This window comes from Stegodyphus dumicola, chromosome 4 (genome assembly GCF_044657685.1).
Source record: "Stegodyphus dumicola isolate Sdum_Otavi_A_Nest chromosome 4, ASM4465768v1".
Taxonomy (NCBI): Eukaryota; Metazoa; Arthropoda; class Arachnida; order Araneae; family Eresidae; genus Stegodyphus; species Stegodyphus dumicola.
Genome location: NC_140771.1, coordinates 258,210,710 through 258,499,067, shown reverse-complemented (window position 1 = coordinate 258,499,067; position 288,358 = coordinate 258,210,710).

Here is a 288,358-nt window from a genome sequence, read left to right as displayed (position 1 = left end):
GATGCCATGGGATTGCCATGCAGTGAAGATGCGTCGGGGTTTGGTTGCGGCGGCAACTCCTTCTGCTGCGCATTCGATAATCCACTTGACTGTCTTTGGTCGCCTTTCTTTAAGTCGGAATAGCGCCTTGAAGAGGTTAGACGATGTTCCCGTTGTTGTACTAAGCTCGGAGATGATCTCCTCCGGCTTTGTGCTCTCAGGAACGTTGTGGATGGCAATCCTCGGTCGTCGTCGTTGGCGTCTCTTGACGTCAACATCTATGTTGGCTTTTCGTATATGCTGTTGCAGTTGGTCAAGTTCCTCTGCTGCCTGGCAGAATACCTCTAATCCTCCTTGTGGCGTAGGTTGGATCTTTTCCATTGTGACTGGGATCTTTGTAAGGGGAACTTTTGCTTGTAGTTCTTAGCTCTTCTTTCCTTAGCTCTCCAGTGGGTTTCTTAGTGATGGGCTTGATTATGATGCTAGGTATTCTGAATTTACGCAATACCTCAGCGAACGTCGGAATGGAGGTAGTGGACTGCGAAGTCAGAGCTGGTTCGCTATTGAGCTGTTGCACAGGGTGGGTGGAGGCGTGAACTGCTTGACAGCACACAAAGGTAGAAGTATTAGTGCCTGTCCCTTCAGTTACTGGCTTTGGTGCGTATGCTGGTCCTGCAAGTGCTAATTCTTGTAGGACATCTAAGGACTTTTCCAATTGCTCCCTTAAATCTTGGGTTAATAGGAATTTACTTCTTCGAAACGTTGCAGAGATCTGCCGAATGTTTCCTGCTAGGACGGCTACACGTTCCTCGTGCGACAAGTCCGATGCCAATAAAACTTCAGGATCTAAAATGCCTTGTGACTGGGTATTCTCTGTGTCTGTTGGTTGAAACGAGGGACGCGACATGTCAGAGCGGATACGTTGATTCTTGATATACACTGATTAAAAAGGCCCTTGTTATGTTGGACACTAAGGTATGCAAGGTGGGAAAATGCGTGATGTAAGCACTTAATATCACAGTGTGGCACCACCAGTCATATGCTTAATTTATGATAACACAGGACATTAAAGTAAGTGAATCGGACAGTACACATCAAGTGGTGAGGATAGCAAAGTTTGTAAACAAGAAAATGCACTTTGAATGTATGTAAGAATGTAATTTTACAAGTATGATAGTAGGTAAATGGGTAATTCAATACAAAATAACAACAGTATTTATCATTTCAATACAGAAAAGCAGCAGTATATATCTTGACATTCCCAGGAGATATGCCAGAGGCTCGGAAATGAGGGGGGTGAGTACTGATGCGCACGTCCTACGTTAGGATTGGAAAGTGGGGGAGAATCTACGGAATAATTAGTTAATGTGTTTTAGGGTAAGTCAGGAGGGCGCAGGGGTATAAGAGGGAAGCTGGGTTCTGTAGTGTAGTTTAGAGACTATTACGAGTGCTGATTATTGGAAATTAGAAGTGAAAAGGAGAGACAAAAGGTTAATTAAACTCATTGAAAAATGTATTAATTAGTATAGATTTAAGGGGATGGTGGTAGAATGAAGCAGGGTAAACAGAAGTGGTACGGTGGAGTTACTACTATTAGTTGGGAACTTGGAAGAGAAATAAAATGCTAATAAAGAGTAATTAAAAATAGGGAGAAAATAAATTTGAAGGGAGGTTCTAAAGTGTTATATTGTTGAAAACCTGAGGGCAAGCTGAGAGAGAGGGACTGAAATAATTACAAGACTAGGTGGATTAGGAGGGAAGATATAGCAGAAATAAAAAGTGAAAAATTAAAAATAAAAAGGGTAAAAAAAAAAAAAAAAAAAAGATGGCACAAGGAGAGGGGGAGATTTTTTAGTGGTGTAGTATTAAAGCTTTGGATAAGAGATTGGAGTAGCAACAAGAATAAAGTTTCTAAGTCTGTTAGAACACGAGTTATAGAGGAAGGAAGGTATTTAATATGATTTTAATATTAAAAATTGAGGGGAGGGCTTGTAATTTTGAAACTATTGAGTCATAGGTTTTCGGAAAGAGGAGGAAGAGAGGATTAAGACATTTTAGGTTTGGTTAGTATCTGGGGGTTTGGGGCTGAGAAATAGAAGAAATTAAGTGAAATTAAACGAAATTAAAGCTAATAATTTTTTTTGAGGGGTAACTAATAGGAGAGACTTAATGAAAGTTATTTATTATTGAAAGGGAGATCTTTATTACTAGGGGGATCTTTTATTAGAGTTTGGTGTGTCTAGTACTATAATTAAAGAAGGGGGGCTTAGGGTAAAAAGTCGAGATTTAGGCTTAGGAACCTCTGGTGATAATTATAACAAAAGTTGTCTATTTACTTTGCCCGACTAAGGACTTAGAAATTTTTGTAAATGCTGTTGCACACTATACAGTACATGATGGCAGACACAGTATATAAAAGCAAAAATTTCAATGTGAGATCAATGTTAATTGCAATTAAGTACAATGCAGAATTTGTCCGACTCCGGACTTAGAAATTTTTGTAAATGCTGTTGCAAACTATACAACACATGATGGCAGACACAGTATATAAAAGCAAAAATTTCAATGAGAGGTCAATGTTAATAGCAATTAAATACAAGGCAGAAGTTATATCCGAACTACATGGACGGACCCTTCGCAGCTGAGATTTTGGCAGGGTTGGCAATATGGTCGTCCTATTGAGGATAAAAGAATTATATGACTATATATATATATATAGTCATACAATTCTTTTATGTGTTTTATGTATATATATATATATACATAAAAATGCGATACTGATTTAAAATCTGTGCAGATGGAAATTCTAGGATTATTTTGAGCAGAGATATTGGTTTAGGTATTTAAGCAATTTTAGCACTTTGAAAGTATCATACAGTATAACAATAAAGTATCATACAGTATAACAATAAAGTATCATACAGTATAACAATAGCATTAGCGTTGCATGTATACTAAATAAATTAAACACAGAATAATGAAAAAAGAATTAAAATAAACACATAATCAGATGGAACATAAAACAAGGTAAAAGTTATTTAGATGAGGATTCTACTGTAATTACTAAACAAGATATGAATGTATTAAGGATTACACATTTTAAAACTGGTAGATTTACCGCTGAATTGAACGAATAATTCTAAGTCCTATTATCAAAATTTGAGATTACACAGTTAGAGGCTATTGAAGTATTTAGGAGGTAGATTATAAGAACCCTACCTTAATCTTCTTTAGATGGGATTCCTGCGATGATTATATTCCAAGATATCGATTTTTAAACTTTTAAGCACTTTGTGGCACTGCTGGAAATCACTAGATTCTTATGCCTACTACGATAACCACGTAGTGGCTCCGCGGCACCCTTCCGTCGCAGTGTCGATTTAGTTGGTTGGCGCACTCACCGTAAAGCTGCTGCTGCTTGTTTTCCCTTGTTGATGGCGCAAAAACACTAGTAACTCAACTCGCACACACACATATGAGGTATCCAAATGTACAGGAATACTTCGAGCACAATTTAATGAAGGAATTATATTCGTAGGATTAAAATCGCTTCGGGAAAATTCGCTTTTTCGGGAGCACACCAAAAAGACGTCCTACCTGAATTCCGTTTCTCTTCTCTCTAGCCAATTGATATATATATCCAGCTTGATTTATTTCATGCTGTCACATACCGCTGTAACATTTGAATTTTGCTGCGAGAATGTTCTTAACAAACAGAGTTATGGCGCATGTTCATCTTTCTTTATTTCATGCTCTAAAACAAGTATCCAAAATTATGAAAATGATAGAAAAAGTGCATCAGCCAGTGCAGTAAAACCACTTTCATTAAATGTTTAAAAATACATTAACTTTCATTCTATTTCACAATTGCATTGTTTTTTTCTACATATCTTCATCTCATACAATTATTAATATACAATAGCCGCAACATAATTTAGACGAAATCAAAGAATTTAAAATCCTCAACCTGACTAGGCCGTATATAGAATTAAAAGGATCATTTTCTTAAGTTTCTTCTTAAGTTAAGACTGATAAATACAGATGGGTGCTTGGTGCATGGTCATCCATTTTTTCTCCACATTAGATACCGTTTGCCACTGGTCTGGACATTATTATGTTATGTACCCTTGCGGCAAACGCATCACTGAACCAGATACATCACGAGATTAAAGATATTTTCCGGCAATACATGTATGGATGGATGGATAGCAATGAACGAGAACATCATGCATTTGTTTAAAAAGGAGTAAGGAAGTATTTGCTGGATTTCCTGCGTAACCAAGTCTCAATTTTATTACTTTTATATTAATCTCTACAAGACTGACATAATTTACGTGTACAGTACAGTTACCTTAACAGGGTACAAAATTGAAGTAAAGTGCTGAGGTGGTAAAAAGGCGTTATACATGGCAAGTGGCTGGAAAGCAAATGGTTGTAGTGAGGTATGCAGGGCAATGCTTAAGTAGTCTCCGCCCTTCGAAGTTAGCGATTGGTTTGTGGGAGTTTAAAGCAAAGGCATTTTTGTTCGCGGAACTCGTCTTTTGATGTCGATTTATGAATTGAGGAGTTAGTGCCTTTAAAACACATTTAACTAGAATTATACTTGTATCGTAGAGAAATGAATGACACAACGGCCCTGACAACGAAACTATCAGACTTTGCGAAGGGAAAACAAGAGAAATAAACACAAGGCGGCGTGAGCTTTACAGAGTGTATAGATGGAGCTTGCTGCAAGCGAACCTTCAGCGCCCGTCCCTTTCGCCCTCGTCATTGAGAGCTTGGACAGCAATGATGGAAGATGATTATCAAGGTCAGCTTTGGACAGCGTGGATCCTATGAAAGGAAGGGACATGGGGTAGTGAGATCCATCGTCGCTGTTTCCGTGACAGATGCATTTCATACAGAAATTTGAAATTTTTTAAAATTTGAATATCTGAATTTCCGAAGTATTTGACAGTACAATCGCTATACGTTGCATACATTTGCTTAAAAGTTTATAAAGTGTTATGAGACGTTTATTCTTAAGTTAAGACTGATAAATATAGATGGGTGCTTGGTGCATGGTCATCCATTTTTTCTCCACATTAGATACCGTTTGCCACTGGTCTGGACATTATTATGTTATGCACCCTTGCGGCAAATGTATCATTAAACAAGATACATCACGAGGTTATAGATATTTCCCTGCAGTATATGTATGGATGGATGGACAGCAATGAACGAGAACATCATGCATTTTTTAAAAAAGAGTAAGGAAGTATTTGCTGGATTTCCTGCGTAACAAAGTCTCAATTTTATTACTTTTATATTAATCTCTACAAGACTGACATAACTTAAGTGTACCTTACAGTTACCTTAACAGGTTACGGAACTGAAGTAAAGTGCTGAGATGGTAAAAAAGCGTTATACATGGCAAGTGGCTGGAAAGCAAATGGGTGTAGTGAGGTATGCAGGGCAATGCTTAAGTAGTCTCCGCCCTTCGAAGTTAGCGATTGGTTTGTGAGAGTTTAAAGCAAAGGCATTTTTGTTTGCGGAACTCGTCTTTTGATGCCGATTTATGAATTGAGGAGTTAGTGCCTTTAAAATATATTTAACTGGAATTATATTTGTATCGTACAGAAATGATTGACACAACGGCCCTCACAAAGAAATTCTTAGACTTCGCGAAGGAAACAAGAGATATATACACAAGGGGGCGTGAGCTACTCAGAATGCATAGATGGAGCTTGCTGTAAGCGAACGGTCGGCGTCCGTCCCTTTCGCCATCGTCATTGAGAGCTTGGGCAGGAATGAATGAATATGATTATCAAGGTCAGCTTTGGACAGCGTGGATCGTATGGAAGGAAGAGACGTAGGGTAGTGAGATCCATCGTCGCTTGGTGTCAGCGTGCGGGAACAAAGCACCCTTAGGAGTACCGTATCCCGTTGGTCGGATACCAAGTTCACCAGTGGAGTGGAGACCGCAGCTTAAGGTGTCAGCGCGGGACGCGTAATGGCAGACCGCACATTGAGCTGAACAGTGTTAAACGAATGTCGCATACTGCGCATGCCCAGAAAAAAAATTTGGCGTAATTATTATGTTGGCGCGATTTGAAAAGAAGATAAATACGGTATACGGTATATGTACCGCCATCTGATTGTAAACAAATTTGGCGTTTAATTCTTCGTAGAGTATATGTTCAGTGGAATGTAATTACTGTGCTGAAATAAGATTTTTTTCCTGAACTGCTCCAACAACTGGAATGTTGAAGGATACGATCAAGTATAAATTCTATTAAAAGGTGCATAAAATGGGTAAAGGAAACCAGCTTAAATACAGGATTTACCATACGTTCCATTCGTACATACGTAAAGAAAAACAAAGGAATATAGCAAGTGTGTGTACATAACATTGAAGACATTTTACAATTCCTCAATGCTGTTTATTTAATTCTTATAGAATATAAGAAAATGAAAGCGGAATATACGTCAACATACTCAGCGAGAAAATCCAGTTTGCAATTACTGAATTATACCATGTAAACAAATTACATCTAAATAACGAATTATTACGCACAACGTATGTTAACAAATATTAAATGCACTGTTATTGACAAACTAAAAAACTAAAATAAAGAAAAATAGGCAAGTGCAATCGTTATGGAGGTTAAAATAACTAATAAACAAAGTTCCACACCATTGCAGTTGTACATATCACTCGACAGCCATGGAAATCACGAATAAGCTAGCGTAGGGTTGCTTAGTCGCCAATATTTCACCCCGCGCCAAAGGTACACACACCATTAAGCATGCGCAGTAAGCGAAATTCGCTTAACAGTGTTCAACTCAATGTGCGGTCTGCCATTACGCGCGCGGGACGACCCGCAACATCGCATATAGTAGCAAATGTGGCAGCTGTGTCCTATCTGATCGTTGCGAACAGGCGCAAAACGTTCAACAATATGCAGGAAGAGTCAGGGCTTGCGTAAGGAACATTGCAGACGATTGTGCTTGCTGATTTGGGAATGAAAAATGTACGTGCCAAGTGGGTGGACATCGAAATACTCCTTCCTTGACTACATGAAGGACGCTGTCAATAGACAACGAGTTCAATCTTCTGCCGAATTGCATGCAGTTTCCATATGTGGTGCGCGGACACTCCATAGATTGGTTTACCAAAACCCCTTCGGAACCTCCCAGCCAGATGACAGAAGTGTATTGACATGGGCGGGGATTATTTCTAACGGAAGTAATACCAATTTGTTGTTAAATTGTATTCCGCTCTGCGAAAGACATTTCTGTACGACCTAAATATATTCGCTTCAAGTATCACGGATCACTTTCATATCACAACAGTGAGTAGAAATAGGGAAGAAGACAAAGAATTCAGTATTTGTTACATATCCACCGCTCTGTCTATTATAAGTAAAGCAATTTATTTTAAATGCCTAAAACAGGAGCACGTTTATTTCCGACCCCCTCTCACTCCCCGGCTAGACCGTTCAACGCCTTGTGCTCTACTGGGATAGCCGGCAAAGTCGCGTGCTAAGCAGCGACAGCTCGGCATAAGAGTATAAAAAAAAGTGACTACATCTTGTGATCTATCCCTGATTTTAAACCGCACATAGCGTAGGAGTAAACGAAAAATCTAGTGTGTAAGAAATAATTACAATTTTTTTGTAACAAGTAGATCTTTAAATAGCAAACATAATCTTGAAAATCCATAGCGTCATCGAATCGAAAACTGTTTCCGTGACAAATGCATGTCATTACATCGAACTCGATTGACTGGGGTCATAAAACATTTTCGGCTTCGTATTTCTCAATTCCTTTTACGTGATAATAAGTTGCACAAATATGATCTTTGCATGTTCTTTCCAGCAGGAAGCATATATATTATATAGATGAGTTCATTGGAGGGTTTTGAAATATAGAAGACCTTTCAGAAATCGGCACTCTTAAAAACAGTCTGAAAAAAATAATTTTCTTATTTTTGAGACATGCAAAAATAAGTCTATCAAAAATTTAGAAAATTATCTCACAGTTTCATTATTAACCTGATAATATAAATTATGAAATTTAACTGGCAGTTAGGTTCCTACTGATCATCACGTATTACATCGGAGAATTAAAGCAGAGTCATCCAATGCCCGCGGACCAGAGCAACACTGCAACCATAGAGGTGAGAGCGAACCTCCAGACAAATATCAAGAGGCTGGCATCCATGAGGTATTTTAAACTTGCGATCGAGATTTAAGGCTAGCTTTCAACTTGGGCGAGCGGGCTATTTCATGCTCCGCATTAATTTGAAATAAACAATATTCTGATAAAGATAAAGCCAATCGAAATAAATGTATTCTGTATTTATATTTCAACACGCTAGACAAATATAAACCTAAAACTGATAAAAAATACGCAGGATTATGTTTTGATTTGATACAAAAGTATGAAAACAAATTTCAAGATTTTAGGGAAAGAAATCAAAATTTTTGTAATTCTATTTATTGTCGATATAGATTTTGCTAATGAAGTTTCAAGTAAAAAAGACAGAGGTGCTATATGACATTCAGCTCAACGAAAGAATGATTGATTGCGACACTTTGTTGGAATTGTATAAATCAGGCCTGCTGCATGTTAAATATGCCACACTCCATAGTCATGCGTTATTCCCTGTTATCATTATTCGGTAGAACATATATATTCTTGAACAACTCCTTTCAGTAATGAAACACGCTGAGAGTAAAATTAGAACCAGAATATCAGATGAACACCTTGAGAACTCCCTGTGAAATGCAACCACTTCAAATGAACGTGACATTAGTTTCATTTCTTCAGTTTGAGGTCAGTTCTATAATAGTGTTGCGTGCGTACGGATTCGTGATGGATAGAATGCACAAGTCGATAAAAAGTTAATAAAATTTATTCTTATCCCAAGAAATAAAACAAAATATTGAAATTTCCTCAGAGATATTCGTACAATATCGCAGTTTCTCACAGTAGTTATATTTTAAACTACTAAAACGTTAAATAGAACTCAATTCAAGAGACAGAGAAAGCTAATCCGATCTCACCGCGAATTCGCTACAATCAATAACAGCACTAAGTAAACAACTGAACTGAGATGTTTTGCTCCGGATTTTATAAGCTATCGAATCATGTACAAGAACATTCTGGTAAAATATATTTTCTGGAGGCTTCTAGAAAGCAAAAGAGTACAGTTACCAGATATATATTTATTAAATGCGCGTGCTCCTGGATTTTTTTTCCTGGATTTTCTCCTGGAATTTTGGGGTCTGCAATCCTAGGAAAGTACGCGGACAGCCAATGGCCTAGGGGCGGCAATTCTAGGAAGGTATACGGCAGCCAGTGGCCTAGGGGCGGCAATTCTAGGAAAGTACGCGGGCAGCCAATGGCCTAGGGGCGGAAATTCTAGGAAAGTATGCGGGCTGCCAATGGCCTAGTAAAGGCCCTTTCCACGAGCAGTAGTTATTGTCTATGGCAGGAGTCATGCCTTTTATGTTAAGAGTTCAGATAAAAAAAAATATTTAAAACCTTGTTGAGTCTTCGTCATACTATTTCAGACATAGCGATAACTGGCTAACCTGTCTAGTAGGATTGTAGGACTTAAATTCTGTTTTCATAGGAATTGCAATCTTAGAATTAAACTAGTGTTTTTCCCCCTGCAAATAAAGCTTCAGATATTCAGCGTTTAGACAAGAGTTTTATAAAAGTTTTCAAATAGCATTGCAGAAAAGATGTTATAAAAATCTGATGTGTACAACACATGACTTCCTTGCACGGAATATTAAATTATATGCATTTTTCTTAGATTTCATTTAAACTTATCGGACTGAATTAATCTACTTCGTCGTTAGCGCATAAACCACAATAGAATAAATGCATTCTTTAAAATTCACTATATATGTTTACCACAGCGACACTCTGTCGCTAGCTTCATTCAATAGCGTTACATTTCATTCATGTTATAAATCAGAATGCATATAAATTTATATCATTTAAAGAATTATCTAATGGTTGCCACATGTTCTATTAAAAAAATCTAATAAATCTAAAACGTTGTATAAAAGAAATTAAGGAAACAAAACAAAAACAAACAGTTTTTCACAGACGATTCAGTATTTCCCATTCACTTCCCGACAAGGCAAAAATACATGAAAACTCAAAATATCTATATTAAAAATTAAAAAGTAAATATTAAACACTTATTCCCTCGAATAAATTCCAGAATGGATTAAGCATGATTTAATTCGCAATAATAAAGGAAGGCGTTATCTTTGTTTGTTGAGTAGCTTAGTTTCTCTAGATTTGCAACAATCCACTGTTGTGCCAAGTTTGAAATGTAAACAAACACGTCCATCATCGCAAAAATTATTAGGCTTAGCTGCACTTAAACAACTTTTAAATTATTGATAACTTCACAAATATTGCATGCAGATTCACTAAAGGCATAAAAAACGTAACCGGAAGATAAGATCAACCTAATTCAATCATTTTTAAAGCAAAAACTGCACAACCTACAAATATATAAGAGTAAAGAAACTGAATCCACTGAGCCGGGTAATAGAATGGATATATGTGGGATGGCATCGTTCATTATAATCGGATGACGCGACAAGCTGTGAGAATAAATCTTTGACTTTTCCGATGATAGAAGTCAGACGATTCCGCCATTAAGACGATGACGCGACTGAAAGATGTTTGCATCTAAAAAGACGATTCCTTCTCTTCATTTGTAAATAATCTCACCTATTTCCTTCTACGTATGTAATTACTTTGTAGTTTGTAGCAACTATTCATGTTTCATTAAATATTCAAGTTTTACATAAATCGGACTAGTTTATTAGCCCCTAGACAGCCACAAAAGGAGTAAGTTTACAATATATTCCTAGACAGTAAGTACCGATTCTACAGATTTGGGCGCTCAGGCCGCGATGAGCCTAGGAAGAAGCATAATGAATATTACAAAAGAAGAGAAGTAAGTTTTGTTTCGATTATTTCCACATTTTTACTTCTAAGAATAGTGTTCCATGATACTGTGAATTAAGATGACTACCTTAAATTCTATTCCTAGAATTTCAAATTCTTTAAAGACTGGGCCTACTAAGTCAATTAAACTTTTACATCAAATTGTGTTTGGAATTTTGGGTGATCGAAAAAATAGAGCTAGATTGCATAACTTTTGTCGTTTTCCATCTGATTTTAATATTGAAGAAACAAAACACAAATTACTTAAAACTCTTACTGCAAATGATTTTATTTCTGTGTGTAATTTGTTACATCTTAATTATGACTAAAATCCTGATAAAACTGTGATTTAATATTGAATAGTCTTTGTGATTTTAAGCTTTTAAAATCCGAAAGTGATGACGATGATGAGGTATCTGAAAACGAAAGTGTTTATGATTCTGATAAAAATGATGATATTAATTCTGTTCGGTCAGAATCACCTCCCATAAATAACTCAGTGGATGAAAACATTATAATGCCTAGCAATATTTCCTTACATTTTCATGATATCTTAGAAACTGTTTCTGAATTTAATGGCACTGATACATATACAGTTGAATCCTTCATTGGTGATTTAGAAAAATCTTTTAAATTATTTAAGTTATCAGAATTACAGAAAATTGTGTTTGCTAAAAAACTGCTTACTGGTTTTGCTAAAGTATTTATTAGGTCTTTGAAGGGTATAATATCATGGGACAACTTAAAAGAAAATCTTTTATCTGAATTTGGTTCTAAAATAAACAGTGCACAACTTCATAATTTGTTACAGAAACGACACTTAAAACCTGGTGAATCACTTTCCGAATATTTAATTACCATGCGTGAAATAGTCAGTCGCGGTTCTGTTGATGATTCATCAATTCTTGATTATGTAATCAATGGGATACCAGATCAGAGTAGTAACAAAATTGTTTTGTACGGGTGTAAAAATATTTCTGAATTCAAAGAGAAATTAAAAATATATGAGAAAATTCGCGTTCCAGATACGAAGAATAAGGGTTATTCAAGTACTAACACACAAAATAAAACACGCGCTGTACCTAGTAAGATTAAAGAGCCAAGGTCTTATAATTGTGGAAGTTTAGGTCATAAGTCGAATTTTTGTAACAATAAGAGTAAAGGATTTAAGTGGTTTAAATATTATTTGTTTGGACACAAAGCCGTAGATTGTTCGAAACCATCATCTAAAAATATCCAAGATGCCAAAGCTGTTACTCCAATAACTCAGACTTGTCAGAAAGAAATGCATAAAACTGTTAATTTAGGTAATTTGCAAACTGATGCTTTAATAGATACTGGTAGTCAGGTAACGTTAATCCGAGAAGATATACGTAAGAAGATAGGTTCTCCTGAACTGAAGTCGGCAGAGCTACAGTTAACGGAATTTGGCAACAAACCTATAGAGAGATTTGAAGGTGAATTCCAAATCGATGGTTCTTTATTTAAATCAAATATTTGCGTCATCGCAGAAAATAAGAAATCTGATAGTGATTCCGAAGGGCATAAAAATGCTCGTTGCAGTGGAAATGGTTCTGAAGAAGGATATGGAAAAGTTGTTAATTATGTGTTTTACTTCCAAAACCAGAAACTAATCCTGTTAGTATAGTTCCTGTTACAATACAGAATGTGATCAAACTGGATACTTCATCTACAGTTAAAGCAAGTGGCATTGATTTCCTGATTGTGAATTCTGACGCCGTCCCGAGTGATGCAGATTCTGATATAAGTAAAAATGATGCTATTAAAGATGAATTTGAATTAGTGCAAAAAGGAAACTCAAGCACAATGCAATTAGCTCTGAAGGCAATGAGTAGAAAAGCCACTGCAGAAGGAGATTCTGAAGAGAAGAATTTTCCCGAACAAGAGTCATTTGCTAAAGAGGATGAATCAAATGCGAATTCTACTAGAACAATTTCAGTAAAATACCTTGCAATAGAGAAGCAAAAAAAGCCACTGGAGAAGAAGAAACTACAGAGACTACCGAAGAAGAAGAGAAGATTGAAAAGCAGAAATCAGTCAGAAAACCTGATCACAACGACGCTGATACGGAAAGCAAAGACGGAACAAAAGAAATTAAAGAAGGTGAGAAAAAAGAAGCGAAAAAGCAGATTCAAAAGATCCAGGAAGAAAATTGAAAATCTTTGATAATGAAATACCGATTTTGATGATTCCTGATTTAGACGTTTTTCTCGACTAGACGAATTTCTCGCGATTTGACTAATGGACTATTATTTTAAAGACGTGAACTAATTTAAGAAGACTGAAGATGATGTCTAAGAATGAAATGTATGAAGGAAGACGGCTTAAAGAAGACGATTTTAAGAAGACGCATTCGAATGACGGATTTTGAAGGTATCTAAGATGCATTCAGAAGACGTATCCAGACGGTATCTAAGAAGACGCATTCAGAAGACGTATTCAGACGATGTTTAAGAAGACGTAAATACGAAGACGAATCCAGACGAATTGTTCCAGACAACATGAAAGGAAGAGGTGTTTGTAAAATACATGTATTCAGATAGACTGTTAAAGTTGAACGAACACTGAAAGAGCATTTAAGAAGAGCTAACGCCGTTATTTCTGAGGATGTTAAGATGATGAGAAAAGATGGCTGAAATAAACCTTTTAAGACGACTTTTCCCTCAATAGTAACTAAAAACTTTTTTTTTTTAAATTTTATTTTTCAGATCCCTAGATGTAGATGGTGGTGCTACGAGAATGCGAGGCCGCATTCCATCAGAATGGACGAGCAGTTGTGGGATGGCATCGTTCATTATAATCGGATGACGCGACAAGCTGTGAGAATAAATCTTTGACTTTTCCGATGATAGAAGTCAGACGATTCCGCCATTAAGACGATGACTCAACTGAAAGATGTTTGCATCTAAAAAGACGATTCCTTCTCTTCATTTGTAAATAATCTCACCTATTTCCTTCTACGTATGTAATTACTTTGTAGTTTGTAGCAACTATTCATGTTTCATTAAATATTCAAGTTTTACATAAATCGGACTAGTTTATTAGCCCCTAGACAGCCACAAAAGGAGTAAGTTTACAATATATTCCTAGACAGTTTTATGCTGCCTATTGCATTTTATATACGTTTTATGCTGCCTATTGCAACCCAAACACGAGGTGCACATGTACACGTTATAGCAGTCCTATATACAAAATTTAAACGTTTTGAGGCTACTCGTTTTTGAGTTCTGCGAGATACGTACGTACGTACAGACGCCAAGAAAAATTCTCTTCAGAATTCATTTTAAATCAGTTTTATAATTTTTTTGGGGGAAAAGAGTCTTTTATTTTTTCCTTACGTACAAATGTCACGCAAAAACATCGTTAAATAGCATTCGATATCTGTCAAAATGGATATTTTCATTGAAATATGATGCCGGAAACTTTTAGCCATTACAATACTTCCTTTTTACTTCGTAGAAGGAAATAAAAGGAAATAATATGAAACGTCAGAGGGCATTTTTAAACGTTTAATACTTGTAGATATTGTACTTCGGAAGAAATATAATAAATATTAATCCTTTTCTTTTAACTTTGACACTCTTCAGACAATATAAATGATTCATTATTCCATAAATCAGAATTTCATATTTTTTATTTTTTAATTTCTTAATGCCATTTTACTAGATTTATACTAAAGATTTAATATGCGGAAAAAAGCCAAATATGCAATCGCTGAAGTCCCGACAAGTCCGGATCTCGTACTTTGTACAGTATATAATTTGGTATTTACTTTTTATGTTAGTACGTGTTCATTAAATCATTTTAATTCTGGGAGCTGCATATTTTTGAGCTCTCAGTTATATTTCAGTTATATTAGTATTGTTTGAATACAAACTGTGTTGCCAGGCGACGAATCTGCTTCGCGCGGGGGAAATTTTATGAGCAGTATGGATTTCATCTCACTATGAAATGAATAGAAACCAGAGAGTTTACCTGTAGAGTCTCATAACATATTATAAAAATAGCAGCTGCTTGATCTGTTAAAACGCTTTCTGTTTCTATTTCTTAGCCTTGAAAAGATACTTTTATTCTGTTTTGCGCTGTTAGGGACGTACTCATCAGTCGTGCGAATGTGGAGAATAATCCAGTTGAGTTGATCTTCTCTGATATTTCAATATCCCATTCTGGAACGGCAGTTGAGTTTCGAAGAATGAAATTCAAGCACAAGGTTTTACTTCAGGTTTTGTATTCAGTGTGAAATTTTGGTCAGCTGTGTATTATACCAGTAAACAAATATACACTTAATTGTATTTAGCTGCATAGTGTCTGTTTTAAGGTTTCTGTATGTATACCATTTGGAGGTGAACCAGGGAGTATTGAAATTTTCCCAAAGAGCGTTGTTTTGCAAAACCTGAATTTGTTGAATGCTTTCGGCAGCATGACCGCAGACTAAGCTAGAATAAAACTATGAAAAATTTATGCAAGATCTATATATTAGGAATTGCTCTGTTATTTCTTCTTCCAACTAATGGTCACATTGCTGCAAGTGTTATGTTGAATTTATTTTTGAACAGTTTCTCTTAGCTGTTTGCGGCCCACCAGCGGCCGAGCGGTAAAGACGCTGAACACTGGTAGTTCGGTCTGAGGTTCGAATCCCGCGAACGGGCTGGCTGCATGGGCGTTTTCGTGGTTTTCCCCATGTGTAACGTGTATACGAGCCAGTTTCCCTTAGAAAGTCCTCCACGAAAGGCATCCCTCCCTTTAGGCAGATAGCCCTCGTGTGCTTTGCCATAATTAAATACACCAACTTAGCTGTTTGCGAAACGTTACATTTTATCTAGGATAATTCCTAGACATTTAACTTCATCATTCATGTTTGTATCATTATCAAATACTGTTGCTCTTGATGCAATTAAAGTTTGAGTGACCTTTTCTAAAAATAATTGCTTTGTATTTTTTAGTATTGACTGCGACCCTTCAGAGCGTAAACCAGTTTCTCAGAAGATTCAGGTAACGCTGTAGTTTAAGCAGTACTATTGTAATTGAAGACGCTTGTTGATAATTCAGGTGCCATCCGCGAAAAGAACAATCGTCATCTGTGGATCATTTGGAATATCATATGCATACATGTTATATAAATAAGGAGAAAGAATTGGAACCCTGAAGCATACAATGAGACATATTTCTGGCAGTAGAAACCATATTCACGATTCTACCGTTCTAACTCTACAGTACGAACAAAACACTAATCCTATCAGCCAGTGCTCTGAAACAAGCCGCCATCGAGGCAATCTTACGCGGCCAGCAAATACATTTTGCTTTCCGTTAACTAGCATTATTGTTAAATTAATTTGTCTAGCAAGAATTTGGGGAACGTTTAAGATTTTAATGGCTTTAAGCCCAATTTTACATATTTTTTATTGCCATTAAAAACAAACATGAGTAACGCGTTTGAATATTTGCAAACGGTGATATAATTATTATTTCAAAGATTTGAAAGTAGACTTGGTTATTTACGTGACTTGGCATTACCATCGTTTTCTTCTGCAGCTTTTATAATGGTGACCGATAGCTCAAGGAACTTTCGGCAATAATTCAGTACATAAAAAATTAAATTTAAGAAAAAAGGTCTTGTAACAAAAAGCAGATGAATTTTTTTCATAGTCAGAATCAATTTTCCGTACATAGTTAAGACACGCAAGTTATATCAGATTTTTAGATTTAGTAAAATCTGTGGTAATCCTTCACAAACATTTATACAAACGAATGCGCCTTATACAGGATGGACAGTGAAGTCGTCCCGAAAATTCGTTCTTCAAATTTCAAAGATTTCTTCATGAATTACATCTGACGTGAAAAGATGTTTCAAATGTAATGGCGCCATGGATTTTCAAAATAATGATTACTGTTGGAAATTATGTTTATTATGGAAAAATTAATAAGAAACTTATTAATCAGTAGTTCTTTCGTATACGCTTTCTCTATATGTATTTTATATTACGGTCAGGATGCTAATTTACTGAATGATTGAATACTTGTTAAACTAAACTGCATTGTCTATATGAGACAGAACGGTGGTTATGTAATAAATTGTAGTTTTATTTATTTATTTTTGTTTATTTATTTTATTTGTTTATTTATTCTTTTTTGTTGTTGTTCATTGCAAAAGCGACTGATCTTTGGAATATGGTAACAGGTAGTTTGGCGACATTTTGGAGGCGATAAAGGTTACTACCTAGGACTTTGGTAATAATGTGAGAAGTACTCAGTTCCGATTACGCATTATTTTGTGTGAGGGAAATGAGACATCATGAGATATGTCATGTGACATTAATGGACGAATTACAGCTCTTTAATCGGAAAAGGGGGTAAAAATATCGGTAGTAATATATTATTTTGTATTAAGCTTCATTGTGTGTTGTGTGAAATAGTGTTGATTAATTTTCGGATTTCATGGCGCTATGTAAAGTGAAAGAAATTAGCAGTAGTACTGCAGCCGATTGGAACTCTTTCTGTAGGGAAGTGTGCGTGCCACGTAATGAAGATTCTGAAGAAGATAAGTAAGTTAGTATTTTTAATCATTTGAGGATATTATTTTTATGCATTGTTCTAAATGTAAGGAGTAAATAAATTAATATGGTATTATGGAAAATTGTTATTAGCAATGATTTAGTTTAAAGTAATTAGGATTGTAATCTAATTTTTATTAGTTTAATGTATGTGCTTATTTATATTTTAAGTAGTGTTTTTTAATTTAATTATATTTTAATTTAATGATCGTGATTTTCTGAGTTATATGTTTGCAGTATTTTGGAATACGTTTGAGTAGAATACGATGAGTATTTTCATGCATTTTCGTGAAATTTTTCTAATTTATGAGAAAAAAGCAGTGTACATGGATATAATGAAGAGTGTGCGCAATGCCATTTTTGTGCAATTCTGGGATATTTTTTTTTAAGTAAAAATAAGTCGACGTGTACATGGTTTAATTATATTTTAATTAAATGATAATTATTTTGTGAATTATATGTTTGTAGTAATTTGGTTTACGTTTCAGTGGAAGTAAACGTGCATGGAAATAATTTAAATATTTGAGACTAAGTATTTGTAACCATTTTTAATGTTTTGTTATAGATTCGTCGGTGACGTTTATGATAGATAATTTAGAGGTAAACGTTTTTGGATATTTTTTTTATTTCATACGTGCAAATGTTCATCTTTGGAAGGGGTATATACTTTTTCGCGATCACGTAATTTCATATATGGCCTTTTTACCGAATTTAAAGATTCACAAAATTTTCATGCATTTTCGTGAAATTTTTCTAATTTATGAGAAAAAAGCAGTGTACATGGATATAGTGAAGAGTGTGCGCAATGCCATTTTTGTGCAATTCCGGGATGTTTTTTTAAGTAAAAATAAGTCGACGTGTACATGGTTTAATTATATTTTAATTAAATGATAGTTATTTTGTGAATTTTATATTTGTAGGAATTTGGTATACGTTTTAGTTGAAGTAAACGTGCATGGAAATAATTTAAATATTTGATACTAAGTATTTGTAACCATTTGTAATGTTTGCGGTATGAATTCGTTGGTGACGTTTATAATATAATAGATAATTTAGAGGTAAACGATTTTGGATATTTCATTTATTTTATACGTGGAAATGTTCATCCTTGGAAAGGGTATATACTTTTTCGCGATCAGGTAATTTCATATATGTGCTTATATTACCGAGTTTAGATTCACAAAATTTTCCTGCATTTTCGTGCAAATTTTTGTAATTCATGAGAAAATAGCAGTTTAGATGGATAAAGTAAAGAGTGTGCGCAATGCCATTTTTATGCAATTCTGGGATGTTTTTTTAAGTAAAAATAAGTCAACGTGTACATGGTTACTGTGTATGTGCGATTTTGAAAAACGCGGCAAGGAGTTTGCGATTCTGCACTTTTTCCCAATTTTGCAGTTAATATTTGTCATGATTAAGCAGTTTTGTTCCATAAAATTTCTAGCATAAGTGTAATTCGGCTAGGAGATTGTTGGGAAAAGTGTTGAGTAAATAAAAAGAAAAGAAATTTGTCTTTACTTCGTGAAGACAAAATGGCGGCGAAAAAAAAATAGAGGGTTGCTGTAGCAGAGTTGGTCCCCAAATTTTCCCCAAAATATCGCCAAGTTACCATAATCCAAAGAGGAACCGCAAAAGCTTTTAGGAACGAACTTCGTACGTTTGATTTACAGCGCGTGCGAGGCTGATTAAAGACTTAAGTAAAATTAGCAGAATTTTAAAGAAATTCTAAAATCTTTATATGTAGATGCATTTTCAAGAAAATACATAAAATCACATTCTTATAGAGAAAATAATTAACAGTTTGAAGATTTTTAAATTTTTGAAAACATTGACCCAGGCTTTAAAAAGTTGAATAATGTTTCATTCAGAAGCATATTTCTAAAGCCTCACTTCCGTAAGTTTTAATAATTGGAGTATTTAAAATACTGTAAAGGCTTTTTGCTAAACTTTCAAATGTTAAAACGTATTTTAAATGTGTTACGTAGTAATCTAGTTTTGTCAGCAAATTTTCTTCTTTTTTTGACTCCACGAAATTCTATCCTACATCCTTTGTTGATTCGAGCTGGATCAAACATCTAGCGATCAGCAATATCATCCCTCGGCTGCCGGTGAGTTCCCCACTGTAATCAAAAAAATAACTTTTAATTGTCCATGTACTCCAATAAATCACGACGCTGCATATCTATCCAACAATTAATAAAAAAATATCTGACCACATGAATTCCTTGTAGGGAATATCCAATTTTACGTATTTTGTGCTTCATTTCATTTAAACGTTGTTCCTGGAATTTCATTATTACATTTTATTATACTCTCGCTTTCGGAATTATGATACTGTCTTGCGTTCACAGTCTAATTTTAAATTCAAATTTTCGATGTGTGGAAAGTTGTTCAGAAATTATAAACAATGAAAAATTTACATATTGTGTATTATTTGTTTGGTCCATATCCACAGAAATTTACTTCTCTAGCAGTTCGTGTGTGAGTAATCAAAATAAAGTATAAAAATAAATGCTAAATAATTATGAATGAATTTTATTTAATAATAACTCTGTATATAATTTAAATAGTAATACATAATGACAAATATGCCACGAAAATTAATGAACATATAAACAATAAATGAGAAAAGTATTGATATTCAGACATGATACTACAAAATCTTGAACAGCATTTCGTTGCTCTTGTGACGTATATTTTTCATTCATATATTTCGGGCAAACTAGATAAAAGAATTTTTTCGCGAGCACATAAAATCAAACACTAAAATGTTTTAATTTAGTAAATGCAAAGATGCTTGAACAGGTTAAAAAGGTCTATTCTAAATTTGCATTTTTGATTGAAGATGTCTTGAGGAATTCTTCTAAGAATTAATGAAACTATCATTTTAGGTGAAAAACGAATTATTTTAAAACGAATTACGCATTCTAAATTACATAAAGATTTTGCTTTTATTGTCGCATTTTTATAAAGGAATCTTTACTTATGTTGAAAAACATTCAAAATTGCTTTAATTAAAAAGTTTCGAATATCAATGAATTTTAAAAGCCTGTTCTATTTAACATGAAATTAAGAGTATATTTATATCAAGTTTTTTATTTGACGAAATATTCGAGAAACGTTTGATTTAAGATTATGCATTATATTTATATATTCATACAAATGTGATACAGTGTTTGTGATATATTGTATATCGTTTAAAATTCACAGTTTTACTTCTTTAAAGGCTGTTAATCTCGCTTTTTTATTTAAATGCTTTTGATTTAATTCGGTATTTATTTCATTTAAGAAAAGGTAATTTTAAAAAAAGAACTCGATATATTTGTTAACTACTAAAGACAGGAAATTAGACTCTAATCAAACAGTTGAAAACTGTAACTGAATCTGATAGGCATTTCCTTGGTGTTTACGAGACATCTCTATAATCTTAATGTTTCTGCAGAGCTTCGTCTCCTGAGGCATTTCTTGTTAAATTATAGAAAATATACTACTGTTTTACATATAATTTAACTTAAATTATTTACATATGTACAAAATTCGCGAAAGTATATTTCCTCCCTCTCGCCATCATTAAGGAATGCATGTCCGGACAATGCATTCGTGAATCAGATATTGTCTTTTCTATTTACAAAATGTTCGTTCACAGAGTATAAATAAGGAGATGAATCCTCAGCAGTCATTTTGCTTAGAAGTACTAATCAACGTTTTACCAATGCAATCATAAAGGGAATGGACTTGATTTCGTCCATGATCAAGTCTAACGTACAATATCATGAGATTATAATCTAAGTTAATACACTTTTGATTACATAAGTTTAGCAGTTAGAAAGTGTTTGGCACCGCGATATAAAACTTATTAACCTCAGATTATCCAACTGTGGGCGTTGTAGTGGGAAGTCCCTTATTGACTTCTAAAGCCAAGTGAACCTAAACATGAGTTGGGGGGGGAATGCTTAATGTTGTAATAATTCTGCGGAAACATTTATGTGGAAAAAAGTTTAAAAGAGTATACACAAACATTACACTGAGAGAGCAACTCTAAATTATTATTAGGTCCCAGCCAAATTTTCTGTATATGAAACATCAAAATGGTAACCATGAAGATTATTTTATTCATTTGCGCAAGCATTTTAATTATTTGTATACCAACAAATTCTGCCTAAAAATTTCCCTTGTTTTAATATTTGATTATTGGCAACTCTTGCAGAATATTTTACTTTCCAGTAAGAAACATCTAATGAAAAAATAATCAATCGTAGAATATTTTACTTTCCAGTAAGAAACATCTAATGAAAAAATAATCAATCGTCACACACGTTGAAATTCAGTTTTCTAAAATACCTCCTCGAACGCTTTTGCGGAGAAAAGGAAACTGAAGAAACAGTTTAAGCTTAAACAGAAAACAAAGCACTTAAATACAAGAAAAGCACACTTAATTCCGAAACCGCCGCTCTGTCTGTAATAGACAAAGCAGTTTGATTACAGATGAACAATTTTTTTTAGAATTCTTAAAATAGTTTGTATTCAGCTGTAATTTTAAAATACATAAAGCGCATGAGTATATGAGAAAGCTAGTGAGTAAAAAATTGGTTATGTAATTTTTATCATAATAATTACAATCTCAAACTGTGAATATAATTTTAAATATCGGTGGAATCTTCGGATGGAAAACCTGTTTCTATGTCAGACGAGTTTTATTCAGGAATTTGAATTTTTTTCAAATTTTAAGAATACAATTTCCGAAATATTTGACAGCCCGACCTGCATAAGCTTCACTCATACAAAGACAAACCCCATTCCGTGACAATATACCGTTTATGACATCTTTTAGTCGTACTTTTCTATTGTGACACCGCGATCAAGGAAAGGAAAACGATTAAAGTTGCCATGAAAACAAAGTTGTCGATTTAAGCTGCAGACGACTTTTTATTTTTAGTCCAAAAGAGCAATTAGCCCTGAAGGACTATTAATTTCGTTTTGGCATTTTGCGTTGGTTGACTATAAATGTTACTTTACTTTTCACATTGTTGCCACCAAATATTATCGCCCTGTGTGATATTTAAAGAAATTAAATAATGAAGAATGTTTATAAATGTTTGTATGTTTCTCTTATTGTATGTATTGTTTGTATGTTTCTCGTACAATGGTACCTGGAGCCATTGAATTTTGAATAACGTTGTCTTCTACCGAATATGGTCATCTGGAAGCCCAAACTCGGAATCTGAAATTTGTTTTATTATCTATTTCATATTTTGTAACATAGCGAATTTTTTATTAACAATCTGAACGATTTCAAAGCGAGCAATGGCAACACTGTACAAGGAAAAAAAATTACCTCCGGCGCGCGAGTCTGTGTATTGGAAATTCTGAAGCTTTGCCCATTTAAAAATTATTTTGCCATATTGCTGTTGAATTGAATTTTAAGATTCAAGTGCGAAGATTATGATATTTAATAAATAAAGGTAGCAGATTGTAAGTAAAAGGAATTCTTTTTAAAATTCAGTCCATATAAATTCTTCTAACAAGTGCCTATAATCAGCAACAAAAAGTTTTATTACTTCAAAGGGCCAATTTGCCCAGAAGAACTACTAATTTCGTTTTGGCATTTTGCGCTGATTCACCATAAATGTTGGTTCACTTTTCAAATCGCTGCCACCAAATAATAGAGCCCTGCATTATATTTAAAGAAATTAAATAATGAAATTTCTCGTACTGTGAAAAATCAACGAGACACAGAACCATCGTATTTTGAATAACGTACGTTTCCACCCGAATATGGACACATGGAAGCACGAATTGGGAATTTGTTTTATTACGTATTTCATATTTTGTAAAACTTTAACGAATTTTTGATTAACAAACTCAACGATTTTGAAGAGAGTAATGGCAACACTGTACGAAAAAAAAAATATCTCCAGCGCGTGAGACTCCGCATCGGAGAAATTAACCCGGAAAAATTAGATTGTAGACTGACATGATATTGCACGACATTTTTACTGTCTTAGTCTTGCAGGTATTGATTTGATTACAAATTATAAAAGAAAATTGCTCGTCAAAGTAAAAATATCTGCCATATAAATATTTTTTCTAAAGTGTTTGAGAACACTTCGAAAGAAACGTGCAATTTTATCAAATGTGTAATATACAGTACATTTTATAAAGTTTTACTTTTTATAAGAGATCTAAATATTGCAGCTCAAATAGTATGTGATTTTTATTTTCTGTAAGAATTAGAAATGTTTTTACAGTTATGAAAGTATGCATTTATGAAATGCTGTGTGTTAACTGCATGTGTCGTAAGAACAGCGCGTTTACCGTTTGCAGGATAACACAATAAAGATTGTTCAAACATCTTAAAAATGTACTGAATATTAAAACACGAGAAGATACTAATTCAAAAAGTCCTTCCGAACGAAAATTTGCCTTTTCAAAAAATGAAAAAAATTAGACAAAGATGCATTTTTCTGAAGCACTTTTCCAATACTTAATATCCCTTAGAGAATTGGCGAGACATAGTAAGGCTATGATTGACGATATTTCAATTATCTGATAACGTTTAATGGTTTTCCTACTTTGCGGTTGTAAACCTGTCTCTAAATTCAAGAAATTAAAAATTTATTTAAAAAATATATAGAGGTTTTAAAATTTAAGGATCGCCCAAAAGAGTTTGTTATGGTATCTTATGCTGTCGCTGACTTCGCAGTACACCAGTATGCTGCTACACACACTCCTACTAAGCCATTTGTTTTGTGTCTTTTTAGTTTTATTATTGAACATCATTTTCTTCGCATTTACGCCATATGCAATTCAACAGAAAAATTACAGAAATTTTAAAAGCAGCCTATCAGTATTGTTTGAATTGACGAAGCGGCGTTAACCATTGCATACATTCCCCTGTTCTTTTCAGTCTTTTCTCTGTTAATCATATTCATTCGGCCTGACAAAACCGTTTTCTTATCTTTTTTTTTATTGAAGTTCTGTGTATTCACTTAATTTATCAAATATCAATCACGCTTTTGGCGCTTATGCAGCATAAAATTCAATTCAACAGCAAATCACAAAATACTTAAAAACAGCACATCTTTAGGATTTTCGATAGACAGTCTCGTGAGCTGAAGATAAAAATGCTTTATTCCGTACAGTGTTGCTCGCTTTGAAACTGTTGAGTTTCTTAATCAAAAATTCGTTAACGTAAATACATAATAAAACAAATTCCAAATTGCAAATTTGGGCTTTCATATGTCCATATCCGGGTGGAAACGTATGTTATTCAAAATTGAATGAATTGTCTAAGAATAAAAAGTCGTCTGCGATTTCCATGGCAACTTTAATAGTTTTCTTTTTCTCGATTGCGCTTCCCCTTAGGAAAGTCCTCCATGAAGACATCCATCCCCTTAGGCAGACAGCCCTAGTGTGCTTTGCCATAATTAAATAAACCAAACCAAATCTCGATCGCACTACCACAATAGAAAGTACAACTAAAAGATGTCACAAACGGTATATTTTTCACGAAAATAAGTTTGTCTTGTATGAATGAAGCTTGTACAGGTTGGGAAGTCAAATAATTCTGAAATTGTGTTCTTAAAATTAAAAAAAAAAGAAAAAAATTCAAATACCTTACTGATATTCGTCTGACATAGAAACAGGTTTCCATCGGATGGTGCTAACGATATTTAAATTTATATTCATAGTTTCAGATCACAGTTATTACGATAACAATTATATAACCAATTTGTTACTCACTAGTTTTCTCATTCACTCATGCCCTTTACCTATTATAATGTTACAACTGTTTACTAAGCAGATTCCCACGGACAAGATTTTTTAATAAGACTGCTTTGCCTATTTCAGGCAGAGCGGTGACTTTCGATTAAAATATGTTTTTCTTATACCAGCTTTGTTTTTTCTGCTTGAATTGTTTCTTCAGTTTACGTTTCCACTGAAAAGAATTTAGGAAGGTGATTCAGAAATTTGATTTAGAACGTTGTTTGAAGATGATTCAGAGATTTGATTGATTAGTTTTTGGTGGAATCTTCTTTACTGGAAAGTAAAATATTCTGCAAGAAGTGCCACTAACTAAATATTAAAGCAATGAAGAATTTTAGACAGAATTTGTTCGTATACAAATAAATAAAATGCTTGCACAAATGAATAAAATATTCCTCATCGTTCCTATTTCGATGATTCACATACAGAACTTTTGGCTGTCACCTAAAAATAATTTGGAGTTGCTCTCTCGTTGTAATGTTTGTTTATACTCTTATAAACTTTGTTCCACAAAATTGTTACAATATTTAAGCATTATTTCCCCTTACTCATATTCACCTTCACTCAGAACTCAGTAACGGATTTCTCACCCACAGCGCCCAAAGTTAGATAATTTTAGGTTACTGGCAAGTACTATCTAAACAGTAGAGACTCAGTATAATTTGATATGTGTTAAAGCATCAGTTATCTCTTACTTCATCAGAGCTGGTAACTCGCAGCGGACCGACAATAAAGTGCTATATTCGCATTATATTTTTCCCTTTTTAGCTTTTGTCTATTTTGCCCCTTTCTCTTCACTTTTTGAATATCTGATGTGGAATGAAACGATCTTTATGATAGTAGGTGCTTCAAAATTTGTAGTCCTTGGTTCTTTGGTATTTATTTCGGATTGTTCATAACGTAAAATCCAATGCGGAAATATTTCAGGTTACAGGGAAGTACTTTTATGTACAGGAGAATTACTTCTGCCATCAAGGTATGAAACCGGCCCTTTAATTGCTCTTTCAAAGTTGTCATGTGAACTTTGATTCCAGTTGAATTTCAACTAATTGTAAAGAATAAAACTTCCAAATTTATTTTGAAATAGTGTTAAAATAGTGTTGATTTATTATCAAGTTACATGGATTTATAGGCTGCTGAGCAATAACGTTGCTGAATAATGGTACTTTGCTATGATCTGGAATCTACGCAGACGGGCTGCCTGCACGATCGTTTTCATGGTATGCCTTCGTTTTAAGGAATATACTCACCAGTTCCCTTTAAAAGTCCTTCCAAGAAGGCATCGACCTTATGAACATTGCTGTTTTGTCAATTACTGCAAAATACATTACAGTCTTATTAAATTGGGGATTCCACCGAGATATAATTAGGAGTTCAATTATCAATTTCGATGGTGCTGGTCTCCTAATCCCAGAAACCTGCTGAATTTTTTAGTCGAAGTTTGCTAGTACCAACTGCCGAGTTTTTTAAATACAAGGTGAAATGAATGTCAGAAGTCTGCCGTTTTAAAGCCAGATTTTGAAGCAGATCACTCAAAGGTTATCTTCTGTGTTTCTATAACTTGCGTCCGAGCAAAGAATTGACAGAACAGGATATTGATGATATCTGAAGATAACACTAACTTTTGGTTTTCTTAAAAAAGCTTTTATTGAATTTTAATACTTTGTTCCAGAATTCTAGTTATATCGTGCAAGATTTTGTTTAAAATAACTGACACTAAAAATATTCAGCTTAAATTTATAATTGATATTTGTGGTAAATAAGTATTTTAAAATTATTATTTAAGCTTTACTGTTATATGTTTTGAATTTTTATGTTGAAAATTGATATATGTAAGCCATCCCGGCATTTTTAAAAGAAATAACTGCTAGCTGAGTTTTTGAATTTGTTGCCAAGCAGGCGAATGGAAAAATAAGTTGTAACGTCAAACTGACGTAAATAATTCTCTCGCATTGGTTAGTGTGAATTTCGTATTTGAGAATTTAAGTCTCGCCAGAAATTATACATTTTTAATACGAGTACGATCTTCTAAATTCAATTTCAAAAGGAAGCCTATTAAAGGTAACTTGTGTCAACATGTCATTCTTAGCTAGGAATAAAACCAGGATTTAAAAGTACAGCAGAAGAGTTAGGTTTAACCGCAAAACCTGAATTTAAGATTGCTCAGTTGCATAAACTGCTTACTGAAAGTCCCGGTTATGATGAGAAGTTTACGCGAAAGGGGAAGAAAGAGAAAAGGAACGTGAAAGGGAAGAAAGAGAGAAGGAACGCGAAAGAGAAAGAGATGAGAAGAACGCGAAAGGGAAAGAAAATAAGAGCGTGAAAGAGAAGAGCGAATTAGAGCCTTTGATCTACAGAAACTTCAGTTGGAAGCAATGGATGCAAGAGCACAGCCGGTAGAATCTACGCAGTTACCTCAGCAGCCTTTAAAAATCAGAATTCACGATGTCATGCCACGTTTCAACCCTAAAAGAAGATGAAATAAGTTTATTTCTGGTGTTATTTGAGCGACAAGCTAAAATAATGAATATACCTGCTGAAAATCAAGTGACTCAACTTATTTCATTGCTGCCTCCTGACATTGTTCAGCTTATTGCTAGAGAACCAGAAAAGGATGCGAAAAAGTTTGAATATGTAAAAACGTTTTCTGTTACCACGATTTAAATTGAGTGCGGCAAAATTTCGATAACTATATAATAAACACCAAAAATCTATTGAAAGTATTTGGTATAATTTCTACTATGAATTAAAGAATTTTTTAGAAGGATGGCTTAACGGATTAAGCATTAAAACTTTTGGACAGCTAAAAGATCTCATGCTGTTTGATCAAATTAAAAAGCGTACTTCTCTTGACTTCAAAGAACATAATTAAGACACAATAACACGCCGAATAAATACTGATTCAGAAGTCAAACAACAAAAATCAGCGTTAATTCACAAAATTTTCACAGGACTAGTTTCGATGGTTTTACCGAACCATCATCTTCAGCTGCAAAACCGCAAATGAACAAGATAGGAAATAATGTTTAGATAAGATAAGAAAGCCTGGACAAGAATAAGCAAGTGGCGCCATCTGTTGGCGAAACCAGAACTAAAACATAATTTCTCTAAAAGCCGAAGGCAAATTTGGATTGGAATTAGGATCGTTAACTAGAACAGAAAGATTTTTATGAATGTGAAATGCCTCTAGAAAATCCAGTTCTCCAATGGAAGATGTTTTTTGAATAATTTTGGCAGCAGAAAAATTGAAAGTGTGATTTTCGGACCAACAATGTTGAGCAACAGAAGACTTCTGTGTTTCCTTTTTTCTAACATATGCCTCATGTTCTTTGACGCGAAATTTTAAGGCTCTCTTAGTTTGGCCAATGTAAATTAAACCGCACTGGCAAGGAATCCTATAAATACCCCAGGAATTCATATCCGGAATGGGGTTCTTGAGTATAGAAGTTGGAATTTTATTGATGGGAGAGTAAACAACCCGAAAGTTAAATTTCTGCAAAATATGTGCAACTTTATAGCTAATTGATGGAAAGAAGGGAATGACAACAGAATTTTTATAATCTCCTAAAATAAGAGTGTGGCTTTTAGTGTGTTGAGATGAGAATTTTTTAACTGCTTGATTAATAATGTTGGGTGAAAAGCCCCTGTCAATAGCTATTGCTTATAAATAATTTAGTTCTTCATCAAGGGCTAGTTTGGAGGAGAAAACTTGAAGAGCACGGAAAACATAGGAATAAAATGAAGCTAACTTTTGTTTAGTCGGATGACATGATTTAAAGTGTGGTGGAAGGCAAACCGATGAAGGTTTACGGTAAACTGTAGTACTGAAGTTGGATGTGTTACGTGTGACCAGAATGTCGAGAAACGGAAGAGAATTGCAAGTCTCAAGTTCAAAAGTGAACTGAATAACAGGATCAATAGAATTCATTGTTGAAAGAACTCTATTTAAATCATCTTTATTACCTTCAAACAGGGTAAAAGTATCGTCTACGTAGCGGAACCATGCCGGGAAGTTTAAAGTTTCAAACAATTTTGATTCATAATAATGCATCTAGATATCAGCCAGGATGTGACCCATAATAATACATGCATTATTGTTATTGCCAGGATGGGGCAATAACAATAATGCATGTAGATATCAGCCAGGATGGGACCCATCCTGGCTGATATCTAGATGCATTATTATGAATCAAAATTGTTTGAAACTTTAAACTTCCCGGCATGGTTCCGCTACGTAGACGATACTTTTACCCTGTTTGAAGGTAATAAAGATGATTTAAATAGAGTTCTTTCAACAATGAATTCTATTGATCCTGCTATTCAGTTCACTTTTGAACTTGAGACTTGCAATTCTCTTCCGTTTCTCAACATTCTGGTCACACGTAACACATCCAACTTCAGTACTACAGTTTACCGTAAACCTTCATCGGTTTGCCTTCCACCACACTTTAAATCATGTCATCCGACTAAACAAAAGTTAGCTTCATTTTATTCCTATGTTTTCCGTGCTCTTCAAGTTTGCTCCTCCAAACTAGCCCTTGATGAAGAACTAAATTATTTAAAAGCAATAGCTATTGACAGGGGCTTTTCATCCAACATTATTAATCAAGCAGTTAAAAAATTCTCATCTCAACACACTAAAAGCCACACTCTTATTTTAGGAGATTATAAAAATTCTGTTGTCATTCCCTTCTTTCCATCAATTAGCTATAAAGTTGCACATATTTTGCAGAAATTTAACTTTCGGGTTGTTTACTCTCCCATCAATAAAATTCCAACTTCTATACTCAAGGACCCCATTCCGGATATGAATTCCTGGGGTATTTATAGGATTCCTTGCCAGTGCGGTTTAATTTACATTGGCCAAACTAAGAGAGCCTTAAAATTTCGCGTCAAAGAACATGAGGCATATGTTAGAAAAAAGGAAACACAGAAGTCTTCTGTTGCTCAACATTGTTGGTCCGAAAATCACACTTTCAATTTTTCTGCTGCCAAAATTATTCAAAAAACATCTTCCATTGGAGAACTGGATTTTCTAGAGGCATTTCACATTCATAAAAATCTTTCTGTTCTAGTTAACGATCCTAATTCCAATCCAAATTTGCCTTCGGCTTTTAGAGAAATTATGTTTTAGTTCTGGTTTCGCCAACAGATGGCGCCACTTGCTTATTCTTGTCCAGGCTTTCTTATCTTATCTAAACATAATTTCCTATCTTGTTCATTTGCGGTTTTGCAGCTGAAGATGATGGTTCGGTAAAACCATCGAAACTAGTCCTGTGAAAATTTTGTGAATTAACGCTGATTTTTGTTGTTTGACTTCTGAATCAGTTCAAAGAACATTTTATGGATGAATGGACTACCATCATTTCACCCACTGAGATGGTTAAGAAAATTGAAGATTTTGAAGATATGAGAAAAACAATAAAACCGAAAATTTCTGCCAATCAGACTGAGAAAATTAACAAAGGATCATTTAAACCTCGTTATGTTAATTTTGTGAAAAAAGAGTATCCGCCCCATTTTAAGCATTCTGATAAATGGGATGATTCAAAATACCAGAAAGATCACCGACAAAGAAAACAATTTCGAAACAAGAACCAAGAAAATTTATATGACAAAAGATATCGACCACGCTGTTTCGAGTGTGGATAAACGAACATTTTAAGCCTCAGTGTCCTCGCTTAAAACTAAATGAAAAGGTAAATTGCGTATCTTCGAATGATAATTTGTTAGAAACATATACAATTAACGGTTTAGTTAATGGGTATGAAATGCCTATTCTTCGAGATTTGATGTTATTTCTCGAAAATACATAGATAACGCAAAAATGACTGGAGAACATGTCAGGGTGCAATATCTTTTAAATGACCCTTTAGTGTGTCTACCGTTAGCGGAAGTTGAAATTAATTGCAAATTTGGCCATATAAAGACAAAGGCAGCTGTTGTTACAAATGATCCAGGCAGATATGTATTGGGTAACAAAACTACCCAATTGTTCAAAAATAAATCATTCTTAAATTTAGAAAAAAATAAATTTGTTTTTGACACGATCTCAAATAAAAAGATCTCATGAAGGAGATCGAAGTAGAGAAACTGAAATGGAGAAACTAGAAGAACTGACATTTCTTGAGTCTGACGAAGATACTACCGCAAGCTGATGATTAAGACAAGAAAATTAAGAAAGTGATTAATGTTAATTCTAAGGAATTAATTGAATCTCAGCATCAAAGCAGAAATCTAGCCTCATTGCTTAGCGAAGCTAAAAATGAAAATTCCACCAAGACAAATGATTTCAAAGTAAAGGAGAACGGGTTGTTCGTGAAAAAGAAATTAGATAAAAATGGAAATGAAAGAGAATTAATTGTTATTCCTGAAAAATATAGAGAACAAATAAAGTCATTATGTCATGCTAGCATATCTGGACATTTAGGCATCGTCAAAATTAAAGATATATTAACAAAATACTTTTACTGGCCTAATTGATATAAAGATATAGAAGAGTATGTTAAAACTTGTGATCCATGTCAAAGAGTGGAAAAATCTAGTGATAAAGACAAAGCACCTTTGACTTTAGTACCAATTATTGCAGAAGTCTTTTCCAAAATTAATTTTGACGCATGCGGCCCTTTACCAATAACACCGAATGGCAATAGATATTTAATTACAGCTATTTGGTTAGCTTCAAAATATCCGGATGCTGTACCTGTTCCTAATATTGGCACAACGTCAGTGATTGAAGCCATGTTACAAATATTTAGTAGAATGGGTTACCCGAAAGAAATACAAACTGATCAAGGTACCTCTTTTATGAGAAATCTAGCCATTGAATTTGTAGAGAAATTTGGAATAAAAGTAACTAGAAGCTCAGTACACCATCCGCAAAGCAACCCTTTTGAAAGATTTCACCGAACAATCAAACGAATTTTAAAAGTTTTATGTATCGAAGCAACCGCTGAGTGGGAGAAGCAAGTTCCCACAGCTCTATTTATTGTAAGAACAATAACACACGAGAGTACGGGATTTACACCTGCAGAATTAGTATATGGCCGAAATCTTAGAACACCTGTAACATTACTATATGAACAATGGATGAATCCTGAAGACGAAGGAAATAATGTTCTTGAATACGTTTTTTAATTGATAAATCGGTTAAAAAGATGCAAAGAGCTGGCTACAGATAAAATGCTGGAAATGCAAGCCAAAAGAAAAGTGTTGTACGACCGTAAAGCTATCAAAAGAGAATTCTCTGAAGGAGATTTAGTATTAGTTGTATCAACTAATAAACCGAACAGACTAGCAGTTGAATGGAAATGTCCTGGGAAGGGTGAGAAGAAATTATCCGAAACTAATTATGTTGTGAGTTTCGAAGGAAAAATGACTTTAATCAAGTCTACCATGTTAACATGCTAAAACCTTATCATAAGGTTAACCGATAGCAGAATCGGTTAAGCTTATGATTACAAAAGATCAATCTGAAATTGATGATATGGAGGAAAATTTCCCAACAATTGGGTTTGAAGCAACATTGTTCGAATTTGAGGACATTAAAGAAAATAGTTCCTTAAGTGATAAGCTAAAGGAACAACAGATTCAAGAATTGCATGATATGCTGCTCAAGTTTTCAAAAATATTTTCTAATAAGCCTAGAAACACTCATTTAATAACGCATGATATTCAATTGACAGAAAACAGCCCAATCCCCTGTAAACCATACAGAGTGTCTCTTATGCAAACGGATATATTAAAAACGGAAATTGATACAATGCTTCAGCATAAAATAAATTAAATAGGAGATTCAGATTACATTTCTCCTATGATTTTAGTGGAAGTAGCAAGGAGGGATCCAAGACCTTGTATCGACTATAGAAAATTGAATAAGTTGACAAAAACACAATTCTTTCCTTTGCCTAACATCGAACAACGAGTAGAAACGAGCAAAATATATAACTCTTTTGAATTTAACAAAGGGATACTGGCAAATACCTTTAACACCTAATGCCCAAAGATTAGCCACGTTAGTTACAAGTTTTGGCACATTTAGACCTCTACGGATGCCTTTCGGACTTAAAAATGCACCATTTTCATTTAGTAAAATGATGGCCGATATCCTTCATAAACTTTGCTGTTCCATATTTAGATGTCGTGGCAATTTTTTCAAATACCTGGGAAGAACATCTAAGTCACCTGAAAGCCGTTTTGACCAAAATAAAGGACGCTGGTTTAACTATTAAACATATAAAATGTAAATTTTCTCAAGATAGAGTCAAATATCTAGGACATATTGTAGGTCATGGTATAAGAATGCCAAGTGAAGTGAAAGTAAAAACTATTCTTGATTTTCCAGTGCCATCTACAAAAAGTCAATTCAGAGCATTTTTAGGATTAGCGGGATATTATAATCATTGCATCCCAATGTCCTCATCTATAGCAGCACTTTTAACAGAGACTTTGAAAGGGAAAATAAATTAAACAGAAGAGTACACAAAAGCATTCGAAGAGCTAAAGCAGAAACTGTCTCAAAGACCTATACTACAATTACCTGATTTGAATAAGGAGTTTATTTTGCTTCAAACTCTGGTATGGATTAAGACACAATAAAACGCCGAATTAATACTAATTCAGAAGTCAAACAACAAAAATCTGCGTTATATTTATAAAATTTTCACAGGACCAGTCTCGATGGTTTTACCGAACCATCATCTTCAGCTGCAAAACCGCAAAAACCGCTTTTTGCGGTTTTGCAGCTGAAGATGATGGTTCGGCAAAACCATCGAGACTGGTCCTGTGAAAATTTTATAAATATAACGCAGATTTTTGTTGTTTGACTTCTGAATCTGGTATGGATGTCATTGTAGCTCAAAAAGATGAACGAGACAACGAACATCCAGTATTATACACGAAATTACGCCACGAACCATGAAAGTTTAACTATCACTCAAGGTGGCTCTGACTCGAGCTCTTAGTAAACAAGCCTAATGGCAAGAGTAACGCATGCCGCAGAATTCAAACTGCTAGAGAATGAAAGTAACTAACATGGCTTTCAAGCAGGCAGAACCAACACCTTTGAAATAATTACGCAAGGCCTGAGCAGGACGGCATGACGTCACAGCAAAAATACGGTTGCTCATGGCTCTGTTAGTTTTCATACCTTCTTTCGCGTGTTTATTTACTTAAATCCTGCTTATTTCCTATATATTTCATTCAGTATTTACGATATTTAACTATAGTAAAATTTTTAATGGAATTTTTAAACCTAAAGCCGTGAAGACGGGAGTCTTTCTAAGTTTTTTAATTATATTGAAAAGTACAGAAAATATGATGAATAAATACAAATCTAACTTTCTTTCTTTACTGATTATTATCACTAGATGATTAATAAACACTTATCAGTATTTTTCTCTTCCAAGTATTTAAAAAAAGAAAACTAATCAAAATTTCTTTTGAGTAAACAGATGAATTTTTTCCAATAAAGTGACTTTATGAGATGTCTGCATGCAGTTTCATATTATTTCATATTTCATATCCATTTTGTAAATTTCGGAATGAATTTACATTGATTTGCATAATGTATTAGGGTTGTTATTTAAATGAAATTGAAACTGATTTTTACTTCTTTTCCCTTTTTGTCTTTTAATCATTTCCTTTCAAACCAAATATTCTAATCAAAATGGCACTGAAAACATTTTTGCAAGTGAATAAAACGTTGCTCCAGTAAACACGGATCATGTTTTTAATGAATAAATAATTATAATCAATTAATTAACTAGACATAAATAAATGAAACAAATAGTATACAATATTTTGTTAGTAATCTAAACAAACCCTTAAATATTTTTAAAATAATTGTCTATGTTTTCCTTAACCTTTATTTAGTGCAAATTGTGCAGCACATTTTTTTATAAATATAAATTTGTTGAGTAGTTTGAAAGAAATTTTATAGGAAACATAATTAAAATTAAGACTTCTCACATTTAATTTAAAAACTCCAAAGCGTCAGGGCTTCTGACACAAATATTTCTGCAACAAATGTTTATTTCAAACTACAGTTTAGTGAAATTGTATTCTGTAAACATTCTACATTATTTCTTTGTTTTAAGTTATAAAATATTCATAAAAACTGGGTGTCAGTAGAAAATAGATATCTGCAGTATTTTATACACCATTAAAAGATATATTTATTATTCCTTGCTCCTTAGACATTTATAATCTTTTGCTCACAATGCGTAACATTTATATTCATTATAATTAGATGTTTGAATCAGTCTGCCGAAATATAATTATTAAATTCTTTCACACAGGAAAACAAATACACAATACCATTTGGGGAAAAATCTCTGCAAGTTATAAAGTGTACAAGAAATTAAGAAAATTAAAAATCAAAGAGTTAAAATAAAAATTCACACCCACACGCAAAAGTTTCATTCCTATTCTGATAATGTATTTTAATCAATTAGTCAAAGAGTAATGCTACTGAAAAGTATACTTTTTGGCATGTAAAATCTTTGACTATACCCAGCATAGTAAATGCTGTAAAAAGATCTACAGTATTTGTATGTACTTATAGTGCAGTTATCGTGATTTATTTATAAATTTAATGATATTATTGTGCATTTCGGATATATGGGATGGACTATACCACACCATCAGTAGAATTAAAACAATTGTACTAAATAAATTTTACAAGGCATTTACAAAATTAAAACTGAAGTACAGGAAATAAAAAACTTTGCAAGAAATACCCTGCACTAGAGATCAACAAAATTAGAAACTTGAAAGAAACAAACAAGCAAAAAATATATTTATAAAAATATAGTAAAGAAATAAATTAATATGCATTACAATAACGTGTTTAGATCAATTTATCAAAGCCAATGTTATATTCACATTAAGTTTGGCGACACACTGATATTTTTAAAAGTTTGAAATTTTAGTTTTTTAGAGTTCTTTCTGGTTTCACCATTTCTTTTACAACAATAATTGTTTAGCAAAGTATTCGAACAAACCCAAGCAATTCTTTTAATAATGTCTTCAGCATAACTGAAAGCTGACAAACATATATCTAAATGATCAAGAATTTCTGAATAACTTAATTGATTTATAGTCATTGAGCAAAACAAGTACCTCTGATTTTGTACTTTTAAAAATGATTGTTCATATTCAGATGAAATTAATTTTTAACTATAAAAGTACCTTACAGTTTTTGCAACGTCTGGATTTGGAAACAGTAAGCCTCTTTGTCTAAACTTGATACAAGTCTGTAGGTGTTATCACAATCTATTTCTTTATAGATGATTAATTGGTTTTTGAATGAGTTGAATTTATATTTTTTATACACTGTGTATGCACAGTAGCCTCCAAGATAAGTTAATATAGGTAAAACTATTGCTAACTGTAAAAAATCACTTTTTTGCACATGAATTGAAATATTACATCATCCTTCTTGCCCTAAATCTTCCCACACTTTTTCAGTATCAAATTTTTTAACACATAGTTTTCCATACACACTCGAATTTAGGGACAAAAAAATCTTGCAACCTAAGTTTTGATTCTGATTCAAATACTTGCCGTATAGAAATGCTGAACTGCGAACCAGAAAGCCTTCTGTATATGCCAAAGTGATCTTCCAAACAATCAATTTGCCCTTTCCCATTTAAAAAGTATTTGAATGGTGAATAACTGCGTCTGTGTGTCCGAAAGGGTAGAGCTGTGAAACGTGTGTACGCAGACAACTCTGTAATATAGGTAGTGTTTCAGCAATGCATTAAAACATCTTTACTGTTAAAAATAGCTTATCTCGTGAATCTACATTAATTCAATGTACTGTACCCATTCATATTTCAGACTGAAATTAAGTGGAACTGCTGCATGTTCTTGAGGTCGTGATTATATATTACTGTTTGTCTCGGCAGATTTATACAGTATTCATTTTTTTAAATATAGAAATATATGAGGATAACTACTGGAAGTAAAAATGTTAACGTAATTGCATAAAGTGTAATTTCCGAATTCATAAGATGGATGTAATTTGTCATAGATGCAATTTGTCTCTTCCTTCATAAGAAGCAACACTGGCCCACTTATGAGTTGCCTTATTTAAACAGAGCAGCACTTCTGGCCGTAGTAGTGGTCACCGCCTATAAACGACTAATAAACGCCTTTGGGAGAAAAAGTCTTTATTTGTAAAGCAAATTCCCTCTGATAAAGTGCCATATTCACCCATTTTCTAACCGTATTACGTTGCTAATACTTTTAAGTATTAGCTGTCCGGAAGCTACATAATTTTGCTTTCATTTTTTAGAATTAAATATTTTAAGACAGATCACACTTTTACAAAACTGTATTAAAAATCTAAGTTCTTATTATAATTTATTAAAAATTCAATTTTATTTCTTAATTTAACACCTTCTTCCTCTTTCAAAATAGAAATATTTTAAAAAATATTCCTTGGCTTCCAATGTTTATAATAAATATATTTCTTATAAAATTTAATATATAATAAATAATAAAAATATTCCTTGGCTTCCAATGTTTATAATAAATATATTTCTTATAAAATTTAACTATATTTCTTAATACCTTTTTCCCCCTGATTTTAAACAGAAATAGTGTAAAAAAATACTATTTGGGTAGGAATATTTTTTTAGCTGCTTAGCTTTTACTACTGTTTTCTGATTTCCATTCCTTTCTTCCCTAATTGCTTTCCTTCCAGAAAAAGAGCTAAATTGTTTTGATAACTTAATGAAAGAAAATCCGTTTTAGTACAATATTTATAGGACTTTTATCTATTTTATTATCTTGTTACATAACAAAATATTTCGTTTTAAATTAAAAGCTTTTATAAATCAACACAATCATAGACTCCAAATTAGTTAACTACAATTTTCGTTTCCAAATTAGCGATTTGTTGCTTTAATCTATAATACTGAACAAATAGTTATGTGTACAAAAGTCAGTAGCTGAAAACGTGGTTACAGAAACTAAATTACAGGAAATAAATATTTATACTTAGTTATATTAGTTATAAAAAACGGACATTCTCTTTCACCATTATTACTCCACTGACCAATTACAATTTTATGAGATTTTTAAGATATACATTTAAAATAACTGTCTTACACTGCACAGCTTCAATATATTTAAATAATTGTATTACGGTAAAAATATCGTATCGTTTGTTTCATATGATGATTAATGCGAATCATTTCAGCATTTCCTAAACGCATTTTTCTGTTCTCTTAACAAATAGAGTATTATGCAAAAGCATCACAAATTTGCATGAATTATTTTTTCTAGTTCATGAAACAATTATTGTTACCAAAGCTGACTTACGGAAAATCTGTATTACTCACTTCTAAGAACATACACTATACTATGACCTTCACAGCAATGCTTAATTACTATTCGTAGCTCATACGGTAAACTGAATGAAACTCGGCTGTTTATGCGCTAAATTTCACACGTTCCTTTATTTAATCAACACATATGCGGAGTAAGCAATTATTGTATACTGACTTGAGTGATAGCAGTAATAATTAATATATACTAATTGAAAATAAATTTGAAAATTATTATTAAGAGTGAAGCGATTATCAACGAGAAAAATACCAGAGATGCATAAACTTTATAGAAGCGCGAGAAAAATCAATGAAGATTTTTTGCTATCCCCAAATTTTTGCAAATATACAATGAAATCAGGGAATTTGGAATTATTTTAATACGATTTTTCAGAGCAAAGATGAGGATTCGTAAAATGTGTTTTGATGTGAATATGAGGTAACATGACATATAGCCATTCTTGCTATCCTTCTCCTTTAATATAAACACGATTCAGTTTATATTTAATTCAAACAATATGAAGATATCATGTTTTACAATGCGCACTTTCAAAAATTTATTAATTTAATCTAAATGAATCTGTACAACACATAGCCGTACCGTTTTTGGGTGAATCAGGCATTTGAAAGTAATGGGGCACATAATACCTCATGTTGTTCACCTTCTACGATAGTGAAGTTTCTTCTTTGTTATCTGGTGATTGTGCTTTTTTGAGACTGGGTATTGTTCCCGTTATGCTACTGGTCTCAGAATGTCATGGAAGGAAACAATGTTCCTCCGTTACCGGTCAAGAATTGAACCGTCGCTCTCCACCACGTGGCTCATCTCCCTGAGGACATTTGTTCTTACGGGTACCGGATCTTGGAAGACAACTGGCAGAATTTACGAAACAAGGATTTTTATATATTAAATTACTATATGGGTGCTTTGCTCAACATGGAAAGTTTTCGTGCGGAGTTCATTAAATTTCTTCGGAATGCTTGGGCAATTTTCTTATTGTGTTAGAGAGAAACTGTGTTATAAGAAAACCGTTCTGTAGGAGGGTTTCTCTCAATTTATGAATCGTGTTATAGCAAAACCGTGTTACAGGATACCGTGTTGTAGGAGGGCTACTTGTACTTTGTTTGCCTACCATCTAATTTTTCCTTGCGCACCACCAGTGGTACGCATATCACAGGTCGAGAATCGCTGCTCTAGATCATTTTTAAAGTTTCAATTGCCCATTTCTTTAACAGTTCTGTGCTTTAAATGCTTATATAGCTTTTATGTTTTCTTTCCTTTTTTTCTTTTTCAACAGATAGTTAGTATGGGAAATTACTACCAGTTTACCCACGGTATATCGCTAGTATCCCCCATACGTTTACCTGTGTAACTGTACCAATAGGTACAAACAATTTTCACACGATACTCTCCAAATGGTAGGCCGATCCATATGCAAACGACGTGCAATAGCAGTTGCACTTAAGAAGGGAATGTTCATCTAAAATGTTCAAGATGGATTCTTAAATCTGAGTTCTTGTTGCATTCCTACTATCAGAGTTGGCGGCAAATGACCCGTTGATGCAACGTCTCGAACACAGTGTGCTACGCCTCTTCAGAAACCGTTCCTGGTACAACCGAAATTTTGTGCTGCAGCAACCGAAACCTTTAGCAGCGCCATACATTAGATGCATGCGAGAGATTTCATTAAACTCACCCATCACGCTCAAAATCACAGTTGCGAAAGACATTCTTCCACTGATGCATCGGATCCGGGTTTGCCGGATTCAATACCGCCCTTTACCCGCTACATTCGTAGCCAATATTATCAGCCGAAAATCTTCCAGTTTATTGAATATTCTTGCACCAAATTAAAAGGTAAGGCTGCGTGTTTTCCCATTATTTTAAAGTTATGTTTTTCCAACATGTTGAAAAGGAAATAATTGTAGGCATTTGTTTGCTTGCTTTATCTGGCCACTAAGAACGCATTTTATCTGAATCCAGTACGGAGCGTTTCCGTCCATGCCGAAAGCCAGTCCTGAAACACTCTCGCAACGGTAAAGAATGTCACCGGGCTGTTACCTTGATACTTCTTTCGGGGTTCGCTTTCGCCTCTTGGGTCGCATTGACACGTGCTTTCGGCAGCGCACTAGACGTCCACACTTAAATCCTTGGTTGTTAGTTGGCAAACTACCCTCTTATTATTGTTCCATGACTTTATATTAAATGTTTAATAATAAAGACGTTCGACAGCTTTCTAAACTGCATGATAGCTGTATTTTTGCACGTCTGAAAACTGATACAATAAGTATTAGCTTTGCATTACCATCCTTGTTAGAATATTTTAGAATTTAGAAAATTTTAGAATCCTTGTTAGAATATTAACTGCGTTCTACTTTTATCGCAGCTTTTATAATGATGTTTGTGCACTCATTAATTACAGAAATGTTAATTAAAAATTAATTTTAAGAAGAAAACGTCGTAAAAAAAGGATAAAGTTTTCACAGTCTGAATCACTTTGGAGACATGTAAACTATATCAGACTTCTAGAGGTTAATGTAAAATGATTAAAACTCAGACGCATCTGCATCCAATTTACACTTTCCTATCTGTAACTCCATTTCCTTTAATTTAATTTCAGCTTTCATTCTCTTCATGATTTCATCCGATCCTTTTGACATCATATTTTTTTTCTTTTAGGACCATATTAATCTCTCATGTTTCCGTTTTACCGCTTAACACATATAATACATTAAGTAACTCTTGATTTTACAGGCAAACGTACATACTTCGCTAATACTGAATACTACCTTTATTCACTTAGCAAACACTATCATTAGGGAACACAATCATGAAGAGTAAATTTTTCATAATAAACCATTAACAAGTATTTCACCATATAATGTCAAACACAAATACAAAAGAGTAATAACTTAATTTTTTTAATTAGTATGTGAAAAATGGTTTTAAATAATTCTGCATTACGCCATAACACATTTGCAGATTCGTGTAATGATACAAACATTTAAATTATTGTTCTCAAATCATTAAACTAATTAATTTGCAAGAAATTCTTCAATGACTAAACACTTTACAGTCATTTAAACCTTAACCAGTAACATGAGTAAACAATTAAATGTTTCAAAATGACCTCTGATCTAATATTTTTTAACCATTTTAACATGCATTTACCATACAATATATTCTCTATCTTTGATAAAAAATACTGATACATCTCGTTTGCATTAGAAATATACTTTATCAACGTCTGCTGGCTTTAACGCCCGACATTCAAATCAGGTTATTAACAAATATCAGAGCAATTTTAATTTTCTCAGTTAATATAGTAATTATGAGGAACTCTTTGTTTATTTTTTTTCTTGTGCTTCCCGAGAGATTCAGAAGAGTTTAGCTTTGATTCCGGTACCAGCGATGAGTCGAATTTATCCACATGGTCGGGCTGGAAAATCCAACTTTTCACAATTTACCACTAATCAACTGGAATAACACATGCAGAATATGTATTTCAATTATTAACATTTAACGAAAGAGGCGCAACCATACGCGATCTGTTGAAAGCAAAACGGGGCAAATTTGTTCTTTGAGTTTCAAGTCAAGATATGCATTTTCGTATTGGATGGAAAACATGAAAATGAATTTTTAGAAACAAGCTTTGACTCATAAAAAGAATGGATTTTAAACTTCAAAATAATTTCACACTTAATAATTAAAATTATTCACAAATTACTAAGCACCAGTTTTTTCGTCTCTTCTTGAAGTATAAAAATATGAAAATTAATTTCAAAGGAATTTTCGGTTCTTCCTGTGACGCTGGTCACTTCCCTTTTCCCATTTCCGACGCTTCTTAACGATCCGTGCAGACTGTTCAACGTGTTATGGGTTTTTGTTTTTCATTTAAATTTTCCAAAGTTACCAAAAGGTACCCTATAAGTTGACCATAACATATAAAATAAAACTCAATTCAGCAATAAGATTCTAGTAACAATAAAGTTGAAAATTTTGCGTTGTGTTTCTTCCGGATTAACCCTTAAATCAATTTGAGTAAAAGACTGGTAAAAATCATGAATACATAAAATAAATTTAACCATTGAATGATCTAGAAAAACTTATTTATTTAACTATTGAAGCAAATTATGTATATATCCATTAGTAAAAAAAACTAAATATATTCAAGTTGTACTATTGTTTTTACGCATCCAACATTTCTCAGTAATTATTTTTATTTATTTTTTTTATAACAACCTTGTAACTACATTTAAATTTAATCTTGCAAAAACTGGTAAAACATACCCCCAAAAAAATATACTATAAATTTAAGAACGGTACCCTCCCCGGGGAGAAAAATAATAAAAAATAAATTTAACAAGTTACACTTTCCAGTTCACACAGAATTGATCATTACAAAAAATATTGCATAATATTGCACTCAATACCATCATTTAAATACTATTATTGCACATATTAATTATTTTTCTTTTGATTAATAAATATGGTTAAAAAAAACGGTTCGTCATGAGAGGAGCAAAAAATGCTCTAATACAGGCACTATTACAAATCAACCTCACCAATGAGCAACTCAAACACAAAAAAAATTTAATTAAATAATTTCCTGAAGAACTTAATTTTCTTAACTATTAAGTTAAGTTACAATAATTTTAATAAGGCTATAATTCTTTATTCAATTTAATGTCTTTACTTAATCGATACACCAAAGAAAAATATGATTTCTATAGAGTTAGGATAAATTTATCAACTACAAAAAAAAAAAAAAAAAAAAGGTTCAACAAATTAAGTTAATTCAGTCCTTTAACCAAAAAAAAAATCAAATTTTTTTCAAATAGTTAAGCAAACACACACACACACAAAAAAATTAACACTTAGCTTTACATCCAGACAGACAGCTAGGACAACACCATCCCTAATACAATGGACGTCGTTTTCTGATGAAGCAGAAACAGCACACCTCTGTATTACGAATCAAGATGTATTGCAAACAGCAGTTCACCAAGCAAGAAGAATTGTCCATTGTCCATACGGAGGCAAAGCATCGGTGAATGCAGACCATTACTTTGTTGAATTAGACTTAAAATGTGGATCCAAGTTGCTCTCTCCTATTGCAGTACATTATGCCGAATCTTCACGACCGACGCCTGTTAACCATGGTGGGAAGCACTTGTTTACTTAATGCAAAAAAATGAGTAGAACGAAAAATGTAGCTAATATCGATGTTGAAAGAAATTATTGAATTTGCAGATCATTTTCAGGGCTATCATCTAAGCAGTAGGAATTCACCTTATAAAGATGCCGAACATTTTTCTCGGGCAGCGTGCCACGAGAAACGGCTACTGGAGCCATCGAACATGGTTCCAGAAGCAAAATCAGCTGTCGGCTAGCTCCTAGTTCACGGCAAGTGAAAACAGTCAAAAAGTGTCCTCGTCTCCCAAAACAACCCGTTAAAAGGCAGGACGCTGGACTGCCAAGTTGGCACAACTCACTCTTCGCCAAAAGTTAAAATAGTTGCAACAACAGCATTCCCTCATGTTAGCAAACTCGCCAAATCCACCACTTTGAAACCTCAACGGAAATTCTAAATCGCCAAACCCTCGCCAAAATAACCACGCCTTGTGGAAGGGGAAATTTGGAATTTCAACAACCCTGCAAGCTGTCCCAACGAAAGAATGCTGAAACTCGCAAAAAGTGACTTTTCAACCGGAAAAGGGCATTTCATCCCCCATTACCGAAATCAGAATGCACAACGGAAAAAAATCTACTAATTAAAGCTCATAACTGAAATGCAATTAAAGTTAGAAAAACGAAAGTTATGTCAAATTAAAGAGCTAATTTTTCTGCAACTAATGATATTAAATACTAAGAAATCAAATTAATTTTTGACATGAAAAACAGAGTTTATTACACGAAAAATTCACCTAAATCCATTGTTTGCGTGTACAAGATTGAAGACGAAGTTCGAGTAAACTCGGAAAGCCAAAATATATTACACTAGAATTAATAAGCCAAAAAAGAATATAACCAAACTTGTGTAGCTCAAATTTTGAATAATTACAAATTAGAATTTTGATTTTTATGAATCACTTAATAAAATTAAATTCGCTACACAACAAATGTCTTGTGCCCTATTGGGATGCTTACTCATAGAGCCGGCAACGTCGCGTGCTTTACAGCGACAGATCGGCATAAGAGTATCAAAAGAAGTATTTGAAGAAATCAGAACAATGATTTCTTTTTCTTTTTTTCTTAAATCATACTGATGATCTTTTCAGCACTGCAATCATTATTCACACTGATGATACACACACTGATTAATCGCGTCATTTTCACCTAAATCTTCAAACATGGTAATTTAGTTCTTGAATTTTCACAAATTTTTGCCATTTCTGGCAAGGTCGCTCGTGAGTTTAATTGCTAGCAATGGATAAGAGTGTTGTGAGAACACATTTATAATTCTTATTAGATGACCGCAGGCCACGAAGCACGGATCCTAAGCTCAGAAGCCTATTCCAAGAATACATTCATAAGAACTCAAGCCTCTACTAGAAAACGGGCGGTGCTTTTCCTTCATTTTTAACCTTACAAGGTACAAAATTATGCAATTTTTTTGTTTTTCTTACAAGTTAGAGTATATGCGCCGGTAAAAGTCCACTAACTATTCAAAACATGATGCGCTGAAAACAGTGCATTTCGGTCTGCTTTTCTTAATATGAGATATTATATTCTAACCAGTTATAGAAAGAGTAACATCGAATAATGTCTTTCTATATTTATTCAATGTTCGTCCACAACAGAGTACAAAGCAGATGTGTTTGAAACTGTCGTTTTGCCTGAAGGTACTGATCCACTTTGTTGTCCTTTTCATTATAAAGGGAACGGTGCTCTTTCGTCCGACGTGGTGCTATAATGTAACCTAATATCTGTTTTGATAGTGTCTAAATAATTCAAATGTCTTTACCATCAATCTTTGAAAAAAACAAATGTCCTGAAAGCAGATTTTCTTTCGTAATTACTTATTCAAAGATTCGAAGAAAACTGTTATTGAATTGCTGTTCATAATATGTTGTAAATTAAAAGAAATTTAGCCATCCAAAAACTCAAGAAGTTAATTGTTTATATGACATTAGAGATCCGAGCACTTAGATGAAGGGAATTAGTGTTTTCTCGGACATTCTTTTATTGGTACTGAATTCGGGAAAGTACAGTTTTTCACTGTATTTGTTCTAGTATGTTTGTAGTTATGTTTATTTTTAACTCATTACTAAAAATGTTAAATTAGTATTTTGTTAATATTAAGTTAACTGAATCTGACTGGTTTAATTCATTTTATTACAGAGTAACCCATTTTTAGCATAGTTACTTAAATACTCCGGCTAAACTTGATTACTTAAAGAAAGATTTACTTAAAAAAATAGAGCAGTTTCTTTCCGCAGCAAATGAAATGCTTTCAGAAAGAGAAGTTGTTATATTTTGGCACATAGGACATTATGTTCATTAGATAAAGCCTTACCTTGATTTTAAAACTGATGATGAGAGGTAATATTTATGCCTGCTTTTAACTTAATTTGCAGTACTAGTGTTGAGATTCTGAATCCTAATGAAGATTCGTGGAATTATCAATTATAATTTCAATTAAGATTGGCAACTGAATTGCCAAAGCTCCCAAGCAATGTAAATGTAGAAAGTTCTATAACAAATCCCAGTTTATTTTTCGGAAATATAAGTAATAATCTCTATCTTTATAAAACCGGGTTAATTTATAAATCACTCAGTTTTTAATTTAGCTTTAAATAAATGTCTGAATTGAGCGTAACTCGGTTTATGTCTAGCCTAACTTCATACTTCGTAAGATCCTCCAAAATTCTTAAATGTCTACGTGAGTTGAAAACAATTCTGGTTTAAATATATACATTTTGGAGGAGCAAATGTCTAGCTAAGGATTTTTAAATTTTATTAAGAGTTTCCTAAATTTTGAGTTCAGTGAATCGTCGTCACTCACAAACAAAGTTCCCACCGAAATGAATATTAAACAACCTAAGAATAAGTATCTATGCTCCAAAACCACCACTTCGTCTCAAAAAACAAAGCAGCTTTGTTAAAGGACTGAATATTTTCACAGAAGTTATTTTCCAAGAAAAGAAATTTAAAAATTTTTATACTTCAAAAAGATACGAAAAAACTGTTGGTTAGTAATTTGAGAATAATTTTAGTTGTTAAGTGTGAGATTATTTTGAAGATTAAAATCCATTCTTTTCTTGAGTCAAAGCTTGTTACTAAAAATCCGTTTTCAAGTTTTTCATCCGATACGAAAATGCATATCTCGCCTTGAAACTCAAAGAACAAATTTGCCCCGTTTGGCTTTTAACAGACCGCGTATGGATGCACCTTTTTCGTTAAATGTTAATAACTAAAATATATATTCTGCATGTGTTAATAATTTTGATAAAATATCAATTAGTTTCTCACCTCTGTAACGGTAATTAAAGTATTCCTAGAAATCTAGAGTGTGACGTGAAATGCTCTTTTTTTTTTTTTTTTTTCTTTCTTTCTCTTTTTTTTTTTTTTTTTTTTTTTTTTTTTTTTTTTTTTTTTGTTATAATTAATACATTATGTGTAACATCATTTAATATTATATGCTCACTTAAAATATTAACAGAAAGGATACTCTGCCATAACGTGCCACTGAATAATCCGCAAACGAAGAGACAAGGCTGTCTTGAAAAGCAAAATGAAACTAACATAGTTGTGTACTACGCATTCGAAAAACAGTAGCAGAAATGGCTACTTGCTGGGAAAATAAACATTTAATTATAAAACTTAACAATTAACACTACCAAATGTGGAAATATAAACTTGAAATGATTCTGAAGAAAGAAATTTCATGGGATTTATTTGCGATTGAAACACTAAAAGAAATCAACGCCGAGTGGATAAAAAGAGATGAACAAGCAAAAGCTACCATGAGATTACTCATAGAAGACAACCAATTCGTACACATAACAAATAAAACAACAGCTAAAAAGATATGGAATGAATTAAAGTAAACTCATGAAAGATAAAATATTTCTAATAAACGTTACAGTCTCAGAAAACTAGATAAAGGCAGAAAACGAAAAGAAGCTCAAAGAATACATCGGTACAGGACGCGTAATGGCAGACCGCACATTGAGTTGAACAATGTTAAGCAAATTTCGCTTACTGCGCATGCTTGATGGTGTACCTTTGGCGCGGGGAGAAATATTGGCGACTAAGCAACCCTACGCTAGCTTATTCGTGATCACCATGGCTGTCGAGTGTGTTTGAATGATGTTTACAACTGTAATGTTGTGGAACTTTGCTTATTAGTTATTTTAACGTCCATACCGATTGCATTTGCTTATTTTTCTAATATATATTTCACTGTAATTTGTCAATAACAGTGCATTTAATATTTGTTAACATATGTTCGTAATAATTCGTTATTTAAATGTAATTTGTTTACATGTTATAATTCAATAATTGTAAACTGGAGTATCTCGCTTAGTTTGTTAGCGTATATTCGCGCTTTTATTTTCTCATTTCAAAGAATTTAATAACTAGCATTAAGGAATTGTAAAATTTCTTCAGTGTTATTTGCAAGCACTTGTTACATTCCTCAGTGTTTCTTTATGTATGTACGAATGGAACGTATGGTAAATTCTGAATTGTTTTTATTGCTTAAAAGTGTAATGAATAAATTTTCAACTAATATATCCTAAATTTCAGTCTTTTTCTGAACGAAAATTTGTACAGTTCCAAAGGAATGTGCAGAATTTCATAGGTATTATATTTTACATTTTGAATGCAAACACTGCTTCACATTACTTCGCAATAATTTCAGCTTTCTAGTTGTTTGAGCAGTACAGCAAAAAATAGTATTTTAACACAGTAATTAATTTACATTTACATTATACTCTACGAAGATTTAAACGCCAGATTTGTTTACAATCACATGGCGGTACATCTACCATATACCGTATTTATCTACTTTTCAAATCGCGCCAACATAGTAATTACGCCAAATTGTTTTCTGGGCATGCGCAGTATGCGACATTCGTTTAACACTGTTCAACTCAATGTGCGGTCTGCCATTACGCGTACAGGACAGGAAAAAGTGGACGGAGCAACCAGAACTTCGTCGGTGGCTTTTACATATATTGCTTCGCCGTACTACTATACCCACTGGGCGTTCGGTTGGCTCGAGGTCGTGGACGAACTGCAAGAAATTGGTGAAGAAATAAAGGACAGTCCATATTGCAGCACTCTTGCTCAGCGGCTTCCCAAAAAGCTACAAAAACTTATGATAGCTATCGAATCACGAAGAGAAGAACTGGCTTTGGAATGCGTAAAAATGAAACTCTTTGAGGAATGCTTAAAGAAGAAAAGGCACGCAAACAGAAGAAACAACTTCTTTCAAAACCAATTTTAAAACAAAGTGCAAGCATTTCAATCAATTCTTCAAGACCTGCAGAAAAATCGAATTTTTCAGGTACTGCATGTACGGAATGCTTCTGTTAAAAGCTGGGTCTAGAAATTTATTTTCTTTCATGAGCCTATATCTCGAAAACTTAATAAGTTATTTAAAAAATAAAAATATTGTTGCGTGCGTACGGGTTCGTTATGAAATGAATGCACAAGTCCGATGAAAAATGAACAAAAATTTATTATTATCACAACAAAAATGCTTAAATTTTCTCAAATTATCATGCAGTATTACAATATCTCACAGTAGTTTTCTTTTAACTACTCAAATGTCAATAGAACGTAATTCAAAACAGCTAAAGAACGCTAATCCGCGAATTCGCTACAATCAACAACAGTAGTTTTCTAAACAACAACAAACTAAGCAACTACTACAAACTGAGATGTTTTCCTCCTTTTATAAGATTTTAAAATCACGCGCTAGAATTTTCCAGTACTTTCTCGAAATAAAAAGAGATATTTATTTATTTAATGCACGCGCTCTTGTATTTTCAATTTTCCGGCTTAGCTTTCTTTTAATATTCGTCACGCGCTGCACTGCGCGAGAAATAAAACCATTTAATTTCTAATTGAACTAACATTAGCTTTTTAAATACCAAATTCGTAACACTGCCCCCTTCCCAAGGACTGCACGTCCCGGGCAGTACAGTCCCTGGACAGGAAGCAAAACTTACAACTGTGGCATAAATGCATTAATAAGCATTACATTACAATAATAAACAACATGAACAATAAATGCAATACATAAAACAAATCAAATGCTATCAAATAGAAATCAAATACACATTTAAAAACAAAATGGACCATGGTCTTATACTATTTACAATTAGTTACATTATGTACTATGGCCATAGTAATGAGCTAACCTGTCGTAATGAACGACTTTAGGTTTAGAGTTCGAAGACTTACGAATCCGAACCACGACGTCATTCAGCCTGTTTAGGACTGTGTACGGCCCATCTCAAGGTGACTGTAATTTCGGACAAAGTCCTTTCCGTCGAGTCGGATTCCACAACCACACCTTGTCTCCTTCGTGGAATTGATGTTCAGTAGCTCTTGTGTCGTATCGGGTCTTCATCTCCTCCGTCGCCAAGTTGACTCGCTCTCGTGCAAAATTGTGCATCACTTCAAACCGGGCCTGGAGATCTTGAATATATTCCTCAGACGATGAAGGAGCATCCGGAGGGCGGCCAAACAATAGATCACAAGGCAGACGAAGGTCAAGACCGAAGAGCATCTGTGATGGAGAATAGCCGGTAGTCTCGTGGACAGCACTGCGGTAAGCCAGTAAAAAGAGTGGTAATTTCTTGTCCCAGTCCTGTTGGTTTCTGGAAACCACTAATGAGAGGTTATTAAGGATGGTTCGATTGAACCTCTCTACCATGCCGTCCGACTGGGGATGCAATGGCGTCGTTTGAGTTTTGTCAATGCCAAGTAGTTTGCATAGTTCTTTGATTACTGCCGAGGCAAAATTCCTTCCCTGATCGGAATGTAACTGAAGAGGCACTCCGAACCTGGAAATCCAGTGCTGTATCATTACCTCAGCTACTGTGACTGCCTCTTGATCAGGAATAGGATAAGCTTCAGGCCACTTGGTGAAGTAATCAATGACAACGAGTATGTATTTGTTGCCATCAGCAGTTCGTGGCAGAGGTCCCAGGATGTCAAAGGCGATACGTTCAAAAGGCGCACCTACGTTGTAACGTTGCAGTCTGCCTCGGCTGCGTTTCCTCGGTCCTTTCCGACCTGCACAGGCATCGCAAGATCGGCACCACTTTTGCACGTCATTCTTTGCATTATTCCAGTAAAAGCGCTCACGAACTCTTTGTAAGGTCTTCATAATTCCAAAGTGACCTCCTGTAGGGCTGTTATGTAGTTCTTTGAGGACATCAGGAATCCGGGATCTCGGAAGTATCAGTTGCCATCGGAACGTCTTCCCATCATCCGACTCGAATTTCCGGTATAAGACGCCGTTTCGAATGTGAAGTGAATCCCAGAGTGCCCAGTATTGTTTTGTTGTAGGACTACAGATAGAAATGTCCTGCCATGTAGGTTTTCTGTTTGATGACTCTATTAAATCAAGTATGGGTTTAATGTCGCGGTCTTCCAGCTGGTCTTTCCTGACTTCATCATCACTCCACGGGTCTCGAGCAGCCGATGTTGATGTTGTAATTTGTCTTGCGACCGGAGTCAGCAGTTCGTATTTCGCTTCCACCCTGGAACAATATCGGCAGTTTTCTTGGCAAGGTCTTCTAGACAGGGCGTCGGCGTTTCCGTGTGATGATCCCTTACGATGACGGATAGTGATGTCATATTCTTGGAGTCTCTGTATCCACCTGGCTATTTGACCCTCAGGATTTTTGAAATTTAAAAGCCACGCCAATGAGGCATGGTCCGTGCGGAGGAGGAATTTTCTCCCGTATAGATAATGATGGAAATGTTCTACAGCTTTGACTATGGCGAGCAACTCTTTCCTTGTGACACAATAATTCCTCTCCGGTTTAGACAGGCACTTGCTCCAGTAAGCTACTACACGTTCTTGGCCGTCTATTTCTTGGGACAAAACAGCACCGACACTTTCATTGCTCGCGTCGGTGTCGAGAATAAATGGTCTGTCGAACTGAGGATACGTCAGGATTGGAGCAAATGTTAAAGCTTCCTTTAAGTTGTTAAATGCATCCTCGCATTCCTTTGTCCACAAGAATCTTTGCTTGCTCTCTGTCAGCTTGTGAAGTGGTCTTGCGATGGAAGAAAATTTCTTCACGAATCTCCTATAGTAGGTGCAAAGCCCTAGGAAGCTTCTCAGCTGATGGACATTTTCGGGACGCGTCCAGGATTTAACCGCTGATACCTTTTCAGGATCCGTGCGCACACCTTCTGCAGAGATGACATGTCCCAGGTAAGTCACTTCCTTTCGAAACAATTTGCATTTAGCGGGAGTCAGCTTCAGATTGGCCTCTTTCAATTTCTGAAGCACCTTTCTAAGATTTTCTAGATGCTCTTCAAAACTCTTTCCGACGATGATGATATCGTCCAGGTATATCAGACAGGCTTCGTAAGAAAGGCCTTTCAAAACAGTCTCCATAAGACGTTCGAATGTTGCCGGCGCATTACACAGTCCAAACGGCATCACTTTGAACTGCCAAAGTCCTTGTCCCGTAGTAAATGCCGTCTTTTCTCGGTCATCAGGATGGATTTCTACCTGCCAATACCCACTCTTTAAATCAAGTGTTGAGAACCACTTGCTTCCAGAAAGAGTGTCTAGAATGTCATCAATTCTAGGAAGAGGGTAACTGTCTTTCTTCGTAACCTCATTCAACCGGCGATAGTCAACGCAAAATCTTGTTGAGCTGTCTTTCTTTCTGACGAGAACGATGGGAGATGCCCATGGACTCGCTGAAGGCTCGATGACATCGCCTTCTTCCATATCTTTTAACAGTGTTCGCACCTCTTCCTGTTTAGCAAACGGTAGACGTCTTGGATGTTGCTTGATCGGGGGATGATCGCCAGTATCTATTCTATGTTGTGTCAAACTAGTTCGACCCACGTCAGAAGACGAGCGGGAGAAAACAACTTGAAGATCTTTAATGACGCGATCGGCAGCATTTTTCTCTTTATCGTTTAATTGTGCATTCTGCAATAACTCCGATGTAATGCTCTCTGAGGACACGGATTCTGGGATGTTACTCTTTTTTTCAACGCTGGTTACTGGAGTACATGTTGCAACCACTTCACCTTTCTTAATAACTCTCGACTTTTCAGTTACATTGGCGACTCTCACCGGGATAACCGTTCTGGATAGGTCGACGAGTGTTGAGGCTACTAATACTCCTTTTGGGATATTACAGTTATTGGGATATTCTATGATGCCGTAGCGGAAATTTCTATTTTCGGCTATGGATCCAGGAAGTAAAATTTCTGTTCTTGCCGGTATTGTAATATAGTCTTGTGCTATGATTTTATGGACAGATTTAACTTCTTCATCATTAACGAGAAATAACGCTATGTCCTCAGATGTAGAATGCAATTCGTTATTTTTAAAATCCAAGGAAAAATTGTATTTCCTTAGAAAGTCCAATCCGAGTATGCAAGAATCAGTGATCTCTGCTACATATGCCGTGTGATGGTAAGCGGCACTTCCAAACGTGATGTTAACATTTACTTTTCCGTCGATGTCGATCTTCTCAGCGGACACAGTCTGGAGGGTAACGCAGGGCGGCGTCCAGATAAGTTTGTTTTCTAGTTGTTGAGCCAAATCTTTTCGGATGATGGTGACGTTGGCTCCTGTATCTATAGTCATATTGCACGGAACTCCATTAATATGTCCTATTATGAAAAGTCCATTACTGCCGCCTCTCACTGCAGAAATCTGAAGCGCTTTAAACGGGGGCTTTTCATTATCTGGCAACCTCCGCCCCGCGAGATGGCCACTAATTAGTTTCCCTGCTGCTTGTTAGAAGCGGTCTTAACATCAGTACCCTGGGGTGTTTTGCAGTTTCGTCGTATGTGTCCTTCAGCACCGCAGTTCCAGCACTTAACGGTCGGTTTCTTCTCACCAATATTCCGTCTCAAGGCGTTCAGTTGTCTAGTTAAATCGTCAAGTCGAGCGGTGACTTGATCCCCTGGCTCCTGGACTTGAGCAGCTCTGACTGGGTGGCGGTCTCGACGAGTGGCTTGCTGGGCTGCCTCGAATTTCATGGCGTACACTAGAGCACTTTTTAAATCTTTTACATCCGCCATTCGTAGAGCTTTCTGTATTTCAGTATCTCGGATGGCGTCGATAAAGTATTGCAAGGACAGGATTTCCCTTGTTTCTGTCGGGCATTCCGAAAAGGCGAGATGGGACAGCCTTTCAACATCCGCGGCGAGCTCCTGAAGTGTTTCGGTAGGCTTCTGTTGACGAGATTTTAATTGGAGCCTGCTGTAGTCTTTTAAACACTTCTCCCCAAAGCGCAACTCCAAGGCGCCGGACAGAGCTTCGAAATCTAACCTTTTGTTTTCGGGAAGAGTCTGAAGGATATCCGCTGCGTCGGCTCTTAGAGAAGCGGCGAGATGACAGGCTTTAGCTTGGGAATCCCATCCATTCGCATCCGCCACGATAGAAAATTGTGTCTTATACACCTGCCAGGAGGTCTTCCCATCATATGTGGATAGCTTCAGAGGTGGACGAGCAGGCATTGGTAAGAATTTAAAATCATCACTCCTGCTCCCTGCCGACGCTACGAATTTCTTTAAAGTATCCATTTCTTTGGCAACTGCAGAAACTCTCTCATCAATTTGTTCTTTTACAGAAGAAACTCTTTCTTCTATTTCTTCTTTCACCGAAGAAACTCTTTCTTCAATATGTCCAACTTTATTTTCAACTGCGTCAATTCTGCCTTCCATAGCTTCAAATTTATTTTCTATTATGCAAGTAATTTCTCTTTTCATTTCTTCTTGACCAGCTTGAACGGCTTTCATTTCGTCCTTAACGGATTCCTGGCCCAATTTCATTTCTTCCTTTACGGATTCCTGGCCCAATTTCATTTCTTCCTTAAATGATGCTTGGCCAGCTTCCATCTTTTCTTGGAATGCAGCAAAAGCACTAATGAGCTGTCTCAGTTGTTCTTCCATCGCTCTTGTTATTGGCATTCAAATCCCACTTCTGACACCAAATTTTTTTTTTTTTTTTTTTTTTGAAAAATGAACAAAAATTTATTATTATCACAACAAAAATGCTTAAATTTTCTCAAATTATCATGCAGTATTACAATATCTCACAGTAGTTTTCTTTTAACTACTCAAATGTCAATAGAACGTAATTCAAAACAGCTAAAGAACGCTAATCCGCGAATTCGCTACAATCAACAACAGTAGTTTTCTAAACAACAACAAACTAAGCAACTACTACAAACTAAGATGTTTTCCTCCTTTTATAAGATTTTAAAATCACGCGCTAGAATTTTCCAGTACTTTCTCGAAATAAAAAGAGATATTTATTTATTTAATGCACGCGCTCTTGCATTTTCAATTTTCCGGCTTAGCTTTCTTTTAATATTCGTCACGCGCTGCACTGCGCGAGAAATAAAACCATTTAATTTCTAACTGAACTAACATTAGCTTTTTAAATACCAAATTCGTAACAATATTTTATTTTTTAACATATATTTTACTTATCGACCTATATCTCGCTGGAATGCACCTTATAGTGAAACACAGTGTATAAATATTATATGTATTTTACACCCTTCCCCCCTTTGACTACACCTATGATAACAAGTCGATCGCGACACACTTTTAAGAAAAGTAGATCTTATATACAAAATGTTGGCCATCCCGAACCTATTACACCGTTAAATGAAGCAGATATGACACTTTATTCATGGTCTTATATTATAAAAATTGTATTGGCTTAATCTGTTCAAACGTTACATACTTTCGTTCCGTTTACATTTCTTAGTTTTTAAACAATAATTTTATAATATTTAGTGCTGTCAGATGACGTACTTGTCTGTCGTGCAACATTTCAAGGTGCACCATGATTTGACTCATCTTTTCAAATCGTGAAAGCATATTAGCATTCTGCTTGGAACGCTGTTGCTCTGCAATTGTGAAGAATAATCCAGTTGAGTTGAAGTACTAGTTCAAATTGAAGTACAAGTTTTAAGTTCAGAATATACATTTACTGTGAATTTTTGATCAGCAGTATACAAATAAACAAATATTTACTTAATTATATTTAGTTGAAGAAAGTCTATATTTCGTCGCGAAAATTTATATTTACTTCAATATGATTAGTGCCATATGCCAATGAGCCTATTAATCTGTAAAATCTTTCCTTTCCGCTTCTTGCTTTAATGTCGTACTTATGTTATAAAATTTAATAAAAAAATACAAAAACAAGTTTAAAATCATAAACTTCCAAAAAAATCAAAACTTGATTCTTACTATCCCTAGACTTTCTCGAGCTAATGTAGCTCCCTCTAGTGTGCATCATGGTAACCAATAATGCAATTTTCCTATTTCTGCTCACTACTTAGATATTTTTCTGATGTGGAGGTACATGGTTTTGAACCATAGGCACTCCGTAACTTATAATCATTGGCATTGGCAAAGTCTCTTGGAGAGAACACATTATTTACAGGGTATCGATTCTAAGTTATGGCTACCAATAATAGTTTGTCTAGTCTTTCAACTTATATCTTCAAGCCAAATACATTTTTTTGCAAAACAAATCGAAGCACCAAGAAGGACCTTTGCGTTCGTGACGTAATTTCGTATGCAAAAACAACATGATCGAACATGCAAATGAACAGAAATTGCGATCATAGTGCGCATTTCTAGTGCGCAATTTGCAAAGTATAAATCCAGTAACAAAGGTGGAAAATTTAGTTTTTGTTGTTGCTCCCAATTTAATTCCGTAAAGAAGCAACTAAAGATGCCGATTCGACGATATCGAAGACCTTACGGACAACTAAACGACATCGAACGTGATAGCACTGTAAGTTTGTGCGAAGCTGTGTGGTCACACCGAGCAGTAAGCCGCCACCTGCAGCGTACAGACACTGCTGTAAAACGACGTTGGCAGCAATGGTTGCTACAAGGAAATTGCCAATGAAATGAAGGCTCTGGAAGGCAAAGGAGCGCTAATGGGAGGCAAGATAGGATGATTGATCGCCAGGCGCGAACCGCCCCATCGGTATCATTATCGACTATTCAACGCACTACAGCCACGGCTATGCCTCCCGTGGTACCGTCCACTATCTCACGGCGCTTGTCTGAGGCGGGGATTACGCTCACAGAGGCCTATGAAATGTTTGCCTTTGACCCCACAACATCGGCGGAGTTGTCTGGAGTTTCCGTGCGGTTGATACTCTTCGTCGGACAGCAAAGTCTTCAGAGCTTTTACCAATCGAACATGTCTGGGACATAGTAGATAGCCAGATTCAGGCACCACAAAATATCGCAGATCTGGAGCGACAACTGATAAGTGCCTGGCATAATGTGTCGCAGGATGATATAAGAAACCTCTACCACTCCTTGCCTCGACGAATTTAAGCATGCATTGCCGCCAGAGCGGTTCGACCCACTAATAATTTGAAAAATCAATGGGTAATTGTGAGCTATGAACAGGTACTATGACCTTGATTTTTTAATCATTCTTATCTGTGTATGAGCTATATGCATAATCAATTTCATCAAAAACAACCACTTCCTTCATGGTGCTTCGATTTTTTTGCGAAAGAGTGTATATACCCACTGTCAAGACAACTTATGTAGCATAATAAGCGTGTTATTTGATTATGGCAAAGCACGTGTGAGCTGTCTGCCTAAGAGGGAGTGCCTGCATGGAAAGATTTTTAAGGGAAACAGTTAATATATTCCTTAAACGGAGGACATATCATGAAAACGTCCGTGCAGTCAGCCGTCTGTCTAGAATCGACTTCACGTCGAAGTACCACTGTTCAGCAACATTATTGCTCGGCCGCTAATATAAACATGTAGTTTGATAACACATCTGCACTGATTTCCCACCATCTCAAAATAAATTATGAAGATTTATGCTTTCGCAACTAGTTGAATTTCATCAGAAATACACGTTCATATGAAAACGTTGACACTCTTTCAAAGGACCAATTTTAAAGGGCCGGTTTCATACCTTTCTGCAAATATAATTCTACCGCATATAGCAGTACTTCCCTGTAAGCTGAATTACTTTCACACTGAGTCTTCCGATGAGAGTTTTCCTAATTAAATACCAAAGGATCCAGGATTATAAATTTCAAACTACCTACTATATTAAAGATCGTTTCACTCAAAATCAAATATTCGAAAAGTGAGCAGAAAGGCAAAATAGACAATAGCTAAACATGGGAACATTGAATGTGAATATAGAACTTTATTGTTGGTCTGCTGCGGTTTACCAGCTAAGATAGTACTTGTAGGTAGTACTTGCCAAAAACACAAGATTATCCAACTGTGGTAAGAAGTCCTTTACTGAGTTCTCCAGCCGAGTGAACGTGAATACGATTAAGGGGGGAATGCTTGAGAACCTATTGTAATAATTTTGTGGAAACATTTATTTGGAAGAACGTTTATAAAAGTTTATAAAAGTATAAAGAAACATTACAATGAGAGAGAAAATATAAATTATTGTCATTTTTTAGTCAAAATATCTGTATCTGAAACGTCGAAATGGTAATATGAGGAGCATTTTATTCATTTGTGCAAGCATTTTGTTTGCTTGTATGCCAAAGAGTTCTGACGAAAATTCTGCATGGATTTACTACCTAATTATTGGCACTTGCCTGATTAGATCTTATTTGCATAATCAGAAAATAATCAAACATCTGAATCAATCACCAATCAGTCATGAAAACGCACATTCTAAATCAGATCTCTGAATTACTCTCCTGAAAGCGTTTACGATGCAAAGGAAACTGAGGAAACATTTTAAACACAGAACAAAGCAGCAGTAGTATGAGAAGTACATGTTAGTATAAAGCCACCACTCTGCCAATAAAAGACAAAGCAGTTTGATTAAATAAAGGGGAACAACGATAACAGCGTACGTAAACGTTTGTAATTTTAAAGTACATAAAGCGTAGTAGTGTATGAGAAAACTGGTGAGTAACACATTGATTACAATTTCTATTATAACAATCTGAAACTGTGAATATAATTTCAAGCATCGGTGGCATCATCGAATGGAGACCTGAGTCAGTATCAGACACATTCCATTAAAACATATGAAATATTTTTAAGCGTTTAAGAACACAATTTCTGAAGTACTTGACGGCTCACCCTGTATAAGCTTCATTCGTTTGTTTAAAAGTCGGTAAAGTGTTATCACAGATTTTCTTAAAATGTTATCAGAGATAAATACTGGTATTGATCAATGATAACGACAATAACATACATTGTTATGGGAAGAGAGACGAAGTACTTGTGAGCTTTCTGAACGACCGAATCTTAGTTTCAATATTTTAATATTAATCTCTACAAGTCTGACCTAACTGACACGACTGAAATAGTTACGTAAAACTGACTCACACTGTTCAAAAATTGATCTGCATTTTCTTACAAGGTTTTTTTTTTTTTTTTTTCCTTAAATTTTATTTTTTTAAACAACATGTCTGTAACCAATGTGCGCACCGCATTCATGCTGGGAAAACATTAAAACTTTAATCATAGTTATACAAGTTAAAAAACAATATGTAATTGTGAAAATAAAATATTCTAACAACTATAATGATAAGTCATGAATATAATCAAATCTGTAGCTGCAAACCTTTAAACAAGATTTATATTTCTGATTGTGCCGCTCAGAGTTATAGTGGTTAGGGAAGACTGAGTGCGATACCGAAGGGCCCGGGTTCGAATCCCGGACAAGGCATGGATTTAAAATTGTCTGTGCCTTCATAGGAGAAAATGGTGTCCCACCTAATAGGTGTCTCCATGATAAAGAGACTACCGATCTGGCCTTAGGACAGGACGATGCCGACATAGGCAAGTGCCAACCATTAGAAAAAGAAATTATGATTGTAATCTTATTCAAAGATTCGTAATATTAAGACGCAAATTTTTAGACACCTTTCTCATGTTCGCTTTTAATGGTAATCAAACTAATGTGAAAGTGAACTCAAAAGTCATTTTTAAATGAACTCCATAATCTTATACGTATCTGGATATTTGCATAAATCCATACTGGGCCAGGTATTATTTTGTCGAAGGACTAGAGTCTAAATGGAACGATTACTTCGCTTGCTTGCGAGTGAAGTCTAGAAGGGAGTCCGACGAGGACATCGCAGACGAAAACGTCGCGGAGAAATCAACGTATGGCGGAAACTTCGCTGTACAAAACATGTGGGAGAAAAGAAAGCAAGAAAACATATCGTAGGTCTAGAACATCGTCAAAGAAAACAATCGTGGTACAAAACATCGTCGAAGAAAAGAAAGCGGTTCCGAGACTTCGCAGTTTAAAAAATACCGTCGTCGAAAATATATTCCCATAAAATAATGCACCTTCAAATCATCGCATGACGATAATTCTGGCAGATATATCTTCTTTTTTACTTTCAAAACGTGCTGGTACGTATTAGAGTAATGAATTCTAAGTGCGAGTAAGAATGAGGAATATTTTTATATCTATATTTCATATAATAGATTTTATTAATTTTTTTTCTAAAATTCCAAGAATTAAAGAAAAAATCGAAACTTGAAAAGAAGTAGAAAATTAATAATACGTATGGAAGTACTACGTAGTATTTTTATTTTAAAGAGAATTTTAAATTTATGTACTTAACTATTAAACGTCATTATTTAATAAATTTTTTCATAAAGTTGCATTGGAAGTTCATGAACATTATGTTTTAAAAAATTAAAAAAGGAACAAGGAGCATTTGCATCAGATTAAATATATTAAAAAGTTTTATGCATGTCTGAAATTTCTAATATTATATTCTTTGAATATAATTAAGTCTTCTTTTGTTCTTTTTCCTTCAACATCTTCAAAGTGTAAGTAATCCTCTTATATAAGTATCCTTTGGATGTTGCGATTCGTTAGTTGTGATGAAACAAGTCAGGCTGAACTACGTAATATTTCAGTACGTATTTATATTTATTGGATTATTGGAAGAGCACATTAGGGCTCTTTTCCTAAGGGGAGGGAAGCCTTTGGGGAGGACATTCTCAGGAAAAGTTTCGTACCTACATTAGGAAAACCACAAAATTCTCAAGCAGCGTGTTCGTGTGCTGGGTCAGGCTACCAATGTTCAACGATTCTAGCTCTCGACCACTGCCGGCCGCTTGAATACATTATTAACGGAAATGCATTCATTTTCACACTATTTATTCAGAAAGCTCAAATTTAAAATTAGATCTAGAAAATGAAAACGCAGATTTTTAGAAAAGGAAAATATAGGTACAATAAATCCTCATGTCGACTACCATCCTAAGATGCCCAATGCTTCTGAGAAAATAAGTAAATATAGCATTGTCTCTCTAAGATGACCACATCCACGGAAGAAAAAAGGAATATGGAATCGTCAATGATCTTTAAAACGAATTTTTTATATTTAACTTTACAATTAGATATTTTTATAAATACTTTTTAAATATGGTTAAATGTTTTTGTTCTATGTTATGCAAATTGTATTTCTCTCTTTGTACCGAGGAGCGGCGCAGACACAAATTTGTTAGGATCTTAAAGCTCGCGTTTAGAGCTTTTAGGTTGCTGTGATTTTCAACTAAGCAGAGGTTCTTCTGAGTTTGCTTGGTGAGCCGCTACTGAAGTCGGAAGTTTCAACGTGTTCTTTGCCGTTCTTCAGCCAACTTAATGTTTGAAAGCCAATAAAGTAGTTTCGGTCAACATTATGACTCTGAGGTTTTTCTTGGGTTCTACACTGAGGGAACATCAAGTGAATTTACAATTCACTACTTTTAAACGACGGAATATACAGTTTTCAGACACATTTTATTCGAAAATGTTTTAGTTATTGCTTGAACTTTTAGAAAGAAGTTCTCGGCAAACCACCTTTTTTTACGACCACTTCTTAAAGTATAGCTGTGAAATTATGGTACGAATTCTCATCTTTCTAAGATTTCCCATTTAGGTAATTTTTTATTACTGTCTTTTACAATGTGAAGGAAGTATTATAATTACGAAAAATTTCAAGTATCACATTTCAGTGGAAACATCCATTTTGTCCATTTCTGAATCCATTTGGATGATTTTTGTGCGACATCTCATACGGACAGAATAAAGACTTCTTCCTTTTCATAGTATATTTTATAATGCATTCAAAAGGGATTTTTTCGTGTTCTCTGTATGTATGTAGATATAATATATGTGTGTATGTATCTCGCATAACTCAAAAAAGATTAGCCGAAGAATATTGAAATTTTCTAAAGAGTAGGCGTGCTTCTCTTTTTTAAATTGCAGGTTAGCTGTACCAACCGTATATGTATATGCTCACGTATATGTACACCAACATCCTTTATCCAGCTTAAAAGTCCCTACACGACCTTTATTTTTGCAATCGTTGCTTGTAGTGATATACTTCCAGTTATCGAAATGTTTTTATATCACGAAAATATTCATGTTTTGGCGATGTCAAATTTAAAAAAAAAAATTGTTTTTTGACAAATAAGTAAATCCAAATTTTGATGCAGTCTCGCGGTTCGTATACTTACATTTGGGAAAGTTTTATACTTGTTATCTATATATATAAAGAAGAAAGTTTGTGTGTTTGTCCTCTCATAACTCGGTCACTACTGTAGCTATCACCACCAAACTTTCGACAATTCTTTTCTGGGTCCCGGAATAGGTCGACGTCACTTTTCGCCAAAAAAAAGTAGCTAAAATCAAAGCTATAAATTAAAAACTCGAAAAAACGATAATTTTCTTCCTTATTTTCCGAGTGGCAACAGTCTCGCAAGCTGGAGATGAAAATCTGCTTTATTTCGAAAGTTGTTACCATTGCTCTCTTTCAGATCCTAGAGTTTGTTAAAATACGAAAATAGATAAAAGATGAAATAAAAATAGCATTGCCAAACATTAAATACGTTATTCCCGATTCCGAAAATTCGAGGGAAGCCATTTCGACTATTCTCATCTTTACCACTTTCATGAGCCAAAATACTAATTAAAAACTCTGAAAGTTCTAATTTTCGCACTCATTTTTCCTAGTTGTAACAGTCTCGGGCGTTGGAGATAGAAATGCTTTATTTCGAAAAGTGTTGCAACTGCTCGCTTGCAAATCGTACATTTTGTTAATAAAAAATTTGTACGTTTTACATAACCTATACATATAAAGAAGAATGTCTGTTTGTGTGTTTGTTTGTTTGTTTGCGTTATTGATTTCTGATCAATTATGATAAATGTTTTGCGACATTGAATCGAATAAAGTTGAATATAGGTGAAATATTGGATGGAACTTGAGCTGTTATGACCATTTGATTGGAAAGACGAAAATCACTAAAAGCTGAGTGGCATTGCTTCTGATACAATGAGAGAGAATTATATTTTTCTATCGAAATTTTTTATGTGGGGTTGCATATCTCATCAGACTGAAAAATGTATAACTATGAATCGTATATTTTACATCGTTAGAGAAGGATTACAACGATATCGTTCTCTCTGTTGTTAGATACATTGCTTTCAATCTAACTTAATTGACATCGGGTACTTCAGCTAATAAAGAAATAAAATTAGAAAAAGTTCATAAACGCACGACCAAAATTGTGCAGTATGCGTAATTTCAAATTCAGCAACTTTCCTTTAGGAATCGGGTATTCAAGTTTGAAAGAGCAATTCGAAGAAATAAATTTAAATGAATAGCAGCAAAAAGTGTATATAATTTAATAGGCCTTATGAGGAAGTTATGTTGTGTTCGCATCAGAGATTTTAGTAATCATTTAATTTTTTGATTTTTTCTTTTGAAAAAATCTGCGTCTGTTTCTTATACTTTTCTAATATATAGTGAATTATCTCATAAGGGGTATCAGAAACCCCTATACCGTCAATGTTAAATTGGCCATTTTCGATGTAACTTTTCTCCAAATCTGCTGAAGATACAAGCTTGAAATTTTTTCTGTAATTAAAGTATACCTATCTTATTATACCGAAATGAGCTTTTGAAACATTTTGAAATTTAGAGTAAATTACAGGATATTTTGTTAGGCATAGTAAAATTTAGCACTTTTCTCACACAAAAAAATATTTTTTTTTCCTAAGTTTATTACAAAAAGCTCATTTCAGTAAATATTAGGAACTTAATAAATAAGCCATAAAATGTTTAGATACCTGTGAGCAGTAGTTCCCGAGAAAAGGTACATCGAGTATGAAAAATCACGTTTGGAGAAAAACGCGTTTTTATGTAAAAATCCTCATTGATCAAAGCAGTAGATGACAAATTAAAACTAGATTTTTTTACACTTCTAATTTTTATAGAGATTAAAAAATGGTATTTTTAGAAAGATAAAAGGTGTAGAGAATTTGAAAATGCAGAAATCCGAAATCACAATTTTTTGAAGATTTTGGGGTTGCAACTCCCCTTTTAAGGACATTCCCTGGAAATTTCCAGTAATCAGATTAGATACAGACATTGGCAAACATCACTCATTTCCTCCAGATGTAAAACACCTGTTTCTCGACCTGGCCCAAACAGCTTTTTACATTTTGTTACTTACAAACAGTCCCTCGAGTTACTGCATAGTTGAATGGGAAGTATTTCTAGAGTTCAAAAATGTCATCTAAACAATTTGCAATACGACTTATTTTTTAGTAAATCTGAAATCAGTTTTCTAAGTTTAAGGAGAAGAGTATTTTTTATGCATAGTAGAGGAAACAGATTAAAGATTTAATAAAAATTAAATTCTAGGTTCGCGTTCCATTTGACGAATATCAAGATGTTTACCGTGAAAAATTAATAACAGAATTTTCAAAATCAGATTATAATTTTAAATTATTCTGAAACTATTCACTCTAAAGCAAAATGCTGCTACGTTAAATATCAGATGCACAAGTAGAAGATATATAGAAGTAGATGTTGGTGGATAGAAGTAATAAAAAAACAAAAGAGAAAGTGAAAGAGACAAATCGGAGTAAAATTATTCACGTTTGAATTAAAATGGAAAGAATTTAAAAATTCTATATTTCAGCAGCCTAGTTTAGTTTATCAAGGAGAAATACCTCGTATGTGCATAGTATACGTCATAAGTAAAGTGGTAAAAGCATACGGTATCATGCTTTTACTATTTGAACAATTTTAAAGATCCCAATGATGAGTTTATATTAGTCAAATACATTATTATTTATTTATCTCTTTCTATCTGTACTTATACATGTACTGTCCAGCAATGAATGCTCAATGTATAGGTCACAACTACTATCCCTCTAAAAGAAAAAACTTTCATTTATGAAACTTCTTAGCAAGCCTGCCAGAGAAGTGAAAAGAAGCTTTACATCTAAAATCATCTTGCACATTTTCATGAAACATTAACATTTTTATTCGGGCATTTATTTTTAATTTTGTCTTGAATTTTGTTCAGGCAAATGTTTCGGGAATCATTCTTACGACAAAAATCATAAAAAACAGCAATACGAATAATTTAAGTCAAATCAAAATTAATTAATTAGTCAAATCTTCAGCTCGTAAGTGGTGATGAAAAACAATATACAATAACAAAATGCTACTGTATGTTGTTTATTATCGCTTAAATAAACAATATTCTGTTTTTGCTGAAACGCCGAGTTAAAAATACCGTGTGCGTGATATGAAGCCACCTAAACTTCATTTGATTAATTATTAATATGTTATTACATCATAATATTAGTTAACATTGGAAAACCTATGTATCTAAAAAAACCGTAAACCAGTTTTTTTCTAAAATGGAAATATTTCTTCTTTGGCCACGTTTAAATTATCCATTTGAATTTAGGTATCAAGAATGTGGCAAGAGGCCTTAATTTTCAAGGTATGATTAGAACTGCCATTAATTTTCAGTAATATTATAAGATCAGACATACTAAATCTGACAACATGAATGCATTATATGAAAATAGCACAGAATTTGCATTCTTATCCCGTAGAATGTTATACTATATTCTCGATTAACGAAGGAATACCAGTCTTGCAAGTTGGACCTAGAAGCCGTCGAAGCAATCTTAGGCGACCAGAGAATCTATTTTTCATTCCGTTAACTTGCAGAGCAGTTTTATATTTTGATTACCAGTAAAAGGGAACATGAGTAATTTATCTGAAAATCTACTAACTGTGATAGGAATCATATTGAAAGATTTAAGGATACAGATGAGACTAATTATATGGCCTTGGCATTACAATCGTTGTTAGGATATTTTATTCTCAAAATTGCGTTTTTGAATTTATTGCAGCTTGTACAATGATGGGTGAAATCAGTGGGAACTTCGGGTATTAAATCAAAGCAAACATTGATTACATACTTCTTAATTTTAAAAAAAATTAATAAAAAATTCATGTAACAGAACACACAGATAAATTTTTTAAAATTCAGAATCAGTTTTCCGTACCTAGTTGAATCACGTAAATTTGTGATAACGCTTTACTAACATTTAAAAAAAAATAAATGAAACTTACACAGATTGGACTGTCAGACTTATACAGATACTTAGGAAAATTAGTTCTTAAATTTCAAAAATTTTCAGAATTCGTTATGAGATATATCTGACATCGAAACAGATTCCGTTTCGATGATGCCATGGATTTTTAGAATTACGTGTACAGTTTGAATTTATATTTATTACATGAAAAATATCAAATAAATTTGTTAATCACTAGTTTCCTCGTATACTCTTGTGCTATATGTAGTTTAAAGTACAAAAGCAGATCAAAAGTGACACTTAATTCTGAGATAGTTTAAATCAAACTGCGCTGCCAATTTTAGGCAGAGCGGTGGCATTATGTTTAAGTTTAGTTTTTCTTCCTTCTGCTTTTCAATAAAAAAGCTTATGCAAACTTATCTCAGAAGTTTCTTTTACAACCTGAGTGACGATAATTCTACGCTTGATGTAAAATTGACGTAATTTAAAAAAAACACTTATTTAGGAATACAATGTCAAGTATATGCGTAAATCTGATTCTTCAAGTGAAACAAAATTTTCCGTTCCAAGATTTTTAAATTAAAAAAAAACAATTATTAAGCTTTAAAAAGCTAGATTCATTTCATTCAGGAGGGCTTTTTTTATGTTCGACAGGAAGGTTATATCAATCAAACTTTTTCAGCAATAGCCTTCCTCCTAAACTCTCCAATGTTAAAACATATTGCATGTTAACGTTATCATATTGTAATATTCTAACGTATTAAGTATTAATACGGTTTTGTCAGTCATTTTCTATAATTTTAAACTTGACAAATATTCGTCTCATGTCGTTTGATGACTCGATCTGTATCAACCATCCAGTGTTCAGCAATTTTACATCTCCGCTGGTGATGTGTCTCCCACTGTGTTTTACTTTGCACGTGCTCTAATAATACACGAAGCTGCATATTTATCCTGGTTAATAATCAAAGAGACAAAAACTTGTACTCGAATACTTACTTGTGTTTGTAGCGATCTCGTGAGCCACTCAACACTTGCAAATTTGAAGGAGTTGGTATTCTTGAACCTAGCTCATGGGGAGTTTTTTGCGAAGTGGTAGAAAATTCGACTCACATTAAAACAGACCCAGGATCGAATCCCACTCTGCAGCACTTCTCACTGTTGCTAATAGATGGCGACACGAGTAAGCAACTACCGGGATCTCTCGCACCACGCGATCGCTACATGTTCCTGAAGGAAACCATTAATGTAGTGCTTTAATTGTTTTCAACTTAGGTTTCTTAAGCTTGTATATTATAAAACACATAGTTTCCCCACAAATATTTACCAGCTCAAGTTACAATTACCAGCCTTTTAATGCGAAATCACACAACTTTTATTTGCAGTAAATAATTCAGATTACTGGATTTTCTTCACCGCAAGTAAATATGTTCGGCACACATAGACTGTTCAGCCTGTATTTTAAAACTTAGAGAACCAGTGATATCGGTACCTGTAAGATGGATTTTTAACATAAGCTTATTTTAGATGTAGTGCAAAGACACTCTGAGAAATTATCATTTTGTTTATTTTCTGATTATAGAAATTCTGTAAGAAGTACCAGTAATTTAATATTAAAGTATTACAGGTTTTTAGTCAGAACTTGTTGGTATATATTTCAATAAAAGGCTTCTAAAAATGAATGGAATAAACCTCATAGTTACCATTTCGGCGAATACTCCTTTGTATTCGGAAATTTTGACTGAGATTTAAGAACGATTTAGAGTGGCTCTCGCAATACAATGTTTGATTATATTCTTATAAACGTTCATTCCACAAAATATTTTGGAAAAATTACTTAGAATACAACATTAAGCATTTATCCTCCTTACTCGTATTCACGTTCACTCGCCTCGAGTACTCAACAAGAAATTTCTTATCTTGCCCTACACTGACATAAGCTTAGTTTACTCAGAAGTACTCTCTAAAAAGTAGAAACTCAGTATAGTCACATATGTATCAAATTATCAGTTTCCCCTCACTTCATCTGAGCTGGTAAAGCGCAACACACCAGGAATAATCTGCTATATTCGTATTCAGTTTTCCATTTTTATCTATTGTGTATTTTGTTCTTTCGGTTTACTTTTTTTTTAATTTCTCATGTCCAGGTAAACGATCTTTAAGCTAGTAGGTACTTTGAAATTTTTAATCCGTGGTCCTTTTGGATTAATTTAGGAAAACACTATAAAGCCCCAAATTCATTTCTAATTACAGAGAAGTAATGTTGTGTGCAGTAGAAACACGTCCAGGTCTGCATCAATGTATGAAATAAAATGCCCTTTAACCGCTCTTTCAAAGTTTACATGTGAACGTTGATTTCAGTTGAAGTTCATATATAAATCACCTAATTTATTTTGTGATGGTGTGGAAAGAGTGTTTGTGTAAAATGAAGCTACAAGGGCATATAAAGCGGAAGAGCAGTAATGTTGATGAACACTGGTACTTCAACCTCAGCCCGATCCTAGGCAGACGGGCTAACTGCACGGGCGGTTTCATGATATGTCCTACTGTGTAAGGAGTAAGATCTAGTTTCCCTTTTAAAAAGCCCCAGATACACTTAACATGGTTTCTTGTAATCAAATAACATACCTACTACGTTACTTGATTGATCTTACCGTGGGTATATATTTGTCTTAAAGATATGAGTTGGAAGAATAGATAATCTCATTACTTGCAGCCATAGTGTATAATGCATGCTCTGTAAATAAAGTGTTCTCTCCAAGAGACTTTTTCTGCTAAATGTAATTAAGTACGTATTTATTTACATGTATGACCACTGCTGACCAAAAGTTCATATGAAATACAATTTCTGAACTTAAAACTTCTGCTTGAATTTCATTTGTCGAAGTTCAACAGTCGTTGCAGTAAGAAATACTTAAAATATCATACGATGTGATTAACGCAACTGGATTATTAAATTAAAAGGCAGTAATCATTGCCATTCATCGGAAATTAGTTGATGTTTCAAGGGGAACAAATCAACTCCCGTTCAATGAACAATAATTAAGAAATAAATACGAAGGTGTTTCGTCATTTACTCAAGTAATAAGGCGATGCCAAACTGGCAATCTAAGTTAGGCCAAATATTTCTGTGAATTGAAGGGATCAAGAACCAATGCAGAGCACCAAGGAACTCATTCTGATTAAGCATTTTCGCTAATTGAATTTCGAGTGAAAAGCAATTTATGCAGTAAAATTGATAAATTACTTGATTAATTGTCCCCCGACACCCTCGTGTTCATGCATTTTAATTCAAAACTATTTGTAAAAAATTAAACATTGGAAATTGGCATTATGAAATAGAACTCAAAGTAATTGAAAAAAACATTAGAAAATTACGAAATATAAGAAATATAAAGCAATCTTTGCAAAAACAAATCAAAAAATAAAAATTTAAATTTAAAATATATATATAATAAGAAAAGGGAATGTACATGAAAATATAAAAGGCCAGAAAAGGCATTAATTAACTTACCTTCTTTCTAGTGGGAAGAGGGCAAAGTGTTCTATTCGCGTCTTTCTCAGAAGGGTTGTGTTTCCGAGATTCTTTATAGGCAGCGGAGGCTTTGAATTATTTCAATCGGCAAAACTTGTGTGAACTAATTTATGGGAGAGAGAGTGACTTGAGGGACGTATGTTGTGGAGTTCTTATTTTAGTGAAACCGTCTGTTAAGATTTTTTGAATATACTAGTGAATGAAAATTAATTAATTTCTGGCTAATTGTCGTGCCGTAACGAGGAAGAAATTAAGAAAAGGGAAAAGAAAGGAATTTTCACCGTAAAAGAGCTATTTGACAGACTAAAGATCATGAAATAGGCCCATTTTTTTAGTAATAGCATAAGTTTGAAGACAATTAACTTTTTACATTATATACAGCTTTGTAATTACATTATGTACAAATCCTTCAACTGATACTCATCCAACATATACCGCCTTCTCAGGTTTAGGAACAAATTATCATATTCCTATCAGTTAAATGACTTAGAGTGAGTATTTAACGCCTACTCTTTTAATAACAAGGAAGGATAATAACAAGGAAGTGGAAAGGGCAAAGGCTTTCCAATTTCCTTTTTAAATAAAACACTGCTTTGCCTATTTTAGGCAGAGCGGTGGCTTTTGAATTAATATACTTGTCATATATCTACTGATTATTATTGTGCTTAAATTGTTTCTTCACTTTGGATTTCAACGCAAAAGCTTTCGCAAACGTAATTCAGAAATATGCTTTAAAGTGTGTATGATGATTTTCTTTTGGTGATTGATTATTTACTGATTAAATCTTATACTTGTTTAAAAGAAGTGGCAGTAATTAAATAATAAAGCTATGGAGATTTTTCGTCAGAACTCATTGGTATACAATTAAATAAAATGCTTGCACAAATGAATAAAAGACTCCTTATTTTTACTATTTCGAAGTTTCATATACAGAAATTTTGGCTGAGACCTAATAATAATTTAGATTTTCTCTCTTAATGTAATGTTTGTTGATACTTTTATAAATTTTGCTCCACACAAATGTTTCCACAAAATTATTACAATGCAACATTAAGCGTTCTCCCCTTACTCGTATTCACGTTCACTCGGCTCGAAAACTCAGTAATGGATTTGTCACCACAACGCCCACAGTTGGATAATCTACGGTTACTGGTAAGTAAAACCTAAACAGTATAAACCCAGTAAAATCGCATGTGTGTCAAAGTATCAGTTATCTCTCACTTGATCTGAGCTGGTAAAGCTCAACAGACCAACAATAAAGTGTTATATCCACATTGAATTTTCCCATTTTTAGCTGTTGTCTACTTTTCTCTTTCTATTCACTTTTTGAATATTTGATTTGGAGTGAAACTGTCCTTAAGATAGTAGATGCTTCGAAATTTATAAACCTTGATCCTTTGGTATTTAATTAGGAAAGTTCTCAACACAAGACACAATGTGGAAGTATTTTAGGTTACAGGGAATTAGTGTTATATGCGGCAGAATTACATCTGCGTCAAGGTATGAAACCGTTTTTTTAATCACTTTCAAAGTTTTTGTGTGGCCGTGGATTTTTGTTAAAATTCAAATAGTTTCAAAAATAAAACTTTCAAATTTATTTTGAGAGAGTGGGAAAAAACGTTGTCTTATCAAGCTACATAGACCTATGAAAGGACGAGCAACAATATTGCTGAACACTGGTACTTCGACCTGAGCCCGATTCCATGCACAGGGGCTGATTGCATGTCAGTTTTCATGATACGTCTTCTGTTTAAGGAATATACTAACTAGAGTCCTTTAAAAATCCTTCCAAAAAGGCATTCTCCTTAGGCAGACAGCCAACGCGTGCTCTGATATAATCAAATAATACATATTCTATGCTACATAAATGTACTTACCTCTGAGTATATATATATTTCATATAAGACGAAAGATATAAGTTATAAGTTGACAGAATAAGATATAAATATCGTAAAGATATAAGTTGAAAGAATAGATAACCTCATTATTTGCAAGCATAGTGTATAATCTATACACTGTAAATAAAGTATTCATTTCAAGAGACTTTCTTCAGCTAAATATAATTAGGTATACATTTGTTTACTTGTATAATACACTGTTGACCAAACGTTAACACGAAATGCAAATTTTGAATTTAAAACTTGTACTTGAATGTCATTGGTCGAAGTTCAACTGTCATTGCAGAAAGAAATAAAGAAATATTATGTGATACTATCAACTCAACTGGATTATTCTTCACAAGTACAGAGCAATAGCATTGCGGGCAGAAATGCTTTTTTGATTTGAATAGATGAGTCAAATAATAGCGCATGTTAAAATTTTGCCTGACCGAAAAATACGTCATCTGACAGTCCAAAATAGAATAAAAGTATTGTTTTAAAGCTAAAAAATGTAAACTTAAAGTAAGTGTGTGTAGCATTTTAATAATTAAGCCAATGTTTTTTTTATAGTATAAGACCATGAATAAGAGGGCAAATCTGCCTCACCTTTCGTGATCATAGTAATTAGAAAGAAAGAGCGCAATCTCAAAAGTGTATCCGAAGGGAGTGTCACCCACACTTTTTTTGCGGTCGTCTATGGCCTTCGAAAAAACAGCGGTAGTTGCCGAAGAAAGATAATTCCACAGCAATATGAATAAATGTAACTCCTGAATATTTTTATACAAATAAATCTTTCATTCCAGAAACGATTGCATCATTAATTTCTAAATTATATATTCTCAGATTCATCACTGAACGCCGCCTGAGATAACCACTGACCTATCTTTGTTGTAAAAGTCTTACAGTGTTAATAATCATCCTAGCAGATGGGATTATTTCTTCCGTATAAAAATATAAACATTACATGGGCATACAAGGCCTGCGTATAAGCATAGATATGTTAATTACAGACATTTTCTTATACAAGTTACACGTGACAGTTAGATAAAATTATGACAGTTAAGTGCACATTTAAACATTATCTGAATTCATATTTACAATACCTTTACTGAGATATTCAAAGTAAACTTGTAATTCAGTTACACATTGACTGGATATTACTATGTCATTTTTAACTGCGAAATGGGTAATAATAAGCCTACATTACAATAGTTTTTTCTCTTACAGTCCTGTTACTATTCTACAGGATGAGCTGTTTTTCTAATAGTGATTTTCTCTTGTTGTAGTACTATCTGGCGTAAACTTGGTAGGGAGTTACGTGACTCAAATTTCTGGTGCCTTAGTTGATTTGATTGGAAGTGTAGCAACTGCTATTAAAGTTGTAGTACCTATCGAGGAAGTACCTTTCTTATTGCACCTTTGTACCAGCGGCCGAGCGGTAAAGTCGCTGAACACTGGTAGTTCGGTCCGAGGTTCGAATCCCGCGAACGGGCTGGCTGCATGGGCGTTTTCGTCATTTCCCCCATGTGTAAAGTGTATACAAGCCAGTTTCCCTTAGAAAGTCCTCTACGAAGTCATCCTTTCCCTGAGGCAGATAGCCCTAGTGTGCTTTGCCACAATTAAATAAACCAAACGAAACCAAACCTTTGTTATTTTTTGAATTACTTGGATATTACTGCAAGAGTCAACTACACTAATCTGCTGCTCCGTTATGTGAGAGTTATCAGCTTAATGTACTCCACTTTTATAAGGCTTCTTCCCACGACTTTGATTTGCTATTGAAATTATTCTGGGAAGATACAATTCTCAAGGCGGGGGGGGGATTTCTTAGTGCCTTGCTGAGCGTAACCTGATCACTTTCTATATCTTAGTGATCGCCTGCTCTTTGCCGCAGGTATTCTCCGCCCACTGCCAGTATTCACTCTTGGTATTTTTAAATGCAATTAATCAGTTGCGTAGTTAGTTGAAGAGGTAATGGTCTGCATCACCTACCGCACCACATTCCCACTATTCTGAGATTCGTTTGCCGGATCTCTTAAGATAATGTGAGAAGGGACCATGACCAGTGTAGAATTGAGTTTGTTTACCGTATCTTTTAATTGAGCATGTAACATTCGGAAAAGTGTACGTGACTACTGGACAAACGATCGACATTTTGTTATGGGGTTTCGGAAATAATTTTGCTCATAGATTGGACTAATGTCTCCTGTACCGAGTTTTTCTGGGTCACTTACAAATCGCTTAATTTCTTCTTAAGAGTAACTTCAAAGATCAAATAATCTTTTGCCTAAAACCTTTTTTTTTTTTTTTTTTTGATTTGTAGATTCTAATAGATTTGTGTAGTAAGCAAATTATTTGATGCTTTCAGGCGTTCTTTAAACTTTGGTCTGTAACATGTTGCGTACCTAGATGATGCTGCATGAAGCGAAAATACTTGCAATATATCAACACGTATATGTCCAATCTACTTAGGAAAGGGAGTGCTAATGAATTTCTGCTTAGCATTGTTATGAAACAATGAAGTGAAGTACTTCCTATGAAGAAAGATATTTAGTCAAATATTGGCAAAAGATGTTTCTTATTTTTCATATAATATATTTTAGGGCAATTTATTCAGCCAACTTTGAAGTGCAGACAAATCTGAAATTGAATGGTCGGAAAAAATCAAGGATATCTCGATTTTAATTCAATGCACACTTTTAATATATTTCGAACGAGAAATATCTTTCTCTGTCTCCTTTCTTCACAAAGCAAAAGCATTTGCCCCCCTTTTGATCATAAAGAGGAAACTGAAAGAAAATAAATAAAAGCCAGGAATTTGTTATCTAAAATGTTAGCATACATTCTTAATAAATCATAGGATATTTCCTTACTAATAAGAAATATGAAATGCACACATATCGATATATAATAATTCAGAATAGCATAAAATACACAAGTAAATAACTGGCTCCTGTTTAAAATTAAAAATTTATTGCTCGTTTTGCCAAATGATAAAACGAAATAAATGTTGAATTAAGTTAAGTCAACTAAAAATGTTTATTTTTACAGTCTTTCTTTTTTCAATGCCTACGATACAAATGATTAACACATTTTCCGAAACATTCTTAAGTCATAAACATTTCTAGTAAATTTCTCAAATGAAGAATATAATAGTGCAAATGTTGACCACTGAAAAATTCGAATAAATAGACTAATCATTCTAAAATAATATAACCAAAAAGTTTTTAATGCCTAATTTTTGGACCCAATTAATGCATCAACAATTAAATCAACATTATGTTTTTCCAAATTTACCATATAATATAAGTATGTATTATTTGCTCAATGAGGTGTTAATCTAGAAAGGCTATTAGTCTCGAAACGGCAAATGCGTTGCATCAATTTACAAATTGTTGCCAATCGGCCTGTATTATATTCGATGTATTATATAGTATAATTTTGAGTATGAATCAATATAGTATGTTTCTTAAATTGTCGAAAATAAAAGTTACCTAGAGCCATCTAGTTTTGAATAATGTAGTCTTTCACCCTGACACAGGTATCTGGAAGCCCGAGTTCTGAATTTTGAATTTGTTTTATTATAAATTTCGTATTTTGTAAAACGTTAACACATTTTTGATTAAAAAACTCAACGATTTCAAAACGAGCAATGCCAAAACTCTGTGGAATAAAACATTTTTATCACCAGCATGCGAGTATCGGAAATTCCAAAGATATGCTGTTTGTAAATATTTTTAGCCCAAAGCGTCGTTAGCCCAAATGCTTTCGAAATGTGTATGTGCGTGTAAATGAAAACAAAATTCCACTTTGGGCGTAATTTGAAATCTGTAAGCTTTCACATTATATTATTATTATTATTATTATTATCATTATCATTATGATTATTATTATTTTGGTGTGTGTTCATACCAAACAGAGTAATTATTGATACATCACGTGGTATATTACGTAGGTGTTGGGACAACAAGTCCCGCCCACTGTTTTATTAGTCTATTTCGAATAAGGTTCATGGATGATGTTATTAATGTTCTTTATACTGTTATATATGAGATAACGCTTTAAAAATAACTGTCCAGAATTTAGATTTCCTTATTAGGTATAAATTTCGAATTTTAAATATTAATTTAATTAAAATGCACATAGAAGTTTAAAACAGACTTGTTTTATTATTCTACGTGCCGATTTGTAAATATTAGGAAAATAATCCAACGTGGTAGTACAAAACTATAATTAGTAGCTGAACATTTCGCGACCGAAACAGAAATTACCTAGTTCGAATTATAACACAACCAGGCACAAGAATGGAAACATTAAATTGCTTGCAACGGGCAAACAAGCGCCTTGCATAAATTTCGGACAATTTATTTATATATAATATCCTACGAGATCTTCAGACTCGTACAGACTTAAAAACGTTGAGAAGGTTAAGTCCTTTTCTTATTCCTAAGAGTCCAAGACAATTGCGGCTTTCCGTCTGTTTACAGGCACTTCGAGGGATCATCTTTGCCCACTTTGTGATTCTTGAGTAGAAATGGATAGGTACCACCTTCTCCGGTGTGGGGCAATTCGTCGTCTTATAGAAGAGTCTAGATACTCGTAGGCAAGAACGATCTTTAGGCATTGACTTCGTTTTCTTTTTAAATTATAACGCAACCAGGCACAAGAATGGAAACATTAAATTGCTTACAACCGAGCAGCAAGCGCCTTGCGTATATTTCGAACAATTTATTTATATCTTATATCGTACAAGATCTTAAGACTCGTACAACAAACGTTCAGAAGGTTTCTTATTCCTGATCATCCAAGACAGTTGTGGCTTTCGGTCTGTCTACGAGAGATGATTGCCTTGCCCGCTACATAGGCATTTCATGCGACCATCTTTGCCCACTTTGTGATTCTTAGAAGAAATGGACAGGGACGACCTTCTCTGGTGTGAGGCAGTTCGTCGTCTTATAGGATGGGAAATACTCGTAGGCAAGAACGTCCTTTTAGGCAATGACTTAATTTTTCTGGGTTGTAAGTTCTATTCTTTGTAACCTCTATTTATAAGATTTTAGTTCTTTGCAACATTTTGCCCCTCCCTTACCAATAAAATCCTGATGAAACGTGTTTTCTGGTAAGACTTGGTATGGGTTATGGGCTATTCAATTATGGCAAAGCACACGAGGGCTATTTGCCTAAAGGGAGGGATGCTTTCGTGGAGGACTTTCTAAGGGAAACTGGCTCGTATACACGTTACACATGGGGAAAACCACGAAAACGCCCATGCAGCCAGCCCGTTCGCGGGATTCGAACCTCGGACCGAACTACCAGTGTTCAGCGTCTTTACCGCTCGGCCGCTGTTGGGCCATAAGACTTGATATGTAATCGAGTGGTACTTTTGACTCCATAATTGTAAAGACGTCAGAATACGTTGGCACCAGTTTTTCATAAATAAAATAGTGTCTGATATGAGATTTTTATTTTTATTATATTTATTTTTTATTTATTTATTAATTTATTTTTTAGCTGTTCATGCAATTTTCCCAAATTCAGATCTGTAAATAATTATCTTGGCTATCGAAGCCATGATGGAGTATATTGAAGTGGAAGAAAGTATGATTGCACGATGCGTTGTTTTTTGGCGTCGCTTGCAATTTGATGAGGTCGCCCAAATCACAGATCTGTAAATAATTCCCTTTGATATCGAAGCCATGGTGGAGCATATTGAAATGGAAGCCAGTATGATTGGAGGATGCGTTGTTTTTTGGCATCGCTTGCAATTCGATGAGGTCGCACTGCAATAAGTTTGAATGTCACTGATTTAAAACATTTTATACATACTAAATTCTAGTGCCCTTATTGAGTTTAAAATTTTCAGATTTTTTAAATTTTTATTTTTTTCTTTGAAATTATCAATATTTTTAAAAAACATTTAAATGATGAGTAGCAAATGCTGAATTCTGTAAATGTTTAATTTTATTTTTAAGTAATATTGACTTTCATAGACTAATATCGTCTTTGCTTGTGATTTGCATCGAAATGCATATGTATTATACAGATCACTGCAAATTCATAAGGAAGTTTTGAAGTATAGAAGATATTCTTCGATAAATTCGTTTTGGTTAAACACAGTCTGAAAATGCCAATTTCGTCAGTTTTCAGACGTACGAAAATAAATTTGCAAACAGATTAGAAAATTATTTTTAGAAGTTTTGAATCGAACATTTCTATAAAATCATTGTGCAAAACGGGCCCACCAGCGGCCGAGCGGTAAAGTCGCTGAACACTGGTAGTTCGGTCCGAGGTTCGAATCCCGCGAACGGGCTGGCTGCATGGGCGTTTTCGTGCTTTTCCCCATGTGTAACGTGTATACGAGCCAGTTTCCCTTAGAAAGTCCTCCACGAAATGCATCCCTCCCTTTAGGCAGATAGCCCTTGAGGCTTTGCCATAATCACACACACACACACACATTGTGCAAAACGTAAGCGGAGAGATTCCAAATGAACACCAAAATAGCCAAGTAAATATTAGAACAGGTATTAGTGCTATCACGAAGCGTACATGAAGCGTCACAGAAATATAAAGGCGCACCCCACACTTAACTCGCTGTGGTTGTGGTTCAAGGCTGGCCGTCAACATAAACGACGAGGTATTTGATATAAAATGCGTTTTCAATGCCCAGATAAACAAACCCCAAGTAAATGGATACAATTAAAAAATATATTTCAACACACTAGACAAACATAAATGGGAAAAAATATACAGCCTCACATTTTCAATTGATACACGCATATCAAAATTGAAGAATTTCGGAAAAGGTACCAAAATTATTGTGTTTTTGCATCTCTTTTCACAGATGTGACATCATTGTTTTTATCAGAAAAGCATTAAAGCAGGGGCGTCAAATAACCTGACGAAATCAAGTATGAATGAGGTCCAACAACCGAGAGGGAAGTACCAGAGAAATATTAAGACATCGCTCCGATGATATACATTAAGTTGTTATCGGAATTCAAGCCCGGCCCATAGACAGACGGTCTATTTGACACTCCCAACTGGGTTGAAATAAAATCTTTTCTGAGTGGTGAGATAAAGCCAACCAACATACCATTAAATATGCATACATTTAAATATGCAATTCAACAAGCTACACAAAGACAACTCTAAAAAAGGAGAAACAATAGGTAGCCATAATTTTTTATTTGATGCAGGAATATGAAAATTCAATGTTTTCGGAAGAGATATCAAATTTTTTGTATTTTCACAACTCTGTTTACAGTCGATATAGATATGGTCAACAAATTTTCAAATAAAATACAAAGCGTTTCTTTCCGACATTCAGCTATAGCAAAGAACTGATGTCATCTCTTTGTCGGGAAGTTTATAAATCATGACTACTGAGAGACAAATACGTCTCAATGCATGATCATGCGTTAATCATTTTCGTCATTATATGGCAGTACGTATATTGTGAACACATACCTTCAATAGCGAAGCATACTAAGACTAAATTAGAGCCAGACAGTGAGAGGAATATCTTGAGACCTCCCTGAGGATGGCAGCCATTTGAATGGAACCGAACATTAATTCATTATTTTCTCAAACTTTATGATTTCTAATCAACTTCGATTGGATTTATTATCAAAGTTTATGTATAAAATGTCAAATATATCGTCCAAAAAATTTGATGTTGCAGTCATTACATTAAAGGAATCATAAAATAATAAATGATTCAAATTTCTTAAATAATTGTTTGATTTTTGCGCCAGATAGCGCAAGTGTCACGCAGTAACGGGTCTCCATATGAATCAAGTAAATGACTGATTCACTTTTGTTTCCTATACATGCATTTTCTGATATGTAACACAAACTGATCAAATTTCAAATAATGTTGTGAAACTCATACATTTCTCTCCTAGACATAAAATTCCAAACCCGAGAAAATCCTAGTTTTGAATCAAACTTTCTTAGTTATGTAATTTGCTTATTTGGGAGATCATCAATTGTCGCATATATATAAGAAATTATATTTTTAGAGCAAAGTATCTTGTCTTCTTCCAGTGTCCTCAGGCTAGCTAAAAGGTTGGATTCCTTTGCACTAGAGCATCAAACAGGAAAAAGCCTCTATGATGCAGCTGCTGAATGCCTATATTCAAGTAATTACCCGAGTATGAAGAGTTTCGTTCTTAGTTTATTTGCCAGGTCAAATATGCAGCTTCGTGTACTACTGTAGCACCTGAAAATTAAATGTTACGGCTTTTTTGTTTTAGCGCGGAACCCATCAGAAGCCGAGTTGTAAAATTACTGAAGATTATTAGTTTGGTTCAGCTCGAATCACAAAAAAAGTAAGAGGGATTTTTGTGAAGTTAATAAATGTACAGGATTAGCTGACAACATTATATTGATACTTAGCACGTAGCATACATACTTACAAAATGTTTTAATATTTGAAGGTTTATGAGAAAGTCTTTACAGTTATTTAAATAACTAAACTACGCGGAATAATATTTAATTCAGGCCCCATAGAAAATCGTTCCTGAATGAAGCATTATTCCACATTTTAAAGCCTAAATCAATTTTGTTTTTTGAAAACTTTTAAAGTTTTCAAACTGTTAAATTTTTTTCACTTTAAGAATATGCATTTGGGCTTAATATAGAGAATGTATCTCTAAATAAGGATTTTATAATTATTTTGAAACTCTGTCAAGTTTATATCAACAGTTGAATCATTGTCAAATACTGTGTAAGCAAAATTTCTGAATTGCGCCCTGATAACTTTTGCTATGAACGGCAGGGAAAGAAACAATTTAAGGACCATACCAAACCCTGAAAATTAGACAAGAACAATTTCGTCTACACTCACTATTCTGCCTAAAGAAGAGGCAAAGAAGTTTCATTTAAAAACATACACAAAGTAACGTTTTAAATTAGGAAATTACATGTAATTTTAAAACACATAGAGCAAAAAAGCACACGAAAAACATAATAAGTAATAAACTAGATATATTATTTTTTCATATTGCGTATAATTTCAAATTGTAAATATAATTTAAAAAAACTCATGACATATTCGAATTGAAACTCAGTTGCATGTCAGAGGCATTTCATGAAGGAATCTGATTTTTTTTTTTTTTTTTAAATTTGAAGAACTATTTTCTGAAGTCCTTAAAGAGGATTCAAAGATAAATTCTAATATCGAAGAATGAACAAGAAAATAATGAGTATGTTAAGAAAACGAAAGAGAGTATGTGTGTAATTTTCTGCACGATGAAGTTCTTACATGAATCTCTACAAGACTGACATAATTTACGTGACTGAACTACGTACAGAAAATATTCTAACTGCAAAAATCTTGATCTGCATTTTGTTACAAAATTGTTATCTAAAATTTAAATTTACACTGGTGGGCAAATTTAAGGACGAAGTCGGAAAATTAGCATATCAGCTGAACGAAGAGGTAGAGCGGACAGAAATACCAATCAGGAGATTAAGTAAGGTGATGTACGGTAGCACATGCGCAGATATGCAGGTAGACGTAATGGGGGGAGTGTCTGAGTAGTATAAAGCATGTTGTCGGTGTAAGATCAGTATTTCTGGCAAAGAGATTGCACTCCGTACAACAGTTAAAATAACACCGAGTTGCTACCTCAGCGAGAAATTGAAAATAATCAATCTCTTAGACGACATCTGGATGCTTTTACCCAAGGTCGAATCATTGGGAAGTTGGAGGAAGGCCGCGGTGCGACAAGTGTGGCTGCAGAGTTCGGAATTGCTCACAGCATCGTTTCACGACTTTGGAGACAATTTCCACTACAGACACAGGTATCCGGGGGTTTAGTAGTGGTCGTCCACTAGGAACCACACCCGCAGATGACCGGTATATTGCCTCACAGGCCAGAAGAAACAGGCGGCAGACAGCGGGAGGAATCGCTAGACACGCGACACAGACGACTGGACTACCGATATCGCGTTTTACCGTGGCCAGAAGGCTGCACGGTGGTGGTCTGTTTGCACGACGCCCTGTACGGTGTGTACCTCTAACGCCTGCCCATCGGATAAGGCGTTTTCTGTGGTGCCGCGAACACCGGAATTGGAGAGACAATGAATGGGGACGAGTACTCTTTACAGATGAGAGCAGATTCAGTCTGAGTGGCGATTCTCATCGCATACTCATCTGGAGAGAGCGGGGAAGCCGCAATCATCCCTCGATCATCATTGAAAGGACAGGTATGGAGGTGGCGGTGTTCTCGTTTGTCGAGGCATCATGCTTGGTAGTCGTATAGACCTTCACATCTTCGACGCAGGTTCAGTCAACGGGACCCGTTATTGTAACGAGATTCTTCTTCCATATGTGAGTCTTTTTAGAGGCGCTATGGGTCCGCAGTTCCTTTTCATGGACGACAATGCACCATGTCATCGCACAGTAGCTGCCGAACAGCTCTTAGAGAGTGAGAATATTGAACGTATGGATTGGCCGGCACGATCTCCGGATCTCAATCCCATCGAGCATGTATGGGATTTTCTAGGCAGACGCTTGGCAGCTCGTACCTTACCACCAGTAACGATTTCGGAGCTTCGATTGGTGCTGCAAGAGGAATGGGCAGCAATGCCTCAACAACTCATTGAGACCCTCCTTCTCAGCATGGGCAGACGCTGTGAAACCTGCCTAGCCAGTCAGTGGAGATCATATGCCCTATTAAAGACCGGATGTTTCTTGCTGGACACCCATCACAGGGATGTTTCGGCCTTCAGTCGCATTGCGCTCCATGCTACTTTTTCAATAAAGCTTCTTTTTATCCCTCTGATTTCTCTTTTAGTAAGTGTTGCTTACATTACTCATGTCCTTACGTATTGGGGAGCTTACGGTATTAAATGTGTTGATTTGGAAAGCTTTTGTACAAAGTTATAATGAAAAAAACCGTCTCGTCCTTAATTTTTGCACACTAGTGTATTATCAATATGTCTGCAATCCGTCTGTGCACGGGACTTCAATCATCGTTATGCAAGCTGCAAAAAAAGTAAAATATAATTATGAAAATAAAATCTTCCAAAAACGATTCTATTGCCAAGTCAAGTAAATAATGATATATGTATATATTCAAATCTTTACACACGATTTATGTCCCAGTTTTGTAGATTTCCAGAGGCGTTATTCATGTTCGCTCTTAATGATAACCAAAATAATGTGAAACTTGTCTCAAAACCATTAAAATCTTAAAATGTTTCCAAATTCTTGCGACAAAAAATGTCCTATTAATGCTAATTCCCTTAAAGGAAAATGTTTACGCTAGCCGCATAAGCTTGCTTCGACGGTCTCTATTTTAAGAACACTGGCTTCTAGGGTTAAGGTTTTTTTTTTTTTTTTTTTTTTTTTTTTTTTTTTTTTTTTTTTCGTATTGCACTTTTACAATTTTTGCAATTAGATGCTTTCAACTTTGGGCTTTTTAAGTTCAGAGAAAATTTAAATACCTCCGAGGTAATAGTTACTGCCATTTAAATTCAGGTTTCCCATGGTTTTATAATATTTTTTTTTAAATCTGCTTTAAAGGTAAACCTAATTATAAATTTAATGTATTCTAAAACAGATGTATTATAAACGTGTATAAATGTCTTCCGTTATATGGAAAAATTTCATTATAACAAAATTGAATTTTCATTCATAACAGAAATGAATGTAAACTGCCAAATTTTAGAATCGCATTTGTTTGGAACTCGAAAGACGTCTTAGTATCCTAAATTAATTTCCCAGCTGTTTCCCTTTGACCGAAAGTTCCGCCTAGATTTTATATCTTTTATTAAAGCCGCATAAGTTTGTAAAAGCTTAAGTTTATTAAAGGAATTTTATCTCACTTCAGACTAGGAATAAAAAAGTACGTAATGAAACATTGTTAAACCGTAGATTTCCTTGTTTCGATGTCGCATTTGCAAATTATTTAAAACATTGGTATCATGGTAAACTATGTAACGCGAGCGTATTTGAAATCTTGAAAATTTACAATGGGTCACGATGTGAACAAGTTCCTTATAAATCTTTCCTTATTATTATATGATGGTATATAACTAGGAACTGAGTTTCTGACTGTGGGCGTGAAATTGGTTTTGGATGCCTTTGCATTTTTATGGGTCGTATTGCCATAAAGTTTGAATACCACTGATTTACAACATTTTGTAAGCGCTAAATCACAATGTGCGAATCGGCATTAATATGAATTTGTTACTAATTTTATTTTTTTGCTTGATGAATGAATTAATTTTTCTTTTTATCTACTATTTAGTTGATCAGTGGCAAATACTGAAATCTGCAGAATTTTATTTCATTTTATATAATATTGAGTTTTATAGATTAATGCAGTCTTTGATAGTGTTTTTCATCAGAACGCATATTTATTGCACAGATCACTCGGAATTCATTAAGAGTCTTAGAAATATAAAAAATGCACCTTTTTGAAATACGCGCGGATAAAGACAGCGTGAAAATACTAATTGCGTCAGTTTTAATTATGCAAATAGAGAATTATAAAACCGTTAAGAAAATTATCGAACAGTTTTGTTATTAAATACATTCGATATATATATTTTTACTTGATTTTATTATTTTATTTTTACTTGATTTATGTAATGATTTTATTTCCAAATGACACTATCAGCCATTTGGAACTACACGGAAAGAAAGGAAATGCCCCGTGGAAGTCTGTTTAAGGTAAATTGGCTCGTATCCACGTTAACGAGGAAAACGCTATCCCGTTCGCCGGAACTCGAACACCGGACCGAATTACCAGTGTCCAGTATCAATAAGACCAAAGAAGCGGAAGAAGAAATATCCTGAACGCTCTTCCAAGCTTTATCACTGCGATCGTGATTCGAGGTTGGCCTTTGGCAAGGACGAACGGGCTCTTTGACCCTCTGAAACTGACTGTAATGAAATGCCTTATGAATAGCCAAATAAATGCGTACAATTATTTAGTATATTTCAACACACTAGACAAACATAACACTAAAAAGTAAATCTGAAAGGTTTCAGATCATAAATTACGTCCAAAGGGGCGTTTTATAACATTTTGTGTAATACCTTTATTAAATATCATGTTCTTAAACCATAAAATGTAGCTCAATAGCAATATCGCAAAATAATTTTAAATTGAGCATATCTTTAGAATTTCTAATACACAGTCTCGCGCGCTGGAGATGAAATTGATTTTTCTGCACAACGTTGCCATTTCTCGCTTTGATATCCTTGAGTTTATTAATCAAAAATTCGTTAAAGTTTTACAAAATACGAAATCGATAATAAAACAAATTTGAAATTTGGGTTTCCAAATGCCCATATTCGTAGAAGGCTTACGTCATTCAAAATTGGATGGCTCTAGGTACTGTTGTTTTATCACAATGGCAGAAACATACATATATGAAGAATCTTCATTATTTAATTTCTTCAAATATAATACAGGACGATAATATTTGGTGGCAACCGTTGGAAAGGTTAAACGGACATTTACAGTGATTCGTCGGAAAATCGCAAAACAAAAACAATAGTCCCTCAGGGACAAAGCCACTTTTTACTAAAAATGGAAATATGTATATATATATATATTTCATATAAAATCAAAAGGTTATATATATATATAACCTTTTGATTTTATATGAAAAAATTAAAGTAAGATTTAAGATTTTCGGAAAAGAAAATTCATGATGTCTCTTTGTTGGAATGTAATAAATCATTCCTACTGATAGATAAATATGCTTAACTACATACAGTCATGCGTATTCTTTGTCATCATTATTTGGCTGTAAGTATGCTTGTGAGCATATATTTTCAATACAGAAAAAAGGTAAGAGTAAAATTAGAACCAGATCCTGTTACGAACATTTTGAGAACTTCCTGAGAATCGCAAAAACTTCAATCCAAACATATATCAATACATTAGTTTCTCAAATATAAAGTTGAATACTATATTAATTTAATGATTCATTGTAATTATAATCAGAATTTACAATGAAATTATATTAATTTATGTCAAAATAATTCTAATTTGCTGCCATTTCATTCAATCAATCATAATTAATAAAGTTTCTAAATTGTTTAAATATATTAAGTTTTTTTTTGCGGGAGGGGTCATCAGCTATCGTCAGGCAGTGACGGCTCGTCAAATAAATCAAGTAAAGCATTGATTCACTTCTATATATATGGGTTTCATATAAATGGGTTATATATGCACTTCTTTTATATGTGGTACACACTGAGCAAATTTTAAATAACGCAGTCAAACCCTAAAATTCTCTGTTACGGGTGAAATTAAAAAATTTCTTTCAAAAGTCAAACATGAGAAATCGGTGATTTTTCAATGAAATCCATGCAATTATCTGAAATGTTTATTTGAAGATCACGAGTTTCCACTGATATTAGATGATTTACTAATTCAGAAGTAAACCATATAATCCGATCCCTAAAGATCCTTCACCTTCGGACTTATCCAAAATAAAAACTGCGATCAAATCTTCGCAAATCATTTCAAGCAACTTAAAACATTCGCTTATCCCATCTGTTGCGAATTGTGCCAGATTATATGCTCTTCCCAAAATTCATAAAAGTGGTATTCCTTTCCGCCCTATTGTATCAAATTTAGGTACTTCCTCGTATCCATTAGCTAAATATTTAGTTTCTAGATTTTCCACTCTATTAGACAATAACATTTACACCATAAAAAATTCAATAGAGTTTGTAAAAAAGGTTAAAAACATTTCTCCTAGTAATTTACTCATGGTTTCTTTTGATGTAAAATCATTATTCACCAATGTCCCAGTGGAGGGTGCATTAAGATGTCTAGAAACCAGACTTCGCGAATTTCATTTCTCTTGCATCGAAATTGATGAGCTAATTTCTCTCACTCAACTCTGTTTGAAACAAACACATTTTGTTTTCCAAAATAAATATTACAAGCAAACTGAGGGATTAGCCATGGGAAGCCCCCTCAGTCCCATCCTGGCTGATATCTACATGCATTATTATGAATCAAAATTGTTTGAAACTTTAAACTTCCCGGCATGGTTCCGCTACGTAGACGATACTTTTACCCTGTTTGAAGGTAATAAAGATGATTTAAATAAAGTTCTTTCAAGAATGAATTCTATTGATCCTGCTATTTAGTTCACTTTTGAACTTGAGACTTTCAATTCTCTTCCGTTTCTCGATATTCTGGTCACACGTAACACATCCAACTTCAGTACTACAGTTTACCGTAAACCTTCATCGGTTTGCCTTCCACCACACTTTAAATCATGTCATCCGACTAAACAAAAGTTTGCTTCATTTTATTCCTATGTTTTCCGTGCTCTTCAAGTTTGCTCCTCCAAACTAGCCCTTGATGAAGAACTAAATTATTTAAAAGCAATAGCTATTGACAGGGGCTTTTCACCCAACATTATTAATCAAGCAGTTAAAAAATTGTCATCTCAACACACTAAAAGCCACACTCTTATTTTAGGAGATTATAAAAATTCTGTTGTCATTCCCTTCTTTCCATCAATTAGCTATAAAGTTGCACATATTTTGCAGAAATTTAACTTTCGGGTTGTTTATTCTCCCATCAATAAAATTCCAACTTCTATACTCAAGGACCCCATTCCGGATATGAATTCCTGGGGTATTTATAGGATTCCTTGCCAGTGTGGTTTAATTTACATTGGTTAAACTAAGAGAGCCTTAAAATTTCGCGTCAAAGAACATGAGGCATATGTTAGAAAAAAGGAAACACAGAAGTCTTCTGTTGCTCAACATTGTTGGTCCGAAAATCACACTTTCAATTTTTCTGCTGCCAAAATTATTCAAAAAACATCTTCCATTGGAGAACTGGATTTTCTAGAGGCATTTCACATTCATAAAAATCTTTCTGTTCTAGTTAACGATCCTAATTCCAATCCAAATTTGCCTTCGGCTTTTAGAGAAATTATGTTTTAGTTCTGGTTTCACCAACAGATGGCGCCACTTGCTTATTCTTGTCCAGGCTTTCTTATCTTATCTAATCATTATTTCCTATCTTGTTCATTTGCGGTTTTGCAGCTGAAGATGATGGTTCGGTAAAACCATCGAAACTAGTCCTGTGAAAATTTTGTGAATATAACGCTGATTTTTGTTGTTTGTCTTCTGAATTAGTATTTATTCGGCGTGTTATTGTGTCTTAATTATTAGATGATTTGTCTGTCTCAAAATATCTCGTCTTCTTTCTGTGTGGCCCAGGGTAGCTAAACGTTTGGACTAATTTCTTTAATGCGTCAAAAAGTAAAGATCTTCTATGCTGTAGCTGTTGAATGTCTGAGTATCAGAAGTTATTGTTTCTTTGATTATTTACTAGAATAAATATGCAGCTTCGTGTACTATTGTAACTCGTGGAAAATTAAAATATTAGGTCTTTTTTAATTACAGTGGGGCCCCACCAGCAGCCCATGGGTACAATTATAAAATATGTAGTTTGATCCCTGTCGAATCACAAAAAGAGATGGGGCGGATCTTTGTGAAGTTAAAAAATGTAAAATATTTGCTGTCAAATCCATTAGTAATAAACACGTTATGCTTACAATGAGTTTTAACATTTGAAAATTTAGCAGAAAGTATTAACGGTTATTTAAAAATTTAAATAACAAACCCTTCCTGTCAAGGTTTTGAAAATCGCTTATGAATGAATCATAACTCAGGTTTTAAAGACTATATGGATTACTTTTTCAAACATTTTAAGATCTTCAAACTGTTAATTTTATTTCACTTGAAGAATGTGCATTTACGCATATGCTTGAGAATGCATCTCTAGACAACGTTTTCAGAAGTGTTTTAGAACTGCAGAATCATTGTCCCGCGCGCTCTAAAGGAAATTCCTAAAACCTTTCTACTTTCCTAAAGGATCTTGTCGTGAACAGCGAACAGAACAAAACCATTCAAGCACAACACAAGGAGGAAAAACAAGAACTACTATTAAGTCCAAAGCCACCGCTGTGTCTAAAAGAGACAAAGCAGTTTGATTTAAACAAATATGCAATTCTCCAAGATATAATATTTTTGGTTTCTAATTTTAAAATTTATGTAGCACATTGTTATACGAAAAACCTGGTAAGCAAAAAATTAGCTATGAATTGTTCTTCTAATATGTATAATCTTGAACTAAGTATTATTTTAAAAATCTATGGCTTTATAAGTATGCAGCTTCGAATTGAAACTTGTTTCCATGTCAGATACGTGTAATGAAGACATTTCAATTTTTTTTTTAACTCTAAGAACTAAATTTCCGAAGTATTTGAAAGTCCAACCTGAATACCCTGTATTCATTTGTTTACATGTACGTAAAGGGTAATCACAGATCTTCTTAAACATTTAATCAAAGTGTGTATGTGTATGTGTATGTGTATTTAATTATGGCAAAGCACATTAGGGCTATCTGCCTAAGGGGAGGGATGCCTTTCGTGGAGGACTTTCTAAGGGAAACTGGCTCGTATATACGTTACAAATGGGGAAAACCACGAAAACACCCATGCAGCCAGCCCGTTCGCGGGATTGGAACCTCGGACCGAACTACCAGTGTTCAGCGACTTTACCGCTCGGCCGCTCGTGGGCCATTTAATCAAAGATAAATGCTAATATTGATCGATACCAATGAAGACTTTTATCATCACGTTTTCCTTTCAGAGGAATAAATATGTTTTTCATCGCATAAGTCTCTCTACGTTGAATGGCTGGGAAGTAATTCTCAGGCAATAGAAACTCAGAACAGAAACAGCAGTATCACAGTATTACCCATGAACGAGAATGTCTCAATGCTCTTATATTAAACTCTATGTGTCTAAGGTAATTTACGTGACTCAACTAGGTACCGAAAATTGAATCTATTGCGAAAATATTGATCTATATTTCATTAGAATATTTTGTCTCATAAACAGAGATTTCAACCATCAGTATACGAGCTGTAATAAAAGTGTAAAAACCAAATGTGAAAGAACTAGGACAGTTGTAGGGTGTTAGTAGATATTGCTTTAATTTTCATGAAATTATCAAAACCATTATTCCTGTTATGTACCCGTTTAAGTTTTGTTTCTTGGCAGCTAAAGTGAAATCTGCAAAAAAGCTTGCACCCAGTTTTATCTTTTATTACGTAGTTTGCCGTTGACAGCAGCAGATAGAATGCTGAGAAGAAGTTATGCATGCCAAGTTCTTGTTGCTGCATGTGCAGCCCTTAAAATATGCCAGGAAAGTATTTCATAGCAGTGTACAAGTAAACAAGCCAGCCGTTATAATAATGGGGAAATATGCTTTACAATTTGATTTTGCATAAATTACGCACTTCAGACATATTAAATGTTTTTGAGAACTCTCAGCCGGTTAACTAAAATTTTTAAATAGAGTATATTCTATTTTTAAACATTTACATATTTGTAGAACTCGAGACTTCCTTTGCTACAACATGTTGCAATTTAGTTTCCATTGCTCTGCTTTTGTATAACAATTATTATACAACAATGAAAGGTTTATTTTTAGAGCAAATTTATTTTCTTGTTACCTTCTTCATTTCATATACAAGAAAATATGCAATTTTATTAAAATATTAATTATGAGTTAGCTTTCAATAAAAATTTGTACTTGCAAAATTTGTAAAAATTCTCTTTGTAGTGAATTTTTTAATTGCGACGTATCGATAAATTGTTATTCTAGTGTGAGAAAATCACCTTTAAAATATTCACGAATTGCTAAGAAATCAGCAGATCTTTGAAAATTATTACCCTGATCAAGTAAGTGAGTTTATAAAGATCAGCACCAGCACTTATACGATCTGACCTTAGTTGGGTAGTATTCCAATATATTTCGAAGAATGTTTTGTATGATTACTAGGTTTACTACCAAGTAACGTATGATTGAATGCCAACAATTGTACCATGATTCTTATAGACCGAAATCAGTCCAAAACTCTTACGGATAGTTTCAGTGTTGGTCAGAATTATAAGGAAAATATATCCTTCTCCCATTTGGCATGTGCCGTATCATTTTCGCATGTGCTCGCATTTTTTCTTGCATTTCCATTAAATTTATTGGATTGAATTAAATCTACTTCGTCGATAGCGCTTAAACCATAATAGAATGAATGCACTCTTTAAAATTCACTATATTTGTTTACCATAGCGACACTCTGGCGCTAGGTTCACTTAACACCGTTACATTTCGTTCATATTATAACTCAGAATGCATAAAATTTATATCATTCGAAGAATTATCTAATCGTTGCCACATGTTCTATTCAATTACTATAATAAATCTAGAAAGATATATAAAAGAAATTAAGCAAACAAAACGAAAAAGAAACAGTTTTTCACAGACGATGAGTATTTCTCATTCAATTAATTTAGTTCTTACTTCGCAAGAAGGCAAAAATACATAAAAACTCAAAATGTCTATATTAAAAATTACGAAGTAAATCTTAAACACTTATTTCCTTGAAAACATTCCAAAAAGGATTAAGCATGATTATTTCGCAATAATAAATGAAGGCGTTATCTTTGTTTTTGCGAAGCTTTGTCTCCCTAGATTGGCAACAAATCTACTATTCTGCTGTTTCAAATGTAAACAGACATATCCGCCATGTTATTTAAAAATTAGGCTTAACCGCACTTAAACAGCTTTTAAATTGTTCAAAATTCTACAATTATTGCTTACAAATTTCCTAAAGGCATAAAAACCTAAAACCGAAGATAAGAACAACATAATTCAGTCATTTTTAAAGCAAAAAATGCTTAGTTCAGCGTTTCCAGGTGAGGATCTTCTAATGATGGGTAATCATGTCCTCTGATACTGAAAGCAGTTTGTTGTTTTTGAAATCCAAGGAAAAATTGTTTTACTTTGAAAAGTGCAATCAAACTATGCAAGGATCTGCAATATCCGCCACATATGCCGTGTGATGGTAGGCGGCACTTCCAAACTTGATGTTCACGTTTAACTTCCCAGCTATGTCGATCTTATCACCAGACGCAGTCTGAAGGGTAACAGAGGATGGCGTCCAAATAAGTTTATCTTTAAACTGTTGAGCTAAATCTCTCCGAATGATGGTAACATTAGCTCCTGTGTCAATGATCATATAGCAAGGAACTCCGTTGATATGCCCATTGATGGATAGTCCATTACTGTTGCCACTCACTGCTGGACTTTCGAGCGCTCTGAAAGGGTGTTTTTCATTCTCTGGCAAACTCAGTTCCACGATATGGTCACTAATTTGTTTCCTGCCTTATTGCTGGGAAATAGTCTCAATTTTCGTACCTGCGGTGTTCTGCAATTCTTTCGTAAGTGGCCTAATAATCGCTTTGCTTGACAATATATTTATAAGTAGACAGTGTTTCTCCATAGCTGAAAGCTGATAAGAAAATAATGCGATTGACGGGAGAGCATCTATATACCGTAATGAAGGTCATTTCTAGCAGTTTCTCTCCATGGCTACAAACTTTACCTGAAACGATCTTCCATCGTTGTAGTAAGAAATAAATATGTGTACAATTATTTTTAATTCATGCTTTAAAAGGAAAAATTTAACAAATAAGAGAGAGAGACTTGGCTGTCATTATTTAATCTCGAATTCTTTCGCACATGGAAAAGTTTCACAGAAATTTTTAAAAGTTTTCACAAGTTCCTTGTTTTTACTTTAAATTAATTTATTTCATGACTAGTTAAACATTTTAGAATTATTTGAAACGAACGTCATTCTGAGAATTTAATATTTAGCCGTCGATATACTGAAATTATAAAGTGCAATCAGCAATAATGCATTTCAGGTAACAAACTTTACATTTCTGATGAAAAATAAATAAGAAGTCTGAGTTTTCTTCATTTATGATATGTTTATTATTGCTTGGTTTTCTTTGATAAATATTGAGTCAGCTAAATTTAAAACTTACTGGCCCAAAGGGGAGTTAGCGAACAAGGGCTGTTAGTCTCGAAACGGCATTTTGCGTCGAATCATTATAAAGAATTGTATGACTTGTCTAATTGTTACCACCAAATATTATCGCACTGTATTAGGTTTAAAGAAATTAAGTAATGAAGAATCTGTACGAATGTATGTGTTTTTCTCGCGTTGTGAAGAAATAATGATAACAAGAGCCATCTAATTTTGAAAAGCATTTTCCTCCAACTGAACATGGACACTCGGAAGGCGGAACCTTGAATTTCAAATTTGTTTTATTACTTATTTCATACTTTTTAAACTTTAACGAATTTTTTATTATGAAACTCAACTATTTCAAAACAAATATAGGCAACACACTGTACGGAATAAAATATTTTTATCCTTGAGTTGTATGACTTGTCTAATTGTTACCACCAAGTCTGCCTATTGGAAATTCTAAAGATAGGCTGTTTTTTTTTGAATATTTTTAGTCCAAAAAGGCGTCAGCTAAAATACTCTCGAAACATGCTTGTATGAGTAAATGAAAGAAACGTTCCTGTGGGCGTAATATAAAACATGAAAGATTTCAGACTTTTTATTTATTTATTTATTTTTGTTGTTAATGAAATTTACTACTATTCTAAAAGAAGAAGGAAAACAAAGAAAGAGATTTTTTCATAATTTGCTTAGTGAAATCTAAATTCAAGTCTCTTTTTGTATAATATTTGCACAAATAGATCTTCCCTAATGACTAAACATCTTTGCACGTTCGAATTATTTAAACGCGCAAACGAAATTTTTTCCCATTAATCTCTAAGGCAACTCCTTAATCTCCATTTAGTAAAACAAATGTGTTGAAATCTTTGTAAGAAACATATTTCCAACTGTGGCATATAACAGAGAATTTATTCTTTGTTCATGTATCAAGATTTACGCTAAATAAAATGAAATAATACATTACTAACTTGTTGTTTATAGTTTTCAGATGATGCTTCACATAGAAATTTCTGTAAAACATATATTTAAAACGTAGCATTTTAAGGACCAAGACTTCCTCATTTGACGCATATTCTAAATGATTGCAGTTTCATTTAATCAGACATTCTTGCAGGAAACAAAAGACTGCTTTTAAATGTCAAAGCAAAGTTTGTCATATCATTGCAAACAATTTTAAGATAATTATTAGACAGAAAGAATTTTATTCTTTTCAATCGCACCATATGTTTCAAACCAATCTGCTTGATATGGTCTGGAACTGGTATAATTTGTTTTTAATTTTTTTAATCTCCGATATAGTATGTATGGGTCTACAAAAATATATTTAAAATACAAAAATCTTAGAAAAAAATTAACGTAGTTAATACACAAATATACGCAGATAAGAAAATTTAATAATAAAAATATAGTATTTAAGTAATAAACCTTTTATCCAGGTGTAAAAAGCAATCTACCAAAAAAAAAAAAAAAAAAAGAGAGAGAGAGAAACTTTAATAAAGATAATTGATTTTATTCCTTTAATTTTGAGTTATTTAAAAATCATTTTTTTAATTCAATGCATATATGGAAAATTTGACGGAAACTGAGAGTACTTTAAAGTACTGAATCTAATTCTGTACTTTGTATAAAAAAGGAATAACATGAAACGTTCAGATGGCATTATTGTAAGTTAATATTTGTAAAATAATGTACTTCGGAAGAAATATAATAAATATTAAACTTCTTTTTTTGTAAATTTTGACTCTTTAGACGATATAAATGCTTCATTATTTCATAAATCACGATTTCATATCTTTTATTTTTTAATTTCTACATGCCATTTTACTAGATTTAAACTGATGATTTAATGTGCTGAAAAGTCCCAAATACGAAATCGCCAAAGTCCCGACGAGTCCGGATCTCGGACTTTGTACTGTATATAATTTCATAGTTATATGTTAGTACGTGTTTATTAAATTATTTTAATTTGGGCAGCTGCATATTTTGGAGCTTTCATTAATATTTCACTGTTTGAATAAAAAGTGTTGCCGTTTTGTGGTTACTGTATTTTTCAGACTTTCTCTTAAATCTCGCACTTGTCTCTCTCGTGGGGGGAACATGTTATGATCAGTATGGATTTCATCTCACTATTAAATAAATAGAAACCAGAAAGTTTACTTACAGGGTCTCATAATATATTATAAGAATAGCAGCTGCTTAATCTGTTAAAAAGCTCTCTGTTTCTATTTCTTAGCTTTGAAATGATACTTTTGTCCTATTTTACGCTCTCAGGGATGTACTCATCCGTCGTGCGAAATGTGGGAAACAATCCAGTTGAGTTGAATAGATTGTATGATATTTCAGTATTCTTTTCTGGAACAGCAGCTGAGTTTCGACGAATGAAATTCAAGAGCATGGTTTTAATTCAGAATTTGTATTCTGTATTAAATTTTTGTCAGCTGTGTGTTATATCAATAAACAAATGTACACTGAATTATATTTAGCTGCATAGTGTCTTTTTTAAGGTCTCTGTGGGTATACCATTTGGGTGTGAACCAGGGAGTGTTGAAAATTTCTCAAAGAGAGTTTTGCAAAAAATCGATTTATTGAATGTTGGTTTTCAGCAGCATAACCTCAGACTAGGCTAGGATAAATTACAGCAGATCTATGAACAGATTTATACAAGATCTATATATTAGGAATTGCTCTGTTATTCCTTCTTCCAACTAATGGACACATTGTTGCAAGTATTATGTTTAGTGTTTTAACAGTTCCTCTTTTTTAACAGTTCCTGCGAAATTTTAAATTTTATCTACGATAATTCCTAGACATTTAACTTCATCAAGTCAGTATGTATCCTTATCAAATACTATTGGTCTTGGTGGAATAAAGTTTGAGTAACCTTTTCTAAAAATAATTGCTTTGTATGCTTAAGTATTGACTGCAACCCTTCAGAGCGTGAACCAGTTTCCCAGAAAATTTAGGTAATACTGTAGTTGAGGCAGTACTGTTGTAATTTTAGACGCTTGGTCATAATTCACGTGCCACCAGTGAAAAGAGCAATCGTCATCTCGGGATCATTTGGATATCATATGTATACATGTTATATAAATAAGGAGAAAGAACGGATCCCTGGGGCACACCATCAGACATATTTCTGGCTGTAGAAAGCATATTCACGATTTTATCATTTTAACTCTACGCTACGAACAAAACCATAATCCTATCAGCCAGTGCTCGGAAAAAAGACGTCATCGAAGCAATCTTACGCGGCCAGCGAATACATTTTTCTTCCCGTTAACTAGCATTATTATTAAATTAATTTGCATAGCCAGAATTTGGGAAAAGTTTAAGATTTTAATGGCTTTTAGTCCAATTTTACATATCTCTTATTACCATTAAAAACGAACATAAGTAACTCGTCTGAATATTGTCAAACAGTGATACAATTCTTATTCAAAGATTTGAAAGTAGACTTGATTATTTACGTGTCTTGGCATTAAAATCGTTACTAAAAAATTGATTTTCATATTTGCATTTTACTTTTATTGCAGCTTGTCTAAAGGTAACAGATATCTCAAGGTACTTTCGGCATTAAATCAGTGCATGTAAAATTAAAATTAAGAAAAAAATCTTGTAACAAAATTCAGATGAATGTTTTCACAGTCAGAACCAATTTTCCGTACATAGCTAAGACAAGCAAATTATACCAGACTTTTAGAGTTAATATAATAACATTAAATCTGAGATTTGGTCCAGCAGCAAATCTCACAAATCCTTCGTTTCAGGTTTTTAAAAAATGCATGAAATTCATCTTCATTGCTATCAATCAATATTAGCAATTATTACTTTTTAAGAAAGTCTGCGGTAATCCTTCACAAACATTTAAACAAACGAATGCACCTTACAATCAAAGTTCGACTGTAAGGTGCGTTTGACCGGAAGATTTGGCTGGACAATCTTCGGAATCTGTAAATCTTCGGAAAATTAGTTCTTCAAATTTCAAAGAGTTTAAGACTTCTTCATAAAATACATCTGACATGAAAATATGTTTGAAATGTATGCCGCCATGGATTTTTAAAATAATTTTTCCGACTTAAAATTATATTCATTATGAAAAAATTAATAAGAAATTTATTAATCAGTAGTTTTTTCGTAATAAATTTCTCTATATGTAATTTACATTATTGCAAATTATTCATCCCACTCTAGATGTAAAAGCCACAGCCTTTGCAGGAATATCTTAGCACGCATGATTACAGGCCCTAGGAAACCTAAAGGATCAAACAGTTTAGCAATATCAGCCAAAACCGTGCGTTTTGTACAGATTTTTGACGAACTAGACACAGTAAAACTAAAAGAGTCTTCTTCTGGATTCCATCTTAAACCCAGAGTCTTTACGGTGCTTTGTGAAGATTCTCCAAAACGATACTCTTGTTTTTCGAATGGAACTTGTTCTAAAAGAAATTTTTCGTTTGAGCACCACTTGTGCAATTCCATTTTCGCAGATTGTAGCATGTCTATTAACTGCCGCTGCAATTCTACAGCAGAGGTGACATCTTCTGCACCAGACAAAATGTCATCAACATAAAAATCGTTGAGTGTCGTTTTAGAAGCCAATGGATACTTATCTTTTTCATCTAAGGCTAACTGCCTCAAAACTCTTGTTGCTAAAAAAGGCGCTGATTTTGTTCCATATGTTACCGTAAGTAATTGATAAAGTTTAGATGCATCATTCAACGTATTTTTCCAAAGTATGCATTGAAGTTTTCGTTGCTCAGGATCTATACGAATCTGCCGATACATCTTGCATATATCAGCAGTGAAAGCCACCTTGTGTTTTCTAAATCGTAGCAAGATAGCAAACAGGTCATCTTGAACTACACCTCCATTCATCAAACAGTCGTTTAATGAAACACCAGACGATGAAGGAGCCGATGCGTCGAATACCACTCGTAACTTAGTTGTACTGCTGTCTGCCTTATAAACACCATGATGAGGCATTATGTATTTAGGACTTTCCGTCACACTCTGCATTTTTTGCATATGCCCTAACGCTTCATATTCACTCATGAACTCACAATATATCCTAGACATGTCAGGGGTTTTGTCTAGTCTCTTCCACAAATTATTTAACCGTTGGGTGGCTAATTGCGAAGAATCACCCAAATGAACATCTTGCCTTAATGGTAGCGTCACTACATATCTACCCTCAATATCCCTCTGATGGGTTTTTCTAAAATGCTCCTCACATTCTACTTCTTCTTTATTTTTTATTTTAAGAGATTCTGTAACAGCCTCAATTTCCCAAAAGGACTTGATTAGTGAATTTAAGTCTTCTTCGACTTTCATAAATCCGCACTGAATCGTATTGCCTGAATTTGAACCAACATTTACACCGGTAGCAATGTATCCAAATACGGAATTTTGAAGAGTTAAATTAGAATTTCGTGGATGAATTTGATCAGCCTTCAATAGTTCATAAAAGCATTCTGCACCTAACAAGGCATCTATTTTCTGGGGCTTGTTAAAATGAGGATCCGCTAGTTTGATCTTTTTCGGAAGCTGTGAAAATGAAAATTTAAAATAATTCACTGGTACTAAATCATTAATTTTAGGTACAACAAAGAATTCGAGAGCACGGTGGTAATCACGCTTGTTTGATATCACAGCAGTAAGCTTGTATTTTACCGATAGAGCTTTTCCATTTAAACATGAAATTGATGTGTTAATTTTACTCCCTTTTATTCCAAGCCTATTAGCGAAATCATAGGTGAAACACGAACACCGACTTCCGCAGTCAAGTAAAGCTCGACAAGCAATAAAATTCCCGCAAGAATCTTTAACATAAATAATAGCAGTAGATAGTAATACCTCCTTCGAAACCACTTGTGAAGCAGTTACAGGCGAACCACTAAATTCCGAATTGTTTATTTGGTTGCAATTAGATAACATTTCAAAACATCTGGCGTCAGGGTTTAGATTCGAGTTGTCTACTAAAGGAGGGTCAGAATTATTAGCCGGTGCTTCCTCCTTCCCCACACAACTCGCTATAGTAGCAGGTGAATGCGATGTCTTGATTGGGAAAATGCAGTAAACTATGGTGTTTTTTCATGCATTTTGAACAGCTGAATTCTGAACGACAGTTCTTTGCAGTATGAGTCGGATTAAAACCCAAGCAATTAAAGCATAATTTATGTTTCTTAACAAATTCAAGACGTTCACTTACAGTCATTTTCAAGAAAGAATTGCATTTATACAACTTGTGAAAATTGATACTTTTACAACAAATACATTTAAAATCTTGACCTTTAACATTTGACACTAAGGCAGTCACCTTTTGAATAGGTTGACCCTTTTTTGCATTCAACACATTAGATGACTTTGACGACTGCAAAGTTCTAGCATGATTTTTTAGAAATGTAATAAGCTCAGATAATTTAGGTAACTCACTTGTTTTTGAATCTCTTTCCCACCAAAGACGAGTGGAAACATCCAATTTTTGCAGCAAAATATATGCAAGAAATGTTTCTGCGAATCCCTCTATTTTTTTGTCTAATATTTCCAGAGACCTTACACTTTCATTCACTGTGTCTACTAATTTCAAAATAGAAGACGGGCTTTCATTTTGTATGGGAGAAATTGACATGAAACGCTTTATCTGAGCGAAAACCTGATCACGTTTATTGGAGTATCTCTCTTCTAAAAAATCCCAAGCAATTTTATAGTTATTGTCACAAATTGTGACTGATTGAATAATCCTAGCTGCTTCGCCATGAAGCGATAACTTCAAATACGAGAGCTTTTGGGAATCCGATAATGCATTATTATTATGAATGCTTGAAATGAAAAGATCCCGAAAGCTTAACCAATCTTGAATATTTCCACTAAAAGACGGCAAGTTTAATTTAGGTAATTTCATACCTTGTGCACTGGTCTTTTCAATTTTTACATTACTTGCATCTTTAGCACTAAATTTTGACATTTGTCGTTTAACCTTAACCCACAAAGTATCAATACTGTCTTGAACAAATTGTTGTTCAGTTACATATTTGTCAAACTCTTTTTCATCAACTATTACAAATAATTTATCAAACATATCTGAACACTCATTATTAAATTTTGCACATTTATTTTCAAAAAGTTGTAACTGAAATTCATCACAAGTATATTTTTCGAAGTCTGATGTCGCTTTCGTTATATTTGACTTTAAAATTATTTTCTTAATTAAAAATGCTTCCATAATTAACGTTAATTAATAATACCGAACATATGAGCAAATTTACTTACCTCCGTTTGAGGTAATCCAAATGAACCCGAAATTTGTAAATCCAAACACACACTAATTTTTATGTCGAATGCGAAGTAACATATCACACTTTTTTATCAATTTAACACTTCACCTTTAAGCTTTTTAACCAGCACTTTATCCATAGGCACTAATCTTCCTACCGGGTTGCACGGACCACAAAATAATTTTCCATAGGAAAAAAGAAAAAGTTAATTATTTTTTTAAACTAAACTGTGCTGTCTATTTAAGGCAGAGCGGTGGTTATGTAATTAATTGTAGTTTTATTTCTTTGCTCTTTGTTTCACTGCGAAAGCTTTTAAGAACGTACTTCGTAAGTTTGGTTTACAGCGTGTGCGAGGCTGATTCAAGACGTGATGTAAAATTGACAGAATTTTGACGAAATTCTAAAATCATTATATGTGGATGCATTTTCGAGAATATACATAAATGTACATTTTTTTTTATACAGAAACAATGAACACTTTGAAGATTTAAAAATTTTTGAAAACATTGACTTAGGCTTTAAAAAGTTAAATAATGTTTCACTCAGAAGCATAGCTCAATAGCCTCACCGGAAAGTTTTAACAGTTGAAGTATTTCAATTACTGTAAAGGTTTTTCTGCTAAACTCTCAAATGTTAAAATGTATTTTAAGGATGTTACGTAATAACCTACTTTTCTCTCCTTTTCTTGTCTTCACGAAAATCCATCTTACATCCTTTGTTGATTCGAACTGGTTCAAACATTTAGTGATCAGCAATTTCAACCTTTGGCTGCCGGTAAGTCCCCCACTGTAACAAAAAAAAAAAAAAAAAAAACTAATTTTCTACGTACTTCAATAAATCACGAAGCTGCATATTTATCCAGCAAATAATAAAAAAATATCTGATGTGTACACCTCATGAATTCCTTGTAAGGAATATTCAATTCTACGTGTTTTGTGCTGCATTTCATTTAAACGTTTTTCCTCGAATTTCATTAGAGATATATTTCTCGTTCAATTAATTCAATTCTTGAGGGGCAAAAATACATAAAACCCTTAAAATACCTTCAATTGAAACCTCAAAAATTTAAGCGAATATTAAACACCAAATTCAGTTAAAATAATTTAAAAAACGATTTTTCCAATTAAAATTGGAGTTTCTAGGCAAAAACAAGCAATTCGGCCAGCGAGCAAGAAAGCAAATTTTTCGGTGCACAAAAGTGAAAGTTTACTTTTGGCACTATGCGGGAAAAAGACACCGAAAGTGCAGAAACTCACATAATTCACTATTCTGCTAAGTTTCAAATGTAAACAAATATGGTTGCTATGGTTAAAAAAAATTAGGTTTAGCCTCTATAGAAACTCTTATAAATTGTTGATAATGCTACTACCATTGAATGCAGATTAATTAAGGAGTAAATATCTTATCCAGAAGATAAAAACAACATAACTCAATCATTTTAAAGCAAAAATTGCAGGAATTTACTACCATATAATGATAAAACAATTGAGCTCACGGAGCCGAGTATTGAAGATATTTGTTCACAATATACGTACTACTATATAATGATGACAATGAACAACGCATGATCATGCATTGAAGCATATTTATTTCTCGGTAGGCATGACTGATAAAATTCCGACAAAATGATGACAACATGACAAAATGACGAAGTGATGACAAAATAATGAAAACTGTCAGAGAAAAATTGCTTTGTATGCTATCTGAAAATCTGTTGACAATATCCATATGGAATGTACAAAGAGTCGCGAAAATGCAAAAATTTTTATTTCGCTTACGAAAATCTTGAATTTTCATATTTGTTTATCGAGCCAAAAATTAATTATCGAGCCTATTATTTCTACATTTTTAGAGTTGTCTTTGTCTAGCTTATTGAAGTGTAAATAATTGTATGCATTTATGTAGTCTGGCTTTATCTCATCATTCAAAAAAAACCCAGGACATTTATTTCAAACATTTTATTTCAACAAAGGACGAGTGTCAAATAGCCCGTCTGTCTATGGGCCGGGCTTGAATCCCGATGGCAGCGTAAAGTATACCATTGGGGCGGGGTCTTAATATTTCTATGGGACTTCCCTCTCGCTTCTTGGGTCTTATTTATACTCGATTTCGTCAAGGTATTTGAGGCCTCTGCTTTAATTCTTTTCTGATAAAAACAATGATAAGTTTATGAATATAAACAAATACGTTTGAACTGATTATGGAGATGCAAAAATACAATAAATTTGGTACCATTTCCAAAAATCTTGAATTTTAATATACGTGTATCAAATGAAAATGTAAACCTGCGTATTTTTTCCTATTTATGTTTGTCTAGCATAGTGAAATATAAATTCTAATTGCATGTATTTATTTGGGCTTGGTTTATCTGGACACTGAAAACGCACTTTATTTCAATCTAGTTCACAGGCGTAAATACCACGTCCGTTTATGTTGACGGCCAGCCTTGAACAGCCACTGCTGCAGTTAAAGTATGGGGCAGGGTCTTCATATTTCTGTGACGCTTCGGCAACGTTTGCCCACCAGCGGCCGAGCGGTAACGTCGCTGAACACTGGTAGTTAAGGCCGAGGTGCGAATCCCGTGAACAGGCTGGCTGCATAGGTGTTTTCGTGGTTTTCCCTATGTGTAACGTGTATACGAGCCAGTTTCCCTTAAAACGTCCTCCACGAAGGCATCCCTCCCTTAAGGCAGATAGCCCTCGAGTTCTTTGCCGTAATCTAATAAACCAAACCAAACTTCGCCCACGTTTCTTGAGCGCACTAATACCTGCTTTAATACTTTTTTTTTTCCAATGGCAGATGGGGAACAATTTCTAATGTAACCCAGTCTATTAATCTGTACAAGGCCGGATGTGATGGTCTCTTTATTATGAAGGCACCTAATAGGTGGGCCATCATCGCCTTTCCTATGACGGGACGGACAGTTAAAACCATGCCTTCTCCGGGATTCGAACCCAGGCACTTCGGCGTCGCAGTCGCTGACCACTATATCGACTGGGCGGCCCTGCTTTAATACTTCGTTGGGTTATTTTGACGTTCATTTGGAATCTCTGCGCTTTTGCACAATGGCTTACGTACTTTATGTAAATAACTAATCATGTTCCATTCAAAACTGCTCGATAATTTTCTAAACTGTTTGTAAATTTATCTTTGTATGTCTGAAAATGGAAGACATTCGCATGGCTATGAACTGATTACTGTGCATCAATTTACCTGCTTATGGTGACATAACTTTCAGTGGGTTTTATAACTCTTCCACCCCCCCCCCCCGCCGAAATTAGACTCAGTGAACGCATGTTGGGCTCCTTACTACCTATGGGTACACCGACTATACTCGCTGGTAAAAGCCAAACGTGTAGCCTGCAATTGCCGGGGAAGTAATGCAAATGGAAAAATTCTTCGACTGCATCCTTAGCCATCCGGTAGTTATACATGCTCCTAATAAATTTACTTTTCGACCAGCCAGGCTAGAGCAGTCGGACATTCCTAACATAGCTCTGCCCAAAACAACAATACATATCATGCTTAATGTGTTACAAAAAATGTCTTCTGATCGCCTGCCAATCATAGCTATTCTAAGAGTAATCAAGCCTGAAACAGTCACCACACCAGCTGTCACAGACTGGCGCCTAACATTGGAAATTTTCGACGTTTTCCGACGTAACGAACGAAAATGTCAGAGTTCTTCCACTTCCAAGTTTCAGTTTTAATATATTAATATTAATTTCTACAAGTAAAACTTAATTTACGTGGCTCAACGAGGTGCACAAAATTGATGCAGACTGTGGAAACACTTATCTGCATTTTGTTACATTGTCGTTTTAAATTTAGTTTCTTTACCACATGTCTGTAATCAATATGCGCACCGGTTTAATGCTTAAAGTTCCCTGAGACTATATGCGTTATACAAGCTCTAATAAAAGTAAAACATAATTATGAAAATAATGTATTCTAACAACAATTTTAATCCCAATGCATAATAATAATCAAATCTGTAGGTTCAAATTTTTTAATAAGATTTATGTCACAGTTTGTAGAATTCCAGAGGCGTTACTGATGTTCGTTTTTAAGGGCATTTATTTCATCGTAAATTTTAGAAACTTTTTATTATCAGGTCTAGGATATGAAAGCGAACAGTGGCAACAACTTCCGAAATAAAGCAGGTTTTCCATCACCAGCTTGCGGGACTGTTGTCGCTCGGAAGAATGAAGGCGAAAATTACCGTTTTTTCAAGTTTTTAATGAATATATCTGATTTTAGCTCATTTTCTTTGGAAAAAAGCGGAATGAAAATTTAAAAAAAGCGGAATTCGGAAAAAAGCAGAATTATCAATATGAGAAATTTGATGAAAACTATACTTAAATTACCCTATAGGATTTGCGGTGGGCTACAGTACATTAATTATAAAAATGTACAGTCACAGAAATAAAAGCAATACAACTGTAAAGATATATATATACTAAGGCAAGATTTAAATTTTTAAATGCAAGAGAAAATTAAAAAATTATAATAAAGTATCAAAGGTAGTGAGTGTTGATGAAAACAGCGGCATAAAATTTGATTTATTAGTATGTATAATATTAATAATTTCATATACAGAAATACTGCTGATGTAGCTTCGCTTCGATCACATTCATTTATTGCGTCAACATCTAGGTTTTGATACAGTTAAGCTGAAGTGGAGTGGCAACATTAAGTCACCATGAAGTAAAAAAAAAGACTGGTCATTACGTCGACACGACCTTTTCCGGGACTCAGAACAGAATTGTAGAAAGTTTGGTAAAAATAGCTTAGTAGTGACTGAGTTATTAGCGAACAAACTGACTTTCTTCTTTACATATATATAGATTACACTTTTCGTTCCATAATTTTTTGTTTTTTTGTGTTTCTTTCATGTTATTTATTGCTTAATTTACTGTTTTTAAGATATTGAAAAGTTTTGCATGATTTGTTTTAGGGAACAAGTTCCGAACTTCTTTTATACCATTTAAATTCTTAAGATTTTGCATCGGGAAGTTGATTAATTTATTTATTAGGATAATTAATATTTATATTAAGGGGCATTGCTTATTTTATTGTAATTTCTTTTTATACATAATACATATTTATTGATTTTTTTCCCTTGATAAAGTTGTTCTGCAGAGTAAAACTGTGCAGTTTTTTAATTTAATGTTTGGTGTTCGCTTTTTATCGTTTATCTGGTATATTTAAAGGCTAGACGGAGACTGGCCGCGTAGCGGCTAGTTGATAATAAAATTAACCAGGCGCATTGAAAGCATTGCTACCGCTTGTAATACTTCTTTGGCGATATGAAGCAACTCCAATGATGGAAGACAGCAATAAATTTTATTTAACACTCAAAAATGGCGACATACAAAACAAGAAAAAAAAAGAATACTAACATTTAAAAATAATTTACATTCTTCGTGCGAGAGTCGCACGTGGCAGTCGAGTCTGGTTTCAAATATTGCCATTCACAAATACCTTAATGTTCATCTATTTAAATTATTTAAACTACAAGATTTTAATACTATTTAAAGCTGTTACACGCTCGACCTTGCCCACATGAACGGGGCTCCTATGAGGACCGTTAGTCGTTATGTGGAGTTTTCACAGATGGTTCAGCTTTGTAATCAGGTTTACTCAACTCAAGCGAAGATTCTTTGTAAATTAGTTTCCCTTCCGGTTTGCACTTTGTCCAGCTGATGGTACAGAACAGTAGAGGCACGAAACACTACTATTTGGCAAACATACACTGGTTATCATAAATTAAGGAAAAATCACAAAAATCACGATTACTGAAAAAGTTACATGTAGAATTTAATGAAACTTACCCACAATATACAACATATAGTATTGTATAAAATAACATAAAATGAAATTACCAGACAAATATGGTAGTATAGAAATTAACACATGTATAAAATCAACAAATCGAAAGTGTCAGTTTGCTATAGGAAAAGTACCTTCAATATGGAATATAAGCGCCTCTAGAAGCAATACAGCACATACAGCGATGTGTGATGCTTTCAATTATGTGGTCTATCAGTTCCATATGAAGCGAGAGCCATTGCTCTTGCAAAGCAGTTGCAAGCGTGGCAAGGGTCTCAGGGGGCGGATTGAGAGCAGATAGACGTTTCCCCAAATTATCCCAAACGTGCTCGATAGGATTCAAGTCCGAGGATCGAGCTGGCCACTCCATGCGTATAATTGTTTCCTGTTGAAGATAATCATATGCGATGCGAGCCCTGTGTGGTCTTGCATTGTCGTCCTGTAACAGGAAAGCATCACTTATTGCCCCGGCATATGGGCGCACACAAGCATCAAGGATGTCATCGCTATAAACATGAGCATTCACGGTTCCCCTTGGAAAAACATGGAGGTCTGTGCGTCCACCCAAAGAGATGCCACCCCAAATACAGACACTGCCTCTTCCGTATGCATCTCTTTCACGGATGTTTCACGGATGTTTCACGGATGATAACGGTTTCTAGGTTCTCTCCATATCTAATAACGCCTATTATCGCTTTGTAGACTAAACCTGCCATGTGGCCACTTCTGTTTGACTTTGTCCTGCCTCTAGTCTTCCAATGGCTCTCCATCTCAGTTCCGCAGGCATATAATGCCTGGAGATCATTGTTACGAATTGGCTATCTGAGATTTCTGATGTCACTATCACTGTGAAATATGTGGGCTTGCTCTCAAACATGGACTTTTATGCTCTTCGCAGATGACGTATTCCGAAAGCAGGGCCACTAATTTGCATATCGCAGTTTTACTCAGCCACTCTTACTTGGCAACATATTCAAATTTTACACGGTTTGGTTTATTTTTGAGGGAGTTATCGCTATTTTTGTGATTTTTCCTTAATTTTTGATAACCAGTGTATTTTACGGTAAGGATTTGGAGAATTTCAAAGATGTTAATGGTTTTGAGTTCATGTTTACATTTGTTTCATTATCATTAAAACAAACATGAGTAACGCCTCTGAAAATCTACAACTGTGGTTATAATTTTTTTTTCAAATATTTGTTTATTTATATGATTTGGCATTACAATCGCTGATAGGATATTTTATTTACATAATTATATTTTACTTCAATTGAAGCTTGTGTAATGATGACTGAAGTCTTTCGGCTTTAAATCGGTGAACACACTTATTACAGACATGTTGATAAAGAAATTTAATTTAAGAGAAAAAAGCTTTTAACAAAATTCAGATCACCTTTTTACACAGTGAGAATCAATTTTCGTATTTTGTTGAGTCATAAATTATGTCAGACTTGCAGAGATTAATTCAACACTAGAATTACGAGAACGGTCATTTTGACCGTATCTCCGTTTTAATTGGACATAACGTTTTTAATTCTATATTTATAACTTTGATATTTTTTGAATTTTTATAAAAACTTACACATATTACATGATTATTTTTTTTTGTTCATTTTATATAATCCTTTTCGACAATATTATTGTTTATACCTAGAATTACGGCTATCGGTCATTTTGAAGGTATCCAGAAAATTACAGATTTCTTATTATTTTTATGACTTTTTTAGCTAATTCCGGTTTTCTCATAGATAAATCAGTGTATTGTTAATAAGGAAGACTGCATAGTTTACAGAAGGGAGTGTCATCGCGACAGGTTTACGCCTTTAATTTGCTGAGAGAATACTTGATTTTTACTTCTCGACAAGGGAATTATACGACTTCACTCGCAGGTAATCGAAGTAATCATTCTACTTAGACTTTAGTTCGAAGAAAAAATAATGGCTCGCACAATATACGTTTCTACAAGTATGTAAATACGTATAAGGTTATGGATTTCACTCGATAATTGAGCTTGATTTTTGTGATTCAAAATTAACTGAAGGTTGATCAAATTTAATTTTCAGTCTTTGGAGTAGAAAAATTTTGATGTACGTTATCTTCAAAAGTTTTATTAATATAACTATTAAATATGTAATCTAAGTATAAACTGTATTAACTATTTAACAAACTCTATTTAGAAATTTTAGCTAACTGACTGAGAGCTCTCAGAAACCATTTAATATGTCTGAAGTGCATAATTTATGCAACGTAAAATTTTAGAACATATTTCCCCATTATTACAATGGCTGGCTTGTTTACTTGTACGTTGCTATGATATACGTTTTTGGCATATTTTAAGGGCTGTACATGCAGGAACAAGAAATTGGCATCCAGAACTTATTCTCAGCATTCTATCCTCTGTTGTCAACGGCAAACAATGTAATAAAAGAATGGAAGTGGGTGCAGGCGTTTTTAAAGATTTGACTTGAACTGCCAAGAAACAAAACTTTAAAGGGTTCAATTTTGATAATTCATGAAAATTGAAGCAATATTTACTAACACCCTCCACAACGGTTCCAATCTCTGACATATGGTTTTTACATTTTTATTACAGCTTGTATACTGATGATCGAAATGTGTGTGTAATTATGGCAAAAGCCTCGAGGGCTATCTGCCTAAGGGGAGGAATGCCATCGTGGAGGACTTTCTAAGATAAACTGGCTCGTATATGTTTTCAGTCCAATCGATTGCGCTACAGCTGAAATGCAAACAGAAAGTCATTTTAAAAGTCTTTTCTGCAGTTACATTTCAGAACTGCAAAATATAAATGAAATTATATGTTAACCTGAAATTAAAATGATTATTTAATGATAAATCAATTTAATTACCTCAAACATGAAACAGGAAAGGATTTTGATTTTCCAAAACCTGATAACTCAGGTAATCAAATAGGCACGAATAGCACTATAACCATCTTGAACTAAGAAGAATTCAGTTTGAATGCCTGTTTTAAATCATTGGATGCTGAATGCATTGTATCGCATAACGATCTTAAAGTACAAAGAGACATCGATTCTGGTAATCTCCTTAACACAAATAATGAACCAGAAATGAATGGCAAAGTGGATCAAGTAGACAGAATAGAACTCAAACCAATTCAAGATTCTCAAGAACACCCCGTTGATGTCGTCGTTGGTACCGTCCCTGTTATCTCTATTGATGACGAGTACATTCAACATCCTTCTTCGAATCATAACAAGCGTTTCAAAATTTCAAAGCTAAGAAAACCATTACTGAAACATTTCTACTTTAAAAAATTCAAAATAAACAAAGGACTTATAGCATATTATCGAGATCTCAGATAAGTTTACACAATTTCAGTTTATATTCCTCAAAAATTTGTTGGCCATGACACCAATCTCATTGACTGACCAGTGACTGCCTAACAATTGGACAATTCCGACAAAATGATGTCAACATGATAAAATGACAAAATGATGACCACTGAGTGTGAGAGAGAAAATGCTTTGTATATGCTATCCGAAAATTTGTTGGCAATATCTATATCTAATTTAAACAGAGTCGGGAAAATAGTATCAAATCAAAAATTATGACTGCCTATTGCTTCTACGTTTTTAGAGTTATCTTTGTCCAGCTTGTTGAAGTGTAAATTTAATTGTATGCATTTATGTTTGCTGGCTTTATCTGAGCATTGAAAAAACATTTTATTTCATCCCAGTTCGGAGTGTCAAAAAGCCCGTCTGTCAATGGGCCGGGCTTGAATCCCGATGGCAGCGTTAAATATATCATCGGGGCGGTGTCTTAATATTTCTAATGGGACTTCCCTCTCGCTTCTTGAATCTTGTTCATTCTTGATTTCGTCAGGGTATTTGACGCCTGTGCTTTAATGCTTTTCTGATAAAAACAATGATGTTAATTTTATGAACATAAACAATGACATTTGAACTGATTGATGAGATGCAAAATACAATAAATTTGGTACCTTTTCCGAAAATCTTGAATTTTGATATGTGTATATCAAATGAAAATGTAAGACTGCGTATTTTTCCCATTTATGTTTGTCTAGAGTGTTGAAGAATAAATTTGAACTCAATTTTAAATAAGGGCTCAAAAACAGGTGAGGACCGTTACCACTGTATTGCTCTCATATTCCCTAGGTTCATGAAAGTGAGAAAATAAAAACGTTCGCTACACGGAATAATATCTTCAAGTAAGATGCGTTGCATAGTGAGCCGCGGCTGAATATGGCGTATGTTTGATGAGAAGAAACCTAAGTCCAAACCTGTGTCCCTTACTCACGGTGACGAGAACTATACGAAAGGAACAATATTGCTCAGCTGAAGTTGCGATAATTTTCAATGAAACCTACGCAATTATTTGATTTGCTTATTTTGGAGGTCACGAGTTACCATTGATATTAGAACATATTTCTGTATCCCAAAATACCTAACTCATCTTCTTCCAGTGTGGCCCAGGGAACCTAAAAGGTTGGATTCTTCTCCGCTAAAGCATCAAAAAGATAAGAGCCTCTTTTCTATAGCAGCTGAATGCCTGTATTCAAGGCAGTATTTGATTATTTGACAAATATGAAGCTTCGTGTAATATTGAAAGGCGTGGAAAATTAAGTGTTAAGCATTTTTTGCTGAGACTTGGGGACCCAACAGCAGCGGAGGGGTAACTGGCAGTCTGATTCAGGTCAAACCACAAAAAGAAATAGGATGGATCTTCTTGAAAGTAAAAAAAAAAAAATGTAAAAATTTGCTTACAGAACTATAATAATACTTAACACAGGAGATTTATAATACGTTTTAATATTTGAAATTTTAATATAAATCCTTTAGTGTTATTTAAATACTTTAACTGATAAAAACCTTCTTGTTGGGGTTTTAGAAAAGCGCTCCTGTATGAAAATAATTCAGATTTCGAAAGCTTACAATATCTTTCCGCTTTGAAAAATTTAAAGTTTCACTGATAATCTTGTTTCACGTGAGCAGTATGTATTTACGCATTTTGTTGAGAATGCATCCCCAGATAAGGATTTCAGAATTTCTATAAATTCCATCAATTGTTGAATCATCATCACACACGGTCTAAAACAAATTTCTGAATTACGTTCCCAAAATTTTCTGCGATAACACGCAAACCGAAGAAACAGCCCATGCGCAAAACTAAACAATAAAAATATTAACGAAACTATCATCCGTAGCCACCGCTCTGCCTAAAAGTGGCAGAGCAGTTTCATTCAAAAACTGTACGTACTCATTAACATGGCGCAGCCATGTGTAATTTTAAAGTACATAAAGCATAAGAAAAAAAGCGAAGTACGTAAAAAATTGCTTTCAATTCGTTTTCAAAGTAAGTGCAGAGGCCCACCAGCGGCCGAGCGGTAAAGTCGTTGAACACTGGTAGTTCGGTCCGAGGTTCGAATCCCGCGGACGGGCTGGGCTGGCTGCATGGGCGTTTTCGTGGTCTTCCCCATGTGTAACGTGTATATGAGCCAGTTTCCCTCAGAACGTCCTCCACGAAGGCATCCCTCCTCTTAGGCAGATAGCCCTCGAGGCTTTGCCATTAATCACACACACATAATAAATACAATCGGAATTTCGAGATTAATTTTAATCTCTTAAATGTGGCACATATTTCAGCAAAACGCACCAAAAATTTTTTTGACTGCTTAATTTTGTTTTTCTTATCAATATAATGGTCAGAAAATGCTATTTAGTGAAACTATAAAATTAAATGCAATATTTACTATATTCACTACTATGCACTTAAAAAGTATTGGACTACAGACCTATGTTATTCAATTACAGCAAATTAAATAAAATTTTGAAATGTGATTTAAACATATATTACAAGACGTGTTTGAAATGTTCGCCGAAGGAGCTCCCAAAATAAAGGAAGTAAGAGTAACAAACAAAATAATTTTACTGGTCTTTAAAATAATCATCATGAATTTCAACATACATGAGATGTCACTTATAATGCTGTTGGAAACTGTCAGCAAACGCTTCTTTTGGAATCGAAGCACCGTGGTAATGCGTTGTTGATATCTTCAGCAACTGCAAAGTGTAAGCCTCATATCACGAATCTGGAGAATAAAGCGTTTAAGTGTGCATCTTGCGTTCGATCGCAAAGTATGTAGACAAGCGTTGTCGTGGAGGATACTTCACTTTCTACTCTGCTACAGTTCTGGCTAAACCCACCAGATGAGTTAGACCAGTCATTTAAAACCCCCTCGTAAACGTCTGCTCTGACAGTTTGGCCCTGAAAATGAATTTCTGTAGAGAAATTATTGCCTCTAAATTATTACTGTAGAGAAAGGCGATTAAAGTGGGTTTCATAAGCCGACATTTTTGAGAGACGCGGATTATGATGAATGCCATGTCAATGATTGTCGCTTGGTCTCCAGATCGTATTGATAGCACCAGGTCTCATCTGCTGTAATGATGGTTTCAAAAGACTGCAGATTCTGGTCAGACTTGTCAATGTAATCTCCAGACATTTCCACCTGAGTCTGTTCTTGCTTGTCTGTGACACTCTTTGGTGCAAACTGGGAGCTTTTTCAAATGTTTATAAACAATAGGGGTTGCGTTGGCTTCTATTATCATTCTCAAAAAAGACGGCCATCGTACTTGTTCGATGCTGTCTTAGACTGTCGACCCAAACACAGCTCATTCTCAACACCTCTCTTTCCGTGTCTAAAGCATTTAACTGGACACAGTTGTTTCACTTACTGCTTCAACACCACATCCTTTCATTAGCATTCCAGGAATGTTCGCTGTCATTTCCTTTATTAAAAAATTCATTTTAGCTCGCTGCTCAACTTTCAATTTACGGAGTTTGCCACACTTTGTTCCCATTCATTTACTGAGCGAACCTGTAGGAGCGCAGCTAGCAAATGATGCCTCGCGCCTTTCTCCGCCATGACTTTAATAATCCGTATTGGTATCTTGAAAACGTAGTTTAATAATAAACATGTTTGATAATTTTCTAAACTGTTTGAGAGCTTTATATTTAATTGCCTCAATACTGAGTTAATTAGTATTGTCAGACTGACTCTCACCTAGCCGATTTCAAACAACAGATTTCAAAGATATATACTATAAAATATATACTATACTTTTTTATACTTTTTTTATATAAAACAAAATAATTTTACTGGTCTTTAAAATAATCATCATGAATTTCAACATACATGAGATGTCACTTATAATGCTGTTGGAAACTGTCAGCAAACGCTTCTTTTGGAATCGAAGCACCGTGGTAATGCGTTGTTGATATCTTCAGCAACTGCAAAGTGTAAGCCTCATATCACGAATCTGGAGAATAAAGCGTTTAAGTGTGCATATTTATATACTTTTTTTATACTTTAAGCACTCTTAACTTCTCCGCAGTTATCTATATAATACGTATGCATTCTGATGCGACTGACAAACCAAACCACAACGGGATAATTTTAGGTTACTCTAAAATATTGCCTAAACAGTAGAAACTGGGTATTATCACCGATGTGTATCAATATCAGTTACGCTCACCTTATGTGAACTGGTAAAGCGCAGCAAACCAGCAATAAAGTTCTACATTCTCATATTCGTATTCAGTTTTCTTAGTTTTACCTATTGTCTGTTTTGGCTTTCCTGTCCACCTTTTCAGTTTCTGATATGGAGGTAAATGATCTTTAATATAACAGCGGTAATATTGCTGAACACTGATGATTCGACCTGTGTTCGATTCCAGACTGATGGTTTTGTCTTAAAACTTGTGAATGGCCGTTTTCAAGATACTACGTCATCAGTGTATGCTGGATAGGAACTAGTTTACCTCAGAAAACCTTCTACGAAGTCATCTCTCTTAGGCAGACAGCTCGCACATAGTTTATCATAATCACATAACACGTCTATTACATTACATCATTGATCCATCAAGTTTGTACATATTTGTCCTAAAAAGTTAAGCTCGAAGAACAGGTAAAGTCATTATTTTCAGCCTTATTATGTAATCCGCACATTGTAAATATAATGTTATCGTCGAGAGCCTTTCGTCAGCTAAATATAATAAAATATATATTTTTTTACTGGTGCAAAACGCTGCTGTCCAAAAGAGTACACTGTAACCAAAATCTGAACTTAAAACTTGCGCTTGAATTTCATTCGTCGAAGCTCAGCTTTCGTTGCAGAAATGTTTTGGATCGTGGAAACCGCTGCTGTAAATACTGTCTTTTTCTACATGATTTAAATATGCGCGATCTAAAATTTAATTCTGGCATAAAAACGGAAAGGGTGAATTAACAGTAAAGATGCGTAACATAAATAACTGGTTAATTAAAATAAATAAGACCTTTAATATTTACAGTTAGCCTATCGAATAATATCTCGTCAAAGTTACTAGACTTAAACAGGTCTATAGCCATCATCTTTAAAGATTATGTACATTTGTGTGGTCAAAAGATTTGCTTTCATTGAAAATATGACTCTAGATTAAATAATTTCTTTCAGTTCAGTTTTTCTTTCTTCTGAGAATCTGATAATTTCCATTTGGAAACAACTATTTGGATTGCGAATTAAACTGGATTACCCATGCCACTTCAGCTGTCATAACAAATTCCACTAGATGTAATCTTCTTCAACAGCGATTACATCTTGCCAATTGATATGTATCCAGTTTGATTTATTTCACTCTCTGATAAAAATACGAATCTGACTGCGATATTTTATCAGGAAATACAGTTATGTTCAACTTGCTTTATTTCACGCTCTAAAACCACTACCCCAAAATATGATCATGCTTGAAGATGTTCATCAACCAATGGAATTAAAACAGTTATTACATATTCATAGAAAATGTCTTTAGTTTCTAGTCCTTAATTAATTTGTTGATTTGCTACAGTTCTCATCTCATGCAGTTATTAATTTAAAGTGGCCGCAATATATATTCAAAAACTCGAAGCAATTAAATTTCCCCAATTGGCTAGGCCGTATGCATACGTTCAGTAATATTTTTAATAGTAATTTTAAGTATTAACGGGTACGTGTATTTTACACTGTGGCTAAATATTCAAGGATGTTTATTAGAAGAGAAACGATCCAGGTGAATAAAAGTAGCCGCATTTTCAAATTATGAATACTATCTTTTCCATGTCATTTTTGGAATCTTTGGGCTTTTGAGAGCCAAACTTAAAAACGGTTGGAAGGTTTTGGGAAAAATTTAGTGCTTTACTCTTCATGCAATTACATAACCATTATTTCTCTTAGGCACCCATTTAAATTTTGATATTGCTTGAAGATATTTACCAACCGATGCAATTATACGAGTTATTACATATTCATTGAACTTTATCAAGAAATAGTGTTTCGTTTCTAGATAATAATTCATTCGTTGCTTTTCTACAGATCTTCATCTCATATAGTTATTAACTTAAAGTGGCAGCAACATATATTCACAAAATCGAAGCAACTAAATTCTATCAATTGGCTAGGCCGCATACATACATTCAGGAAAAGTTTTAACAATAATTTACGTGCATCGTAACTGTGGGCAATATAACAATACGCGCATCCTAAACTGTGACCAAACATTGAAAGATGTTTATTAGAAGAGAAACTGTCTAGATAAATTAAAAGTAGCCGCATTTTCAAATTATGAATACTATCTTTTCCATACCATTTTTGGGATCTTTGTGCTTTTGAGAGCGAACCATGAAAATTAGAGGGTTTTAGTGAATATTTAGTGTTTTACTTTTTATGCAGTTACAAAACCATTATTTCCCTTCGGCATACATTCTTTCCAGCCAAAGTGAAATGCGCCAAAAGTCCTGTCTGCTCTCTAAAAAGGCTGAGGCTCTCTAAAAAGAAATTTATTCAACTAAGTAAATTTATTTAAGATGCTAATTTATAAGCTTTTATTATTTGTTTAAACACAAAGGAAAGAAAGAAGCGATGTAAATCTTGTTCACTAAACATTGGCAAAACAGGAAACATCTGTACCCACTTCCGACTGTACAGAATTGCATGTTAAATGATTGCTGTTTTTGTAAAATGATCATCATGCTAAGCAAAATATTTTCTCTTTAGATGAATTCAGTTGGATAAATGATGTATCTGAAAATAATTTATTAATATTTAAGTATTTTCAAATGCAGTAAAAAACAACATTTAGTTTTTAAAGATTGGCTCATCTGTTTCTGTTGTACAAATACAGCTGGATTTATTGCAACTTTCTTTATTATTAAGTAATCCTTTTTACTTAAAATACTACAAATTAAGAGCAATTTGATTGTAACATTACATATCTGAGAGATTATTATATGGAATTTGGGTTTAATAATTTTTGTAAAGAGCATAGAATACCAAATGCTGCATTTGAATAAAATTTTCTCTTCTTATAGAAATGCTTCATAATGATGACAGTACTTTTATTGGGTAAGAAAGGTATTGGAAATTCTATAATTACAATTATGCAAATTTTCATAATAATAACTTGGCATAAAATTCAAAAATCTACTACCTAGATTGGAAATTCTGGAAGCTTGCGTTTTACAAGTTACAAACTGTTCTTCATAAGGGTAGAAAAAACTTTTCATAAGAACGTGCTTATGAAACTTTCTGTATTTCAAACAGTGTCCGACTTGCATCAATAAGGTGTTGTCACCATTATTAGGTTATTCCTCCTCATATATTAAATAGTCTGAATTAGTATTTAGTAATCTTTGACTAAGCTTCTGATACTCTAAGGCAACTAAAATATGCTTAAAATAAAAGAATAGGAGAGTTTTTTGAACAGGGATTACGTGGAATAACAATATTATTCGTAACACTTGAAAAGGTTCAATGTTTAATGCCATTAACTAAACTGACAATGAGAAATAAACTTTGTTTTTGTTAATTGTTATAAAACTGACGAATTATGCCAGAGTATTATTTATTGGAATATGTAGCACAAAGATTCAGCTTGCTACATTTTTTACTTCTCCAATAAACTGGCTTGTACCAATTTTGCTTTCGGCATTTGAATTTGATATTTAATACTCAATTTGGTATTATTGAAATTAAAAAATATATATACACTTTAAGATCTTTAATATTTTGATAATATTCATTTTACTAATTGTTGTCTTCCCTTACGTTTCCGAAGCTGAATTTGCAAAAAAATAAATTTAGTTTTCTATTATTTTTATAAATTTGGGAGGACTTGTAAAATTTGGAAATTTAATGTAAAATTAGATAATTAAAATAATGTGTATTATTATCATAACTCCGTCATTTTGATTTTTATACCCATTTTCGGAATTCGATAAGAAAAATAAGATGCAAGGGTAAATAATGGGAAATGCTACTGAATCATTAAAGAAACACGTTTAATATATCAATAATTAATTTTAAGTTAATCATTTCTGAAAGTCTTAGGAGTAACTCTGATCTCATAATGCAGGTACGTTTTACTAAATGATGTTTTGTATCATTAAAATTTATTTTTATTCAATTAAAGATAGCCTCTATAGATGAAATGCTGATTTATTTATTAAGAATTAAGAACATAAAATTACTGGTCTTAAGTGTTTCTTCAATTTCGTCCTTTTGCATTTATTTACGTTTTCAAAACCTAATCAATCCATGCATTAGATATCACAATTTCTGTTGAAAATAATATTTTACGCTAGGCTACATAAAACAAAGGAAATTTAAATGAACAGAATTTTAAATTTCATATTTAATTTTCTGATTAAGGTTTATTATTACTATTGATATTTAATTGAAAAGCGAATTACTCCTTCCTTCAAGGTAAGAAGGAAAAAGACCATGTCCAAGATGCATTTCACTTTCTGTTGAATGGCATTGTAAAAGCTTTTGCTTTAGAAGTAACTATTTCTAATTTATGTAGTCCTTGTTATTATTGATTTTAAACTGGCTGTTGAATTAACATGAGATACATCAAACAAAAACGTTAAAGACTTATATGTATACTATAAGAATTAGCGTTTTTTCAGGTGGCGACATAGTTATTACAGCATAGGTTTAACAGACAAACTTTTAAAATCAGTTGGAAAAAAATAAAATGATTGATTTAGTTTTAATAAATGCTGAAAATCGTATCAACAAGCTTTAATTTATGTTCTAAAACCACCGCTTTACCTGTAAGAAGGTATGCAATTTCATTTAAAAGAAAAAGATTACATCGAAATATTCAATAACGTTTTAAAGATTTCTCAAACTTTTATATCGCATGAAGGGAATAAAATACTGGTGGTCAGTAATTTAACAATTATTTATATTACGTATCAGATCGGATTATTTTGATTTTAAAATTCATTACTTCTGTCAATCAAAGCTTGTATCGATAATTTCGATTTCAGGCTGAAATCATCCAAACTGGAAGCGCATAGATTGACCTAAAACACAAAGAATAAATTTGCCCAGTTTTGCATTTACCACACAATGTACATAAGTTTGCTGCTCTTTCGTTAAATATTAATAAATAAAATATCTATCTTACATATTTTATATATATATAAAATTTAAAATTTAAAATTAGAAGAAAAAAAGAATATAAAATCCTAGGGAAAAATTTTAAAAGAGTATAATAGAAAAGAGTATAATATAAATAGAAAACATTTGCAACTATTAAATTTTAGAACGAAGTAAAGTGTAAATTGAAATGTTAATCAAATATGTTGACATTTCTTACAAATATTTTAAATGCGAATAAATTTAAACAAATAGAAACTAAATAAGTAATAAATAAGTACTATAAAACAGGTGAAATGCAAATTAATTATTCATTTTAATGCTTCAAGTCGACTCGTAAAGGGCGAAAAATTTACAACATTAAAATTCGAACTAGAGTATTGCCTCACTATTCGTTCTCCTTGATTTTTTGAGCACCAACAAATTTTAAATATAATAATAATAATAATAATAATAATAATAAATTAATAATAAGTCGTAAAAATAAAAATAGATACATATAGGTAGATATGTAGACAACAATGCAAGCGCTAACCTGGAATACATACAAGCGTAGTTACAAGTGAAAATATTATGGACATGGAAGCACTATCAATTTTAAGAATTTAAGTCAGAATATCAGGCATTAAACTAAAAAGCTAACTACCTCAAACAACAGCAAAGTTTTAGAATTTTAAAATTTCTTCTCCCTTTGGATATTTAAGCAAAGGGAGACTACGTAAAGCATGTGTCCCAGGCCTAGTAAAGACTTCGCAAAGTAATCCGAAGTTCTGCATTGAGGGTGGTGGTAATTTTTATGGCGTCTATTTTTCTGTAATGATAACTTCGTTTCTAAATTAAACAAGAAATGTTTTTTTTAATCTACCAAAAAAGTTTCCTTGCCGGATACCCGCTTTATGCAAGCCCATTGCCTGAATGTGTCGGCATCCGCCCAGTAAAATAATATTTGAATATACTAGTGATTTTTGGGATCTCAGAATCTAGTCCTTCAAATGAAGCCTAGAAAAAGCGTTTTTTATGGGGGAGGTTAATATTGTATTTTATACTTTTTCGATTGGATTCTGTAGTTACGAAACAGTTTCAGGCAGCATTTCTTCTGGTGGCATCAAATAACTTTAAATAGTTATACCGGGTTTCATAACGCTTCATTCTGTAGTCGTAATTAGCACATATTTGGAAAAAAATAAATGATTCCTAACAAAAAATTTATTTGTAACCAATACTTTACAAGCAAAATGTTTGCAACATTAGTTAACTTTCGAAACTATGTATTATATAATACACCTTATAACACTCAGATTAGAGAGAAATATTCTCTGTATATTTGTAGAGAGGGCTGCGTTTTCGAGCCGTTTAATGTTATGTAATAGTGTATATGCAAAGCTTCGAAATAAAAAAAATCTTGGTAATAAAGGCTTTAAACTCAACAAAAAATAATTGTAAGAAAATGTGTATCCTGCTGTGTGGGGATTAGAAAAAAACCCTAATAAGGAACTCTATCAAACAGTTTATGCAATTATCTCAATATCACCCATTTGTAATGAATGTCAAAGGAGTACTAGACAGAGCGAATTAAACTTGCGATAAAGATAAAGTTCCCCTCCAAATTTGCTGCAGAAAATCTCAGGTTACAGATCCAAATGTCTCCCACCCTCTGCTATTATTTCACTCTGTAGAAGACTTTCAGATCGATAGTAGTTTTGCGCCCAACAGTGGCCGAGCGGTTATCAATGAAAATTGGTCGTTCCGAGTTGTGTTGGATTCGCAGGCGAACGTACTTGCTGCATGCGCATTTTCGGGATTTTCTCCATGTGCAACATGTATACGAGTCAGTTTGCCTTAAATCTTTCTCCACGAAGACATCCTTTCTCTTTGGTAGATAGCCCTAATGTGGTTCGCCTACTCTTCGGCCGCCCTCCGGATGTACATTTCTTGCCTGAGAAGCACGTGCAGAGTCTCCAGGCCCGGATCAACATCTCGACGGATAGAAGGGAGAAGAAATACGGTGCAAGGTGTGGATCTGGAATCCTAGTTGTCGTAACTGTGGTTCTTCCAAATTGCAGTCGCATTGGGAAGGGCCCCATACAGTCCTCAAGAGACTGAACGACATCGTGATACAGATACATAAGTCCCCCAATTCCAAATTTCAGGTCTTTCTTATGAGAAATTAGCCCCATAATATGGCAAAGGACTGCACTACTCTGGCGTGCAGTCCTTGGGAGGAAGAGATGCTACGAAATATCCAGCTGAGTAAGATAGCTTCCCCGCAAGGTGGGTTTAAGGATGCCAGGAAATGGCAAGGGAAGGCAAAGTTGCCAGATTTCGCACGAAATTGCCTATTTGGTGACATAATTCGCGATATGTCATATACGGATGGAGAACATTCTAGAACGAATTCTTATCGATTTGGCCCAGAGTAATCTAGAAAGCAGGCCAAATCTATATATACCCTGCCAGTACGCGGAGTAGGAGTATTGTCAGACTAGTGTCGCGTATATCGCGAGTTGATGCATTGAGAGTGTGCATCGTTGAGGCTATCGAGCGTATCGAGGAGTGCACCGACAGTTGTAGACTTAAGAGTCTCGAGAACACGTTGAGTTCCGAGAATGACCGAAACGAGTCGGGACCTGTAATCTAGTGCTTTGCCGTTAAGCTGTCTTCAACGTTATAGCCTAATGGCTATGTTGCTGATTGTTTCAGCATGCTTATTGTATTTTTCCGACGGATCTAAACATATTTTTGGAGCTGTCCTGAGTAATACTGGCTAATAAATTGTGTTTTCATTCTTCATCAAGTGTTGTCGTCAAACACTCCAAATCCACAAATGTTGTGTAGAGAATTTGTCTGATAGCGTTTTAAAAACTAGGTGAATGATTTTCTGATTTATGGAAATCTTAATTTTATTTGATTCTGAATTATTTATTTTAATGCTTTAATTTTGGGGAAAAACAGATGCTTCTGGGAATATTATTTAGTTTAAAAGAATATTATTTATTTTTCTTTTATTTGCAATTTTTGTACAAGCTTTGATTCATTGTGAAAAGAAGCAGGGAAAGGGAAGCAATTTTTGCTAAGTCATGATTTCGCGTGCCTAGTCCTTTAGAATGTTTGGTGATTGAGGGTCCGGTTGTTGGCTAAGTGAAGAAGGGCGCGCATGCGCGATCACCCTTATTTCCGCCTTCAGGGGTTGAAAACGCAAATTTTGCCAAAATTAAGGGGGCGATAATTGAAGCCATAGTGGGAGCCCACGTTTGTGAAGGAGAGGAAGAAAATTCGAGTTTGAATCACTTTTTCGTGTGACATTTCGTGCGAGACTTGGCGAGACGTACTTGCTAGCTGAACTTACTTTTGGACGTTACTTTTTGCCCGACTTTGGACTAGTTTTGTTGAAGGATTTAAGACTTTCAGGATTAAAACTTTTTGCCGGACTTCCAAGGCTGAAGGATTTGTTAAGTTTCTGTGGATGAATAAGTGGTGAGTCAGGCGGATCACGGCGGACACTATCCGGCCGTCGCCTTGCTGTCGAAAAAAAAATGATCCAGCGAGTATTAATTTCCAAATTATTGGCCAAGTTCCACCCCGGCCAACGTGAGATTTTATACTCGACATCCTGACTGCGAGCTTGAAGATTCTGCTCGGGTGCTGGTTCGAGGGCTTGTTTTCTGCAAGGCTGTGCGACCTGCGGCCAGTGATACCGAAAAGCGTGAGACTCCTTAGACGCCTATGTTCCCCTTAGAAATTATGGTGGGACTTATAATCCTTTGAATTTTCTCCCAGAATGCAAGGCCTTGCAATCAAAATCACAGATAAGTGCTTTATCAATTTTCCTTAGAACTTTTGGAAATTAGAACTTTACCTAAAATTGAATCTTAAATTCAGTCTACTGAAAATGAATTGCTTCCTTTTTCCCCTTCTAAATTACCGAGACAAACCTTAAGGTTTTTATATGAATTAGGGTGTAATAATTTAAGTTGTTTGTGTAATCTTCCTTAGAACAGATGTGAATTGCAAATAATATGTTTTCCTTAACCTCTTAGAAATTATAGATCGGGTATCCGTTAAATGAAAAGAGTCATGTAATAGATTTGCAAATCATGAATTTAAATGTAACAAAAGAAAATGACAAATTGATGTATTCCCTGTGTCTAAAATAAGAAAATTGTAACTGTAACAAAAATAAGAAGTTTGACTGTCAGATTAGGATAAGATTTAATTTTAATTGTGAGGAATTTGAATAAACTGGTATTTAATCTGGAAACCTATTACTTATGTTTTCTTATATCTGTTATGTGCTTTTCTTATATATATATTGATTTTACATGTTGTTTATTCGATCCTCTCACGGCGCGGTCCCGGATGCATTTTCACAACGCAATGAATTACCGTTTTACCTATACGATCACTAAAAGTTTGGTAATTAGCAAACTCTTAAGAGTTTAGTTTCTCAGTTGATATTTAGCTAGTTACGGGTTCACCTGTCTGTTTCTGCATTAGTTTCCTCCCTAAGAGGAAGTAGTAACACTGCATTGGTGCCCATGATTTTTACGACAAAGTATAGAAACAGAACATTGGTGCAGTAGCTTCATAACACAAACCCGAAACACACATGAAACACTTTGTCAAAGCTTTAACCAAAGAAAATGATAGCTTTAGGTACATTTGTGGCAAATTTTCTTCTATTTCTGATGCTAAACTTAAGCAGGTAATTTTTGTTGAACCTCAAAATTGGAAAATTCATTCATGGTAGATTCCAAATTTGAAGCAACGATGAATGACTGTGAAAACGAATCATGGTTGAGTTTTAAACATGTGAATAAACATTTTTTGGGAACAGGAAACATCCAGATCAAAAAATTATCATAGAAAACATGCTACAAAAACTAAGATTACTCATGCAACATGAGTATTAAATAACATTTTTTACATCCACATATAGATTACATTCCAGGGAATCTAAGAAAATTCAGTGAAGAACAAGGTGAGCATCAGGATATAAAAGCCATAGATTTCATCAGGACATATACGACATGGAAATACGGTACCAAGAAAAATGAATTAAATGCATGATGGCAGACTATTGTTGGATGTTGTAAAGAGAAGTACCTAGTGAAAAAAAATAAAAGCAGGCAGAAAATCAATGAAAGGAAAATTCTTGCCTTGAAGCTAATGCTTAGCTTTAATATATTCAGCTAATTTTATGACATGCCTTATATAAGAGCAATGTATGAGAGTACATTTTGGGTTTTCTTTCCATTCGATTATATGGTTTGTATAATATTCTAAATCTATTAATATATTTATAAATATCAATATCAATAAATATACATATATATAATTTATAAAAATATTAATTATATTTTTGTTATTGTGCAGCTTATTTATAACTTGTAACACTAGTTATCGAAACTAAATTCATTAGTATAAGGTAAAATAGAAGTATTTGTGAAAATATAAAAGCTCTCAATTTGGAAAAAAATCCTGACATCATGATGTGTATGAAAATGTTAACGGCACTTTAAGAATAAATGGAATCAAAACATATAATTTTTACTAAAAGAGTATCAGATTAACAAACGTGAAAGAAAATAGTTTGAGAATTAATAAAACAGTTTTTACAAAGGTAACTTCATGCAGTTACAGATCTTGACTTTTCTAAACTTTTTTAGAATACATTTTTAATGGAAAATTATCAGTAAATCTTTATAAAAAAACATAAAAAAGATTAATTTATTTATGACCTTTATTAATTAACTATGTAAGTTTAAAACTTCTGTTAAGGGCTATAAGTTGCATTAATTTTCTACTTATTTTCAGTTTTTAAATCCTCAGGTTTCCACCTCACTGTTTCAGAAAATATATATTAGTTAATTTAAAGTTATGAATTATAAAAATAAATGTATGCCTCTTTTCTTCTTGCACTCACAAATCATTATGCGAATATGCATTTACAAATTTTAAAGCCTGAAGAACGCATGTCTGCGATGCATTGTGCGATGATTTGTAGGAGCTTTATTTTTTAGCACGATATTTTCGACGACGATGTTTGTGAACTGCGAAGTTATTGAAGCGCTTTATTTTCGACGACAATATTTTGTACCACGATGTTTTCTCTTTACTTTCTTTTCTCTCACGATGTTTTGTACGACAATGCTTTTACCTTGCGTTTTCTCCAGAAACGTCCGGGATGTTTTCGGTGAACACTCTTTGGGCATAATATAAAAACCTGTATTTTTAAATTTTATTATCTATTTCCTATTTTGTAAAATTTTAACGAATTTTTGATTAAAATATCAACGTTTTCAAAGCAAGCAGTGCCAACATTATATGGAATATAACATTATTATCTCCAGCGCGCGATACTGTCTATCTGATATTCTAAAGATTTGCTGTTTTTAAATATTTTAGCCCAAATAATCTTGAAACTCTTATGTAAATGAAAAACAAAACGCCCCTTTAGACGTACTGTAAACCTTTGTACTGTTAACCCTATGCTGCATCTACTCGACGGCTTTCTGTTTCAAAAAAAAAAAAAAAAAAAGAATGTTTTCCAAATTTGTTTTTTAAAGAAATCTCATTTATATTTTGAATCATCTAACTTATTGTTTTAATTTTCTTTTAATACTATTTCTTATTTTTTTTTACCTTTTGTTCGATTAGGGGTAGGACACTGTGCCCAGGCACCATGGTGTCCTAAATACCGTGACATCGAACTTTACTGACTATCGTCATTAAATGTTTTTCGGCTTCGTATATCTCATTTCTTTTCATGTGATAATAAGTCCCATACGCTAATATGACCTTTGATTTCCATTTGCATCAGAATGCATATATATTATTTAGATCACTATGAATTTTTAGGAGGTTTTGAAGTACAGAACACCTCTTAGAAATCGGCGCGCTTAAAGACAGCCGGAAAATACTAATTTTCTTATTTTAAAGATATGCAAAAATAAAGCTATCAAGGAATTTAGAAAATTATCTCAGAGTTTTTTTTTTATTAAACTTATAAGGTATTTCTCATACTTCCATAGCGTGCCTTCGTGGTGTAACGGTAGCACGCTGGATCGGTATTTCATAGGTCCGTGGTTTGATTTCCGGGGAAGGCGGTTGCATATTTTTCATCTTTTCTGCTTCCATTTAACCTAATGACTCTACAAGTGGCGCCCGAACTAAAAAAGGTTGTGGATGATGATTCTCCGCACCCAGAATTTGGCAACTAGGTCCCCTAAAACCCTAGTCGCCCTTTAAAAAGGGGAGTATATAAGGTATTTCTCCCACTTCCCTAGCGTGCCTTTGTGGTGTAACGGTAGCACGCTGGGTTGGTATTTCAAAGGTCCGTGGTTCAATTCCCGGCGAAGGCGGTTGCATATTTTTCATCTTTTCTGCTTCCATTTAACCAAATGACTCTACAAACTGCTAATATAAATGATTAAAGTCATTTGCCAGGGAGATAGGTTCCTACTGAGCACGACGTTTTCCAACGAAGAGATAAAGAAAGGTAATCCAATGCTCTCGGACCAGAGCAAGTATCAATGCGAACCTCTAGATGAATATCAAAACGCTGGCATCCATGAGGTACTTAACCTTGCAACCGGGACTTACAGCTAGCTTTCAACATGGACGAACGGCTTATTTCTTGCTTCGCATTCGTTTGAAACAACAGCATTCTGGATGGTCAGATAAAGCAAGCCAAAATAAATGCATGAAGACATTTACATTTCATCACGCTAGATAAATATAACCTTAAATTGGAAAAAATATCCAGAATTATGTTTTTATTTGATATAAAATATAAAAACAAATTTAAAATTTATGGATAAGATATCAAAATTTTTGTATTTTTGCTATTCTGTTTACAGTCGATATAGATACTGCTAACAAATTTTCCTCCTCAGTCGTCGAATTTTGCATTTTGAACGCGAAGATGTCATCACACGCACTGCCTATTGCAATCCGCCGTCATGTGCGGGCGCTTGCGCATGGCCACATCCACGTCGGATAATGCGTTCACGCCCCTTGATGTCTCACTACGTTACCCAAAGCCGCATATTAAAATGTCAACCTGTTTGGTTGTTACGACATTTCGAACGGTTTCACTCGAATATCTCTTACATATTTTTCACATTTGACACATCACAAAATGCTGTATTTTCGTCACTGCTTCACTTTAAGCTATGGTTTCACAGCTATGGTTACTATTAATAAAAAGGGCTGAAAATGTGTATTGTCCTTTTCATCTGCATGTATCACAAATGATTTTGTTAACTTGATCACAGCCTTTCTCTGAGTAACTTAAAGAAGCCTTTTGAAAAAGTTAAAGTTTCAGAAGCATTTCATTTTCTTCGTAATCACGTTTATAATTAATAAACATATTTTAAATATTTGACGCATCAGAAAATACTGCTTTTTCAGTTTTCATTGATTTTTCACGAGTTATTGCAAAATGTGGTTGTATGACACCTCTTCCTTGTACTCACATTTATAATTAATAAACATAACGAAGATGCAGAAGCTAAATCATACTTCTAAATTAAGTTTTTGAAAAATTTTGCCGTGATCAGCAAACGGAAGAAACAATTTGAATGCAAAACAATTGTAATGGAAAGTCATATAAATAGTACTCGTAAAATTTTTATCTTCAAGTCTTTGAATAAGATTTGTATCACAGATTGTAAATTTTCAGAGTTGTTATCCATGTTCCTTTTTAATGGTAATCAAACTAACGTAAAACTGGAATCAAAACCATTAAAATGTTGAAATATTACCAAATTCTTGCAATAAAAATTAATATCATAATAATAATGCAAATTAACTGAATGGAAAATGTATTCACTGGCCGTTTAGGACCAGTCCAATTGTCTCTAGATTCAGACCAGTAACTCTTAGAATTCGTGTTTGTTTCGTATTATGAAATGCTAATTCTTAACAGTGTTAAGAATTAGCATTTCATAGAGTTTCAGTATAATAGATAATAGTGGTGCTGATCATTCGATGCCTGTGCCGGTCGGATAGGACCGAAGAAATGAAGCTGAGAGAAGCTGGAACTTTACAATGTAAATTTGAACGCCTGTGACCTCAGCCACGAACTACCGATTGCAGCAAATCCTCGTCCTCGATACCTACTTCACCAAGTGGCCTGAAGTGTATCTTATGCCTGATCAAGGGGCTTTCACTGTTCCACAGGTAAGTGATACAGCATTGAATATCCAAATTCGGAGTGTCTCTTCAGCTACATTCCGTTCAAGGAAGACATTTCACATCGGCTGTAATTAAACAACTCTGCAAGGTACTCGGCATCAAACAAAACCCCAAATGATACCTTAATATCCCCAATCAGACGGCATGGTAGAGAAGTTTAATGAAAGCTTCCTTAATAACCTTTCGCTGATCGTTTCTAGAAAGCAGCGACGTTACCTCTGCTCTTACTGGCCTATATCAGTGCTATCTACGATATTACATGCTCTTTCTCATTCCAACTGCTCTTCGATCGTTATATGGACATGGTAAAGTCATAGTGCGATAAGAGGTGTATAGGTTCCCACTCATAAACAGCACTTACAACGAAGATCAAACAAAACAGCGTTTACAAAACAGAGGCATCCAATGGGAAGTCTAAAGCAAGTATGAATCAAACTCAAGAATAGAGTGCGAAGCGGAAGAGAAATACCCATCTCCAATGACGTACTTTACCATTACGATCGGGACTTATGGCTGGCTTTTAAAAGAACGGCTCTTTGGCTCTCCGAAATGAATTAAAAAATATTCCTTTTGAATGGCCAGATAAAGCAAGCCTAAATAAACGTATATAATTACTCATTTCAACATGTTTGGCAGAGGTGACGGTAAAAATGGGAAGAAATATGTAGCCTTTCTTTTTGATACGAAAATAAATGTTATTAATTTTAGGAATTTCTTTATTTACAGCCAAAATTGAAAATGAAATTTTATGAATAAAAAGTGTAGTAAAATTTGAAAATAATTCTCTTTCACTATATCTATATTCAAAAATCATAAATTAATAATATTATTTAATTACTTAAATATTTAAGTAATAGTTATTTATAGTATAGTAAGAAATAGTTATTTTTGTCATCAGCCATAATTAGTATTACGCAGTGACGGCAGCCCGAATGAATAAAATGAATAAGAGACTCACTTACATTCTCTGTACATGCGATATAGTATATGGGCTTTCTTATACATAGCACACTTTATGAAAACTAGAAAGAACGTAGTCAAACGCGTAGATTTCTCTCCTAGAGGCGAAGTTCAAAATTTTCTTTCAGCAGTCAAACCTGAGCAGACTCTAGATTTTTCAATGAAAACTACGAACTATCTCATTTGCTTTTTTGGGAGCTAACGAGGTGCCATTGATATTCGAAATTAGTTGTATAGCCCCAAATATATCATCGTTTTCGAGCGTGGTATTTGGTGGCTAAATTTGGACTCTGTTTAAGGCATCAAACAGAAAACAGCCAAGAGAGTGTAATTCAAGGGAGTGCCCGAGTATGGTTTCTGTCCGTCTGATTATTTGCTAGGGTAAATATACACTTTCGTGTATTATTCGGGCAGGTGTAAAATTAAATATTTGGCCTTTATTCTTATAGAGGTGAACTCTCTAGCATCAGAAGTTTAAAATTGCTGAACACTGGTAGTTTGATCCAGGTCGAAACATAGAAAGAAATTGGACGGATTTCCGTGAAGATGAAATGTACGAAATTTGCTAACACATCTACATTAATACTTACCACGTTGGACTTAGAATACGTTTTAAGATTTGAAAGTTTGGTAGAAAGTCAAAACTGTTATTTAAATATTTTAATTGTTTAAACCTTCCTGCAGGGCTTTAAAAGGGCGATCCTGAATGAAACATCAATGAATGTATCCCTAGATTAGGATTATATGTTCTCTATAAAATTATTTCAATTTCACGTCAGATATTGAAACCTCAACACACACCATTTATATCGAATTTCTTAATCAAATTCCTAAGAGATTTTGTGGTAAACAATACCATCCAAACAACAAAGCAGTAGAAATTAAAATTAAGGGAAGCCACCTCTCTGACTAAAATGCGCAAAGCAGTTTGATTCAACAATTCATTACTCTAAAGTTAGAGCGCATAATTTGAAATTTTAAAATTTATATAGGACGAATGTATAGGGCAAAACTAATGATTAACAAATTGCTTATAATATTTTTTCATAATAAATATAATCTCAAACCGTAAACATAATTTTAAAAATCCATAGCTTTATCGAATGTAACTTATTCCTATGTCAGATGCATTTTATGAAGAAAGACGGTTTTTTTTTTTTTTTTTTTTAATTTGAAGACCTAAATTTCCGTAGTATTTGACAGTCCAACTTGTATATGCTGCATTCATTTATTTAAAAGTTAGTAAAGGGTTATCACAGATTTTCTTAAAATTTATGAGAGTGAAGAAATAACGGCCTTAACAACTGTTTAACAGTAATCACAAAGTAAGTTTCGTAAAAATCTAAATAAGTGTTGATTGAGCCATCCTTGTTATTTATAACCAAAAATATAACACAAATATAAAACGACGACTTGTTGTAATAGTTGTTATTACTAAACTCGCTTGTCAGAATCAGATCAAGCCGACGAAATCTATCGTGGCAAGGATTCAAGACTGCGCCTATCTTTGATCATTGGCAGCATACAAGTTGATTGTACGACTTTGCTCAGTTCGGTGTTTAATTTTGAAAGTGAGGATCCCCGGGTTACACGTCAGAACGTCTCTTTCCGAGCGTCCCCTAGATGCAACGTATAGAGAGGACTTTCGGCTCGCTCGGATGCTTGCAATGCTTTTATGCCGTGGGTAGAATACCCATCAACAAACATTCATATCTTTTCCAGGATTTGAATCCAGGCCTTTGGGTATGGCAGTCAGCGTCGCTAACCTCTATCGCGTCTGGAATGTACAAAAATACTATGATGAACCTGAGGCTGTTTTCCCTGTAGTTCAATTTCAAATATTGTTACGTTTTTCTCTTCTTCCTTCCTTTAAGTGTTCGTGGATTTGGAGTGAATACGGACGACACTTGATAAAGTATGAAAACACACTTAATTGGCCGGTATTATTCAAGACAGCTCCAAAAACACGTTTACAGTCGTTGAAAAACGACTATAAACACGCTGTAAAATCAGCAACACAGCCTTCAGGCAATGAGGCTATAACGGTGAATACAGCTTCATGGCAAAGCACCAGAGTACAGCTTTGACTCTTTCCCGTCGTTCTCGGATCTCTACGTACTCTTGAGACTCTCAACGCTACAATTCGCGATGAACTCAACGATACACTAGAGTGCAGCTCCCGACTCTGTTCTGTTCAGTCGTTCCCGGAGCTATACAAACTCTAACATCAAACTTGACGATCCACTAACCCGCGATACTCTAAGAGACTCTCTCGATGCACTCGACGACCAACTCGGAGCTAGACTAGGCACTCGCTGACTGCCTATCAACTCGGACTCCGCACTGACTGTTACTGACTCACTCTCCACGTACCAGCAGGGTTTATATAGCTTTTGGCTTGCGTTGCAGAACATTCTTAGCTAAAGCAGTAAGAGTTCGTTCCAGAAGGTTCTCCTTCCGTCTATGGCATATCGCCAATTTTGCCGCCAAAGGAGCGATATCTCGCCAAATGTCGCAAAACTGCCTTCCCTTACCATTTTCTGCCAATCCTAAAACTGCTTTGCGGGGAACCTATAACACCGCAGCTGGACTTTACGTAACAATATTTATAATCTTAAAGTTTAATTAAAAGTTAAATACATGATACGTCTGGACTTAAATTAAAATTTTACGTAGCTTACCAGTAGCACAGCCACTATCTAATGTTGGCCTTCAGATACATTTGGCAGGAACTACATTTTCATGAGGCAGTGGCGAACACTCCACAAGCCGAACACTCCACAAGCCGAACTGAACTCCTACTTCTAAGTTCTACCTCGTTGAGTTTAAATTTGTATAATCTGCTGATCTTAGCCAAAATTGTGGCATGAAGAAAAAAGGATAGAACAGCTTAAAATGTAGAAGTTAATGAATCTTACGAATAGCTTTCGCAAACTTCCTAAACGTGGAATTCTTTTATGCTCGTCCGAAACTCTGGATGCCTTCGTCTTCATTTTTGAACACAAGGTTGCAGTTGGAAATGAATGACTATTTTTCGATATTTAAAACTTCAAACGTTCCATCTGACCTGATTAAGACCATAACTGAATTATATTAATAATATAGTAATATAAATTTGAATAGATTTTAACGAAATATATCTAAGGTAAATTTAATTAGATACAGGTTAGTCACTCATGATATGCTTCGAAGAAATTTGTATCTGCATGACAACTCACCCAGCAAGATGGCCACTGACCTGAGGAGCAATTTGCCAAGCGATGAAAATACCATCATGCCAGAAAAAATCTACCATCTAACGACCGCAGCCAAAGGACAGAGGTGGCAGACCAGACGGGCATTAATTGAATCAGAAAAAGAAATTTACATAGTACATAGTTGCACATACGTGCTGTTATGACAATGAAAACGCACGCAGGTATGTTTGGTAGACAAAAATTTGAAAATTGACATTTATTTGTTACTGACAAAACTATTAATTTAACAATGAACATGCACGCAGACATGTCTAACAGACAGAAATTTTAGAGTTGACATTAAATTGTTACTGACATTAATATTAACTTTGACAAATTTTAATATTGACAAATTTTGATATTGAAAAATTATTATGAAAAGTGAATATGAAATATAAATGACAAAAAATATGCTCGCAGGCATATATAAAGAGCATGTGTGTGAACGTACTATAATAAGGTGAAAATATTAATGTGTATTATGAACATTATGCAATTGAAGAAATGTGAAACTTACACAATTAATACAGTATATTTGCTGTCAAATTATACTCAAGGAGAAAGGCGGGGGTGGTCTCAGGATTTATATTTTCATGAATAAATGATGGTACATTTACCGACTGCAATAATAATATAAAGAATGCTTTTAAATTTTAGCTTCAACTAAAAACTTTTATATTAACAAACAATTTCCATGTATTTCCTTTTCTTGAAAAATTTCATTTATATCGCTTCAGATTTCAAAATTCTGCATAATCAAGGCTTTCTAGCGAAATACGAATTTATAAATAATTTAAAATAAGATATTTTGAGGTATTTATATATGTAATAGAAGCCACTTCAAGCAAAACATGAGTAACAGTGGTTTCGTTCAGCTTTCGGCAAATTAAAAACTTTCCTCCAATTCCGGTTACGTACGTATAATGATGCTTGACAATGGTAGACTGGAATGGATCCAATGCATGCCAATAAAATATCTCGCTTTCGGATCAAGATGTTTATGTTATGCAGGATGTTATGCACTGTAAAAGATTTGCGAAATTTGATTATTAAAAATCATACTGTTGTAATAATATCGGTTTACATTAAATTTAGCTTCAAAATTTTGTTTAGTCGGTTGTAATTCAATATCATATGTCTGTAACCTATTTACTTTTTTATGTGTATGACAAAGTAGCAAATATTGTACTTATTGCATTTAATTCTTTTCTTTTTAATGAATAATCATTTTCTGACTTCTATATTGATATAAAGAACAAAATCAAACCGTCCAAATGTTTTCCATGTTTGGTGCGTTTTTTTTGACCTATGCGACAGTTAAGGCTTTAAAATTCATTTAGAAATTGAGTTTATACTTATTATAAAAAATTCTGAGCAGGTTGTTACATACTAGTTTTTTCGTATCCTCGTACGCTATATCTAACTTAAAATTAAATGCAGTTCTAGCTTTGTTCGCGTATCTATCTTTTCGAATGAAATTGCGCTATCTGTTTTAGGCAAAGCAGTGGCTGTGGAGAAAATTTTAGTACTATTTTTTCTTTTGTTCAGATTTGCATTTAACAAGTTATTTCAGTTTGGTGTCTGCTGTCAAAGCTTTTGGGAACGTAATTCAACAATTTAATTTAAAGTGTGACGCTGATTCGACAGCTGGTTGTAAATTAATTGAATTTTAAAGAAAATCTGAAGTTTTTATCTATAATGTATTCTCAGGAATATGCGTAAAAGCCCGTTCTTCAAGTGATTTGCAGTTCGAAGATAATTATGTTTATTTAAAAAAAAGGTTTATGTGATCTTTCGAAAGCTGAATTATATTTCTAATGTGCTAATTATCTAGAACTTTTGCAATGGAATTCGAATGTATAATTATATGTATATTTAAAAAAAACCGCTGTTATTTATGCATATTACTTTTCACTTTCAAACACTTAAAACTCCTACAGCATTAGCAAAAGTCAGTGGACAGGACCATAACCAACCGGCATATCGTAGTTTGAAATTGTGTGCTTACATTAATTTCATTTTTATGCTTTACTCCCAGTGTGACGAGGTCACACTGAATTAATTATTTACTACGTTATGGCAATATTTAGATATTTGCATCAGATTCCTTTCGTGACAATTTCATTTTTTTCGCCAAATTGTGTTGTAAGGTGAGGAACATATTTCATCAGACAACTGTTGTAAGCGGAGGAAAGTATTGCATCAGACAACTGTTGTAAGCGGAGGAAAGTATTGCGTCAGACAACTAGCGTCTTCACTTCTGTTTGCCTGGGTAGCTGAAGGTATTTTGCGATTGGTTGCCTTCTGACGCTGGATCTTTTTTCATTGGGCGGCAAAACTTAACTGTGGAACTTTATAAAAGGCGGCATTTTTTGTCTACGAGGAGGGAGGAGAAGGACGAGATTGTGAAGGTGCGAGATGGAGATGCTGCATAGAGAAAGACAGTAAGAGTGGAGTAAAAATGCAAACTTATGGGAGTTTATCGTGCAAGCTTTGTTTGGTCTCCCAGTGTGTATGAAGGAAGTGATTTTCTTTCTCTTTGATGTTGTAGCTTCAAAATTTAAGCTAATCTCCTTTTTTCCCGGGCTTTTCATTTTCGCCCGGCATCCCGATGAAGAGTACCTGCATGTGTGTGAGCTGAAATACACCAAGTCTTCGAGGGGCTGTATGGAAGAATTGATCTATCTTTTTTTGTTCTGAGTGAGGAGGCCTCATATCGTCATGTGACATACCGGATTACAAAAAAAGGGGAATATCTCTTCAGTATTGTTGGTATCCAATAAAGCAAGAATTAAATCAGTTTTCACGTGTTTGTCACTCTCTCGTCACGGCGGGCTATAGACCTGGATCTTGTCCTGGGGTAAGTTGCCACTATATTCCTGTTTATCATAACATGTTACATATACGTTTGCCACCACAACCAACGAAAATAATTATTACCACACTTGGTGCCGCGCCCAACCGTTTCGTGTGCTGTGGCAATTACATTAACGTTGCATTGAACTGTATCTATCCTAAGACTGTATTTAAAGCAGTTATATTTATGAATGTATTTAAAGTGAATATAGATTGTATTAATCACATGAATGATTCAAAGTCTAACTGAATGTATTTAAGATGAATATAGATTGTATTAATCACATGAATGATTCAAAGTCTAACTTAGGTCTTATGCTGCAGTGGTAAATTTGTTTGATATTATTTTTTTTATTTGTATTATATATATGGTCGGAGACCAAATTATTATAATCAGCCAAGATACAGTACCCCTTTAAACGCAAGGGGAGTTCACAAGTAGGTGGCGATGTGATCTCTAATGTTTCAACCAAGTCACCAAAAACCAACTATCATACGAGCAAAGAATCGGAGAGTATTGAAACATATTTAAATAAGCAAATGATAATCAGTGGTAAACCCTTGAGTCCTATCAAAGAGTTTTTGCAACAATTTCATGTCAAAAGTAAAAGTAATTGTTTACCTATTGCGCATATAAATAATGTCTTTTCTGATTGTACTCTTCCTTTGATTCATGTAACATTTGGTAAAAATTTGTGCATTTTATTACTTGATTCAGGAAGTTCTGTGTCATTGTTATCAAAAGCTGTGTTTGATACAATAAGATTGGATACTAAAGTTAGATTTTTATCCAGACATGTTCAAATTAAAACTATCAATTCCAATTTATATTTTTCAGCCTGTGCATAAATATCATTTAATCTAAACAAGCAGCATTTTAAACACGCCTTTTATGTATCTGATGCTTTTCAACAAAATTTGTCTTTGTGGCAAAATAGGCCTTTGTGGTTTCTATAGGCATCTCATACCCAATTATGCCGAACTTACTGATATTTTGACATAATTGACCAGTAAGAAGAATAAATTTAAATGGACTGATGCGCATAGCGTTGCATTTGAGAAACTTCAGCATATATTCTTTTCTGAACCTTTTGTTATCTTACCACAATGGGACAAGGAATTTATACTGAATATTGATGCCAGTGGTCATGCTATTTCGGGAGTTCTTCTGCTGGAACACAACAATGAATTGCATCCTGTGTCATATTATAGTCGAACATTGTCACCATCTGAAAGAAAATACCCAGCTATAAAATTGGAACTTTATGCCATTTATCGGTCTGTTACTGCTTTCAAATCATATTTATATAATCGAAAGTTTACAATTTTGACTGATAGTAAACCTCTGTTGCATTATCAAAAATCTACGTCACCTGCTGACAACACGACTAGGTGGCTTATGGAGTTAAGTGAATATACTTTTGAATTTAAGCACATTCCTGGAAAATTAAATTCTCTAGCTGATTACATGTCACGTATGCAAGATCCTGATCATAATCAGCCAGTGTTGGCTGAAAACTCTGAAGATAACTCAGTTATTCTTCCGTTTGTTGAAACAAATCTTGAACGACCCCAAGTAAATGCCCTGGTTTCTTCTGGAGATCCTGCTCATGAAATTTCTGAGTCAACGTTTCTTGCTGAGCAAAGTTCGGATCCTTTTACTTCAGAAATTATCACAATTTTGAAAAATCCTTTCTTGCTTAATGCTGCAAAGGTACATAATTTCTTTATTAATGAGTCAAGTAAGCTTCTTATGTTTATTTCAAACAAACAAAATAATGCTGAGTTAATTGTTGTTCCACAAGCACTGAAATCTAAAGTGTTAGAAATTTCCCATATATTCCATCTTGTGGTGCAAAAGACTTATGAGATTTTATCGAAACGTTACTTTTGGAAGGGCATGTATAACGACACAAAGAACTTTGTCCTTTCGTGTCATTTATGCAACAAATATAAGTCGTTCACTCCTAAACAAGCATCATATAAAGCCATCAGAATACCTAAGTACCCAAATGACTTTATTTCCATGGATATTGTCGGTCCTATAAGGAATTGTGGCCATGTTCTTACTGTTTTAGATCATTTTTCTAAGCATCTTGCTTTATATCCACTTAAAATTCTCACTGCTGAAACTATTACAGGGCATTTATTACAATATATATCTGTACATGGACGACCGGAAATGATCTTGACTGATTTGGGCACACAATTCACTTCATTAGTGTTTGAATCAATTACAAAATCATTAGGTATTAAATTATCTCACTGTACTCCTCAGAGACCGGAATGCAATGCACAAAGTGAACGAGTTAATACTTCAATCAAAACTTCTTTACTTACCCTTTAAAAAAAAAGGTATTTCATTTCAAAATGCATTGTTAATCCATCAGAATATTTACAATGGTACTATTCATCCTTCAACAGGCTATTCTCCTAATATTTTGCATTTTGGAAGAAACTTATCTTTACTTTTTGATACATTTCATCCTGATCCAAGGCCAGCTCAATTGGATAAATCCCATTATTTGTGTGATCTTCTAACACAGCTGAAATTAACTTATGAGCATGCCTATGAGACGCTTGAGCGAAAACAAGTAGAACAAAATACTCGTCAATTGAAAAATGCCAAATTAAGATCATTCAGTATTGATGACTTAGTGTATCTGAAATCTAAGGATACATTTAAACCCAGATTTTCTGGACCATTCTGTATTGTTTCAAAATCAAGTGATGTAAACTACACTATTCGAGCACTTGAAAATGAGTTTGCTCAACCATTCAAAATTCACATCAATCGCCTTCGTTTAGCTCCAAAACGATTCTCTCACTTAATTCAAAATCCACCTCCTGCTCCTCAAGTTACACATCAGTATAATCTAAGAAAAAGACAGTACGTTTAAATTTTCTCGTCTTAACATAATAGTGGAGAATGTTGATATATATGAAAAGTTATTATATTGTTAAGTAGTGTATTTATATCTAATTGTACCAAATTTATTCTGTTGCGCCTCTTTTGAATTCTTATGATTGTGCAGGCATAATCATTAGTATTTAAGGCTTGATCACCCTTAAATATCAATTATAGATTCAACAACATTGTGCCTGACATATTTAAAATGATTAAAGGTGTTTTATTTTTCAAAATCTCTCTGTATGATGTGATTATAGTTGTCTTATAATATTTTGTCATCATAAATGCTATTTATTAAGTGTAACTAGGAGTATGTTAAAATTGCAATTTTGCTTTATCATAAAGAATGTTCTCTTATTTTATTGTAACGGTTCTCTAATCTTTAGTCACCATGAGATTTTATACGCCCTACTTTTATCTTGAAACTGTATGTGTTATACTACATATTTATAGCATGAAACATGTTTTGCATGGAAAGTTGGTATGTGAATTTTGTTTGTTGTATAGCATAAGAAGTATTGTATGTCATGATATATTTAATTTGGTCCAATGGTTCGATGCATATTAACTTTATTCTAAGGGTTTGTGCTGCTCCTTTTTAGGTGCTAATTCAGAATGCTGGTAATATCTAGCTGCATTGCAGTATCATGTAATAATATATGTTAAACTATATTACATGGTGCTACTAAATTACTATAGCATGATATTCTATTACTGTGCCTTTGAGGACTCACTGTTAATGCATTTACCATCACAACTGTCTTATGTCTTGCAAGTTAACTTGGTTTACACATGATATTTCTGTGTTTGTGTATCCATATATCCTCTTAAATGCTGAATTCTGTGCAAGTAGAACAGAATGTAGGTTATGAACTATATGAACAATGTTCAAATTGTTTGACATCTCGACTACTTTTGTGGACTGTGTACTCTTTTTAACGCATACTTATTATCAATTATGTGCCTAGTTGTTCAATATTTTGGACAAATTATGTGAATGCGCAATGATTATATCACTTATTACTGAGTACACGTGTTAGAGACTGTGCCTGAATACTCAGTACGGTAATTATGCTAAATTTATAGACTTTTTGATATTATGGACTCTAATATTTTTCATGGACTTTTAAAATGAATGCTTCCATTACTGTGCGTGATGCACAGAAGACTATCAATTGAACTTTAATCATCTGTGCCAACAGTATAAAATTGGATTCTTTGCACAATTATCCATATACTTTGGTGTTAAACGATAGCAATTTAATTAAGTGATCTCCATGTTTTAATATGTTAAAAATTGTATGTTTATTTATAGCGCATTTGATTATGTTATTTGTCTGGCATTTGTATACTATGTACTTTTATTTATTATGTAAATAGCAATTTGTGTGTAGTATATGTATTTTTAACCAGCACTTTCACATGAATTGGCATGTGTGTAGTGAAAATAATATTATGAAGAGGAGCTATATGTAGTGAAAATATTTGTATGTAGTAAAAATACTTATATATTTTGATTTCTTATGTAATGAAAAATGTGTTAATTTCTGCAAGCTATGAGAAATATTTAATATAATTATTCAGGTGTATAAGTGATAACCAAAATTTTGAATATCAATTTTATCAGCGATGAAGTTATAACAATGATTAAGAGTACATCACGTTGTTTCCGCAATAACCCGAATGACAGGGATAAAATATGTGACCCACAGAGGATAGCAAAATAAAGTACTTACCCCAGACTTCGTGATAGTTGAAGAAGAAAATACAAGTTATTCATCTACTATTTATCTTTCCTATCAAAAAAATTTTATTGCTGAGCTCACACAAATAAACAAGAAATCAAATATCAGATCATAACTATAGTCCTACTATAAATACAGAGCGTCCATTCGTTTATCGATATACTACAGAGCACTATCCATTTGCATCACTTTCTATAGATCACGAAATATCTGGAATCGAAGAAATATGTAGACCCGGAATATACTTATCTTGAAATTTCTTTTGATTTTGAAGCTTCTACCAGTGAATTAATTTGAAGCTGTCACCACGTGGCGATAGACAATGGATGAGTCTTAAATTGCACAATGAGATCGTATGATATTTTTCTAAATCATCATTCCACCCAGGATGAATTTTCAGCAACTGCATATAGAATGAAGATATTCAATAAAAAAAACTACAGTTATCGGACTTTTCAGGAAAGTAAAACGTCCATGAACACACAAGGCTGTAGGTGAAGAGACAGTCAGTGAAGAGACAGGCCGAAGCCCGTCCTTCACCCTTGAACTCCCAGTAGCGCAGAGGAAAAAAACCGGTCCAACAACTGCCACCAAAGGCTTGGACGATACGATGACGATTCTTGAAGCGAAAGTCTGAAGGTAGATGCCGGCTTCCTAGCACAATGTGTTGATATGAGGCTCCCTCTTAACACTAGGAATGTTCTTCGTGTGCGCAGGAATTTTTTTTTTACCCTTTTTTTTCCGAAGGAGGGGTGGATATGTGACAAGGTCACACTGAATTAATTATTTACTACGTTATGGCAATATTTAGATATTTGCATCAGATTCCTTTCGTGACAATTTCATTTTTTTTCGCCAACTTGTGTTGTAAGGTGAGGAACATATTTCATCAGACAACTGTTGTAAGCGGAGGAAACTATTGCATCAGACAACTGTTGTAAGCGGAGGAAAGTATTGCGTCAGACAACTAGCGTCTTCACTTCTGTTTGCCTGGGTAGCTGAAGGTATTTTGCGATTGGTTGCCTTCTGACGCTGGATCTTTTTTCATTGGGCGGCAAAACTTAACTGTGGAACTTTATAAAAGGCGGCATTTTTTGTCTACGAGGAGGGAGGAGAAGGACGAGATTGTGAAGGTGCGAGATGGAGATGCTGCATAGAGAAAGACAGTAAGAGTGGAGTAAAAATGCAAACTTATGGGAGTTTATCGTGCAAGCTTTGTTTGGTCTCCCAGTGTGTATGAAGGAAGTGATTTTCTTTCTCTTTGATGTTGTAGCTTCAAAATTTAAGCTAATCTCCTTTTTTCCCGGGCTTGTCATTTTCGTCCGGCATCCCGATGAAGAGTACCTGCATGTGAGTGAGCTGAAATACACCAAGTCTTCGAGGGGCTGTATGGAAAAATTGATCTATCTTTTTTTGTTCTGAGTGAGGAGGCCTCATATCGTCATGTGACATACCGGATTACAAAAAAAAAAAGGGAATATCTCTTCAGTATTGTTGGTATCCAATAAAGCAAGAATTAAATCAGTTTTCACGTGTTTGTCACTCTCTCGTCACGGCGGGCTATAGACCTGGATCTTGTCCTGGGGTAAGTTGCCACTATATTCCTGTTTATCATAACATGTTACATATACGTTTGCCACCACAACCAACGAAAACAATAATTACCACACCCAGTTTAACCTTAATTCACAGTTCGTGATACGCTTGTAGCATAACATTGTAATAATATGTCTTCTTTATGAGCCTAATATTATTATAATAATATTACAGAAAAAAGCACATAAATTTAATAGAAAGAAGAAAAATTAATATTATAATATCATTTTATTAGAAGAATACTATTACTACAATAATATTTTTTCTTTATATTAAGTAAGAATATTTTGTCTTTATGAGGTACTTTCTGATTATTGTTGATAAATTTTAATGCGATTATTTTACTCGCATTTTGACGTGACGTATCAATTGTAATTCCAAACTCACCTTTAATGAAAGGAAAAAAAATCTGGGGAGCAAAGGTTATCTTTTAGTCACAGGTAAACAACTGTGAAATTAAATTAGGATACAAGGACATTTTTCGTACTTTTAAATACATGCGATTCTGATCTTTGGCTGTGTTATATATTGCTGCTGTGAGTGAAAATTCGTCATAGCTGTAATAATTTTTTTTAAAAAAGAAAGAAAGACATTTATATACGTTCATAAAATATCTTTTTTTTTTTTTTTTTTTTTGTAATATTTTATCATTAGGTTTACTTTTAACGCAGGTTAAAAAATATATTACATCGCTATGGCGAATCTAAAATTATTTGTTGCGCCATAGGTATTTGAACTTTGCCTGAACCTAAAAAGTACAGAACTGAAAGGATATAATTTCTTCCATTCTAAACCTATAGTACGAAAAACTCTAAATCAGTAAGACAAAGAAGAAAAACACTAAGACAGTGATCCGAAACTAGCGGCCGTCGAAGAAAACGTATGCAGCCAGCGAATACATTTTCCTTTCAGTTAAATAGCATTATTATAATATTAATTATTATAGCAAGAATTCGTAATAATTAAAGGATTTTAATAGTTTTGAGTCCAAATTTAGATAATTTTGTTTATCATTAAAACTGAACATGAGTAACGCTAAATCTGCAGACTACGGTACTTATTCAAAGATCTGAAGATCTAGATTTGATTATTTGTATGACTTGTTATTAAAATCTTCGTCGTTAAAATATTTTATTTTCATAATTATGTTTTAATTTTATTGCTGCTTGTATAATGATGACTGAAGTCTCGGGAAATTTCCGACATTAAATCAGTACGCACATCAACTGCAGACATACTGATTAAAAAGATTTAATTTAAGAAAAACAATCTAATAACAAAATGCAGATTATTTATAGATATTACTTTTCACTATCAAACACTTAAAACTCCTGCAGCTTTAGACAGGACGATAATCACCCGGCATGTCAGAGTTTGAAATTGGATGCTTGCCTACATTTCATTTTAATGCTTTACTCCCAGTTAACCCACAGTTCGTGATCCACTTGTAACATAATATTGTAATAATATTTGCTCTTTATGAATGTAATATTATTATAATACTATAAGAGAAAAAACAGAATAATATAGTAGAAAGTAGAAAAATTATTATTATTATTATTATAGTATATTAGAAGAAATAACATTACTATAATGATATTTTTCTTTATATTAAGTAATAATATTTTGTCTCTATGAAGTCCTTTCTGATTATTGTTGATTACTTTTAATGCGCTTCTCTTACTAACAGTCTGACGCGAAGTATCAGTTGTAATTCCAAACTCACTTTTAATAAAAGGACAAAAGTCTGCGCAACAAAGTTACTTTAGTCACAGGTAAACAACTGGGAAATTAAATTAGGATACAAGGACTTTTTTCTTGCTTTCAGAGAAATGCGATTTTGATATTTGGCTGTTTTATTTATTCTCCTAGGAGTGAAAATTCGTCTTAGCTGTAATAAAGTTTGTTTTAAAAAAAGAAAGACATTTATATACATTCATAATACATCTCTTCTTGCAATATTTTAATTTTATCATTAGGTTTACATTTTAACGCCGATTAAAAAAGATAGTAAAATGCCGTGGCGAATCTGGAATTATATGGCAGAATAGAATATGTTGCCTCGTAGGTATTTAAACTTCGAATGAACAAAAATAGTACAGAACTGAAATCGCATAATTTCTTCCATTCGAAACCTATAGTGCCCACCAGCGGCCGAGCGGTAAAGTCGCTGAACACTGGTAGTTCGGTCTGAGATTCGAATCCCGCGAACGGGCTGGCTGCATGTGTGTTTTCGTGGTTTTCCCATGTGTAACGTGTATACGAGCCAGTTTCCCTTAGAAAGTCCTCCACGAAGGCATCCCTTCCCTTAGGCAGATAGCCCTCGAGGCTTTGCCGTAATTAAATAACCTAACCTAATCGAAACCTATAGTACGAAAAACACTAATTCTATAAGGCAGTGATCCTAAACTAGAGGACATCGAAGAAAACTTATGCAGCCAGCGAATACATTTTCCTTTCACAAAAATAGCAATATTATGATATTAATTATTATAGCAAGGATTTGTAAAAAATTTAGCATTTTAATAGTTTTGAGTCCAATTTAGAACATTTTGTTTATCATTAAAACCGAACATGAGTCCGAATATGAGTCTGAAAATTTGCAAACTATGATATTAAACTTATTCGAAGATCTGAAGTATTTGGATCTGATTATTTATATGACTTGGCATTAAAATTTTTGTGGAATATTTTATTTTCATAATTATGTTTTAATTTTTCAATGTACAATGGTGACTGAAGTCTCCGGAAACTTCCATCATTAAATCAATATACACATCGACTGCAGACATGTTGATTAAAAATACTTAATTTAAGGAAAATCAATCTAATAACAAAATGCAGATCAATGTTTCACATTCAGAATCAATTTCCCGTACCCAATTGAGACACGTAAATTATTAAATTATATCAGACTTGTATAGATTAACATAAAACTATTAAAACTGAGACTTGAGCGTTCAGTAAATCTCACAAATATTTCTTTTCTGTTTCTAAACAAATGCATGGTATCCTCATTCATTGATGTCGATCAGTATTAGTGTTTATGTCCGATACCGTTTTAACAAAATGTGCGTTAACACTTTGCTAAGTTTTAAAGAAAGGCATGCAGCTTATACATATTGGACTTTCATAGGAATATTAGTTCTTCAGATTTAAAAAAACAACTGAAATTCCTCCGTGAAATATGATATGGAAACAGGCTTCATTCAATGCTGCCATGATTTTTAAAATTATATTTACAGTTTGAGATTATAATTATAACGAAAAAAAATTTAGAACCAATTTGTTACTTACTAGTTTTTTCGTACACTGTTACGCTATATGTGTTTTAAAGTTCCGAAAGATTGCGCCACACTTCTGGTTTGTTTCATGATTGCTCTGGACATTGGATTCTTACTGAGACAAAAGTGTTTCAAATTTCTCGTATACGCATTAGCGTTTCGAGCGCTTTGCTAAGGACTTTTCATCACTAGGCCCATTGTGGACAAAATTGATAGATTAGGAAAGTGGTGTCTTATGTAGTAGAGTGCCTGTATAAAACACACATTATCCAAGTATCCGAATAATACAAAGTTACAGAGAGGTATTTTTGATTGCTTCTGCTAGACTCTCTGCTCATTTGTAAATACTTATTTTATTTTGCACATAGCCTATCTAATTGTGAGAAAAATGCACTTTGATGAGTTTATTCACTGAAAATTTGTAAAAATGCACACTGTTCTTGAAACTTGGACCAGCATCTCTCCAGCCTACCAGATGCCTCTACATTCTCACGTGACAAAGTAGTAATACCCTCTTTCACCTTGCATCCTATCCTTGACCACACTAATGAATTTGCAATACTTGCAGTGTACTTATTAATTCATGTCAGCCGGTATACAGCTTGCTATCTGCAAGCTACACACGGCAACAGTGAGAAAAGAAAAGAACCGTTACACTTTTGTTGTGATAAGGTTGCATTTTTTAAATGAATCTGCGCTGCCTTTCTTAGGCACAGCTGTGGCTTTGGGAATAAATTTTAGGTTTTTTTTTATTCTGTAATCTTTGTTTATATACTAAAATTGTTTTATCAGATTGCTATTAATTCATAAGTTTGATTTTGAAGATTTTATAATTTTTCAAAAAGGAATTGATTTATGCTTTCAAATGCTGAATTATGTTTAATTGAAAAACACTTTTCAAAAGCCCACGGAAATATTTATCAATGAAGCAGACGTGGGTAAATAGGAGCCCACCAAAACAGTTAAAAAATCCGTTTGATTCGAGATTTCCTTCCTGTGTGGAAACGAAGATTCATATCGTATTCCCCACAAACAAATATTTGGAATTCTTTGGAAATACAGGGAATAAAGCAGTGTGTTTACTGTGTCACGAAACGATAGTCGCATTTAAAGAGTAAAATCACGAACGGCAACACAAAATAATAAAATAATTGAAATTTATGCACACACGCAAAAAGAAAAAAGTGAAAATCCGTCCGATTCATTTTTTGATTCAACGTGCATCAAACTACCAGTGTTAAGCACTTTTAACACTGTTACAACTAATTATAACACCATAACTACCGAGAGATATAAATTTGACTCTGAGCAAATGGTGCTCAGAAAATACGGTTATGACATATTCAGCTTTCTTTCATACCCTAAAACAATTGTAAAAAAGCTTGAAACTGATAGAGGACTTTAATCAGGCCGTGCAATTACAACAGGTTATTGCATATTCATTAAACGTTTATAAATAAGTTATCTTTAGTTTTAAGTCGTTATCTGATTCTTAGTCTTGCTTCATTCCTTCAGTTAGTAATTTAAACTGGCGCAACATATAACAAAAAATTCGAAATTCGAACCAATAAAAAACCTCCAAAAGAAACATGCCATATGCATATACAACTAAAATATGTTACAAAATGGTATATATTTTTACGAAAATGAGTTTTTCTTGTAGGAATGAAGCTTATGCAGGTTGTGCTGTCATATACTTCGGAAATTGCATTCTTAAAAATTTTAAAAATTTCAAATTTCTTAAGTAAATTCGACTAACATAGAAACAACTTTCCGTCCTGTGATGCCACCGATATTTAAAATTATATTCACAGTTTAAGTTTGTAATTATTATGATAAAAATTATTTAACCAATTTTGTACTCACTAGTTTCCTCATATACTCATGTGATTTATGTATTTTAAAATTACAATTAGCTACATCTTTGAAAAATAGTTTTCCTTCTGTTTTTAATGAAACTGCTCTCCCTATTTTAAGCAGAGCGGTGGCTTCGGAAAAAATACTCTTCTGTTATATCTACTGCATTGCCCCCAAGCTGCCGAGCGGAAACGTTGCTGAACACTGGTAGCTCTGTCCGAGTTTCGAATCCCTCGGACGGGCTGGCTGCGTGGGTGTTTTCGTGTTTTTCCCCATGTGTAGCGTGTATACGAGCCAGTTTCCCTTGGAAAGTCTGCCTAAGGATCCATCCCCTTAGGCAGATAGCCCTACAAGCTTTCAGTAATTAAGTAACTTAACGTAACCTATATCTACTGCTTTGACTTTGCTTAAATTGTTTCTTCAGTTACCTTTTCACCGCAAAAGCGTTCACTAAGGTCATTCAGAAACCTTATTTTGAATGTGTTTGACAATTCAGAGATGATTGATTATTTTTATATTAGATGTTTTTTACTGGAAAGTAAAATAGTCTGCAAGAAATGACAATAATTAAATATTAATCAGCGGAGATTTTTAAGCCGAATTTGTTGGTATACAAGTAAATAAAATTCTTGCACAAATATATAAAATAATCCTCGTAGTTACCATTTCGATATTCCACATATATAAATTTTGGCTGGGATATTTAGAGTTACTCTCTCAATGTAATGCTTGTTTATACTCTTATAAAATTTGTTCCACTGAAATCTTTCCACAAATTGTTACAACATTTAAGCATCCCCCCTTAGTCATATCATGATCACTCGAGATCTCACTAAAGGACTTCTCACTACAACACCCACAATTGGGGAATCTGAGGTTATTGGCGAGTACTACATAAACAGCAGAAACTCAGTATAATAACATATGTGTCAAAGTATTAGTAATCTCTCACTTCAAAGCTGGTAAAGCGCAAGAGACCAACAATGAACTGCTGTATTCACATTGAATTTTCCCACTTTTTAGCTATTGTCTATTTTCTCCTTTCTGTTCACTTTTTGAATATCGGATATGGAATGAAACGATCTTTAAGATAGTAGATGCTTCGAAATTTATAATCGTCGGTCCTTTGGTATTTAGTTAGAAAAGTTCTCAAAGCAAGTTCCCCCCAATGTGGAAATATTTCAGGTTACTATGTGCAGTACAATTACATCTGCATCAAGGTATAAAACCGGCCCTTTAATCGATCTGTCAAAGTTTTCATGTGAACGTGGATTGCAGTTGAAATTCAACTAGTTGCAAAGGAATGAAACTTCCAGATTTATTTTGCAATGGTGTGAAAACAGTATTGATGTGCTTTCAAACCAGTGAACCGATGAGCGGTTGAGTAATTATGTTCCTGAACAGTGGTAATTCGACCTAAGTTCGATTCTGAGCAGAGGTGCTGATTGCATGGGCTTTTTCATGATAGATCCTCTGTTTAAGGAATGTACTAACTAGTTTCCCTTGAAACTCCCTCCAAAAAGGCAGACTGCGCACGCGTGCTTTGCCATAATCAAATAATAACTTAATATGTTACGTAAATGACCTTGCCAGTGTGTCTAAGAAATAGATAGAGAGATAAAAGATAAAGATAAAAGAGTATATAAATGTATCTTAAAATAGTATATAAATGTATCTTAGTAACGTAACTTAGCACAACCTAGTAATAAAATTTTTTTTGTCAAAGACTTATGCCACTGAATGGAAAGTCTAAAGTTAAAAGCCCGTGAATTTTATTTGTCAAAGCTCAACTGTCGTTGCAGAAACTTCTATGTTCCTAGTAAATTTAGAAGAAAAAAAAGTGGAGTAACTATTAGTTGGATAGGTGATACCTGCCGAAGAAAGATGATTTGACAGGAACATGAATAGACTTAAATTTTGAATAATTTTATAAACTTCTGAAACGATTACTTGATTTCGGTTTAGCTTTCACCCCAAATAGATTGCCATATTTTCTACATATACAGATCTCTTACATTCCTATATGCCTATCCGATATACGATACATTTTGTTATAAGATTTTTTCATATGCTGAACGAATGTCTCCTGTACCACGTTTCTGTGGATCAGTTACAAATCTCTTAATTGCTTCTTATGGGCTTCTTATATGCTTAATATGCTTAAGCAAAATTAAACATTATGTTGCCTATAACCACTTTTGGATTAATGGATAATGGATTTGCGGTATAAAAAATATTTCATGTTTTCTACCATCGGTTTGTTTTTACCCTGATACCATGTTAAAAAATTTACAATGTATTCTTAATACCTCATAGGATATTTCCTTAGTTAACAGAATTACAAAATGTATATATACAGATTATAAGAACTCAGAACAAATTAAAATAAATAATTATTTAAATAATTGGTTTCTATTTAAAATTAAAACTTCGTTACTCGTGTTGGCATATGATCAAACGAAATATAAAATATTAAAAAAATTAAGTGAAGTGAAAATAAAATATTCAATTTTATTTTCTTTCATTTTTCAACGAAAATGTTACAAACGATTAAAACATTTTCAAAAACAATTTTTCTTCAAAAATATTTCTAAGAAATTTATGACATGAAGTATACGAACGATTAAAAATCCTAAGTGCCGAACAATTCGAATAAATAGACAAATAATTCTATAATAATATTTACCCCCTTATTCATGTTATAAATCATCAACAATACTCCTAGCTTTATATTTTTCTCAATTTTACCACACTAGGATTAAATATGTATTATTATAATAATTCTAATCATCTTCGCGGGTGTTTTGTGGTTTGACGGTGTTATGAACCGCATAGCGTAATTAATACGGGTAAATTAATTTCTGTGCTACGAAAGGCTAAGACAACTTTACTATGACCGAACTATTGCAAAGGACAACTTTGCCGGCTCCTTGAACTAAAGCCCTGAAGCACATAACATGGACTATGGCGGGACTAAACTTTTGACGTCACAATGTATTCTCGCATTTACACTACGCGTACTTTCTATTTTCTCCTAAAAATAAACATAATGAATTGTTTATTATTGTAAACTAACGTTAAATTCTTTATTTTAAATTTACATTTCTAACAGTTAAGCTTAGGCGTTACTGAAAATCAGTATAATAAATTGTTTATATTTAAAATTGCCATGATATAGTGAGCGAATTCTACCAATTATTAAAACGATAAACAACGTCGTAGTCTCTAATACTTGTACAGCTTCAATATTTTCAAAACTTTTTATTAAAAATTTTATAGAAATAAAAAAAGATTTTTTTAAATTTAAATTCATATTGTGGAACATTTCAATTTTATCATTTTCACAAATTGCCTTATTGCTACGTAACGACACAATCCCTTGCATAACAGTAGGTAGACAATCTTGATTATTTTCTAAAAATTTTAAACTTTTTATTAATAAAAAAAAGAAAAAGACATTTATTGCATATGAACATCATACACAGCTTTCATATCATTGTTTCTTAAATTCCTAAATCACGTCAAATTTTCTGTCGGCATAATAGATTTCTACACATTAATAAATAAAAAAATCGAATTACACACAATGAGAAAAAATAAGATCAGAAAAAAAATGCTACAAATTTGGAACACAAAGCAATGCTTCACACACACACACACATATTATCAATGAACACATGTTATTAAGTCAATTGGGATAGCAAACACTACGTAATAAAGTAATCAGGTAAGAGCTACTTATAGGGTCTGAGTTTACACTTTTGATACTGTTGAGAGAATCGACAGACTTATCGTAAGTCGGAAAGCATTAGCAACGGCTGGCCGGCGCCCAGAGTTTTGAAGGACAACAACTTGGTGGTACGGCACTCATGGTCTCCCATCCCTCTTCATAACCAACAACTTCTTGAGAAGACTTTCGGATCGCCGTATATTTTGAGTGCCCTCTTACCACAAAGACACAATATATTTATAATCATCCATGCCTTCTCCGGTATTCGAACTCAGAGACTTTGGTACGGCATTCAGCGTCCTTAACCACTATCCCGTGTGCGCTGCGCTCCCCCCAATATTTAAGGAGAGGAACTTCTGGGCGTATGGGACCGAGGATCTCCCAACCCTCTATTCCTACTAATAATCTCTTGGGAGGACATTCCGCTCGCCGCATATCTAGAGTACCCCATGACGGATAGACACTATACATTAAAAAATATCCATGTATTTTCGGGATTCAAACCCGAGACATTCAGTATGACAGTTAGCGTCGTTAACAACTGTCACTGTTGGGAGGCATAAAAATAGTATGCAAAGATAAGGCTGTTTTCACTTCTAGATAAATTTCAGACATGCATAAACCGTTTAGTTCAACATCTGATAGGTCTACACTACAATTAATCTGTTACTCAGCTTACCAGTAGCACATCCACTATCTAATTTCGCCCTTCAAATGAAATTCCCAGGTACTACCTTTTATTTAGGCAGTGGCCAACCCTCCATTAGCCGAACTAAATTCCTAATTTTAAGTTCTGCCGCAGAGTTTAAATTTGTATACATTTCTGATCTGAGCGAAAATTCTGACATGGAAAAAGAAGAAACGAACACCTCAAAATGTAACAGTTAGTAAAACTTATGAATAATTATAACAAACTTTCTAAATATGAAATTCTTTTATGGCGCACCGAAGCTCAGAGTTTATGACATCATTTTTGAACCCAGTGTTTCAGCTGGAAATGAATGAATGATTTTCGTTATTTAAAAAGCTGAAGGACTTAAATTACGTCCTTGGAAGAAATTTGTTTCTGCATAACAAGAGTTACGCCTTTGATTTGCAAAAAAGAATGCTTAGTTTTTCTTTGTCATGAAGCGGACAGATGTCCTTTCTACAAGACTTCACTCGCAGGCATTCGAAGTAATCTTTCTAATTAGAATCTAGTTCTGCACAATACTGACTTATATACAAATGTCTACACTGGGGATCTTGAAACTTTAGCACATACAGGTTGGCCAGTCACGATATGCTTCGAAGGAATATCTATACCTATCGCATGATTTATGCGTTCAGTTTGCAAAAAGAATGCTTAAATTTTATTCATCAGTTTGCAAAAAGAATGCTTAATTTTTATTCCTCAGTTTGTAAAAAGAATGCTTAATGTTTATTATAATTAAAGTGAAAGTATCTTTCTTCCGTAAAACTTCATTTGCATGCAATGTAAGTAATCTTTTTGGTTAGACACAAGTTCTTCTGTAAAGTAATGTAAGATGTTTAAAATGGGTATACGATTTATAGAATTCATTTAACAATTAAGATTAATTTGTGTTGTTTAAAGCTAAGGTTGATCAGATTTAAGGTTCACGTTTTGGAGTAGAAAAATTGTGAAACGTATTACCTCCAAATTAACATATGTTTAAAATATATTTAAGCATGAATCACAAGTCAGCATGTATGATGGAACTTATAAGATATGAATTGGAAATTTGCTAATTTATTTGGTAACCGTGAAAATGAATCTTATATTCGCGAAATCTCATGAATTCTCCTGAAATCTGTGAAATACATCGAAGAAAGCTCTTGATACAAATGCTTCGGAGAGATATAATTCAGCTTTTTTTTTTTTTTTTTTTTTTTAAATAAATTTTTTGAAGCATTATTATCTGCAGAATGTTATTTTGTTTCACCTGAAGAATGTGCAAATAAGCATATTCTGGAAAATGCATCCCTAGACAAGGATTTTAGAATTTCCTTAAAATTCCGCCAATTTTACATCAAGTTTTGAATCATTGTTACAAACGCTCTAAGTCCATTTTCTGAAACCTTTTGCAGTTGAACGGGAGAATGAAGAAATAATATAAGTGCAAACTGCAGAAATAACAGAACTGCAAGTTATGCCAAAGCACCCGTCTGCCTTGAATCTGAATTGAAAGTTTGAATTGAAGAACACTGTAAGATCTTTGAGAACTGGAGGAAGATTAAATGATTATGAACATGTATTGGATGAAAAGGAAAACGAAGGGCATGATCGCAAAGGTCGATTTAAATGAGTTTAATAAAACTGGGAAATTTTACTACTTACCCCACCGACCTGTGTTAAAATTCTACCACTAAGTTTCGACCAGTTTTTGATGGTTCTACTCGACAGAAAAGTTTTAATTCACTCAATGATTGTGTAGAAGAGGGCTCTAATCTCACTGAAATGATACCTTCAGTTTTGAATCGTTTCAAATTCCCCTACATTTCTCTCATAGAGGTGAAATTAAAAATTTTCTTTCAGCATTGAAACCTTAGCAAATCCGAGAATTTTGAATGAAATGTGCACAATTTTGTGACTCGCTTATTTGAGAGCTCACGAGTTGTTCTTAAAAATATCACATCTTCTTGAGCGTATGGATTAGGGAAGCTAAAAGTTGGAGACCTCTGCATTAAAGCTTCAAAGAAAAACCAGCCGCTGTGATGCAACTGCTGAAAGGCTTCATTCAAGCGAGTATCTGAGTAGGAAAAATTTCTTTGTCTTGGATTTTGTGTGCCAGGAAAAATGTCAGTCTTCGAGTTTTATTGGAGCCCCCATATGGACAATTAATGTTAGTTCTTTTTGTTTTTTGTTTGTCTGCGCTGTTGTGGGGGACCCATCAACAGCGGAGGAGAGCTCAAGTGACTTTGGTCTCACCCCTTCCTAAGTTTCAGCTTCCTCCTCTGCCCAGCTAATGCATTTTTCTACTTTCTGCGCTCTTAGTAGCATCTAAATCAAGACAGCCGGAACACAACACGTAATTATTGCATGTTAATCGCGGCTTAGATAGGAACTTGGAACAGTGGAGGAGTAAATTGCTGAACACCGATAGTTTGATCCAGGTCGAATCAGAAAAAGGAAAAGGAGAGATCTTCGTCAAGGTAAAAAATGTAGAAAATTTGCAAGCACAACTAACACGTTAGGCTTAGAACACGTTTTTATATTTGAAAGATTAGCAGCTAGTCTAAACTGCAATTTAATACTTTAATTTGCAAAACCTTCCTGTGGGGCTTTAGAAAAGCGATCCTGAATGAAACATCACTGAATGCGTCCCTAGATATGGTTTTCAGAATTTCTTTAAAATTCTAAATTCTACTAATTTTACATCATGTGCTCTGTTATCGAGACACACGTTTTAATTCGAATTTCCGAATTAAATCCTAATAAGTTTTGTCGCCAACATCAGCATAGAAAAAGTAAGATAGTAAAAATAACAAAACTGCACTTTATTCCAAACTCGAAACACAACTCTGCTTAAAATACGCAGAAGATTTTCATTTAACACCATGAACACCCGATAATAGATAGTTGCTTGTGCTCACAATTTTAAAACATATTAACCGCAGGAGTTTACGAACAAACTACTGAGTAACAAGTTTATCTCACATTCGTACTCTAAATATTGTAATCTGAAACTCTAAATACAATTTTTATAATCCATGGCACCATCGAATCGAAACATGTTGTCATGTCAGACATATTTCAAAAGAAATCTTAAATGTTCTGGGATCTGGAGAAATAAATTTCCGAAATATTTGACAATCCTAAGTTAAATAAACTGCATTAATTTTTTTAAAGTAACCTGTTATCATACAGTTTCTTGAAAATTTATCACAGATAAATGTTGATAATGATCAATAGCAACGAACGAGAATATAATACGTTTGTTAAGGAGCAGAAATGAAGTACTTGTGAAATTTCCTGACACCAAGTCGCAATTGTAACATTTTAATATTAATCTCTAGAAGTTTGACATAATTCATGTGTCTCAACTATGAATGAAAAATTGATTCTGACTGGAGAAAATATTGATCAAAATATTGATCACGTTCAAAAATGCTGATCTAAATTTTAAAACGCTGACTTATGTTTTATTGAGGAGAGCTTTTCCAAAAACCCACTGGAAGGTTGTATCAATTTAACTATTTCTGTAGAGACTTTCTGCTAAACTTTCGAATCCTAAAACTTATTGTAAGTCTAACCCGTTAAGTTTTAATATAAGTTTGTCAGTAAATTTTCTACATTTTCTAACTTCACAGAGATAAATCTTACACAATTCTTGACTTGACGTTTCATTTTGAAAAGTAATACTTCCTTAATGAAGAAATATATCATTAACATAAAGTCGTTTTTAATCAGTAACAGATAACGTTGTAGTGGATACTACCTCAAGCAGATAATCCTAATATGCTTCACTGCACGTAATTACATTCTATTCTTAATCAACTTAGTTGTTTCAGATGTATATTTGAGGAGACGAGAGGGAGTTGTTTGTGCCACCGTCAGATTCCAAGAGCTTGTCCGTTTTCCGGTGCCTATCATATTTACTAATGGAAACCAGCTGCTGTTGGTCGGAGTTTTCAACTGAAATGTTCCCCAGTAGATTCAGAAGCGAGGGATGATTGAAGTGGAGATTTGTATGTCTTGGTTTTCGCTGGTAGAGTTTAATAATTGAGGTGACGATATCGTTAGGAGTTGGCTGAGGGGAAGCAGAAGTATTCGACTTGAAATAAAACTACCAGTGTTCAGCAATTTTACCTCTCGGCTGCTGATGGGTCCCCCACTATAATAAAAAGGGCTTAAAATTTAATTTTCCTCTTTCTCCAATAATAATTCCTGCGAAATGTGTCCTCTGTGGAGGAGGACATGCATCCTGTAGTAAGGAATACCCCAAAAGACCAGGAAATACAGATATTGAAAAAATTAATGAGGAAACACCAAAATTTCCCAAAATAATACATGAAGTACATATTTTCCCTTAAATGAGATCAAAGAAACACAAACTTCTTATACTCAGATTCTCGCTTGAATGCAGGCATTCAGCAGCGTTTTTAATGCAATCATATACAGGCTCTTTTCTGTTTGATGCTTCAATGCAGCGAAATCCACTCTTTTAGCTTCCCTGGACCCCACTGGAAGAAAATGAGATATTTTGGGTAACACAAATATTTCTTTAATATAACTGGGAACTCGTGACCAGCCAAATATACAAATCACACAATTGCGTACGTTTCATTGAAAATTCTCGGATCTGCTCAGGTTTGACGCCTTAAAGAAATTTTTAAATTTCTCCTCTAGGAGAGAAATGTAGCGGTTTGAATGCGTTGTTTTAAACTTGCTCATTATGTACTATGTACAAGAAAGCGAATATACACAAATATGTAGCGCCTTTATAGAAAATTTATGTGAATCAGTGATTTACTTGCTCCATATGGCTAAACATCACAGCGTAGCATTTACAATTGCAGATGACCAAAATCAGCTTAGAAATATATTTAATTTAAGAAATTTTAATTAATTTATGATACTTTAATGCAATGATAGTAATACAGAATTATTCTGACATTTTATTTCACATTTCATATATAAAATTTCATCGTAAATTTTGGTTGTAATTACAAAAAATCATGAAATTAATGTAATATTCGACATTAACTTTGAGAAACTAATTTATTAATGTCTGGTTCGATTGAAGTGATTTCAGTTCTCAATATGCTCTAATTTTACTTATAATATACTTTACGATTCAAAATATTTTTTAAAAAATATTCTTATGACCAAATAATGATGACAACGAATAACGCATGACTACGCAGTGAGGTATAGTTATCTCTCAGTACGCACGATTTATAAAATTCCAACAAAGAGACGTCATCTGTTTTATGTCCAGCTGAATACCATACAGCGTCTCTGTGTATTTTCTTTGAAAATTTGATAGCAATATCTATATCGACAATAAACATAGTCGCAAAAATAGAAAGTTTTTATTTCATTTTCGAATTTTTTAAAATTTATTTTTATATTCTTATATCAAATCAAAAAGTAAGGTTACGTATTTTCCCCCATTTTTAGGATTAAGATTGTCTAGGATATTAAAATATGAAAAACTACATGCATTTATTTCGTCTTGTTTTATCTGGCTATTCTGAACGCATTTTATTTCAATCCAGTTCAGATCATCCATGGGCCCACGTTGAAGGCCAGCCTTGAATCCCGATCGCATAGGTAGAATATACCATAGGGGCGAAGACTTCGTACCTCTCTGACGTTTCGCGCTCTATTCTTTTCTACTGATACTTGCATTCGGAAGCGCACTAGACACTCGCGTATTAATAGTTGTTGTTAATTAACATGTACAGCGGGAGTCTATCCGTCTCTTCCTACTAAAAAAGTACACTGAGGTGATAAAAGTCATGAGATACCTTGTAATATCGTGTCAGAACTCCTTTTGCCCGGTGAAAGTGGTACCGGTGAAGGATTTTGTGCACGAACTGACCTATCCATTATGTCGCATAAATGTTCGATGGGATTCATGTCGGAAGATCTAGTTAGCCAAATCATTCTCTGTAACTATCCAGAATGTCGTTAAACCAATCGCGAACAGTTGAGGTCCTGTGCGCCATAGCACAGGACTTCAACTGTTGTCATCCATAAAATTTCCATCGTTGTTTGTTTCATCGTTCCATCCATCTTCCACGTGCTCCAATAATACACGATGTATATGTAGCCTGGAAAATGATCAAAGAAACTCAAAGATCTCATACTGGGATACTCGCTTAGCTAGCCTAGGTCAAACTACGGCAAGATGAGATATTTTGTTCTATATATAGTATAATTTCTACTAAAAGTGACAACTCATGATCTCCTAAATAAACAAATCACATAATTGCGAAGGTTTCATTCAAAATCCCCGATTTCACTGCTGAAACAAATAGTTGAATTTCACTTTGCTCATTGTGTACTCTATGTAAGAAAGCGCATATACAGAAAATTTAAGTGATTTAGTTATTTACTTCCTGACACGAGCAGTTAATGCCTAACACTAACGAAAGCTGACGAACAAAAATAATTTTAACTAATCTAAACGTTATTACTTTATAATTTTTTAAACTAATAACACTAAAATCCAGTTATTTTAACATGTTATTTTCATTCTGTGCACAAAATCGTAAATGTAAATTTTGGTTGTGGAGAAACTAATCTGGTTTGATTGAAGTCGTCGTTACTCTCACAAAGTTCTCAAGATATTCATCCGATATTCTGGTTCTAATTTTACTCTAAGTGTGAAAATACTTGTTACGAAATATACAGACTGCCAAATAATGATCACATGCTTCGCTATTCAGTGATGCGTTACTGATTGTCATAATTATTTGGCATTGCATATATTTGGGAACAACTATTTTAATAATGAAGCAGTCTAAGAGTAAAATTAGAGCTAGAACACCAAAGAAAGTTCTCGAGAAATCACTGAGAATTGCAACAACTTCAATCGAACTATATATTAAGGAATTAGTGTCGCAATACTTAGTTAGGAATAACTGGGTCAGGTTATTAGTTCTATATTAGTTTCGCAATATTTAGTTAGTTAGGAATAGTTAGGCTATTAGGAATATATTCGCAATTTTTAGGTCGAATATCATATTAACTTTATGATTTGTTGTAAATACTGCCAAAATTTACAATGAACTTTTATATATGAGATGTCAAATGAAATGCCAAAATACTTCTCGGTTGCTGTCACTATATTAAAAGAATTATAAATTAATAAAATATTTAAATTACTTTTACATATATACATTAGTTAATTTTTGTCCTCATCTATTTCTAGTGTTAGTTAGTGACGGCTCAACGTACGAATCAAGAAAACCACTGATAGACTTAAATTTTATACATATGAGCTTTCTTATATATAGTACACTCCGAGTAAATTTGAACTAACGCAGTCAAACCAGTACGCTTCTCTCCAAGAGGTTAAATTCAAAAATTTGTTTCGGTATTGAAATCTGAGCAAATCCGATAATTTTCAATGAAACCCATGCAGTTATATGATTTGCTTATTTGGGAGATCACGAGTTGCCACAGATAAAAGAAATTATTAGTTTAGCAGAAAAAATTTCATCTTCAGCTAAAAAGGTTGGACTCCTCTGTACTAAAGCATCAAACAGAATAGATGCTCTATGCTACAGATCCTGAATGCCTGTATTCAAACGAGTATCTAAATACGAGAAATTTCTTATTCTTTAATTATTTGCCATATTAATTATGCAGCTTTTTTTTTGTATTATTGGGGCAAAAAAATTAAATGTTAGGCCTTTTTTGCTTATAGTGGACATTCGCCAGCAGCCAAGTGGTAAAATTGCTGAACAGTGGTAGTTTGGTCCATGCCACAACACGACATAGGATGGATCTTTGTGAAGTTCAAAAATATAGATAATTTGCTTACAAATTGAGTTAGTACTTAACATGTTAGACTTAAAAAATGTTTTAACATTTGGAAAATTTAACAGAAAGCCTTTACCGTTATTTAGATACTTATATTGATTTAAAGCTTTCTGCGATGCTCTAGAAAAGTGCTTGTGAATAAAATATAATTCAAGTTTAAAGCATAAATAAATTTTGTTCAAAGTTTTAAAATTTTGAAACTGCCAGTTTTGTTTCAATTGAGGAGTATTGCATTTCGCTTAATATTGAGAATGTATCTCTAGATAAGGATTTTAGAATTTCTTTGAAACTCTGTCATGTTTACGCCAGTGCTGAATCGACGTCAAGCACGCTGTTAATCGAATATCTGAATTAAGTCTCTGATAACATTTTCGGATTATAGCAAACCGGTAATATTTAACATCTGCTTGGGGCCAACCAGCGGCCGAGCGGTAAAGTCGATGAACACTGGTAGTTCGGTCCGAGAATCAAATCCCGCGAACGGGTTGGCTGCATGGGTTTTTTCGTGGTTTTCCCCATGTGTAACGTGTATACGAGGCAGTTTTCCTTAGAAAAACCTCCATGAAGGCATCCCTCCTCTTATGCAGATAGCCTTAGTGTGCTTTACCATAATTAAATAAACCAAACCAAACCAATTAAGATCTGCTTGATTTTGTAGTATTTAACTACATAATCATCTGTAGTATTTAAGTGAAAAATCAAGCAGATGTTAAATATTACCGGTTTGCTATAACCCGAAAAAGGTATCAGACACTTAATTCAGATATTCGGTTTACAGCGTGCTTGACGTCGGTTAAGTACTGGCGAATAGCGTCTACATCCCAAAACGGCAGCCTATGAGAGAGGCGATTCTATTATTTTCATCGGGGAGTAGGGAAGTTAGAATGGTTTTCTGAGGAACGCCAACGGCAGTGCACGATGTTTGCTTACATTAGGAAGTTCAGAAAATTGCAAAAGTGGATTGCCTTAGTTTTTGCGGTTACTTTCAGGGAAATATTAGGCAGTTTTTATTGGTTTGCTGATAGAGGGCGAATAGATAATTTACCTTTATAAATCCGCGTTTATCTATTTAAACTTCAGAAGATTTATGATGAAGTGAATATATTCAACACAACAGAACGCAAGCTTAAGACTTGTAAATCTTTTAAAAAACAATACATCGATAATTAAAAATATTATTTATAGTTATAAAGGCATAGTTATCATATAATTAACAATTCATCCATGCATTATCTCATTATTTATTATAATTAGAAGAGATGATATTTTTTACAGTAATGTTTAAAAATTTGCTGTTGTCTTTTAAAAGATTTACAAGTCTTACGATTGTGTTCTGTTGTGTTAAATATATTCTCTTCATCTTAAATCTTCTGAAGTTTAAATAGATAAACGCGAATTATAAAGGTAAATTGCCTATTTACCCTCTATCAACAAACCGAAAAAACTGCCTAACATTTCCCTGTAAGTAATCGTAGAAACTAAGGCGATCCACCTTAGCAATTTTTTGAACTTCCAAATGTAAGCAAACATATAGTCCACTGCCATTGCATTCCTCAGAAAACCATTCTAACTCCTCTACTCCCCGATGAAAATAATAGAATCGCCTCTCTCATAGGCTGCCGTTTTGGGATGTAGACGCTAGTAGTACTGGCGTAAACATTACAGAGCTTCGTATTTAACTACAAAATCACGCAGATGAAATAAAGGGAGACGAATTCATTTCACAAGCCACCGCTATGCCAAAATGAGTCATCGCAGTTTTATTTAAATATCTGAACCAGCTGTGCAGTACAGAAAACGCTGTCTATTTTAAAATAGATATAGCGGAAAATTGTACGGAAAAACTGGTAAGTAATGGATAGTTCAAATTTTGTTCATAATAAGTGTCTGTCAAAATTGTAAACACTGTTTTAAAAATACATGTCATCATAGAATCGAAACTTGTGTCCATGTCAGATGCGTTTCCTTAAGAAATATGAAATTTGTGGAACCTGAAGAACTAAATTTTCGAAGCATTTCACAGTCCAAACTGTATAAGATACGTTCCTTTGTTTAAGAGTAACTAAAGAGTTATCAGATATTATCTAAAAACCTAAAAACGTTCTTAGAGATAAATGCTAGTATTGACTTATAGGAATGAAGGGGAAATTCATGCATTTGTCTAGAAACGGAAATGAAGTATTTGTGGGATTTCCTGAGTGACAAAGTTTCAGTTTTAAAACTTTTTTATATTAATGTCTACATGTGTGACATAATTTACGTGGATGAACTGGGCGCGGAAAATTTATTCTAAATGAGGGAATTTTTTTTTTTTTTTTCTTAATTTTTTTTTAATCTACATGTCTGCCATCTATTTGTGCACAAAATTTCAATTATCATTACAGAAACTGCAATAAAACTAAAACTTAATTATGAAAATAAAATATACTACAGCGATTTTGGATGCCAAGTCTTATCAATAATCTGTAACCTCAGATTTTGAATGAGATTCGTACCAGTGTTTTTAAATTTTCAGAGGTGTTACTCATGTTCGTCTTTAATGCGAATCAAACTAACATAAAACTGGACTCAAAACCATTAAAACCTTAAAATATCGCTAAACGTATGGCATAAAAATTAGTACCATAATATTTCAAATTAACTAAACGGAAAATGTATTCACCGGCCAGGTAAGATTGCTTCGACCACGTCTTGTTTCAGACCGCTGACTTACAGGATTAGTGTTTTTTGTCTTATGAAACGCTATTTTAAAAAACATTTTATTTATTTATTTAAATTAAAAAACAAAATTTCAGTTTAATAGATAATGGATTTTAATATGTTGTATCATCTAATCAGAAATCCCATATCTTTTCTTAGCCTAAGATAAAGGACACTGCACGGGAAACTGGTTTGCAAACTGCGTTCTCTTGAGTTGGGTAAAAGTTATTACAAATTTAAATTACCTGTAAACTTTCCATCGAACGACTAACATACGGAATTATCTAAACCATTTGAAGACATACTGCCTTTAGCAACTATTTAACTGCAATCAAAAAGCAAGTTTGATGAAAATTTAAATAAATCTAAAACGGTCACTTGTTATAACTAAATTAGTTGCTGTTTTAAACAAATCTACTTGTCTGAATCAAACCAAACCCACGAAATTCATCGTGGTAATGCACCAAATTTGTTCTTGTCGTTCTCAAGAAGCTTGATCAACGTACAAGTAATAATGCGACTTTTCTCATTTACGCCCGAGCCCACCAGCGGCCGAGCGGTAAAGTCGCTGAACACTGGTAGTTCGGTCCGAGGTTCGAATCCCGCGAACGGGCTGGCTGCATGGGCGTTTTCGTGGTTTTCCCCATGTGTAACGTGTATACGAGCCAGTTTCCCTTAGAAAGTCCTCCACGAAAGGCATCCCTCCTCTTAGGCAGATAGCCCTAGTGTGCTTTGCCATAATTAAATACACCACACCACTACCTCATTTACGCCCTCAATTTGAAGAATAGGGATATTCGGTGCGACGTATTCGAGAATCTCCCCACCCTTCCTTCCTTACTGCAGTCACTCGAGAGGATTTTTCGTTTACCGGATATTTAATGTGCTGTATGTCGGTCTGACCGTATGTATTTACAAACATCTATGCCTTTTCCGGGATTCGAACCCCCCTTCTGTACGGCGGTCAGCGTCTCTAAGCATTTTTCCTGCTAGGCGGTGCTTGTAGTTTTGAAGGAAAGCAGCCTGAGGTACTGAACCTTTTGTGTTTCACACTTCTTTCCCTACCAAACGCCTTTTGAGAGTTACGTACTCTCAAGAGATTTTTGGTAACCCTGGTCTTTCGCTAAGGCAGTCAGCGTCCCTAACCACTATCCCAGTTGGGGAGACATAAAAATAGTATGACAAAAATGAGGCTGTTTTGTCTTGCAATTAAATATGAAACATTCTTAGACACACAGTTCAATTCAACTTTAAACATATGATAGGTCTACACTACATTTAGTCAATTAGCTAACCAGTAGCATCGCCACTACCTAATTTCGCCCCTCAGATGGATTTAGCAGGAACTACCTTTCATTGAGACAGTGGCCAACACTCCATTAGCCAAGATTAATTCCTGCTTTTAAGCTCTGCGTTAATAATTTAGTTAATATTTATATAATGATGAGTTAATATTTGTATAAATTTTTTATCTCTGCAGAACTTGTGACATCAGGAAACACGAAGAGAACACCCAAAAATATAGAAGTTAGTGAAACTTATACATATTGTCAGAAACTTTCCTAATGTGAAATTATCGTATGCCCCACTGAAACTCAATATTTTACCTTCATTTTTCAATCCAGGGTTTCAGCTTAAAAAAATGAATGGGTATTATTTTTTACCACGATATTTTTCGATGACGATGTTTTTAAGCTGCAAAGTTTTTGAAAAGCTTTATTTTCGACCGCGATGTTTTCTACCACAATGTTTTAGAACTGCGATATTTTCTTCCACGATGTTTCATGCCGCGACGTTTTCGCCTTGCGTTGTTTTCTCCGCGATGTTTCCGTCCTCGAAGTTTTTGCCGCGATATTTTCGGCTGTAACCTATCAAAATCATAACTTAATAATGTCTAGATTAATTTAAGTTATCCTATTAAAATCAGCCATCGTTAGTGTTAGGCAGCAATGGCTCCCCAATTGAATTAAGTAAATATTTTCTACATATCCGCTTTCTTGTATAAACTGAGTAAATTTGAAATAAAGCTGTTTAACTCGTACATTTCTCACCTGTAGGTGACACTTAAACATTTCATCTAGCTTTTAAACTTGATCGAATCCGAGAATTTTAAATGAAATTTACGCGGTTATATGATTTTCTTATCTGGGACATCAAGAGTTGCCACCTGATATTAGAATTTATTTGGATAGGCCCCACAACATCTTGTATTCTTCCAGTGTGGCCCAGGGAAGCTGAATAGCTGGACTACTCATTAAAGACTAAAGCCGAAAAGATTCTCTATGCTATTTTAGCAGCTGAATGCATATGTTCCAGCGAATATCTGAGTATGAGAAGTTCCGGTTTTTTACTTGCTTGTACGAAGTAAAGTATTGTAATCGGGAAAATTTTCGGGTTTCATATTTCAAAGAAAATATCTATTTTGACCGCTCGCTATGGAATGCAATTTAACGATGTTTTTGCGTGACATGTGTACATAAGAATAGCATAAAGCACACTTTTTCCCAAAACGAACGGCAAAAGAGATTTAGGATAGATTCAAGAGAGATTTTTTGTGACGTCTGTACGTACGGATGTATGTATGTATGTTTCATAATTCAAAATCGAGTAATCACAAAACGTTCAAATCTTGTATATAGGACTGCTACGAAAAGTATATAAATATACGTATACACACTTTGTCACTCGGCTCCGTGAACTCAGTTTTTTTATCATTACATGTTGGTAAATTCTGCATTTTGCTTTAAAAATGATTCAGCTACGCTGTTCTTATCTTTTGGATTAAGTTATTTAGTCCTTTAGTTTATCTGCGTGCAATAGTTGTAGAATTATCAACAATTTAAAAGTTGTTTAATAGCGGCTCAGTCAAACTTTAGTACGATAGCAGCTCTATTTTTGTACATTTGAAACTTAGCAGAATAGTGAATTAAGTTAGTGTCGACACTTTCGGTGTCTTTTTCCAGTATGGGACCAACCTCGCACACCCCTAAATCAAACATACGAAGCACGTTTGTGGTGTGGTGTATTTAATTATGGCAGAGCATACTAGGGCTATCTGCCTAAACGGAGGGATGCCTTCGTGGAGGACTTTCTAAGGGAAACTGGCTCGTATACATGTTACACATGGTGAAAACCACGAAAACACCCATGCAGCCAGCCCGTTCGCGGGATTCGAACCTCGGACCGCACTACCAATGTTCAGCCACTTTACTGCTCGGCCGCTGGTGGGCCCGAAGCACGTTTGTAGAAACATTTGAAGTGGAAGGAAAGGAAATTTAAATTTATTCCATAACCACCGCTCTGCCTTAAAGAGACAACGCAGTTTATTTTAAAAGAATGAAGATTGTAAAGCAGCTCGCTCTAATGTGTTAATAATTCAAAATAAATATGAAAAATAGTGTACGAAAAAACTACTGATTAATAAATTTCTTATTAATTTTTTCATAATAAACGTAATTTAAAACAGTAAATATTATTTTAAAAATCCATGGCACCATCCATTTGAAACCTCTTTCCATGTGAGATGTATTTCATGAAAAAATCTCAAACTCTTTCAAGTTTGAAAAACTAACTTTCCGAACGATTTGACTGTCCAGCCTGTATAAGGTGCATTCGTTTTTTAAATGTTAGTGAAGGGTTACCACAGCTTTTCGTAAAAAGTCATAATAGATAAATGCTAATATTGATCGATAGCAATGAACGAGAATATCATGCACTTGTCTGAAACCTGAAACGAAGAATTATTGAAAATTGTTGCTCGAACAAGTCTAGATTTGATGTTTTCATAGTAATCTCTAAGAGTCTGATATAATTTGAGCGACTAAACTACGTACGGACAATTTATTCTGATTGCAAGAACATTCATCTGCTTTTTGTTACAAGATTTTTTAAAAACGTTACTGATGTGAACGATATTGCAGTAAAGTAATCTTGATGGAACACCTCGATCAACCTTTTAAAAGATCAAACTACTTCGCCACGGCGTATTTAGCTTCAGCGATTATGTAAAAAATCTTTAATGAAAACACCCGGTAAATCTTTACTCCAAGTTCCTCTTGTGCTGTGATTTTCTGGCAAAATGCATGATTTGCTCGGACTGTCATAGGTGATTGTACAAATGGTGCAAAAGGTAGACTGAGTCCGAGCCGTAGGTCCAAGTGCCGCTTATATGCCGCGAAAATCCTACTACTTGTATGACGTGTTTCGGCTCTTCGAAATAATTGCCTTGTGGGCCGCCTGAGTGTAGAGTTTTCCTGATGCATGGCGTTTGAAAACGAGACTTTGATGGTGAGAAGGGGAGACCGCAAGAAACGCACAGGTCTGAGAAATAACAGCACGTCTTGGAGTAGGAATAATAAACTGATGTTAGTCAGTGACGTCATGTCAAGTCTGTAGTCCTTATCTAGTGGGATGTCACTTATGCCGATAAAAACATATACAACATAAGGTAAATTACCTATCGTTTTGCTCCCAAAATTTCATTCATGACGTAAAATAAAACTTAATGCATATTTGAGTGACTGGTTTGTAACCAAAGCAAACACAAATCATGACTTCGTTCGTATGGAATCATCCGTGCACTGAGGTGAATCCGGATCAGGTGATATCTCAGTAGAGGTGCTGACGTTATTTAGATTGCATGTGAATTGAGAAAACAGTGAAAAACAGTAAAAGTCCTCTGATTTTTCACTTAAATGGGACATATGATACCTCAAAATAATCAAAAATATGTAAAAAACATGTAGATACAAACTAAGTCAGATTAAAAGTTTCAAAAAAGTCATCGTTTGAAATATACACAAGTCCATCCTTCGTATAAAGGCACCTGATTAGCTCTGGTATTGATTGTTTAATAAAAGGTATTCAAAGTCCAGAAAATTCACGATAAATACGACATTCAGCTGCTTATGTCGTGCTGCAACGATGAATTCTGTGAATATCACGAGTTGCTTGGTGGTTGAAAGCTGTTGTCGGAAGACAAATTGTTCCGGAGGTAATTTCGTGAAGTAGGACTATATTCTATCGCCAATAATTCTTTCCTAAATTTTCCCTAGTCCTGGAAGAAGGCTGATGGGTCTATATCCGTCACGCTTAGTGAGACGTTTTCCAGGTTTGGGCAGCATAATTACTTTTTCGTTCTTTCAAATATTAGCGAAACATGAGTGTGTAAGGCAGGCATTTAGGATGGAGGTGAATTTAGAAATGATATTATTAGGCAGATGTTTGATGGCGGAATTTGTAATGCCATCAATTCCTGGGCTTTCTTAGTCTTTAGTTTTTTTATACAAAGCTTAATTTCAGCGGGAGTCATAAATTTTGGAATATTTTTAACAGTGAATTCAGACAGTCACGAAGTTTCATTAGAATATCCAGTTCGGAGTCATCATCACACGGCCAGTGATTTGGAATGAATTGACTTTTCAGGTATTTAGGAAAAAAAATGAGGTTTTATCTTTGTATGAGTAAGCAGTGTCAACTCTGTTGGAAATGGGACGGTTGTAGGAATAGGTGCTTTCTGGATTTTCTCTTCCCATAATTCTTGTTTATATTGTTTGATTTCCTTTTTAATGTCTCGATTAAGGCGTTTAATGTCACATTTCAGAGCTAAGTTCAGATGATATCTTTTTCTCAATTTATTTCGTTCTTTCATGAGGTTTCTGATTCGTGATGGGAGTTTGTAAATTTGTTCACTTGAATTAATGGTATCCGATGATTTCTGCATTGCTTGCGATATGCTATTAGAAAGTTTGCTGATTTCACTTTCAATTTCTGGCTTGGTGCTGAGCTTGGAAATTTGTTGGTTGTTTTCTGTCAGTAGAGTTTCATACAGTCGCCAGTCTGTTACAGTCTTGGTAGCTTGACACTCGGTTTTAGAAACATCCAGAACTGCGATGAAGGGAAGGTGGTCGGAACTGAGTTCATGTTTCACTTCTATTGCTATAGGAATGAAAGTAGTCGTGAGCGTGATGTCTAACATGTCCGAGTAACTTAAGTTAGCCGGTTGGCAAGTGTACCCGTCAGAGACGAGTAAGACAACTGGCTTGTTCAGTATATAGTTGTGGAACGGAGCACAATTGGGGTTACTGTCAAGGCAATTCGAATCACGCTGCTTTGCATTCAGGTCCCCTGCGATTAGTGTGGGAGTATCCTCAGGCAACAGCCTTGTCAGACTATTTGGCGTGACCTTGTAATATTGGAGCAAGTGGAAAATTAAGTATTAGAGCTTTTTTGCTATAGAGGCGGTGGTGAAATCCGAGGGTTAAAATTGCTCAATACTGGTGTTTTGATTCAGGTGGAATCACATGTAGAATTAGGAAGGAAAAGTTAAAAAAAAAAAATGTGCTAAAGAAACTGCATTAATACTTATCACGTTAGACATACATTACGTTTTAACAAAATAATAACCATAATAATAATAGTAATAAAATAATGTGAAACCTTATAGGTTTAAAATTATGCCCAAAGGGGCTTTTTTTTTTTTTTTTTTTTTTCATTTACACGTAGATACATGTTTCGAGAGCATTTGGGCTAACGACGCTTTGGACTAAAAGTGTTTTAAAACAGCCTATCCTAAAAATGTTCGACACTCGCGCGCTGGAGATAAAAATATTTTATTCCATACAGTATTGGCACTGCTCGCTTTGAAATCGTTGAGTTTTTTAATAAAAAGTGTGTTAACGTTATACAAAATAGGAAGTATATAATAAAATAAATTCGATATTCAAAACTTGGGCTTCCAGATACCTGTTTTCAAGTGGAGGACTACGTTGTTCAAAATTTTATTGCTCTAGGTAATGTTGATTATTAACAATTTAAAAAACGGACGTACGTTAATCCAGATTTTTCATTATATAATTTCATTAAATATAATAGAGACCGATTCGCAACAATTTGTAAAGTGATGCAACGTATTTGTGTGTCAAAGCAAAATGCCGTTTCGAGACTAATAGCCCTTTTAGGTTAATACCCCCTTTGAGCTAGTAATACACACATATATTATATGATAAATTTGGAAAAATATGATTTTTATTTCATTGTTGATGCTTTAAAAACGAAATATGGAGTAAAAGATTACGCATTAAAAGCTTATTGGTTGCATTATTTCAGAATGATATGTCTATTAATTCGAATTTTTCAGCAGTCAACATTTGCACTGTTTATATTCTTCATTTGTAAAATTTCCTGGATATATTTCTGCCGGAAGAATGTTATGGAAAATGTGTTTTGGATTTGTAACATATACATTGAGAAAAAGAAAGACCGTAAAAATGAATCAATTTTTAGTTGACTTAATTTAATTTAATATTTATTTCGTTTTATCATTTGGCAACACGAACAATAAATTTTTAAGTTTAAATAGGAGCCAATTATTTACGTGGTTACTTTATGCTATTCTTAATTATTATACTGGGATATGTGTATATTTCACATTTCGTGTTAGTAAGGAAATATCCCATGACTTCTTAAGAATGCAGGCTAAAATTTTTAGATAAAAATGTTTTTACTTTTATTTAACTTCTTTCAGTTTCCTTTTTATGACGAAAAGGGGAATAAATGCTTTTAATTTATGAAGAAATGAGAGAGAGACATGTCTCGTTCGAAATATATTATAAGTGTGTATTGAATTAAAATCAAGATATCATTGATTTTTGCAGAGCATTAAATTTCAGATTTGTCTGCACTGGAAAGCTGGCTGAATAAATTACCCTAAAGTATATTATTTGAAAACTAAGCAACATCTTTGGGAAATATTTTACTAAATATCTTCCTTGATTGTTTCATAACAATGCCAAACAGAAATTCATTAGTACTCCCTTTCCTATGTAGATTAGAAATATACATGTTAATAGATTGTAAGTACTTTCGCTTCATGCAACATCATCTAGGTACGCAACATGTTACAGGCCAAAATTCAAAGAACGCTAGCAAACATCATATATTTTGTTTACAGCACAAATCGATTAGAATCCGCAAATCCAAAAGCGGCTTTAGGCAGCAGAATATTATTCTTTGAAGTTACTCTTAAGATGAAATTGAGCAATTTGTAAGTGACCCAGAGAAACTCGGTACAGGAGACATTAGTCCAATCAATGAATAAATTTATTTCTGGAAGGTCATAACAAAATGTCTATCGTTTGTCCAATAGTCACGTATACCTTTCCGAAAGTTACATGCTCAATTAAAACATACAGCGGTGCGCAAACTCAATTCTACACTGGCCATGGTCCATTTCCACATTAGCTTCAGAATATCGGCAAATGAGTCTCAGAATTGTGTGTATGTGGTGCGAAAGGTGATGAAGATCACTACCTCCTCAACTGCTCAGACACGAATTAATTGCATTTAAAAATACCAAGCAGTGAATACTGGCCGCCAATGGACGGAGAATATCTGCAGCAGCAAGCAGGCCGATAGCTAAGATAGAGGAGGTGATCACGTTATACTTAGCAAGGTACTAATAAATTCTCCTCCTCCCTTTGCAGCATAATTTCAATAGCAAATCAAGGTGGTGGGGAGAGGCCTTACAAAAGTGAAGTACATTGAGGTGTTATCGCAGATACCGGAGCAGCAGATTAGCGTAGTTGTCCTTTGCAATAATTTCCAAGTAATTGAACAATAACAAAGATCTTCCCTTGTTAGGTACTACAACTTTAATAGCAGTTGCAACTTTTCCAAGCAAATTAGCTAAGGTACCAGAAAATTGAGTCATGCAATTCCCTACTCAGTTTAAGCCAGATAGTACTACGACAACTGAAAATCAGCATTTGAAAAATAGCTCACCCCGTAGAATAGTAACAGGATTGAAAGAGCAAAAACTGTTGTAATGTAAGCTTATTACTATCCATTTCGTATGTACTTGTTAAAAATAATGTTGTAAAGCAGTTAAAAATGACATAAGAAATAAAGTCAATGTGGAACTGAATTGCAAGTTTACTTTGGTTATCAGTAAAAGTTTTATAAATGTCAATTCAGATAATTTTTAAATGTGCACATGACCGTCATGATTATATCTAAGTAACACGTGTAAGTTCTACAAACCAATGTTTCTAATTAACATATTTCTGCTTGTGCACAGGCCTTTTATGCCCATGTAATATTAATATTTTTATAGGGAAAAAATAATTCCTACTGACAGGATGACTATTAACACTGTGAGACTTTTAAAACTAAGTCAGCTCAGTGGTTATCTCAGGCGGCGCTCAATGATGCATCTGAGAATATTGAATATAGAAATTAACGCAAACATTTCTGGGAAATTAGATTTATCAGTGTGTAAAAATATCCATTACATTTATTCATATTTCTGTGAAATTATCTTTCCTCGTCAAATATCACTGATTTTTTGAAGGACATACATGACCGCAAAAATTCAAATCGTATGGGTGATGCCCTCTTTAGGTGTACTTTTGAGATTGTGCTCTTACTTTCTTAATTGCCCGTAAAGTGAGGCAGGTTTATCCTCTTATTCATGGTCTTAAATTATAAAAATAGCATTGGCCATATCTGTTAAAACGCTACATACACGTATTTTAAGTTTACATTTCTTAGCTTTAAAACAATACTTTTATTCTATTTTGGACTGTCAGGTGACGTATTTAACTGTCTTGGGAAATTTCAAGATGCACCATTATTTAGCTCATATTTTCAAATCAAGAAAGTATCTCTGCCCGGAATGCTATTGTATTGTACAGGAAAGAATAATCCAGTTGAGTCGATAATATCGTATGATATTTCAGTATTCCTTTCTGCCATGACAGTTGGATTTCGACCAATGAAATTCATATACATGTTTTAAGTTCAAAATTTGCATTTCGTGTGAACTTTTGGTCAGAGTGTTATTATACAAGTAAACAAATATTTACTTAATTATATTTAGTTTAAGAATGTTTCTCGGAGAGGGTACTTTATTTACAGTGTAAGGATTATTCATTTTATATCTGCAACTAATTCTTTCAAATTATACGTTTAGGACAAATATATACCCACTGATGACATCATTTGTGTAATATAGCAGGTGCATTATTTGATTACGGCAAAGCACGCGTGGGCTTTTGCCTAAGGGCGAGTGACTTCTTGGAAGGATATTTAAGGAAACCTAGCTAGTATATTCCTTAAAAAGTAAACAATATCATGAAAATGGCCATGCATTCAGCCCGTCTGTCTAGAATCTAGCTCAGGTCGAAGTACCAGTGTTCAGCATCATTATTCCTCGGCAGCTTTTATGTCAATGTAGCTGGATAACACATCAGCACTGTTTTCACACCATTTCAAAATCAATTTGAAAGTTTTAGTCTCTTTCAATTAGTTGAATTTCATCTGCAATCCACGTTCATATGAAAACTTTGAAAGAGAGAATAAAGATCCGGTTTCAAACCTTGATGCAGATGTAATTCTACTGCACGTAGCAGTACTACTTCCCTGTAACCTGAAATAGTTCCACACTGGGTCTTTCGTTAAGAAATTTCCTAATTAAATCCCAAGTATCAAGGATTATAAATTTCGAAGCAACCTACTACCCTAAATATCGTTTCACTCTACATCAGATAGTCAAAAAGCGAACAGAAAGCGCAAAATAGACAATAGGTAAAAATGGGAAAACTGAATGTGACTTTATTGTTGGTCTTTTGCGCTTTACCAGCTCAGATGAAGTGAGACGTAACTGATACTTTACATGTATAGCAATGAGTTCTGACGACAAATGTCCATAGCTTTATTATTTAATGATTGGAACTTCTCGCAGACGTAAATAATATCTAATCAGAAAATAATCCAACATCTGAATCATCATCATAGAAAACAAAATCAGATTTCTGAAATACGTTCCTGAAAGACTTTGCAGTTAAAGGGAAAGGTAGACACAATATGAGGACAATGCAAATTAATAGGTATAAGAGAAATATATTTTATTCCAAAGTCACCTTTCTGCCTCAAGGAAGCAAAGCGGTTTGATTTAAAAAAAAACAGCCCAACGAGCAAGTATGCTACATTTATTACTGTGATTCTAAAATACATAACACGCAGTAGTATATGAAAACACTAGTGAGTAACACATTGGTTACAATTTTTATTATGATATAATCTTAAACTGTGAATATAATTTTAAATATCAATGGCATCATCGAATGTAAGCCTGTCTGAGTGTCAGGCGCATTTCATTAAGAAATATGAAATATTTTAAAATGTGAAGAACACAATTTCCGAAGCATTTGACAATCCAACATGTAAATGCTTCATTTATTTGTTTAAAAGTTAGTAATGGGTTACCACAGATTTTCTTACAAAGTTATTAGAGATAAATTCTGAAAAGATATACAAAAGATATGCTATTGTTATCAAAATGATTTGCATAGTTTACAAACCATCCACCTCGGAAGTTTTCAGCACAAATAGTGCATAAGATTGCTCCGTTTACTGGATTAATTTTCTCTTTTTAGGACTCCTAGGCGGAACAAATATAGAGTTTTCAACAAATATCAAGTCTCAGTTACAAAATTTAAATTTAGTATTAATCTCTGCAAGTATGACATAATTGACGTGACTGAAATAGGTGCGGAAAATTGATTCACACTGTGCAAAAATTGATCTGCATATTTTTCCAAGGCCTTTTTTAATGGTAATCAAACTAAGGTGAATGTGGTCATTTTTAAATAAACTCCATAAATCTTATAAGTATTTAGACATTTGTGTATGTCCATAATCTGCTTAGGCATTCATTTTGAAAAGGAAACCTTAGTTTTCCTTCGTCAACAATGGACAGATAACCCTTCCGTAACACTTCCCTCGCAGGCAATCAAAGTTATTTTTTCTACTTAGGCTCAATTCTTCGAGAAAATAATGACTCGCACAAGGACATATACAAATGTCTAAATACGTATAAGATTGTGGAGTTCATTTAAAAATTCAACATAAATTTCTGATCCAAAGTTAAGGTAAATGCTGATCGTCAGGGTTGAAACTTTGGAGTAGAAAATCTTGGGAATGTATTACCTCCGTAAATTTAATTATATGCTTTAAATACATTTAAACATAAAATGAAAGGCAGCATACATGATGAAAATTAAAAAATAATGAGAAATATATCTGACATTTTTGAAATTATTGGTAACCGCGAAAACAATTATATAAGCGAAATCTCAGGAACTGTCTTTAAATTTGCGAAATACTTGCAAGCAATTTCTCGATAAAATTACTTCAGAAAAAATATTTGAGATTCTTTCTCGGTAAAATTCCGTTCTTATGGCGTACACTACTCCTACACTTCAATATACTATAAAGATTATTTTTAGAATGAGATGATTCTAGAACTTTAACTAAAGCAAAGCAATTAAATGCTACTCCTTCGTTCAAAATAAGACTGATAATAAAACGAACGTGCATTTTTAGGCTTGTGTTTTGCAATAAATGCTAACCCCAAAAAGTAAAGTTACTATTAAAACGCTCGTCTTAAAAGAGAGGTTTAAGAAACATTCAACATCTTATGGAGAAGTATCAACGTTGTTCGCAAAGATATCTTCAGGTTGGAGACTGCTTAAGACTCCATCCGTCTTAGGCATATCGCTAATTTTGTCGCCAAATGGTACCAAATGGGCGATTTATCGCCAAGAGTGGCAAACCTGCCTTCCCTTGCCATTTTATGGCAACTCTAAACCTGCTTTGTATGGAAGCTATTTTACCGCGGCTGGACATTTTGTAACAATACATACACACTTTCAGGATACCGTATTTATCATATTGATTAAGAATGATAGGAAATTATTTAACTTGCCAGTCTCGAAATACAGATAACTGACAAAATCATTTATCAAAAATAAATATGCATTTATTTAAATTTAGATCATGAAACGAATTCCTCCCTGGTCGAAAACTCCTGCTTTAAGAATTTCGCTTACCTAGGGGTCACAGTTCTGACGCTATCAGCGACATACGCTGGTTACAGAATTTTAGCAAAACGCGTACAACAAATATGTATGTCGTTATCTCTTCATTTGCAACGTTTTCTTTTTTGAGCTTCTGTAATTATGGTTTCGTTAATCTAACATAAGATAAAATACTCAGCATTCATTGAAGAAACTTTTTGTTTTATCTGAGCAAATGAAGTAGCGTAAGATACAGCTCTCCGCGCACAAACACATGTCCTCAAATTGCAGGATTCAAGATGCGTGCAGCTTTTCTTGTTTAAAAGGGCTAAGAATAAGCTTTGATTATTTGAAGTCTAGCATTCAAACGATCGGCTGGTTTGATATTGCAAATTCAATTGCTGAGTTTTTTTATGACGGCAGAGAAAACCACTTGAAAGTATTGATGGAAGAAATTCAGAATTAAATTTTACATGGAGCGGATCAAAGCAATTTTGATTCTCTTCTCCTATATTAGCAGCAAAATTTGATACTCAGCTGTAGATGATAGCACTACATAGCACGACTGTATCAACAATAAGTGTTCGGTACCTCATACTTTAACAGAACAAAATGTGCTTGCTAGAATTTCCGCGTGTGATACCTGCTCAACAGTGGTAAAATGCTCTGTTTTTGAAATGGTTTATTAACTGGAGTACAATACTATTATAAAAATAAACAGGTGATTGACTAAGCCAAAAGAACCACCTTTAGTAACATCGAGAAGGAAGTTGTATCCTAAAACGTTACGCTTTGTGTACTGTGCGTGAATTCTTGTACGAAATCAGACAATAAATTCAGAACTACATTGCTCCAGATGGCGCTCTGAAAGCAGAAACAGAAGCAAAGCGCCAATAACTGACCAATTATTGAACTGGCTTCTTCCATTATTACACTATTCAAACCCATGTTTTCATGAATGTCGAACAAAGACTATGAGAATGGTCGGGACGTTTAGCGACATTCCTCACATTCGCCAGAGCTTGTTCTTGCGGATTTTGATTTCTTCAGGTTACCATAAAATTCTCTGAACGGCCTGGATTTCCTTTCTGAGGAGACTGTCAGAAAGGTTCTCGATAACGTCATTAAGTATGAAGCTAATGACTTTAGAAATGGAATTTTCATCTGCCGGAGAGATGCTAAATAATCATAGAACAAAATATTGCTTATGCCGTTTAATGAAACTTACGTTTTTATTCTGCTTGCTTTATTATTTACCATCAAAACCCCATAGAACTTTTCGGATGACCCAATATATTTCAATATATTCAGACCAACCATTCAGACCATTTTTTAAACTTAGAGAATTACAAATTTATTCGCCAAATGGGAGACATCTTCCGAATTTCTGTATAGGGGTATTGACAGAAGTGAGAAAATTAATTTCAGTAGCTAAACGTTCACATTAAGGAAATTATACTTTTACAGATTTGTTATTTCGCTTTACCTTTTCTCAAACATAATCAAAATCTCTGCCTACACGGAAATTCTTAGATTGTTCTCAACGCTCATGAGAAATTAAAGGTTATTGAGATTAAACTCAGTTTGTGGTATAAAGTGTGCTAGTTTAGTTAGTTTGTGAAGTAAAGAAAGATTTCGCAATTTGAACTATAGAATACCTTTAGTAGAAAATTATATTATTATTGGAGAAGAATTATGCAATGGCGTACTCTCGCATCTCGAAACTTTGGGGTCCCACTTTGAAACTTATTTTCCGAAGGGCAAATCTATATCAGTTTTAGCAGATTCTTATTTCTTTCCTTTATAATTTTGAAAGTAACAAATTCTCATTGATTGAAGGAGAAAGTTTTATCTCACCGTTCTCACTAAAACCCCTTAACTGTGATCAAAATAATTTATTTATATATTGGAAAGTCTTAAATTATAAGCATTTTCTCTTAATTTTGATGAAAAAAAGTTGTCAACCTATGATCGCTCCTCCATGCATTCACAGTCTATTACGAACCCGTACGCATGCAAAAGTACTTTAATCCAACGTATCCTCCGATTCTCAATCATAGTCTCTTCCAAGCTTTAATAAATTCGGAGGGTGTTCAAAGATACTAAATTTGAACGAAATAATGCAAATAAAGCTATAAGGATCGAACGCAACCTATCCGTATAATAGCTGTAAATTTCAAATTAATTTCTTTGAAAATGGCGGCAAACATTTTAAAATAATGTATTTCTGCTTTAATTAAATGATGTCTGACAATAAGATTTCTAATGGCCGTCTGCGTTAAGAACCGAAATGTATCCATTGCTCTAGCTTTCCATCAGTTTACCCATGCCTTTTTAAAATTAATTAATAATACTTGGTTCTGTAAGATATAGACGGGAATATCATCATTTTCCGATTACGGCTTCACGTGTTAGTCGGCAACTTTTATCTTCCAGCAAACGTGCCTTCTGCACCAACAAGAAAGGTCGCGCGTATTTCCTAGATACGCTGTTATAAAAATAAATTTCCCAGAGCAAAAATATAAATTTTATTTTGTAAATAGTTAAATATTAATAAGTACAACCTAATTAAACAATATTGACTTTAAATTAAGGAAAATAAAATAAGTATAAAACACAAAAACAATATAAAAAAGGACTAAAGACTTACCAAACTAACTTAAAAGTAAAACAAAATTAAACTGCCAATATTTTAACTGAACTTTTATATTTTTAATCAGTAAGTGGAAAAACACATTAAATGTTACATAAAAAATCAATTTCATTATCACTTCATTGCATCGTTGCAGTCTGAACAAATATGTTTACAGTGCTCTTGACAAATAAATTTTAAACAAATCTCACAGCTGAACCTCATACTTTAGTGCGCTTGTCATTCTGGAAGGGCTTGCATCTTTTTCCTCCTGAAGTCAATTTCTTCAACAACACCTAATTCTGCTTTTCGTTTCAACAATTTTAATTTCAGCTCACTTTGAAGAGAGGTATGGCTTTTTGTTTCAACGTTCTCCTTCACAAGATCATTTATTAGCTTTCGCAGATATTACCTTCTAAGTAATTTTTCACTATTATCCGTGAATGAATTATGTAGCTGTTGATTGCTACTATATTCAGCACAGAGACGAAAACTACAAGAGGCCAACGCCTGGTGTTCCTGGCAACATTGAAGGAAGCACAGAGTTTTCCCACTGTATCCACACCTCCTTTGGTACGATTGTAAAATGTGATAATCTCAGGCTTTCTTTGGTCCTGGGTATCGCCATCTATTGCTACATCATCATGAAGACTTGAAATCAACATGACATTTCTACGTTTCTACGTTTTGGTACATAGGGGAGAAGTGTCATATTTTTCCTAAATCCAAAAACCAGTTGTCTGGCTACATTTCTTCCAGTGTTATGAATAGGTTCTTTTTACTTTACAACATCTTGTGGTTTGTTGCTTACGTAAAAAGGACAATTTGGTTGCTCTCCAGCATAAATTTCCATATTGTATGTGTAAAACATACGAGCGTCTAATTTTATGCCCTATTTGTTCGTTTTTTGGGGAATGTATTGAATGAAACCACATCTTTCTCGAAATTCTTCTATGTGACATTATCTCCAAGTGAATAGCACTTCTGTCAATTAGAGACAAACTTTTCAAAAATGTTTCTTATTGGAGCCAAGCCTGTCGGTTTCTCTTTGTTCTGCTCTTGTCTTTATGTCATCAAGCCATAAAGCTCTTAGTATAAACAAAAATCTCTTCAAGTTCATTACTACTTTAAAATCATCCATTCTCCACAGTTCCTCAAGATTAACTCTGTTACCATGTTAAATACCAGCTAAGTAAAGTAAGCGCAAAAGAGCTTTTATTTCTGCTCCATCCGTGTCTCTGCTGTCCCTTATACGAGAATAATTAGATCTCACAGAAGAAATAAACTTATTCGTATCTTCAGCGATGATTTCTATCATACTATCAGTAAAGAGGCATTTCCATATATCCAAAGTATCTGTTAGTAATTTAGCTTCACCGATGACTCCAGGAACATGAACACATATGTTACGAGGCGCTCGTTTAGTTTTCTTAAACAGTTCTTTATGCCATGTCAAGAATCGATGACTTTTCTGTTTTTCTTTTGATGAGCTATATACACTTCGGAAGAATTATCATCATTATTTTCCTCTTCAGAATTGCTCTTTGCACTTATCTCCGATTTTGAATCACCTTCTCGTTCGGAAATTCGCTCTTCTTCATCTGTAATGCTTTCATCTAAAGTAATGTCCTCATCATCATCACTGTCACATAAAAGCATATTTCTTATAATCTCAAGATTCTTCGAGTCATTCATGTCGAGCATTTTACTTTTATTCGCCATAACTGAAAAGAAAAGAACAAAAATATCATACATGCTCGTGCATATGTGACGCATACAGTGCTTGCATTTTATCATTAAAAGTAATTATGCACACGAATTATATAAAATCATAATATTTAGGTGCAAAAGAATAAAGATTTTTCTATAATAAAAAAGGAAATTAGATAACAAAAACTTACTTCAAAGGTCGCGCGTATTTCTGGAATACAAATAGTAAATCTGCAGACTCGCATTAACCCCTCGAAATCTAGCAGACGGCTGAAAGAAGTGCGAATGAAGAGGAGAGAACAGCCAAGGACACGCGGTCATAGCGCCCTCTGGCCTACAAAACAAATGCAAAATTAATATCTAGTGTATCTCACACATACTCGCGCCCGCTAGAAGGTTTATAAAACTGTCTTGTACTGTACTCGGCTATCCCATTCAGATATAAAGAAGATAGTTAGTGTATAAGTTTTGCTTTTCGGAGATGGGACAGTTTCTTGTTAGGATAAAACTTATTCTTGTGGTACGTTTCCTTACAAGAGAGCTTAAACTGTCAAACTTTTGTTTTTTCAGTAAAGCAAAGCTTAAAGAACTAGAACGAAATTCTTTCAGGATAGTGAGCAAAGCTGTGTTTAAGCATGGAACTAAAAGAGAAGATTATCTATTCATTGAGTTACAATGATAGGATTAAGTTCATCATTTTTAGAATCACAGCAAAAATTAATTCACTCATAATAAGAAAACACTTTTATTTCCAATTAATACTAATCTTTAAAATAAAACTTCCGAACAAAATCACTGAAAATTCATAATTTCTATGCTTATTGAACAGTAAGTAATATGTAACAATGGCATTCTAAAATATCTAACAGAAAACGTAAAAACCCGCTAGAAACAATATAAGAAGAATAATTAAATGTCTATACGAAAATTGCATATGCTGATAGGAATTAGCAGTTTAAAGCTGCTAATCGTAACTCGTACTTGGTTCTATGTGCTAAGCGCATTGCATAAAAATTTTAAAAATCACCGTTTTACCAGTAAAATGGTAAAGCAGTCTGTTTTAAAACGACGTTTAACTTTTTAATTCTTTGTGTTGAGGGTAGGTATTAAAAATTTTTATTTCACATTTGTGTAAGATGAAACTGGTAGACAAAAATTCGATAATAATTTTTTCATATAATTTCATATATCTTCATCCAGAAATAGGATATGATTGGATCATTTTGTTTTATGGCGCATTCGAAATGCCTGTTAGCAAAAATCATATTGTTGAGTAGACGATTGTTGAGTAGACAGCAGCATATCGTTAAACGTTAGAACATATTCTGAAACTTGTATTACTGTTATTAGCCACACTCTCAAATTACGTGTTACTAAAACGTGAATAGTTAAAATTTTTGTTTGTTTTGAATTTACTAGTCTTTCTTAAGTTTTATACCTTCCTTACGTGCCAGTATTTATATACGCCTTTTGCGCGTATGCATTACATTTATTAATTTCTTATTTCAGTTAATACTGAGTACTTTTACGTTTTTGCCAGAAATTGTATATATATGCTATTGTATGTATATGCATATGTCTGATTTTTTTTCAAAATCATTGTCACATGAGTCATGAATTTTCTAGGGAAAAATCAATATGCTATATTTATTTTAATTCTTAAGACTGCGATGAATACGCTTTCTTATCGGTTGTAAAAGATGCATTACTCTGACTGATTAAACTCTTGAAAACTTACACTTTATTTCTGAATAAAAAGTAAATTTTTATAAAGAGGTATATAGACCATGGAGAACCCTCACTAATACAATCTCTCAGAAACATTCTTAAACATAATTTGTGGCAAGTTTTTGAAATCTTGCAGATTATTATCAAACTTTGCTCCCATCATATGGTGATTTTAAAATCCTCTTCAAAATTCTCTCAAGATGGTTTAAAACTTTTTTCCAGGTTTCTGTATCCAAGAGATAGCAATAACTAAAAGAATATTTCACTTTCTTCGTGAAATAGCAGAAGTATGCAGAACGGCATTAGAATCTCGGACAAAACTACCAGTGTTCAGCGATTGTACCGCTCGGTCAATGATGGGACTGCTAGTCTGCTAGACTGCGAGAGCGTAAAGAGACCTTCACAATTCAATTTGTGTGGCCGTTAACGTCTAAAGTTTAAACCCGTTCAATTTAACAGTTAACCGTGTTGAAATTTTGCAAGATTAAAGCTATGTTCTTGAAGATTTAAATTAGCATCCATGTTTTAACACCAAGATTCAGCCTTTGGTAATAGAAGATAATTTATTCCTTTTACATCAGCGTGCTCAAGGAAGTTGGAATATATACAGATAACGTCTGTGCTACCACTCGTCGAAGAGAGCGAAGTCGGGGAACCTAATATACCCCTTCAAGGAAGCTCTGCCCTTATTTAGAAAAGTGCAGTTAATATTTTAAGTGTAGTGTGTTCATAATTTTAATGAATCGGCAAATTTCACATAACATTCGAAATATGCTGCACACAATAAAAGTCTAGGCGGGACTTATAAAGAACGCTTTGATAGAGAGTGATTTCGTAAACACTCTTTGCAAAATACAAATCTGGAGATTACGTCTTACAAGGGTTTAATCCATTTTCATAAAATAAAGATCAAAAATAATTTTTTGCCAAAAGGATGCTAATAATTTGAAATAGGATATTGCGTCACTTCACTATAAACGATGTATCACTTTTCAAATTGCTGCCATCAAATATTAGCGCCGTGCATTATTATGGTTAAATACATTAAATAATAAAGAAGCTGCATATATGTATATATGTCCCTCGCATTGTGAAAAACAAAGCAATCTAGGGCCATCAGATTTTGAAAAACGTTGCCCTCCATCCGAACATGTGTAGCTAAAAAGCCGAATTTTGAATTTCGAATTTGTGAACCCAAGAAGGTGTTACCCTGAATGACCAGTTACTCTCGAAACGGGATTTTGAGTCGTCCACAATAAACGGCGAATAACTTTTCATATTGTTGTCACCTAATCTATAGCCCTGTATTATATTTAAAAAAATTCAATAATGAAGAATCTGAATGCACGACCTCAATTAGAGCCATCCAGATTTGAATAACGTAGTCCTTAACCCGAACATGGGTACCCGGAAGCCTGAATATTGAATTTTGGATTTTAGGTTTCATACTTTGTAAAACTTTACTGGATTCTTGCTTAATAATTTCAACGATTTTAAAGACAGAAATGGCAGTATTGTGTGAAGGGAAACATTTTTTTTTTATCTCCAGCCCGTGAGACTAAAAAACGCCGGAAATTCTAAAGGTATGCTATTTATAAATATTTTGCGATTTTGCTGTTGAATTGAATTTCATGCGCAAGTGGAAAGAACATGATATTTAAATAATAATTTTGACTCACAAAACGTTAATAATAAAAGACAAAACAGTTTTGCGATCCATCTTGCTGATTTTACTGAGCCAGTGGACAGTGATATGATAAACCGAGAAAAGACTTAAAGAAAAGAAAAATATTATGTTGACACTTAAAACACTGCATCGGTAATTCTGAACATATGTTGCTTTTAAAATTTCTGCAATTTTAGTCATGGCGTAAATAAGTTTATACGGCGTAAGTGCGAAGAAAATGATGTTTCAAAATAAAGCTAAAAAGACAAAAAGGAATGGGTTAGCAGTAGTGAGTGCAACAGCAGACTGGTAGACTACGAGCTCAGGGATAGCAGAAAAAGACCTTAACAAAACCCTTTGTGCAGCCGTTAATATGTGAACTAATTCAGATGTATCTTTTTTTTATTATTTATTCGATACTTTGTAAACGTTTAATGAACTTTCAATTTACTACTCAACCATTTGAAAGCGAACAGGTGCAACGCTGCTCGAAATAAAACATTTTTATCTCTGAGCGTGACACTATTGACTTTCGGAAAAATATAAGATTTTAATCTTTCAATTTCAGTTAAAAACCTCAGTTGTATTAAAGCAATGGGTTGCCTTGGTCGGAAATAAAATACTTTTATTTTCCAGGCGCCATTTATTTTAATGCGATTGACTTAAACGAGCATTTATTAAATCATGAGATAATGTTAAGCATAAGAGGTACTCAATAATTTTATGGAAATGCACTTTTCGAACCCATTAAAATTATTTTTTTTTATGATATATATTTTGGTGTCCCGACGTGCCAGAACTAAGAAAACTGATAAATGTGATAAACTGAGATATGAAAAAACAATTAAAAATATATATAAAAGTATAGGACAAAATTTAGCACTGCATTGGGAATTCTAAACATATGCTTCTATGCAGCATTCAAAATATGTTATGATATTTTTATTTAAATGTCTGCAACAAAGTGCGAAGAAAGGCGTGCTAAAATTATATATAATTTGAGAGGAGGTAGTGCAAAAGCAGATTAGTTGATTGCGAACTCAGCCGAGAGCATAAAATACTTAAAAAAACCCTTTTGGTGTGACTGAAAAATCTGAAATTTCCTTTCGAAACAATACTCTGTCACTCAGAATTCATCGCGATGCCTTTGAAAACTGCATTTTGCATTAAAAGAGAAAACTCAATAAAGCACGGTTAATACGCCTTTCAGTGGTCCAGTAGAAAAAGATGCATAAATGAGAAAGTTGCCTCATCTACGTATTAATTTAGAATGATATGCATTCAAGCAATCTACGTTAAAACCCTTAACACACCCTTATGCTCGAATGTGGAATCTAAAAAATTTCGGATATTTTTTTTCTTATTTATTTTTATATTAAAATGAGCATTTTAGTGGAGCATGGAGCGAGTAGATAACTAACTAAAAGAGGTAAACCTCGTACTACATAAATACAAAATATTTTATTTGAGGCAATAGCAACATTTTTTTTAATCTCAAAGTTTGTAGATAAATTTGAAAGAGTTATATTACGGTTTCCCCGGATGGAACATAATATAAATTAAAGAGTTTCTTAATCATATACTATGTATATAATATATATATATATGTATATATATGTAACAGTTTTAACAATAATTTCAAATTGATAAGTCTATTGAAATTTAAAAAAAACTTCATCTTTCTGTGAAAATGCTTAAGGAATGTCCTAATTTTTTCAAGAAATCCTGGTAAAGTTCACAGTTTTGTAAAATCTTTGCTTGAATATCATAATCATAATATTTGGCAGTCTTTGTCTCTTTATTTTGAAAGACTTTCATGAAAATTGCTGTTGCAAATATAACACCAAAATTTTCTTTTATAGATTCATGAAATTTGAATTAATTAATTATAAAATAATCCACATTTCCTTAATTGTAAGGCAATACAAAATAGAATTTAGACCTTAATACATAGTAAGTAAAAAAATTCAGTACAATAATAATATAGACGTTGATGAAAATGGGTAAATCCTTTACAAATGCAAATCAGCGTGAAAACTTGCTGCGGGGATGCTTAAATACACTTACACATCCTCCGTTCTTTAATAGAGTTAACTGGCCTCTAGTATTGTATAATTCTCAAAGCTTATATTTATAACTTATGGCTATAAAACCTTCAGACTAATTAATTGAAATGAAAAACAAATATACAAAAGTTAATGATATATTAAATTCTACACTGCCCTACAATAATAATATAGACAATGTAATTTTTTGAATATAAAATAAGAAAATTTATTCCATAGTTATATCTGTTTAAGGAGGCTTTTAAAACGTTTTAAATATAAAAATTTCAAACACATCCGTTAACATTACAAAATCAAACAATTTTGAAAATATTATAATGTAAATAAATTTTCATTTGAAACACCATTTGAAATAATATGCTATTATTATCGTAATGTCAAAATTTTTACTCATAAATATTATGATCGCTGTGTTCTTAACTGGGCGTTTGCGAGAGTTTATCGTTGTTCGAAGGAGAAAGAATTCTACTCCTTGATGCTTGAAGAACATGCTTCCATCCCCCGGAGGAGCGCTATTTCGATGAATCCCTTTAATAATTCCAGCCATATTATTTTGTAATTTATTCTGTAAAATGTAAATTGAACCCTCGGAGTATGTTTGAGAAACACTATTTTTCTCACGAGCTACATTGTTCAAGCAAATATATAACTAGCTACATCGATTCTTAAAGATCGAATTAAAACAACCTCGTCTTAACACCTCGGCGTCCAAAAAAAACATATTGTATCTTGTAAATGACATTGATATTAACAACAGTTCAGATAACTGAACCGCGATATTGAATATTAGGTGTCTCATGGACCAAAGCAACTTCGTTTCCTAAAATGCCCATTGTAATCCTTTGAAATATGTGAATTGTTTATGGAAGAAACGGCTGTTGTAAATTTACCTCCTCCTTCATACAGCGTGAAGGAATGCAGTCTAAGTGTATATACCAATATTCAATATTACTGATTTTAATACACTTTAGAATATCTAACATTTCCAAACTTCACATAGAATACATTCTCAATAAATCAAAGAACTCCTCTACCGTTAACTCAAAATAAGAATTGATAGGACAACACTTTAATAATGCACAGAACAGAAGAATAACTTAAATTATAATTAACAGAATATAATTAACAATACCCTTGCCTTTTAATAAAGTTTATTTCAAGCATAATTTAATTTTGTGCTTTAATCTTAATGTGAACCGAAAATCATAACACGTTTGGAAACACTCAGAACAAATTTTGCTTTATATTATTCCAAGATTTCGACGGGATTAATAGGCTTCAGAAATTTTGGAGACTTAGCAATTTCTTTAATGCATGGTATAATAACATTTATATATTGCAAATTACGTACTATTAAATTACGCAGGCACAATCAAATTACGCAAATAAAAACAAACGAAATCATTCATACTGCTTTTAAATATTGCGTTTGTGTACTTCAAATCATGAATACTCCTGTTATTAAACTCATTTTTTAATTTCGGCCTCTTCCGTAGAAATTTTCCTTCATTCTTATAATTTGTAATAATAATTTTTAAATTATTCCTTAAAAAACGTTAATCTTGAAATGGAAGAGTAAAACGCCGACGAGAAATTTGATCGTGTTTTCACACCAAATATGATAACGTACGAACGATCACGAAACCAGGAAAGACCGTTTTTCGCCTACCCGATAAGTTGCGCACATAACGTGTTAGTCACACGAAAGGAAATTATTCAACGGAACCACGCAAAAACATTGAAATTTCTTGACATTTGTAGTGTTTGTACGAGACCTTGAAATATTAAAAATTATTAGCAATGTTGCTAGAATAGACAGTTAAAAGGACCATAATTTGTCATTAAATTTCATTGTAATTCAAGAGTTTAACTAAATATTGAAAATTACCAAAAATTTCCTAGATAAAGTATCATTTTTGCGGAAAAAAAATGTGATTCCAAATCAAACAAATGAAACTGCATTTGGCGGAGGGGACGCGAATGAATGATAGCTATGCCTCTAAAAACCTCTTGAGTCTTCAGTATAGTCGACCCTGGCGATAGTTTCCGCTTAGGTCTTCCCGAAACTGAACATCATGCAGATACATTTCAAAAAGCCAATGCCAATGACTATAAGTTACGGAGTGTCTATGGTCCAAAACCATGTACCTCCACATCAAAAAAATATCGAAGTAGTGAATAGAAGTAAGAAAATTGCATAATTGGTTATCATGATGCACACTAGAGGGAGGTACATTAGCTCGAGAATGTTTAGGGATAGGAAAAATTAAATTTTGATTTTTTTGGAAAGTTTTATGATTGTTTTATGTTTTATGAAAATCAATTGAGACGTATAGAATTTCCTGTAAAACTTGCTTTTGTTATGACCATCAATAAATCTCAGTGCCAAACACTTAAGCGTGTTGGCATTTTTTTACCTGAGCCTACATTTGGACACGATCAACTTTACGTTGCCTGTTCAAGAGTTCGTGAAAGACTCTAAAATGCGAGCGTAAACATGATGGAAAGCTCTTCACAGGAAATGTGTGCAAAGAGATCTCTGACACATGAATTAACATTTTATTATTTAAATCACCTTTATTTATGGAGCTAGCGGTAGCTCTTAAGAAATGTACAGCCAGTGGTTTCCTTCATTACACTCTATTTTATTATTTAAATCACCTTTATTTATGGAACTAGCGGTAGCTCTTAAGAAATGTACAGCCAGTGGTTTCCTTCATTACACTCTACTTCAAGCAATTAAGGAAGTAGAAGGGGGAAACCCCATGAGGCAGTAAGCAAATGGGCGTCCTCGCCGCCTGTCCTGGGTAATTGAGTTTGAATTAGCAGACACCTTTGCACAAATCGTTTTAATTACAATTTATAATATCTAGAACAGCGGTCATTTAGTATGACCGCCAGGCTTTCAAGTATGATTATATCGATAAACTCTTAAATAATGATAACTTTATCAGTTCTTTTGTACATTCACGTGATACAAAATATTAAAATTTAAAACTCTCTTGTTGCTGAACCGTTTTTTGAATAAAATTACATTGCTTTTATCCAGCAAAGCGGTAGATTTGTCGTGTACTATAGATCTTTTGTATTGTTCGGGATATTCGTACTAGGATGTTTTTCAGTATGGTCTTCGTTCAAAATGTTCCAGTGATGAAATTCGATTTAAAATATGTGTGATGGTAATCCATCACTTTTTTTAAAAGTAGCGGAATTATTGAAAAAAATTAAAATCCATATTACGAGATTTTTTACATGAAATTAAGCATAAACCTGCACGGTTTCTCAACAACTAGTTTTTCAATTAAGCTCAGTTTAGAGGTTTACGCGAAACGTGAAACTAGGCTTTAAAGTAAATACTATTAGGGTTATTTGAGGAACGATTTTAAAGCTCTATATGGGCCACAGAATTATCAGGGACCATAGCAACTCCGTTTATATAAATAACTCTAGAACATCTGCAAATCCATATAAACTTAGGGCTTTGCAGATGTTCTGGACTTAGACACAAAAAATGGATTGTTTCTGGGAAAATTCGCCTTTGAAGATGGATTTACTTTAAGCTCTGTGGATAAATTCCTACAAAGTATACATGACAATATTTCATCTTATATTTATGAAGAAATATAATTGAGAGTATTCGTATACAATTCACGTTTTCTTATGGTGTGCAGAGCCTCCAGTAAAGAAAAAGAGCATCGATCGTAAGCCGAAATCTCAGTTACCCGGACAGAAGTTTAATAAGAGATACAGAAGGCGATTGATCTATATTATATTTCACAGAATATAATAAATAATTCATTCACATTTTCAATTAGAATAAATTCATTTTTTATATAAATTCAGTCAGCGTTCAAAAAAGAAAACTCTTCAAATTAGAAAGCAAGAATTTTGTTCATTATGCTTTTTTATTTCGATCGGATTCAATGTGAAAGAGAAGATTAGCAGGCAAATATTACTATGTATTTGGGATTCAGTAATTTAGTTTGATGTATGATTTAACAATATTTGTAGATTTTAGATTATGGACAGTTAACGTAAGCATAGAGTCTTCATAAGTCATGCGAATGAAACATTTTTAGAGCCATAAAGATTTTTTTATGATCAGCTATTAATTCTCATTATCATGCTGGTTTTCTACATTTTGCACTCCCCTTGGTAACGTTGCGTCATTCTGATGGTTTATGCCAGTAGTTTTTCCTACGTTCTTCTGTTACGATATTAAATTAAAATTTTAGTATTATCCCAAAGGGGCGTTAACCCACAAGGTTCTTTTAGTCTCGAAACGACATTTTGAGTTCAATCACTACAAACAGCTGTATCACTTTTCAAACTGTTCCCAGCAAATATTATCGCCGAGCATTATATTTAAAGACATTAAATAATAAAGAATATGCAAGAATGCATGCATGTTCCATGCATTGTGAAACAACAACGATAACTAGAACCTTCAAATTCTGAATACCTTAGTCCTCCACCCGAATATGGCCATATGGGAGCCTGAATCTTGAATTTCGACTTTGTTTTATTATCTATTTCATATTTTTGAACCTTTAACGAATTTCTGATTAAAAAAATTGCAATTTAAAAGCTAGCAGTGGCAACATTGTAAGAAAAAACAGCATTTTTATTTTCAGCGCCCGAGACTATCTATCGAAATAAACATATACTGTTGTTAGATGTTTTTATCTCAAAGGAGTGTTAATCCAAATGCTCTCGAAAAGTGTGTAAATGAAATCTATGTGTAAATGAAATATGTGTAATAAATCTATGTGTAAATGAAAAAAAAAACACTTTGTGGGTAATATAAAATCGGAAAACTTTCAGATTTTATTATTATTCTTAATATTAAATTCGAAATTTAACAGTTTGAATAGAATTCCAAATTTATTATTAAATATCTTATCTATAATTATATAAAATATTAAATTTAAATTGTAATAGAGTTCAAAGTTTAATATTAAATTTATTATATATAATAGAATTCAAAATTTAATAGTTTTATCACATAGACTAGCACACATTTTCAGTGTTTTTCCTCCAGAAAAGGGTCCCGTGTATTACTACTCTCTCCGTAACGCATTGAGCGTTATTCAAAGCCTTTCACCTCATTCAAACTACTGTTTTCTCCGAACAATTTTAAAATGCTTGGTTCAAACGCGCTTGAATTACTAATCGGTATTTGTTTGTGTTTGCATTTTTGTTCATTATAGGTGCTATTGATTATCGTATAATTGATAATAAATATATATCAAGATTTCCTTGTTAAGGATTTTTTCTTATTCCCATACAACACGATTAAATGTCTTATACCGAACATTTTATTTTTTTAAAATGCCATATTTCCAACAATATTTTTGTATGAAGCTTTGCATATACACAAATGCAGACAGCTTCTTTTTTTTTTTTTTTTTTTTTTTTTGTTTGTTTGTTTGTTTGTTTTTGCTCTACCATTAAAGATATTAATTCAAACTTTCTCATAGAATTATTTGAGAAACAACGATCAGTTCGGCTCGGAAAGGCAGCGGACTCTATAACTATATGGAGAAAATTTCTGCCTAATTTGAGCATCACAAAATGTACTACGTGAAATATAACTTCGAAAGTTTTCCAAATGTTGCAAATATTTTGCTTGTAAAGAATTTTTTACCAAAACTTTAAAACTTTTTTTTGTTGTGTGGTGTGTTTTCTTCCGGACATGTGTTAATTTCTACTACCGAATAAAACATTATGAAAGCCCTATAGTAACTATTTATTGTTATTTGATGTCGCCACAAGAGAGGCGATCATACTCTTTGAGACTGAGACTTTTATTTCCTAACTACTACATCCAATCGAAAAACTTTCAAATCTAATTTACATCCCCATACACACAAGAAGCTCTTTCTCTAGGCTTTATTTGAAGGACTCACTTCTCAGATTCTCAAAATCACTGGTATGTTCACAGATATTTCTTTACTGAACGAATGATGGCCACGGACTTGCATAGAGCAGTTATCCGAAAGGAAGCAGTTACCCGAAAGGAAAAAGTAGGTTCCAATTTTACGAAATCAGGCACAAATTGTGCATTAATGTAAAGCATGCTTAATATGTGAAAAACCGTGAACTGGATTGAATTTTTGTATGTACCGAATGTCTTATTTCGTGTTCCATATAAAGTACCTGCTCCGGTAGATTAAAAAAATATTTATTGTTTAGTTTAGGAACGAAATTTTCATTACAGAAAATAGGCGATGTAACCATCATCTCATCCAAAGTGTGCGACCATTTTGCAACATTTTTCTTAGACCTAGTTTTTCCTGAGTTGTATCCTTTACAAAGAATTTAGACATTCTTATTCTTTTTAGTTTTCCAAAGGAAGGAAAAGGTTCTTCTTCTATTATACAGGTTTAGATATAACATTGTTCTAACGTAGATATTTTGACACCAAACTAGACTTTCTCTGAAATGAGATACCAATGTTATTTGAAATATTAAAATTTGGTGACAAATTCACAATAACTTAAAAATTTCGCCAAGTGAATTTATCTTGCCGCGCAGGGAAAAAAAATGCGAATTGAAATAATTCACTTGACGAAATTCTTCATTTCTGGTAACCTATTTCCGTTTCCCTTTCACTATGCACGAGCTGAAAAAAATGTACATTCTTCACTCTATCAAATAATTATATTTTTAAATCGCAGTTGTTATCTTTTGATAACTTTTCCTTCCCAGAATTTTATTTTAATTCCTTGAATTGCACGCTTCCTTTGAATTAATGTTCCAAAATTTTCTGTTTATTCCTCCGAACTGAGTATTGTAAACATATTTATTCATACAAATTTTCGAGAATTTGATTTTATTAATTGACTTACATTTCTTTCGGAAGGATGCTGGCTACTTTTAAGGAACGATTCGTGACCTCAAAATGAACTATTCTAGATTTAATGTTCTCTCCCTTAAATTCATCCTTTCTCCCAAATTTGAGATCTCTCCATGTTACATACATTACTTTCAGACAACTAATCTTAAAATTTAAAATATTCTGCATCCAAGTGCATGATAATTGTATTTGTACTTTCTTTCACATTTTTTCTAGATTAACGCCTGCATTTTCCTATGTGTGTCTATCTATTTAGTTATGTATCTATCTATCTATCTCTCTTTATATGTATATATTATTTTTATTATATTATTATTATATCATTATTATTATTATTATTATTGTATTATTATTATATTTTCGTTTTAGTATTTATATTTATTTTTGAATAGGTTGGAGCACAAAAAGTCAAGGGGAACAAAACATGCGGCCAAAAGAATATATTTGTACGAATTTAAATGTTTTAAATTATTAGTCAGTTTGAAATAATATAAATCATTATTTATATTACAATATAAATAATTATTCCTCATTTTAGTTAAAACTATTTGTAAAATTTTCAATGCATCTAAGACTTCAATGTACATTTTGCTTGGTTTTAAAATGTAATAGTTCGTTACACGGTCTGGTGATTGTAAAACTGAAAACATTTATTCTTTGAGTTTTAAGTCAAGATAGGCATTTTTACTTCGGATGAAAATTCTGAAATCGAATTTTTCAATACAAGCTTTGATTGGCGAAGAAAGAACGGATTTTAAAATGAAACATAATCAAAGCTGATAGGTTTCATAAAAGAGTGCCAAAATGCTAACCACCAGTTTTTTCGTCTCTATTTGTAATAAAAATATTTGAAAATCCTCACAAAAATTGAAAATCTTTCCCTGTGTTCCATGCTTTTAAATAACGCTGCGTTGTTTCTTTGAGGCAATGCGGTGGTTTAGAAAACGCATTATTCTTTGCTCTGTTTTCTTTAGAATGGTGTACGCGGTAATGTCAGGCAGACAGTTGCGTTAATTTAAAATTGCAACAGAATTCAAACATACTATTATAGAATTTTTTAATCAAAAAATGAATGAAGTTCGATACAAAACTCAGTTAGGATTCATTCATAATTTAAGCTGAATTCTAAATGGAAGGGTTTAGCAAACAGCTCTATTAAATAACAGTAGATATGAATTTTTTGCTTTTTTCCCAAAAATAAAATCTGATTTCTAATAGAAATTTTTATATATACTGTGCCGGCAAATTTCGGCATTTTAATTATCAACTGCCAATTATTATTGAAATGATGACTAATAATGCAAAGAAACTTCAATAGGATTCATATTCTCTACACTAAGTTTACCAATAAAGCCAGAAGCAGGCTTACACAAAATTTAGCTCTCGACAACACTTTCAATATTAAGTGTTCTCCAAACCTTTATCCAATTGATGTAATGTCCCATACAGTAAATAAAAACAACTCCCCTTACGGGAAAACGGCTCATTTGCTGAAGAAAGCTTCTCATTGCTAAATCAAAATATTAATTACAAGATCTAAATAACTGCGCTAGAAATGAGTGTGCATAAAAAATTCGGTAACTAACGTAGTTCAGTTTACCTAATAGTGACAAATTAATATTGCTAATTGAAGATTTTTTGAAATGAAATAAGAATAACTATAGCTAAGAAAAGGACTAGAACCAACAGAAAGGAAATTCGATATTTTCCGGATCACAATAGTGATAAAAGAATGTCCGAAGTAACACTAATATACTACATCTAAAATGCGAATGTTGTTCGGTAACGTTATAAGAACTATCAATATCTTCAGTTTTTGGACGGTTGATTTTTTTAGGTATGGCTTATTATGAACATCAATACATTAAAAGTTTTCTTCGAATACTTTAGTAAGTAATTACGAATTAAAAATCTATCTTTAGGATATAATATTTGCTTTTTAAAGATATGGACTTTTTAAAGACTCATGGTATGGACACGTGTATAATTAAAATAGATCTTTCATTTGGAGCACACACATCGTTTGAATTCGAAGCTTTAGCTCTTGTTCACTGTAGAGAAGTAATTCATTTTATATCGCGCTGCCAAATAGTTCGTATCTGCATAACATTATACGATCAAAACTGGTACTGATTCAGATTATAAGCCAGGTGATATTGTACCTTAAAATGATGCACCAAATCAGCACTGCTCCCTTAAGTATAGAAAACATTATTCGATGTTACTCTTTCTATAATTGGTCATAATACCCTCATATAAAAAAAAACTTCTACTACGAAAGTAGCTTGAAGTTTTACAGAAACTAAATTTGCACTCTATTGTATTTTGAAACCAGATTAAGATATAAAAGCTACACCCAATTTTATTCCTAAAATTTGTCAAAGGTTAAAATGGCTAAGGTTCAAAAATGGTCAAAGTGAGTAAATATTTTTGTCACATGCAAAAACAATACAAAGTACATATTGTTGTAGAAAATTACTTATTTGTATGCTCGCGGGAGAATATTACCTTAATTTTATTTCTGATTATAATCACTAATGTTTATGTTTTACTGTTCAACCGAAAAAATACAACTGTCATCTTTCATGGTTAAGATCATAAGGCCCTTTATAAAAAATTGAATCTCAGGGCGTGGTCTTTATCAGTTTCTCGCTATCAAAAGAGTTGTATTAAGATTAATAATAAAATGTTTGTATCTTAAAATAATTTGATATAAAATGGGAGGAAATTTTAATAAATTGTATATGGAATTTTTTACTTCAGTCAATAAATTTCTAGGAAAATATATTTCATATAGGAAAATATATATGCATTTTAGGACTATGCGATAATCATAAGGTCTTCGGCTTTGTTTATTATTATCTAACACAGACTGAGATTCTGTAAGAAAAAGCTGAGATTCTTTCATTACTTATGAAAAGAAACAAGAAAAAATATTTAGGTTAAAAAAACTTATAGGTGAGTAGCTCTTACTGACATACATGGAAGTCTTGCAATGGGACCACCTTTCTCCGCTTCTTTGAATTGACAACGCCTCCCGTTTGAGATTTTGAGGTAGTGAGACAATCGAAACGTTCTACATTGTTACTTTAGAATAGAAAACGATTTTAACTTTTTAAGGACGTAGCTCGAATTATAGAAACTAAATTTGCGTTGTCAAAATGCTGGGACATGAAAGTCTAGTTACACGCGCCTCCTACAAACTGAGATATACTAATGTTCTGTTCAGCATTTGTGACAGTCAAATCTTAAACTGTTTAAGATATGTCAGTTAAACTCAGCCCAACACTCGGAAGACTTACTATAACACAAAAACGTAACGCAATCAGGAACTTGCGATCGCGTCCTCCGCGATATAAAGAACCACAATTGCGTTTTACAAACGCTCGACCAACTTTCATACGAAAAACGATCAAAACTCGTTTTTTAGCCCAAAGGGTCTAATAATTTGAAATAGGATTTTTCGTCGTTTCACTATAAAAAGACGTATCACTTTTCAAATTATCGCCATCAAATATTCTCGATTTGTTATATTTTCAAAGAAATTAAATAATGAAGAATCCGCATATATACTATATGCATATCCCTCGCACTGTGAAAAAACAACGGAACCTAGAGCCATTAAAATTTAATTAACGTTGACCTCCGCCCAAACCTGTCCAGCAGAAAGGCCAAATTTTGAATTTCGAATATGTTAAGTACAGTGTTACTTGTACTACAATCTGAAAGAATACCAGTTTTGATCGTATAATGTTATGCAGATAGGAACTATTTGGCACCCCGATATAAAATTAACTACTTCTCTACAGTGAATAAGAGCTAAACCTTCGATTTTAATATTGAACCGTCTTGTGTGCTCCAAATGAAAGACCTATTTTAGTTATGCAAGTGTCCATGTCATGAACCACTGAAACACATGTAATGTCCTAAGCGCATATTTTAATTCGTAATATCTTAAAATATTCGAAGGAAACTCTTAACGTATTGCTCTTCAATTATGTTGTAAGTAAAAGATAATTAACTGTCCAAACACTGTAGAAATAGATAGTACATAAAACATTACAGATCAAAATTAGCACTTACATGTGGTAAATGTGTGTTATTTCGGACATCCGTTTATTAATATTGGTATCTGGAAAATATAGAAGCTTTCTTTTCATTGGTTTTGTATTTTTTTAGTTAAATTTGAAGTCATTTTTTAAAAATAAAAAAATTGTAAAAATCATTTTGTAAATTAATCATGAGTGACAAATTAATTATCAATATTAATTTGTCACTATTAATTAAACTGAATTACATTGCTGAAGTCATTATTTATACATACTTGTTTGTTAAATAACTTTTGATTAATTAAAAAAAAAAAAAAAAGCTTTCTTCATCAAACGAGATGTACTGGGTTGCTTTTATTTACCATATACCCCATTATGTCCATTGAATAACGTTCGGGAATATTTGATACTGAGAGGCACATTTTGAAAGATAATTTATGCACCGCTTCTGCTTCTAGCTTTATTTTCAAGTTAGTATAAAATATTTTAATTTCTCTAGAGATTATCAATCATCATTACAATAACCAGTGGCAGTTGTTAAGTAAAATGAAGAAATTTGACGGCACAATTCTGTGCCGTCAAATTAATATGTATTAAATAATTTTCCAGGATCCCTGCTAATTAAACATGATTTTAATTAACAAGTACAAGTTCTATCAGAAATCCGAATCTATATTTGGGAAAGGTGAATAATAATAATATCTAGTGTATTTGATAGGGCTTCTTAGTAAATCATTCCATTCAACATTTGTCCTTAAATAAATTTCTGAATGAATCACAACTCACTTTTATATGCAACTTAATTCATCGTTTTTTGAAAACAAAATGTCTAAATTACGATTTTTGAATTTTGTTACAATTTCCGGAAATTTTAAATTAACTGAATTTTCTTCACTGACATTGCAAGTCAAAGTTCCTAATTATATTGCGAACACATTTAGTAGCCAACACAACTCGGAAGAATTCTTATCTACAGAAAAAACAAAACAATAACCCGAAGTTTTCCTGAACCACCCCTTCGCCTTAATGAGCAACGCAGTTTTATTTGAAAGCGTCAGCGTAAAAAGATTTCCAAGTTCCACCATTGTCTCCAATTATTTATATCTCAATAACGAACCTGGTGCTCGGTATCTATTTATATCTCGGTATTTATATCTCGGAACGAAAAACCTGGTGGTCAGCAATTTTTGCTATGCTTTACGTTATTTATTAGATTGCGTTCCATTTCATTTTAAACTCCGTTTTTCTTAAAAAATTCAATTTAAGAATTTTCATCCGAAGTGAAAATGCACATATATAAAACCCAAAGGAATAAATCTGCCCACTTTAGCATTCCTTAAACTGTGTATGTTTCCTTCCCTTTCGTTAAATATTAGTAATTAAAATACATATCCTGCAATTTATATATATTATATATATATATAAACATACACATATATATTCAAATTAAAATAGTATCTCAAAAAAGTTTTTAAATGGATTTTAAAAATAAAACATAACTAGCTATTAAATTTTAAACTGAGTAAATATGTCAACTGATATGTTAGAATACATTAGATTCTTTTATAAATATTTTAAACTAAAATGAGAAATAATTATTTAAATTTCAACGCAAATATATATATTTATATTATTTCAAAATGGCTCATCAAGGGTTAATGATTTAAAAAATTAACATTCGTACAAATATGTTCTTTTGGCCGCTCGACATTTTGAGCTCCAACAAATTCAAAAATATAAATCCTAAAATAAAATATAATAATAATATATAATAATATAATAATAACATAGTACTACCACTAATAGTAATAATATATACATGTATATATATATCTATATATATATATATATAGAGAGAGAGAGAGAGAGAGAGAAATAAACGTTTCAAATATATAGATACGCATACAGAAATCCAGGCGTTAAATGTAGAATAAATGTAAAAGCAATTACAAGGACGGTTACGATGCACATGAATGCAGAATATTTAAAGTTTTAAGATTAAAGTCCGAATATACAGCCCTCAGCTAAAAGACTAGTTGCCTCAAGCAACGGGAGGATTTTCCAATTTTAAAACTTCTTCCCCCTTAGGAAACGTAAGCAAATAAGAGACTTGGAGCTGTTTGTAAAGGATGTCTCCCACGTAAAACTAGGCGAAAATGTCGCATACTTTGGATGAAGTGGTCGTTTCATCGCCCATTTTCTGTAACGATAACGTCGTTCCTAAACTAAACAATAAACCTTTTTTTTAATATACCAGATGAGGTACTTTATCTACAATACGAAATACAACATTCTGTAAATACAAAAAATTGAATTTAATTCACAGATTTTCACATTTTAAACATGCTTTATATTAATGCATTTGATTTTTTTGCCTGATTTCATAAAAGAGGTACTTATTTTTGGGATAACTTCTCTATGCGACCCCATGGCCGTCATTCGCCCAATAAAAATACCTGCGAACATAACAGTGATTTAGAGGATCTGAAAAATTCAAATAAATCTTATAAAACGAGCTTTTTGTGGGGGAGGAGGATGTAAATATTAGATTTGTTAAGTTTTTTGATTGGATGTAGCAGTTACGAAAGTCTCAAAGAGTGTGATGGCCTCTCTTGTAGCGATATCAAATGACATTCAAAAGGTACTATAGAACTTTCATAATGATTTATACGGTAGTAATACATGCCCGGAAGAAAATAAACCACTCAACTTAAAAGGTTTTTGTAGCTAATTCATTTATAACGTTAGTAAGTCTTCGAAATTATATTATATATAATACATTTTGTAACTCTCAAACTAAGCAGAAATTTTCGCCCTATGTTTATAGAGGCCGCTGCCTTTCCAAGCCCAATTTATCGTTGTTTCTCACATTATAGTATGAGAAGGTTTGAATTAACATCTCTAATTGTACAGAAAAACAAATAAAATATGCTGTCTGCATGTAATAGTGTATGCAAAGCTTCACGCAAAAATAATTTTTCACATTTTCAAAAGCATTTTTGAAAGTCATTTTGAAAAAGGAAAATGTTAACTGTAAGAACATATATATTCTGTTGTATGAGAATTAGAAAAAAATCTAATAAGAGACTGTTTATATATTTATTATCAGTAATGCGATAGTCAATACAAGGTTCAACAAGAATGCAAAACACAATCAGATACAGATTAGAAATCCAGGGCGTTTGAAGCAGTCCTTTTATAAAAAAAGTTAAGGGACAAATTAATATGATTCCTACAACAAACGATCGTCCCCTAGACGTGTGTTATGTCGCGAGAGACTCGTATGTCGCACGTCAGGTGTACAAATACATTTTCAAACTAAACATCTGTCCACATTTCAGAATTAGGATGAGAAATGTGAATTTATAAGACGGGCTATTATTGGATATGAGATATAGGTTACATTTTTTGGTCAAACAGTTGGAAACAAATCTACAGCGACCGAATATAGTTTCGTAATTTCTCACCGTATTGTTGCATGGTTGAGGGAGGGGGGTTACCATCTTGTTAAATCTGGAAAGGAACATCATTCTAATGAATTTGTTTCGCAAGGCAGAGCCAATAAAATCCTGATTAACTGATGCGTCGTAGAAAGACCCTTCCCGAAGCCGTATTGCTCATTTGGGAGAAATCCTAGATGTGGTAATAGTCTGTCATAGATGAAACGTTCGAATATCTTCCCCAGTGAGGAAAGGAGGCTTATAGGGCGATAACTTGGAGGTTTTTCCGGTGGTTTTTTGGGCTTGAGAATGAGAAAGATAACAGCGTGCTTCCAGACTGATGGGAAATGCGAGTTAGTAAGACAAGCGTTGTAGACGCTCACAAGCTTGCAGATAGCACTGTGTGGGATGTTTTTCAGCAGTTTATTTGTAATTCTGTCGTTTCCGAGAACTTTCCTGCTTTCAGCGTGCTTTATAATTTCACAGACTTCTCTGGGAGTAGCAAGGTTATTGGCGTTGTGCGGAGTAGGAGTTGCAATCCAGTCGTTAACGTGACCAGTAATGGCGGCGATCGAGCCTTGATCGTAATGAGTATCGTTGGGGACGAACTGCTCGGATAAGTGACTTGCGAAAACACCATCTTTTTCTTTATTTGTGAAAGCAAAGCCGTCTTGTTTTTTGATTGGCATGATGTTGTATGAGGGTTTCTTGATTTTTCTTAGATAGTTCCAGAATGAACCGTCTTCTAGACTTAAATTTTCGATTTTTGCATTCCAAGTTTCAGAGCGATGATCTTAAATTTTCCTTTTGATAAGCCTGGTTAGTCTATTAATTTCAGTTTTTAATGCAGAGTTTCAAGTGCGGTTAAATTGTTTCCTGGTTCTATTTCTCAGGGTGATGATTGATCTGATGTGTGAGGGGAGGGTGCCGTGAGTGGGGGAGTCTATGTCGTGGCCTGAAGTAGGAAATCATTCAATTTTTCTGAGAATGTTTTCGCAGGCGTATCAATATCAGGTTTCCAATATTAATTGGTGATGCCAATGAAATATTATAGAAAAGCTTCCAATCTGCTATTTTCCTTGGGTGAGTAAAATTAGGCTTGTTAACACCGAGCCTTGCTAGTACAAGTACGTGATCCGAAGATAGATCCGTAATAACTTCCATAGAGAAGGGAAGATTGAAGTTTGCAATGAAAAAGTCCAATATATCAGGGCGTCTGTTGAGGTTGTTTGGACGATAGGTCGGCTGGTACAAACATATAAATAGGTTCGTTTTTCACGTAATGGTGAATTACATTCCCATTTGCGTTATTGTTGTTGCATCCCCAGTCGACGTGCTTCCAGTTAAAGTTGCCTCCAATAATTGTGGGGGTTCGATTACTGAGATAGTATTGCAGGTCTTCTTCTGTGATGCGATTGTCAGGGGGATTATAAATTGCTCAGAATCTAACGTTGCCTAATTTTAGAATATTTTTGTACACACTATTTCAAATGATTAAATGAAGAAGAAAAACCCTTTTCAAAATTTAGAATAGATTTTAGTAATCTAATTTACCTAATTTTCTTTTATGTCTTGCAAAATGAATTAGAAAGTGTGTTCAGTGAGGATACAATCATTTCTCTCGAGCTATCTATGACTTCGACAGAAAGCTTCAGCAGTCTTTGTAAAGAATATCCTCTGTGTTTCATAATAACAAAAAAACTATAAAAAAAAACCTACGAAAGGCTCATCACTTTTAAAATTTACTAGAGCGAAAATACTATAGTTTATTATTAAAATTTCTTAGAAATTCCTATAATTAAAAAAAAAATCTACTGTTGATTAAAAATTAGATAATTGACAAAATCCAGTTTTAGAGACTTGCATTTTTTTTTTCATATAAAAAACTTCATTCAGCCATTGATTGCAAAGCAATAAAAAGTTTTTAATGTAAACTTTTTATAAAATGAGCTCTTATTTAAAACGTATAAATTCTTTTATGGACTCAAAGGTGGAAAATCTAATGGAAAATTTATTTAAAAGGTTTGTTCAGCTGTATCTGTTGGTGCAAACAGTAATAGTTTCTGAAATTTTTCCCTTGTTCGATAAATGGAAGTATGCGCGGAAAAAACAGTTTCAACATAAAAAATATAGATAGATAGATAAAATTGTGAAAAAAAATCGTTTCTTCACGTTGTATTGCCTTTTGTAAACAGTGTGAGCACAGAAACTTATACGCGATAGTTTATCAAAAATTTAAAACAAAATGGATGCAGTTTTGGACCATAACGACAGACGCCGAGAATTTAGCTAAATAAAAGCTTGAAATAGAAGTTAACATCGTTGACACTTCCTTGCCCGCAAAATATGTCAGCAGTAAATGCTGTTTTACAGGCGATAGCTTTTCTCTTAATTTCAGAATTCTCTTGAAATACTTGCATAATCTGCTCCTTCTTCTGTGGAATCAAATGAAGCTTTTTCAAGCGTGGTTTCAACTACATAAATTTACAATTCTATCAATTCAAACTGGAAACCACATATAGCTTTCTACGCTTAATGAACGCGGCTGAAGGTATTCAACGTTCTGCTCTAATGAGCATCTTTTTAGACAAGAAGTTGCACAGAGTTGAACATTTAATTCAGAACGTCAGTTCCAATTACAACCTAATCCTAACCTAGCTGGTATGAGTAAACGTCTGGACTGAGCGAGTACATTATGAAACAAAACATAAAATAAGGCAATTAACTTGAAGCTAACTGTTTAAAAAACTAAAATTATAAATGTCACAACTATGGCACGAGGTCTAAAATAATGGGTCTGTAGAACCTGTAGCGCCTTGGTCCTATAGCTTTTGTACCTGTAGTATCGAACAAAGGCCAGCATTGGAACAAAAAGCAGTTTTACTTCTGAAATATCTTTGATTTAAGACATTTAAAATTAAATTGAAAAACATTAGTGCATATAAGAATAATAACAGAATAATTAAAGCATTTTCAAATTGTGCGCCATCCACTATTCGTTAAAAAAATATTATCAAACAATTCTGCAACTTACTATTTCAGTGACTTTAATTTTAAAACAGGTAGCGTCTAGGTAACAGTACGTCTTTACAAGCAATTCATAGTCCACATTTTTATAATTAACGTATTTTAAGTTTGGTTATTTGTGTCTGTCTTTCATTTCAAAATTAAAAGGACATTTTAAATGGGCTATAAAAAGACGATTTTTTAAATAATTTAAACATACTATTTTTCAATTTATTAAATACATTAATTAATTTTTCTAAAATATTTAGTAATATTTCATATACTCAAATGTTTAGAGGCATTTTGCTACGAAGTATGAGACTGACGACATACCAGCCTACGCATGGATTGATTTCGTTTATTTAATTATGACAAAGCATTCGATGGCTTTCTGCCTAAGAGGAGTGATGTCTTCGTGGAGGAATTTCTAAGAGAAACTGTCTCGGAAATACGTTACAAATAGGCGAAAACGCCCTTGCAACTAGCCCGTTCGCTACTAACAGTGTTCAGCGACTTTACCGCTCGGCCACTGGTGGGAACGAATAGAGAAGATCACGCTGGGAAGATCGTCAACATCTTGGTACTTTGATGATGATCACGAATAAACGACAGCTAATTTGAACATATAAATGATATTAAAACAATTGAAATTCCAAAGTTATAACAATTTTACAAAATCATATGCCTTCAATTCATACATTATGTGTATAGAAAATCTATGAGAAATATAATATTCCGTGTAATATTTATATTAATTCCCAAAGTTTAAATCTGTAAGTTGTATGATATTTTATTGCTATTGTGTTTTAACTTTATATCGTAACACCACTGATAATATTGTCCTTATCTTTGTGCACGTTGACAATTCTCAACAATATAACGTTTTAAATATGCTGCGCCATCAGATTCTTTTATTAATTATCATTTAATCGAAGGAAATACAATTTTTTAAGACTTTAAAAATAATGAATGGTATTCGGCTTCTGAGGACATAGCCCTGTTCGTAAATAATGCTGAAGGAGTTAAATCCTACCGGAAAATCATAACGCAAGACGATATCACAATACCAGCAAGAACAGAATTTTTACTTCATGGATCCATAGCCGAAAAGAGAAATTTCTGCTAAGCCATCATAGAATATCGCAAGAACTGTAACAGCCCGAAAGGAGTACTTCTAGCCACAGCACTCGTCGACCTATCGAGGACTGTTGTCCGGGTGAGAGTTGCCAATGTAACTGATAAGGAGAGAGTTATTCAGAATGAAGTGGTTGCAGCATGTACTCCAGTGACCAGTACTAAACGAAACCGTAACACCCCAGAATCCGTCTCCTCACAAAGCATTAATCAGAGTTATTGCAAAATGCACAATAAATTAAACGATGAAGAGAGGAATGCTGCCAAACATGTCAGTTAAGAAATTCAAGTTACTTTTTCTCCCGCTCATCTTCTGACGTGAGTCGAACCAGTTTGACATAGCATAGAATTGATACCGGGGTTCATCCACCAATTAAGCAACATCCAAAACGTCTACCGATATCTAAAGAAGGAATAGGAAGAGGTAGAATAATTTCTAAAGGATATGGAAGAAAGCGACTTTATCAGTAAGTCCATAGGCATCCCCCAATAGGCCTCCTCAGAAAGAAAGACGGTTGAAGAAGATTTTGCGTTGATTATCGCCAGTTAAATGACGTTGCGAAAAAAGACAGCTACCCTTTTCCTAGAATTGACGATATTCTGGACACTCTTTCTGGAAGCAAGTTGCTTTCGACGCTAGATCTAAACTGAGGATCTTGGCAAGTAGAGATACATTCGATGACCGAGAAAAGATTACCATTTATGATATTAAGCATTTAGCTCTGATAACTTTAACATACGTCTGTGATAATTTATAACAAACTTCTAAACGATGTGAATGTAACACTGCAGCAACTGGCAAATTTATAGTTTTCTCTAAAATCCATTTTGCACTTCCGCTTGTGTTCCCTATTTTTGGTAATAAGCATCAAATCTTTCGCGGCTGCATCTTAAAACGATCCAATATTATGCTTATCATGAAAAAATAACATAATTATACAATGTACTACAATGAACACAAATATTTAATGTAACTAGGTTTTCATTCTCAGTTTTTACTTTTCACAAATGTACCACATATATTAGGACAATTTTTTCATAGCAAATTCTTGAGTTCGTGCGCTCTTACAATCCACGTCGCATTTTGTAAGGACCCTACCGCCAGTATATCCGAAAGATCATGTTTATGTGATTAAGGTAAAGCCTCGAGTGCTGTCTGCCTAAGGGAAGAGATGCCTTCTTGGAGGTCTTTGTAAGTGGAGTGGTTCTTATGCACGAGACAGATCATGCGAATTCACAATTAATTAGCTAGAAATTAGTTTTACTTGAATACTGATGGAAGAGTCCTTACAAAGTGTGGCGTGCCTTAAGGGTTTGAGAACACCTGCATTTTTAAAACTAATTTCGTACTGACTGAAGGAGGAAGTGCTTGGTAAGTAAATGTTGTTGATTGTTGAAATTTCAACGTGACGCAGCACGTTGAAATTTCTGAAAAATGTTCAAGGGAAATCGTAAGATCTTCAGTATCAATAATCAGTACAAAAGTATTCAAATGTAGGAACTAATTTTAGGACAGAGTTATAACTTGTACTTCCCTATATTATACTCGAAAGTTTTTGTTTCTCCATGTGTTAGAAATGCAAATGGCTCGAGTATGCTTATATAAAATAAGATTCTTTTAGTTACCATCACCTTCACATGTTTCGTAAAACTGCTATCATGGAATGCTTTTTTACATGCTACTACAGCATGCGCACATTGCACAAATAAAATATAATGCTTTATCAATTGATAAACTCTGAAGATTTTAGTTCTTCTCACTTCTTCTCTTTCATGGATACTCTTTCTGATGAAACTCACTATCTCTGATATTGTCTGAACAATATTTCCCCGTTGGCGCAATAGTAACATTAATGTTTTGGCATTCTTTATTTCACAACAAGTACAGTAAGCCGTTTTTTTTTATTGTCACCTTTCAAATGATCCTTTAATTCCTAAGATTGAGAGCTCTATTTTTATATCACTGTTTAGATACCTTTGTTACGAATCTTGTGTTCGGTTAGCTATTTTTAGTAGAATTATAATTAATTTTTTTATATTCCGTGAAATGCAGCACGAGACATATTTTAAGAGAAATCTACGTCCGAAAAGTAAAAATGCAAGAACACGCACGTTTAATATTTAACAAATAGATATCTCGTAATTTATATTTAAATTGAATAAATGTAACCGTAATCCTACTCTCTTAATTTTTAGAAATCTCGAGAAAACAGAAATGACCAGAACTTTTCGCTACCGATTAAAGAGCTTTAAAAAGGAACGGTTTCCTTGTGGTACTTCCATCGGCTCTGAAATAACAGGAACTTTCACACGACTCTTGGGAATAACCCATTCCTTTCCTTTGTCTTCATCAGTAGATAGACGTTTTTCTTGTGTGCGAAGTTTTTTCGCTTGTCCATCACCCTTTTTTATCTTCTATTTCGCAAAAACTCCAATAACATTTTTAATTCCATGTGCTTTAATGAATTTCATTAATTCATGGAAATCTGCATCCTCTTTGCCCTTCTGCGGGACTAGAGCACTGCTTCTTTCTGTGTCGAACATCGCTTTTGAATGCCTTTCTCCCTTTTCCTTTCTTCCCTGGGGAAATATTTTCCTTTCTTTGGGATTGCCGGATGTTTCAGGAAATCATCTCTTCGTGGAAAGACAGCCTGTAATATCGTACGTTTCTGAGGATCAGCGTAATCGCTGAAATCATCATCGTCTCAAGAATCAGGTGTCCTAAAAGAGGACATTTTAAGTGAAACCCGAAGGTAACAACTGCAGTAGTTGAGCGATTTATTACACTGATACTGCAAAAAGAGCTACGTGTAATACGTTTAATAGCTAGTTAATGATTGACAAGTAAAAAAAGAAATGAATGCTGATGATCAAAGGCGTATCCGATACCGCGACATTAATGGAGTGGGTTATTTTATTCTAGAAATAGTGACTTTAACTGCTTATTACCCAGGTCACAAGGAATCTGAAGCGTCTCCAATCGGTAACTAGAATCTTAAAAATTATCTTTTTGTTCTTATTTTTAATAACAATACGGTTGCTAAACCAACCTCCATCGCAAATATTTCGATAAAATGTACAATTCAAGAATAACATTGCTTTTTATTTCCTTATTCAAATTTGGAACTTTCTTCTCATTTTGTACCATCTTATTTGTTGAAATAAATCCTATAAATTCAATTTTCATTTGGAAGCACTGTTGCATGACCACACGAGCGAAATAGTAACGAAATGTGAAAAGGTAAGAGATAGAATTTTGAAAGCGGTGGGAAGAGAAGGATTAGAAAATGAATGCCAGTAAATCAAGAAGAAATAATATTGTTAATTTGAAATTATTCAGAGAACCCGGATTACTAAATGAAGAAGCTTTGTGGATAATTAATGCAGATACAAAGCGAAAAAATAAATGTGTCCTTCGGTGATTAACTCTGGAAAATTTCTTTATTCCTCTTCTTCAAAAATACGATTCTTGTTCCCTGATGAGAAATTTCAAAGTATTTTCAGTCTGATATGTAAAATCATACAATAATGGACTCAGAAACGTAATTCATATTTTGTAAAACTTTAACGAATTTTTGTTAACAAGGATTTCAAAGCGAGCAATGGCAACGTTGTGCAGAAACAACATTTTTGTCTCTAGGACGCGAGACTGTATTGGAAATTCTAAAGATACGCTCATTTTCAAATAATTTTGAGGTAAAACTCTTAAATTGAATTTTATGTCTTAAGAGCGAAGTACATGATATTTAATAACGAATGGTAACACACAAACCGTCAAGAAAACGCCTCTTTGGACTTAATTTAAAATCTGAACCCTTTCAGATTTTTTATTAATTTTTTTTATTTTATAAATTTTGTGGGATTTAGTATTTTTTAAACATATATAAAACACTAAAGCAGAAAGAGGATAAGAAAGATTTTACGAATTAATAAGGATCTTTGACATGTGGGGCTAAATCAAAGAGCTGTAAAGTTGTCGAAACGCTTGGAAATATAAGATCATATTATAGATTATAGACCATCACTCATAAAAAGGGTACATGACCCTGAGGCTTTTGCCCTACTATATTTGTTCCATCTAGGAGTCCTAAAAAGAGAAAAGTAATCCAAAAAACGGGGCAAACCTATGCACTATTTGTGCTAAAAACTTTCGATATACCAAAGGAGAAATATCATAAAATATTGTTTAACATATATTACTGGTAAGAACATTAAAACATTAATTTAAATTTTAGCAATCTATGCAGTACGAAACCCGAGATCGGGAAAGTCGGAACTTCTGAAAAGTTTTCACTTTCAACGTGTTTCTTCTCTCTTTCATTTCTAGAAATTAGCTATACTTCCTGTATTTAAAAGAATAGTGGAATTGCCCGTAACTTTGATGATGACTGGAGTTTTGTCACAGCAGTCAAACTTCTGATATATCAACTTCATTTAGTGTCCCCTTTCAAAATTTCGTCTTAAATTCCATTAATTAGACTATTTTTGTCAAAGTCTCGAAAACAGCAATTTTTTTCTACCAATGGTTAAAAGTGTCGTTAGAACACACTCATACTTCTTACATGGCCGCAGGCCACAAGGTGTTCCTGGGGAGAAGTCCTATCCCGAAAATCCACTCATAAGAACTCAAGCTTTTACAAGAGAAGGAGTAGTGCTTCGGATCATTAACCTTGTAAGCGGAAGAATTATGCTAATATTTTGCGTCTCTTACAAAGTTACCTAATATGACCATTCATATCCGCTAGATATTCAAAACACAGTGCGCACAACATAATACAAATTAAACAGTAGGCGGGGCTTAGAATGAAAATAGGTGTAGCAATAATTTGACATATGTCTCTTTTTAAACGAAAAGAGTGCAAATTTAGTTTCTGTTAATAGAAGTTTTGTAATATGAGATATTCTAATGTAAATAAGATGTAAAGGTATTTTCTTTTAATAAACAATGGGAAATGCTACTAACTCATTAAAGAAACACATTTAATATATCAACAATCAATCATTAATTATAAATTAATACTTTCTGAAAATCTTGGGAGTAAATCTCTGATCTCATAACACAGGTCATTTTTACTAAATGCCGTTCTGCATTAATAAAATTAGTTCTTATGCAATTAAATATATGCTTCTTAAATGAAATCCTGATTTATAAAGGATTAAGGACATAAAATCATTGCTGTTTAGTGTCTCTGCCAAGTTTTTCTTTTTGTATAAATTTAAGTTTTCAAAACCTAATCTATCCATGCATTAGATATCACGATATATTAATTTAGAAGTAAAACAACAAAAAACAGCGTCATATTTTCAAATTTTCACAGGACTAGTTTCGATGATTTTACCGAACCATCATCCTCAGCTGCAAAAGCGCAAATGAACGAGATAACGAGTAGATAAGATAACCTGCACAATATATGTTTAAAATCAATTATTTACGTTAATTGACCTAAACAAACTAATTTAATTGAACAAGAATGTAAATGGCATATGAATGTTTTAAGGGTTATTATAATTATTATCATTATTGTTAGTGAAAATTAATTGAAAAGAGAATTTCGCCTCTCTTGCAATGTAAGAAGAATAAAGACCATGTCAAAGATCCATATAAGTTTTAATTCAATGGCATTTAAATTCCATTATTAAGGATTTTGTTTTAAAAGTCCCATTAATTGATTTAACCTGTTTGTTCAATTAACATGAGCTACATCAAAACAAAATATTAGAGACATGCAGATATACTATATAAATGAGTGTCCAATTTCTGTTTTCAGCGGGCGAAGTATTTATAATATTAAAAATGGTACAACAGAGTACAAAAACTTCCGTTCATATCTACTTTTTTATTTGATTTACTAATCACTTACTTATACTAAAGTAGTACTTACATATGTAAAATTTCGTTTAATTCTGACAACTTCTTGTTGCGCAAATTTTAATGGGAATGAGTTCGTATACCTAGCTTTATAACAATATAATACATATAATTAAAGATATGTATAAACAATTTAAAATTTCTTATAATATAAACACAAGTAATGTACCATTAAACTATTAGTCTCTGAAAATGTATTATGAATATATTATGTGCATAATACGATAGTTTGCAGACATGACATATTTGCTATTCATAATTGATGATTGTGTATACGAGCCAGTTTCCCTTAGAAAGTCCTCCACGAAAGGCATCCCTCCTCTTAGGCAGATAGCCCTAGTGTGCTTTGCCATAATTAAATACACCATAATTGATGATTATAATTTTTTCCTTTAGGACAGATACAAAGCTCTTTATCTTTCCAGCTCCGAATTGCTTGCAAAGCAATTTTAGCCGCTTTAATTAAAGTTTAGTGACCCTGGGAAACCAATCATTGGAAACAGAAACGTCACCAATATGCGTCCGAGCAATGAATGCAAAACGTGTTAGCCATCACCCAAATCTGGCTTATTATATTACAATTAGAAAGGGGATTTCTATGTTGGGCTACTAGCAGTTGTAGATGCAGATTTGCAATTCTTGTATTTTGACAGAGGAACCTGAATATAATTTCAACTAATAACTGTCTTCAAAGTTAAATAAAGTAAATCATTGTGCAGTTGATATCTACAATAAAAGATGATGGTATTCCCACTCTAAAAATACCGCAACAAGTAATTTATTTACCAGGTTCCTGAAATAAAGCATATATGCTCCCTGGCCAGTATTGATACACATTTATTTTGAATATTCATTTTACAATGCAAGCCAACAATAATTACTAGAGCTAAGTTCAAATGCCTAAATTATATTCACCGTATTTTAAGGTCACAATATTTCTTCTTATCTTTCATATATCAGCCAAAGAAAAGGTTAAATATCTAAGTTATCTTTTATTACGAGTGCTTAGAAAAATTATATGCTTTCCCGTATGCAATCTTATCTTAAGTCATTACCACCGAAGCAATTTGAATTTCGAGCCAAACTTTCAACTATTAAAAAACTAGTGAGAATTACAGAGATTGCTGGCTCTGCGCTCTATAATAAATAGTGTGTTGCTATCATCATGCTAGATGTGGCAAAAGCTCTCGACCGCGTCTAGCATGAGGGGATTATGTTTAAACACTTCTCCTGACATTTCGACAGAGAACTGCACCTTATGTTTCACTAGTTCATCAGTAACAGGACATTTAATGTTTGTGTTAACTGTGCAAACTCCTCCAAAAGATTTATTTTAAGCGGCATTCCACAAAGCTCGCTCCTAGGACCAATTTTATAACATACGCAAATGTGAATCATGCTGTCGTCAAACTTCAAAGCTTTATTCCCCGCATTGAGAAATTGTGGGCACAGTGGAAAGTTCAAATCAACGCTTTCAAGTCACAACTTCTGATTATTCCGAAACGAAAAGGGAACGTTCCGCTCAAAAAAAAGGCTTACGTTTTTCAATGAACTCGTACCTGTCGTCTCTCAAGCAAAATACCTTGGAATATTGTTTATTCCAAGGTAATAATAACAATGAGCTTTTCATCTAATGGAAAGCTGCCACATCCCTGAAAGGCAGTGGTTACACTAACCAAATAGCTTTGTTTCTATACTAATGAAAGAATCCAGCATAGTACAGCACCGTTTTATGAAAACTGCAAGCTGTAAACAGATATTGTACCTGTTGGAGGAAACTATAACTCATGAAGCCTTAATGGGAAACCAGTTATATTGTCAGTTGCTTACAAAAACCATAATCAAGACTTAGTTTTGAAAAGGCATGCATAAAGTTGAGAGAACGTTAGACGAATGGATATTTATCGGCTCATACGTTTATTACGTTAGCTTTTAGAAATATTACTCTCAGGTATCATTCATGTGTTATAAACTATGATAAAATAAGCACTGTTTAAGTCTCTTATTTAAGAATCAAGGAAAGACAACACTTTCCGTAATTTTTATACTCACTTGCATTATTTCATTCAAACTGAATATCTTTCAACAGCCTTGGAATTTATTCTTGCAGCTTGGAAGCGACTATAACTTGAGAATCGGAGGATAGGCCTTAACAATATATTATCTATAAAGAAAGGATTAAAATGTAGCAGTCAATGCAAGCCAGATATCAGATGCAGGTTCTATTGCATCTTAACTGGTGTGTCAAAGTTTGCCTGCGGAAAAATAAATGATAAAAAAATAAACCTCATGTGCGCATGTGTAATACAATTCTCGAAATAATAAAATTTAATAATATACCCTTATTCCGAATATGTATACTTCTTTGATTCTCAGACACCTTGAGAACTGACTGGATTGCCTTCTTTAAGACGCAATAAATGCTGTTAGACTGTCTGTATCCTAGTTCTGACAGCAAAAACATAGAGAAATGGAAATTAATGGAAGCAACAAATTTTTTTGTTCTGTGAAATTTCATGTAATGAATGGGATTAAAATTAAACAAATACTGTTACCTTAATAATAAAAATGATTATATAAGCTTCACTTTAAAAATCATAATGAAAAGAATTAGGAATCCACGAAAATTAGTATATATTTCCATTTCGGAAAAGAAGTCTTAAATTGTGACCCCAGAATTTTGAGATGCGAACATACGCCATTGCATAATTCTTCTCCAATAATAGTATAAGTTTCTAGTATAATATAAGTTTCCAATAATAATATAAGTTTCTAGGTATTCTAAAGTTGAAAATGGTGAAATGTGTCTTTATTTCACAAACTTAACCCACAAACTAAAGTTCCTCTCAAAATCCTTTAATTTCTCTAAGAAATTCCTTGTAGGCAGATATTTAGTTTAGTTTTGAGAACAGATCTGAAAGACATATCGGTGGACTCAGTCGTATGTTATCAACATGAAATGAAGTAAAATAGTATTAATTGCATTTATAAATAACAGGACAATTCAAAAAATCTAGGACAGAAAGATCATGATAATTGCTACTATTTGTTTACTTCTATTCTGTTCTTCTGGTCTTTATTTTATCTGTTAAGCAGCGTCTTAAGATACGATTACCTTCGGGTTTATTTATAAATTTTCTCAAGTTCGATAGCTTTTTATTACCCCATGAAGTAAATATTCGTTGCAAGCCTCATGTAAAAGCCGACGCACTGAATAAAAGTATAACTTTGTCATCTAGAACAATCCAACTTTTACTAATTAATATATTTTTTAATTATGAATTTTTAATTTAATTTATTTGAGATCTCGAAGTATATCATTGTTTTTTGTACCTTTAACTTACTCTTAAAATTTAGCAAATGATAGAAATTTCAAACAACTTTTAATTTATGAGAAGCTTCATTCATTTTGATAAGTGCCAGTGTATCACATTTCGTTTAATATCAAATCAAATAAGGACAGAAAGGAGTCGCCGGAAAACCCACGCCAAATTCCGTTTCTGCAGTCAACCCAAACCAAAATAAACAATCTAAAAATTAACAAAACACCAAAACAATAATAGAGGTAATAATAGTATCTTCTCTTTTTGAGGTTAGAAATTGTATTTTTAAACACGAGCCTAGAAATGCACCTTGACTGGACTCTACCTCCAATTGTATGATCAAAGACATTCCCTATAAATTTGTCTGTTCCAATGATAATGATAACTGCTAATCAACTTTATGTAAAAATTAGCAATTAGCATTATTATTTCCGTAATAATGTTCATTGCGAATAAACTTCATTACTATTTTCCAGAAATTCAGAAACGTGAATTAATATTACCTAATGGAAACCTGGTCAATGCAATTAAAATCCTCAAAATTACAGACCTAGTAGACCTGTCTTCGTTATCAAATTATACGAACTTATGTCGCTTGAACATATGGAATGTTTTCCATCGAAAACTAAATACCAATATTGATAAAAAGTTTGAAATCGGAAAACAAATACTGTAGAACTCACCAGCTCTTCGAACAGTGGAGCATATTCATGAAGGCTTCGACAATAAATGCTTTAAATTTTAATTTTTGTATATGTATATAAATATATAATATGTAAGAAATGTAATTAATTTGTTAATATATAACGAAAGACAAGCAAAATTACACTGTTTGGTGCATGAAAAACCAGATAAAATTATTTTTAAGTCACGCGTTTTTATTTTGGAAGAAGAATGTGAAATTGAATTTTTCGACGTAAGTTTTGATTTGAAGAAGTAAATTTTATAATTAAATATAATAAAAAATGTTGCTAATCACTAGTTTTCTCATAATCCCTTGCCGTATATAAAAATTTTAAGTTATTTGTTTTACTAACTCTGCCGAAAGACGCATTTTTTTTAATGAAACTGCTTTGTTTCTTTAAAGCAAAGTGGTGGTCTGGAACATAGATTAGCTCATTATTTGCTTTCTAGGTAACAAATTGTCTTTAATTAAAAGTGTTCATACTGCGTTTGGCTGCCAAATGTTTTCGCGTTATGTTTCGAATCTTTGCTTTGTAACAAGAGTGACGCTTCACTCCATCGATTTGGGTCACACGATGTTAAATTCGCAACTTTGACGTTTGGATGCAAGAATTTTCTGCTGCACAGATGGTGAACAGGATATTGTAAAATTTTAATTATGGTGAGCAAATCTTTCACTGTGAGTTAGTAATTCCTCTCATGTTTACATTGGCACTTACTCCAGTATTCAATGATAATTTCTTGGGACAAAACAGCAGCGAGTCTCTAGCTCATTGCATCTGTGAGAAGAATAAATGGTTTGTTTAGCTGAGGATAGGTAATGATTCTCCCTGATGTCAAATCTTCATTTAGCTTTCCAAATGCATCCTTACTTTCCTTCTTCCACAAGAATTTTTGCATGCCTCCAGTCAGCTCCTGAAGGTATCTTGCGGCGCAAGAAAAGTCCTTCACAAATACCCTGTATAACGTCAAATACCCCAAGAAACTTCTCAGCTAATGGGCATTTCCCAGGCGTCTCCAATCTTTAACTGCAGGCCCCTTTTTTGAATTCGTAGGTTCACCTTCGGCAGAGACCACATGTCCAAGGTAAGTCACTTCCTGCCTGAATAGTGTGCATTTAGTGACACTTAACTTTAGATTGGCTTCTTTCAGTTTATGAAGCATCTTTCTAAGGTTTTCAAAATGCACTTCAAAACTTCTCCCGACAAAAATAATGTCATCCAGGTATTACTAGACAAGTTTCGTAGGAACGTTCTCTCAGCACTGTCTCCGTGATGCGTTCGATTATTACCAGAGCTTTATGTAATCTAGGCAGTGGTTGCCAAACTTTAGAACTTCATGGACCACTAAATGTGTAATTTCTCATTGGCGGATTACATGAATTTGAGAAAAATGGTTAATACATTTATATAATAGTAATCAGAAAAATTGATTTTATTGATGTGAAATGCAGCCATTAAAAATAGGAAATTTATACAGTAATTATTTTTTAAAGATGAAAAATTTAGATTAATTTAGGTATTACACATACGATTTAGTGTGGTATTTTTTCCTGTTTGTTTCAAATCACTTTGTAGATTTTTGGTTCTAGTGATCTCACTGCGAGACGATGATCTACTTTCATTTAAGCCGAGACCTGTACCGAGTTTTAACTGCTGTTACAGACGAAAATGTCTTTTCGCACAAATCTGTTACTAAGCAAATTTCCAGTTAACCAAGCTCTTGGATTTCTTTCCCAATATACCTGTAAGACGATTATTTATTTGCGCATATAAGTGCAAGAAGGTTTAAAGATCTATAAATAGGAATGCACTTTGGTAGAAGCAAGTTACTTCTTTATACGCTTCGTGTTCGATTGTAGCATTATTACATTACATAGCGTGAAAAATTGTTCAGATTACGCTTTGCTGTTTTTCTCTTCCATTTGAAGCTGAGCTACGTTTCTAAGGAAACAATTTAAAAATTACTGTTACAAATTATAAGAAAGAAGTCATATTCCCAAGTGAAATGACAAAATGAATGGAATTAATTTAGTAATTACAGTAACAGATAATAACAAAATGCTTATGATTTTAATTGTTTTAATCCGCGTAATTTGATCATGCGGGCGATACATAATCATTCGAACCTGCTGTATTTAAATGTTGTTTCATCATCCATTAAAAAATTCCAAAATCTCGAAAACATCCTAAGACTATTAAATCCTGTTGCTCGTTGACTGCTTTCGAAATCCTGGGAAAATATAAAGAATTTTTTATTCTTTTTGCTTTAATATGTGTTTTTATATTTATTGCTGATATTGTTGACATATTATTGATTGTTTTTACATTTATTGCTGATTTAGATTACAGAAACAAATAAACTTACACTCGAAGCAAAAATGATAAAAATAATGTAGGAATTTTCTAATTATTTTCTGTTAATTATAATATAGGTTACTCATCTATCCTGTACACACTATTAAAAAGCTGTCCTATTAATTCCCATTTTGGTTTAACGGTAGATGCCTTCTTCGAAATTTCGGGAACCTATTTCATATGAATTTTAGTAATTTTAGATTTCCTGAGCAGTCCTTAAATCAATAATGTGGAATTTTATCATATATGCATACGCAGCTTTCATCCGCGACATAAAAAGCAAAAGCTGAATTTTCAGAAGTATTTTCGCCATAAACACTTCATAAGTTTCAAAGCGTTCAGGGAAATAATGCTGTTGTAGTCCATAATACATCTAACATACAACATCACGGTCTTGTACTTTGAATAATTGATATCAAAATTATTCTTACTTGCGAGATGTAAGATGTTTATAAGGACACCGATGTAGTAGGTTGTATTAATAGCAGAATGCCTGAAGTAATAAGGATATTTGCAACAGTCAGTAAGAAAAAATACCTAAGGGAAGATTTTAAAAGCAAATGTGTGAGAATCGAAGAAAAAATTTGAAAATTCTTCCCTCAAAAGTCCGAACGGTCGGGAAAAGAATAAATGGTCTGTTCCTGTCACACATATAACAATTCAAAATTACGACTAAACTGCGAAAACATTTTGCGGTGGATAACATGTTAAAACACGGAGCTATAACACTGGAACATACAAATGGGTGAATTGCAATATACAGTAAAGCGACCGCTTTGCCTAAATGTAGCAAAACAGTTTCTTTAAAAAAAGAGACGTGTACACAGAAAAAGTCATGTGTTTGGGAATGGTAATTGAAATTTTTATATGAGTTTTATGCAAGAAGAACCTGGTAGACAAGAATTAGATACTAGTTTTATTTTTCATAATAAGTAGAAAATTGAATCATTTTGTTTTAACATACATTCCGTCTTCAAATCGATGTCCGTTATGCAAAATCCTATAAATAGCACAACCGAAAGCACAATACTTGATGTAAAACTGAAAATATACATTCAAAGAATATGTATTGTTAAGAAGGGAAACTCCGCAACAACAGAACTGGCTCCCTCCGAACGAAAAGGAAAACAGTTACGCATGCGTAAAATATCTGTCGCCAAAAAGCGCCAAAGCGTCGAAGTTCGACGGTCACTTTTATCAAGAGTTTAAAGCTGTGTGACTCAATGGAGTCACACTTTTCCCCCTCCATATTGACAGAATGTGTATGTATGATATAAAATGAGACATCAAACTGAGATATGGATAATGCAAGTTCAACAGCTAGTGAAAGTGAAACTTCCTAATTTTCTTATTCATTTTTACCTGTGCTTCTCAATTTCCTGTACACGTAGCGGAGGAGGAAAATGTCGGCCAGGTCGGGTACATCACAGAAGGGGAAATTCTCGTCAACAGTTTCCGTCGCCAAATCCCTTGGCGAATTTTCCCTCTTTTTTTCTAGCGGCGTAAAAGACAAACTGGCTTACAGTACGACTATGGAGCCTTTCCTTCTTTACATAGACGTTCTTTTATACATGTCCTAGTTGTTGCTGTGTGCAGTACTTGTCAGTTCCCTTCTGATTCTTTTCAAGATTGCTAAAGGTTTTCATAGAGGTATTCGAGAGTTATCAAATCTAAATGATTACTTTAGTAAATGTTAATTACTGTAATATATCTCTCTTCAGATAGAGAAATAAAACGTTTGTTAGATTTCCTATTAAGCAGGCGAATATATTCAGTTTTAATATTTATCATTAATCTTTAAGGATCTCACGTAATTCATACGTCCTGCATGGTACGGGTAACTACTTCTAGTGTGATAAATTGTTCAATATTTTTTTCATTCGTTCATGAGAAGCACTGACTTGATTTATGATGTCATTTTGTTATATAATGCAAAATGATATTAGAATTAAATGTAATTTAATGTTTTATTTCCGAAGGTTGAGTAATGTTTTCAATTAACATCAGGGTTTCTATTGCTGTGCCATTTCACGTAGATCTGGGTTTATTAATTGACAAATGTGTTATAAAACTATCTCACTTTCTTTGTCTTTTTATATAAAAAATATCTGATTTTGTATGTCTTATTGGAATGTTTTAATATAAAACTAATTTATTTTCTTGCACATACAGCAAAGTTTAATGCATTCAATAATAGTTTCCATTTTCTTAATTTATGTTCTAGCAACATTCATCATAACATGTAATTTCTTAAGTGCTTGTTCTACAAATATAAATTGACATGCTGATTTCGTAGGTTTATAACCTAAAATTTCGTTCAAGTTAGTTACTAACAGTAGGATACAAACTGCGCGACATTTAATTGAAGACCTTCTTATCTAATCCACGAATTGCGTAGAGTTTTCCTGTCCCTTCTTTCTAAACTGAATTCTCAAGAATATGGTTGCTACAAAAAGTCATTTATCGCCATTGGTGGGGCATTTTATAGAGACTACGAGCCTCTACTTTTTTTATCAGATACTGTAAAACTGAGCATACAAACAAATATTAATTTAAAATCTGGCGTGCGTTAAGGTAAAAATGAATATCTTTTACACTCATTTAAAAGTCTTATGAGGCTTAAAATAATAAGGAGCCAGGTATTTTTTATTCTCTATAAGAATTAAAAACTTTCCATGTTGTAGATTTTAGCTACTATATATATATATATATATATATATGACATAATAAGAGCAAAGGAAAAGACGGAACACTGTAGATGCGTGATTAGACCCATACTGAAGAAGATTTTGATTGCGTATTATGCTAGTAATGCTAACTTGGTAATATCTAAAGAACTTGGCAGTCGAGGCAGTTTCAATTCCATTTTTATTGCAACTGATATTTGTGGCCACAGTTACTTGGCACTCTAGTCGTGCCTTTCCACAGAAGATTTACATTTTTGATATTGTTGAGATAGAAAGCAAGCCAGCGAAATTACATCTTAGCACAGTAGAGAGCAAAAGCTGAAGTGCGTAGTTATGAAGGATGGAAGCACGGCGAAGAAAAAAGTTTTGGTTTGCAATTCGGCAGTTCCAGTTCCCACTTATTACGTCATCAGAGCTGCGCGGGCCATAGAGTGATCTAGAAATGACGCAATGCAGAAAAGTTATTACGATTTTAGAACAGAGAGGAAGAATTAATGTTTTACCGTTAGTTTAAACTATAATTTTGATTCATATATTTTTATCTTACATATATATATATATATAGGTATCAGTTTTGAATAATAATATTAATAGATTAATGACATACATAAAACTGATACATAATCAACCTATCAAATGTCGGATTTGTAGCGCACCTTAAATATATTTTCTTGTCTAGATAAATGTTAAAAAATCTTCTTAGATAGTAGAATGGTTTCAACTTTCAAATTTACTAATTTAGGTAAACAGTTCTAATTTAATTTTAAAAAATTCGCCTAATCTTTGGAATATGGTAACAGGTAGTTTGGCAACATTTTGGTAAGGCGATAAAGGTTACTAGCTAGGACTTTAGCAGTGTACATGAATAAAGTCAAGAGTGTGCGCAGTGCCATTTTTGTGCAATTCTGGAATTTTTTTTTTAAGTGAAAATAGGTCGACGTGTACATGGATACCGTGTATGTGCAATTCTTGAAAACGCGGCAAGGAGTTTGCGATTCTGCACTTTCTTCCAATTTCGCACCTAATCTTCTTCATGATTTAAGCACTTAGCATAAGCGTAATTCGGCTAGCAGATTGTTGGTAAAAAAAAGTTGAGTAAAAAAAAAAAAAAAAAATGCCTTTACTTCGTGAAAACAAAATGGCGTCAAAACAAAAACTAGCAGGCTATTGTAGAGGGTTGGTCGCCAAATTTCTGCCAACAAATCGCCAAGTTACCATAATAAAAATATTAACCCAAAATTCTCTTTATTAAATCTAAAAATTGGATTTCTTAAGTGGTTCTAAATTCACAGAAATATTATTGCAATATATGCTTATTAAGCTTTCCATTTTTAATCACTGAAGTTATTTTAAAGTTATTTAAGCTTCTTACAGATTCCATACTTTAATATTAGAAACATTTAAACATTTGTTTTGTTTTCCAGTTACACCCTTTGATGTACTTTGGCATATATTTAATTTCTAATACAGGTTTAATTAATAAATTAATAATTATGAGCATCTTCAGAATTTTCTTAATTAACAGAAAAAATTGGAACTCCCTTATATCTTGGGATTTTTCAGTTCCATTTTAAATCCATTCGTTTTTCACATACTGTTGCATTGTATCCAAATTTTCATGTATGAAGAATTTATATATTTTTTATTGTATTTTTGCCAATTTATATTTAAAGGATAATTTTTATAAGCTCTTGCATCATAACTCTAGTTAACAGAAGATGTTTCTAACATCTTGCTAAAAATTAATCCTCAACATGCAGTTTATTTTCCAGTATAGTTTCAAGCTGCATTATTTGTAAAATTAATTATTTGAAATTATTTGAAAGTTCATGTGATATATAATAGAATTCATTTATAATTTTTTCAGCAGTATTGAAATTAATAGAAGATATTGAAAATGTGATACGTTTAGATTACAATGATTTAGATTGCTATTGCAATCTTCACTGATGCTTTTATGCTACATTCCTAATGTTTCATAATGGCATACAGATAGGTTTAACTCATTCATCAAACATGTAAATATCTATTTCAGCCCACTTTTGTTCTTAGGTGTGCTGTATCTTCTATTTTCTTTAGTATATTGTTCAGCCTAATTTCAAAAGGTCGTATGATAAAGCGGAAAAGTCACTAAACATCGGTAGTTCGACCCGAGTTTCTAATCTCAGAGATTAACCAGCTCTTTCTTTTTTTGTACTTCTTTACTGTGGAAAAATGTATTGTAAAATTTTCAGTGCATGAAGTAAAAATACTTTTTAAAATTTATTCTTTAAAAATGCTGCAAAAAGTTTCACCTTAACTTATCTCTTTACAAATCCCTTTAATAAGGAAAAATAAGTAAAGAAATTAACTCTGTTAATCTGATTGATACCTCGGTGCAAATTATATGCAACTTTCTCTAAAAGCATAGAGTTTATATGGATATCAATAAATTGAAGATTATTTCTCCAACTTATTTAAGATGCTTATTCCAGAATTTTCTTTTCAAGCTGTAGCGCTTAACTTTATAAGTTTACTATAATTATTCAATTTCTCTAGCTATAGCAACTATGCATACCTTCTGACAAGTAGCCATTTTAACCACTGTATTTTAATTCTTGTTGACTATCAGTACATCATTCAATTGTATCACAAGTGCAACTTTTATTTTTTACTAGGTGTACCCGCCCGGCGTTGCCCGTGCATTTAGAAAATGCAGATAAGTGAATAGCGCAGGAATAGTAGTGTAGGACATGTAGACTGTCTCTCTCTCTTCCCCCCCCCCACAAGCTACAAAAAAGAAATGAATTGCAATTAATCGATTTAATGTATCGTCAAAACAGCAAACTAACGCTAGAATAAAGAAATCAATTGTTACAATCGAACGTTATTTGAAAACAAATAATAATATCAGTGAGTCAAAAAAACCGTGATTAATTAATTATAAATAATTTTTTTAAAATTTTTCTAATTCAAAAATCGAAAATCGGGCTTCGAGGTCTGGTGGCCAGCCCCTTTGTGCTTCCGTATAAAAAATTCCAGGTCCCTGCGTGCGATAGATTTGGCTGGAGAGCTCGGTCAGACAGACAGACAGACACATTACACTTGCTTTTATTATTATAGAAGATACTCAAATCTACCTAAAATAGCAATAAAACTTCAGTTATGCGGAACTCCTGATCGACTATTTATTTTAGATTGAATGAAATTAAGCTTAATGTTGCTGTTAATTAGTTTGTTATTAATTTAAATATACGCTTCTAGTTATTTATATATTCACATATTTTCAAGTATATTACACAAACTTTTGCATCCCAATTTTTAATTTTTGGTTAAAAAAATAAGTTTTTGTTTATCGAGAGGCCTCATTGATTATATTTGCAGTACTGTGTATCTAATTCTTTTCTTCTAGATAAATTTTAGAAACATCTTCATTTTACAAACATAATAATTTAAATTTATTTAAAATTTATACGTCAGTGTTTCAAATGCATAGTAATGTTGTTATAATAGATTTCATGCTGTTTTATCTTTTAATTTAACTATTAAATTCTGAAAACATTTGGATGATTACTTTAATTAACAAAAAATATTTCTAGCATATTTTAACACGCTTTGATACGGAATAATCTTTTGCTCGTCAGCGAACTGTATTAAATTTTCCAGTTTTGTTTAGATATCAGGACTATTACTGATGTAATTTATAAAAAATATAATTGTATGCTTTATAATTATTTAATATATAATGTTATTATAATACTCTTTGCTGTAATATTGTAATTAATATTTGTAATGCTAATATGTATGTTTACTAACACCTTTTATTTTCCTTGTTAGCTCTCGCATTTATTACTGTTGTTCAAGTAATTAGCTTGCTGGTTAGATATTCTTTACTTGTTCTTGTGATTGTGATATGTAATTCTATTTCTTTATTTTCCTCTTGGCTGCAATTGGCTTCGAAAAGTAAAATTGTAATCCTGTAGGCAACAATGGGAAGAAATTTTGATTCGCGCAGTTGGGAGTATGCCCATATTTTTTACACTTTATTTGGGGGGAGGGGCATGATTTTCTTAGGAACGTATCTATCGTGTTGAAAATAAGAGTTGTGTTTATTTTAATTGGCGAACTAGATGAAAGAACAGAAACATGTTTGCCGTCTTTTTTCATTTTTGTTTGCAATTCCATTTTTTGAAAAGTATAAATATTGCGTATGCAGCCTTATATGTTCCAATCAATATGTTTTTTTTATATAGTTAGATTTAAACAAATATGGATTTTATTGTTGAATTATTATGATAACAAGTAGAAAGGATTTCAAAATTATTTTAATATTCCTCTACATGTATAAGGATGTATATATCAGAAATGAAAGTAAAATAAAACAAAGTACATTTACTAATATTATTAGTCCAAAGTTTGTTGTATTTGTTCCTGAAAGACTATTGTTTTCGTTTTGCGATTTCGCGTCGATTCGATACAAACGACGAATTACTTTTCAACCTCAAAGTACAAAAGTATTACCGCATTGTGTTATATTTAAAAAAATTAAATAATGAAAAATCTGCATAAATGTATGTATGTTTCTCGCATTGTGATAAAACAAAGATACACTGCTTAAAACAAAGAATGGGACAGTTCTATATCTCCCGTTCTACTGTGTCGATTCACGAAATTCAAATTGCGTTCTTCATGTCTCGAAAGCGCGACTTAGAATATATATTAGATTTATACATAGCACTGTTCTAACATAGGTATTTTGATACAAAATCGGACTTTTTCTGAAATAACATACCAATTTTTTTACATATTTCGATTCTACGAAACGAATTGTGGCAAACTATTTTCATTTTCATTTTTACATAGCGCGTGAAAATAAAAAAGACTCAATCGTTGCTTCTTTCAAATAATGTTCTTTATCTTATATTTTAATTATAATTGTTATTAATTTTAAGAAATTTTTTTCGAATTTCATTTTAATTGTTTACGTTGAATAGTTTCTTTCAAATAACTGTTTTAAAAAATTATATTTACTCATTCGAACTGCATAGTTTAAATCAAAGGTGTATGGTTAATTTTTTTTTAAATAGTTTTCTTTATACTATATTTTTAGTCATAGTTACTATTTTAGGTAATTTTTCAATTTTTATACTTTTATTTGAATTGTTAGTGTTGCATTGTCTCTTCAGATAATTATTTTAAAATTTTCTATTTATTCATTCAAACTGAGCATTTTAAATATATTTATCAATATAAATTTTCCAGAATTTTATTTTATTTTTTTGAATTGCGTTTCTTTCGGAAGAATACTTTGTAACTCAGACTACGATGCATTTGAAAACTGCATATATTAAAAGAGAAAATTCAGTAAAGCACATTTAACACGCCTTTCAATGTTCCGTTCAGAAACGATATATAGGTACTTTTCCGTTTTGCCGGCGCAAGCGATAAAGTCGCCAGTAATGGTACAACGGATGCCAAACGGAATATTCATGCTGGTAACCTTTTACGCCTCATTTTCAAAACAAGTCGCAGCTTTTTCTTATCAGATTGATTTCTTCTTTCAATATTGGCATAGAGTTTTATCAGATAGTTCAGTTTTATGTCTAAGGCCATTTTCGGTAATTAAGTAAATTAGGATGCAATCACAGCGCTTACCCGAAGCCGAAAATATAGAAAAGGTAAAGTCAAGGGTTAAATTCATCAATTCTAATGAGAATGCATTAGCGAAGTAAAGCACTGCAGTTTTACATAATTTCTGAGTAAGCTATTCGTACGAATTGAAATATTTCTTACATTTAAACTTGTGTTTCAAATTAAGATTTAACTTGAAATTAATGTAGATAATTACTGAGAGCATTAGATTTTTGTAGAGTAGTTTACGTGAGATGAGATCGCTTGGGGTCACGTGATATGAACCGGCGAATCAAGATGTTGAACCATAAAAGCAAATTAAATTCTTAAATTATTTAAAAATAAATAAATAAACTTTGCACCTTTGATTTAAACTACGCAGCTCGAATGAGTAAATAGAAATTTTTTATTTTAAACAGTTATTCGAAAGAAACTATGCAACATAAAAAATTTAAATTAATTCGAAAAAGAAAAAAAAAATTGCTTAAAGTTTATAACAATTATAATTAAAAATATAAGATAAAGAACATTATTTGAAAGAAGCAACGATTGGGTCTTTTTTTCCTCTCACGCTCTATATAAAATTGGAAATGAAAATAGGTTGCCACATATTAAGAAGTTCGACAAGTGAACTAAGTTTGGAGCAAACCGAATAAAAAGCGCCAACATAAATTATTGAATTTCTCCGTAAATTTCGCACCAAATTTTACAAAATTTAATATTTAGGCATAATTTGAGTCGTAGAATCGAAATATGTATGGTATGTATTTGGTATGTTATTTCAGAAAAAGTCCGATTTTGTGTCAAAATTACTATGTTATAATAGTGCTACATATAAGCCTAATATATATCCTAAGTCGCGCTTTCGAGACATGAAGAACTCAACTGTAATTTCGGGAATCGGCCCAGTAGAACGGGAGGTATAGAACTGTCCCCCCCCCCTTTTTTTTTTTTTTTTTTTTTTTTTTTTTTTTTTTGAGCAGTGTACATATGCATGTCCTATGCATTGTGAAAAAATGACGGTACGTATAGTCGTCAAATTTTGAATAACGTAATCCTCCAACCAAACGTGTGCATCAATAAGGAGTAAAGCATTTGTTTTCGTCCGGCGCGGTACTGCAAAAAAGAATTCGGAAATTCTGAAGATACGTTGTTTTTATATATATGTGATTTTGCTGTTGAATTGAATTTTATGTGGCCTAAGTGAGAACAATAGGATATTTAAATAATAATTTGAGCACAAAAAATTTTAATAAAAAAACAGAAACAGAAAAATGTGAAATATTAATCTTTCAATTTCAATTAAAGAACTCGGATCTAAGAAAGCAATGGGTTGGTATAATAGGAAATAAAATCATTTTATCTTCAAATCGATAACATATTGTCATATAAGAAATCTTACGATGATTTCAAATTTAATTTGGAAGGTTGTTGTGAAACAAACTAAGCGGTTTCAAAGCCATAAACACTGTTCTTAAGAATATTTTGTACTTTTTTGCAGGATTCAAACCTCAGACTGAACTACCAGTGTTCAGTGACTTTACCGCTCGGCCACTGGTGGGGGCAGCGTTATTCTGAAAATATTCTTCATACGTTAAATCTAATAAATTAGCCTTCATGCATATGAAAAGTTTAAAAAAAAAAAAAAAAAAAACTTACTTTGGATATAATTTACGGAACAAAAAGCAAAGCTAGAAAATATTCAGCATAACAACAGTATACTACATAACTGCTAATTATCATGTGTTTAACATTATGGAATTGTATTTCAACTAACAATTTCTCTGCTTCTTTTAACAATATGATTAAGACAAACACTTCAAAGCTTTGAGTCTTTACATCTGATTTCTAAAGACATGCGGTTTTCAAATATTTTGTGATTTTGCAGTTGAACTCATTTTACGCGGTGTCAGTGTGAAGAATATACTCTTTAATAAAGTTAACACGTAAAATGTAATAATTAAAGGACACAAAATTTATTAGCTACCGTAAGAAGAAAAATGAATGCTTTGCTAAGTGAAACGTAACTTGGTTTTATATCTAGTCTAACTTTATTTTCCGAAAAAATTTCAAAAACCGACAAATTGCTAGATTTATGCTAATTGAAAAACTGCGGTAGTAAGCACATTTTTTTGCAGACAAAAATGTCCGCAATAATATTCTTGAATTTTGTTACTATTTCTGACAGTCTTAAATTAAGCAAATGCAGTCAATCACATTAGAAATCAGAATTCCCGAGCGCTTATTTTATTTTAACCACCGCTTTGTCTCAAAGAACAAACGCGGTTTATATAAAGAATACGAATGAAGCAGATGACGAATATTATCAGAAAATACACAAAATTTTATACCACCGAAGGGCACGAAAAAACTGGTGGTCACAAATTTGTAATAAGTATTAGATTCGATTATATTTAATTTTAAGAATCCATTAGTTCTTCATTCTTCCTTTTTTCTCGATTTTAATATCTATTACTTTAATCAAAAACTTTGATTTCAAACTTTTCATCTAAACTGAAAATGCATATCTCCACTGTATGGAATAATAATAGAAAAGCTACACATTTGAATTTCAATAACAGTACCGTTGCGCGTTCTTCAGTTTGTTAGATACAAATACAGTTCTGCATGACTTTTAAGTATTGAAATAGCCACTTAGCGCCTACTCACGCTTGCTATTTTAACAGAGTTCATTTGTTAGAACCTTCGAGTGGAATCAACATCTATCTGCCATCATCGTCTTTCGCCCATGGAACTTATAAGAGATAGACTAACCCAGTGGGCGGGGCGCGCGTCACCGACATGTCGGCAAGAAAGAGTAGGGACGATCTGGTTTATTTTAACACTGAAACCTATGGCGTTTGTATCACATAACTCTTTTTAATTATTAAATGTGATACGTATAGTGAGGAGATTATGAAAGCCACAGTTTTTTCCAAATGTTATTTAATATTATCTCACTAAAGCACTTTTTACGGCTTTTCACGCATTTTTTTTTTTTTTTTTCCCACGCGTAATTCTTGTACAAACATCTTTACTTTGGTAAAACGGTAAAAAACTCTAAGCACAAAATTTATGAACTTAATTTTGCGTGAAAATAAAGTAAAATTAAATAAAATTGATAGTACGCGATGCTTTGAAATAAATAAGGTAAAATTAAACAAGATCTGATAATTTTTTTAAAATTTAATTAACATTTTCAGGCAGTGATTTTCCAAACTATAATAACATTACAAAACGATCATATGATCATTAAATTATAAACATTAAGGTGGATTAATTATTTTAATAATTCATAAAATTCGGAGCATAAAATTTTCTGAGCGTAATGAAGGGGTAAAAAAAGGTAGAATAAAATCTAGAAGCATTAAGATATTATATTACACCCAAAAGGAACCTTTTTTAAACATTTTGTGTGTTACCTATATTTATTGAATATCATGCTCTTCGCCCGTAAACCACATACATTTGAAAACAGCATATCTTTAGAATTTCCGCACTGGAGATAAAACTGTTATTTTCCGTACAGTGCTCTCTCTGAATTCGTTGAGTTTGTTAATCAAAAATTCGTTAAAGTTTTACAAAATTTGAAATAGATTAAAACAAATTCGAAATTCAGCCGTCCAGATACTTATGCTCGGGTGGAAGATTACATTATTCAAAATTTGATGGCTCTAGATACTGCCGCTTTCGTCCATGGAACTTATAAGAGATAGACTAACCCAGTGGGCGGAGCGTGCGTCACCCACATGTCGGTGTCCGCCGATAACATCGCGGCAAAAACATCGCGGACAAAAACATCGCGGAGAAAACAACGCAAGGCAAAAACGTCGTGCTACAAAACATCGTGGGAGAAAACATCGCAATGAGAAAACATCGCAGGTCTAAAACATCGAGGTACAAAACATCGTCGTCGAAAATAAAGCGGTTCAAAAACCATTGCAGTTTAACGTCGTCGTCGAAAATATCGCTATAAAAAGTAAAGTGTCTACAAATCATCGCATGACGATAGCATCTCAGACATGCTTTTTTCAGGTTTTATTAATTGTAAATGGACATTTCCATAATGATTTGTGAGCGCAAGATGTGAAGAAGGATAGTTTTTACTTTCACATTTTTTCATTAATTAATAAATTTTTGCTTAAAAAAAAGTAAGAAGGAAACTTAAGCATAGAAAATTAAATGCAACTTATAGATTATAATTTTCATGAAAAATTACCAGTAAAAACTTTATAAAAATGATTTATTAATGGCCTTTTTTAGTTAACTATATCGGTTTAAAATTCTATTAAGTGCTATAAGTTGCATTAATTTTCTATGCTTAAGTTTTCTTATTTTCTCAGCAAAAATTTATTAGTTTATAAAAAATAGTGAAAGTAAAAATTATCCTTCACATCTTGCGCTCACAAATCATTACGGGAATATCCATTTACAATTATTAAAACCTGAAAAAGCATGTCTGCGATGCTATCGTCATGCAATGATTTGTAGACACTTTACTTTTTATAGCGATATTTTCGACGACGACGTTTCTAAACTGCGAAATTTTTGAACCGCTTTATTTTCGACGACGATGTTTTGTACCACGATGTTTTAGAACTGCGATGTTTTCTCTTTGCGATGTTTTCTCCCACGATGTTTTGTAGCACGACGTTTTTGCCTTGCATTGTTTTCTCCGCGACGTTTTCGTCCGCGATGTTTTTGCCGCGATGTTTTCGGCTGTAACCCCACATGTCCGCAAGAAAGAGTAGGGACAATCTGGTTTACTTTAACACGGAAACCTATGGCGTTTGTATCACATAACTGTTTTTAATTATTAAATGTGATACGATGTATAAGTGATGAGATTATGAAAGTCACAGGTTTTGCAAATAAGATTTAATATATTTCATAAAATTACATTTTACTTCATTTCGCGCATTTTTTTCAAGCGTTATTCTTGTATAAATTGCTTTACTTTAGTGAAACGGTAAAAATTCTAAACGCAAAACTTATGAACTTATTTTTGTGTACAAATAAAGAAAAGTTAAATAATATTGATAGCATATGATGCTTTGAAACAAATAAGGTAAAATTAAACAATCTGATATTTTTTTTGAATTTGTATGCATTTTCAGAGAGTAGTTTTTAAAATTATTATAACATAAGAAGACGATCATTTATTCTATTATATGATCATTAATTATTAACATTACAAGATGAGTATTTATTTTAGTAATTCATAAAATTCGGAGCATAAACTTTTGTGAGTGTAATGAGGGAAAAAAAGATAAACTCTGGAAGCACTCAGATTTGATTTTATATTACGCCCAAAGGAGGGTTTTTTGTAACGTTTTTCGTGTTACCTTTATTTATTTAATAACATGTTCTTCGCAAGTAAACCACATAAAATTCAATTCAAGAGCAATATCACAAAATATTTGAAAATGGCATATCTTTAGAATTTCCGCGCTGAAGATAAAAATGTTATTTTCTGTACAGGGTTGCCATTGCTTGCTTTGAACTTGTTGAGTTTGTTAGTTGCAAAATATGAAATGGATTAAAACAAATTCGAAATTAGGCCGTCCAGTTGCCCATGTTCGGGTGGAGGATTACCTTATTCAAAATTCCGTCTTTTTTTTTCACAGTGCGAAAGAAACATACATGCATTCATGCAGATTCTTCATTATTTAATTTATTTAAATATAATACAAGGCGATAATATTTGGTGGCAAGAGTTTGCAAAGTGAAACGGACATTTATAGTGAAACAAAGTAAAATGCCGTTTCGAAACTAATAGCTTTTCTGAACTGCTGCCCATTTTGGCTAATAAAATAAACTCACAATAAATAAGAAAACTTACGTAGAACTAGAAATAAATTTAAATGATAATCACTATAAAATATTAGCACAATTGAGTATTACAGTTAAATACAATTTTTAGCACTAGAATAAATGCATAAAAATTATTAAAGTGTTAAAAGTGCTTATCACTATGATGAATTATATGAAATATTATTGAAATAAAACTCCTTTGTAGAATATTATGCTATAATATTCAGATATAATTTTAAAAAAGCAGTACAATTAAGAATTTTAAACTAAAACGTCAAAAATCCATTTTTGGATTTTAGTGTTTTTTTACTTATTTACACAAATAAAAAGCATAAAATTTGTAACAGAAAATTGTTTGTTTGAATTTTTTATAAGTTCAGATTTAAAATATTATTTTTTAAAAGAAATAGATAAAAAAATTTTCTTACAGCACTGGAAAAGCTAAACAAATATCCAGACCTCAAAGCATGCAACAGCTCTATAATTATTTAGAACATTAATTATGCTTGATAAACATGCTAAATTTTTAAAAATCAATCTCAGTTTTAAAAATATAAATATCTAAAAATTCTAATTTGTGAAGTGAGGCGCTATCACCATTTTTTTCTTGACAATTATACGCGTTGCAATAGCCAACTAGTGTTATGTTTCTGCAACTCGTCCCTACTCCTCCTGATGTTATCAAGGTGACAGCCGGGAATGCTCCAGGGCAAGGGAGAAAATCCATTATTTATTTTGAACTGGTTACAAAGCAGTTTTGTATTAGGAGTGCTGTGTTTTCTTTTACTCCGACGGAATGAAGCATTGTGAAAACCCTGTAATATCTATTTAAAGAAACGTGATATCACCACAAGCAAGGCGATAACACTCAACTGAAACTTTTACTTCGTAATTACAGCATACAGTCGTAAAATTTATAAAACATAATATTTACATACCTCATAAAAATCGCGTTTCCAGGGCTTCATTTGAAGAATACAACCCTCAAAATTACACACTATTTCCCTACGGAAATGACTATCCACTTCGATCACTGGGTTGCATACAGAGGGTCTCTTGAAGGTGAGTACCTATTTTATTATTTTATGAAATGGGATTTCTGCCGCTAGGCTATGTTTGTCTTGAGAAAAGGTGAGGATTAATCTTGATCTGCAAAGTTCAAAATAATCTCGATGGCTTGAAAAGCTAGACAAAGTTTCTGCATATTTGATTTAGCTGATTTAATTTTCTGAGCTATTGTGGTTATTGATTTCATGAGATAAAGGGTTTTTCTGATCTTTGAAAATGTTAATGATTTCTGATAAATTTTCCTGTGGGTTTTTCTGCTTAGCTTTGTCACTGTGAAGGTTTTTACGCATTTCTTGATTAGTTTGGCCTGAAGCCTGAATAAATTCGGGGAAGTCATCTTTAGTGGGAATTTCTTGTGGTTTTTCTATCTTCTCTAAATAATTGAACCTTTTTGTGTATACCTTACAACCACGATAAGGAGAAACGTGATTTTCGTGACAGTAAATGCACGTTGGTTTTTCATCTGGTTTTAATTTACAGGTATTGGATCTGTGAGTTTGTCCGTACTTACAACACCTGACCGTTTTGAACCAGTTATTTTGGGAGTGCCCGAACTCCTGGCAATTGAAACATTGAATTGGGCGTTTTCTGGGGTGATATTTTTCTATTGTGATATTGAATCCGAACATATTGTTTAATTGATGAATTTTCTCTCCTGCAGAATTTCTTTTTAGTTCAAGGAAAAATACAGGCAAACGGATAATTTGGTCTTCTGCTTTCGTCGTGAATTGCTTTAATTTAATTATAGGGAAGCTTCTGCGTTCTAAGTCTGCATGAATTGCTTGCTCTGTGTAGGATCATGGAATATTCTTAAGTATAACTTTAATTGAAGAGGCTGAGGAAATTTGGTACGTATGAAAACTAATCTGTGCTGTCTGGAATTTATCAACTGTAGCTTTATAATCGGTTTTGGTGGTAGTGTAAAGGAAAACCTGTCTGGCTTTGATTGTAACTTCAAATTCGTTTTTACATATTTCTCTGAGCATTTTGTGTATTTCAGGCCAATCATCATCGTTTTCTGGAATGACTAATGGGAGAAATTTCGTTTTATTTTCTGCGTTATTCTGTGTTATAGTCGTCTGCGTTTCATCTGTAACTTCAATAGCTTTGTTATTCTCGTTAAGAGTTTCAAATCTGTTATTTTGCAGAATATCTGGTGGTGGGATAGACTCGGAATTTTTCGCTGTTTTCTTTGGAGTTTGCTAGTCCTTCTGATTTATAGTTTTATCATCTGTTTTAGAATTTGCGAGCTTCGGGGCGTTCTGAATACTTGCTAAAATGAACTGATTTTGTTGAATTTCTTCTTGTAACTTTGAACGCATTTCCATCGCTGGTGGGGAGGTTAATGTCTTCATAGACTCAATACAGTTTAATATATCGGCGATTTCGTTTTCTAATTTGAGTGAGAGATCTGTTGGGTTAGTCGGAAGCTGAGTATTAAGATATTCTTACGAAATAGCTTCTGTTAAATTAGGAAAACCTTTTCAGTGTTTGTTAACTACTGCTTCAAGATTTGAAGGGAAGGGTTTGAATTTTTTAGTATTATAGGCTATTTTCTTAGGACTTCCTGTCATTTTTTTTTCTTTTCTCTGGAATTTACCTTTCTTAGTAGAAATTAGAGTAGCAATTATACTTTGAAGCGCCGGGTCATCTGAAGTAATTACAGGTATCTCTCTTTGGATGTAGTCAATTTTCTTGAATAATTCGAATAAATAGAATCATTATCGCTAACATAATCGCTGAAAAGTAGCATGCCAAGGAATTTTGCCCCTCTTAGGTGGTTCGCTGTTACTGGCCACATCGAGGAGAACAAAAAAATTTATATTTACCAAAAATCAAGAAGAGCAGTCGTCGTCGCAAGAGTCACATTATTCATTTTTTAACTCAGAATGACTCATATTATAAATCAGAATGCATATGATCATTTTTAACTCAGAATGCACAAAATGTATATCATTTATAGCATTCTTCAAATTATAACTCTTGACTTATGATTTATGACTTACTTTTTCCTGGTCATTAACTGCTAAAGAGTTTTCGCCAGTAGGTTCCATTAAAGTGCACTAGGCAAAGCTATTTTCAAATAAATGGTACTAAGGAAGTACCAACAGCCGTTGGCTAGGAAAATTCAGCTGCGTGAGCAGGCATATCTTAATACTTACGAAAGTAGGCGTTCATCATAAAAATTGGGCAGTGATAAGCAATGGCATTAAATTGAAGCATGCAGGCAGGTGCAGTGAATTATATGGCAAATGCAGATGGTGAGTGCAATATAACTAGTAAGAGTGCAGGAAGAGACATCATGGAAATGGCGCGAAGACAGTTTGAAGCTGTGAATGGCGTAAGAGTTCAAAGTCCTTCAGAAGTATGGAGTAGCTAGATAGGCTGTAAAAAGTTCAAAAGTTCGTAGAATCATAAAGTAAAAATTCATACAAAATAATTTAAAAATTCAAATAACATAAAAGTCTGGAATAAAATTTTTCTTGATTAACATAAGTATAAGATGCAACACAAATAATAGGACAGAGTCCTATTTCAGAGTTCAAGTAAATTTTAAAATTAAAATTTACAAGTTACCACCATGACGAATTGTGATGAATTGTCCTTGGGCGTTTGACAGTGTATGCAATGGTTGGATCATAATCCAACATTTGTTTAATTGCGTTATACTGACTATGCTTCATCTTCTCGGAGAAGTTGTGAGCTGTCATGAGTATAAAGTTATGCACAGATGGAATATCCAGGTCATTATGAATTATAGAGTTTCTCACGTACCAAGGTGCATTCACAATGCTACGTAGAATTTTATTTTGAAGTATATCCAATTTTTTGCGCTCAGTTTTATTGGCTATTGCCCAGGCCGGCACTGCATATAGCATGATCGTTCGAATTAGAGATATGTAAAGCATTTTCTTTATTTTTAGACTGAGCTTCGATTTTTTGCCGATTATAGGATAAATTACCATGTAGGCTGGATTTGCTTTGTTTAAGATATAAGAAATATGATCTTTGAAGTTGACAGACTTATCTATGTAAAAACCTAAATATTTATAGGAATTAGCTACAGGGATTAGAGTTCTATCTAAGTAGATATCAGTATTGACTCTTAATCTTGTTTTGTATCTCCTATAGAGCACAATACAACATTTAGAGGCGTTGAGCTTAATTTTCCAAGTCTTGCACCAGTGATTGATCATATTGAGATGCATTTGTAAATTACTTAGAGCGAGCTGGGGGCTTCTGGATTCACTCAGTACTACAGTGTCGTCAGCGTATTTGAGTATTTTCGTGTTGAATGAGTGCGTGAAATCATTGATATAAACATTATAGAGCCGGGGGAAAAGAACGGATATTTGCGGGACCTCGCTATGAATTCTTTTTCTGACAAATAATCCATCACCGCAGCGAACTTGGAAAGTCCTGTTTTTCAGATAGGAACTAAGGAGTTTTACGAAACTGTTTGGAAGCATAAAATTATTCAGTTTAATCAGGAGGCCTTCATGCCACACTCTATCCAAGGCCTTTTCGAAGTCGAGATAGCATGCAGCCACCCCGTTTTTCTTAGTAAACGCTTGCGAAACAAATTCTGTAAAAAATTTTATGTGGGAATATATTTTAATTGCCAAAGAGGACGTAAATTTTTCATGATGTATATATACTTCTTGTTCTTGGATCTGGCATCCGCCAGTTGAATGTGTGTTAGACTTGAATAAACTTGGCAGTTTAGAAACCTGATTTGTAGTGTTCATGTACCTTTATGTTATGTGGGATTCGAATTAGTGTTTTTTGAACTAAGATATCTTGCAATTCTTGACAGTTAATATAATATTTTATACTTTTGGCGTCCAACAGTTGCGCACGAACAATTTTTTATTTAGAATGCGGTGTTTTTCGTGTTACTGAAAAATTATTCCTTTGCACTGAACGTGGCGGGATTAATGTTCGGAATACGTGTGAATGTGTTTCACCAGGAAAGTGAGTTACCAAATTTGTATTATACCATTTGAAGCCTGCACCAGGTAAGAGAATAAAAATTACTTTTGTTGTTATTATGGCAGACGATGTTTATAAATTGAAATCTGCTAGAAAAGTCCTGAGGCAAGCTATTTCTAGAATAATAAATGTTGTAGAACCTGAAATTAAAAAAAAGACATTTTGGATAAGAATATGGCAGAAGAAAATGTGTTTTTACTTACTTCTAAACAGTCTGCGTTAAAAGAAATTAATGAAAAAATATTGGATTGTTTAAAAGGGGATGAGTCTGAATTGAGAAAGAATGTAATACTGTGTTAGAGTATGATGAAAAAATAAGTTTATGTATTTTTAGGGCTAAAAAGAAACTTAATTTAAATTCTCGGATAGTGAGCATTGAAAGTGACCATACTGCTGCCGTAACCATACTGCTGCCGTAAAGGTCGAAAACAAAACTAACATTCGATTACCTAAAATTTCAATTCCTAAATATTATGGTAATCCTAGTTTATTTTTGGAATTTTATAATTCCTTTGAAAATGCTATTGGTAATAATAATGAGTTAACACAGGTCGAGAAGTTTACCTATCTTAAATCCTTACTTGCAGGACCTGCTTTAAGTGAAGTATCCGAGTTTGCACTATCTAATGAAAATTATGACGCTTCTATAAGTTTAATTACAGAAAGATTTGGACGAACAGATTTAGTAATGTCTTCGCACATGAATAAACTCTTGAATCTTGAATCGGTTAGAATTTCGTCCAATGTGAAAGCACTAAGAACACTATACGATTCCTGTGAAATCAATATAAGAAGCTTAAGTTCATTGGGTATTGTGTCGGAAGCTTACGGAACCCTTTTAGGACCTGTTATTTTAAAACTTTTACCAGACGATATGAATCTGGAGTTTAATAGAAAAAAAAACTCTAAACAGCAATATAGCCTAACAGAATTTCTCGAATTCATTAGATTGGAAGTTGAGAGTCGGGAAACTTCTAATTTAATAATAAACTCAAAGAAAAGAGACACAAATTACGGTATTAAACAGAATAAAAATAATTACTTAAAAGGGGCAAGTGTTCCTACTGCTTCGGCGTTAGCCACAGTGACTAAGCCGTATTGTTTCTATTGTAATCAAAACACACATGATGTAGGAAAATGGGAGAAAACAAATGAGGAAAAAAGAGCGATATTAAAATACCATGGACGTTGTTACAGATGTTTTAAGAGTGGTCATGTAGCTTCCAGACGTAAAATAAAACTTCAACCTTGTGAGCTGTGTAATGGTTTAAATCATAATAAGCTATTTTGTAAAATTATTGTTCCTGAAGTGGAAGCATTTTCAGATGTTAAACAGAAAGTAGTTACAGTATCAGATTATAAGCAGAATGTAGTTGCATCCCTGTCGTTTAACTCTGAGACTGTTTCTGAAACTGCTGATAAAGGTGTATATTTACAAACTTGCACTGTTAACGCTTCAGTTACAGATAATACTAGAAGCCAAATAGTAAAAATCTTAATTGATGGTGGATCACAGAGTTCATTTATTAGATCTGATTTGGCTAAAGAACTAAAATTAAGAACTTTAAGGAAAGAAAGGTTATATATTTATTCATTTGGGTATAGCCAAGGTAGACTAATAGAATATAATGTTGTTCAAATTACCCTGAAAAGTATGCATTTCCCTAATGACTCAATCACTATTGAAGCTCTTGTTACAGATACAATTTCTGGAGCGATCATAAAAATTCCCTCCAAAAACATTTTAGATATATTAAAATCAGAAAATCTAAAATTAGCCGATAATGGTGAAGCAGCTGAAATAAAAATATTGTTAAAATCTGATTCTTGTTGGGAAGTGCAAACAGGCGAAAGAAAAGAGTAACTAATAAATTATTTGCGGTGTCTTCTATATTTGGTTGGTCCTTAGTTGGATCTCTAGAAGGTGATTAGTCTAGTGCCTGTATTTTTACAACTGGTGCTTCTCACTTGAAGTGAAGATAATAATGAATAATTAATAATAATTACTTGAAGATAATAATTACTTGAAGGAAGATAATAATTCAGTTAATGACTGTTTGCGAAGGTTTTGGATTCTGAACCATTTGGGATTAGAGGAGAACGAGAATCCTGACGATAAATCAGTCATTAAGAAATTTGAAAAAGAATTGCATTTTACTAATGGTAGATATGTAGCTCGTTTGTTATGGAAATCACATCATGCAAACTTGGGTAATAATTTAGAAAATTCCAAGCGACGTCTAGTATCTTTGGTTAATAAACTATAAAAAGTGATGAATGGCTTAGGGCGAATTTTGTGGCTCGTGGGGCGGATTTTACGAGAGACTTCTGCGATCTGTCAAAACAATATTAAGAAAAATTCTTGGTAGAACATCACTGCTACCTGAAGAATTGGAAACTGTACTGACTGAAATTGAAGCGGTGATAAATCGTCGACCCTTGACTTACATCCAAGATAATGAGCCCAAGTTCTGTCACCTGCTCATTTTCTGCTAGGGCATAAATTTTCTAATTTGCCTCCTGTCAAATACACTGATGAAGTGTGCAGTACTAAGGAAATTCTTTTAAAAGCGCATCTATATCGTGAAAAATTATTAAGTAACTTATTAAAATCTTTTATAAAGATTATTTGTTGAATCTAAAATCTGCAAATTGTGTGAACAATCATCGTGCAAAACACGACTTAAGTGTGAACGATATCGTGATTTTACAGGATGAACATTTACCACGTAACATGTGGAGATTAGGAAAGGTTCTCAAAATATTTATTGGTAGAGATGGACTAATTCGCAGTTGTGAAATAAAGACTGAAAAAGGCATTATAAAGAGATCTTTACAATTATTAGTTAAGTTAGAATGCTAAGAGTATTAACATTGTATGATAGTATATTTCTTACTGAAAATGTAATCGTAATGCTACTAATATTGTATCTATTTTATTTAATTGCTATTTAAAGTACTGTATATTTAATATTTAAAGAAATGTATATATTAGAAAATTTTAAGGTTGTAGAAATGTATAAGTGTATTTAAAAATTTTAATTTAATTCTGAAAAAAAAAAAAAAAAAAGACAGGTTTCTTGTAATAATTCTAGTATTTTAGCTGAATTATGATAATCTTGATTTTGAAATCATTTGTTTAATATTATCTTGAGTTATATAAATTCTTGATTTAAATCCTGATGCTTGAACAGGAATATTATGACAATAATTCTTGATGAAATTTATTTAAAAATTTACTTGATATTCTTGAAAACATACGGTAAGTTTTACATGTTCATGATATTTATGTGACATTTCTTGATTACAAAAAAATTGAATTTGTATTGAAATACATAATGATTCTTGAAAATAATTCTTGAAATGTTCATGTAACACTGATAATCTTGATTGTTTTGAACTACAGTTCAGCCGGGCCCAGTGTGTACGAAATTTTATGTGGAAATATATTTTAATCGCCAAAGAGGGCGTAAATCTTTCATGATGTATATATACTTCTTGTTCTTGGATCTGGCATCCGCCATTTGAATGTGTGTTAGACTTGAATAAACTTGGCAGTTTAGAAACCTGATTTGTAGTGTTCGTGTATCTTGATGTTATGTGTGATTCGAATTAGGGTTTTTTGAACTAAGATATCTTGCAATTCTTGACAGTTAATATATATTTATGTGTGCATTTAATATATTACGAACGCATACGTTCGCAATGATATAGATATGTATATGTAGCTGTTATTATTTTTTCATTTTTTTATTATTAGTATCATTTTTATTACTTCTATGTGTTTAGCCCAAAGGGGCGCTAGCGTAAGTATCTATCAATTAAAAAAAGCATTTTGCGTCGGTTCACCATAAGTGTCCCTTTCACTATTCAAGGTGTTGCCATCTAATATTATTGCCTTGTATCATATTTAAAGAAATTAAATAAGGAAGGTGTGCATGAATTTATGTATATTATAGCACTGGGAAAAACAACGGTACCTAGAGCCATCAAATTTTGAGTAACTTAATCTTCCACCTGAATATGGACACCTGGAATCCTGAATTTGGATTTTGTTTTATTGACTATTCCATGTTTTGTAAAACGTTAACGAATTTTTATATTAACACACACAATGATTTCAGAATAAGCAATGGCAACAGTGTAAAGAAACGAATATTTTTATCTCCAGCGCGGGACACTGTCTATCGGAATTTCTAACGATATGTTGTGTGTATTTCTTTTTTCTCCCGAAGGGATATTAGCCGAAATGCTCTCGAAACTTGTACGTGTGTGTAAATGAAGAAAACGTATATTTAGCGCAATATAAAATCTAGAAGCTTTAAGATTTTTAAAATTTTTATTTCGTTTTTGTTTTAATTTGTTGGTGCTCAAAATGTCAAGTAGAACGAAACATTAGATAGTACTCTTTATTTGTTTTTCAACGTTAACGTTTCACACCTTGGCCAGTCGATTTATAGCGGTTAAATATCAGTAATTAATTTGCGTTTTCATAGTTTTTAGTTTCGAATATTTTTTAAAAATTTTAGTATATACATTTGTATACATTTATGTATACAAATTTTGTATTTAGTATACATTTGAATTTACATTTCCCTTTTTTTTTCTAAAATTTTAGTTCTAATGTTTTGTTTTTAAATTGCTTTTAAACACTTTTTCAAGGATATCATATTCTTTTATAGTCTGATTTTTTAATTTTAATTTATAAGACGTAAGAGCTTTTAATATTTCATAAAAGAGAAGAAGCTTGTATTGTTTGGTGAACGCAAAACTGAAAACATTTATTCTTTAAGTCAAGATATGCCTTTTCAGTTTATATTAAATAATTTAAATAAAATTTTTTAAAACAAGCTTTGCTTCGAAGAAGTAATGTATTTAAATTCAAATACAATTCTATCTAGTAACTAATATGAGTATTTTTGCAAAATTACTGACCACCAGTTGTTTCATACTCTTCCGTCGTATAAATTGTTGAAAATTGAAAGAACAGGAAAGCCAAATTTGCGCGAGCTGGTTTCTTTTAAATAAAACTGCTTTCCTGTTCAGGCGAAGCGGTTGTTGTTAATGTAGATAAGATTACTCGTTGCTTAGTAGCTGAATTGTCGCTGTTGGTTACCTGAATGTGTTCGTATGGAGAAGAGCAGACAACTCTCAAGGACCAGCTATGATGCCAATACGGCGTTGACTTGTCTTCCAGGAGGTTGATGAAGGAATAATTTTCCAGTGGTGTTATAAAAATCCCCCACCATCTGTGAATCCCGATCTTGTTCCGTGATTCGACGATTAAAGCTAAAACTGTGAACTGTTGATTATTATATGAGCTATTTGTGGACTAAGATTAGTCGTCGGATTATCGTTTCCTTATGTCAATTTCATCTCTTACCAGCTATAACGTTCATTTCATCTTTTATCCTCTTTTCATTCCATGTTAGTAAATTCATAACTAAATTACATTAGTTAAAACTTATCTCGTGCCCTCTGCGTATAACTCCACATATTTACATAAGTCTTAGGTTATATATTTTAATTATTATAATATTTATCGAAAGAGAAGGAAGCGTAAACTGTTGAATGAAACTTTTGAAATGTTGTTCGCTGCCAATTGTGTTAGCGATAACTTTGATTATTAATGTGAGGGACGTTAATTCACTTAACTAAAAAATTTTAACAAAATTTAAAATTCCTAATATAGACTTTTTGTCAAAAAAAAAAAAAAAAAAAAAAAAAAAAAAAAAAAAAAATGCTGAAAGTAGCACGGATTTTCTGCTGACATACAAATAACAATTTGAGAGTTTTGTGAGAAATAAAGTTAGGCTAGATATAAAATCCTGTTAATTTATTTAAAGCTAGGAATTTATTTAAAGCTAAACACTAAAAGGAGTGGTTTATCAATGAAGACTATAGAATGGATTATTATTTATTATCCGGAAACATAAATCGGAATTTCTAATATAATTTGTTATATAAGTTATTTTTCATTTGTTAGTTATTAAATTTCGCCATTTAATTTCACAACAGCCAGTCGTTATTGAACTGATGATTAATAATTCCAATAATCTTCAATATTATTAAAATTCTATGGACCTGCGTTGCAAGTAAAACTTGAAGCATTCTTAAATCTTTACACAAAATTTATCTCTCGAGATATCTCTCAACATCATATTTTCTCTAAACGTTTAACCAGTGGAGGTTTAACCAGATTAACCACTTTTTGCCTTACGAGGAGATAACATAAGGCAAAAACGCAATATCCCTATCTGAAAGCATTTGATTTGCTGCACAGCTCTATTCTTGTAAATAAATCATTAGTTTAGTCACAATTTTTAAATAAATGTGCTAAAACTCGATGTGTATAGAAAATGAATTAAACCAATTTGGTTCTTTTAAAATTACAGTTTAATATAATTAATTTTTAATTTTTAGGAATGAGTTAAAAATAAGCATAACTATTAAATATTAGAACAGAGAGAAAGGAAATCTTCTGTATTTTCCCAATTCCAGTACTAATAAAAGAATGTCCGAATTAACACTAATTAATTTCATCTGAGTGCGAATTTAGGTTCGTTAATCTGTAACTTTATGTGAACAATCAATTTCTTGAGTTTCGGAGCCGTTGAAATTTTTAGACTTGACGCATATTATGAGAAATTTAAGTATTTTCTACGAATATTTCAATAATTACGAACTAAAACCTACTTCTAGGACATAACATTTATTTATTAAAGACTCATGATATGAATATTTGCGTAATTGAAATGGGTCTTTCATTTGGAGCTTTCAATAAGGTTCCATATTTAAACTCGAAGCTTTATCCCTTCTTCACTACATAGAAATCACTAGTTTTATATCGCCTTGCCAAACAGTTCCTACTTGCTCGCCTTCATATTATCAAAATGGATATTAATTTAGATTATAGCCTAACGATGTTGTAGAGTGATTATGCACCAAATCAGCAACGTTATCCTTATAATCGTATGCACAGAAAGTGTCTTAATTACAGAAAGTGAATTAGTCCATCAAATGAAAGGCAGCACAACGGTTGAAGAGAAAGACATTATTTAACATTACCCTTTTTAACTTTTTATAACTCTCATATTACAAAACTTCTTCTGAGAATTTTGCTCGAATTCTTACGAAAATCTTTAAATTTGTTATGTTTTTTTTTTTATTTCGAAAGGAGACTAAGCTATCAAATAACTTCTACATCTAGTTTTATTTTTAAGCACCGCCTACAGCCCGAAGTATTTTGTAAGCACAATGTTTTGAATATTTAGCGAGATTCAATTGAGCATATTCTGTAACGTAAAATTGGGACTAAAAATTAGCATAATTTTGCTGCTTCTAAGATGAAAATTGATGAATAGCACCGACGATTCTCTTGTAAATCATTACGTTTTTATGAGTGTGTTCTTTCGATAGAGTCTCAGTCCAGGAACCAGTGCCTCGTGGCATCGGGTCACCTAAGATGAAATATGAGTTTTGTTCTGACGACAGTCTTATCCATTACTAGAAATAAATTGCACCGCTTGGTGACCTTGCTAAAAATACTCTAATTAATGGAATTTAAGGAGAAATGTTGACATATGATAAAATTGAAGAAGAAGGTTTATAGGAAAGTTAATATCAGAAGGTTTCTACTGCATTCATAAAACCTCACTCGTCATTCAGAAAAGGACAAATAAAGTATAGTTTTAAATCTAGAAAATACAATATTGGTACCCAAGTAGCACACGACGTTGCAAACTGGTTCGAGAGGTTGCGAAGTGGTCGTGGTAACTTTTAGGAAGTCTTTATAACGTTGTGAAGACGCAAAATATTTGCCGTTGCATCTTGGCAATCTGTCGACGTTTCTGAAATGTCATGATATGACCGCTTTTAGACGTGGTCGTTTTAGCATTTTTGTAGTTCATCAGAATTACTTTTAGAATGAAAATAGACTAAATCTGCCCTGTCAAGAATCTGAAGTCCGCATAAGATTTACCTTACAATGTTTCATTACTTTATTTCATTTAAATATATTAATCTAAGGTAGATTTATCGAATGAAATGTAAGTTTAATATAAATACTTTTAATTTATTAAACTTAATTAGTACTAAAAATACATGCTAAATAATTAATTAACATTTTGTTACAATAATTAATAATTAAAATATTTTTTATAAATTTTATAGGAAAATATTTAAAAATGAAACTAATCTATAAAGTAAGTTATTACGTTATACATTTTATTTACTTTAAAAAATCATATTTCCGAAATCAATGCAAATCACATGTTAGCAATTATTTCGCTAATGAAATATGACTATTTTTCTTATTTTTGAATAAGGACGAATTCACGGCTTCCAATATGACGGAAAACCCGTAGTCGAGAAGCAGATCTGTACTGGTATTTACTGGATGCTTATATAAACGAACATCTCGAGATTTGCGCGCTTTGGCTAGCTGCCAAATTCGAACAAGGAACTGTGTAATTAAGTCAGATTTTAGCAGTTCTTTCAAGTAATTTGGTAAAGATGCCATCTGTAAGGCGTTTGAAAAGACTGACTGCATGTTTGAAATTGAATCAAGCAATGACTCCTGTTTGGAAGCCTCTGAATTGAGGATAAATCATCGTAGAAATGCCGAGTTCGTGCTTATTTTGTTTCTGAATATGTATTCTACAAGAAGGCATGAAAGGTTCGGGTAAATCATTTAGAAAACATCAAAAGCAATGTGCTACAATGCTAATGGTGAATATAGTGTTCGTGAAATAGTGTTCTGTTTTGATACAAACTATGATAAATGTACAAAATATATGACTATATAGCTTTTAACGTATTTTTATATATCATGACACAATAAAATAAGAAAAGATCACGTGCTTACCCTCTAGATTTGCTTGAAAACTGGATGAATGTAGAAATGTTGAGCTTTACTTGGCCTCTACTGCCATCTATTACAGAAAATGTGAAGCTCTGGTCCCGGAGGAAAATTCCTGATATCGAGCTCTGATAAATAATTTTCCGTATGCTGCTAGATAACAATTTGCCTAGTGGTAAGATATTTACCACCGCCTGCAAAAGGGTTAAGGAGGATACCAATATGACTTTCAGTCACTGAAGGTGTAAGGCTGAATTTTGGCTTGTCGCCTTTCAGAATTGTTCGCTACAAGAGTTGCTGCGGTTTTAATTGGTAAGTAATCGATGGCTAATCCAAAACAAAAAGGTAAATACTAATTCAGAAGTCAAACAACAAAAATCAGCATTATATTTAAATATAACGCTGATTTTTGTTGTTTGACTTCTGAATTAGTATTTATTCGGCGTGTTATTGTGTCTTAAAAAGGTAAATGATTGCCAATGGTAGTGATATGCAAGGTTCAAGTTATTTTAGAGTTCAAATCAAGCAGATTTATTTTGAAAGTGAATATCGCATAATGAACCTTCCTGTCTAAGCAACTAAGAGCTAATAAAACCATATTGTAGTGAATTAGCTCTTTTCTTTTTCTATTTTTAATATTAACTACGAGACAATTTCATTCCTAGTTTAATCCACTCTAACACGTAACATTTCAAAATAAATGTAAGTATAACATATCAACAATCACCGCTACATGAATAAAATTAGTGTGTTTTTGAAATTCCATCTCAATCAAAATTTATGTCTTTTTTTGCATTTGCTAAAAGCTCTCTCGTAAAGCCAATTTTTTGGCTCGTTTTAAAATGGTGGCGGAGAGAATGCGACTTGTTCTTTCGGCTTGTTGTTCTTCCTGAAAGTTTTCGTTATGTTCTGTATTGTTTACCTAGGTTTTACACTCTGTTTAAACTATTTTAAGACTGCGTAGCGTCGACTACATTCGACAACTGGAACAGGTCTTTCGGAACGCACGATAGTCGCGGTGATTAGCGTAAGTTGAAGAGAGAAATATGAGTTCTGATTAATTCTTGTTCATACGTCACGAGAAACGCGATCGCAAAATAGTGGTTACGTTGATTATCATGTTAAAATATGTCCTGAGAATGTAGTGCACCGCTACTCCTGGTATCTCAAGTGGTATGACGCATAGTACTCAAAGTTCAGTTAGGCTCTGTCATTACCTGAAATTACCTGACATGAATTCAGAGGACCATATTTTCAGTCAAAAATGAAAAGAAATTTAATTACTAAATCCAGAAATAAATTTCTACGTCAAAAGAGGTAACGGTATGCGCCATGAGACTAAGGATTACTTCATTCTTCAAATATCTAATTGTCCAGAAGCAAAATTCACCGAAGCACTTATCAGTTGCGTTAATTCAAAGATGTATCATATTCTCCGAATCTTGGAAACAATGTTACATAACAGGGTTTGGAAATTTTGGATTTGGATTCTTCACTATAAGTCATGAAATTACGCTTTCAAAAATGATGACACCGGCGCACACATTCATAAAGTAAAACGATAGTAAAAGTATGGAAGATCGGAAGAAAATTCCAACTGATTGTATGCCTCCATCAGGCATTGACCAGAGGAGACATTCATGCAAGTAGGCAAAAACATTCGTAATTTTTTTGCTGCAGGTATTCTAAACAGTACTGAGAATTTTAGCTGCCTTGAAATGCAGAAAAATAAAATTCAATAAAACATTTAAGTAAAATAAAATTAAAACAATTCTTTCGGTAAAAATAAAGTCTCTTAGACTCAAAAGTCGGCTGTTGATTAATTACTTTGACCTAAACCCTTATTTACTTTAACAAGAATTACCGAAGGATAGCGAGTAATCTTTCTTGACTTTGAAGCATCATGAAATCTCCTGTGCCCTATTTATATATAAACACCCAGAGCATATGTCTAAACAGAAACGTTCAAGTGGTATATTTAGTACATACTCAAGTATACATCTTTAGGTAATTTAAAGCGAGACATAATCACGTAGAATTAAAAAGTTTAGTGTAAGCGAAAGATAAGGGGGAAACGGACCATCATTATTACTATTTTAAATTCTACTTTTGTTTCGATTTTGATTGGAGGTAAGAATTTTATTAATAAATCTTCATCCCTCCAAAGTTGTTTTCAGTTAAATACTTCTGGATTTTCTTTTTACGAAATATTTGGAATTTGTTCTGCCATAAATATCAATGGTAAGAAAGAAATCTGGAAAACTTTTGCAAAAACTCTTCTTTAATGCGCTCAGCGCACGAGTGGGCGATCCTGTCTTTGACTAATAGATAGCGCAGGTTTGTCCAATAACGTATATTTGTAATACAACTCTGCTTTAAATATCTGAGTAATGAATCCATAGCTTTGAGTGCTAATCTTTGCTAAAAAATGCAGATTTCATGTATAATGAAATAACAGTAGCTTATGTTAGTTACATTATTAAATGAAGTTTTACGATTCTGTAAGGCAGATTTGATTCAAATTTTGTTAGAATATGACTAACTGTTCTTTATCTTAATTAGAGGTTGTTCTAAAAAATTGAACAATATTTCCCGTGCATAAATTGTTTTTTTCATAAACGGTTATTTCAAGAGATAGGTTGTTCCTGTTAGCTGTTCAGCTGCTTGCATTTTGTTAGTGTGTTAAGCAAAGTTTTAGGTGTGTCCTGGGCCATTTCTGTCGTCGTTTGAGCCGTGTTTGGCACGGTGTCAGGTTATTTGAATAAGCAAACGACCGCTATTTGCTTAAGAGGGCGTAATGCCTTCCTGGCGGACCTTCTGACGAAACATTCCTGGTATTCTCCCTGCATAAGAGAAAATCAAATCAAGCAGCCATTCTTTCTCCTTGCTTCGAGCCATGATCGAATCAATATCCACCAGTCTCAGCGACACGGCCATTTTCATTTATGTCCTGTATACGATACCTCGGGACATTTATTTATCGGCCCCCGTACCTTTCGAGACCTCTCTTTCAGATAACAACTAGCCGACAGCTCATTTTCATATTCGCAGCAATCTCCGGTGTAATTATATACAGAACAAACGTGCCGCGGTTGCATTAGCTATCAGATATTAACAATAAAACTATTGAAATGTTCATTACTGTTGAAGGTATTCGCCATACGACATGCGTCGCATACTTATAATTGTTGAACTAATAAAAATGATTACTTTTCCCTCTGTCATGTAATAAAATACTTATTAAGTATTTTTAATATGCAGTTGTGCAGTTTTTCACTGGGTTACCTCGCGCTTCGATGTGCAAGATCACTGTACAAGACTGAGGTTATTCGTTAGTCACTCTTAAAAGACACGTATTCAAAACGAAACGACTTACGAGGAATAACATCTTTTCACCTATCCCTCATGGTAAATCAAACTCATTTCTCTTCCTTATTTTTTTTTCACCCGCAATGCCACGGTAAACATTAAAACGTTCAAGAAAGAGACTTGCATTCTTAAATAAAAAGCCACAGACAAACTAGCTGGTAAAAATTCAGAATGCCAAAGTATCTAAAATTTTGAAAACTCAGAACTTTTTTATGTTGAACAGGCATCTAAATGAACTATTATTTTAGTCATTACTACGTTATAAACTAATGTATTTGAGGGAAGGACAAGAAACGACAAATAATGTTGAAGTGGAGAGTATTCCTACGAATTTTCCATCGAAAATATATTCTGCAGAATATCTTTGTTGTTAATGAAGAGAGACGCCAAACCCAAGGTTGTAGCCTTGCATTATTTGTATGTTTTACTCTAACGTCTTTCTCTTCTCTTTTGATGTAAATGTGTCGAAGGTGACATAAAAAGGCTATTTACAATTTATGAAGTTTCTGAACGAAGAGAGGAAATGCTGGCGGCGAAATTTCATGCTTGGTCCCAAATCAAATTTGCCAGACAATTTGGCTTTAAAGCTTCGAATGAAAAATTTTCCTTAGTTTTAATCCACGTGTAGTAACTACATTTCCGAATAACATCTTGCGAATTTGAATGTTTTGCAGTTTCTTTGAGAAGAGCACAAAAGTGCTCAGTACATTTATTATGCCAAAGAAATATCTGTTGAAAAAGTTTAAAAAAGCAGTTTTTCATCTTAAAGCCACCAGAACTGCAATTCGGATTTACACCCAACTGTTCTTTTTACGCGATTTTCAAATAACGAAGTTCAACAATAAGATCAAGTATACTTTTTGACACGAATTTTTTACTTTAGCACGAAACCCCCAATGTTTTTTATTTATTTATTTATTTTTATTTTTATTTTGACACTGTGATATGAAGTTAGTCGGTTATGCCCACATGTGTTAGCGACTTCATCTACCAAATCAAAGAATTTATAATGCGAAGAATGAAAACTTCGCCATACCGAAAAGGGGCATCCATCCATTCTTATTCGCATGAGCGAAACAGCTGTCGAGCAGGTGACGAAGGTCGAAGGTAACATTTATCGAGCTCAAACTTCTGGCACTATTTTTTTTCCATTGAATCGACTTAAATTAAATCGGTGACCCGAAAAATGCCCACAGGAAAAAAAGCCCACATAGAAATACGCCCACACAGAAAAAGGCTCACATGGAAAGGTGCTCACTTAAAAATATGCTAACACGGAAAAAAGCTCACATAGATATATGCTCACTGATAGGAGGAAATAAGACCACTGATAAATAAAATACGTAGAAATATCCTTACATTAATCAATCAATAAATTAATCGATTTGAACATCATACGCCTACTTGAATTTTTAAAAGAAAAATTATTTAAATTACGGAACCATCTATGGTATATACATATATATATATATCAATAACTGTATAACTTATGTGTAGATTCATTTGCTAGTATATAAGATTAACAAATAGACTGTTTTTAATTAGGAAAAGGAGAGGAGGAAGGAAGAAAAATGAAACAGAATATACAGTGAAAAATTATTATAATTTTATTTGCTAAAAAAATAAAATAATAGTAAATATAAGTTACACATTTTATAATATAAACATTTAGAAGAATAGCAAATATGAATAATTATTTTATTTAAATTACGTAAAATACCTTATTATATTTGTATATAAATCATAAATATGTATTTCAAAAAGTTATAAATACATAAAATTACTGAATATTAGCTAATATGTGTAAGTATCTAATTTTATCATCAATTTAATCATAGTCCCTTACATGATTCGAGATTACTAAATGTAAGCTTTCATATTTTCTTTTTTTTTTTTTTTTTTTTTTTTTTAAATTTCCGCACATCCTGTATTTACAATAGCTAATAATAAACGTTGACAGGCTAAATCTTTTTTCAGTCCGTCAAATAAAAACCATATACTGGAATGGCTACAATTAAATAATGAATTTAGTACCTTATGAAAACTTTCGTAAGAAAACTTTCGTTTAGGAGATTTTTCTGAAGCTGCTTCATAATGATTCCCCATTTTGATTGGAAACTGTGGTCTTTCAGAACTTTTCTGGTTCCAACTTAAATAACTACATTCAAACATCAATTCCTATAGATACTACAGATCAAAAGTATACAAAAATAGAGTAAAAAAAAAATAAATAAAAATTAACTATTGGCAGTTAAAAAAATAAAAATGTCGTACAGGGGAAGTGGTATAAAATATTATAGTACATGCAAAATTTTACTGTAGTTTTTATTCTTTTATATACCGCCTCCGAAAAGGTTAATGTGAGCATTTGTCCAATGATTTTTTAAATGATTAAATAATTTTTCTTATATAAATTAAGTAGGTGTACGATGTTCAGATCAATTGATTATTGATTTATTAACGTAATGATATTTCTACGCATTTTATTTATCAGTGCGCTTATTTCCATCTGAGCATATATGTATGCGAGCTTTTTTCGTGTAAGCATACTTCTAAGTGAGCATTTTTCCATGTGAGGTTATTTCTGTGTGGGCTTTTTTCCTGTGAACATTTATACCTGTGAGCATTATTCCTGTGGGCTTTTTTCCTGTGGGCTTTTTTCCTAGAACCATGTAATATGACTTTCATTATTACTTTTTTGTACGGTTTTTAGGGAAAATCTTTATAGTTTTTCATCTTACACGATCTTTTAAAATTGTGAAAAATATGCCCAGATTTACCATATGTCGCAAAAATTTTTACACGATTTTTTTTTCACGGGTTTCTTAGAAACATATCTACTGTGTAAAAAAAGAGATGGATATATTTCATTTCCGAACTAAAAATGAAAGAACAGAAACCTGTTTGCTGTCTTCTTTCAGTTTGTTTATTATTCAAAATTATAAAACTGATTTAAAATGAATTCTGAAGAGAATTTTTCTTGGTGTCTGTGTGTACTATGTATCTCGCCTAACTCAAAAATGAGTAGCCTCAGAACGTTGAACTTTTGAATGTAGGACTGCTATAAAATGTACATGTGCACCTCGTATTTTGGTTGCAATCGGCCGCACTAAATGTATATAAATATATGTATAGATATATCCACTCTGTTACTCGCTGAGCTCAGTTTCTTTATTTTTATATGTTTGTAAATTGTTCATATTTTATATTAAACGTGATTGAATTATGTCGGTCTTATCTTCCAGTTAAGGTTTTTATGCCTTTAGTAAATCTGCATGCAATATTTGGGGGTTATCAACACATTAAAAGTTGTTTATGTGTAGCTAAGCCTAATGAACTTTGTAATGGCGGATATGTTTGTTTACATTTAAAATTTTGCAAAATAGCGGATTTGTTGCCAATCTAGAGAAACTAAGCATCGTAACAACAAAGATAACGCCTTCTTTTATTATTCCGAATTAAATGATGCTTAATCCATTCTGGAATTTATTCGAAGAAATAAGTGTTTCAGATTTACTTCTTCATTTTTAATAATTTTTAATTTTGTTATTTTGAGGTTTTATGTATTTTTGCCTTGTCGGGAAGTGAGAACTGAATTAATTGAAAGAGAAATACTGAATCGTCTGTGAAAAACTGTTTCTTTTTTGTTTTGTTTAATTTCTTTTATACATCGTTTTAGATTTATTATGGTATTTGAATAGAACACGTGGCAACGTATAGATAATTCTTCAAATGATATAAATGTATATGCATTCTGAGTTAAAATATGGACGAAATATAACGCTATTAAGTGAACCTAGCGACAGAGTGTCACTATGGTAAACAAATATAGTGAATTTTAAAAAGTGCATTTATTCTATTGAGGTTTATGCGTTATAGACGATGTACATTCAATTCAATCTAATAAGAAAATGAATAATTTATTAAAATGAAAATTTAAATGAAATGCAAGAAAAAATGCGTATAATTTAACATTATATGCAAGGAAGTCATGTGGTGTACCCATCAGATTTTTTGTTTAACATAAATAGTACGTATGCAGCCTTTTATGTTCAATTCAATATCTTTTCTTATATAATTACGTATAAGAAAAATTTGGATTTTATTGTTCTATTATTCCGAAAACAAATAGGAATATTTTCAAAATTATTTTAGTTTTTCTCCATGTATATGAGGGTGTATATGTCAGAAATGAAAGTAAAATACAAAAGATACATTTAATAATATTTTTTTATTATTTTTTTATTTTCTGTGGTTTCCTGTATTATACCTTTCGAAATTGTTTCAACAGCGTTTTAAACAGTTAAGTTGAAATGTAAAAAAAGTGATATAGGCATTTAATATGTTTATAAGTTTATGATTATAAATACATTAATTAACTGTAATATCTAGATAATTATATTCCATGATTTTATTGTCATCAATATTAAAATATATGATGTAATACTTTTGGGCTAAACATAATATATTCGTCACATATTTATTACCTATAGAAATGAAGGTGCTACAACGAGCAGACAATGTAATCGTAAGAACAGTAACGGGCGCGTCCGCCCCATATTCAGAACTGGCTGCGCCCACCTATCCATTAAACATATATCACAATCCATAGCTAAAATCTACTATATCAATTAGTGTTGTATACGCGTAATTCCAAAAACCACACCAATTAATGCAATAATTCCACAGACAATTGCGGAAGGCTGTGCGATAAATAACGCTTTCCGTCTGCTGCTTCGGCGAATAACATGTTAGTAGGTAACATGAATGAAACTTATAAGACGGAGACCAAAATTTGGAGAACCTTTTACATTTGTAGAACAAGAGGATGAAAAATATCGTGTTATGGCAAGAATTGTTATAATATAAATTAGGAACGTAGAATTCTAAACTATTATTAAATGCATTGAGGTTTATTGTATGTGCAACAAATAAAAGTAAGTTTTGATTAAAAAACTAAAATAAGTTTTTGTGGAAAAAAACCTGCCAATCCATTTATCAATTAATAAACTCACATCTAGGTACAACAATCCAGGAGTGGGAATCATGATCTGAACATTACATAAATAATAAAACATACATAATTAACAGTAATACATTACATTTATCGCTATTAACACTTTGCATCATATTACAAAACGAAAAGGGACATCTTTAAACATTGAGTGAGTACTTCCCAAAAGTTCATAAACAAAGTGCAGAACGATTTATCACAGCAGATTAATTATACCATGCGAGTACGTATAATTTAAGACAGGAATTTAAAGATTTAAAGATATTAAATTGAATGTACCGGCCTGCTAGTTAATAAATCTTACAAATGCAGTGTCTCCCTTTCATAATTAATTCCTTTACATTGCAATTCTTCACAGAAGTAATACATATCTCGGTAATTACCATTTATGAAATTAAAGCATTTAGGTCTGATAACTTTAAAATACGTCTGTGATAATTTATAACACACTTCTAAAGGAAGGGAATGTAACTTGCACATTGCAACAACTGGCAAATTTATAGTTTTATCACAAACCAAATTTTGCACTTCTGCTTGGTACCCAAAATCTTATTATGACATTGACATAGGATTTTGGGTAATAAGCATTAAGTCAAAGGCGACTGCATCTTAAAACAAAACGATCCATATGCTTATTATGAAAGAAGAAACATTTTATAGAATTTTGTTTACCAGTTTACTCTTGCAGAAGTGTTATATAAAATTTATCATGAGGGGCTTGTCTTCAGGCTTATCAACTTGGGACTTCCTAGAGAGCTCATTCTTCTGATCTTCTCCTTTATGCAAAACCGCACTTTCTTCGTCGTTCAAGGAAATGAAAAGTCCAATCCAAGACGTATAAGATCCAGCGTCCCATAAGGAAGTATTCTTGGTCCAGTACTACATCTTTTCTACATATCAGATTTTCCTCACCATGGTTTGGACAATTACTCTCTGTTAGCATGTTATGCCGAAGATACGGCGATTGCAATTAAATCCATTCAAGCTAATCATGCAATAGACAAAATGCAAAATTACCTCTATGCCGTAGAACACTGGTGCAAAAATTGGCGAGTAAAAATCAATGCTAGCAAGTCACAACTTTTAATTCTTAGCAAAACTAAGGAAAACATTGCTTTTAAAGACCTCTACCTTTTTCAGGAAGCTGTTCCTCTGGTCACAAAGGCCAAATACTTAGGAATTATTTTGAACCAAAGGCTCACATGGTCTAATCACATTAATAGTGTCAAGAGCAAAGCTATGGGCATAATATGCAGATTTCTCCCGGTCATTGGAAAATATTCAAATCTTAGCTTGCGTACCAAAAAACATATATATACCACTTGCATTCGACCGATACTTTGTTATGCTGCTCCTGCTTGGAACACAGTCACTCAAACTCAACTGCATCAATTACAAGTAGTGCAAAACAAATTTCTGCGCATTATTACTGATTCTCACTATCTTATCCGCAATAAACTTTTACACAGAGACTTAAAACTTGAGACGATTCCAGATTACATCAGAAGATCAAATGAAAAATTCTTCAACAAAGCTGTGAAATGTGACTTTGTTAATTACTCCCAAGTTTTTAATTATGAAATTCTCTTCGAAGATAGAAGCGTCAGACCACTTGCAGCTCACACCTTCATGGGAGGAGTCGACAACTTTTTCACTTAGATCCTCAATTGTTAGCTATTTACACTTCCAATGCATCTGATTTTGATTGAAGTTCTTCTGTTGCTTCGTTGAATAATTGTATTTAAATTGTGTTGTATAGTTGTTTTGTATTGTGTTGTATTTAGCACTACTGATTGATGTTGTTTAATTATATTTGAATTTGTCATTGGAACTATTGCTGTAGTGTATCTTCTCGTATTGTTGTCATTGATTTCCATTGTCTTGGGTCCTCCTTGAAAGCTATGATCGCTCGTCACCTTTTGCGAACTTGTCCGATTGGATTGTCTTGCTCCTTTTGGTACTTCTCTTCTTCACCTTATCTCCGTTTTCTCATCTGAGATTTTCTCCATGTCCGGATTTATTTATGTCAAGTGTTCTTGGGCTTTAATTTTGGAACCGGCAACATTGCTCTTCGCAATAGCTCGGTCAATTATAGAGTCTAAGTCTTTCGCACAAAGAATTCGAAGACAGGCTACTATTTTAAAAAAACTTTGCATTTTTTCGTGCAAAGTGCTGGCTTTGGAATATATTGTAGATCACTTTTTATTATTGTGTTGCGTGTTCGTTTATTTTCGTGTTGCAATTGTAGCATAAAGGTTTTGCGTTCTCGAATACCAGAACGAACATCTCGTTATGCGTTCTCGAACATCTCGAATGCCATGAATATTTAGAACTTCTGTTGCTAGTATATGGAATACTTCCTCTGCCCCAAATTAGTTGCTACATTTAGGTTGAAAACTTTGCCTGAAAAAAGTTGCTACATTTCAAGTGGGTGGAGTCATAAATAACTTTCGATTCAGTTAGTAGATCGACAGCGGTAAAATTATGCAATATACTATAATGAATATAACACTGTAACTATATTTTCATTTCCAGTTTTTACTTTCCACAAATGTAGCACTTATTTTGATAAAAATTTGTTCGACGGAAATTTACAGATTGCGCGCTCTCTAAAAGCCGCGCCCCACTTTGTAAGGACCCTACCGTCAGTATATCCTAAAGATCTTGTTTATGTGATTAAGGATTACGCCTCTAGGGATGTCTGCCTAAGGAGGGAAGTTTTGCCTTCTTGGAGAACTTTCTAACGGAAGTGCCTCGTGTACACTAGACAGATCACTGAATTCACAATTCATTAGCTAGAAGATAGTTTTATGCGATTACTGATGGAAGAGTCCTTACAAAATTAGGCGTGCTTTCAGGGTGTGAAAACCTTCAGGGTACCTTCAGGGTGTGAAATCCAGGGTGTGAAAACACCCTGGATTTTTTAAACTAATTTGGTACTGATTTAAGGACGGAATGCTTGGTAAGTATAGGTTATTGATTGATAACGTAGCACCCTTAAACTTCTGAAAAATGTTCAAACGAAATCATAATGTCTTCAGTATCATTAATCAGTACAAAAGTATTCAAATGCAGGAACTAATTCGAGGCAGAGCGAGTTATGTGTACCTTCTTCTATTATTGTCGAAAGGTTTTGTTTTCTACATATGTTAGATATGCTTATTGACCAACTATGCTCATGGCAAATAAAATAAAACACTTTAGTCACCATCACCTGCACTTGGTTCGCAAAACTGCTATCATGGAAACACTTTTATACTTGCTTTTCAACATACGCCCATTGTACAAATAAAATATAATGCTTAGAAATGATTTCATAATTGATAAACTCTGATGATTTTACTTTTTCTTAGTCCTTTTCTTTCATGGATGCTCTTTCTAATGAACTCTCTATCGCTGATATTGTCTGAACAATATTTCCCCGCTTGCACAATAGTGTGGGATGACATCGTTCATTATAATCGGATGACGCGACAAGCTGTGAGAATAAATCTTTTACTTTTCCGATGATAGAAGTCAGACGATTCCGCCATTAAGACGATGACGCGAGTGAAAGATGTTTGAATATAAAAGATGATTCCTTCTCTTCATCTGTAAATAATCTCATCTATTTCCTTCTACGTATGTAATTACTTTGTAGTTTGTTGCAACTATTCATATTTCATTAAATATTCAAGTTTTACATAAATCGGACTAGTTTATTAGCCCCTAGACAGCCACATCGGAAGTAATTTTACAAACATCATATTCCTAGACAGTAAGTACTGATTCTACAGATTTGGGCGCTCAGGCTGCGATGAACCTAGGGAGAAGCATGATGAATATTACAAAAGAAGAGAAGTAAATTTGTTTCGATTATTTCCACATTGTTACTTCTAAGAATAGTGTTCTATTATACTGTGAATTAAGATGACTACCTTAAATTCTATTCCTAGAATTTCAAATTCTTTAAAGACTGGGCCTACTAAGTCAATTAAACTTTTACATCAAATTATGTTTGGAACATTGGGTGATCGAAAAAATAGAGCTAGCTTCAATTTTAAAGCTTAGTCTTGCTCCAATATGTACCTTATCCTGTAACTTAAATTCAATGAATGAACTTTCTTAATAGACGTTTTTAGATATTTAACTTTACTTTGTTTTATTTACTACTTATACACTGGACTAAATTAACTTAATCTCAGCTTTCATTGTTACTTTCATAAAGCAATCGTTTACTATATTATGTGATACTAAGTTACATCAATATTAGTAATATGTGTATAGACAATTACACCTTAGTCAGAATATATTATGCTTATCGAAATACACCAAAGTTTGATCCCCGAGCAGTATATTTCCTTTACTTATGGCACCAGTAATTTCACAAGTAACTTGGTATTCAACATATGTGAGGGAGATAAAGCAAAATTTTTATTAATTCTAATTACTAGAATTATATTCATTAACTATTCTGGAACGCTCGATTTCGCGTTATTTTTAGCCTTTCGAATCATTGGAAATCTAAACTAAGGACAACTATAAAAATTATTAAAGAGAACCATAAATATTATTAATAAACTAATACAGCTGTCGTAATTCAAATAACAGGTTTTCTAATATATCGGTTCCAAAACGTTTTCTTTCATGTACCCCTTGCTGAGACTTAATAATTTCGCTTATCCAATTTTCAGCCCATTTATAATTATAAATTCCCCTAACCTCCACCTGAACTTCCTAACTAAAACTCCTCCTAGCATAAAAACTCACCGATACCCCTTCAGTTTCATCGCGATATATCTTGTATTGTTTTTATTAGCCCAAAAGAAACGCTAGTTCCGAATGGAAAATTAATCTCAAAACGGCGTTTTGCTTTGAACCACTATAAACGACGTGTAACTTTTGAATTTTTTGTGACCCGATACTATCGTTTGCAATATATTTAATGATATTAATCAATGAAGAATCTGCATGAATTTGTGCATGTTTCGTGCACTGTGAAAAAAACAACGGCTCCAAAAACCATCAAATTCTAAATAACGTAGTCCTCCACCCGAACATGGGCATCTGGAAGCCCGAATATTTAATTTATAATTCGTCTCCTTCCCAATTTCATATTTTATAAAACTTTAACGAATTTTTAATTACCGAACTCAACGCTTTCAGAGAGAGCAGTAGCAACGCAGTACGATAAAAACATTTTCAATCTCCAGCTCGAAAGAGTTTATCAAATATTCTAAAGATAAAGATTCTAAGATTCTAAAGATTTTTAAATATTTTATGATTTTGCTGTTGAATCGAATTTTATGTAGCGTAAGCGCCCAGAATGTGATATTTAATATATAATGTAAACACACAAAACATTAATAGAAGAGGTGAGATCAGAAGAAGTAGAAGACAATGAGGCGCTTTGCCTCGTTTGTCTAAGTGACGCGTGAGAAAATGAGATGAACAGTCTGAGCATCCAAGCAGAAGCTTCAGTATAGTCACATGATTGAAAATAGCTGTAGAAAACAATGCAACGTTCATTACACTACACTGGTGTGCAAAAATTAAGGACGAGACGGTTTTTTCGATATAACTTTGTACAAAAGCTTTCCAAATCAACACATTTAATACCGTAAGATCCCCAATACGTAAGGACATGAGTAATGTAAGCAACACTTACTAAAAGAGAAATCAGAGGGATAAAAAGAAGCTTTATTGAAAAGTAGCATGGAGCGCAATGCGACTGAAGGCCGAAACATCCCTGTGATGGGTGTCCAGCAAAAAACATTCGGTCTTTAATAGGGGATATGATCTCCCCTGACTGCTAGGCAGGTTTCACAGCGTCTGCCCATGCTGAGAATGAGGGTGTCAATGAATTGTTGAGGCATTGCTGCCCATTCGTCTTGCAGCGCCAATCGAAGCTCCGGAGTCGTTACTGGTGGTAAGATACGAGCTGCCAAGCGTCTGCCTAGAAAATCCCATACATGCTCGATGGGATTGAGATCCGGAGATCGTGCCGGTCAATTCATACGTTCAATATCCTCACTCTCTAAGAGCTGTTCGGCAGCTAATGCTCGATGACGTGCATTGTCGTCCATGAAAAGGAACTGCGGACCCATAGCGCCTCTAAAAAGACGCACATATGGAAGAAGAATCTCGTTACAATAACGGGTCCCGTTGACTGAACCTGCGTCGAAGATGTGAAGGTCTGTACGACTACCAAGCATGATGCCTCCCCAAACGAGAACACCGCCACCTCCATACCTGTCCCTTTCAATGATGTTTGAGGGATGATTGCGGCTTCCCCGCTCTCTCCAGATGGGTATGCGATGAGAATCGCTACTCAGACTGAATCTGCTCTCATCTGTAAAGAGTACTCGTCCCCATTCATTGTCTCTCCAATTCCGGTGTTCCCGGCACCACAGAGAACGCCTTCTCCGATGGGCAGGCGTTAGAGGTACACACCGTACAGGACGTCGTGCAAACAGACCACCACCGTGCAGTCTTCTCGCCACGGTAAAACGCGATATCGGTCTTCCAGTCGCCTGTGTCGTGTGTCTAGTGATTTCTCCCGCTGTCTGCCGCCTGTTTCTTCTGGCCTGTAAGGCAATATACCGGTCATCTGCGGGTGTGGTTCCTCGTGGACGACCACTACTAAACTCCCGGATAATTGTTCCTGTAGTTTGAAATTGTCTCCAAAGTCGTGAAACGATGCTGTGAGCAATTCCGAACACTGCAGCCACACTTGTCATACTGCGGCCTTCCTCCAACTTCCCAATGATTCGACCTCGGTAAAAGCATCCAGATGTCGTCTAACAGACTGATTATTTGTCATTTCTCGCTAAGGCAGCAACTCGGTGTGATTTTAACTGCTATACGGCGTGCAATCCCTTTGCCAGAAATACTGATCTTACACCGACAACATGCTTTATACTACTCAGACACTCCCGCATTACGTCTACCTGCATATCTGCGCATGTGCTACCGTACATCACCTTACTTAATCTCCTGATCGGTCTTTCTGTCCGCTCTGCCTCTTCGTTCAGCTGATATGCTAATTTTTCGACTTCGTCCTTAATTTTTGCACACCAGTGTATATACAGCGTTAGTCTAGTAAAATATCAGGTTGTGTAAGGCTATTTTTGATACTTTGATACTTTGTCGGTTATTTTGGCATGCAGCGTTCTATGTCTATGCTTTGATGAGTATTCTGGTGTTCATCTGGAATTTATCCTTCTCTTACTGGAGCTTATCAAGGAATCCCACTAGGGACCTCACACATAACGGCTCTTAATATTTGTTTTAACTTAAACATGTGAACACTTGAGATTAATAAAATGAGACACCTTGTCTTTGCAGACTCATTGGCGGGTTAGAGTGTGATGAGATGAAGTCCATTCCGAAGTGAGAAAATAGTCATGTGAATCTTACCATGCAATTGTCAAATGTAATAAAGTCCAGAATATGATTTTCAATACAAACAAAATAGTGAAAATTATATATGAAAATAATGTAGAAAATGAATGCATTATCAGAAAAAAATAAAGCTATGTACAATATTTACAAAGATGTGAAGTAACGAATTCTCAGTATTTTAAGTTTGAGCACTGGTCAATCAGCGTAGTGACATAGGTCACAGTAGCAGGTAGCAGGATCATTTCATTCTATTTTCTTATCTTCTTTGGAGATATGCTCACTTTTTTACACTGGATAGGCAAGTCCGTTTTTACTGAGTAAGGTATAATTGCCTTCGAATTAGTAACATTCTATATCCCTAAAAGATTTTTATAATTAATCTTAAAGCAATGTATATCTTTCCTAAAAGGGAGAAAGCACCGAAACTTTAGCCGCATACCCTAGTTTTTAGTATATTTATATTTACTTGTTGAAATATATTTTTGATGATACTTATTAATTAAAATATGCGCAATTTCATGAAATATTTATAAAAATTTCGTTACAGTTTACACAAAAGTGAGTTCGGATACGAGGATAAACTCTGTTAGGATACAAGCTTTTTAATTATATAAAAGAGAGTAAAAACCTAATTGAATTGACATAAATATGTTTATTATTATATTATTATATATTAGTTATTTAATATTTTTTTCTGCTATGGAGAAAATACGAAAAAGCACTTGTACTTAAAAGTGCAATTATGAACAGATCCTTGAAAAATGAAAGCTGTAAGTTATATATTTTAATGGAATCGTAAAAATATATCTATTAGTCAGCATAATAGTAAGTCACATTAAGAGAACATTGTCCCAGAAACATAGAAATAACATAAAAAGATATCGAAAACAATAATACATAATCCATCGCCCTGGTATATCACATAAACAGGAAATAATCTTTCTCTGTTGCTTAGGTTAGATTCCTCGCACTACATATAAAGGTTCATATTTTGGATGGGCAAAGGATCACACTGCCATCTACTGGTCTCGACGCTTTCGAGGCCATTTTTCTAATCTGCAGCTTCACCTCCTTTATACTTCGTGGCTCCAATTTTATAATAAGAATGTTCCAATAAGAAATAAGAATTCCAATAATTTCCTTCGTGCAGTTAATGAAATATATCTTTTTCAAATTTACTTTTAGGGCTGTAAATATATTCACAAAAAGTATTTTTTTAAGTAAACAATTTTTAAAATATACTTACTAAAGTTTATTGAAATTTTGCATGATTAAAACGATGTTCTTGAAGATTTGAATTAGCTTCCATGTTTCCACCCTAAGATTCTGCCTTTGGTCACCGAAGATAATTAATTCGTTTTACATCAACGTGGTCAAGGAAGTTGGAATACATGGAGATAGCGTCTTTGCTATTACTCGTCGAGGAGAGCGAAGTCGAAGAATCTGATAGAAGCCTCACGTGAGATGCTAGAAGACCTGCCCTTATTAGAAAAGTGCAGCCGATAATTTTAGTGTATTCACAATTTTAATGAATCGGCAAATTTGACATAACATTCGAAACACAATGCAGTGCAAGTCTAGGAGGGTCTTATAAAGATGACTTTGCAAGAGAGTGATTTAGTAAACACGTTTTGCAAAATACAAATGTAGAGATTTTGCAAACGTTCGGTCAATTTTCATACTAAAAACGAGAAAAAAGTCATTTTTAGTACAAAAGCGCTCAGCATTTGAAATAGGATTTTGTGTCAATTCACTATAAACGGCGTATCACCTTTCAAATTATGGCCATCAAATATTAGCGGCCTGTATTATTTTTAAAGAAATTAAATAATGAAGAATCTGCATATATCCATGTACGCATATCCCCTCGCATTGTCAAAAAACAAAGCAACCTAGAGCCATCAAATTTTAAATAATGTTGCCCTCCACTCGAACATGTGTAGCTAAAAAGCCGAATTTTGAATTTCCAATTTGTTTACCGAAAGGGGCGTTAGCCTGAATGACCTATTAGTCTCGAAACGGGATTTTGTGCCGTCCACTATAAACGGCAAATCACTTTTCAAATTGTTGTCACCAAATCGATAGCCCTGTATCATATTTAAAGAAATGTTATAATGAAGAATCTGAATGCACGACCTCCATATTTAAATAACCTAGTCCTAAACCCGAACATGTGTACCTGGAAGCCCGAATATTGAATTTCAAATTTTATGTTTCATACTTTATAAAACTTTACTGAATTTTTCATTAATAAACTCAACGATTTGAAAGACAGTAGTGGCAGCACTGTGCAGAATGAAACATTATTTATCTCCAGCCCGTGAGACTAAAAAAATTCGGAAATTCTAAAGGTATGCTGTTTATAAATATTTTGAGAATTTTCTATGGAATTGAATTTCACGTGGCGTAAGTGCGAAGAACATGACATTTAAACAATAATTTTGTCTTACAAAATGTTAATAATAAAAAGACAAAAGAAAGTTTTGCGAGCCATCTTCCTAATCTTACTGAGCCAGTGGACGTTGTTATGATAAACCGCGAAAAAACTTGAACAAAATAGGAAAATGCTATGTCGACACTTAACACTGCATCGGAAATTCTGAACATATGCTTCTTTTAAAATTTCTGTAATTTTACTCATAGCGTAAATAAGTTTATATGGCGTTAGTACGAAAGAAATTCTGATTAATTATAAAGCTCAAAAGATAAAAAGAAATGGGTTAGCAGCAAAGACTGCGAGATCAGGATTAGCATAAAATGACAATACCCGTTAAAACTTTTGGGTAACCGTCTAATTTGTGCTGACGATGCCAAATTTCGCTTCAAAATGTCAAGGTATTTATTAATGATGCATTATACCATCTACAAACTCTATACTGCCAACACCTGAAATGTGCCATAGATCCCAATACTATAACACCTCCTCCGCCATGTTCAACAGTTGGTACTAAGTTTTGCTTTCGCAATTCCTGTTTTGGTTTTCTCCACACCAACGCTCGTTCATCTGAGCCGAAAGATGTTAAATTTGCTTTCATCAGCAAGCAGCACTTTTTTCCAGTAGTCGGATGTCCTTTTTTTCATCGATTTTTCGAAAACGAAGCGAAGTTTCCGTTTTTTTTTTTTTTTTTTTTTTTTTTTTAATGACATAAAATTTTCTGCATGTTACTCGCCCGTGATATATTGTAGATCGCATTACTCTTCTTACAGTTTCTGGATTTACACACATTCCATATAATTCACGAAATTCCACAACAAGTTTAGGAGGTCTCAGTCTTGAATTATTTTTAATATTCTTTAAATAAAGCTTTTCATCCCATGAGATAATTTAGATGGTCTTCCACGCCTTCTTTTGTTTTGAATATGAATCTGTACCTTATAACGCTTAATAATACCAAAAACTTTAGAATCATTTAAATTAAAGGGGAAATAGGCAATTTTTCTAATAGGTTTCCCTTTTTTATGCCAATCAATAATTAATCCGCACGTTTCTAACGATGTCTCCTTTTGTGACCAAGTCATGGCAAGAAAACATTAAAATAACGAATATTATCTAAAACGAAAATTCGAATTCTAAAAGCTAACAATGTACAGAATTTTGCCCAGTTTCTTTATCCAAACTGATTCCATAAAATTTCGTTTTTTATTTATTAGAAATGTTTTTAATTAGAAATTATGAAAATGGACGATTAATTTTGAGGCGTCTTTTTTTTTTCATTTCAGTCTAAAACTCTATTTCTAAATTTACCGTTTCGTTTTTCCAAATTTATTCAGTACAAAGAGATAGGTAAGATAATATGTATTCAAAGGCAAAATATTCTTTATTAGTTTACCGCAAAGCTTTTCTCCTATTATCTAAAAAAGTAAAAATATTGTATTATGCAATTCATTTTGTGAGACACTGTAACTTGTTCCCGCTTGCCTTATTTTATGCGTAGGGCTTTCTCGAGTTTCTTTCGCCGACACGAGTAGCTAGTCAACAAGACATTTAGCCAACCCAGACAGTTAGCTGACATGATATTTAGCTGACACGGATACTTAACCGACAGGATATTTAGCCGACAAGATATTTAACTGACAGCTGGTTTGACCGACAACACATTTAGCGGATAGCACGTTTAGCTGACAGTGCCGCATTTAGATAAGGGAAAGCCACAATGTTTTAGTAAATTCTGCCCTTATGTCTACAACAAAAATTTAATATTTCTATCAATTACAAACTTGTTCTAATTCTACATTAATTCACAATAAAGTCTTTTTCTTCTCCTGTCATCAAAACCTCTGTTCTTATAGATCCCATATCTGTGTTTCATTCCTGTGTAATTTAGCATATCGGGCTGAAAAAGGTTTGAATTGCAGGGAACATGAATCCTGTTTTCCAAAAAGAGAAATAAAAAAAAATCAACAGTTATTTCACCGAAGGACCCTTATTTACATTTTCGTTTGTATCTGTATTATTTATCCACACGTTGTAACACTTTTCAAATTGTTGCCACCAAATATTATCACCCTGTTTTATATTAGGAGAAATTAAATAATGAAAAATTTGCTTGAATGTTTCTTGCATTGTGAAAAACAATGGTACCTAGAGTCATCAAATTTTGAATAGCGTAATCTTCCACGCGAACGTGGGCACCTAAAAGCCGAAATTTGGAATCTTGAATTTGTTTTATTGTCTATTTTATATTCTGTAAAATTTTAATGAATTTATGATTAAAAAACTCTACAGTTCCAAGGCGAGCAGTTGCAATACTAAAAGAGTTTTTTAAAAATCGGAAACATTTCACATTTTTTTATTATTATTAATATTAAATTCAAAATTAATGAAAAAACACTTTGGCGCACATCTTCAGCAATTTTCTCCAGAAAAGAATTAATAAAAGGAGGTCTCACTGTCCTGGAAATACACTGCGCGTTATTCAAAGCCTTCGCCTCATTGAAACTGCTTTTTTCTTTGAAAGTTTTTAAAAAATGACTTGGCTCAAACGCCCTGAATTATTACTCGGTATCTGATTGTGTTTGCAGTTTTGTTCATTATAGATGGAATTGATTATCGTGTTATTGATAATAAATATATAAAGAGTATCTTATTATTATTTTTTTTCAAAATGTATTCTTTTCAACAAATGTTTTTTGTACGAAACTTTGCGCACACACTGTTATATGCAGACGGCTACTTTTATTTGCCTTTGCTCTATCGTTAGAGATATTAATTCAAATTTTCTCATTGTATTATTTGAGAAACAAAGACAAATTAAGCGCCTTGGAAAGTAAGCGGCGTCTATATATGTAGGGAGAAGATTTCTAAATAATTTGAGCATTTCAAAGTGTTTTGTATGAAATATAATTTCGACGGTTTTCCTAATGTTGCAAATATTTTACTTGTAACGAATTGATTGCAAAAACGTCTTGTGCTCAGTGGTTTGTTTTCTTCCGAACATATGTTAATTACTACTACCGAATGAAATATTAATAAAAAGCCCTATGTTCGATGTTATGCAAATTGTATTTCTTTCTTTGTACCGAGGAGCGGCGCAGACGCAAATTTGTTAGGTTTTTAAAGCTCGCGTTTAGAGCTTTGAGGTTGCTGTGAATTACTGGAGTTTCAACTAGGCAGAGGTTCTTCTGAGTTTGTGTTGGTAAACCGCCACTGAAGTCGAAGTTTGTGGTCTTCGCCGTTCCTCAACTAACTTACTTTAAAAGTCAATAAAGAAGTTTCGGTCAACGTTATGAGTCTGAGGTTTTTTGGGTTCTCTACTGAAGTAATATCAAGTCAATTTACAGTCCACTATTTTTAAACAACGGAACGTACATGTTTTATGGTCCGCCATCTACGGAGTTGCAGTAAATTTGGTGAGTCAGTGTGTCTTTTTATCTTTCTTATTAGATAATGGAATTTACAACGCTTAAGACTAAAAAGCGTGTAGCTAAAGCTAAGTTAAGTAAACTGAAAGAGAAAATTGCAGTGACTTACAATTCTGCTGATGTTGATCAGTTAGAACTTCTTAAATCTAGATTAAATGATTTAATGATCGAACTTTCGGATATTTTTAGTAACATATTTGTAGTGTGTGAAGAAAAAGATATTGATGTATTTATAGAAGAACAGCAGGTCATACAAGATACTGTTGATGAGTTAATTTTAATGCTAACCAGAGTTATGAATGTTAAAGACATTAGTGTGGAAACTAAATCTTGTGAAATAGTGAGTATACGCTTACCTAAGCTAACTCTTCCTGGCAGTACTGAAGAATTTAGTGGCAGTACTGAAGAATGGTTATCATTTTCTGATTTATTTAAAACGGCGATAGTAGATAATGACCGTTTATCATGTGCACAAAAGCTACAATATTTAAAGGGTTCTTTAAAAGGAGATGCTTTGCGGATTGTTCAAGCTTTAACTATTTGTGACAGGAATTTCGAAATAGCGTGGCATTTATTGTGTCAAAGATTTTCACATAAGAGAGAATTACTTTCATCGTTATTAAAGAAAATCTTGTATTTATCAAATTTACAATCTGAAATTCCTAGTCAGATATTAGCGTTAGTAGACACTGTAAGAGAGTGTGTATGTTCGTTTGAAAATCTAGGATTCAAAATGCAGCAATTCGCGGATACCATTTTAATGTTAATAGTACAGTTTAAATTGGATTCTTCGACGAGAGGATGGTGGGAAAGAACATTAAAGAGTGAGGAAATACCAACACTTAATAATCTTCTAGAGTTCTTGAAATCTCATGCCATGTTCGGAAACGCGTTAATTTTGTCAAGAGAAATAATGTTTGTTTTAATTGTTTGGTTTCAAACCATAAAGCTTTCGAATGTAGAAGTACACATAAATGTAAAAAGTGCTTTAAAAATCATCACACACTACTGCATTTCGAAAGAGTTCAATATGAACCAAAGGCACTTAAAGGAGTTTCGAACAGTTCGAATGAATTATCAGTGACGGCTAAGCCATTTTTCCCTGGGCCAGAACCTCGCGCTCAATCGGCTGGGTCAGGGGAGAATATCGCAAGTTCTAGTCCAGTAATTAAATCTTGTGTTTCAGACTTTAATTTTCAGAGTGAAGTTTTATTATGTACGGCTGTTATTAAAGTGTTAGATTCATCGGGTGAATACCAATTGTGTAGAGCCCTCCTTGACCCTGGCAGTCAAGCAAGCCTGATTTCAGAAGATTGTGTACAAAGGCTAGGGTTAGCAAGAAGAAATGCCAAAGTTTTTATTTCATGTTTAGGGTCTTTGGATACGAAAACTAATGGGATTACGGAAATAAACTTCGTTCCGCATTTTCCGGCGAAAGTGTCATTTAAAACACCAGTATTTATCATCAATAGAATTATTGGAACTTTGCCGCATTTTACATTGGATAAGAAGTACGTTGAGGAATATAATGATTTAATGTTAGCAGATCCAACATTTTACAAAAGTGGGCCTGTTGATATACTTTTAGGCGTAGATATTGCCTTACCTCTTTTAAAGGGAGAAATAATTAAATGCGAAGAAGGTAAACCGGTAGCTTCTCGTTCTGAACTAGGATGGATTATTTCAGGTAGTGTGAATAATTCAACAGAAATTAATCCTACTATCTATGTTAATAATATACAAGGGTAAACTGATCAGATGCTGTCTGACTTTTGGAAATTGGATGCTGTACCTACGTTTGACATGCTTACTAAATCGGAGAGAGTTGTGAAGATTATTTCAAATCTACATATACGAGAGAGGAAAGTGGGGTATATACTGTGAAATTACCGTTTCACTCTCCGCCTTCTCAGCTTGGAGATTCCAGACAATTAGCTATGCGTAGATTCCAATCTTTAGAAAATTCACTTCTAAAAAGGCCTCAGATATATGAACAGTATAAGGATTTCATGAGGGAATACCTTGAGCTGAGACATATGGAGGGAGTGCCTGAGGGAGAGATTCTTATTGACTCTACGTATTACATGCCTCATCATGCCGTATTAAAGGAATCAAGTACTACGACTAAACTGAGAGTTGTTTTCGATGCTTCGGCTAAAACGACATCGGGTCTTTCATTGAATGATATTTTGATGGTTGGGCCAAGAGTTCAGCAAGAGCTGTTTCCAATTCTTCTACGGTTTAGAACTCACAAAATTGCAGTATGTGCCGATGTAGAGAAGATGTTCAGACAAATTCGTGTCCACCTAGAAAATACAAATTGGCAACGAATGCTTTGGAGGGATAGTCCTAGTGAGCCCTTGAGTACATTTAGATTAGTGACAGTTACATATGGGACTGCCTGTGCGCCATATTTGTCTACTAGAGTAATGAAACAACTTGCATTAGATGAACAAGTGAGATTTCCTTTAGCATCAAAAATTGCCCTTCGTGATTTTTATGTTGATGATTTGCTTTCAGGAGCACAAAGTGAAGAGGAAGCAAATGTTCTAGTTCAGCAGTTGAATGAAATGATGAAAAGGGGTGGATTTCGCTTAAGGAAGTGGATTTCAAACAGTTCAGCTATTTTAGAGAATATTCCCGAGTGCTTACGAGAATCTAGTATTTCTCTTGAAATAAACAGTGACAAGAAAGTAAAAGTATTAGGAATTAATTGGAACAACTCTAGTGATACGTTTCACTTTTCGGTATGCATAAGTGATAAAGAGTTTTCTAAGAGGACTATTTTATCAGAAGTAGCCAAAATCTTTGATCCAATGGGATGGTTAGCGCCAACAATAATATACGCGAAAATATTATTACAAGAGTTATGGAACTTACAGCTGGGTTGGGATGAACTCGTTGATAAGAGAATAAGTAGGAAATGGAAGCGTTTCTATCTAGAATTGCCCTTACTTTCAAGCTTACAATTTCCGAGGTATGTCTTGAGTCCGAAGGCAGTAGTTATAGAAATCCATGCTTTCTGCGACGCTTCAGAAAAGGCTTATTGTGCAGTCATCTATCTCCGTACAATCGACCTTGATTCGTCAGTCAAAGTCAGCCTTCTGACATCGAAAACCAGAGTAGCGCCCTTAAAAACCCAGTCTCTTCCGAGACTAGAGTTGTGTGCTGCGTTACTTTTAGCAAACCTCTTACATGCAGTATTATCATGCATAGAACTGCCTATTAACAATATTTACGCATGGACCGACTCGCGGGTTACATTGGCATGGGTTTCATCCGAACCTCGCCGTTGGCTACCTTTTGTGGCAAATCGAGTTGCAAAAATCCAGGAAACTGTTCCAGGTATTCAATGGAATTATGTTGCTGGGAAAGAAAATCCTGCAGACTGTGGGACCAGAGGTTTTATTCCATCAGAATTTCTACAATGTGAGTTATGGATGAAGGGACCGCAGTGGTTAAACGAATCCGTAATTCATGTACAGCAAAATTCAAGTGTAGAATTAGAGGGTGAGGTTATGTTGAAGGAATTGAAAAAGAGTTTCAGTTCAAATATTTCCAAATTTGAAGAGCCTAGTGTGTTTTCAAGATTTTCGTCATGGTTAGAGATATGTCGAGTGTTAGCGTGGTGTTTAAGATTGAGAAATAATTGTAGTAAGTTACCTACAGAGCGTATAAAGGGTTATTTATCTACTGAAGAATTCTGTGAAGTTACTTCTATGATTGTTAGGATTGTGCAAAGAGCCGAATTTCCAGAAGAATTATTCTGTTTAGAATCTGGTAAACCCTTGAAGACATCAAGTAAATTACTGTCTTTAAGTCCTTTCTTGGATTCCGCGGGAGTAATGCGTGTAGGCGGAAGGCTCAGAAACTCTACAGTTTCAAATAATCAGAAACATCCTATGATTTTACCTAAGAATCACAATATTACGCGTTTAATTATTAAGCATTATCATGAAACGTATCTTCACGCAGGTACGCAGCTACTCACTTCTGTCATACGACATAGATTTTGGATTGTGAATGCTAGAGATATTATAAGAATGTGTATAAACCAATGTGTTATCTGCCGTAGAGTTAGAGCGCAAACTGCAACTCAGCTAATGGCAGATTTACCCGCTTCAAGAGTTACTCAAAGTAGAGCTTTTTCTCGTGTAGGGATTGATTTAGCAGGACCATTTAACGTTAAATATCGTCCTGGTAGAGGAGTCAGAATCTTTAAGTGTTACGTATGTCTATTTATTTGTTTTACTACAAGAGCAATACACTTGGAATTAGTTGGAGATCTTTCAACAAAATCATTCCTCGCGACACTTAAGCGGTTTATAGCTCGTAGAGGCAAACCGTGTGAAATTCACAGTGATTGTGCAACGAATTTTATAGGAGCTAATAAAGAATTAAGGAAAGCCTTTTCTATTGTTCAACGTGATGAACAGCTACAGGGTTATATTTCTTCAGAAAATATTAAATGATTGTTTAATCCTCCCTCTGCCCCTGATTTAGGAGGGCTTTGGGAAGCGGGTATCAAGTCTATGAAACATCACTTAAAAAGATGTTTAGGAACACTTATTTTAACATACGAGGAATTTTTGACATTAATAACCCAAATTGAATCCTGTCTTAATTCTAGGCCTTTGGTACCAGCTTCAAGTGATTGTAGCGACTTGGAGGCGATAACACCAGGACACTTTTTAACCGGAGCGGCTTTAAGCGCTATTCCAGAATCTAACCAAATTCAAGAAACCATGAGCTGCAGTGACCGTTGGAGGAACGTGCAAAGGTTATTTCAACATTTCTGGAATCGTTGGAGCAGTGAGTATTTATCTAGATTGCAGCAGAGACCCAAGTGGTGCAAGGTACAACAAGACCTGAAGATTGGTGATATGGTTCTTATTAAGAACGAAAATCTACCTCCGCTACGTTGGAAATTAGGTAGAATTATTAAAGTGTATCCCGGTTTGGATGAGAAAGTTCGAGTGGTGAGTTTACGCACGTCTAACGGTGAAATAAAACGACCTATAGCAAAGCTATGCGCTTTGCCATTTAATTCTTGATTTAGAGACTTTAATTTTTATTTTTCATGTTTATGCAGTTCAACAGTTTAAATTTATTGTTTGAACCCCCTTGGGACTTCAAGGCTGGGGGTATGTTCGATGTTATGCAAATTGTATTTCTTTCTTTGTACCGAGGAGCGGCGCAGACCCAAATTTGTTAGGTTTTTAAAGCTCGTGGTTAGAGCTTTGAGGTTGCTGTGAATTACTGGAGTTTCAACTAGGCAGAGGTTCTTCTGAGTTTATGTTGGTAAGCCGCCACTGAAGTCGGAGTTTGTGTGGTCTTCGCCGTTCCTCAACTAACTTACTATTTGAAAGTCAATAAAGAAGTTTCGGTCAACGTTAGGAGTCTGAGATTTTTTGAGTTCTATACTTTTCGGTATGCATAAGTGATAATATCAAGTTAATTTACAGTCCACTATATTTAAACAACGGAACGTATACCCTATAGTATCTATTTAAACGTTATTTCTTGTCAACAGAAGACAGGCGATCACACTCTTTGAAACATTTATTTCGTTACTACTACATCCAATTGAAAAACTTAATAAATCCAATATTTACATCCCTCCACACAAAAAGCGTTTTTTCTAGCCTTTATTTGAAGGCTTCTCAGATCCTCAAAATCACTGGCATGTTCACAGATTATTTTACTCGGCGAATAAAGGCATGGGCATGCATGGAACACTTATCGGAAAGGTTAAATGCGTAATAAACTCAAAAACTCAAATGCATAATATAAAGCATATTTAAAATGTGAAAAAACGTGAATTAAATTTAATTTTTTATGTGCAGAGTGAGTGACGACCATTTGTTTATAATAAACCTCGAAGAAATTTTAACAAAATTAAAAAATCTTAACGTAGACAGTTTTTTCAAAAAGTATGCTTAAACCAGCAAGTTTTTTCCAATAACGAGAATTTAAAAGTTTTAGAAGCTATTTCGAAAACCAGAATTAGGCTAGATATAAAACCGAGTTACGTTTCATTCAGGAATTTATATAAAGCTAAGCGTTAAACGAAATGATTTATCAATCAACCCTGTCAAGTAACAATAGAGATTATTATTTATTTTTCTCAAATATGAATTGGGATTTCTAATAAATATTCCTATATTTACTTTTCCAGTAAATTTCGGTATTTTAATTAATAAGCGACAATCTCTATTGATGACTGTTAATACCAAGAATCTTGAATAGGATTCAAATTCTCTAGACTAGCTTTACAAATACAGCTAAACAGGCAAAAAATAATTACACAAAATTTACCTCTCAACATCACGTTTAATAACAAGTAACGTTATCCAATGAAGGTAATGTCACATATCACAAAAGACACAGCTCTATTTTTTTAACTGAATCAAAAGTTTAGTTACAATATTTAAATAAGTGTGTAAAATGCATGTTTGTATGAAATGAATCAAGCTATTGTGAATCAGTTTACTTAATAGTGACAATGCAATATCAATAATTTAATATTTTAGTAATGAGTTTAAATATACCAGAACTAACAGAAAAAAATCTGTAGTTTGTCGATTCCAGTACTAATAAAATATTGCGGGAAGGAACAGTAATTTGTTTCAGCTAAGAGCGCATTTATCTTCTGTGATTTGTAATTTTATATGAACAATGAATTTCTTGAGTTTTTGGCAAATTGAAATGTTTTTGACGTATAGCATATTATAAGAAATTTACAATTTTCTTCGAATGTTTAAGTAAGTAATTACGAATTAAAATCCACTTTTACGGTATAAGATTTATTTTTTGAAACACTCGTGTTAGAAACATTTGCATTAGAGAAATAGGTTGTGGTGATAACTATAAGGAGCGCACTTTGCACCCCGCGTGTCTGTCGATAAACATGGCAATCTTAAAGAGAAGTTTTGTAAAAGACAGAGAGAGAATAGAGACCGGCTGTCGAGAGATAGGACGCATGTCTTGTCTTGAAGTAAAGATTAACTTTTTTAAGTTTAATTAATGCAGTGAGAATATTTAATGTGATATGGACAATGAAAAATCGAGTATTTACCGCTACGAGTCCTACAACAGGTGACGTCTAGACTTCGCTAAGTCAGGCCTTGTGAAAGAATCGCAAGTACGTTCGTTTTTCACGACTCACCATTTCATAGAACGTAAGGATTACATCGATTTCTATCGCAGATGAGTAGCAATTATAGATCACGTTATAATTTTGTTTTCTACTTATCATTCATATTTCATTTTATTTAGTAGAATTTTTACTTTTGTTTTGGTTTAACCCTTGTACAATGTCTGATGTGCATACCAAACAAATTCTGGTTTATAACCTATCAGACCCAGGTTTATTACGTCTAATGATATTGAGCAGAAAAGGAGAACTTTGAACCTTCGTTGGCGAAGGAAAAAATTCCTGCGATAGAAACAACTGTGAATGATATAGCGCTGGAATCATCCCCGGAGAGTAGCAGTGGTCGCATAGCTGGAAGAATATTGGATGTAGCTTACTCACCGATTCGACGTACCCTCCACGAGATGTTGCATCTCTGACCCTAGTAATTGCAATCACTGCATGAATTACAACCCGGAGACACAACAATGATCCATTTTGCCGAATGTCCTACGGCAAGAATTGAAAGCGACCCTCAGTGTTTGTTCAATGTTTATTGGATGGATGAGACGCACTCCACACTACCCGGGAATGTCAACACCCAGAGCACTAGTATATGGGCGACGTCGACTATACATTCCATAGTAGGTAGCATAGTAGAAAAAGAAAATAACTTGACTAAAAATTTTCTTATATTATATCGTACATACTAAAGAAAGATATCACCATTATGTAATGTGGATTTCTAAAATTTGTTTGCTAGCTTTAAATTCAAATATTCTGTGGCTCAAACTTTAATCTGGATGTTATTGACGTTGCAAATAATTTCCTTTCTTTTGGGTTTTCGATTGTTTTACATGATTCAATGTTCTATCAATGATAAGAATTTAGAAAGCGCATAGCACCGTAGTTCAAGAATGGAGAATATTCCTTGATTAGTATTTGGGTTAAATTAAGGTTTATTATGTTGAGGTGCACAGTGCGCAACGTATTATAATATTACTTCTTTTTTAAAAATCATCTTTAAGACCTTGCTTTGATTCCAAACTATCGAATTAAACTTTCAGCGCAAAGGAGCGTTAGCTCAGAAGTCCAAATTTAAAATTTGAAGTTTATTTTAATATCGATTTCCTATTTTATAACACTTTAACGAATTTTGATTGAGAAACTTAAAGATTTCAAAGCGTGCAGTGGAACACTGTACGGGAAAAAATATCTCCAGCCCGCGGGACTCTGTATTGGAAATTCTAAAGATATGCTCATTTTAAAATTATATTGCGATATTGCTGTTGAATTCAATTTTATGGTTTACATGCGAAGAACGTAATATTTAATACACACATATAACACAGATAACGATAAAAAAAAAGCCCATTCGGGAGTAACGTAAAATTTGAAAGAATTCAGATTTTTGTTTTTCAGTTTTTTAAAGAACTGTATTTTGTGCCTAGCTATTTATTTGCACCAAATGTAAATTGAATAAAATGTACTTTACAAATATTCCAGTTTATTTTTAATATAAGCGGATATTCTTTCTTGTAGGTGTAAAAATAAAACAAATGTAATTAATGATAGATGTTTAAACTTTTTACAGTATGAAATATTAGATACATGAATATGATTCAAAGTGTTTTATTAAATGCCTTTAGTTTTCTCCTAAAAGTGGTGTTCTTTTTAAGAGGGATCAGTTAATATACTTTCTACTTTTCAAAATATATTCATTCAATACTATAAACAAATACTGGAATATTCTATTTAAAATGTACATGCATTCAATCCCATTTAGTGCGACACCTGTTTCTGTTGTACCTGTTGTACGGTTCGTACAGCCATGCCATTTATTTTAACTTGCTGTCTTTAATAACACGCAAGATTCAGTCAAATATGAACTACTAGGGCGGTTATGCTTATATTATATCGTGCATACCAGTACATAATAATTTCGTATCGTACATACCAGTAAATTTTGACAGACGATCTTATAGAGTTCATTAACGAAACCACCTGTTGGCAAGCGATATATTATAAGCAGTGCTACTGCAAATGTTTCCATGGCCAACATTTGCATTTTTCTTTGTGGAAGATCATTCCATTGTTCAAAGGTTACGTTTTCTGACATTTAGATGCAATATAATAAGTCTGGAGTAACACTTCTTACCCTTCACCAACGTTGACAAATTTGTTCACCCATGTCGAATTTTCTTGAAATTCTGTCAGTTCCATTTCAAATTGTAAACATACTCCCACTCAAACATGTCACTTTAAGATCAGCCATTTTAGGAGAGTTCTTGAAAGAAACTGCAATAATTCTCTCCAAATACCGAAACTTTTAATTTCCTGTCGATACTAGTTCCTTTGAATTTTCTAAAAGACCCAAATGGCTTTTAAACTATTTTCTTTGTCTTTGGAAGATAATTTATTGGCAAACCTCGACGTCCTTTCTAAGTGTCTTTTAATTTAGGAGAATTATTTAAACTTCTTTACTTCAATATCTTTAAAGAATACATAAAATCTGTGCTCTAAGGATCTTTTCATCTCGTCCTATTTGTAGTTTTTCCCTTTCATTAATTAATTATTTATATATAATTATATAGTTATTATTATATAGTTAATATTATTATTATATAGTTCTATAAAGTAGTTGAAAATATTAAATTATACAGCCAAATATGATCCAGTGATCCAGCTGTTCTGGTAATTCTTACTTTTTTTCCGGTATAAAAAATTGAATTTCATCCAAACCTTCGAGAAAACTATGACGAACGTGTCCACGACTCATGCCACAGGATTTTAAAATATTTTCCCCTTGTCTCCAACAAAAATGTAATATTTCATTGAATCACAAACTTGCTCTAATCCTACATTAATTCACATTAAAGTCTATTTTTTCTCCTGTCAGCAAGAATTATTTTCTTAAAGATCCCATCTGTATGTTTCATTTTTGCGTGATTTAACATATGGAACTGAAAATGGTTTGAAATTTCTCGTCAGGGAATATGAATCATGTTTTCCAAAAGAAGGAATTAAAAAAATTCATGAGTTAATCACCGAAGGACCCTTATTTACCCTTATTTCGTTTGTATCTGTATTAATTATCCACACGTTGTATCACTTTTCAAGATGTTGCCTCCAAATATTATCACCCTGTTTTATATTTGAAAAAATTAAATAATGAAGAATCTGAATGAATATTTCTCGCATTGTGAAAAAACAACGGTACTCAGATTCATTAAATTTTGAATAACATAGTTCTCCACGCAAACATAGGCACCTGGAAGCCAGAATTTGGAGTCTGAATTTTGTTTTATCGCCTATTTCATATTTTGAAAAACTTTAGCGAATTTATGATTAAAAATCTCCACCGTTCCAAACCGAGCAGTGGCAACACTAAAAGAAATAGTACATTTTTTATTTCCCGCTTCGTTTGAAAACTCTAAAGATATGCTCTTCTTAAATATTTTTAGCCCAAAGTGGTGTTAGTCCAAATGCTCTCGAAAAGTGTATCTATGTGTAAATGAAAAAAAGACCTCTTTATACTCAACATAAAATCGGAAAAATTTCAGATTTTCTTATTATTATTGAAATTAAATTGAACGTTAATTGAGTTTGCATTTTTGTACATTATAGATAGTATTGATAATAAATATATAAAGAGTCCCTTATTATGCTTTCTTTTCTGATTCCTATACAGCAACATTAACATTTAACATTTTATTTTTTCAAAATGCATTATTTCCAAAAATGTTCTTGTCTGAAGCTTTGCGTCTACACTATTATATGCAGACAGCTGCTCTTATTTGTTTTTGCTCTACCATTAGAGATATTAATTCAGACTTTCTCATACTATTATTTGAGAAGCAAAGATGAATTGAGCGGTTCGGAAAGGCAGCGGCCTCTATAAATATAGGGAAGAAAATTCTGCTTAATTTGAGAGTTTTAAAGTGTATTGTATAAAATATAATTTCGAAGGTTTCCCTAGTCTTGCAAATAATTGGCTTGTAACGAATTAGTTACAAAAAACGTTTGAGTTGAGTGGTGTGTTTTCTTCCCAACACGTGTTAATCACTACTACCGAATGGAACATTAATAGAAAGCCCTATAGTACCTATTTAAGGGGTGTTGGAAGCCCAAAATCTTCAAAACATTGTGATTTCAGATTTTTGCATTTTCAAATTCCCTACACCTGTATCTTTCTAAAAATACCATTCTTTAATCTCTGTGAAAATTACAACTGTAAAAAATCTAGTTTTAATTTGTAATCGACATCTTTGATAAATGAGGATTTTTACATTAAAAACGCGTTTTTTTCCAAACGTGATTATTTTTAGCCTCGATGTATCTTTTCTCAGGAACTACTGCTCACAGGTATCTGAAATTTTTATGGCTTATCTATTAAATTTTTAATATTTACTGAAATGAGCCTTTTGTGATAAACTAAGAAAAAAATTTAAAAACGTTTTTGTGTGAGAAAAGGGCTAAATTTTACTATGCCTAACAAAATATTCTGCAAATTACTCTAAAATATAAAATGTTCCAAAACCTCATTTCAGTATCTGATAGATATCCTTTAATTACACAAACAATTTCAAGCGTGTAGCTACAGCCGATTTTGAGAAAATGTACATCAAAAATGGCCAATTTAACAGTGCCGGTATAGGGGTAGCTGATACCACTAACGTTATTTCATGTCACGACAAGAGAGGCGATCACACCGTTTGAAACGCTTATTTTGTCACTACTATATCCAATCGAAAAACGTAATAAATCCAATATTTACATCCACCCCCCAAAACAAACTGCGCTTTTTCTAGCCTTTATTTGAAGGACTCGCTTCTCAGATCCTCAAAATCACTGGCATGTTCACAGATTATTTTACTCGGCGAATGACGACCAAGGGCTTGTATACAGCACTTATACGTAATTTAAGTACCTATTTTATGAAATCAGGCAAAAACCCAAATACATTAATATAAAACATGTTTAAAATGCGAAACCCCGTGAAATAAATTTAATTTTTGTATGTACAGAATGTTGTATTTCGTGTTCCAGAGTAAAGTACCTGTTCTGGTAGATTACAACAAATATTTCTTATTTAGTTTAGGAACGAAGTTATCATTTCAGGAAAATGGAGCATATAAAGGCTTTCACAACCTCGTCTAAAGTGTGCGACCATTTTGAGATATTTTTCTAGGCCTAGTTTTACCTGGGATACAACTTTACAAAGAATTCCGAGATTCTTATTTGTTTACGAGGGAAGGAAGAGTGGGAAGAGGTTTTAAAATTCTAAAATTTTTCTGGTTTTTTGAGGTAGTTAAACTTTTTGCTGAGTCCTGGATATTCGGAATTTTAATCTTAAATTTTGAAATATTCAGCATCCATGTGCATGGTAACTGTACTTGTAATTGCTTTCAGATTTGTTCTAGATAAATGCCTGCATTTTCAGATGTGTATCTTTCTAATTAGTTATCTATTTATCTACCTCTATCTCTCTACTTATATGTATATATTATTATTATTAGTAGTAGTAATATTAATATTATTATATTATTTTTAATATTAATTATTAGTAGTAGTAGCAGTATTAATATTATTATATTATTTTTAATATTATTATTATATCACTGTTTATATTATTTTTAATATTATTATTAATAGTATTGCTAGTATTAATATTGTTATATTATTTTTAATATTATTATTTTTATATCATTGTTCATATTATTATTGTTATTATTGTATTTTTATTCTAGTATTTATATTTATTGAAACGAAAAGCGTGGTCGGAAGAACATATTTCTACGAATTTTAATGTTTTAAATTATTACAACTAGATGAGTCAATTTGAAGTAATATAAATAATTACATGCTTTAAAATATAAATAATTGTTCCTTATTTTGGTTTAAAATATTTATAAAAAATTTCAATGTATTCTAACATTTTAATTTACATTTTTCTTGGCCCTGAAATTTGACAGTAGGTTATGTTTTATTTTTTAAATCCATTTAAAATTTTTAAGGATAATCATTTTTCTTCCTTCCTCTAATTTTAAATTATATATATATATATATACATAAATTGCAGGATATGGATTTTAATTACTAATATTGAACGAAACAGAAGCAAGCTTACATGGGTTCGTGATGCAAAACCGGGCAGATTTATTCTTTGAGTTTTAAGCAAAGATACGGATTTTCACTTTGGTTGAAAACCCTAAAACCGAATTTTTCAATACAAGCTTTGATTCGCGAAGAAGTAATGATTTTAAAATGTAAAATAAGCCAGTCTAATAGATGATATTAAGCATTGGCAAATTGCTGAAAACCAGTTTTTTCGTTCCCTTTTGTGGTATAAATAGTGAAGTACAATTCTGATAAACATTTCAAGTTCAGGCGATTTTTCCATTTTTCTTAAATGAAGCTGCGTTGCTCCTTTTAGGCAAAGCGGTGGTTTTGAAAGTATTAGATGATTGTTTCCTTTGTAGCTAGGTTTGTTTTAGGATGGTGTTGGCTGCTAAATGTTTACGCGATATGTTTTGGAAATTTTAATTTTTAATGTCAGTGAGGACGATTCAGTTAATTTTATATTGTAACAAAATTCAAAAATCCTAATCTAGACATTTTTTTTTTTCAAAACGTGAATTAATTTGCATACAAAACTGAGTTACGATTCATTCAGGAATTTATTTAAAGCTAAATGCTAAATGCAATGATTTATCAAACAGCCCTATTAAATACCAGTAGATATTATTATTATTCATTTTTCCTAAATATAAATTCGGATTTCTGACAGATCTTTCTATGTTTACTGTGCTGTCAAATTTCGACGTTTTGATTAACAACTGTCAGTTGTTATTGAAATGATGATTGATAATGCCAAGAATCTTCAACATGGTTCAATTTCTCAAGACTAGCTTGAAAATAAAGCAGTGCATAAATTATCACTCAAAGTTTACCTCTCAGCATCAGTTTCAGTATCAAGTATTCGCAGACCTTTATCCAATGGGCGTAGTGTCGCATATGCTGAATAAGAATAACTCCACTCACGAAAAACATCTCATTTGATGAAGACTCAGCTTTATTCTTTATTTTTTAAATAAAAGTTCAGTAACAAGATTTAAATAACTGTGCCAAAAATGTAAAAAATGAGTTAAACCACGTAGTTCAGTTTGCTTAATAGTGAAAAATTAATATTGAAATTTAACAATGTTTACAAAATGAGTTAAAAATAAGCACAACTAAAAAGTACAGAACCAATGGAAAGAAAGCTTTTATATTTTTCCAATCTCAATATAAATAAACGAATGTCCGAAGTATTACAAATTTACTACATCAAGTGCTAATTTTGATCTATAATAATACATGAATTTCTTCAGGTTTTGGACAGTTAATTATTTTTTACCTACAATATATAATGACGAGCAATACATTAAAAGATTTATTCGAGTATTTAAGTAAGTAATTACGAATTAAAAATCTACGTTTCGGATATAATATGTGTTTTAAAGGCTTATGATGTGTATATGTGGACAGGTGCATAATTAAAACATGTATTTTATTTGGAGCACACAAGACGGTTTAATATTTGAAATAGAAGCTTTAGCTCTTGTTTACTATAGAAAGTAATTTGTATTATATTGCTGTGCCAAACAATTGTATGTGCTTAACATTATACGATCAAAACTGGTGTTAATTCAGATTATACGCGAAACGAGATTTGAAGATTGGTATTCGTCTTTACACTCTGCGGACGAATATTGAGTAAGTGCAAAAGGCCTTTCTATGTAACTTTTTTTAATATTTTATATCATATGAACTTACAAAAAACTGTAAGTAGGTTATCATTGTTTTAAAAAATGGTGACTTTGGGATATTCTATACTTTGTATAAACAAACAAGAAAAATATTGTAAGATTCCCTCATTGATCAATATTCAATTTTAATATTTTATTCTCAGTTTTTGGGAGTGAGACTTAGTTCATGTGTTCCAACTATCTATAGTTTTGGTTTCAATTGACATATAATAGCACGTAAATCACCAACTTCGTATTGTCTCCTGTGTTTGGCGAATAAGGCCCCAGAAATCCATTACTACCAACTTCATGTTAGATATAAATTAAAGAGGACATCTGGGTGGGAATCCTGTTGAACGAAGGGCTAAAAACGCAAACATTGCATGTTTTCTTGAGGCATGTTAAGTTAATTAGCTTTGAGCGCTATATGTTGTAATATTCAATATGATGTGCAATTACCTTTTCGCTATTTATCTTATAAATCTGAACCTAAATTCATTCACTAGTAATAAACATGCGTCTACAAAACTGAAAAAAAAAAAAAAAAAAAGCTTTTTTTTTTTTTCTAATTTCTTAGAGTCTGTTCTTATGAATCAGCAATTGGCCCACTTCATGACTTATGTACTAGAAAATGTTTGGAAAAAGTTAATAAAAATCTGATGTGTACACCACATGACGTCTTTGTACGGAATATTAAATTATACGCATTTTTCTTGCATTTCATTTAAACTTATTGGATTGAATTAAATCTACTTCGCCGACAGCGCATAAACCACAATAGAATAAATGCATTCTTTAAAATTCACTCTAGTATTTGTTTACCATAGCGACACTCTGGCGCTAGATTCACTTAAAAATTATCACTGTAACTAAATTTGTATTACTGCCAGTTTGCGCGCAGTGCTTCAGTACAAAATTTAAATTTTCGGAAAATACTGTTATTTTTTTCTTTATAAAACAAATTTTTATACACTATTAAGTAAAATAAATAAAGAAAGATAATCATCTATGTATAAAGATGACACACTGAAAATTTCATATATGTATGACAAAAACAATTTGACTTATTAAAACTCGAAAATCAGCTAAAATTCTCGCTTTTTGTGTTGCGCAAAAGTAATGACTCCACTTCAGTATTATATTTCGTTCATATATTATAACTCATAATGAACAAAATTTATATCATTGAACAAAATAGAGTTATCTAATCGTTGCCACATGTTCTATTCAAATGCTATAATAAAGCTAGAATGATGTATAAAAGAAATTAAGCAAACAAAACAAAAAAAGAAACAGTTTTTCACAGACGATTGAGTATTTCTCATTTAATTAATTCAGTTCTCACTTCGCGAGAAGGCAAAAATGCATAAAAACTCAAAATATCTATATTAAAAATTACGAAGTAAATCTTAAACGCTTATTTACTCGAAAAAATTCCAGAAAGGATTAAGCCTGATTTAAATAATAAATGAGGGTTGGTTGGTAGGTTGGTTGGTAACGGAGGACGGGGACGCCTGATGTCTAACAGAGGTAAACAGGCATGTGTCCCGCGCCCTCCACTAACCAGGAACAACTCCATGGGGCCTCAAAAGGCCGCCTCGGGAGCTTTTTAGGATGTTAACAAGATCATTTACATGGCCATACAAGGGCAGATTGCATTCGTTTTACCGTTTTGACATTTGTTGTTGCAATTTGCTATAGTAATTTTGCACATTCACAATAAAATTCTAATAAAAATACAAATTAAATATACAGATACAAAAATACAGTTACAAAATAATACTCGTAGGATCAAAATACAGGCTCATAGGGGAAAAAAAAAAAAGTAAAAATAAAATAAAATAAATAAATAAAAATAAAAAAAATTAAGTATTATGCATATACAGAAGAGGAAATGTTAAATACATTTAATTGTACATTATTTGAAAGGTGTCTGTAATAGGGACTTATGTAAATTTTAGGAGTAGACTTATGTGTCTGAGAATGTGGAACTGCATGCTGACTTAGTTAGTGTATCATGTCTTGAGAGTTTTGGTTAATGAGGAGAGCACAAAGCTTGGCCCATTCTCTTGAGCTTGTTAACAACTTTGCAAATTGTATTTACTGCCGGTTTGTGCTTTATAAGGAAGCGGTGATAAGCTTCACTATTGTTGATAGGAAGAGGGAGGTGATTTCCTGCTGTCAGATGGCATTCAAAAACATAGTGGTCTGGGGAGCCTTCCGCTCCGCAGGCGCATATGTCCGTTGTTGTTATGCCATGTCTATTGAAGTAGGTCGGGAATGGGCGGTGTCCCGTAATATAAGCCGTCAGAGGAGCTATTGCAATGTTGCGTTCAGTGCTGACTTTCGGGAGGTAGCTGTATGTACGTCTTCCAGTTGTGCAGTGCGTCCAGTCTTCCTGCCAAAGATTTAGGCCTTGACCCAATAATAAATGAGGGCGATATCTTTGATGTTGCGAAGCTAAGTTTCTCTAGATTGGCAACAAATCCACTAGTCTCCTGTTTCAAATGTAAACATCAATGGCCGCTATTAAAAAAGGCTTAGCGGCAATTAAACAACTTTAAAATTGCTGATAATTCTAAAAATATTGCACACAGATTTACTAAAGGCATAAAATCCTTAACCGGAAGATAAAAACAACATAATTCAATCATTTTTAAAGCAAAAAATGTAGAATTTACCAACATATAAGAGTAAAGAAACTGAGATCACTGAGCCGGGGAACAGAGTGGATATATATATAAATATATTTATATGCGTTTGGTGCGGCCGATTGCAACCAAAATACGAGATGCACATCTACATGTTATAGCAGTCCTATATACAAAATTTCAACGTTCTGAGGCTACTCGTTTTTGAGTTATGCGAGATACGTATGTACGCACGAACGTACGTACGTACATACGTTCGTACAGACGCCACGAAAAATTCTCTTCAGAATTCATTTTAAAGCAGTTTTATAATTTTTTTGAAGAAACAGAGTATTTTATTCTGTCCTCACGAACAGATATCACGCAAACACATCGTTAAATTGCATTCGATAGCGGTCAAAATGGATATTTTCGTTGAAATATGCTGCCTGAAAACTTTTCGCGATTACAATACTTCCTTTTTACTTCGTACAAGGAAGTAAAAATGTAAGGCATAACACGTCTAAATCTCAATTGTTCTGCAGTTTTATTTGCGTGTTGTGTCGGAAATTATAATTGTGTTACAGTAATTTAATGAATTGCTATTAAAGTCTTTAACCGAAATTACATAACTTGTTTCTTGATCATGTCTAAGCTCTTGTTTTAATAGCAGATTTCATGATGCTGATACATAGATAGGCTAACGATACTCCATTTACTGACTTAGTTGCGAACATTTCATTTAGTATCCTGATCGGAATATTCCATAAATATTTGAAACATATGTATAATAGTAATTTAATATGAAAACACAATAGTTAATTTCTATAGATGTAAAAGTTGTTACAAGAGCTGGTATCATTTCACATGCAGCAGAAAGCTTTTCAGACAGCTTAAAAATTATTATTCCTCTTGTATCGTATATTACAACTGTGCCTTACTATGAGGAATTTGGGTATAATAATAAAGTAAATGGATATTCCTTTCGAGCATGCAACCTGTAGCTTCCCTATAATCTTCGGCATCGTAAAGTTTAAAATGTAAGATTTCCATTTTAAGGGTTACACAATTTTTTTATTGAAGAACAATACTAAATCTTCTTTCACCATTTTCCAGTTAATATGTAACTCAGAAATAATAACTGATGGTGTTTTATTAACGGCTCTCCTTGCAGGAATATAATTTCTCATGTCTTGATCGCTGTTACGTGATCCCATTCCCATCTTGACTGCTATATGTCATGTCTTGATTGCTGTTGTGTGGTTCTCCTCATGTCTCGACTGCTGTTGCGTTATACGATTCTCCAGGATTACTGTTTATTGTCTCCTCGTTCAACTCTTCATGCAGTGGGATGAAATTTGTTTGAGTGTTTGTTCTCTAGATTGGTGGATTACCAAAACATATAAACTTGATATACAATAATTTGATAACACAACAAACAAGTACCTCTTCACTAACGAAACTCAGAATACTACACAATCATACTTTTACATCTCTTATAACAATTGAATTCCAAGGAAATATTATTTAATCGCTTAATTGTTTAATACGTTTCATTAAATTACGACTTAAAAGTCAAGACAAACATACATAATTCGTTTTAAATACAATCCAGCTCCTTTTTATTTAACTAATTTTCATTTAACGTTCTTAATAACAAATAGTATAAAAAGTATAACTTTCTTAATAACAAATAGTATATTTTATAAATTATTTTTAACGCGTTTGATAAATTTCTAAAAGAAAAAAAAATTACATTCACATTTAACAAATTTTTTTTCGCAATTTATGAAAATGTCCATATTATTGGCATTAAAGCATCTTATCACGTTAAGAAATTCTTTTATCGACATTCTTCAAGATATTCTTTTAACCATTTCAAATTCAATTTTCTAGTTTCAAGGACTTTTTATACTTTTTTGGCTGCATTACAGCAAAGCAACTTAATTTACCATTTTTAACTTTTTTAGAAACTTTTATAAAAAAGTTTTAAACCATCACCACAAAATTCTTCATTTTTTGCCTTTGGATAGCATCTTCAATGTCACCACGAATCATCTCTGCATCAGTACTATAAGAAATAATTTTATATCTTTTTTTCAGCAGGTAACGTTGATTAAATTTCATATTTTAATAAAGGATTTATCTTTATTTCTTCCCTTTTAAGTCTTCGCATGCATTTTATGCATGCATTCAAACAGTATACCCTCTCTGTTTTTTTTCCGCATATTCCTGATTCCAGTTTTGAGTTTAGTAGGATATATTACACCCACAACTTTTGATTTTGTTTCTTCAGAAAAATACTTGCTTTATTCGGATATAATAACAAACATGCTCTTTTCTTTCCTTTCTCACCCTTTCAGTGAAAACGTTTTTCTTCTGCCTCTTGCGCTTTTTAAAACTCCACAAAGGAGGGTTCAGTATTCTTTTTTTATCCGAATTCCGTTCTTTCCTTCATTTTGACTAAACAAAATTGCAATGATTGTGAAAAAATCACTACTAAATGCACTCTCTTCTGTTAAAATAATCGTTTTTGTTTAGTTCTACTTATTCTAGTTGATCGTTCAACTATTGTCTCATTACCAATTGTCAATAGTTGAGCCTCATAAACTGGCGCGGTGTCCATCATGTACTCAGGCTGCACGCCCTTATCCATCTTTAAATCTATTTTCTCGAGTTTGGTATTAACCTCCCATAGGAACTATTACACCAGACTAGGACAAGATCCCAAACTCTGGAAATTTTGTCATTACAGATTCAAAAATAGCTATAAACACTTTATCAGCTTTCACCAAGAAAGAAAATACTTTCCTTCTCTCAATTGTAACAACTGGCCCAGGGTGACTGTATAGTAAATAACGCAATGGGGGACTGTTATTACTCGGCAATAAACAAAGTGATAAGCAATGATAGCAAAAAAAAAAAAAAAAAAAAAAAACAAACTTTGGGAAATGCCTTAAGTGAAAAGATACAGAAGCGAGGAGCCTAAACAAATTCTTGTTCGACGAGCCAGCTCCGAATGATCCTGGCATTGATTTATACGGTTTTACCTTGGGTGAAGAATGTGAAATTGAATTTTTCGCGTAAGTTTTTATTCGAAGAAGAAAAAATTCTACAATCAAATCATGGACCTCATAAGAAATGGACTAACCCAAATGGGTTTTCTCCCTCGTCTAAAGCGTTGCCGGCTGTCACCTTGATCACATCCGGAGTAGTAGGGACGACTTGCAGAAATTTAACATTTGTTGCCTATTGCAGCGTGTATAATTGTCAAGAAAAAGCTGGTTGTAGCCCCTCATTTCACAAATTAGAGTTTCTACATATTTTTAATTTTGAAATTGAGATTGAGTTTTTACAATTTAGCATATTTATCAAGCATAATTAATGCTCCAAATAATTATAAAGCTAATGCATGCTTTCAGGGCTGGATATTTTTTTAGCTTTACCTATGTTGTAAGGAAATTTGTAACTACTTCTTTTGGAAAATAATATTTTAAATCTCAACTAATAGAAAATTTCAAACAAGCAATTTTCTCTTGCAATTTTTAACTTTTGTGTAAATAAGTAAAAAATACTAAAATATTTAAAAACGAATTTTTGAAAGTTTTGTTTAACGTTCTAAATTGTGCTGCTTTTTTAAAATTATAGATGAGTATTATAAATAATACGTAATAAATAATAATAGGTAATAACAGTCCCCCCAAAATTCCTATACAGGAATTTTATTTCAATCATATTTCTAATACATCATAGTGATAAACACTTTTGACTCCTTAAAAATTTTTATACATTTAATTCTAATATTAAAATTGTATTTAGCCGTAATAATTAATTTTGCTTGTATTTTATAGTCATTATTTTTTTTAATTTATTTTTAGTTCTGCATAAAATTTCTTTTATTTACTGTTACTTTAATTTATTAGCGCAAAGGGGCGGTAGCTAGAAAGACTGTTAGTTTCGAAGCGGCATTTTGCGCTGTTTTACTGTAAATGTCCGTGTTTCCTCGCAAAATTTTGTTACCAAATTTTATCGCCCTGAATTATATGTAAAGAAATTAAATAATGAAGCCTTTGCATGCATACATGTATGTTTCTCGCACTGTGACAAAAACGACATCTAGAGCCATCAAATTTTGAATAATGTAATCCTCCACCCGAACATAGGTATCTGAACGGCCGAACTTCGAATTTGATTTAATCTATTTCATATTTTGTACAACTTTAACGAATTTTTGATTAACAAACTCAACGTGTTCAGAGCGTGCACTGTACAGAAAATAACAGTTTTATCTCCAATGCGGAAATTCTAAAGATATGCTGTTTTCAAATGCACGTGATTTACGGGCAAAGAACATGATACTCAATAGAAGTAGGTAACGCACAAAACTTTAAAAAAAAAGGTTCCTTTTGGACGTAATATAAAATCTGAGTGCTTCTAGATTTTATTTTATCTTTTTTTTCGCTCAGAAAATTTTAAACTCCAAATTATATGAATTATTAAAATAACTAATCCACTTTAATGGTAATAATTTAATGATCATATAATCAAATAAATATGATCGTTTTGTAATGTTATTATAGTTTTGAAACTCACCGTCTGAAAATGTTCATTAAATTAAAAACAGTAAACAAAACAAAAAAAATATAAGATCTTGTTTTACCTTATTTATTTCAAAGCATCACGTACTATCAATCTTATTTAATTTTACGTTATTTGTACGCAAAATTAAGTTCATAAATTTTGTGCTTACAATTTTTACCTTTTTACCAAAGTAAAGACGTTTGTACACGAATTACGCCTGAAAAAAATGCGCAAAATGTAGTAAAAAATGCTTTCATGAGATATATTAAATCCTATTTGGAAAAACTGTGGTTTTTATAATCTCATCACTATACAGCGTTTCACATTTAATAATTAAAAAGAGTTATGTGATACAAACGCCATAGGTTTCAGTGTTAAAGTAAACCAAGACCGTCCCTACTCTTTCTTGCCGACATTTTGGTGACGCGCGCCCTGCCCACTGGGTTAGTCTATCTCTTATAAGGTCCATGAATCTAATATGATACAAGAAATTGCTGCCCACCAGTTCTTTTGTAACCACTTGTGATATAAATAATTTAAAATTACTTCTGCTAACGTAATGAATCAAACCGTCCGTCAAATTATTTAATGAAACTGCTTTGTGTTTTTGAAGCAAAGCAGTGGTAATGGAATGTAGGTTAGCTCATTATTTGCTTTGCAATTAGGTTGTCTTTGTAACGCGTCTGGCTGAAAAATTTGATTTCCAACTAGGTTGTCATCAAACTGCTTTTAGCTTACAAATGCATTCCCGCTATATTTCGGATTTTTTTTTTTTTTTTTTTTTTTTTTTTTTTTTGAACATGAGTGATGAAAATTCTGTTAAATTAAAGATGACGGAAATTGTAACAAAAACCTATAACCTAGACATTTTCGCAAAGAAGTATGCTTAGAGCTCAAAAATCATCTTCCACTGGAGAATTGGAATTTCTAGAGGCATTTCACATTCAAAAATATCTTTCTGTTCTAGTTAGCGATCCAAATTCCAATCCCTCTTTGCCTTCGATCTTTAAAGAAATTCTGTTTTAGTTCTGGTTTCATCAACAGATGGCGCTACTTGCTTATTCTTGTCCAGGCTTTCTTATCTTATCTAATCATTATATCTTATCTCTTTCATTTGCGCTGAGGATCCTTTTGAAGCTGAGGATGGTGGTTCGGTAAAAACCATCCAAACTAGTCCTGTGAAAAATTGAAAATATAACGCTGATTTTTGCCGTTTGACTTCTGAATTAGTATTTGTTCTGCGTGTTATTGTGTCTTCATTATAGAAGCCCCAACCACGCTCTTTTTTTTTTTTTTTTTTTTTTTTTTTTTTTGCTTTCTTTTTTCCACGTGGTTTTCGTCGTCTTGTGTTGTATGTGAAAAACGGCTTATGTTTCGCTTCCCTTTTTTGCACTTGGTGTGGCCGCCATTTTGTGAATGCATGGGTTTCCCTAAGTATGTTTTTGCAATTTTGAAGTTCTGTTTGTATTTCGCATATTTGGATATTGTGCTTTGGTTGTCTGATTTCATGCATTTTGTTTGCAAACGTTTTGTTTTCTGTCGTTTATTCTCCCATCAATAAATTTCCGAGTTCCATGCTCAAGGACCCCATTCCGGATATAAATTCCTGGGGTATTTTATAGGATTCTTTGACAGTGTGGTTTAATTTACATTGGTCAAACTAAGGCTTAAAATTTCACCTCAAGAAACATGAAACATATGTTAGAAAAAAGGAAACACAGAAGTATTCTGTTGCCCAACATTGTTGGTCCGAAAATCACACTTTCAAATGTTCTGCTGCCAAAATTATTCAAAAAACATCTTCCATTGGAGAACTGGGTTTTCTAGAAGTATTTCACATTAAAAAAAAAATCTTTCTGTTCTGGTTAACGATCCTAATTAAAATCTATCTTTCCATTTGGCCTTTAAAGAAATTATGTTTTAGTTTTCATTTCATCAACAGATGGCGCCACTTGCTTATTCTTGTCCAGGCTTTCTTATCTTATCTAGTCATTATATCCTATCTCGTTCATTTGCGCATTTGCAGCTGAGGATGGTGGTTCGGTAAAACTATCGAAACTAGTCCTGTGAAAATTTGAAAATATAACACTGATTTTTGTTATTTGACTTTTGAATTAGTATTTGTTCGGCGTGTTATTGTGTCTTAATCTAAATTTGATGGTTGAAATTTTATATATATATTTTTATTGTTTTCATTTTGAATTTGGATTGTTAAATATTTTGCATAATCGCCTGTAGTAACGGCAACCGCCGTCAATAAAAGGTGTGGTGTTGGTGTATTTAATTATGGCAAAGCACACTAGGGCTATCTGCCTAAAGGGAGGGATGCCTTCGGGGAGGACTTTCTAAGGGAAACTGGCTCGCACACACGTTACACATGGGAAAAACCAAGAAAACACCCATGCAGCCAGCCCGTTCGCGGATTCGAACCTCGGACCGAACTACCAGTGTTCAGCGACTTTACCACTCGGCCGCTGGTGGGCCCTTCTAACCTAGAATTTTAACTTTCAACTAATACATAACATGTAAGACATAATATTTTAATTTTTA